Here is a 288,358-nt window from a genome sequence, read left to right as displayed (position 1 = left end):
CCAGTTGGCCTCCAGTCCAGATGACGTCCCGTGGCGACGGCGGAAGAGGATCCCACCAATCAGAGGGAGAGACAACGATCGCTACGACCGGGACGGACGACCCATTTGCCGCCGCTGCAGCAAAGCGGGGCACATCGCAAGTTTCTGCCATTTAAACGAGCAACCGCTGGGGCAGACTGTCAACCCCCAGGAGTAGGACAACCAGGCCCACAGAACTGGTGAGCCAAGTACGTCGGAGGACGACCGGTCCCCCCAGTTGTAATTGATGGAATACCAATGAACGCTTTACCGGCTCTCAGGTGACGACTATGCCATATATTCTTTACAAACGGTATTGAGCTGACTCTGAAATTACTCACGGCCCAGATGATGACCTGACAGTAGTTGCCAGCAATGGTCAGCCTTTGCCACATGTGTAAGGAGGTGACCATTAAGGTGGGGCGAGTAGAATTAAAAGCCCAAGGCTTGATAATTGTAGACATTGATTGATGAGAATGTAATCCAATAGTGACCTTAGGTACTAATATGATTGAAAATTGTCTTGCCGAGGTTATTGTTTTGCTGCAACATGTAGCCGAAACTGCTGGTTCCAGTGAGCAACGGGTCCTGCAAAAGGAGATCAAGGCCCTGATGCAAAGGCAGCAGGTAGACCTATCTGGTGGAGAAGTCAGCAGTATCAGAGTGAGTGATTTATTCCCAATTGCAATACCTCCAAGGAGTGAAATGATAATTTAGTGTCAGGCAGCCATAGGCCTCAGGGGAAGAGATTACCAAGTCCTGGTAGAACCAGTGTACTCTGATAATAGGACCACTGTCCTGACAGCTAGAGGGGTAGTTGATGTCCGCAAGGGGAGGGTACCTGTACGCATCTTAAATTGTGGGGAGGAGGAGGCCACACTACCTCGGTGTAATGGGGTCTACCAAGCTGGGGTACCTCTTTCAGTACCACCCCGTGTTTTCGGAGGTCCGCTCTGTGTTGGCTGGAGTCTGAATGAATGACGCTGGCTGGAATTCCTTGGTTACATGGGCGCATATAAAAGATCACTGCTTCTCCATGTATTTCCAGTCTGACAACACTTTACTCACAGGACACAGAATATATCACACAGATACAGAGGGCCGACCAATAGAAAAGCGGCAGGTCAGACATACATTACAAAAGCCGCAGGTGGCCGGAGCCTGCCGATGTTTACTGTGGGAATTACAAAGGTGGGGGGAGGGCGGACAAAAGGAGAATATTGTGTCCCCTCTGCCCAGGGGCGCAGCCTGTGAACTGATGCATTAGAGACATGCATCTCACATGGAAGCTATTATACATACATATAACTGCACAACATATTCTGGGTGCTGAGTGGTTCTGTAACACGTAACATGGCTCCCCTTTTCAGCGACGCGATCAGCATACACAGTCTGATCCTCAACGGATCAGTTTGGGGATGACTGAAGTTTATGGGGTTGGTACAAGTTCCGTTTGTCGACTTAGTCCATCGGCGTTACCGTTTTGTTTGCCGGGTCTGTGGTGGATGGTGAAGTCCAGAGGTTGTAGGGCTAAACTCCACCACAGCAATCTGGCGTTGTCTCCAGAGACCCGATTAAGCCAGACTAGGGGATTATGGTCCATTAGGAGGGAAAACTGTCGTCCATACAAATATGGTTGCAACTTCTTGAGTGCCCATACTACCGCCAGGCACTCCTTCTCGATGGCCGCATAGCTTACTTCACGGGGCAGGAGTTTCCGACTCAGGTAAGCTACCGGGTGTTCTTGGCCGTCCGGCCCGACTTGGCTCAGTACTGCCCCCAATCCAAACATAGAAGCGTCTGTGTGAACAAGGAAGCGTTTAGTTGGATCGAGTGCGGCCAATACAGGGGTATTGGTGAGGGCGTCCTTTAATTGGCGGAAGGCTTCATTCACACTGTGAGGTCCAGGTTACCTGGCGGGGTTGGTTCTTACGGTTCAGATCAGTGAGGGGCTTGGCTACGCTGCTGTAATTAGGAACGAATTTCCTGTAATACCCCGCTGTCCCTAGAAACGCCATGACCTGGGTTTTAGTGCGTGGGAAGGGCCACTTGGCTATGGCCTCAATCTTGGCTGGTTCTGGTCGCTGTTTCCCACTTCCCACCCAATGCCCTAAATACTGAACCTCTACTTTGCCCATGTGACACTTGTTTGGGTTCATGGTGATTGCGGCCTAGTGGATCCTGTCCAATACTGTCGCTAGGTGATTTAGATGCTCTTCCCATGTCGCACTGTAGATGGCGATGTCGTCCAGGTACGCACAAGCATAGTCCTGGAGACCATCCAGAAGCCGGTCAGCCAGCCTTTGGAAGGTTGCTGGTGCAGTCTTCATCCCGAATGGCATAACTCGAAACTGGAATAAGCCGAACGGGGTGACAAATGCCGACTTGGGAATAGCGTCAGGACTAAGGGGAATCTGCCAGTAGCCTTCGCATAGATCGATGGTGGTCACACAGAACTTAAGCACATGCTAAAAAGGAAGAAAAAAATGTTTATAAAATGGAAAGAGGGAGGCTTATCTAAAGAAAAATATAATGCTGTCTGCAGAACCTGCAGGGCACAAATCAGATTATCTAAAGCTGACAATGAATTGAGGCTTCCAAGAGATGTCAAAAGCAATAATAAAGGATTTTGGGGATATGTCAAAAGTAAAAGAAAAGTCAAAGATACTATAGGATTTTTACAGGATGAAAATGATGAAATGGTAAGACAGGATGTTGAGAAGGCCGAACTTTTAAATTCCTATTTTGCATCTGTTTTCTCTCAGAAAGGAAATGTAACATCAACTGTTCTTCACTGTCCTATTAAGGGAATAGAAGAATCCAGGATATCTATAAACAGAAAGATAGTGAGGAAACACTTAGCTAACCTAAATGAAATCAAGTCTCCAGGTCCAGATGAATTACACCCCAGAGTACTGAAGGAGATAGCAGAAGAAATTTTTGAACCCCTCTCCATAATCTTTGAAAATTCTTGGAGAACAGGAGAAGTCCCAGAAGACTGGAGAAGAGCAAATGTTGTTCCTATCTTCAAAAAGGGGAAGAAGGTGGACCCAGGCAACTATAGGCCGGTGAGTCTGACTTCTATACCAGGAAAGATCTTTGAACAAATTATTAAACAACATGTATGTCAGTACCTGGATAAGAATGAAGTGATTAAACAGAGTCAGCATGGGTTTGTAACTAATAAGCCATGTCAGACTAACCTAATTTCCTTCTACGATGGAATCACTGATTGGGTGGATCAAGGAAATGCTGTAGATATAGTATATCTTGACTTCAGCAAAGCATTTGACAAAGTATCTCATACAATCCTTATTGAAAAAATGACTAAGTATGGAATGGACAAGGCAACTGTTAGGTGGATTCATAACTGGCATAGTGATCGGACCCAAAGAGTGGTCGTAAATGACTGCACATCCAGTTGGAAGAATGTCTCAAGTGGGGTACCACAGGGCTCTGTCCTGTGCCCTGTATTGTTCAACATCTTTATCAATGATTTAGATGAAGGAATTGAGGGTAAACTGATTAAATTTGCTGATGACACAAAGCTAGGAGCAATAGCTAATACTAGAGAAGAGAGAGAGAGGATTCAAAAAGATATAAATAAACTGGAGAAGTGGGCAGCAACTAACAGAATGGTTTTTAACAGGGAAAAATGCAAAGTACTACATCTGGGCAATAAAAATGAAAAAAGCATATACAGAATGGGAGGAATAGGGCTAAGCAACAGCACATGTGAAAAAGACTTGGGTATACTAATAGATCACAGACTGAATATGAGTCAACAGTGTGATGCAGCAGCAAAAAAGGCAAATGCAATTCTAGGATGTATTAACAGAAGCATACAGTCTAGATCACGTGAAGTCATTATTTCCCTCTACTCCTCTTTGGTCAGACCTCATCTGGAATATTGTGTCCAGTTTTGGGCACCACATTTTAAAAAAGACATCAACAAACTGGAGCAAGTTCAGAAAAGAGCGACCAGAATGGTGACCGGTCTGCAAACCCTGTCTTATGAGGAAAGGTTGCAGGATTTGGGATTGTTTAGTTTGCAAAAGAGAAGACTGAGAGGAGACTTAATAGCTGTCTACAAATATCTAAAGGGCTGTCACATAGTAGAAGGATCAACTTTATTCTCATTTGCACAAGGAAAGACTAGAAGCAATGGGATGAAACTGAATGGGAGGAGACACAGATTAGATATTAGAAAAAACTTTTTGACAGTTAGAGTGATCAATGAGTGGAACAAGCTGCCACGAGAAGTGGTGAGTTCTCCTTCAATGGAAGTCTTCAAAGAGAGGCTGGACAGACATCTGACTGGGATGATTTAGCGAATCCTGCCTTGAGCAGGGGGTTGGACCAGATGGCCCCCGCCAGCCGGTCTAACAACTCATCCACACGCGGCATGGGGTATGCATCCGTCACTGTTTTCTCATTGAGCCTACGATAGTCTACACAAAACCATGTAGTCCCATCCTTCTTGGGCACTAACACTACGGGGGATGCCCAGGGACTATCTGACTCTTCAATGACCCCTAAACGCAGCATCTCTTGTATCTCTTGTCGCATCCCCTCTCGTACAGACTCAGGGATGCGGAAGGGGTTTTGTCGCAGGGGGGGTCTGATCCTGGGTCTCAACCTTGTGTTGTGCCAGGCATGTGTACCCTGGTCTCCCCGAAAACATCCTCTGTCACTGCCTCAACAACTCCTCCACCTGCTGTCTCTCCCGGGGGCCTAGGTCTTCACCCAAGTGTACCTAGTCCCATGTTTTAGATTGAGTCCTTTCCCCTAAGACATCCGGCAAGGGAAGTCCGGCTAAATCCTCTGCTTCAGGTGCACAGATGGCCACTACCTCTTCAGGGCGCTCCCGGCAGGGCTTCAGCATATTCACGTGGAACATGCGGATAACTCTGGGGTCATCACAATCGGCGACATTATAGGTTGTGTCGGCTATTTTCCCCACTACCTGGTAGGGCCCCTGCCATGCAGCTTGAAACTTATTCTGCTTAGTGGGCTCTAACACCAGGACCTTCTGTCCTATTTCCAAAGTGCGCTCTCTGGCCCTCCGATCGTACCATATGCGCTGACGTCGCTGGGTCGCCTGCATGTTCTCACGTACTGCCTGACTCAGCTCCTGTAGGCAGTCCCAGAATTCCAGCACATAGGGTACAATAGGTACCCCTTCTATGATGCCCTCCCCTTCCCAGTGTTCCAGCACTAAGTCTAGAGGTCTCCTTACCCGTCTCCTGTATACCAGCTCGAATGGGGAGAACCCTGTGGATTCTTGGGGCACCTCCCGATAGGCAAACAGGAGGTGTGGTAAGAATTTCTTCAAGTCCCTGTATGTCCTGGTAAAAGTCCCAATGAGCTGTTTTAATGTCCCGTTAAAGCGTTCACACAACCCATTGGTTTGCGGGTGGTACGGGGCGCTTCTAATGGACTTTACGCCGCACAGCTTCCACAGTTGGTTGGTCACCTCTGCTGTAAACTGGGTACCCTGGTCCGAGATAATCTCCCGGGGAAATCCAACCCGTGAGAACACCTGGAGCAGGGCGGCCGCCACCGTCTCTGCCAGTATGTTAGGTAACGCAACCGCCTCTGGATACCGTGTGGCATAATCTACCACTGTCAATATATACTTTTTCCCTGACGGACTGGGTTTGGCTAACGGCCCTATCAGATCAACCGCTACTCAGCTAAATGGTTCCTCCACAATGGGGAGGGGCGTAATTTGGCCTTGCATCGATCCGCCCTCTTGCCAATGCGCTGGCAACTGCAGCAGGTCTGGCAGTACTGACGAACATCATAGGTTACCCCCGGCCAAAAGAAGTTGTGTGTCAGACGATGCCTGGTGCGACTGACGCCGAAGTGCCCGGCTAAGGGTATGTCATGAGAGATTCGCAGTAGCTCCGGCCTATACTTCTTGGGAACTACCAGCTGTCGTTTTATAGTGGGGCTCGTCCCTGTGTGGTGCTGCTCTGTGATCCGGTAGAGGAGTCCCTGCTTCCATACAAACTGTTCCCCTTCCAGTACCCCTCTCCCCTTCTGTGCCTTCCCACGATATCCCTCTAATGAAGGATCCTCAAGTAACTCCCTCTTAAATTCATCTGGGGTGGCCCAAGAAATGTGTCTGGCTATGGGAATACGTGTAGGGCTGGATGTCTTACCTGGGGCTCCTCTGAGTGTGATTCCGCCTCCGCAGCTTGAGCTTGTCTCCGGGTGGTCACAGGATATGTCTCAGCCAGAGGGGCCACCGAGAATGCAGACAACATGGGCCCCAAGTCATTTCCCAGCAAGACGTCTGCAGGCAAATCCTCCATCAAGCCGACCTCAACAAGGCCATCCCCGACTCCCCAGTTCAGGTGAATCCTGGCAGTGAGCAGTCGATGTATGGCTCCCCCTGCTACACGGACTGCCACTGTCCGGTCCATCTTCTCTTGGTCCCGGACGAGATGAGGCTTCACAAGGGTCAAAGTTGCTCCGGAATCTCTAAGTCCCTGCATATGTTTCCCATTAACCCACACGACCTGTCGATGCTGTTGTTGATTATCTGCCCGGGCTGCCTGCATGGGGTCTACTTCATGCAGCACTTCCTCCTCCATCTCTTCCACCCCTTGGTTAGTTGTAGCCCCCAATGCCGGGTCAACTTCGCCTTGGTAGCAGTGTACAGCAGCCCGGCTGAAGGTAGCTGTTCCCGCCTTTGGCCACTGGGTATGCTGAGTCCGGTTGGGACATTGTCTTTGCAGGTGGCCCAGCTGACGGCAGGTGTGGCATCGCGCCCCAGGGGGACTGTGGTAGGCCGGGTTTCTAGCTGGTCCCCCTACAATCTTCGGTGGTTTGGGGACCTCCAGGTCCATGGGAGGGCCCCTAGTGACCATCTTTGATCCGGACAACTGCGGCCTCCTGGCATCATGATGTTCATCGGCCAGACGAGCGGCTTCCTCAAGAGTCGTTGGCCGCCTGTCCCGAAGCCATTCCTGTGTCTCGGGGGTTAGTCCATTAAAGAATCGTTCTAACAAGAAGAGCTGGAGGACGTCCTCCTTAGTGGTTGCTTGGCTCCCTTGTACCCACTGTAGCAGTGACCGCCGTAATTTACAGGCCCATTCAGCGTGGTTATCGGTTACGCGTTTTATAAGTACGCGGAACTTTTGGCGATATGCCTCTGGTGTCAGCGCATACCGGGTCAAGATCACTTCTTTGATCCGCTCATAGTCCATACAGTCCTCATCAGGTACCATGCGATAGGCGTCCGCTGCCCGGCCTGTCATCTTGCTGGCCAGAATCTGAACCTGTTCCTCCGGCTTCACTTGATGAAGGGCACACTGCCGCTCAAAGTCCTGCAGAAAGCCATCAATGTCTTCCTCTGCCTCCCCCAACTGTCGGAAGGCATTATACTGGATCTTTTTGTGGCTTACTGTTGAAGGTACCTGGTCGAAGGCCAGAGCTCCCCCTGCTCGCTGACTCTCCTCTCTTCGCTCTGTCATCTCCATCTTGGCCAGCTCCACTTTGGTCCGCTCTGCCATCTCCATCTTGGCTAGCTCTATCCTGGTCCACTCGGCCATCTTTTCCTTCAGATCAGTACGCACATCAGCCATCACCTCTCGTATGATCTCTACCGCAGGGTTTGGGCCATAGAACGCCAATCTGTTCTTTACCTCCCTCTGGAATTCGGTCTCCTCCACGTTCACATTGGGGGGCGCTGCACTGTCGTGTTCCATGATGGCTGCTATCAAATCTGCTTTTGTTTTGTTGCTGGCAATCAACCCTCGGGCTTCCACCAGATCTTTTAATGTAGCCCTCTAACTTCTGGTAGTTGTTTTCCATTCATTCCTTTCCTCCTGTAGAAGGGTTATCATATCCCGCCGCTGCCACCAGTGTAACGGGGTCTACCAAGCTGGGGTACCTCTTTCAGTACCACCCCGTGTTTTCAGAGGTCCGCTCTGCGTTGGCTGGAGTCTGAATAAATGACGCTGGCTGGAATTCCTTGGTTACATGGGCGCATATAAAAGATCACTGCTTCTCCATGTATTTCCAGTCTGACAACACTTTACTCACAGGACACAGAATATATCACACAGATACAGAGGGCCGGCCAATAGAAAAGCGGCAGGCCAGACATACATTACAAAAGCCGCAGGTGGCCGGAACCTGCCGATGTTTACTGTGGGAATTACAAAGGTGGGGAAGGGCGGACAAAAGGAGAATATCGTGTCCCCTCTGCCCAGGGGCGCAGCCTGTGAACTGATGCATTAGGGACATGCATCTCACATGGAACCTATTATAGATACATATAACTGCACAACATATTCTGGGTGCTGAGTGGTTCTGTAACACGTAACATTCGGTATGCCACTGTTGCTAAGCTGTTCACTGTCAATCACAACGCAATTCAGATAGCAGAACCCTTAGTCTCGTCCGACCAGGCGGAGGACAATGAATCTGCAAAACAGTGGGAATATTGGTGTCAACAGCTGCACGTAGGCACTGATTCCACCCTTCCACACCAAAAGAATGGGGTTTACTGTGTAGTCCAAGAGTTTGAACGGGTATTCAGTAAACACCCTTTAGACTTTGGGCAGGTAAAAGGGGTCCAACATAATATCCCCACTGGAAATCATCCGCCCATTAAAGAGAGGTACCGACCTGTACCCCCAGCCCACTATCAATGTGCCAAGAGTATGTTACGAGAGATGAAGCAGGCCGGGGTGATCAGAGACAGTGTTAGCTCCTGGGCAGCTCCGCTAGTCCCCGTTAGAAAGAAAGATGGTACCATGAGGATGTATGTTGACTACAGAAAAATTAACAACATTACCCACAAGGACGCCCATCCATTACCTAGGATAGAGGAATCACAAGCTGCACTGAGAACCGCTAACTATTTCTCTACCTTAGATCTCACTAGTGGGTATTGGCAGGTTCCCATGGCAGAGGCGGACAAAGAGAAGACCACCTTCGCAACACCATTGGGCCTCTCAGAATTCAACTACATGCCGTTCGGGCTTTGCAACGCGCCAGGAACGTTCCAGAGGTTGATGGAGTGCTGCCTTGGACACAAGAACTTTGAGACATTTCTGTTGTACCTAGATGACGTCATTGTCTTCTCCAAGACCTATGAAGACCATTTGGAGCACCTGGCCGAGGTGTTCGAAGCCCTGTTCAACTTTGGCCTGAAAGTGAAACTGTCAAAATGCCACCTCCTGAAGCCCAAGGTGCAGTACCTGGGCCATGTAGTGAGCACGGAAGGTGTGGCACCAGACCCCGACAAAGTCACTGTTATCCGGGACTGGCAGAGGTCCAGCAACATTCATGAAATATGTCACTTCCTAGGGTTGGTGGGCTACTACCGAAGGTTCATCAAGGGCTTCACTGAAATAGCTGCACCCCTGCAAAATCTTCTCGTGGGCCAGCCCAAGAAGGCCAGAAAGAAGAGTCTTACGTTTGACTGGAATGGCGAACTGGAAAGATCCTTCACTCGGTTGAAGTTGGCTCTCACAGGGGATGAAGTTCTGGCCTATCCAGACTATGACCAACCATTTATCCTTTATACTGATGCCAGCAACGTGGGACTGGGAGCAGTACTGTCGCAGGTACAGAAAGGCAAAGAAAGAGTAATCTCCTACGCCAGCTGGAAGCTTCGTCCCACTGAAAGGAACCCTGACAACTACAGCTCCTTAAACCTCTTAATGACAGCCAATACGTCTTTTTACTGACCTGAGATATAAGAGAATATCATCCCCATACAGGTGACAATCCAGCAGCTCTCAACTGTCCACTATAGCTGACACCTTGCTGCATCACAATTGATCAGTGTTGGCACCGTCCATATCTGTTTAACCCCTTAGTTGCTGCTGTCAAAAGTGACTGCATCAAATAAATGGTTAATAGATTGTGGGGGCTTCTGCTTTAATATAATTGACACACCGAGACCATGATTGTGTGGTCCTGATGTTTGCCATAGCTGTTCATGGCCAAATAGCGGCCTTAGAGTCTCCCGGCTATAGCAGTCAGTTCAAAAGTTAGCGACATTTAGGTGGTAAACAAACACTTTTTCATTCCTGCTATACCACTTTGCATTAATTCCTGAAACACACCAGAAGGGTTAATAAACTATCTGACAGAAGTTTTCAATATGTCAGGTGGTGATGTTTTTAAAATTGTACCACGATTGGGGTTTTCCAGTATATAGCACCCCCAAAGTCACTTCAAACCTGGATAGGTCCCTCAAAAAAAATAAATTTTGTAAATTTCCTTGAAAAAATGAAAAATGACTGCTACACTTTTAAACGTCCTGAAGGCTAACAAAATAAACTAGTGTTTTAAAAATGGTGCTGATGTAACGCAGACATGTGAAAATGCTATTTATTAATGTTTTGCTGTGGTATGACCATTCAAAGTTTGAAAATTGCAATTTTTTTTACATTTTTGTCAAGTTTCTGATATTTTTTTTATAAATAAACACAAAATGTATCAACCTAAATTTACCATTATCATAAATTCTAATGTGCCACGAAAAAAACAATCTCAAAATCAAAGTAATTTGTTGAAGCATTACTGAGTTATTACCACGTAAAGTGACATTGGTCAGAATTTAAAAAATTGGCCCTGTCAATAAGGGGTTAAACTGGAGTTCCTTGCCATAGTCTGGGCTGTGACCGAGCGATTCAAACACTACCTAGCTGCGGCAAAGTTTACCATCTTCACGGACAACAATCCGCTGACTGACTTGGAAACCGCAAAGCTAGTTGTGCTGGAGCAGCGATGGATGGCCCGGCTGTCCAACTACGAGTTTACCATCAAGTACCAAGTGGGACATAAGAACGCCAATGCTGATGCGCTGTTCAGAATGCCAGATGAGGAGAAGATCGGGAAGCACTCGAAGAAATCGAGTTACCAGTCTTTAACTGGCCAGATGTGGCCCAAAGCGCCCAAGGGGTGAAAAACAAGCGCTACATCGTGAAAGAGGCCACGTTAAACCCATTTCCCCACCATGAGTGGGCAGAGACACAGGATAGCGACCCAGAAGTCCGCCTGGTAAAGGAGCTACTGACTCACGCACCAGTCCAGATGCTCCACAAGAGACCCAACAGTTGTGGAAGGAAAAGGGCAGGCTATTCATCTATGAGGGAAAGTTGTGTTGGAGGAGTGTCATCGCCCGAACTCACGAACTGGTCTGACTGGTAGTAGTCCCAAAGCAAGATACGTCAATGGTCCTGGAAGCCTACCACGATGGATCAGGACACTTGCTCATTGCTCATGCTTCCTCACAATTTGGTTTCTCAAGTCCCCAGACAGTTCTTTGGTCTTCTTTCTTTTCTCCATGCTCAATGTGGTGGACACAGGACAGAGGTTGAGTCAACTTTAATCCATGTCAACTGGCTGCAAGTGTGATTTAGTTATTGCCAACACCTGTTAGGTGCCACAGGTAAGTTACAGGTGCTGTTAATTACACAAATTAGAGAAGCATCACATGATTTTTCGAACAGTGCCAATACTTTTGTCCACCCTCTTTTTTATGTTTGGTGTGGAATTATATCCAATTTGGCTTTAGGACAATTCTTTTTGTGTTTTTTCATTTAAGACAAATTAAATGAAGATAATAATACCAAAGAATTTGTGATTGCAATCATTTTCAGGAAGAAACTGAGTATTATCTGACAAAATTGCAGGGGTGTCAATACTTCTGGCCACAACTGTATAATATTATGTTATTCGTAACCTTCTATACTGTTACTCACAATAAAAGCATCCATTCCTTTCTTAAATTCATTCAGTGAGTTGGTAGTCGTGCCTGTCAAGTACCAAACAGCAAAAACAGCGTCCAAAGCATTTTAACAACACTTTTGTCGACCGCACGGTTACCCTGAACAAGTGCTTACCGACCAAGGCCCAGCCTTTGAGGCAAAAATGTTTCAGGAGTTCTGTAATCTGTACAGCTGCAAGAAAATCAGGATGATGCCGTACCATCCCCAGACAAATGGCATGTGTGAGAAAATGAACCAAGTGGTAACTGACCTATTGAAGACCTTACCCTTGGAAGAGAGAAGCCTGTGGCCAGAGAAGTTGCCGGATCTGGTAGATCTCTACAATCATATCCCTGTAAACTCCACCAACTGTACTCCAGCCTACTTGATGAGAGCAAGACCTGGCAAGTTACCCATTGACTTGGACATGGGAGTTTTAACACCTGAGGTAACATCGCCAGATGCAGATTGGGATACAGAGTGGCAGCAGCAGTACCGCCAAGTGCAAGAATGCGTAGAGAAGAGTGTAGCCCAAGCAAGACAGAAGCAAGAAAGAAACTACAATCAGCACGCGCCTGCAGTTCCCTTGTCACCTTGAGAACAGGTACTCAAAAGAAAGAGACGAGTACACAAACTTGATGATCAGTGGGAAGCTGAACCATCAGGGACAGTTTTGGTCAACAACCCCCAGAGCCCTTCCTCCCGACTTCCCAGCCCTCCACCTTCAAAACCAACTTCTCCACCATTACAGAAGATCGACTCTCCACTCTACTCTCAAGATCACATCTCACCACCTGTGCACTCGACCCGATCCCATCCCACTTCATCCCAAACCTCACCACAGTCTTCATCCCAACCCTAACCCATCTCTTCAACCTATCACTAACAACTGGTGTTTTCCCCTCAAGCTTTAAACATGCCTCCATCACACCTATCCTCAAAAAGCCCTCTCTTGACCCATCCTCTGTATCTAGCTATCGCCCTATATCACTTCTCCCATACGCCTCCAAGCTACTGGAACAACACGTCTACCTTGAACTGTCCTCCCATCTCTCTTCTTGCTCCCTCTTCGACCGCTTACAATCTGGCTTCCGGTCACACCACTCCACTGAAACTGCCCTTACTAAGGTCACCAATGACCTCTTAACTGCCAAGAGCAAGCGACACTACTCTGTCCTCCTCCTCCTGGACCTGTCGGCTGCCTTTGACACAGTGGACCATTCCCTATTATTACAGACCCTCTCATCCCTCGGCATCACAGACTTGGCCCTCTCCTGGATCTCATCATACCTAACAGACCGGACATTCAGCGTCTCCCACTCACACACCACCTCCTCACCTCGCCCCCTATCTGTCGGAGTCCCACAAGGTTCAGTCCTAGGGCCCCTGCTGTTCTCTATTTACACCTTTGGCCTGGGACAGCTCATAGAATCTCATGGCTTTCAGTATCATCTTTATGCTGATGACACACAGATCTACATCTCTGGACCAGATATCACCTCCCTACTAACCAGAATCCCTCAATGTCTGTCCACTATTTCATCCTTCTTCTCCACTAGATATCTGAAACTCAACATGGACAAAACAGAATTCATCATCTTTCCCCCATCTCACGTGACCCCCCCTACGAACCTATCAATTACAGTAAATGACTGCCCACTCTCCCCAGTCCCACAAGCTCGCTGCCTCGGAGTAATCCTTGATGCTGATCTCTCCTTCAAACCACATATCCAAACCCTTTCCACTTCCTGCCGACTTCAACTCAAAAATATTTCACGCATCCGTTCATTCCTCACCCAAGAATCTGCAAAAACCCTAGTCCATGCCCTCATCATCTCTCGCCTTGACTACTGCAACCTCATGCTCTGCGGCCTCCCCTTAAACACTCTCGCACCCCTCCAATCTATTCTAAACTCTGCTGCCCGACTAATCCACCTGTCCCCCCGCTATTCCCCAGCTTCTCCCCTCTGTCAATCCCTTCACTGGCTCCCAATTGCCCAGAGACTCCATTACAAAACCCTAACCATGACATACAAAGCCATCCACAACTTGTCTCCTCCATACATCTGTGACCTCGTCTCCCGGTACTTTCCTGCACGCAACCTCCGATCCTCACAAGATCTCCTTCTCTACTCCCCTCTTATCTCCTCTTCCCACAATCGCATACAAGATTTCTCTCGCGCATCACCCCTACTCTGGAACTCTCTACCACAACATATCAGACTCTCACCTACCATCGAAACCTTCAAAAAGAGCCTGAAGACCCACCTCTTCCGACAAGCCTATAACCTGCAGTAACCACCGATCGACCAAACCGCTGCACGACCAGCTCTACCCTCGCCTACTGTATTATCACCCATCCCTTGAAGATTGTGAGCCCTCGCGGGCAGGGTCCTCTCTCCTCCTGTACCAGTTATGACTTGTATTGTTTAAGATTATTGTACTTGTTTTTATGTATACCCCCCTCACATGTAAAGCGCCATGGAATAAATGGCGCTATAACAATAAATAATAATAATAATAATAACCATATACCATCATGCCTTCAGACTTTGATAACACCAAGGTGTGCCTCATCAGCAAAGATGGAGGAGAAAACTCCAAGGCAGTGTCAAGGGATCACCTAAAACCATGCCCTAACCAAGTGAAGGAAAGGATTGAAGACAAATACATTCCTCAATCAGGAGAAAAAGTGGAAGAAAAGATCAGCACCGTTCTTGGCGAGTTCCATTCAAATTAAACAAGAGTGAACCAGGCCATAGTCGTGCCCATCTTAACCTTTCCTCAACTAGAAGAGGCAGAGAGAGATGTGTGGTGAATTCTCTTCTGAGTCGGGGCTTCCTCTGGTGGTTACTGTGGGTAGTGGAGCTGGCCGGATTGACAGAGGTCTGTCACCTGATGATGATGATTGGAGATCTGGGGTTACTGATTGGAGTATTTAAGTCAGCAGGCTTCCTTCAATCCCTGCTGGTGATTAGTTCTTCCTGTGCATTCTGAGATCTGATGTCTCCTGCCTGATCCTGCATTTTTCAGTTAAGTTGTTCATTTTCTAATCCTTTGCATCTGATCTGGTTTTGCCTCCTTCTGCTTGTTGTGAGGGTTCAGCGTGCTCCCTGCTGGGGGCAGTGCTGGACCCTGCTCCATATGTTACAGCTTGTGTCAGTTTGTTCAGTCCCCTGTTATATTAGTCTCTTTTGCTTTGCTGCCAGTTCACACCAGAATGCTGATATAGTGGGGGCGAGGTCGTGAGACCTCAGTGTTTTTTTGTACATCAGATGTGTTGGATTTTTTAGGGTTTTTGCGTGATTGCAGACAGTGTCTTTCCTTTCCTATCCTATCTTGTCAGTTCAGACCCCATCATTTGCTCAGTCTATTTTCTGCCTACGTTTGTGTTTCATCTTGTCTCACCGACAATATATGTTTGGGGGCTATTTCTTTGGGGTTCTACTCCGGGGCAGTTTAGATTTCACCTTTCTTGCTTTAGGCCTAGTTAGTTCTCCGGCTGTGTCGAGGCGTCTAGGGTATCGTAGGTACGCTCCACGGCTACTGTTAGTTGTGTTGTTAGGAATAGGGGTCTGCAATCTGCTAAGTTACCAACCTTTCTGGTTTCCTGGTGGCCTAGCCTATTCCTGCCATCCTCCTCGGTGACCTGTTCATAACAGAGATGTGACTCAAGACCTGCCTGAAGATCAACGAGCTCAAGCAGCAGATGCCACACCAGCAGTGGAGCAAGAGAATCCTCACCCTGCCAGCAGGGAATTTGCAGTGCCCACAGTGAGCAGAAGTGGTCCTAGATAATCAGGTATACCCGTGCTATGGAGAGTCACTCGTAGCGTAGCCAGTAGAGAGCGCACTTACACCAGAGGTAGTTAGCACAGTGAATCCGATAAGGTCACCACCACCAGTGCTACGTAGGTCTATCCATACTACCAAAGGCCTACCCCCTATGAGGTTCCGCATATAAGTAGACTGTGTACATAGGAAATGTAAATAAGTTAATAATGTTTATAACTGCAACTACTAAGCATATGAGCCCATAGAGACTTTTGAGCATTCTTATGAACAATTGGGTCACTGGACTCATAGTGGCCAGGACAATGCTTGTCAATAGTTAGCACTAATGATCACAGAACAAAAACCGTCTGGCGTGGCCAAAGATGTGGTCCAAAAGAGAGACCAGCCATGCCTTGTAGCCCGCCCAAAGCCTACGTTGAGGGTTTGAGATGGGTTCCCTCATATTGTACTTTGTTGGGTGAAAAGGACACCCCATTTCAGGACTTCACCAAAATTTATACAGTTGTTTTGCTTTTTGCTTCATTCTCTTTTGTGTTGTTTAATTTAAGACAAATTAAATGAAGATAATAATAAAGAATTTGTGTTTGCAATCATTTTCAGGAAGAAACTGAGTATTATCTGACAGAATTGCAGGGGTGTCAATACTTTTGGCCACAACTGTATATCTGATGTTAAAATTCTGTAAAAAGTTATGTTTTATTTCTTTTATGTTTCCTCAGTCCAGGAGTATTGAATTGTACTAGGGGGAATGTGGCACCCCAGGAGTTCGGTTGCCAAAGTGGCTTTGCCTCTCTCCAGGCGGGAGTGATGTTATGTCTGGAAACAAGGAAGGGATCCCCTTAACAGGTAGCTCCAGCATACAACACAGTTCCTGCTCCAGGCCAGCAGAGGGAGCCCAAACCCGACTTCAGGGGAGCTGCTCTCTCTGGTCAGAAGCAGGAAGCTAGTAGTTAGTTAGTGCCAGAGCAAGGTTGAGACAGGACGTGCGGAGAGAAATGGGGGACAGGATCTATAGCTGAGCTCACCCCCAGGGTCCAAGGCTGTGTGGGTACTAAAGCCCCAGCAGCAGAATCCGGAGGACAGAAGACCGCAGATCCTCTGTCCCCAACTGATACTCGACGACACAGCAGCACGTGTGAGCTGGAGACGCCAGACAGGAGCAATCCCTGAAGCAGGCTACAGCTGCCTGTCATGCGAATGAAGTTCTACCTAAGTAGCAAACAGAGAGAGGGACTTGAATAGAGTTCACAGCAGCAAGTACCTCAGAAAAATAGCCCTAGAAAGGAGGCCTCACAACCCACCTGAATAAGGGGATTCCCAAATTGCTTTCAGGCTGACCAACTCCAGAACGATCTGTAACCTTAGCCCTGGACTGTACCTGCACAGCTCAGTAAAAGGTAAAGGAAACTGCACTCTGTTGTGTCCTCTAATTATTCCTGCGTCACCTATCCAACTCTGCTACATCTATCATCATCAAACACAACATCTTCACTACTACAACTGCCCTGGGACAAAGCTCTTCCCGTGGAGAGCTATACCAACTCTGTTGCATCACCATCAGTCCCAGAGGACCTGCCCTGCAGCGCTGGTCACCCCTGACTAGAAACCACTGGTGGCATCATGAACACTTTACAAACTCTTATTTTTCCCCTGTAAATATTCCCTTTTATTGGACGCCCAGGGCCACGGACTGGGTCACTGCTGCCGTGACTTTGCCCCTTTAAGAAGTGGCCCGGTTCTGGGTATCCCCACTGCCCTGGCGGGCGATCCACGCGCACATGCAGTGTTCATTACCTGAACCACCATGGCGCATGTCCCAATCAACACTACTGTGCTCTTGTCGTCACCGGTGTATGACGTCAGTGTCATGCAACGGGCGCACACATTGGCCTCTGCTAGGTCGGCAGCCATCTTAATATGAGCACGCCGGACCTGCAAAGGAGGCAGAGGATGGCACCAGGAGCACGGGCAGGTAAGAGAAATCTTTTATTTTTTTTCCTTCTGTCAATGTGGCCAGGACAAGGGACCAGGATGGATATATGGGGGGAGCAGCACAAGGTACCAGGATGGATATAAGGAGGGGAGCAGGACAAGGGACCCTGATGGATATATGGGGGGGCTGGACAAGGGGCCAGGATGGATATATAGGGAGGGAGGGAGGACAAGGGACTAGGATGGATATATGGGCGGCAGGACAAGGGACCAGGATGGATATATGGGGGGAGAGCAGCACAAGAGTCCAAGAACCTCAGCATTGACTTTATAACCCTTTCTATACTGAAAGTGTGGCGCCACTGAGGATTCAGTTGCCACAGAGTTACTGCACCTCCTCATGATGTGTGGTACCCCACCATCCAGGTAGGTTGGACGCTCCTGACCACGCTCCAACACCTGCATCCCACACAACACAGTAGTTCAGCAAAGCCACATTGCGGCTCCTTGCTTGGTGTAACAGAGCACCTTTGGTGGCTCCCTGCTTGGAACACGAAACGTGCTGGGAGGCGGGTGGTGTTAGAATACATAAAAGAGGGGGAAGGTTTAGGATTTGAGGTCAGTCAGCAGTTGAGTTCAGAGGAGTGAGGAGAGAGGATCCCTGGGAGAGGGATGGAGGAAGGAGGTGCTGCAGCAGACCTCAGTGACCTGGGTCTGCTGGCATGGGAAAGGAAAGGAGAAAGACATTGAACAGAAACCTGATCTTCCATAAAGAGAGACTAGTAGGGAAGGAAGGAGTAAAAGGGAACAGAGGACGTGGGTTAGGAGAGAACCCTGCCTAGAAGTTCTAAGCGCAAGGCCGGGGCCCAGTCCCCGAGGTTGTATGGATACTAATGGTCCTACAGCAGACACCGGTGGAGTAGTGAGCTGTAAATGCACTACTCCCATCTCAGACTTGAGGGCACAACAGCAACTTGGATAGTGAGCCGGGACTTAGGAGTAAGGAGTCCCCGAAGCAGGCTACAGCTGTCTGCCGTACAAGTATAGTTCTTGGGAACATCTGTCAGGAGGAACTCCAGTGTAACTCAGTACTAGGAGTACTTCACACCAAAGGCGCTACAAGAGGAGACGTTCAGAATAGCACATGTTGGCGGAGTGTTGGAAGGGAGCATTCCATCTTGCCTGGAGGTTGACTGGGTCCCTGACCCGGAGGACACAGCACGGAGGCAGGCACCTGTGTGTACTACAGACTGTGAGTAAAGCTTTGGAACTACATGCCCTGGTGTCCTCCAATTATTCCTGCGCTAACACACCCTGTTCCACTACATCGGGGTACCAGCTTCTACACCGCCTGTGCCTCTCCTCTACCCCTACATCTACACTTCCCTGGGACTACAGCTCCACCTGTTTGGAGCTTCACCATCTTTGCTGCAACACACCACCAGTCCCAGAGGATCTGCATGCAGCGTCAGCTTAACATCTTACTTGCCGAATACCACAGGTGGCGTCACGAACTATTCATTCCATTAACTATATTCCACCATTTCAATTCCCCCCATTGCTTGGGCGCCCAGGGCCACAGACCGGGTCACCGCTGCTGTGACACATCCCGCTGACACTGGCCCGGTACCGAGTACCCCACAGCCCTGGAAGGGCGACCCAGAAGATTTCAAGAACTTTGTTTCATATCTGTGTGTGAATATCTATTCATCAGGTCTGCCCATAGTCATGGCTGGCTGTGACTAATCAAATTAAACCCAAATGTCAATTTTCAACTGGATGATTTAGTAGCAAAGGCGACAATTACTTTTTCACATTAGGTCAGGCACAGGAACAGTATTTTTCCTTCAAGAAACAAAATCATCATTTAAAAACAGCATTTCGATTTTCTCTTGATGTCTTTGTATAATGTTAAAAGTAGTTTGATAATCTGAAGTACCCAATTATGACAAAGAAAAAATAAAGAAAAAAAGAATAAAAATTGGGAACAAGCAAATACTTTTTTACATCGCTGTAATTACAATTTCTCCTTGTGACAGCCAATGGGCAGGACTGCAATTGGCAGCATCCACAACAAAAAATAAAGATGAAAATTAAGGGAAGGAAAAAATTCAGCTTACTACTACACTGCAATCGATGCCAATAAAATCCAAGGGGTCGAAGCATGGAATCATGAAGGCACTCTAGAGCAAATAACAAGTAGTGGAAAATGGGAGAAGGGGAAAGGGGCAACTTCCAGCACCATAGAAAAAGTATTCATTTAAAAATCACATTTATTGAGAAGCTTACTTCATTAAAAGGGTATGAAAACCTTAAATGACAGGAAAAAAGGGAGGGAGGTAACATATGATCCTTGCATGTTTCAAATTTTGGTATGTCCTTATTCATAGGTGATTATTAACTGAATATTTTTTCTATAGTGCTGGAAGTTGCCCCTTCTCCCTTACCCCCTTTTTTCACTACTTGCTAAAACTAAACATTACATATATATATTTGTTTGTTTTACATCTCTCCCCTGTCTCCTTGCCATATTTGCAGAGATTTAGAGATGCTCCTCCCTCTCCTCTGCAATGACAAGAAATTGGCGCCGCTGATTTGTGGAGCAACATCCTCTGTGGTCTTCTGTTGAGAGCAGACTGAGGTTGTGTTAATTAGTCATTCTTGTCCCCTCCAATTCCCTCACAGCTTTTCCCCCAATAATGAGAGCTCTGCCTCATCATTGCTGTTGACAGGTCATTAGTTATTGTTGTACAATGTGTACTCTCACACCAATTTCCCACCACTCAGATGTCATCTAAAGCCCCCAAGATTAATTTTCCAGACGTCTATTTTCAGAAGGCCAGGAGAAACAAGCTATTGTCTAAATGTTGACTATATGTTTTTCTTCGGTTGGTCAAGAAACACAGACTATTGTTCGTGTGAGCCTTAATGTTGACTTTTGACTTGCTATTTGCTGCAGCTTATTGCATTGTTATCTGTGATGGATAGGGACATAGGTAATTGAACAACAGATATTTATTAATTTGTTGATTATACATTGTACAAGACCAGCTAGTTTGTTGACCTGCAAGACAAAGAAGGCTGAACTATGCAGATTGATTAAATACTATCTGTAAAGTGCTGTGGAATTAATAGCACTATATAAGTGAGTAAAATAAATACTCAAACAATGCGAGTTAATCTCATCACACATTCCCCATGACCTGTGGATGATGGCTTGAAGGACAGTTGTGAACTATGTAAGGGTGATATGCCTCTGTATCAAGAGTGGCTTGACAGAACAACAGCCAGGACATCATGACTCCATAAAAGAACACTCTACCAGGACAACATGGCTCCATCAAGAGGGACATAGATTTTACATTCTAGAGGATGTTAGCTTAGGGGACCACCGCCCCAGCTGAAGGAATACAGATCTGCTCCATTGACTATCACTGAACCCATGGATATGTTTGGAGAAGCCAGGTTGGGACCATCTGGTCTTCTGGCTCCATGAGGACGTTCTGATCACCTGGCAATCTGCCTCAATGGACTGTCAGCTTCCTAAGCTTGTCCTTACCTCCTCTCTGTGGTGGGGGTTGTCAGCACTGCTCTAATGCTGGCAAGCCAGCGGAAGGGTGAGACTGTAATTATTCACCATATTGTGTATTTGCTGGGATTATTTTATATGTAATTGTCTGTTGGTGGTTCAATAAAGTAATGCCAAACTGTTTTACCCTCACTCTGTGTTATCTGAGTAGTATTCATCCCACGATAAAAGGAGAGTGGGATGAGCCCTGGTCCATGTGGTCTCGGCAGGGTCGGACTGGCCATCTGGCAAATGCCAGAAGGGCCTGTCTGGTTGTCCTGTCTGGTTGTGGGTGGCCCTGTCTACTATGCTTTTAACAGAATCAGTGTTCTTAAGACATCCATACTGTTAAGAGTTGAGACGGAGTTAAAACTCGCTGACTCTGTCACTTACCCCAGCCTTCCACAGGTATCATTAGAAATATTGGTCTTGTAAATCTTCCTTTCCTCCAATCCAGGGTAATATCTAATATATAAGGCTCAAGTGTGTGTATGTATGTATGTATGTATGTCCGGGATTGGCATCCGCACCGTCGCAGCTACAGCCACAAAATTTGGCACAGTCACACGTCTGGACCCCGTGAGTGTCCTAGGCTATGTTGCGAGGCGAAATTTTAACCCCGCGCATTCCAATTCACCAGACAATTTTGCCCCTATCTACATAATGAGGAAAAAGTGTGTGTGCATCAAGCCCCGCCCTTCATTATGTCACAATTGTTGCCATGGCAATGCTGATTCATCATAGGTTGCCATGGTGATGATGATGTCATAATGGGTATATGAGCACAGGACTATGGGATGGAGGATGTGTGATGAGTATATGGGCACTGGACTATGGGATGGAGGATATGTATGACGGGTATATGGGTACGGGACTATGGGATGAAGGATATGTGTGATGGGTATATGGGCACGGGACTATGGGATGGAGGATATGCATGATGGGTATATGGGCACGGGACTGTGAGATGAAGGATGTGTGATGGGTATATGGGCATGGGACTATGGGATGGTGAATATGTATGATGGGTATATGGGCATGGGACTATGGGATGGCAGATATGTATGATGGGTATATGGGCACGGGACTATGGGATGAAGGATATGTGTGATGGGTATATGGGCACGGGACTATGGGATGGAGAATATGTATGATGGGTATATGGGCACGGGACTGTGAGATGAAGGATGTGTGATGGGTATATGGGCACTTGACTATGAGATGGCGAATATGTATGATGGGTATATGGGCATGGGACTATGGGATGGCGAATATGTATGATGGGTATATGGGCACGGGCCTATGGGATCGTGGATATGTATGATGGGTATATGGGCACGGGACTATGGGATGGAGGATAAATATAATTTGCTATAACTAACCACAGTTAGTTACTATGCCCGGGCAGCACCGGGCTCTTCAGCTAGTTAGTAATATATCCCATCTGGTTGTTGGGGACGGAGACAACATGGGCCTATGTGATTTCAAATGCCAGGGTTGAATTTCATCCCCAGTCCGTGCCTGGGTCTCAGGACAGTGGAAGAGAGCACCCACTGAACAACATCCTCCCGTGTCTCCACACTATGTGTTTGGGGTGACTGGTGCTAAAATAAAATGCAATTCAATCAGATATACAGTACTGCGCAAAAGTCTTAGGCAGGCGTGGAAAAATGCTGCAAAGTAAGAATGCTTTAAAAAATAGAAGTGTTAATAGTTTATTTTTCTCAATTAACAAAATGCAAAGTGAATGAACAAAAGAGAAATCTAGATCAAATCAATATGTGGCGTGACCTCCCTTTGCCTTCAAAACATCATCTATTCTTCTAGGAACACTTGTGCCTTGCACACAGCGTTTGAAGGAACTTGACTGGGAGGTTGTTCCAAACATCTTAGAGAGCTAACTACTTATCTTCTATGGATGTAGACTTGTGTGGATCATTTACATTTTCATTGGTGCAGAAATGTATGTCGAGATGAAAAACCATTGATGGTTTGATTTATGGTGTACAGACGATGCTTTTACGCTCCACTACTGGAAGTAGAGCCAGGGTCTGCCTGTAAACTATGTGAATTTTATATGGTTTTGTTTACAGACCCCCAATATAAGAGTAAGAAAGAGCCCCATTGACAGTAAAACATTAATTATATAGTTTATTTTTTTAATTTTCTCTTTCATGAAAGGGGAATTCCACTGAGCTCAGCAACTCACGCTGCATCAATGATGCGCACTGTCAACTTAACGTCACTGCTGCAGCCAAAGCACAATCTCAAATCCCAAGCAATGGCAGGGTACCTACACTGTACATGAGAAGGTAAGTAGTGCCTGTTCTGCTTGCTATTTTAGGCATATAAAAGTGTTTGGAGTCCACTTTCCTTAACATGGGAATCTTTGCAACGCTGCTCAATTTTCATTACGATCATCCAAAAATCTGTAAATTATTGCAAAAATCTTATGGTGTAAATGAACTTTTCTTTGGGGCATAATCAGGCGTCATGGTAAGCCTTAAAGGGGTTTTGTATTTTTGGAAAACCTCTGTCCTCCAAATTGTTTAAAAAAAACAAGCAAACAGTTATTTACTCATCCTCCCCAGGTCCAGGGCTGAGGCTCCACCACTGCTCCCTGTGACTGATATTGCCTGTAGTGCTGCCGCCAATAACTGAGCTCTGTGATTCTGTCTGAGTACACTAAATAAACCGCTCAAAGCTGCTAAGCTCTCTTGATTTGACAACAGCACTGCAGGTAATAACAGACAGAAGGTCCAGTGATGGAGACTCAATGCTGGACCTGGGAAGGGACACAGACAGAAGGGGGCCCTTGTACAACAACAATATATGGGCTATGTGCAGTCCAACAGTTCCTCATATGGCACTGCTCTGGAGGTAGCAGTGGCCCCCTTACCTCTGGGGATCCTGTACATCTGTACAGATTGCACCAATGCTTTGTTTACCCGTTCATACAATATTTAATTCTTGTGGTATCTAAAGAGTTAGGCTGGTTTCACACTAGCGGTTTATCGCGCAGCGCATCGTGCGCTATCGGGCGCACGCGCAATGTTCCCCTATCTCTAACATGGTGGTCGCAGGGTCTTGCGACTGCACGCGCTCATCAGTGTTTAGTGTGCGCTGCGCATTTTACAGGTGTGCGCCCAGACGCGCCGTACGCTACATGTTGCATTTTTTGTTCCGCCTACATCGTTAAAAAAATCGCGCACGCACGGTGTGCGCCCAAAAATAGCATTACATTCTATGGGGTCGCTGATGTGCGCTTGGATGCACGCACATCAGCGCTTTGTGCACGCACGCGATTTCAGTAAACAATGTCTAGACACTTGTCTAAACCTCCCCCTAAACAAGCAACATTGTTTGGGAGGAGTGTTGATAAAAGAAGGTGTCTTCAGGGCCAGACCAATACTCTACAGTCAGCCTTGCAGAGACCAGACAAGAACATAGAAGAGCCTTCCAAGTGTGGATTCAAGCTTCAGAAGCCAAAGTGTGAGTATTCTTCAACATAATGTCTGTGTGTCCTGTACAATTTTATAATGTACTAATGTATTTTTTGTTTAAATTTCAGCATGTCTTCTTCTGGATCGGTCTATTCGCCATCTCAGCAAGAACTGGCCCAAGCTGATCGTGAGGTGAGGAAGTTGCTGCCATTGGGTAAGTATAGCTGCCTCTAGAAATGTGTTATAATTTTTATTTTTCTCTTTTACAGACATCGGACACTGCCAGTGAAGGTGAGGTGCGGTAGCAGTCTGAGCGGGAGCAGTGTAGCCAAGTCATGGCGAGGAGACGCAATGTTAGTATATAATCTCTACTTTTTTTTTTCTGTCTTTATTTTCATCTTTTATCTTGTTTCTTCTCTGTTTCTTTTTCTATCTTTTTCATTCTCCAAAATTACAAACATTCTAATTTTTTTTTCTAGGTTTCACAACTGGATGATGAAGAAGTCTACATCGACAACGAGCATCTGATCCGCCTTGTATCCCGTTGTTGGACAGCCGTGACCAGCAGTACAAAGACTCAGTGGTGACCCAGCAGCTCTGGAATGAGGTGGCCGCAGCGATGATGGATGGCTGGGACAGCGCCTCTCCAACTTCAAAAAGGCTGTTCAGTAAGTATAAAGCTGCTCTGTGATACTGCATTGATTTTTGCTTTGTGTATTGAACTGCTGTCTTGATGCTGCATTGATTTATGGTCCTGATGGTGCTGGTGTGTTTGTGGCAAGATATATTCTTGCATCAAACACACCAATGCCTTCTGGAAAACAGTGATTGCTTTGTGTATTGAACTGCTGTCTTGATGCTGCATTGATTTATGGTCCTGATGGCGCTGGTGTGTTTGTGGCAAGTTATATTCTTGCATCAAACACACCAATGCCTTCTGGAAAACAGTGATTGCTTTGTGTATTGAACTGCTGTCTTGAAGCTGCACTGATTTATGGTCCTGATGGTACAGGTGTGTTTGTGGCAAGATATATTCTTGCATCAAACACACCAATGCCTTCTGGAAAACAGTGATTGCTTTTTGTATTGAACTGCTGTCTTGAAGCTGCACTGATTTATGGTCCTGATGGCGCTGGTGTGTTTGTGGCAAGTTATATTCTTGCATCAAACACACCAATGCCTTCTGGAAAACAGTGATTGCTTTGTGTATTGAACTGCTGTCTTGAAGCTGCACTGATTTATGGTCCTGATGGTACAGGTGTGTTTGTGGCAAGATATATTCTTGCATCAAACACACCAATGCCTTCTGGAAAACAGTGATTGCTTTGTGTATTGAACTGCTGTCTTGAAGCTGCACTGATTTATGGTCCTGATGGTACAGGTGTGTTTGTGGCAAGATATATTCTTGCATCAAACACACCAATGCCTTCTGGAAAACAGTGATTGCTTTGTGTATTGAACTGCTGTCTTGAAGCTGCATTGATTTATGGTCCTGATGTGTTTGTGGCAAGATATATTCTTGCATCAAACACACAAATGCCTTCTGGAAAACAGTGATTGCTTTTTGTATTGAACTGCTGTCTTGAATCTGCATTGATTTATGGTCCTGATGGTACAGGTGTGCTTGTGGCAAGATATATTCTTGCATCAAACACACCAATGCCTTCTGGAAAAGTGATTGCTTTGTGTATTGAACTGCTGTCTTGAAGCTGCATTGATTTATGGTCCTGATGGTACAGGTGTGTTTGTGGCAAGATATATTCTTGCATCAAACACACCAATGCCTTCTGGAAAACAGTGATTGCTTTGTGTATTGAACTGCTGTCTTGAAGCTGCATTGATTTTTGGTCCTGATGGTACAGGTGTGTTTGTGGCAACTGGCAAGATACATTGTTGCATCAAACACACCAATGCCTTCTGGAAAACAGTGATTGCTTTTTGTATTGAACTGCTGTCTTGAAGCTGCACTGATTTATGGTCCTGATGGTACAGGTGTGCTTGTGGCAAGATATATTCTTGCATCAAACACACCAATGCCTTCTGGAAAACAGTGATTGCTTTGTGTATTGAACTGCTGTCTTCAAGCTGCATTGATTTTTGGTCCTGATGGTACAGGTGTGTTTGTGGCAACTGGCAAGATACATTGTTGCATCAAACACACCAATGCCTTCTGGAAAACAGTGATTGCTTTTGTATTGAACTGCTGTCTTGATCCTGTTTTCACTCTTGCTCCTCATGATACCGTTGTTTTGGCTGCTACATATATTCTAGCAGGAAACATAACATTGTCCTCAGGATCATCAGTGACTGCATTGTGTATATAATTTTTTTTGCTTGTGCTGCAGCATTGACTGTTTGCAAGGTTCTATCAGGTGTGTGTGCTGATAATTATGTTGCCTTCAGTGCATTGTCTAACGTTTTTTCTTTCTTTTTCCCAACAGTGAACAAAATCCGCACACGTTGGCGCTCGATGAAGGACCGCTTCAACACTGATGTTCGTGCTGAGGGACAGGTTCGCAGTGATTCAACGGCAAGGCGCAGAAGAAAGTATCGCTACCATCACGAGTTGGCTTTACTGAGACCGGTCCTTGCCAGCAGAGCGTAAGTATTTTTTTTTTATTACTATGTGCTTTTCTATTCCACAGCTGATGCTTCTTGTTAATGCATGATACTAATGTTTTCCCTTTCTTTCCACAGTACTTGGAGCAGCACCCTGCAACCTGTCCCGGGAGCGGTTCATCGATCGACCTCAGACCCGTCCCAGCCATCCAACAGCCAGGAAGCATCTTGCAGGTCAGCAACACAGACAGCTGGTGACCAGGAAGCTGGTCCATCAGGTGTTCCCCTGTCCCAGGTCTCTGTCACTGGTTATGCGGGCACTACCCGCCAGCGGCAGAGGGCCTCGGACAGGTCTGTCATGCCCGAGTTCATGTACTTGACCGAGGCCTTTCAGGCCAGCCTCAAGGCGCTGTCCGCCAGAATGGAAAGCGGTTTTTCCCTGATGGAACGTGGTTTTAACCACATGGAACACCGCTTCCACTCTGTCGACCAGTGCCTTAACCGTCTGGAGGTCGACCTCAACAGACCGGCGCACCATTTTTTCAGTAAAATTGAACAGGGCATGGCGGAACACCTTAGTCCTGAACAACAGCTGAGTTTGTTACAGGCCTGCAACACTGTTTACTTGCAGGCTATGCAGCAGAATCGGTATAATAATAATAATAATAAATTTTATTTTTATAGCGCCGACATATTCCGTAGCACTTTACATTTCAGAGGGGATTTGTACAGACAATAGACATTACAGCATAACAATAATCACATAGATAATAACAGATACCAAGAGGAATGAGGGCCCTGCTCGCAAGCTTACAGTCTATGAGGAAAGAGGTAGACACGAAAGGTGGGTGGTAACAGTTGCCCTGATTGCATGGACTAGCCATAATGTTAAGTGTGTAACAGTACAGACATAGAGGGCTAATGGATGCATAAAGCATGTGGGAACACGATGCGGGAAATCTGGTTATGGTAAAACTTTTGGCTGTGCCACACAGGGATAGAATAGGTTAATGTGTTGAGGCGATAGGCCAGTCTGAATAAATGCGTTTTCAGGGCATGCTTAAAATTGTGGGGATTGGGGACTAGTCGTATTGACCTGGGAAGTGCATTCCAAAGAATTGGCGCGGCACGTGTAAAGTCTTGGAGACGGGAGTGGGAGGTTCTGACTATTGAGGATGCTAACCTCAGGTCATAAGCAGAACGGAGGGCGCGGGTAGGGTGGTATACTGAAACAAGGGAGGAGATGTAGGGTGGTGCTGAGCCATGGAGAGCTTTGTGGGTGAGGGTATTAAGTTTATACTGAATTCTGGAGTGGATGGGTAGCCAGTGTAATGACTGGCACAAGGTAGAGGCATCGGTGTAACGATTGGTGAGGAATATGATCCTGGCTGCAGCATTCAAGACAGATTGTAGAGGGGAGAGTTTGGTAAGAGGGAGACTGATTAGAAGAGAGTTACAATAGTCGAGACGAGAATGAATAAGAGAAAAAGTAAGAGTTTTTGCAGAGTCAAAAGTAAGAAAAGGTCGAATTCTAGAAATGTTTTTGAGGTGCAGATGACAAGAGCGAGCCGGTGATCGAATGTGGGGGGCAAAGGAAAGCTCGGAATCAAGTATGACCCCAAGACAGCGGGCCTGTTGCTGGGGAGTAATAGTGGAACCACACACAGAAATAGCAATGTCGGGTATAGGTACATTAGTAGAGGGAGGAAACACCAGGAGTTCAGTCTTTGACAGGTTCAGTTTCAGATATAGGGAGGACATGATATTAGACACAGCCTTTAGACAATCGCCGGTGTTTTCTAGAAAGGCTGGCGTGATGTCAGGAGAAGAAGCGTATAATTGGGTGTCATCAGCATAGAGATGGTACTGGAAACCAAATCTACTGATTGTTTGACCAATAGGGGCAGTGTACAAGGCGAAAAGGAGGGGGCCTAGAACCGATCCTTGGGGGACCCCAACAGTAAGGGGAAGGTGAGAGGAGGAGGAACCGGCAAAAGATACAGTAAAGGAGCGGTCGAAGAGATAGGAGGAGAACCAGGAGAGAACGGTGTCCTTGAGGCCAATGGAATGAGCATAGTGAGGAGGAGCTGATGATCCACAGTGTCAAATGCTGCAGAGAGATCCAAGAGAATTAGCGTGGAGTAATGACCATTTGATTTAGCTGTTAGCAGATCATTAGAGACTTTAGTGAGGGCAGTTTCAGTGGAGTGTAAAGAGCGGAAACCGGATTGGAGGGGGTCGAGAACAGAGTTTTCTGAGAGATAGCGGATAAGACGGGAGTGGACCAGGTGTTCCAGGAGTTTAGAGATGAAGGGAAGATTAGAGACAGGTCTATAGTTAGCGGCACAGTTTTGGTCGAGGGATGGTTTTTTAAGTAGTGGATGTATGATGACATGCTTAAATGAGGAGGGGAAAAATACCAGAAGAGAGAGAGAGGTTAAATATTTTAGTTAGGTGAGGGGTGACAGCAGGGGAAAGGGACTGGAGGAGATGTGACGGAAATGGGTCACTGGTGCAAGTAGTTGGGCAAGAAGATGCAAGGAGCCTGCTTACTTCTTCTTCTGTAACTGGTTCAAAATCAGAGAGTGAGCTAGATGCAGTGGGGGAGGGAGGACAGTGCATGGTATGAGGTGATTGGGAGATAATTTCCTGTCGAATCTGGTCAATTTTTTCTTTGAAGTAATTGGCCAGATCGTCAGCTCGGAGCTCCGTGGTTGGGGCCTGTACTCTTGGATTGAGTAGAGAATGAAAAGTGTCAAAGAGACGTTTCGGGTTATTGGACAGTGAGGTGATGAGGGTGTTGAAATAGGCTTGTTTGGAGAGGTGAAGGGCAGTGTTGTATGTTCTAAGCATAAACTTATAATGGATGAAATCTTCGTGTAGATTGGATTTTCTCCACAGATGTTCGGCGCACCTGGAGCACCGCTGCAGGAAACGTGTTTGCACCGTGTGCCAGGGTTGTCGCCGTCTGCGTTGTGGTATTCTATTTATAGGGGGTGCAAATTCATCCAGGGCACTTTGAAGTGTTTCATTGTAATGCTTCAATGCAGAATCAGGACATGAGAGGGAGGAGATAGGGGCCAATGAAGACTGTAAGTTCTTCATAAGTTTCTGGGTGTTAATGGCCTGTATGTTTCTATAAGTCTGGACAGTGGGGGTGACCTGAGCAGACTGGCAGTTCTTGATAGAGAATGAAAGAAGATTGTGGTCACAGAGCGGGAGAGGGGAGTTTGTGAAATCATCCACTGCACAAAGCCGAGAGAAGACCAAGTCGAGGGAGTTTCCGTCTTCATGCGTTGGAGAATTAGTAAGCTGCGAAAGGCCAAATGAGGAGGTTAGAGATAAAAGGCGAGTAGCAGATGATGAGAGGGGAAGAGCAATGGGGATGTTGAAATCTCCCATGATGAGGGTAGGGATGTCACAGGAGAGAAAATGTGGAAGCCAAGTGGCAAAATGATCCCGGAACTGCTGGGAGGGGCCACTCGCATGGAGAAGGGGGTGTAGAGTCTGACGGCATGGACCTCAAAAGAAGGGAAGACAAGTGAGGGTAATTGAGGGATAACTTGAAAGATACATTTTGGTGATAGGAGCAGACCAACGCCTCCACCTGCTCTATTGTCTGATCTTGGGGTATGAGAGAAATGTAGCCCCCCGTATGAAAGAGCAGCAGCGGTAGTGTCTGACTGCTGGATCCAGGTATCAGTAAGAGCCAGGAGGTTAAGAGAATTAGAAACGAAGAAGTCATGGATGAAGGAGAGTTTGTTACACACTGAGCGAGAATTCCAAAGTGCACAATTAAGAGAGACAGATGGCATGCAGGGAATATTAATAAGATTAGAGGGGTTTCTGAGTGTAGCAGTCGGGGGGTTTGACTTTCTATAACATGGGGGACCAGGGTTGGGAGCAATGTCTCCTGCGACTAGGAGAAGGAGGATAGAAAGAGTGAGCAGATGGTTAAGTGATTTGTGAGAGCGTCTCTGATGTTGAATGGTGGGACTGACTGGATCTGTGCAATTTAACAATGTGAAAAGAGCGTGAGTGCTATACATAGGAGAGGAAAGGAGCGAGGGGCTGATATGGATGGAGTGTAGAGAGTTAATGCCAGGGTGGTGGATGTGTGTGAATCCAGCAGCCAGAATAAAAATTACACAAATGCATATGGTATACATTTGTTGTACTCCAAATGTATAGGGAGTAGATGTATATAAATGTCTTACCTGTCTCCTGCCCTGTCTAACTTCCATGTTATAACTGCCAGTAGTACTTTGATACATGTACTTCGATTACATGTGCATAAATGCCACCCCTGCATAAATGCTCCCCCTAGCTAGGTCTGAATATATAGGAGGTTAAGGCTAAGATTTTTTTTTTTTTTTGCTCTCTCTCTTCTCGTTAATCAATCACACTAAATTGAGACACCAGGACCCAATAAAGTGTTGTGGTCAAATAAACACATGTCCAGCACTACATGGATCTTAAAGCACTTTGAAAAGTTTCTTGACCTCACAACATAAGGGGACAAGCAGAGTAAGTTGAAAAAAAAACAAAAAAACTATATACCAGATATAAGCTTGCATAGTTGAAAACACATAGATAGCATTCAGGATTAACTGCTTGCTGACATTGAATGGAGACACAGGAGTGGATTCAGAGCAGGGATTGGAAAAGCTGGTTACCTGTATGAAGAGAATAGAGATGCTTGTCACATTCATCCATGTTATAACTGCCAGTAGTACTTTGATACATGTACTTCGATTACATGTGCATAAATGCCACCCCTGCATAAATGCTCCCCCTAGCTAGGTCTGAATATATAGGAGGTTAAGGCTAAGATTTTTTTTTTTTTTGCTCTCTCTCTTCTCATTAATCAATCACACTAAATTGAGACACCAGGACCCAATAAAGTGTTGTGGTCAAATAAACACATGTCCAGCACTACATGGATCTTAAAGCACTTTGAAAAGTTTCTTGACCTCACAACATAAGGGGACAAGCAGAGTAAGTTGAAAAAAAAACAAAAAAACTATATACCAGATATAAGCTTGCATAGTTGAAAACACATAGATAGCATTCAGGATTAACTGCTTGCTGACATTGAATGGAGACACAGGAGTGGATTCAGAGCAGGGATTGGAAAAGCTGGTTACCTGTATGAAGAGAATAGAGATGCTTGTCACATTCATCCATGTTATAACTGCCAGTAGTACTTTGATACATGTACTTCGATTACATGTGCATAAATGCCACCCCTGCTGGTATGTGCAGCAGTCAGTGGTGTCATTTCCAACAGTGCCACCGCTGACTCGCTACACCTCCCTACCGACTTCTGCTGCATGCCACTGCACGGCCACCTGCATTCCCAGTGAATCCGGACACCATTATACCACCCCAAGTCTGAGTGCTGCTGGACACTCCTCCGCCACCACCACTATGGCAAGCGCTGCTCCTGTATGGAGCACGACCACCACCACAGCACCACCTGCTTGGAGCAAAACCACCAACAGAACCTGCTTGGGCCACCGACACCACCAGTCAACATCAAAGGAGCACCGCCAGCACTCCTCATCAAAGGAGCACCGCCAGCACTCCTCATCAAAGGAGCACCGCCAGCACGCCTCATCCAAAGAGCACTGCCACCAATTCTCCTCCTCTGAGTCCCAACAGAACTTCTGCTCAGATCACTGACACGCAGCCTCCTTCTAGGAGCACCGACACGACTACATCTCCAAGGATCACCGCCATCGCCACTTCTTTGAGCACCGACACGATTTCGACTACACACACTGCGCCGTACACACACTGCGCCGTACACTTAGCGTTTTTGCCACCAGATATCTCCATTACTGAGACATGTTTCTTGTGTCAGTCTTGGAGATTCTTGAGTCAGTCTTGGAGATATGTGTTTTCAAAACAACCAATCTATATGACTTGTCTCTACATTCTTGTAATATTGCACAGACTAGATCCAGCAGGGTTCCCCAACTCAAGTCCTCAATGGCCACCAACAGATCATGTTGTATGGAATTCCTTTTTTTTTTTTGCTCTTGTGAAGCAGTTATCAACGGAGATATGGATTTCCTTACAACATGATCTGTTGGTGGCCCTTGAGGACTGGAGTTGGGGTACACTGCTGGATCCAGTCTGTGCAATATTACAAGAATGTAGAGACTGCTTTGGAAAAGACAAGTCATGTAGATTGTTTTTTTTTATTTTTACAACAATTTAGTTCTAGACTGACACAAGAAACATCAGTAATGGAGATATCTGGTGTATTGCACAGACTGAATTGAGCAGGGTTCCCCAACTCCAGTCATTAAGGCCAACAAACAAATCATGTTTTAAGTAATTCCATTACTCTGGTGATAACTGCATCACCTGAGGAAAAAAAATTAAATCCTTAAAACTTGATCTGTTGGTGGACATTTAGGACTAGATTTTGGAAACCCTGGCATAGAGGATGGTGTTGAGTGCAAGGCATATCTATTGTTACCTTGCCTATTTTGTACCATCATCATTTAACTATTAGAGATAAGGCAAGGAACAGTAGATATACCTTGTAATTAACCACATACTCTATTACATGTGTGTTGAAGAAACTGATTAATGATGGTGAAAATAAATGTCATACTTCACAAATACCCTGACCTTGTATCATCATCACTATCACACCTGGGCAGGTGAATACACATGAGTTTGAACCTGCTGCGATGCTTAACTCTCCATATATTTGAAGAACAGTGTAGTGATGCTGCAGTTTAATGTGTGATTCTCCTGCCCATTTGTGATAAATTTGTGAAGTATTTGTCACTTCAGCATGACACCAGGCCTGGGTATTTTACCAGTGTGCTTTCAAAATCCATGCCACAGTGCTGATCCTACAAATAATATTTATAGTCACATGTTTTGGTGGCATAAAAAGTGTATGCCAGTGAATCCAAAAATCACTATTTGTAAAATCGCCCCATGTGACACAAATATTAGTTGTAACAGTCTCCACGGTCGCTGTTAATTGAACACACACTGTAGAGATTATAACGGTAATACAACTTGTGTGTGTATGTATAGTTACCTACTCAGGAGTATTAGTGAATTCATGATGCACAAAACACAGCATCATAAATTCACTGTTACACCTGGCTACTTGCTAATAGTATTGGGAGTGTAAAAACACACAAGTCCCGGCTGGAGTAGGGCTTGAGCAGGTTTTGGCACATCTGGAATGCTTCATCACCAACCATTACAAAGGGCTGAGGCAGACCTTCGGTGTTGGGAAGAGGCCGTGGCATGGGGAAATTGAAGTGGTTGCCATACAACCTCCTGCCCATGTCCAAGTTCTTAAAAGCCTGGGAGTCATTCCCAAGGCCAAATGCCCCAATGTCCACAGCAATAAACATACAGTCTGCATCCGCAATGGCCATGAGTACTGTAGAAAAGTACTTTTTATAGTTGTAGTACTCAGAGCCTGCTCTTTTGGGCTTGATAATCCGGTTTACCATCCACCGCTCCCAAACAGTTAGGGAAATTACAGACAGTCCAGAATCTTTCGGCGATTTCCAACCACTTTTCTGCGGTGGGCAGGGGCATGAATTCTGGACAAAGAACGTTCCACAAAGCCCAGCAGGTGTCCGCTACAATTCCAGACAACGTGGAGATTCCAATACCGTACTGGAAGCGCAGGGAAGAGAGGGTCTCTTCAGTAGCCAGGAATCTGTGACACAAAGAAAAAAAAAATTAATATTTGTGTATAGGGATTTTTGTACACCCCTAAAATTCAATTAAAAAAAAAAAAAATATATATATATATATATATATATGCAGCCTTTTGTTCAATACATGCCATAAAAAAATTACCGCAGCCTTTAGTTAACTACATGGCAGAACTATAATTCTGCCAGATTTGGAAGAGTACATGTCACAACAAAGAAAATTAGGCAGGCATTGGCTTTGCAAAACTACATACCGTAATGTGACCTGGAGCCGTTCCTCAGGAGTAATCGCACGCCGGAGCTGCGTGTCCTGTCTCCGGATGACCTCTTGGACCCAACCAAGCAAATAGTTAAAGGTTTCTTGGGACATCAGGGTATAATTTGTAAATTTCTCCGGGTTTGCCTGTAGTTCACTGTAGAGGGTGTGGTACTCTCCACGGCTCTCCCGGAGTTCAATAATGGGATATATCCACAAATGCCGCCGCTGCCGTCTTCGCTGCCTCTCTCTGTCCCTCTGTTCAAGGCAAGCAACTGCATAAACCTGAGCCATCTTCATGTCCAGATCCAAGTCAAAGTAAAAACTCTTCCAGCGCAGATCCATGTTTATCAAGGCAAATGCAAGCAAATGTTAAGAATTCAGCTGTAAACAGGGTCTATATAAAGAATTTCCATAAGACACGCCCACTGCTGTCCCATTGGTGGAGTGTGCTGCAAGAATTTTTCAAGGATTTTCCTCCTGTGAAGTGACACCATTGCGCACAAAAAATGCAAACGCATGAAAAACGCTTACAAACGCATAAAAATGCTACGATTTTTTGTCGTAATGCGCACAATAATGCTACAAAAAACGCAGCGTTTCCAAGCGCTTGCATGCACTTTTGACATGCGTTTCATGTGCGCTCGATATGCTGCGCAAAAAGGTGCAAGTGTGAAACTAGCCTAAATAATGTGAAATAGGCTTACAGGAGGCTATTTGTACATTAGCAAGAAACTTGCTGCATCCTTGTTAATGGCGAATCCTCCATCTGGCAAAGCAGAGGACCTCAGGGTTCTGTCCTAGATAAGCTATTTTAAAGCATTTATTAATAACTTAGAAGTAAGAATTGAATGTAGTTTCTTGGGGTTGGCATATCACAATGTTACATAAAGCCGTGGGTTTATCTCGGTGTCTCTTCTTTAAGACTTCAGCTTCTATTTCTGAAGGTTGGGTTCAATCAGTGAACACTGTACCAGATTCATCATCCCTTTCCACAGGCACGAGGCTCTCTGGTGTTCTGGCATATATTATATGGAAAATAAAACTTAAGCAGGAATATGCAGATAATGTAAATATATGGCATTTCCAATCAGAGTAATCAAAGTGTTGGAATATGTTTAGTGAAACAGCTCCATTCCTGTCTATGAGTGTTTAGTTGCTAGATTTGTATGCTGTTCATAAAGTTAGAACAAAAAAAAACTCCCTGAGGCTCACATAGGGAGAGCATGTGACTGCATTTCCTGTTTTCCTGTGTATGTGTAAGAGAGAGGCAGCCTGCTGTAGATGCTGCACAGATAGCGACACACAAATGATTTATTCTGATCTATTAAGCGTATCATATATTGTTCCTGAATAAAGATCTGTTGTCACACGCTTGGAGAGTATCCTGAATAATCCGCTGCCAACAGGCTATTGGCCCAGAGTGACACAGAACCCCAGAGTAATACAGCAACAGAAGCCCAGAGCAAAAGCTGCTCAGAGCAACAGAGAAGATGTCCACTAGCAGCAATCTTGTCAAGGTGTCAGTGCCAAGCCTCACTAACCAGAACGACCAGTCCTGGAAATTCAATGTGAAGATGCTGCTCATAAGAGAAGGTACATGGAAATATACTCATTAACATGTGCCTCATCCATTACCAGTTGATTGGCTAGAGAAGCTTCAGAAAGCACAAAGCACAATCTTCCTCAGTGTAAATGATAATCAGATTCTGCATATATGCAAGTGTGCAACTGCAAAGGAGATGTGGGATGAGTTACAGAAAGTGCATGAAAGATCAAAGATCTCTTATCTTATGAGAAAGCTGTATCAGTCTAAGCTAAATGATGGACAAAATATGTAGGCTTATATAAGAAACACCCTAGAGATTGTGGAGCATCTCAAGGGTATTGGAGAAGAAATTAAAGATTTTCATGTTGCTGCATTTTTATTAAGTGGTCTTCCAGAAAGTTATGACACACTCGTGCCTGCACTAGATGCACGGCCAGATGATGAGCTGATACTAGAGTATGATAAAGGCAAACTTGTGGTTGAATTCAAGAGAAAAATGCAGCATGTAAGCAGCAGTAATGAATCCAGAGCAGAAATAGCATTAAAGACACAGGATTTCCTTAAATATAAGAGCAATCTAAGAGAAATTTGTGAATGTTTTGTCTGTACAAAGCCTGGCCACCTTAAAGCAGACTGCAGAATTTGGAAAGCAAGAATCAGTCAGCTTAAAAAGCAGAACAGTCATCAAAGGTTTAAAACAGTTGCAATGGAAGATTCTGCATGGGTTGAAGCTGCATTTAATGCCAGTACAGGCCCATCTGCAAAGCATATATTGTGTATAGATTCTGATGCAAGCAGCCATAAGACAAATAACAAGGATTTCTTCACTGACCTTAATGAAAGCAAGTCAAAAAAAGGTAATCTTAGCTAATGATCACTATATGAAGGAGTAGGAGATTGTTACCTCCACTGTCCAGTTTCTTCAGCACAAAGCAGAAAGATCCAAATAAAGGATGTTCTCTATGTTCCCAGCCTTGAAAGCAATCTTCTGTCAATAAAGAAGCTCACACAAAAGGGAATGTAGTTACTTTTAGAGATAACAGCTGCATCATCTCAAGAAAGGGTCACATTCTTGCAGAAGCAAAAATCCAATATGAACTTTATCAGCTAAAATGCAAAGAAAGTGTACAGCGCTAGACAAGATCTACATAAGAATTGTATCTATGTATGGCACAGACGTCTTGGGCACAGAGACCCAGAAGCAGTAAGGAAGCTAGCTCAACTTGCAAATGGTATTGAAATCAACCAGTGTAGTCAAATCATGAAGTGCACTAGCTATCTTAAAGGGAATATGTCCAGAAAATCCTTTCTTAAAATAAGCAGCACCACTAGATCTGCACAGCCTCTGGCTGCATGCGGTCCAATGAGTGTTCAAACTCCTAGCAAGAAGAGATATTTTCTCACATTTATTGATGACTACTCCAGTTATACAGTCGCCTACCTGCTTCACGGTAAGGATGAAGTTCCACAGAAACTTGAAGAATATCTTGCTATAGTGTTTAACAAATGTGAAATAATGCCAAAAGCCCTGTATGCAGATAATGGAACCAAATATACAAGTGGTAAGGTGCAAACCATTTTGAAAAAGGATGAAATCGTGTTCCAGACTACCATTCCATATAACTCAACGCAAAATGGCATTGCATAGAGAAGGAACCATACTCTCTGTGAAAGTGGAAGAAGTATGTTGTTTGATGCGAATCTACCTACAACGTATTGGAGAGAAGCCATCATGACAGCTTGCTATATTCAAAACAGAGTGCCAGGTAAAGCCACAAATAAAACTCCATATGAGCTATGGAACTGCGAGAAGCCTAACCTGAAGCACCTCAGGATATTTGGAAGCAAAACTTTTGTGTATGTTCCCAAAGAAAAATGTTCCAAGCGGGAATCACACGCAAAGCAAGGAGTCCTGGTGGGCTATAGCGAAACTCAAAAGGGATACAGAATCCTGCACCCAGAGACCAACACAGTAACAATCAGCAGAGATGTAGTGATTGATGAAAACTCTGTACCGCTCAAATTCCATGAAGTTACCCAGTTATTCAACCTAAGAAGCAAGAACAAGAATCTCAATCACCAAACCCAGATGCCGAAAAGGAAAACACTGAAGTGTGGATGAGCTCTGAAGCCACCAAGGAAGACACAGAAGAACAAAGTCAACCTCCAGTCAGGAGACCAGAAAGGCCAAACAAAGGTATCCCAGCTAGACGCCTTTCTTATATGGTCAGAACACTTCCTGAACTAGAGCCACAGCCTCATGGCAAGAGGTGCAAAAATTGCCTGTTCTCGAGAAGCAGAAGTGGATAAATGCCACTAATGAAAGATGGAATCCCTTCACCAACTCCAGACATGGGAGCTTAATGAGCTACCACAATGAAAAAGAAATTGCAAAGCTAGGTGAAATTCTCAACCAGCACTTTGACATTAAGGACCTTGGAAATGTGACATATTATTTGGGAATCCAAATCCAGAGAGAGGAAGATGGGAGTTTTCTTCTCAACCAAAGTTCTAAAATTTCCAATCCTAAAACAATTTGGAATGTTAGGAGCCAAAGGTGCTTCAACACCAATGGATCCATCCTATTTAAAGTTGAAAGGAGAAGATCTGCTACCCAGCAATGAGAGTAACAGACAAGCAGTGGGGGGGGCGCTTCTGTATATAGCAACCACAACTCGTCCGGATATCTCAGCCATAGTTGGAATTCTCTGTCGACGTGTAAGCAAGCCACGCCAAAGAGAATGGAATGCAATTAAGAGAATTCTTCAATATCTTAAAGAAACTCAAAGGCTAAATTTTAAGATATCTGCAACAGGAGATCTCACTCTCAGAGGTTATGTGGATGCAGATTGGACTGGATATTCAAGTGATCGGAAATCAACAATTGGTTACTTGTTCAAGTTGGGAGAAAATTCAGTTTTTTGGTCCAGCAGAAAACAAGTGTCAGTCACATTGTCTTCTACAGAAGAAGAATTAAAGTCTGCTGCTTATGCAAGTCAAGAAGTAATTTGGTTGAAACAACTTTTGGAAGATTTCGGCAAGCCATTAGCTCAACCAACAGTTATCTATGAGGACAACCAAGGATGCATTAAACTTACCAGCAGTGAGAAGATTAGTGCAAGGACTAAGCACATTGATGTAAAACATCAGCACTTACGTGACTTAGCGGAAGGGGTGTAATCAAGATTGTTTATTGCGAGTCTGACAAGATGATAGCTGATGGTATGACAAAGCCATTAACAAGAGTCAAGTTTGTGGACTTCAGAACCGCAATGGGACTAACAGGATAAGTAGTTGCTGAGTGGGGGTGTTGGAATATGTTTGGTGCAACAACCCCATTCCTGTCTATGAGTGTTTAGTTGCTAGATTTGTATGCTGTTCATAAAGTTAGAACCAAAAAACTCCCAGAGGCTCACACAGGGATAGCATGTGACTGTATTTCCTGTTTTCCTTTGTCTGTGTATGAGAGAAGCAGTCTGCTGTAGATGCTTCACAGATAGAGATACACAAATGTTTTATTCCTGATATGTTAAGCTTATCATATATTGTTCCTGTTTGTTCCTGAATAAAGAAGCTCTGTTGTCACACGCTTGGAGAGTATCTTGAATAATCCGCTGCCAACACAAAGCAAACAGTACTGTTAAGGGCCCGTTACACATAGCGATATCGCTGTAACGTCACTGGTTTTGTGACGTAGCAGCGATATTTCTAACGATATCGCTACATGTGATACTTACCTCCGACCAGCTTCCCCGCTGATTATTGCTGATCGCGCAAGAACGTCCTGGACCATTTCTCGTCGGGCGCTTCCTGCTGGGCTTCCTGTGGCGCTGACAAGCGACGTGTGGATGCGGTCGGGAGGACGTCAGGATCGCCACGTCTGACAGGTAAGTAGCGACCCCCGACCGCTGCTTTGTCGCTGGTGAGATCTGCCTGCTTGGCAGCTCACTAGCGACCACTTAGCGATGCACCAGCGATCCATATCGTTGTCGGGATCGCTGGTGCATCGCCAAGTGTAACGGTACCCTTAAATAAAGAGGACTGTGCAGACATGAGTGAAATGTGGGGATGAGGGTAACCAACAGCTGGACATGGGCATCAACCTCTCCATTCCAAACTATGCTAAATCAGTATTTTATAGAACCTGTCTACTTGAAAATTACTAATTACTAGTGATAATTTCAACTACCCTAAACACAATATAGGCAGGGTTTATACCTTCACTACTTTAGTTTACTAGGGAAGCAGCCATTAGCTTCTCCACTTTCCAGGACCACCAGAAAAACTGCAAAACTTCCACAAATTTCCTTAGAAACCAAAGAAAGCAAGTGTTTGTCCTGGTGGTCTATGGTAAGGGAGGGGATGACATGACTGAATCTTTTAATTGCTTAAAGCGAACCTGTCACTAGAAAAATACACCATTACCCTGCAGATATGGGGTTAATCTGCAGGTTAATAGCGTTATTAACCTGCTCAGTGCCTGCACTTAGATGAGAGCTGCGGGGAGAAAATGAACTCTATTCCGTTCGTCAGCATTCCGGTTTCAGTCACCACTCTGAATATAGAGAGTAACCGCACCCAGCCCCTGACTGACACTGAATCTGCATTAGTGCCGCAGTCAGGCAGGGCCGTGGGCGCTATTACAGCTGCCACTCTGTATACTCATTAACCCCATATCTTCAGGTTGATAGCATTTTTTCTGGTGACAGGTTTCCTTTAACTTTGTGGCATTCCTATTAATGCTCTTTATATAAGGGCACACCTTATATATTTTTTTTTTTTACAAGTGAAAACTGACCTTGAAAAAATGTTTACTCTGGGGTCCAAATCTATATTTGAGCCAAAAGAAAATAGTACACATGTGCAGATCTTGTACATATCGTATGAACCCTGCGCCACCTTAAAAAAATATAACAGTATTATTCATTGTATTTGTGGCCCATGATTTTTACAAAAATTAAAAAATAGTAATGTGCATAGGGGAGGCAAGTTTTTTAACCCCTTCACACCCCAGCCTGTTTTCACCTTCTTGACGAGGCAAATTTTTTTCAATTCCGACCACTGTCACTTTATGTGGTTATAACTCTGGAACACTTCAATGGATCCCACTGATTCTGAGTTATATTAGTCATTACAATCGGGCGGCTCTCGGCAGTAAGAGTCGGACCAATTGTTTTTATATGTTTAGTGTGACTCCAGCCTCAGTAGTAGCCTGTCCGTTCAGGATGGAGTTGCGGATTATGCACGAGATTCTGATAGCCAGACAGCTAGAGATTACTAAGACAAAGGCAAGGCTAGCCCAACGTTTCTACTAGCCAAGGATGGGGGACAATGTGGCTGCTTACTGCTGTTTATGTGACACCTGTCAGAGGGCAGTTTCCAAAAGCCTGTATGAGCGACGTGTGCAGGTGCCCCTGGCTCTGGTGAAAGAGGCCTGGGAAGGAGACTTGGCCACCTCTGGAGTGTCGGTCATTGAGTATGTTGTGCGCTTCCAGGACAAGATTCCGGCCTTTGCGCAGCTGCTGCACAAGAATATGACGCAAGTCCAGGCTGACCAGAAGCGATGGTATGACCAGAATGCTTGTGAGAGGACCTACTAGGTGGGTCAAAAGGTGTGGTACCATGACTAAGATCTAGCTGTTGAAACACGTCGGTTTTGCCTCCATGGTATCCGTGATATACCATTGTCCTTGCTTTTATAATGACAATAGTATACAGTAAATGTTTTATTCATAAAGTCAATCGCTGGACAAAACTTCCTGTTTCTATTTTTGACCCCCGCCCCGGACCAGGGCGGCTCCATGCAAGGATCCATTGCCAGACAAGGTGCTTCTACATATGATGAGCTACCTTTCCCTCTTTTCCCTATTATCTGATTATCTAATATTAACGTTTTGGTCTATTCAGACCTTCATCGGAGCTGTGCAAAAAGCACACAAAAAAGAATAGTGAATAGTGACAAAGTATAGTTCAAATACAGAAAAATAAACATATATGCATGTCATTTGAGTGAAAAATGATTTACCATACAATATGGAATGCAACAATTATACATCCATATATCAATAGTTATCTGTCTGTTATAAGAAATTATAATCCTCCTTCAGAAAGAGCATGAGAAATTATGTAATAACAATCCGATCAGGAAAGGATATGAAAGGGATCAGAATCAAGGTCCCAAAAGACTTTCTCAAGGTCGTAGCCTGTCCAAAAACGAAGAAAGGATCAGGATCAATAGTGGTTATGACAAAATAGACATAAGAGACTGATTGTGGTGAATATGTCCTAGATGTATTGTATTCACACTGATTGTATGATTAACCTGTGTCCTAAATCTCCACACTAGGGGATTGCATAATTAATCTATCAGGGTGAATACAATACTTTTAGGACATATTCACCACAATCAAAGTCTCTTATTGTCGTTTTGCCATGATTACTATTGTATCACATTGTACATCTATATTTCTGCATGACTAACCTATTAGGGATGAATACAATACATCTAGTACCTATTACAAGACCTCTTCTCCACAGAGTCTCTTATGTCTGTTTTGCCATAACCACTATTGATCCTTTTGCTCTTTTTTTTGGACAGGCTACGATCTTGAGAAAGTCTTTTGTGACCCCGATTCTGATCCCTTCCATATCCTTTTCTGATCAGATTGTTATTACATAATTTCTCATGCTCTTTCTGAAGGAGGATTATAATTCCTTATAGCAGACAGATAACTTTTGATATACAGATGTATAGTCGTTGTATCCCATATTGTATGGTAATTTTTCCCTCAAATTATATGCATGAATTGTATGCTTATTTTCTGTGTGTATCAGATCACACAGGGGAAGGGGGTGTCGACTTTGCTCACGTCGGAGGAGAGAAGGACCCAGCAGGGATAGGCTCTCTGGCGCCACCACTTGCATAGAGGGGGGATATATATCACCAGTCCAGGCGGCTCCAGGAGATATATATATAAACCCCCCGGCCGTTACTGCCAGAGTTCCTCACTAACACAGTACGTTATTCTGCCACCAGTTCCTCGTTCGAAATAAGCCACGTCCAACAACAGGCTTATACTAGGTCAGAAACCAACCCGGGTAGTAGCGTATAATATAACCAACCAAGCGTGAGGACGTGGGGATTCCTGAGATAAAAGAGCATCCCAAGATTAATTTTATATTTAATTGCTGAAAAGGCGCACTAGAAATATACAGGTATATATACAAGAACAAATATAAAAGTTTACAGTCAGGAGTGCAGTACAAGGGTAGTTTACAGATAGGTTGCAATTACCGTGTTATATTGCATGTGACCACAGGGAGGCGTTGATGGATCACAGGTCCAAATCTTAGTTACGTGGTTCCCTTGGCCGCATCAGGTAACAGATTCTCCTGCCAGTAGAAAACTAAGTCCAAAATGAGGAACTGCATTATATCTCCTAGGCTGTTCCCTCTCACACTCTCCTGCCATCCCTGGGCTGGGCTGCCTCCCTCCTCCCATGTCTTAGAATATGATTTTCTGTCCAGAATTGTGGATGGCCCATAACTTTCCTCCCAAAGCTCTGAATGGGTCGGTGGTGCCGTCACTGGGTTCCGCTGGATTTTATCTGTGCATAGAGACTAAATATGCCTACTGTATGTAATTCCTAGTAGCTGTGCTTTATAACTTAATAATGCAAAGCGCTACAGGTGGCTGCCGGGCACTGGCGTATGTGGAAAGAAACGCCGATTCAGATTATGTGCTCGGCTAGTCTCAGAGACAGTGCATTCTATTATAGGTCATTTTCCAGATTCAATACCACAGAGCCTTGCTATGACTTGTTGTGCCACGAGGTCTCCATGTGCTTGGTCAGACAAAGGGAGCCAGCTAGCTGTAGCTGCAGGAGATTTCAAACCCTTGTGTTAAGAGCTTCAAAGAGCTTCTTCCTGATTTAAATAACCCCTTTCCTACATTAGACGTACTATTCCGTCCATGTAACCTGGGACCTAAGTCCCAAGGATGGAATAGTACATCATAGCGATCAGCGGTGTCCCTCGTGGGGAGCGTCGCTGATCGCGGCCGGGTGTCAGCTGATTATCACAGTTGACACCCGGCACTATGTGTCGGGGCGGTCACTGACTGCCCCCGACACATTAACCCCTAGCACACTGCGATCAAACCTGATCACAGTGTACCGGAGGATCAGGGAAGCATCGGCAGGGAGGGGGCTCCCTTCGTGCTTCCCTGAGACCCCCGCGGCGGGGACCTTCGGGGGCCTGCAGGGAGGCGGCTTTCTTACTGCCTGCTGAGTGCAGGCATGAGAAAGCCTCCAGCATTGCCTGCAGATTGCCGATCTGACACACTGCTGTGCAAGGTGTCAGATCAGCGATCTGACATATTACAATAATGTCCCCCCCGGGACAATGTAATAAAGTAAAAAAAAAGTGTAAAAATAATTTATAAAAGATTGCTAAATAAATTTTAAAAAAATATTCCCTAATAAATTCATTTTTAGAAAATAAAAAAATAAATAAAATAAAAGTACACATATTTGGTATCTCCGCGTCTGTAACGACCCGCCCTATAAAACTGTCCCATTAGTTAACCCCTTTATTGAACCCCTTAAAGAATAAAAATAAAAAACAAAGCAAAAAATAATGCTTTATCATCATATCACCGAACAAAAAGTGCAATAACGCGCGATCAAAAAGGCGGATATAAATAACCATGGTACCGCTGAAAATGTCATCTTGTCCCGCAAAAAACGAGCTGTGACACAGCATCATCAGTGAAAAAATCAAAAAGTTATAGCTCGCAGAATAAAGCGATGCAAAAATGATTATTTTTTTATATAAAATTGTTTTCATTGCATAAAAGCACCAAAACATAAAAAAAGACATAAATGAGGTATCACTGTTATCGTACTGACCCGAAGAATAAAACCGCCTTTTCAATTTTACCACACGTGGAACGGTGTAAACGCACCCCCCCAAAAGAAATTCATGAAATGCTGGTTTTTGTTCATTCTGCGTCCCAAAAATCAGAATAAAAAGCAATCAAAAAATGTCACGTGCCCGAAAATGGTACCAATAGAAACGACAACTCGTCCCACAAAAAATAAGACCTCAGTGGGTCAAAATATGGAAAAATTATAGTTTTCAAAATGTGGTAATCCAAAAAGTATTTTTACAATAAAAAGCGTCTTTTAGCGTGCGACAGCTGCCAAATATAAAAACCCGCCATAAATAATAAATCAAATCCCCCTTTATCACCCCCTTAGTTATGGAAAAATAATAAAATAAAAAAAATGTATTTATTTCCATTTTCCCATTAGGCGTCCGATCTCAATTCCAGCCAAAAAAGTCAAATGGCGCTGCTTCCCTTCCAAGCTCTGCCATGCGCCCAAATAGTGGTTTACTCCCACATGTGGGGTATCAGCATACTCAGGACAAATTGCACAATACATTTTGGGGTCCTGTTACCCTTGGGAAAATAAAAATTGGGGGTGAAAAACGGTAATTAGACCTACCGGTAATTGTGTTTCCAGGAATCCATCCTGACAGCACATTGGAAGACGTCCTTCTCATCCGTAGTGAGACAGGAAACCACGAGAGTTTAAAAGGATCCTCCCTTTCCCATCCCTCAGTGATTTCACAAAGTAACACCTCTGGATGGATGCAAACAGATTTTATTTAATCCAACATTCTTCATACACATGTTACATCACAGTTGTATGGAAAGTATTATCGGGAGGGATCTAACAGTGCTGTCAGGATGGATTCCTGGAAACATAATTACCGGTAGGTCTAATTACCGTTTTCCAGGTCACCACCTGACAGCACATTGGAGTAGTACCAAAGTATATTGGTCCTAGGGCGGGACTACTGCATGGAGCACTTTTCTCCCAAATGCCAACTGTGTGGATGCTATGTCTAGTTTATAGTGATTGGAGAAAGTACTAAGACTAGTCCAAGATGCCGCCCTGCAGATCTGCTCTGCCGAGGCACCCCCCCCTTTCTGCCCATGATGCGGCCATGGCCTTGGTTGAGTGGGCTCTAAGGTTCCCCGGGGGATTTTGACCCTGTGTTTTGTAGGCTATGCTAATAGTGGATCTAATCCACCTTGCTATTGTCGATTTTGATGCCTTTTTCCCGTTATTAGGGCCTCTAAACTGGACAAAAAGATTACTGTCCTGTCTCCAGGGTCTGGTTGCATCCAGGTACCTGAGCACAGTTTCTTTTACGTCCAAGCTATGGTAGGTTTTTTCCCTGCTATTTTTGGGAGACTGGAAAAAGGAAGGAAGTACTACTTCCTGATTCATGTTGGCGTTTGAGACGACTTTGGGTAGGAAGACCGGGTCGAGTCTTAACACTAACCGGTCACTAAACACCTGTAAGTAGGGATCCTGGGTTGATAAGGCCTGCAGTTCTCCTAACCTCTTGGCTGAGGTGACCGCCACTAAGAAGGGCGTTTTAAAAGAGAGATTACGAATACTTATCTCTGCCCCTATCTGATATGGCTGCTTGCAAAGCGTATTGAGGACTAGGTTAAGGTCCCAAGGTGGTATGCTGTTCCTAATTAGGGGTTTAAGTCTTTGCACCGCTCTCGAGAACCGGGCTACCCATGGGTGAGATGATAGGGCTGTGTCATAGAACACGCTCAAGGCTGCTATGTGTACTCTCAGAGTATTGGGTCTAAGGCCTTTCCTGAACCCTTCCTGCAAGAAGTCAAGTATTTTCAGGATGTCGGGCTGGTCAGTTCTGACTGTCTCCCCGCCACAAAAGTTTTTTCCAGATTTTATTATATATTGCCGCGGTCACGGGTTTTCTACTTGCTTGACTTTGTCCGATAGACCCCTTGCCCTTAGGACCTGCCGCTCAGGATCCAGGCTGACAACTGGGAGGCTTCCGGTTTTTGATGCAGAACCGGACCCTGATGGAGGAGGTCTTTCCTTCTTGGTAGGGAAATGGGTTCCTCGCCCGCTAGCTTCCTGAGTAGGGGAAACCAACTTCTTCTTGGCCAGTAGGGAACTATCAATATAACACTGACTCCGTCCTCGCAGATCTTTCTGAGGACCCGTGGAATGAGGGATAGGGGCGGGAAGGCATACAACAGTCCCCTGCTCCAAGATTGTGATAGGGTATCTATTCCTGCCGGATTTCCCAGGCGGTTAAGGGAGTAGAAGGTCTTGAGTTTTGCGTTCTCTTTGTCCGCGAACAGGTCTACCGTTGGTTGTCCCCAACGATCGCACAGGCTGCTGAACACTTCGTCGTTGAGCTCCCAGTCCGTTGCAGTTACCCTCCTCCTGCTGAGGAAGTCTGCGATCTGGTTCCGAGAGCCCTCCAGATGTACGGCCGAGACTGAGAGGACTTCCCTCTCTGCCCATCTGAAAATCTGATCTGCTAAGGCCTGAAGTGTGGGATGTCTTGGTCGGCCTTGATGACGGAGAAAGGCCACTGTTGTGGTGTTGTCTGACAAGACTTTGACGTGTTTGTTCTTCACATGGGACCTGGCGACGAGCAGCACTTTCCAGACTGCATGTAATTCTCTGACGTTGGAGGATCTTTTGCTGTCCTCTGGACTCCATCGCCCCTGGTAATACTTTCCTGCGACGTGTCCGCCCCAGCCAAATAGACTTGCGTCCGTCGTCACTAAAACCTCCGGGGACTGAACCCGTGAGACACCCCTTTTTAGGTTTCTCGGAATGGTCCACCATAGTAGCGATCTTCTGGCCCGGAGGGTTATCCGTATTTTGCTGTCCAGAGAAGTCTGCCTTCTGTCCCAGAACGCTAGAACAGTGTGTTGGAGGTCGCGGGAGTGGAACTGACTCCATCTGACACAGGAAATGCAAGAAGTCATCAGCCCCAGGATCCTCATTGCATCTCTGACCGATACCCGATTTTTTGAAAACTGACGAATCTTCTTCGGCATTGAAGTCTGTTTCTCGGCTTGTAGATACGACATCCTTCTTTCTGAGTCTAACATGACCCCCAAGAATTTTACTCTGGGCTTGGGTATGAGATCTGATTTTGCCCAATTTATTATCCATCCTAAACTCTGCAGCGTGGAGATTGAGGATTGACAGTCGATCCTGAGCTGGGTTGCTGAATCGGCTATAATTGGGAAGTCGTCTAAATATGGGACCACCGTGATATTTCGGGCCCTTAGGTAGGCCACTACCTCTATTATTACTTTTGTAAAGACCCTCGGGGCCGATGCTAGGCCGAAGGGTAGGCAACGAAACTGATAGTGGTATATTGTGCCGTCTCTTTCGACCGCAAACCTGAGGTATCTTTGGTGATCCGGGTGGATAGGGACATGATAATATGCATTTTTTAGATCCAATGTGCACATTACCACATCCTTCCCCAGAAGAGGAATCGTGGATCTTATCGATTCCATTTTGAAGCGCCTGTAAGACACCCATTTGTTTAGAGGTTTGAGGTTTATTATTGTTCAGGTTTCCCCCGAGGGTTTTTTTATTGCAAAGAGGCTCGAGTAGTGTCCTCTGCCTTCCTCCTGGGCGGGAACCGGAGTAATTGCTTCCATGTCTAGGAGATCTTGGATATCCAACCACATGGGGGAAGCTGAACTGAGGCGTGAACTGGTCACTAAAAATCTGTTCGGGGGCAGGGAGTTGAATTCTATTTTGTACCCCTTTGAGATGACCTGTAATACCCAGGGGCTGGAGGTGACTTTCTGCCACTCTCCCGAGAATTTGAGTAGTCGCCCCCTTACTCTGGTGGCGTCATTTCCTCCGGGAGCTGGACCCTGGGCCGGAAAAGATGTTATCTCTATTACTATTTCTACCTTCGCCTCCTTTGGGGTAGCTCCATCTACCCGATTTACCTTTCCCCCTGTAGTCCGCTCTCTGGTTGTAACGGGGCCTACGAAAGGGCTGGTATCTTTTACGTTTCTCCTCAGGGAACCCCTTTTTTTCATCCGACGCTTTCTCGAAAATGTCATCGAGCACGGGCCCGAAGACCTTGCCCCCCGAGAAAGGAATTGAGCAGAGTTTATTTTCTGACTGCATGTCGCCTGTCCAACTCTTAAGCCTGATAGCCCTTCTGGCTGTGTTGGACAGGGACTGGCTTCTTGCCGAGAACCTAACTGATTCTGCTGAGGCGTCGGCCAAGAACCCCGTAGCCAACTTAAGTAAGGGGAGTGACTATAGGATGGTTTCCCTCGGGGTTCTATCTGACAGATGCTCCTCTAGGTCATCTATCCACAGATGCATAGAGCGTGCTACCGATGTCGCGGCTATATTTGCTTTATGACCGCTGCTGAGCTTTCCCAGGCTCTTTTTAAGAGCCCGTCTGCCTTCCGATCTAGGGGTTCCTTCAAACTTGAGGAATCCTCGAACGGAATTGCCATCTTCTTTGATACTTTAGCTACGGGAATGTCAATTTTGGGGATCTCTTCCCAGACTTTAACCTCCACAGGGTCGAACGGCAGAAGCGACCTAAAGTCCCTGGGAATAGTTAACCTTTTCTCTGCCTCCTCCCACTCCTCCAGTATCATTGCCCGTATGTGGGTGTTTACTGGGAAGACCATTGAAGTCTGGGAGCGTAATCCCCCGAACATTTCATCCTGTATTGAGAGGGAAGGAGGGGGTTCCTCAATCTGCATAGTCTGCTGCACCGCTCCCAATAGTTCGTCTGTATCCCCAGACGAAAACAGGTATTTTCTCCCTCTTTCTGGGTGTTCTCTAATCTCCTCTTCCTCTGCGTCTGAGTCGGACAGAATGCCTTCAGATGACGTATCAGACTCCCTCTGTCTTTTCCTGGATGGCTGGGGGTTCGCCTGCGGGGTCTGGGAAGTGGCTAGGCCGGATACCGAGGCTTGCACTTCTTCCCTAATTATCGCCCTCATATTAGACATAAAAGTAGCCTGCTCTTCCCCAATTATACGCATTGCACATGCGTCACAGAGGGTATTCTGCCACGTGTCCTTTAGCTTCTTAGAACAAACCGGACACTTATCCTTCCGTTTAGGCTCCTTTTTCTCAGAGGTAGAGGTTCCCCCCTAGAACATATAAAATACGGGTTCTGTGGGGTCTATCCTTACGGGGCCCTGCAGTGACCTCTTCAGAGGTTACTCACGTGACCCTGGCACTCTGCTCCTGCCTCCGTCTTCGCCTGGTCCTCCATGTTCCTGGTGGTGATGGAAACCGCTGCTGACTGCTGTGGAGACACAGACCTGTAAGCGGTGACGGGCGCCCCCTGCCACCTGCCCTGTGGAGCAGAGCTGCATACCGCCTCTGTTGCCGCTGCCGATCCAGCCTCCGGACGCCTCCCCTTCTCCTGATGGGCCTATGCCGCCGCAGTGTGCTTGGTACCGGGCGGTCGCTGCCTGAGGTGTCCTGACGGCGACGCGGCCGGAAGTAATGCGTCCGGCCGGAAGTGACGCGCCCCCGGTCTCTGTTGCCGCTGCCAATCCAGCCTCCGGACGCCTGCCCTTCTCCTGATGGGCCTATGCCGCCGTGGTGTGCTTGGTACCGGGCGGTCGCTGCCTGAGGTGTCCTGACGGCGACGCGGCCGGAAGTAATGCGTCTGGCCGGAAGTGACGCGTCCACCAGAAGTGACGCGCCCCCGGTCTCTGGCGCGTGCTCTGGCCTGCGTGTCCTCCTCCGGTGGGGCGGCCGACCCCGGGGCGCCCTCGAACTCTGACGCGCGCCTGCTACTGCGCGCTCCTGCCCTCCGGACACAACGGCTCCAACCCGGCAGTAATCTCCTGTAGGAGGACCGCTGCGGGCTCTGAAACCCCAGCGGCGGTTCTGCGGTGGTGGCGTCCAGGGGGAAGCGACCCAGCTTCCGGGAGCAGCGCTACACTGGAGAAGCTGAGGGACCCTCCATCGGGTGTCAGCCGCAGATCTTATCAGGTAGGAAGGGTGAGGCTGGGCCCCCCGATCCTGACCATCTGCATGGAACGGCCGGATCTTCTCTCGTCGTTCCCATCCGCAGTGGGACAGGAAAAACACTGAGGGATGGGAAAGGGAGGATCCTTTTAAACTCTCGTGGTTTCCTGTCCCACTACAGATGAGAAGGGCGTCCTCCAATGTGCTGTCAGGTGGTGACCTGGAAAGATCATTTTTGTGGAAAAAATATGATTTTTTAATTGTACGGCTGTACGTTATAAACTTCTGTGAAGCCCTTGGGGGTTCAAAGTGCTCACCACATATCTAGATAAGTTCCTTGGGGGGGGTCTAGTTTCCAAAATGGGGTCACTTGTGGTGGGTTTCCACTGTTTAGGCACATCAGGAGCTCTCCAAACGTGACATGGCATCCAATCTGAATTCCAGCCAATTTTGCAGTGAAAAAGTCAAACGGCGCTCCTTCCCTTCTAAGCTCTGCCGTGCACCAAAACAGTGGTTCTCCCCCACATATCAAGTATGAGTGTACTCAGGACAAATTGCACAATAACTTTTGCAGTCTAATTTCTCCTGTTACCCTTGGTAAAATAACAAAATTGTAATTTGTTTTGTGAAAAAAAGTTAAATGTTCATTTTTTTTAAACATTCAAAAAATTCCTGTGAGGCACCTGAAGGGTTAATAAACTTCTTGAATCTGGTTTTGAGTACCTTGAGGGGTGCACTTTTTAGAATGGTGTCACTTTTGGGTATTTTCTATCATATAGACCCCTCAAAGTGACTTCAAATGTGATGTGGTCCCTAAAAATAAATGCAAGTTATATGAATGAAATTTTACCACTAACATGAAGTACAATATGTCACGAGAAAACAATGTTATAAACACCGGGATCCATGGAAGCGTTCCAGAGTTATTACCTCATAAAGAGACAGTGGTCAGAATTGTAAAAATTGGCCCAGGCATTAACATGCAAACCACCCTTGGGAGTAAAGGGGTTAAAAGGAAACATTGCATGGCTTTTTATGGCCTGGGGTAACGCAAGAGTGGGGGCACATTCCAGGAGTGGACGGAAGTTTCCTGAACCTATAATCCAAACTGGATTCTCCCTCGTCCCTCACACTGTATTTGAACTACTGTATATTTTGTCACTATTCTTTTTTATGTGTGGTTTTTGCACAGTTCTGATGAAGGTCTGAATATACTGTCTCACCTGCAGTGGCCTATATGCCTCTTCAACTATAAGTAAAGTCACTAGATTGTTTTGCCAGTGATAATGAGATAACTCTGCTGACTCTGTCAGAGTCTATGGACAAAGTAGACTAAGTGATACATCACTGTAATCAAGGTCTTTGTCTCTGCTGACAGATTATATACCAAAATCCTGCTGACAGAGTCCTTTTCAGTACTTTCCTGTAGGGCTATTTTACATTGCCTATTTATTTACCTATCTGTCCATCATCTTCATCATTACCATCTAGATTAAGTTGTGTTCTTATTTAATGTCTTCAGTTGTCAAGTTTGCCAATAAAAGATGCTGGACGACACCGGCTTAAGGCTATCGCTACAGTGTTTGTTGTGGCAGTCAGCCAACTAACTATACATCTCAATGACACTAAACATGGCAATTGACCTAACCTGAGCTGGCAAACATGGGACTGCGGGGAAATACAGACAGTAAGTTATCTTTTTAAGAGAAATATGATTGCAACCGGTAACTATATTTTATGAGGCTTAATTCACAACCATTTATATTACATCACAAACGGTAGAACATACGAATATACATTTTACTGAAGTGGTTGTTTTGTAATATACTGTCAGTAATATGGATTTATCAGAATATATTTGATTGTACAATTAGATATCACTGCTAGAATGATAGTTGTATCTAAAGTACAAAATGCCTAGTTTTGTACAAAATAGTCTGTCCCAGATTAGTGACAGGGCCAATTCTTTAAATTCTGATCATTGTCAGTGTATATGGTAACTCTGGAACGCTTCAACAAATCCCATTGATTTTGAGATTTTTTTTTATAATTTATGATAATAGTAAATTTAGGTTGATATGTTTTGTGTTTATTTCTAAAAAAAATATCAGAAATTTGACAAAAACGTAAAAAAAATTGCAATTTTCAAACTTTGACCAATTATCCCTTTAATCCAGATAGTCATTCCACACAAAAACATTAATAAATAACATTTCCCACATGCCTGCTTTAGATCAGCACCTTTTTTAAAATGCTAATTTATTTTGTTAGCCTTTTAGGAGGTTTAAAAATGTAGCAGTAATTTTTCATTTTTTAAAGGAAATTTACAAAATTTATTTTTTTGAGGGACTTATCAATGTTTGAAGTGACTTTTGGGGTGCTATATATTGGGAAACCCCAAACATGATACCATTTTAAAAACGGCACCCCCTGACACATTGAAAACTGCTGTCAGGTAGTTTATTAACCCTTGAGGTGATTTTCAGGAATTAATGCAAAGTGGTATAGCAGGAATGAAAAAGTGTTTGTTTACCACCTAAATGTCGGTAACTTTTGAACTGACCACTAGAGCTGGGAGACTCTAAGGCCGCTATTTGGCCATGAAATGCTATGGCAAACATCAGGATCACACAATCATGAACTCAGTGTGCCAATTAGATTAAAGCGGAAGCCCCCACAATCTATTAACCATTTATTTGATGTAGTCACTTTTGACAGCAGCAACTAAGGGGTTAAACAGATATGGACCGTGTCAACACTGATCGTGGCTGATACAGCAAGTTGTCAGATATAGTGTACAGCCGACAGCTGCTGGATTGTCACCTGTATGGGGATGATATTCTCTTTTATCTGAGGTCAGTAAAAAGACGTATTGGCTGTCATTAAGGGGTTAAAATCAATCAAATTCATTGAACTATAAAGAGAAGGAGACATTTTTTCCTTGACTATTAGCTGTTAAAAAGGAAACATAGTGTGCTGTACTATGTATCATTAATTAATTCTTTCTTATGCCAATATTGTGAATTACTTCTCCAGAAGAAACCATACCAGTCCCCAAGAAGGAAATAGGTCCGTTATCCCAGTTGGAAGCACCAAACTTTTACTAGTTAAAATCTAATGTGTAACCATCACACAATCTGCAGCGCTGTTGACATGTTTCAGGCGGCTCCATGCCCTGAAGGCCTCTATACATATTAGACTAAAGTCAGCCAATAGTCTAATGTGTTTGGGGTCTCCCGACTTTCTCCTGACGTGTGATCAGGGGTGAACCTAGCCTCTCTGCTGCCTGAGGCGAACAGCAAAATGACACCCCCCCCCCCCCCCGCACACAAAGTACATTTTCATATCTATCCTGCAAAACTGAGTACAATAGTGGACATTTTGATTTGGATAAATAGAAACGTGTCCAAACACAAGGATGTCAGCGCCATCACACGCACATACAAGAACAACACAGAAGTATCCAGAACAAGGGTCATTAATGGCAATGGTAGGCCTGGCACAGGGCCGGACTGGGACAAAAAAGCAGCCCTGCCACACAAATCCCACCAGCCCACAAACTATAACACTCATCAGCCCCAATCAGTGAATTTTTGCTATACTTTGTCGTCCCCTCATCACTCTCTTAAAGTTATTTGAAGAGCCACATGTGAATGGCGTCACAGTGCGTATGACTGACCACAGCTCCATTTACATGGTGCTCTTCAAAGCTATGTTTCCCAGGATCATGGGGGTCCCAGCGGTCTGACCCACAACAAACAGAAAGTCATCCCCTATCCCCACATAATGCTCCATACAGTATTATGGGCCCCATATATTACTGCATACAGTATATTGGGCCCCAAATATTATTTCATACAGTATAATGGGCCCCATATATGACTTCATACAGTATAATGGGCCCCATATATTACTTCATACAGTATAATGGGCACCATATATGACTTCATACAGTATAATGGGCACCATATATTACTTCATACAGAATAATAGGCACCGTATATTACTTCGTACAGCATAATGGGCCCCATATATTACTGCATACAGTATATTGGGCCCCAAATATTATTTCATACAGTATAATGGGCACCATATATTACTTCATACAGTATAATGAGCCCCATATATTCATATAGCATAATAGGCACCATATATTACTTCATACAGTATAATGGGCACCATATATTACTTCATACAGTATAATGAGCCCCATATATTACTGTATACAGTATAATGGGCCCCAAATATTATTTCATACAGCATAATGGGCCCCATATATTACTTCTTACAGTATAATGGGCCCCATATATTACTTCATACAGTATAATAGGCCCCATATATTACTTCATACAGTATAATGGGCCCCATATATTACTTCATACAGTATTATGAGCACCATATATTACTGCATACAGTATAATGGGCACCATATATTACTTCATACAGCATAATGGGCACCATATATTACTTCGTACAGCATAATGGGCACCATATATTACTGCATACAGTATAATGGGCACCATATATTACTTCATACAGTATAATGGGCACCATATATTACTTCATACAGTATAATGGGCACCATATATTACTTCATACAGTGTAATGGGCCCCATATAATTCTTCTACCCAAACCCCGCTGTTCTGGTCTCCTCAGTGTATTCTGATCCTCTGCAGTGTTGGCACAGGGACATCATTAACCTTACCTATATAATTGTCCACTTGGACTGATAGTAATAGTGATTTGTTTGTACCCTGTTGTCTGGCGCTGGCCCACTTTATGGGGGTGCTCAGGGCATATGATTATACACCAGTAAAAAGTATGACATGCTCAATGTGACCAGTGACACCTAGTTTCCTACCCCTCTTATTCGACTGGTACTGTGGGCACACTGACTTGTACTGAGGAAAAGAAAGAAAGAATAGAGAGAAAAAGAAAAGAGAGAGAAAGAAAGACACACTCGCGGCTCTGTCACATACACCCTGTAAACACAGACAGCAGAGTCCTGCATAAAACAAGGGCTGATGCGCACAGGACCTGTGATGAGGTCATAGGAGGGGAGGAGTCAGGGTCACATGATATCCGGATTGAAGACGCTACAGGCGAGGAGAGGAGCGACTACAGGACCTGTGATGAGGTCACAGGAGGGGAGGAGTCAGGGGTCACATGACCAGGGGGCCCCTGACTCCTTCCCTCCCTCCTGTGATCTCATCAATTACAGCCTCTTGTACGACCGCAGCACCGGTGTGCAGAGGCTAAATTGTAGGTGCTGCGGCTAGAGGAATGTATAATGCCGCCTCCTGCTGCCTGCAGCTTCAGCACCTGGTTCAACTTGGCTCATTAAAGCTGCGGCCCTGCGTGTGATGTTGGGAAAGTTAATGATCCGCAATGTGCGAATTCAGACTGTTCAATTCAGATTTTTTTTTTGTTTTCAGCAAGAAAAGCCTCTGACAGGGGTTGTCTGGCAGTGGCTCTCTCCTAGAGAATATGGAAGCACTCGGGAGAGCAAGCGCTTATGTATAGATGGAGGATTCAGGAGAGGTAGCTGCTGACTGAACTATTGTTCAGCAGAAAGCTATCTTTTGTGAATAGAGCCCTTTAGTCGTAGCATGTCCAATTACAACCTGAAGTATGACTGAAAGTGATCACAACCAATTGAAAATACAGACTCATTCAGATACACAAAAGCAAAGCAATCTAAAATGAACTGACCAAGTCAATATGGGTCTGTTCACATGCAATGCCATTGATGCACCTCTCTACTGCAAAGAAAATGCAGACTATACTTGGAAGAAAAAAAATATATACACTAAATAAATAAGAAATAAAAAGGGTATGGCTGGCCAATGGCACGCTTTATAAGCTCTTGAAAAACCCACGGCTTTCTAGCCTGACTCTTTCTTACTTTAAACCCTATGGTTATATCACAAATGGGCAAGAGGAGAGGATCTGACTTCTGTACCGAATGAAACTGCAACTGCACTCGGTATTCTACATTATCTATGTTACAGAAGTCTCCTCAGTTCCGGAAGCCACATCCAACATGGCGCAGCCCAGGAGCCTTGAGTCTCCTTCTCACAGTGATAACCAAGTTTTACCTCAGGCTTCTCCTAGCCTGTGAGAATCGTCAGGTCGGGACTCACCGATGGATGAAGAGTAGAAGATTCGGGAGGTGACTGGGAATTGGAGACAACAACTCTGGTCTATCCCTACAAGACATAACTTGGAATCAATGTTCAAAAGAGTTAATGAGTCCACAGACTTGTATGAATTTTGTACTTATATTTTCACTTTGTTTTTTTGTGTATTTCTTTTTTTCCCACTATGGTTTGCATTTTCCAATCAGTACTAGTTTTTTTCAGCTGGCTATTAATGACAATGGAAAAAGAGGTTGTTTTAGAATCAGAGAGAGGCGTTCATAGGACCAGCCTTCTTCATATTATCGAGGGTCCTAGAGCTCCAATAAAATCCCAGATGGGGATACCCCTTTAAGATGTTTCAACATTGTATAAGGGAATCTAAACGAGCTAACTTCTCCATGTTATGGAATTACTAAATATTAGTGGCAGTCGGCATTGACTGTCCAAGAGCTGCAGAAATCAAACATTACTTTTCCATAAAGAATTGTCCTGAAATTATAATCTATAACCTTCTCTTTATTATCCTCTGTTAATCCTTCTTATGCGTATCGCTTCTAAATTTGTCGCCTCATTTATTCCGATTCGGAGGTAACTCAGCCATGATATTATGAGACGCTGACACTATGCCTTTAAAGAGAATCTGTCATGCCAGTCAGACATTCCTTAATAGGAATGTTTGCCCGCTGGTAGCTTGTGATCTAATACCACCTGCGATGCCAAGATATGTTTTGGCTCTGTACAGTAAAACGGCAGCATGGCTTTTTAATTTGAATTAGAACACCTAATAAATCACATGAATAAAAAAAGATGGCATTTGAATGACCCTGCGTTCCGTAGCCAGTTCTGTGAAGGGCTATTAGTAAGGGTGAAGAATACTTTAGCCCTGTATGAGACTCCAGTTTCCCTTGAGACGGCCATGTCTCTGGCTATCCGGGTGGATCGCCATCTTCACCAGAGACATAAAGAGACATACCAATGTGCGGGAAGTCCGGGGTCAAGGGAAACATGGTCTGAGTCATCTGAGGAATCTATGTGGTTGGGTGGGTCAACTCGTTCAGTAAAGCAGTCTGTTCGGCGCCAAGGGGGAGTATATTTTTACTGTGGTAGAAAGGGCCATTTAGTGGGCACATGTTCCTCCCTATCTGATGGTAAACAGCTGCCACAAAACTAAAGAGCCTGGGTTGCGGGGCAGTTAGCAACCTGGGTCTACTTATCAGTGGGTAGGACACAATTTTTTCTGCCTGCTGAAATCCATTTGGGCAAAAATAAGGTGTTTTTTTCTGCCTTTCTGGACAGTGGGTCCAGGATTCAGTTGATCGACTCTAAGTTCATCCAGGGCCTCAAACCACATACAATGTCCAGACCTATACCCATAATCTCCATCGATTCTGCTCCCTTGAGACTGGGGTATTTTACTCAAATCGTCCGACGGTTACACCTCTTTAATCAGATTGTAGGAGCAAAATGGTTTTCTAAGCTGGATCTCAGGGGGCGTATAATCTCATTCGTATTAAAGAGGGGGATGAGTGGAAAATAGCTTCCAATACGCCTGAGGGACACAATGAGAACCTTGTGATGCCATTTGGGTTGACTAATGCTCCGCCGTCTTTCAGCACTTTGTAAATGACATCTTTAGTCACCTGGTAGGTAGATTCATGGTAAGTTATCTTGATGACATATTAATTTAATCACCTGACCTTGATTCACATCAGGTACATGCCAGGCAACATTTAGAGATACTCAGAGACAATAAATTATTTGTCAAACAAGAGAAATGTATGTTCTCCGTTGAGGAGATCCCTTTTCTAGAATATGTTTTATCATCCACCGATTTTTGCATGGAGCCGGTGAAAGATCGGGCAGTACCGGATTGGTATCGTTCTGAGGATTTGAACGCGTTATAAAAGTTTTTGGGTTTCGCCAACTACTAACGTAAGTTCATCACAAACGTTTCAGTAGTAGACAAACCTCTACTAGACAAGCCCAGTCTGGCCAGCGAGGCATTTGATACCTAGAAGGAGTATTTTGCATCTGCGCCGATTTGCATACAGCCTGCGGTCACTCAGCCTTCTATTGTATAAGTTGACACGTCTGAAGTTGGGTGTGGGGGTTGTATTGTCGCAGGGTGCATCTCTGGGTAAATGGTGTCTATGTGCATACTTTTCTAAAAAACTGCCATCTGTGGAGAGAAATTATGACATTGGTAACAGGGAACAATTGGCAATCAAGTGGGCCTTTGAAGAGAGGTGTCATTTTTTGCAGGGGGCAGTTCATCCGGTTATGGTAATCACGGATCATAAGAATCTTGTATATCTAGGGTCTGCAAAACTTCTAACGCCTCGACAGGCAAGAAGTCACATTGCTCTTCACCAGGTTTAACTTTTTATAGGTCTGGGAACAAAAAAAATTAAGGGGTGGTTATTGTGTCCATATGCTCTGATCTTAAGAAAGAGGTTGTTGAGGCTCAGGTGGACATGTCCCTGCTGCCTGTTCGTTAGGGAAACTGTCTGTACCTGTGAATCTCTGTTTGAAAGTTCTTAGTGAACATCATGATTCTTTCTTGGTTGGACATCCCGGTAATAAAGCCACCACTGATCTTCTTACTCAGCGTTTTTGATGGTGAGGGGTACATCAGGATGTCCGGGAGTGTGTAGCCGCCTGTAGTGTCTGTGCGCATTCTAAAACTCAACCATTCATTTCAGCCCAGACAAGAGGACACATAGAAATGAGATTTGTGGGACTTCTAGTACTTCTTCTTGACTGCTCAGGCTCCAGGCGACATCCCCCAGGCTTCTAGTTTAACGGTTGGTGTGGTAGAGGCCTACTCCTTCGTGCAAACCCCCGAGCTATATGACCGATTTATCCACAGTTGTAACATGTGGGAGGCCCTTCTCGCCGAGACATTCTCATCTCATAACGGGGAACCGGCTCATTTCTGATTGCAGGTGAACTAGAGGTAGCTATGGGTTTCTTTTTTGAATCCACCAGCTCTTCACGTATATGCTGTATCTCCTTACGCAATTCTTCCACCCATTGGGGTGTAGTGGCCATTATTCCAGATACCTCTCCGCTTCGGACCTTCCCTGCCGGAATTGTCACTCCTGCTCTTGTTCATGCGTGCGTGTTTCTCTCCCTACTTCTGAAAAAGTCATGCATGGATTTACCCACAAGCGCTCCTGCAGAGCTTGTTTTAACAGCATGTCTCACAAGCCTGTCACGAACTGGTCCCGCAGCACAATGTCAGTAGCCCCTATGTCTATGCCTTCTTTTCTAGTAAAGGCATTACAGATCTCCTGTAAGGCATTCATGTACTGTGTCATCGTCTCCCCCTCTCTTTGAACCCAGCAAAATAGGTGCATACGTAACTCCCCTACGTCCGTGGGGTCCCCATGTGTCTCATCCAGTATCTGTAATACTGTGTCAAAGGTGTCTTGCACCCGGGGGGGGTCAAAGCAAAACAGAATCCCTTGCTTCTCCATCTAAAGCCATCATGGCTACCTCTGCTTCTAGTGCAGGGGTCATGGGGTGCATCCTCATCATCCCCCTGACCCGTTCAGTCCAGCTCCACAGCATAGTATTGCTCCCAGTAAATTTCGAGGTTATTTAGCATTGCCCCAGGGATATACGGAACCTAGGGCCTCCCCAACTGCTTGGTCTGCCGCCTCCGTGCTGCTGAACGACATCCTGCTGACTACGGCAAATGTTGAACTGCAGCGATCGGGATGTCATCACGGACAGGAGGCAGATCAAGAGTTAACTAATTTATTAACAAAGTTAAACTCCACGCAGGGAGAAAAAGTGTATGGGAGGTCGGGTAAAGTACAATGCGATGACGAAAGGGATATGTGAGGAGAACGGGGATAAGACGATTGTTCAAAAGAGCGTAAACTTATCAGTCTGTCGGTTTCTTGATTGCAACATCTCGGTTTCCAACGGTTACGCCGATACCAGCGGCACGTGACATTCCGGGGTTGTCCTGGGTAGACGAAAGTCCGGACTCTCAATGCAAGTGGGAATCGTTGTTGTCCTAGGTGGGTCTGTTCCAACGGTTTTCTTGTACAGGGCTCAGATCAATGAGGGATACCGCCGGAGCGGGGCTCTGCTCCGCAGTGGATGCGGGTGAGGAGTCAGGTGGTTCAGGCCTAGTCGTCTGTTCTCGGCGGGACCACACACACGCAGCAGTCACTGCACTAGAGTGTGAGTCACCTCCAGGATTGAGTCAACGGGGAATTGGCAGTCTGGTGTACGCGAACAGTGGGTAGCAGGGGATATGCGAGGTAGGCCTGCGCTCACGTGAAGCTCCACTGCCAGGGCCTGAACCTTAACCTGCTGCGAGCACAGTCTTCCCACCTGGTCTGCTCCCTTTTTCCCTGCGCACAGCCCCTTTTATCGCCTCGTACTGTCCAATGCAAAGGTCAGTCTGGGTCTGAAAGCTCTTCCCCATACAACACTGGTGACAGTCCCGACAGTTCCGGAACCGGCGCAAGAGAGGTACCCCCGATCCGGTTCATCTTCTAAAACAGCAGAACAGGGCCCTGGAAGTGACACACCTCTATAATCAGGGTATTTTCTCAACATTATGTTGCTCTCAGATTACACCCAAAATTTTTAATTTGTTTCCTCCCCTTCTTCCAAGGGCCATATCTTTTTTTATTTTCCATCAACACAGTAGTATGAGGTCTAGTTTTTTTGTAGAATAATTTGTACTTTTGAAGGGCACCATTCATTTTATCATGCCCTAGAAAGCGGGGAAAGAAAATCCAAGTACGTAAGAAATTGCAAGAAAAGTGCAATTCCACAATTGTTTTTTTATTTACAATGTCAGTAAAACTGACCTGGCAATATGATTCTCCAGATCAGTATGATTACATAGATAAATAATAAAAAAACACATGTTTGTTAAGTGTTTTTTTGCTCCCTGCGCTGACATTTATACTGATACCAATTTGAGGTAGATACAGTGTTTTGATTGCCTCTTACTGCATTTTATTGTAATGTAGTGGCTGCCAAAAATGTTTAATTCTGGCGTTTTGATTTTTTTTCTTGTGACGCTGTTTACCGATTGAATTAATGTATTTGATATTTTGATAGATTAGACATTTATGAATGCAGTGTGATACCAAATGCGAGATACAAATCTTATCTGTATTTGTTATTGCTTTATTTTTATGGGGCAAAAGGAGGGTGATTTGAACTTTATTTTTTTCCACATTCTTAAAAACATTTTTTCACATTTTAATGTATTTATTATTCCCCTTAAGAGAATTGAACATGCAAGATCATTCCATCACTTGTACTATACATGGCAGTAATCATGGTCTGAATGACAGAAAAAACTGACGGCACATCCTAATCTGAATAGGTGCATACCAAAAAACAACTTACATATCAAAATAAGGAAATGGTTGCACTAAATGGCATTAAGGCATATCAAATATGAAATGTGAATAACATAATGGCTTTTGGAATTTAGAAAAAACATGAGATACTTAGCACAAAATTTGGCCAAAAGATGTGAGCACATTCACCAATGTCAAGGTGATCTCATTGAACGGGTCCCTATTCTAACTGCCTAATGTGAACTACTGGCTAATAAAGCCCGTTACACACTGCGATATCGCTAGCAATATTGCTGTAAAGTCACCGATTTTGTGACGTTGCAGCGATATTGCTAGCGATATCGCTGCATATGATACTTACCTCCGACCGGCTCCCCCGCTGGTAATCGCTGATCGCGCGAGAAGCTGCTGGACCATTTCTCGTCGTCTGCTTCCTGCGGTGCTTCCTGCTGTGACGACGAGCGACGCGTGGAGCCGGGCGGGAGGACGCAGGATCGCCGCGTCTGACAGGTAAGTAGCGATCCCCGTCCCCTGCGATGTCGCTGGTGAGATCTGCCTGTGTGGCAGCTCACTAGCGACCACTTAGCGATGTACCAGCGATCCTGACCGCGTCATATCGCTGGTCGGGATCGCTGGTCAGTCGCTAGGTGTAACGGTACCCTAACAAGATAAAGCCTATATTTCTAGGAGGATAGGAACCAAAAAGTGATTGGATGTAATTAAAATTACAGGTTGATGAAGGGCGGAGTGCTGAGTCAGAAAGCGAACATACAAACGACAGAAAAGGAATATGGACTCGTTCAATGAGATCACCTTGACGTTGGTGAATGTGCTCACATCTTTTGGCCAAATTTTATGCTAAGTATCTCATATGTTTTTTCTAAATTGCAAAAGCCATTATGCTATTCACATTTCATATATTTCATATTTGGTATGCAGTAATCATCGTCTGTTATGAACACCAGCTAAATGCTGGCTTTTGCAGGAAAACTCTCATGACAGACACGGCGTCTTCTGACCCATGGAATGACATGCCCCCCTTCCGGCAACTATTAAATGCCGCTGCATGAGATTGACAGCGGTATTTAACAGGTTAATAGCTTGAGTTGTTAGAAGCAGATGAAAGCTGAATAATAAAGCCATCATCTGCTGGGAAAGATGTGGGTTCGGTGTGCGAGCATGCATCAAAGTCATGAACCCGATATATGACGTAACTGTATGACAAATGTTGTGAAGGGGTTAAAGAAGCGAACTTTATTAGCTCAAATGTTCCATGCATGTGCTAATAAACTCTGTTTCCTTAAAGGAGAAGTCTCAAGTTTGGAAAATGTCCTGTATCAAGTGGATAGGGGATAATTTCTCGATTGCTGGTGATCTTACCGCTGCGGCCAGCACGATTCTGAAAACCAGGACTCTGAAGAGCTCCATGTGTACAGAGCTGTGGTCGTTCATGTGAATTCCTGCTCCGTACATTCTTAGTGCTGAAGACCAGCAGAATCCTTGTTCTCGCAAATCTCCAGCAGTCCCATTAAATGGAATCTGTTACTTGGTTTTGGCAGGATATTTAAATGAGGTCTGTCCGGTCTGATGGGCGGCGTTTCGGATCTTTGCCGCCTCCCCATCCTTGGCCGCCGTCCGCAGTTTTTTCATGAATAGGAGTAGGTGTCCACCATCTATCACACGTGCGCTAAGCATTCTTGGCTCGCGAAGTATGCTTTGCCCAACTGCGGGCAATGCCGAAAAGCCTTACTGCAATGCGCCGGTTAACTAAGCCCCGGAAGTATTTTGCTGTGTTTCGGGGCCTAGTTAACCGGCGCATGCGCAGTAAGGCTTTTCGGCTTTGCCCGCAGTTGGGCAAAGCATACTGCGCGTGTGCGAGCCAAGAATGCTTAGCGCACGCTCAAAAGATGGCGGACTCCTATTCATGAAAAAACTGCGGACGGCGGCCAAGGATGGGGAGGCGGCAAAGATCCGAAACACCGCCCATCGGACTGGACAGACTTCATTTAAATAGCCCGCCAAAACCAGGTGACAGATTCCCTTTAAGAAAAAAAATGGATGTGCACATGAGAAACCAATGCTCCTTTCACATGGGACTCTTCAGAGCCTTGGTTCTCAGTATTGGTAGAAGCCCCAGTGATCAAATTCCCATCAATTGGGAATCTTTTAGATAGGGAATATCTTCCAAACTTAAAGGGGTATTCTTAAGTGATTTTATGGAGTGATATTTTGGATTTTACACTTTAGATCCAGAAGTTTGGTGACGGCAGACATGTACCCACGTGTTATACAGTTATGTGCAGAATAATAGCAGTGTGTCTAAACCAACTGAGAAAAGCCCAATCCACAGAATAGCAATTATTTCCATATACACAAAGGGCACTGGGAGCACACGGCACATTCAATTCCAAATGAAAACATGAACAAAATAATTATTTTGATAAACTGAAAAGGAAGGAAAGGGAATAAGTTGTTAAAAAATTAGCAATGCCCACATTTTAATTTACATACTTGCATTTTTACAGTATAAACTGAAATTGGTTTACAGATTGTTCGGTCAATCACTGAACTAATATTTATTTAGTTGTATATCCTTTATTTCTGATAAATGATTTACATCTACGTGGCATTTAGTTAACTAACATCCGACACCTGTGAACGATTGTTCCAGCCCAAGCTGACCGGACTACATTGCAGTTCTTTTGCAATCTTAGCTTTTGTATGGTATGAAAAACAGCATTATTGATCTCACTACACAAATTCTCAATCAGATTGAGGTCTGGAATTGGACTGGCCACTTCATAACATCAATCTTGTTGGCCTGGAACCAGGATGTTGCCCGCTTGCTGGTGTGTTTGGGGTTGTTGTCCTACTGAAGCACCCATTTCAAGGGCATTTCTTCATCATAACGCAGCATGATCTCTTCCAGTATTTTGATATATTCAAACTGGGCCATGGTGCCTGATATCCGATAAATGGGCCCAACCCCATAGTATGAGAAACATCCCCAAACCATTATGCTTGCACCTTCATGTTTTAGTGTACTGTGGCTTGAATCCAGAATTTATGGATCATCTTACAGACTGTCCATTTATTATTCAAGCACGCCGAAAATACTCTATTAGTACACGAGCATGGTTGGGTAACACCTTATCTGAACACGTTCGCTCATCACTAATAGATACATTACTAGAAAGTGATGGATGGATGACAATGATGGATGAATTATGGTCAGAGAGTTAATATTGATGATAACAAAAGACAAGTTACAAGCACAATGGATATAAAAACAGAATTATCTATAGATATAAATGAATAGACAGATAGGGATGGACAGGTGGCAAACGGTGAGAATGAGGATAGACAACTTCTGAGCATGATAGATATAGAAACAGAGAATTATGAGGGAAAATAGATGGATAGATACTGTATATAAACAGATAATTTTGAGAACAATATTGTTTTCCTCCTGGCTATGTACTAACTCTATCCTGCAAATGTGTAGTCATATATTAATCCGTAAGGAATTGCTTCTCCTTTGGAAGGAAATGTCTTTTTTTCCCCAAGATTGAAGCTAAATAATGTAGCTGGCAGTGTGAAACATTTAAGAAGGATTAGTTATATACTATATTACCTCTGGGATCTGCCTTATATTAAAATGCTGTCACTATCAGAGCTCCGGCAGCCTGTGCGCCTGCTTCCAGACAGCTCAGTCTTCTAGAAGGCCGGTAAGCTTTCTAAATTTAGTCCTTTCATTGTGTCTTATTGTGTATTTTCACTGCTCTGTGGTGTCTGTGGTTATGTTCTGTAAACTATTTTGCTGTTTGCTGTAACCGACACCAGAAATCTTATATGTAATTACTTTTCAATTACCACTGGCTTCCACAGGACGTGCAGCAGCATCTATTAGTGGTTATCCCAGCGCACTCAAGGACCGACATGCGCGACTAGCGGCAGCCTCCTGCCAATCTGGCATGTAAACTGAATTTGCAGGATGCCAGGTAAGCACAACTGATGATTACATACAAAAACAAGCGCCTTCCAGGAGTGAGCCCTGAATGTGCAATCTATTTTGGATAGCCTCTACCGTAGACGCTTCTAAACAAATCTTCCCAAGGCAATTTTCACTGAAACCTCAACCAGACGCTGATTTTAGTACTATTCTTGTGGAAAACCATCATTGAATCCCCTCGTATTCTGGACCCAGTTTATTTCCCACCATTAATCACAAGAAACATATTGAAGGGTTATTCCCATTTTCTATATGTGTTAAATTACAAAGTGCTTGTAAAATCAAGCAATTTTGCAATTTACCGGTTATTAAAATTAATTTATTTTCTCAAGAATGGAGGGATATTTATATTGAATGGTTTATGACTTGTTGCCTAGTTTACCAGCGACTGTGGAAGTTGGTGGCCGAACATGCTGTTTACAAGCTCTTTCCAATAGGTCTTGTAAGCACTCCTCTGAAGCTGTCTGAGATAGGGAGCTTTTATAGCAGTGAAGTATCACTGCACTCCAACAATCCCTTAAAGCTGTGGAGGCAAATATACCTTGGAGGAACACAGCGATGGACAATAATGCAAAAATGCTGCTGGTGTGAGCTGTCAATCAAGCCTCTTGACAAGAAGTAAATCAGGAGGCTGAGGGGCAGTGTGCTCCTGCTGAAGGTCATGGAACAACCACTTTAATTATGGTTAGTGATAAGTAGAGTTGAACGAATTTGTTTGAGTCCCCGCTTATTCAGCAAGCTATAGCACTTACCAAATAAGCTACAGCGGGAATCTGTATACATGGAGTGCACCGGCTAATCAACTGATCGGCGCCGCAGCTGCATAAGCTCGAAAAATATATTTGAGTCCCCGTGGTAGCCTGGCACAGGAGCTTCAGCCTCCATTTTGTGATACAGGCAAAGGACTGTGCCCTGGATGTCAGATAGGTTGTGGATACAGATGCTAATTTTTCTAGTTTTCTGAAGTCATTGCATTAAAAAATGTAACAAATGAGAACAAATGGAGAAGAAATATTCTACTAACATCTTTCAAAATGGCTGATGTATTATAGCAGTATTCACGGTATAACTGGCATGTCATGTCGATAAATGAAGCTAACATGTCACAGTCTTAGCACCGAAGGAATTCGCAGTGCATAAGTTATGAGCCATCCCCAACTCTACAAAATAATCTGCATTGGACCAACTGCAGTGCCATCTTCTGGCAGAAAGGAAAAGCCTGCAGCGTACCAAATCACGCTTCAAGTACTAAGAAGGGGGCAGGGGGGCGACCTACAAAATTTTAAACATGAGATATGACGCAAGTTGTGGAAAAATGGGTCACATCGCTTGTGTCTGTAAGAAGAAAAATTATGCTAATCCAAAGCAATGTATATGCCACTGGTACAGTAAAAACTACTTAGAGGATAAGAGAGAAAATGTGAATTAAAAGACAAGAAAGCGCTTCTGCATATAAACAGCAGTAAGCGAAAAGCAGCTAATGAGCAATTACATTGGAAGAAAGTGTGTTACTGGCTGGAGCCTGATAACTGCCCTTATTTTTATTTCTCCCCTAGAAAATGTTCAGACAGCTGTATTTCACAGTCCATATATACGGACTCACCCCAAGACTCTCGACCCAATTTTACAGCCTCGTGGGCATATATGAGGCTGTACATTTGGGTCAGAAGACATTCCTATTTTCTCAGAAACAGTTCCACTCCTGTACACAGTCTGTTACACAATAGACAGAGCTCTGGTATAAGGGTGGCACCGTTTATAGTAATATACTCTACTTTCTCTGTCCAACCATTTTAATGGAGACTGTCAGGGTCTAAACAAGGTATTTTGGTGCACTAGGCAGATGAAGTTGACGGCGCCCCCACCCCCACAATGAACACTCAGCACCTAAGTAAAGGAATGGGTCAGAGCCTAAGGTAAAAGGACCCCTAGAGTATCCCCCCATTTTCACTAAAAAATACCAACAAAAGTAAAAAAAAAAAAAGTGATGTACTTTAGGGGTGAGGTTCAACAGGGAGTCGGGCTGTTTGGTTTCAATTAAAATGTCCATCATTTGGCAGATGCCCTAATTGAAACTAAATAAATAAAGGGATATGGATAAGCATGATTGTTTTTAAAGGGAACCTGTCACCTTTCAGGCCTTATCTACAGCATTCTATAATGCTGTAGATAAGCCCCCGATGCAACCTGTAAGAGAAGAAAAATAACTTTTATTATACTCACCGGGAGGGCAGTCCAGTCCGAGGGGTGTCGCTCTTCTTGGTCCGGCACCTCCCATCTTCTTGAGATGCCGCCCTCCTGCTTGGTTCATGTGGATGACACGTTACTGTGCAAGCATACTTATCTGTCCTGTTGAGGGCAGAGCAAAGTACTGCAGTGCACAGGCGCTGGGCCTCTCTGACCTTTCCGGCACCTGTGCACTGCAGTACTTGGCTCTGCCCTCAACTGGGCAGATAAGTACGCCTGTGCAGGAGCAGGATGCCGAGGAGACTGTGTGGATGATGCAGTGACACGTCATCCACATGAACCAAGCAGGAGGACGGCATCGCAAGAAGATGGGAGGCTCCAGACCAAGAAGAGCGACACCCCTCGAACCACACCGCCCCACAGGTGAGTATAATAAGTTATTTTTCTTTTCTTACAGGTCAGATCGGGGGCTTATCTACAGCATTCTAGAATGCTGTAGATAAGCCCTGAAAGGCGGTGGCCGTAACTCATAATGGCCAAACCTGGTGACAGGTTTCCATTAAAGAAGCATTCCTTATCCTCCTCCCATCAAAATTTTTATCCTGTTAATATATTGTAATCATTATATTCTATGGCACTGTGTACTTACAATTGCTCATTTTGCCTTTCTACCCAGCTAATTCTTCCCTTTTCCATTAGGCCCATGTCTGCCAGACAAACTGAATCCTTCTAAGTCAGGCCCATATACAGTTGTGTCTCACGAACCTACAACTCCCAGTATGTCCTTAACTCCCAGCAACTTTTTACCATTGTTATCAGTCATTACCAGACTGCGGACCATACAGGAACCACAGTACTGATGAGACGTAGTCCAAATCAACAAGTAAACATTTACATCCAGGTACCTTATGGGAGACATCTTCTTTGATTGAGTCTTTTCTTCTCCATCTTGTCCAGACGCCATGACGACTTTTCACATCCACATCTCATCTCAGACTTCACTCTTCTCCAGTCTTCTGCAACATATCTTAACACAGTGCCCTTTAAAAAAAATAACAGTGTTATTAAATTTCCCTCTGCATAAAAAATATCTGTCCATATTATGACCCTAATAAGCCTCCTATAGTATATGACCTCCGCACTGTTCCCCAGCCATGATAACCTCTCTCCATACTGTGCCACCATTTCACGTTTCCTGTCTCCATATCCATTCCATTTTGTCCTCATACTGTCCACCATGTTGTAATCTCCAAACTGTATCCCCCACACTGTTCTCCTACACGGTATGATGGTAACCACAGCTGTCCATACAGTGTGATATCCACAATATACCCCCAATATACACTATAATGTCCACTACAGCCCCAATGTAGTGTGATGTCTCCAACAGCCCACTATACAGTGATTCCCCCACAACCACAACCCCTTATACATTATGATTCTCCCCACAGCCCCCTATGTAATGATACCCCTCCCAAATTCTATATAGTATGATGTCCTCACAGCCCATGTATAACTTTCCCCACAGCTCCCAGTATGTTCCCCACAGTCTCTGATATATGTTATCCCCCTCAGCCCCTCTTGTGATAGCTCTCACAGCCAGCCCCTCTTATGTCTCCCACGGCCAGACCCTTTTATGTCCCTTACAGTCAGCCCCACAAATGTCCCCAAATCCAACACTATATGTCTCCCAGTCAGCCCCACAAATGTCCCTCACATCCAGACCCTTTTATGTCCCCATAGCTAGCCCCACATATTTCCTCCATAGCAGGCCTCTCTTATGTCCCCCACAGCCAACCTCTCATGTCCTCCACATATGTCCCTCACAGCCATCTCCACATGTCCCCCATATATTTCCTCCATAGCCAGCCCCTCTTATGTCCCTCACATCAAGCCACTCATATGACGCCAATAGTCAGCCCCACATATTTCCTCCATAGCCAGCCCTTCTTATGCCCCCCACAATCAGCCCCACAGATGTCCCCCCCATAACCAACCCCTCTTATCTCCCCCATTCATTGGCAAAATTTAAAAAAGGCTTATATTCACCTAATCCTGGCTCCCTGTACATCTTGCGCCACCATCTCCTCTTGCTTCCTGTACAGCAGTGGACGCTGGATGGCGTAATGACATCACCGCATCGCGTCATCCGACATCCTCTGCATGCGCCTTCTCCAACAGGGTGCAGGACGAAAATGGCCTGAGTTCTACTGGTGTTCCCGGCAGGTCAGTGAGCTGATGACAGCTCTTCTGCTCCTGTTTTGAGCGATGCGGCTCTATCAATTATATTCGAATCTGATAGACGCGAGTACAATTGAGTGCAGGAAGGGTGACTGATACTGTTCACCGTGCCTGTGCCCTGGCAGACACTATGCTGAATGTCAGCGGACGAAGGCAGATGCTGGGTGACACTACACATTCAGCCATGGCACTTTTTTATTTCTGAAGTGCATCCCACCTGGGGAAGCAGGAGGCAGTGTCCTAGGTGGGTGCCTACTCTGCCTACCCCTCATCCCGGCCCTGGAAACAGTATATAATAATGTGTTAGAAATATGTAAAATCACAGTTGAGTTCCGTTACTATGATTTAGGAACTAGTAGGTATTTACTTTTTTTTTTGTCTATATAGAGATCAGTATTTGCCAGAAACCTGCTGGCACAAGAACGGTGGTCTGCCCCTAGAGGGCTAGCATTCGGTAGTATAGTCCCTGCGAATGATTGGAGACCAGCTCAGACTTTCAAACATTTCCGGTAAAATTGGATTTGACTATTGGCAGCCAAGGATGAGGACATTAATAAAACTATGGAGAATTGATGTGATGAGGCTCTGTACCCTCAGGCACAAGTATCATGGTTCTGAGAAGTTTATATTAAGTCCAGAGACAAAATGAGATCCTGTTCCTCCAGCAAGGTTGCTGCAGGAATAGCTTTCCTGATGGTACAGGGTGGATTGCTTGCATCGTTGATTCTAGATGTATATGACTCATCCACGCAGCTCTTAACTGGCAATTTCAATGTAAGACCTGATGCAAATAACTCAAAATCAGAAACGTATGCCTCATTATGGCAAAACCTCTCCTCTTCCATACTCTACATGCTTTTTGTGCAAGGAAAGCCGATTGTTGTTTGGTGGAAATCCTGACACATACCCTCAGGTAATGCAACTCTATAGTAAGGGCCAATTTAGACATGTGGATAATCATTAACAGTCGCTCCTAGAAATACTCGTTTCCCTATTACCTACCTGTCTATCCAGGAAAGTGCTGAGAACAGAGTTATTAACAATTGTGCTGTGCTCAAAAAAGTGTGGTCGGCCTATTCAAACAGTCCAGTAAATGATCAGTCAACTTGTCTTAATGCATGGAAGGGGCACTGATGTTTTATCCTACTTATATACATAAATAAAATCACCATTGTGTATAGCAATGCTGCCCTGACAAAGGAAAGCAACTAAATCTGAGAATGTATATGTCGGGGGAACTGTTGATCAAAGTACATCTACACTTATACAAAGTTAAGGCTGAATTACAAAAGCAGTATGATTTATAAACATTGTAAAAAGCAGTAAATTATATGGTGATGATTAATTGCTACAGGTAAGAATATATGTTACAATAAGTCCTACTGCAACATGTACTAGCAGCAGCAAGTCAACAGGCTTCATTCTGTTCAACATTAAGTGTGTACCAGGTTATGGGTACTAAAGTCTACGATGGGACGTTCAAGAGGTGGTCCACTACATTGTATAATGACCCCATCGATTCCCACCTTTTGACTAAGTATTTTTGTAAATACCTTCTGCTTCCATATGTGCCTGTGAGAGGTGCTATCGGTTTGCTCAGTCCGCATCACATGACACTGGTTGCAGCCACCGATGACGTCACGTCAACTTCAGGACTCCGTTTGACTCACCCAGTCGTGACCCAGTGGCACGCACCCCCCCTCTGATTGTCTGGGCTGTGGGTGGGGTTTCACCACACTTCACAGCCCAGTATCCAGCGCACACTATGAAAGCATAGGAGAGAGTATCTCTTCAACCCTTCAATACCCTAGACTCCCGAGAACTCATCTAACATTGCCATGTATATCCTGGTGTTTTTGAAGTAATCCCACAGATATAAAAGTATCAGTGATTCAGGAATTGTTCCAAAATGAAAACATGGCCTCTTAGGGAAGCTTCAGGACTATTGTTGAGATAACCTGGGATTTATTTATTAACGCCTTCACTAGACCACAATTGTACTCTTACCCCATTAAACCTTTGGACCTTCATGGGTGGTAAACTGAACCCTTCCACTACCATAGAATATCTGATATTTACCTTTTAAGGCTGTAGTCACACTTAACGTATAAAAATACAGACCGTATTGTACGGTCGCAATACACAGTAATGTGCCCTAAACAGTGACCCGTATGTCATCCGTTGTCAAGGTGTGGCTGTGTATTTCGTGCATGTAAGCATCCCTATGTAATCCGCATGGCATTTGTATGCCGAGATTTCCTCGCAGGCTTGCAAAATGGACATATAATGGAGCCCAATGACAGGATAAAACCCAAACGAAAGGATATATACACATAGAATATATATGTATATACACACACATACACACACGTCATTGAGACATTATATATTTCATAGAGTTCTACATAGCATAATAGCCGCTAATTCAATTGCCAGCTTCTGTAAAATCAATCCAAAACCAGACATGAAATGACACATGGTTTACATACAGTAAACCAGTTCATTTCATTTATTTTTTTTATATGTCCTTGACTAATAGACTAGGGTTTGTGTGTGAAATTTGGAACATGTAGGTGTTAAATAAAGGGGTTAATTCGTTGAAAAAAATTGCGTGGGCTCCTGCGGTAAATGCGCAGAGAGGGAAAGCCAGTGAGTGAGGGCAGATATTAATAGCCTTGAGAGGGACCACTGTTTTAGGCCCTCCCCCGGCTACAAAAATCTGCCCCCAGACACCCCAGAAAAGGTGCATCTATAAGATGCGCCTTTGCTGGCACTTAGCCTCTCTATTCCCATTGCCCTGTAGCGGTGGCTGATGGGTTAATATTAATGGGTTAATGTCACCTTGCTATTGGAAGGTGACATTAAGCCTTTTAATAATGGAGAGGTGTCAAGAAGACACCGATCCATTATTAACCCTAGACTATTAAAGGGTTAAAAAAAACCACAGACATTAATGAAAAATTCTTTTAATTAAATAAAGACACCAAGTTTTTGACCAGATTTATTACTCTGCTAATCCATAAATAAACCATCGACCTGTAAAAAAAAAAATAAAACAAAAAAACAATATCCTTACCTCTCCGCTGGTTAGTCATGTCCCCGACTGCAATCCATCAGAAGGGGTTAAGTGGTTTAGAACGGGACCGGTGCTAATGCGATCAGAGTAATAAATCTGGTCAAAAACTTGGTGTCTACTTCATTAAAAGTATTATTCATTAATGTCTGTTTTTTTAACCCTCTAATAGTCTAGGGTTAATAATGGATCGGTGTCTTACTGACACCTCTCCATTATTAGTCGGCTTAATGTCACCTTCAAATAGCAAGGTGACATTAAACTATTAATATTAACGCATTAGCCACCCCTACAGGGCAATGGGAATAGAGAGGCTAAGTGCCAGAAAAGGCGCATCTTATAGATGCGCCTTTTCTGGGGTGTCTGGGGGCAGAATGTTGTAGCCAGGGGGGTCAAAAACAATGGTCCCTCTCAAGGCTATAAATATCTGCACTCACTTACTGGCTTTCCCTCTGTGGTTGCGCATTTACCGCAGGAGCTCACGCAATTATTTTAAACGAATTAACACCTACATGTCCCAAATTTCACACACAAACCCTAATCAATTAGTCAGGGACATATAAAAAAATAAATGAAATGGTTTACTGTATGTAAACCATATGTCATTTCATGTCGGGTTTTCGAACGATTTTACAAAAGCCGGCAATTGAATTAGCGGCTATTATGCTATGTAGAACTCTATGAAATATAAATACATATATGTGTCTCAATGACATATATTTACAGTTGTGGCCAAAAGTATTGACACCCCTGCAATTATGTCTGCTTCAGGTCCCTGATATTAGAAGGGTGCCTTCTCCAAACTGCCATTTTTAGATCTCTCCACAGGTGTTCTATGGGATTCAGGTCTGGACTCATTGCTGGCCACCTTAGAAGTCTCCAGTGCTTTCTCTCAAACCATTTTCTAGTGCTTTTTGAAGTGTGTTTTGGGTCATTGTTCTGCTGGAAGACCCATGACCTTTGAGGGAGACCCAGCTTTCTCACACTGGGCCCTACATTATGCTGCAAAATTTGTTGGTAGTTTTCAGACTTCGTAATGCCATGCACACGGTCAAGCAGTCCAGTGCCAGAGGCAGCAAAGCAACCCCAAAACATCAGGGAACCTCCGCCATGTTTGACTGTAGGGACCGTGTTCTTTTCTTTGAATGCCTCTTTTTTCTCCTGTAAACTCTATGTTGATGCCTTTGCCCAAAAAGCTCTAATTTTGTCTCATCTGACCAGAGAACATTCTTCCAAAACGTTTTAGGCTTTTTTAGGTAAGTTTTGGCAAACTCCAGCCTGGCTTTTTTATGTCTCGGGGTAATAAGTGGGGTCTTCCTGGGTCTCCTACCATACTGTCCCTTTTCATTCAGACGCCGACGGATAGTACGGGTTGACACTGTTGTACCCTCGGACTGCAGGGCAGCTTGAACTTGTGCGGATGTTAGTCGAGGTTCTTTATCCAACATCCGCACAATCTTGCGTTGAAATCTCTTGTCAATTTTTCTTTTCCGTCCACATCTAGGGAGGTTAGCCACAGTGCCATGGGCTTTAAACTTCTTGATGACACTGCGCACGGTAGACACAGGAACATTCAGGTTGGAGATGGACTTGTAGCCTTGAGATTGCTCATGCTTCCTCACAATATGGTTTCTCAAGTCTTCAGACAGTTCTTTGGTCTTCTTTCTTTTCTCCATGCTCAACGTGGTACACACAAAGACACAGGACAGAGGTTGAGTCAACTTTAATCCATGTCAACTGGCTGCAAGTGTGATTTAGTTATTGCCAACACCTGTTAGGTACCACAGGTAAGTTACAGGTGCTGTTAATTACACAAATTAGAGAAGCATCACATGATTTTTCGAACAGTGCCAATACTTTTGTCCACCCTCTTTTTTATGTTTGGTGTGAAATTATATCCAATTTGGCTTTAGGACAATTCTTTTTGTGTTTTTTCATTTAAGACAAATTAAATGAAGATAATAATACCAAAGAATTTGTGTTTGCAATCATTTTCAGGAAGAAACTGAGTATTATCTGACAGAATTGCAGGGGTGTCAATACTTTTGGCCACAACTGTATATATATATAGATAGATAGATAGATATGTATTCTATGTGTATATATCTATTCTTTCATTTCTTTACTAAACATTTCAGTGTGATTTTACTGTATCGCAAAATGAATTGCCGGCTTTTGTTAAAGGACACCGGGTGCGTATTCCTAGCAAGTCACACGTCTGGTCCGTGTGCAATCCGTATTTTTCTCACCCCCATAGACTTGCATTGGCGTATTTTGGTCGTAATACGCTGACAATCGCAGCATGCTGCGATTGTCTCGGCCCGTAAAATACATACGAGAAATATACGGATGATGGGAGCTGCCCTATAGAGAAACATTGGTCTGAGTGTAATGCGTTACTTTTATGCCTCTCACTCGTCCGTATTGCTCTCTAGTGTGACGCTGACCTAATACCAACTATTTGATGCCCGATACAAACAAGAATGTCTCCCTTATCTCCATTTTCTACCTTCAGGGATGTCACTATTAACCCTTCAATCATCCCAACATAAAAAAGCACTAAACCCACTGGAAAATATTCAGTTATATGGTGATATTATTGGATAGCTGAATTGCAGTATTTTGTGGACAATTTATGGGTGTATTCTTTGGATAGTACAGGGTGGGACATCTATATGGATCCACCTAAATAAAATGGGTATGGTTGGTGATATCAGCTTCCTGTTTGTGGCACATTAGTATATGGGAGGGGGAAACTTTTCAAAATGTGTGGTGACCATGGCGGCCATTTTGGATCCAACTTTATTTTTTCCAATGGGAAGAGGGTCATGTGACACATCAAACTTATTGAGAATTTCACAAGAAAAACAATGGTGTGCTTGGTTTTAACGTTACTTTATTCTTTCATGAGTTATTTACAAGTTTATGACCACTTATAAAATGTGTTCGAAGTGCTGCCCATTGTGTTGGATTGTCAATGCAACCCTCTTCTCCCACTCTTGACACACTGATAGCAGCACTGCAGAAGAAATGCTAGCACAGGCTTCCAGTATATCCGTTGTTTCAGATGTTGCACATGTCGTATCTTCAGAGCATAGACAATTGCCTTCAGATGACCCCAAAGATAAAAGTCTAAAGAGGTCAGATCAGGAGACCTTGGTGGCCAGTCAACTGGCCCACGATGACCAATGCACTTTATCACCAACCATTCCCATTTTATTTAGGTGTATCCATATAGATGGCCAACCCTGTATATATTTTTGGCACTACATGAACATTTTATTTGGTTGTGGATAATAGCATTAAATTGGAAAAATATATAAAAAGGTCTTGAGGGGGATTCCACTTACTCTACTCCCTGTAAGAATGAGATATGACGATTAGAGATTAGAAACTAAATATACAGATTTGAGGGTTTAGAATACTGTGTCTTTAGGACAGCAATGTAGTAGCGTATATATGACAAGGTACGAGCTCGTATAAAGCTGTAACGATGGTAAAAGAGGCAGAATTTATATTAATTCTTCCTTAATACCATATGGTGTTATTCAGACACAAATTCCAGGATTAGGCACCATTAGGTTTCCATTGCCTCATAAACAGCTGATTTACAGTTAAAGTGATGTGTATTTCAATGGTGGATGGATTAAAGGTGCTGGACATGATATACTGGCTAGTAGTCGCATATTGTAAGTGAACATGAGCCAGATGTTGTGGTATCAGCCGCCCATGTGAATCCTGCAGAATTATGGGCTTTAGCATTAATGCTTTTATTGCTAGAGAGCAATGCAGCTTGTTCAAAGCACGGGCTGACATCCGACGACCCATACTTTTAGAACGCTTCTAAAAATAGAAAACAAAATGGATAGTGAAAATTGCTTTCCTAAAAGGTAGGTTATGAAGAATGTATGCCAGTGGCTTGTATAATTAATTGACTGCAGAGTAGCAAGGTGTCAGATGAACCCTGTGATTTCTTTTGTGCCAGCGTCTATTCAACATTTACTGTATCCCGATTGCCCTATTCAACACTTAACCACTGCGTCATGTGTCAGCTGTTGGTATGACTTTACAGAAGAACGTTACAGCTCTGTGGATCTCAGCCTATGAGATCAGGAAGGCCCGTCACTAGCTCCAAAGCTGCGACACAGAACTGCAGTATAGATGGAGGCATAAGCCTTAAGGTTATACATAAATACAGGGGTGTCCTACTAAGCTATCCATAGCCTTGTTAGGGTGAGTTCTCCACTCAGGATTCCCCTTCATGAGACACAACAGAAAGAGTGACAGAGTGGCTCTGGTGAACAAAAAATTGGAGTTGGATCCTACACAGGACTATTACAAGGAACTAAACAAGTTGGTATCTTGTCTGCCTGACGAATCCATAAGAGCCGATGACCTGATACCAGAGAGTCCAAGAATAGAGACATTTAACATGCTTCCCAAAACCTACAAATCTGGAAACCAAGGGAGGCCAATTATTTCATGTATGGGCACCCTTATTACTGAGCAGGTATCTGGATAGGTAGAGGATATTCTTAAACCACTAGTAAAGGACACACTCAGCTACATTCAGGACACAACTGACCTATTGAATAAACTAGCAGCAATAGGTCCTCTACCACAGGGTTCCCCAACTCCAGCCCTCAAGGTCCACCAACAGATCATGTTTTCAGGATTTCCTTTGTATTGCACAGGTGAAGCAATTATCACCTGAGCAATACTAATGAAATCCTGAAAACATGATCTGTTGGTGGGCCTTGAGGACTGGAGTTGGGGAACCCTGCTCTACCAGAAGGAACCATCCTGGCCACCATGGATGTGGAATCTTTGTACTCTAATATCCCACACCAGGATGGATTAAATGCCTGCAAATTCTTCATAGAAAACACAGGGACTGATGCTAATTCTGTGGTGAAACTTATAAAATTCATCCTTACCCACAATTACCGTATATACTCGAGTATAAGCCGACCCGAGTATAAGCCGACTCCCCCTAATTTTGCCACAAAAAACTGGGAAAACTTATTGACTCGAGTATAAGCCTAGGGTGGGAAATGCTCCATAGATTATTCCCCCATATGGTGTCCCCAGAAGAAGCTCCTTAGATTATTCCCCCATATGCTGACCCCATAAGAAGCTCCTTAGATTATTTCCCCATATGCTGACCCCATAAGAAGCTCCTTAGATTATTCCCCCATTTGCTGACCCCATAAGAAGCTCCTTAGATTATTCCCTCATGTGCTGCCGCTGCTGCATGTAAAAATAAAAAAAATGACACTCACCTCTCCGTCGCTGGGTGTCAGATACTCACCTGTCCTTCGTCCATGGCTGCTCACCGCTATCTGCCACGTCATCGGTCAGTGACGTTCAGACTGCAGAGGTTGCGGCGCGCACTAATCACGTCACCACGCCCTCTGCTGTCTGAAGTCACTGACCGATGACAAACAGCAGCAAGCAGCCATGGACGGACAGGTGAGTATCGCTATACTTACCCGTCCTGACGCTGTCTCTTGAGCCCCCAGCTTCTCCGCGCTCTCTCTTCCTGCGTTCAGCGGTCATGTGATACCGCTCATTAAAACTCATGAATATGCGCATATTCATGAGTTTTAATGAGCGGTACCATGTGACCGCTGAAGGCAGGAAGAGAGAGAGCGGAGAAGCTGGGGGCTCAAGAGACAGCATCAGGACGGGTAAGTATGACCCTGACACCCCCGCCACCCCTCCCCCTCGGTGTATATGACTCGAATATAAGCCGAGAGGGGGACTTTCAGCCCAAAAAAATGGGCTGAAAATCTCGGCTTATATTCGAGTATATACGGTACTTTGAATTTGACAACAGGATCTATCTACAGAAGAATGGCACAGCAATGGGAAGAAAAATGGCTCCACAGTATGCAAATCTTTTCATGGCCAAGCTTGAAAGTGACTTTTTGTCCTCATGTCCCTTCAGGTCTCTGGCCTACTACCACTACATTGATGATATTTTAATCATCTGGACGGAGTCTGAGCCACAGCTAAAGTCGTTCCATGCACAGTTTAATCAATTTCACCCCACCATCAACTTAACACTCAACTACTCCAGCACTGAAATGAACTTTTTGGACACCATCATTAAGCTACAGAACAATGAAATAGAGACATCCCTGTATCAGAAGCCAATCGACCGTCCAACATACCTTAAATGGGACAGTTTCCATCCAAAACACACAAAAAACTATTGTCTACAGCCAACAGATACAATCATATACTGTATGATCGAACCCCATGGATAGAGATGAACACCTTGGTCGCCTTAGGAAGACCTTTATGAATCAGGGCTACCATCCAAGAACAATTCAAAACCAGATTACAAGAGCCACCAGAACATCAAGGAATCACCTCCTATATTACGAAGCTAAAGGTGAAAATAACCGGATGCCTCTAATAGTCACCTATAATCCAAATCTGGAAGTGCTAATGGGAGCTGCACGGAAATTACAACCTTTACTACAAAAAGATGCCCGATTACAATCCATTTTTCCACACCCTCACTACTGTGCTTTAGGCAGCCCCCAAATCTAAGAAGCATCATTGTCAGAACCTCCCTGTCCTCTCCAACAGCTGCAGGAACCTTTCCCTGCAACCAGAAAAGATGTAAAACCTGTCCATTTATAATGACCACGGACAAGATAAAGATCTACAATTAACATCAAGACTACAAGATCCCAGGTACTTTCAGCTGCATCACATCTAATGTGGTGTACTTATTTGTACTAAATGTCCAACTGGGGGTCTGTATATGGGGGAGACCGGGCAAAAACTGAGAACAAGGATGAATTCTCACCGCCTCACAATAAGAGAAAAAAGAATGGATCTACCTGTGTCCAAACATTTTTGTATGCCTGATCACAGCACCATGGACATGACATTACTTGTATTAAAAGGTAACTTCAAATCTCAGAGAATTGGAAGTATCTGGGAGTATAAACCTACGACAACCTTTGACACACAGTGCAAGAATGAATGTGTCACATGGATTTATGTCTTTTTACATCAATTAAGGAATTTGCTCCTCAGACCTTGTGGGGAAATCACAAAACAGAACCAGACTCCAATCAAAGGACCATAAAACATTCACACTCCTTATCTATGAACTGTTCCAATATTTATGGCCACAACTGTTTATCACTCTCCCATAATAATAGTTCTGCTTCATGTCACTTGTCTTATTTATTGCATTATTTCTTTCTGTGCTGTGTATAAATATGTGATTCTTCAGATTTTGTATTAGTCAGTGCCTAATGAAGAGACCTGGAGTAGTCTGGAAAGCTTGCAATTTGTTACCATCTTTTCAGTTATCCATTAAAAGCTATCAACCACTGAGGACTCTCAATTCCAAATATTTTTCTATCTACTGGCTAATACGGTACAAAGATATATAAATATCTTTTCTGTATTGTCCATGTAATACACTCAAATGGCCGGCGACAGCTTCTAAATTCTGTACTGCATCAATCAGCTAAATGCCGCTTTCTGATTTAATCAAATATCAATTCAGTACTAATTCTAGATGATATGTAAATCGCTGCCATGGATACCTACTATTAGGGAGAAAGAGGTTGCAGTTGGCTGTGGCAGTTTTTGTCAGATTCACTTTTTTTCTTTTCATAAGGCTACTTTCAAATATGCAAAAGAAGAGAAATGGAACTGTAGCACCACCTATTGGAAGTAGCAATACTAAAAGTCAATATCTGCTCTATAATGAGCCTTGTCACATGACTTTGCATAAGCGCCAAACCAGAATCTCAATTTGCAGACATGTGATGGGGTGTTGCCACACCTCAGTGCAAAGCATGAGATCTGATTTGGTTTTAAGAGAAGCCTCTGACTGGAGATCTAATGTCTCGTAAGGCTACATTCAAAAATCTGTGTGAATTTTACCATCCATGAGAAACAGATAGTTTTTTTTCACAGGTGTCATCCTTGTTGCAGAATAGGACCTGCCTTGATTCTCATGGATCTCATACTTCTATCCGTTAATTTTATAGGTGTGTCTATAGATCCATAAAACTCTATGGGTCTGTGTACTGTCTGAGAAAAAAATCAGACAACACTTGGACGTTTCACATGGATGTGTGAATAGCATGTAGGCTTAGAGATAAAGAGTCTTAAAGCGTAACCGTCATTTTAATTTTTGTTTCATAAACCAATAGTACACATCAAAATAAGTAACTTAGTAATATATCTTATCAGAGAAATCTGCTTCTTTCTCTGCCAAAATTGTCAGCTCTGAACTACAATCTGTATTCAGTGAAGACACTTTCACGTTACTGAGAGGAGATGGCGGCTGCTACTGATGAGACTATGTAGATGAGAGGAGCTACAGGCAGAGATCCTCCTCCTTCTCCTATCTGCTATGATGGTGGAGCACAAAGCCAGAGGCAAGGGGCCACAACCCAGGTGCCAAACTATGTATGCACCTGGCCTATTTGAACTAACTGGCCACATAACATAACCTAATACATAACTTACTATTCACTAGAGATGAGTAAAAAAACTTGCAGGACCCTGATCCAGCGACCACGTATGATCAGAGCCCTGCAAACCTCCTCCTAGCTGCCAGCAACCATGACCCCTCTTCTGAGATGCAACATCAACATTGTGGATTGACGCAGCCATGGTGTTATGCCGGGCCTAGTAATCAAAAGCGCTGGGGATACAGTCAGGTAGCAGGAGACTTACAGGGCTCTGGTCCGGTGGCGAGACTACTGACGTGGCTGCTGAACTAGAGCCCTGTGAATCTTTTCATTCAACTCTGCTATTTACAGCTATTTTAGAGATATTTTTATACCCATTTAGCACAGCAAAGGCTATGTTCACACGTTTATTTATGCAAATTAAAAAGCTGCATTTTACAATACCAGCAAAAGCTATGAGATATCAGTAATCTCATGCACACACTGTTTTTTTTCCCCTGACTGAATTGGAAAACTGCAGCATGTCACTTCTTTCAGTGTTTTTGCACCCACAGGAAACAATGGGTAACTGCAAAAACACAAGTATCAGATTTTGCTGCGTTTTGGTGCAGAAAACTCAGGCACTATGTATCAGCATGCATAAGAGACAAATGTAGCTGCAAACCACAGCAAAAAAGCAATGTGTGAACATAGCCATAATACTCTGCCCTTTTATGCCAAAAGCTTTTTTTCCACTAAAGGGGGTTTTACACTAAGCGATATCGCTAGCAATATCGCTAAAACGTCACTGGTTTTGTGACGTTATAGCGATATTGCTAGCGATATCGCTATGTGTGATACTTACCAACGACTGGCTCCCCTGCTGTCCATCGCTGATCGCTCGAGAATGTCCGGCTCCATTTCTCGTCGGGCGCTTCCTGCTGAGACTTCCTGCTGTGACGACGAGCGACGCTGGACGCGGGCGGGAGGACGTGTGGATCGCCGTGTGTGAAAGGTGAGTATCGTGCGCTGCGTCGCTGCTGCATCACTGTGAGATCTTTCTGTATGAAAGCTCACTAGCGATCATTTAGTGATGCACCAGCGATCCTGACCGGGTGGGATCGCTGGTCGGATCGCTGGTGCATCGCTAAATGTAAAAGGGCCTTAAAAGTCAAGAGTCTCCCAAGGAGAACAACCACTGCCCTGCTGTAACAAGCAAGCAGCTGCTGCCAAACTATACTGCCATCAATCAGTGATCTGTAGCTACTGAACAGAGGCCATTATTTGCCAACCATTTGGCATACCATAGAAGGGCTTTTGCACTAGCTTTTCTCTACATTTGTAAGTCCTATTACTACTATTAAAGGGAATCTGTCACCCCTTTTTTGAGATATCATATAATGATATCGCTCAATTGTGTGTCACATAAGGATTCTCTTAGTACTTTTGCTTCCCCCTGACCCCGCACCTTTCATGCATAAATACCTTTTTTATATCGGTTCAGATGTATGTAAACTGCCGCTGTCCGGTCCGCTGGGCGGGGCTTATTCACCTGCTCCCCCCCTCCCTGTCTTGTCCTACGCATTTCTTCTTGTGTAGAGCAAGACAGGGAGGGGGGGAGCAGTTGAATAAGCCCCGCCCATCAGACCGGTCCATGGCAGTTTACATACATCTGAACCGATATAAAAAAGGTATTTATGCATGAAAGGTGCGGGGTCAGGGGGAAGCAAAAGTACTAAGAGAATCCTTATGTGACACACAATTGAATGATATCATTATATGAAATCTCAAAAAAGGGGTGACAGATTCCCTTTAAGTGGATCCATCATCAGATTTGATAATACAAACTGCATACATTATTAAATATATCTTAAACCTGATGCTTCTTGTGTAATTACTTTATCAGAGTGGCTGTATAATACTTTTGGAAAGACATTGCTGAAGTCATATTTTAAGATCAGAATTATACAGCCATTATGACATGAAATGTTGAAGTTTAGCGCATCAGTCCCATTACTTCTAACAGCCCTATCTAGAGGGCTAGAGACCCTAAGGACCAGCATGGTGGCTCAGTGGTTAGCATTGCAGCCTTGCACCTCTAGGGTCCTGGGTACAAATCCCACCAAGGACAACATCTACAAGGAGTTTGTATGTTCTCCCCGTATTTGCGTGGGTTTCCTCCGGGTTCTCTGGTTTCCTCCCACACTCCAAAGACATACTGATGGGGAATCTAAATTGTGAGTGCCATCGGGGACAGTGATGATAATGTCTGTAAAGCGCTGGGGAATTGGTTGCGCAATATACGGTAAGTGCGTAAAATAAAATAAAAATAAATAATGCTGGGCTCCTTGCTGTAGCTTTGGAGCTAGAAAACTAGCGTAAAACACTTTAAATAGTCCCAAAATTTGTGTGCAACACAAGAGATACACCAAAATTTTGCAACTTTTGGCATTATCACACCAAAATAGGCAGAGCTGAATCTACAGAATCTACAGAATCCGCAGGTCAAAACGCCTGCGTTTTACCTGCGGACTTCGCCTGCGTTTTTATACCTACATATTCCTAGAATGAAATAGGTGTAAGGGTATGTGCACACGTTGCGGATTCATGTGTGGATTTTTCTGCGCAGAATCTGCAGAATCCGCAGGTCAAAATACCCGCGTTTTTACTGCAGATTTATTGCGGATTTTGCCTGCGTTTTTACACCTATGGATTCCAACAATGACACAAAGAATTGACATGCTGCGGAAAATAAACCAGCGCTTTTTTTTTTTCCATAGGATAACATGGTACTGTACATTACTAGCGAATCTGCAGAGGATCCGCAGGGCCAAATCCACAACGTGTGCACATACCCTAAAACTGCTGCGGAATCCGCACAATCCGCACAAAGAATTCACATGCTGCGGAAAATAGACCGCTGCATTTCCGTGTGGATTTTTCCGCAGCATGTGCACAGTGGTTTTTGTTTTCCATAGGATAACATGGTACTGTACATCCCTTGGAAAACTGCTGCGGATCCGCAGGGCCAAATCCGCAACGTGGGCCCCGTCACACATAGCGACTCACCAGCGATCCCGACAACGATATCACCTTGTCAGGATCGCTGGTGTGTCGCTACATGATTGCTGGTGAGCTGCCAAACAGGCTTCACCAGCGATCAGGACCAGCGACACGTGGGTAACAAGCGACGCACGTCGCTTAGTTACCCGCAGTGAATCTTAGTTACCAGCGCGCTGATGCCTGGAGCTGGTAACCAAGGTACACATCAGGTTTCTAAGGGCCGCGCGCCCCTTAGAAACCCGATGTGTACCTTGGTTACCAGCTCCTGCTTGCTGGTCTCCGGCCTGCCTGTCATGCGTGCTGGCCAGCGGGAGACCAGCGACCCCAAAAATGTCCAGACGTTTCAACAACGATCAGCGATACTGGGCAGGGGGGCCAGTTGCTGATAGCTGTCACACACAGCGATCTCGCTGGTGAGATCGCTGTTGCATCACAAAACTTGTGACTCAGCAGCGATCTCGCTAGCGAGATCGCTGTGTGTGACGGGGACTTTAGTGAATCAGGGATTATCTGCTACAGCTCCTCTTAAAAGGGAGCTCCTGCTATGTAGGCCTCATTATTCATGAGCTCTGGCTAGCCATGCTCCATAGCTGACTGACAGTTTTCTGCCTATGCAAAGAATAGGGTGAAAGTTGTCAATCAGTGGTGGAGCTAAACAGAACTCATCATTTTATAACCATTGCGGAATTGCAGCAGAAAAAGAGCAAAACTACAGCAAGAAGCCCAGTAAATGACAACTCTTCTAGAATCAGAGTCTCTGTCCCTAATTTATGCTGCCCTCTGGTTGAGAAGCATAAACCTGGTGACATATTCCCTTTAAAGTTAGAAACTATCATTGGAAATGATTCAAAGAGAATTTGTGAAAGAATAATCTGAAATGCACCTTGCATTGAAAATAAGTGATAAGACAGAGAGTGAACAATGCAGGGATGCATACTTAGATTTATTTATTTAAATACGTGGTAGCTGCCATATTGTTTGCTCTTGTCAGGTAAAATAAAGAAGAATCCATATAATTGCGACAATAATAAGCTATTTTTACAATAGACTGGTATACCACATAGCACACTGGGAAGGGGGCTGGAGTTACACAGTGACTGTAAACCTCAGACCATGTGAGTGACGCAATTCTGCGAAAATCAGTTACATATCACGTTTGTTCATTATACATCATGTGACCTCAGAAGTAGCACACATCTTCTGGTTACAAAGAGTCGACATCTACAGGGGGTACATAAGAAAAGACCAGGTGGGTGCTCAGTGAATGGTAGCTTTCCTGTGCTTTTACAAAGAATACATAAACGATACATAAAACGCATCAGTTATATCATCCACTGGTGCTGAACTGAACGACGCTAGTGTGATCCTGACCTGAACCCAAGGGACAATGAATCCAAGAGTAATTGAGGAGATTAAAACATCTGTCACTAGACATAGAACACTCTGGTAACTTTTCACGTCCAGACTAGGTAAGTAGTACATTAATTTATTCATGTAGTAAAAAAAAGCTGCCAAATACCAAATATGACTGAAGCAAGGTTACAATAATCAAGGTAACAGAGGTGCAACACTGGGGAAGGATGGCTTCTGTCTAGCTGCAGGAAGAAAAAGCAGACGTATATGAGATGTTATACCCGGGTATGAATGGAGAGATGACCAGTGAAGTAGGCATGTAGCAGCTCTCCGACTGTTAAATATCATATTCATTGGATAGACAAGTTAATAATGTTTGCCATTTACATGCTGTTAAAATGATCAGTGAAAAGTTCTGACATTTACTTACTTCTTAAGTGCCACCTGGTGTACAGCAATGCATACATCATCAGGGTTGTATACCCCAAACTAATGGCAAGTACATAATGGAGCAGAGGAATAAGGAGAGAGGCAGGAGAGGAGTAAGTGCTCTGTCCGCCCACTGCACTTACAGCTCATTAGCATAAAATTTCACCTACTGATTTCTGTAAAACAGTAAAGAAGGTAAGGATTTACTGAGCATTAAAGTGCCTCAATATACATGCCATTACTTTGGAGTATAAAATCCTGATGACAGGTTCTCTTTACAGTTCTTGTGTTATCAGAAAATGTCCTATTGTTTAAATCAGATTTCTGTGTTATAAGTATTTTTAAAGGGAACCTGTCAGCAAGTTTTCACCACGTAATCTGAGAGCAGCATAATGTAGAGACATAGACCCTGATTCCAGGGATGTGTCACTTACGGGGCTTGCTGTAGTTTTGATACAACATTGTATTATCAGCAGGAGATTATTAGAGGACTAGTATTCATGAGCTCTGTATGACCCCATCCATTGATTGGCAATTTATTCCTATAGAAAATGTAAAAAGAAAGCTGTGGGTGACAGCCCCCAAACAGAAGAAGGCTTGAGCGCCAAAACGCGCTTAGCGGTCCCTGGTACCAAACAGCATCTTTGGTAATATTACCCATTATAATATACTATCATGCATGTTTTGGTTCATTATTTTGGATGTCAGGCTGGATCGGGAGATTATCATGTTACTACCCTGACCATATAAAGACTGTATACTATATTGATATTTGAGAATCACTATATACTATGTATTTACTTTGTTGATTTTTGTAGGCTCATTTGTACCAAACATATTATATATAGTGTTTTTTCATGCTTTTTGTTACTATTATGTGGCTAACATGATGTATATATACGGTACTTACTTTAATATAAAGTAGTTAAAAGGATTTTTTATTGAGTATGGTATCTTACACTTTTTTTCTATAGGATTTATGTAATTATGGTGTAATGCCATTATTTATGGTCCTTGATATTGAGAATTAATTACAGAGAATTGTCCATATTAGTATTTTTATACTCATACAAATTGCTTCATTATGGTCTCAGTCAGTGGTGGGGGTAGAGTTATACATATCTCAGCATTCAGATCTGCAGCAGAGAAAACATTTCTCAAACCTGCAGCAAGCAGCTGAATAAGCGATACATCACTGGTATCAGGGTCTCTGCCCCTACATCATGCTGCTCTCAGATGGGATATCAAAAACCTGCTGACAGATACCCTGAAAAAAATGGTAATATTTTTTAATTTTACATATCATGATCTTTATTAATAATAAAAAATCAGTAAGCTTGCAATTCTGACACTGGAACTTTGGAGACTCATAATTCCTGTCTTTTCAAGAAGATTTTCAGCAAAACTCCTTATTATCAGTGGCAGTTTTAGGGTGCAGTCAGACGGTCGTATAAATCAGACGGGGATCAAACCGCAGAGCATGGACTGCCCGGCAGCTCTCCCAACCCAAGTCTGGCAGCTTCATGTATTTCTATGCAGCTGTCATGATTGGGTCAGGAAAGCTGCAGTCTGACTTATACGCCCTTCCAATGTCAGGAAATTAAGTGTTGGTGTGAATCAATTCACAGGAACGTGGCCAGGTGAGTAATCTCTAGGCACAAGCTCTGAGGTCTGCCTTCCTCCTCCCTGTATTCATGGCTCTTCTTTTGATTAGCCGACCAGGCACAATGTCATAAAAACAGGCACCGCAGATACCAGGTGGTAGGAGGTGGTTTTCAAGGTGTCCATACAGTAGCCAAAGATTACTGCCATGGTCCCTGCAAATCGATTCACACAAAATCTACAGGAATCACTTCTGCACACAGCTGATCACACTGGAGCCACCATTCACAATAGGCGACGTCACAGATGACCTTGCTCGCTCCCTTCTTCACAATGACTTTTACATTCACTTATGCTTCAAAACAAAAGATAGTCAGACTCTGTTCATTGTGGCTAATGTACGTGTGTTATTTCTTGAAACAGGAAGTTAGAGTAAAAAATAGCCACAGTGGCCAATCTGAAAACTGCAAGAGTTCTATTTTTTTATTTTTAATACAGATTGTGATATAGGAAAACAATATGATTCCTCAGGTCATTATGAGGACAGCGATATCATCTATAGTTTTTTATATTGTTTTAGAAGCTTAACCCCTTAATGACCGCCAATACGTCTTTTAAATGGCACTTATGCCTCAGCGCTGCTTTTCAATGGCGCTGAGAAATAAGTGTATAGCGCCCCCTGAGTATGAATTTCTCTGGGGTCTCAGCTACCCACAGTAGCCGAGATCCCAGAGAGCATGATTCCGGTCAATTTTTACCGACCCCGGTGTTGTGATTGTCGTTATTAACGATATAACAGCGACCGTAAAAAAAAAAAAAGTCAGATTTACCATTTAATTTCTCTCTCCTCTGATGTGATCAGAGGAGAGAGAAATGGGGTCTCCTGATTCCCCCCCCCCCCCACCGGTACCAATGGTGTCCCTGCAACCCCCGTAAAGTCTGCTCGAGCTACCGGCGCCCACCAGCACCCGGCAACTATAGGAAATTTTTCCTATTGGTTCATTTTGATCACTGTGATAGACCCTATCACAGTGATCAAAATAAAAAAAAAAAACAGTAAATAAAACCACCCTTTATCACCCCCTTAGTTAGGTAAAAATAATGAAATAAAAAAATTATTTCCATATTTCCATTAGGGTTAGAGTTGGGCTAGGGTTAGGGATGGGCTAGGGTTAGGGTTGTGATTAAGGTTAGAGCTGGGTTACAGTTGGGATTAGGGTTACGGGTGTGTTAGGTTTGTGGTTAGTGTCGGGATTAGGGTTAGGAGTGTGTTGGGATTAGGGTTGGAGTTAGAGTTGGGGGGGTTCCACTGTTTAGGCACATAAGGGGGTCTCCAAACACAACATGGCGCCACCATTGATACCAGCGAATTTAGCGCTCAAAAAGTCAAACTGTGCTCCCTTCTGAGCCCCAACGTGTTCCCCACATATGGAGTATCGGCGTACTCGGGAGAAATTGCACAACAAATTTTTTGGTCTATTTTCTCCTGATACCCTTGTGAAAATAAAAAAATTGGTTCCAAAGTAAATTGTTTGTGAAAAAAGTACAACGTTCATTTTTTCCTTACACATTGCTTTAGTTCTCGTGAAGCACCTGAAGAGTTAATAGACTTCTTGAATGTGGTTTTGAGCACCTTGATGGGTGCAGTTTTAGGATGGTACAGTTGTGGCCAAAAGTATTGACACCCCTGCAATTTTGTCAGATAATACTCTTCCTGAAAATGATTGCAAACACAAATTCTTTGGTATTATTATCTTCATTTAATTTGTCTTAAATGAAAAAAACACAAAAAGAATTGTCCTAAAGCCAAATTGGATATAATTCCACACCAAACATAAAAAAGAGGGTGGACAAAAGTATTGGCACTGTTCGAAAAATCATGTGATGCTTCTCTAATTTGTGTAATTAACAGCAACTGTAACTTACCTGTGGCACCTAACAGGTGTTGGCAATAACTAAATCACACTTGCAGCCAGTTGACATGGATTAAAGTTGACTCAACCTCTGTCCTGTATCCTTGTGTGTACCACATTGAGCATGGAGAAAAGAAAGAAGACCAAAGAACTGTCTGAGGACTTGAGAAACCAAATTGTGAGGAAGCATGAGCAATCTCAAGGCTACAAGTCCATCTGCAAAGACCTGAATGTTCCTGTGTCTACCGTGCGCAGTGTCATCAAGAACTTTAAAGCCCATGGCACTGTGGCTAACCTCCCTAGATGTGGACGGAAAAGAAAAATTGACAAGAGATTTCAACGCAAGATTGTGCGGATGTTGGATAAAGAACCTCGACTAACATCCACACAAGTTCAAGCTGCCCTGCAGTCCGAGGGTACAACATTGTCAACCTTTGCTATTCGTCGGCGTCTGAATGAAAAGGGACCGTATGGTAGGAGACCCAGGAAGACCCCACTTATTACCCCGAGACATAAAAAAGCCAGGCTGGAGTTTGCCAAAACGTATCTGAAAAAGCCTAAAACGTTTTGGAAGAATGTTCTCTGGTCAGATGAGACAAAAGTAGAGCTTTTTGGGCAAAGGCATCAACATAGAGTTTACAGGAGAAAAAAGAGGCATTCAAAGAAAAGAACACGGTCCCTACAGTCAAACATGGCGGGGGTTCCCTGATGTTTTGGGGTTGCTTTGCTGCCTCTGGCACTGGACTGCTTGACCGTGTGCATGGCATTATGAAGTCAGAAGACTACCAACAAATTTTGCAGCATAATGTAGGGCCCAGTGTGAGAAAGCTGGGTCTCCCTCAGAGGTCATGGGTCTTCCAGCAGGACAATGACCCAAAACACACTTCAAAAAGCACTAGAAAATGGTTTGAGAGAAAGCACTGGAGACTTCTAAGGTGGCCAGCAATGAGTCCAGACCTGAATCCCATAGAACACCTGTGGAGAGATCTAAAAATGGCTGTTTGGAGAAGGCACCCTTCAAATATCAGGGACCTGGAGCAGTTTGCCAAAGAAGAATGGTCTAAAATTCCAGCAGAGCATTGTAAGAAACTCATTGATGGTTACCGGAAGCAGTTGGTCGCAGTTATTTTGGCTAAAGGTTGTGCAACCAAGTATTAGGCTGAGGGTGCCAATACTTTTGTCAAGCCCATTTTTGGAGTTTTGTGTGAAATGATCAATGTTTTGCTTTTTGCCTCATTCTCTTTTGTGTTTTTTCATTTAAGACAAATTAAATGAAGATAATAATACCAAAGTATTTGTGTTTGCAATCATTTTCAGGAAGAAACTGAGTATTATCTGACAGAATTGCAGGGTGTCAATACTTTTGGCTACAACTGTACACTTTTGGGTATTTTCTGTTATATTGACCTCTCCAAACTCACTTCAAATGTGATGTGATCCCTAAAAAAAAATTGGTTTGTAAATTTTGTTGTAAAAATGAGAAATCGCTGGGCAACTTTTAACCCTTATTACGCCCTAAAAAAAAAAACATAGATTTTTGTGAGAACTCACCATAAAATCCTTTTCTCCGAGACGCTCATTGGGGGACACAGAGACTGTGGGTGTATGCTTCTACCGCTAGGAGGCTGACACTAAGTGAAAAAGAGAGGTTAGCTCCTCCGCAGTATACACCCTCGCCCCTATTGCGGGCGGAAATCAGTTTGGTGCCAAAGCAGTAGGACAACAAAATCAGCCTTAATACAGGTACAACATGTCCAAAGAAAAAAACAACACCCTTATATCAAATAAGTTAACATATATTAATTTAAACAAAACAAGAGCCAACTTGGCTAATAGGGTGGGTGCTGTGTCCCCCAATGAGCGTCTCGGAGAAAAGGATTTTACGGTGGTGAGTTATCACAAAAATCCATGTTTCTCCTTCGCCTCATTGGGGGACACAGAGACTGTGGGACATCCTAAAGCAGTCCCTGGGTGGGAGATTGTCGCACCGATCCAAGCTACATGCACCTCTTGTTTAAAGGTGCGCCACCGCTGCTTGTAGAATCCTTCTACACAGGCTCGCATCCGCTGAGGCCTGAGTATGGATATTGTAAAGTTTGGCAAATGTGTGCAGGCTGGACCAGGTTGCTGCTTTGCAAACCTGTTCCGTCGAAGCTTGATGCCGAAGCGCCCAAGAGGCGCCCACTGCCCGAGTAGAGTGCGCTCTGATCCCTGCTGGAATCGGCGTGCCTCTAATGCGGTAGGACTCCTGTATAGTCAAACGAATCCATCTGGCTATGGTCGATTTTCAGGCCGCGAGTCCCTTCCTGCGCGCTTCGGGGAGCACGAGCAGCGTGTCCGTCTGACGAAAGGGTGCCGTCCTCGACACGTATATCCGGAGGGCTCTTACCAGGTCTAACGTGTGAAGCGCCTTTTCCACACGGTGCACCGGTGCTGGACAAAAAGAAGGCAAGACAACATCCTCATTAATGTGAAATGAGGACACGAACTTCAGGAGAAAAGGAGGGGCTGGTCTGAGCACCACTTTATCCTTATGGAAAGTGAGGAACGGAGCTCGGCAGGATAGGGCCGCCAGCTCCGAGACCCGCCTGATAGAAGTGATGGCCACTAGGAGCACCACTTTCCAGGAAAGGTACCGCAAAGAAACCTCCTGAAGTGGTTCAAATGGAGCTTCCTGCAGAACACTTAGTACCAGGTTAAGGTCCCAGGCATCCATAGGCGCCTTATAGGAAGGTACCAAATGGGAGACTCCCTGGATGAAAGTCTTCACCTGCAAATTGGTAGCAATTCTGCGCTGGAACAAAACGGATAAAGCCGATATCTGTCTCCTGAGGGAACTCGGGGCCAAGCCCGAGTCTAGGCCCGACTGGAGAAAAGCCAAGATGTTGGGGATCGAGAACCTCAGCGGAGAAACACAGCGGCCTCGACACTAAGCGAAGAACACCTTCCAGGTGTGGTGGTAAATTCGTGCTGAAGCAGGCTTCCAGGCGTTAATCATTGTAGCGACCACCTTGCTCCCGAACCCTGCCTGGGTTAGAATTCAAGATTCAACGGCCATGCCGTCAAACACAGGGCCCCTGAGTTCGGGTGGCAAATCGGCCCTTGAGAAAATAGATCCGGGCGCTCTGGTAGACGCCAAGTAGCAGCATTTATCTGCGTACCACGCTCGACGAGGCCAATCTGGGGCCAGCAGGATTGCCGGCACACCTTCCATCTTGATCTTCTTGACGACTCTCGGAAGCAGTGGCAGCGGGGGAAATAGATACGGGAGGCAAAAACTGGTTCCATGGCAGAACCAACGCATCCACAGCGATTGCCTGCAGGTCCCTGGCCCGAGCGACATATGTGGGCACCTTGGCGTTCACTCTGGAGGCCATCAGGTCCACATCCGGTGTTCCCCACCGTTGACAAATCTGCTGGAAGACTTGGGGATGTAGAGACCAAACTCCGGAGGCAAGACCCTCCCGGCTGAGAAAGTCTGCTGCCCAGTTTTCCATGCCCGGGATGTGAACTGCCGAAATCACCGAGTGGTTTGCTTCGGCCCGCTGAAGAACATGCCCCACTTCGCGCATGGTTGCTCTGCTGCGAGTGCCCCCTTAGTGATTTATGTAGGCCACCTCCGTGGCATTGTCCGAGTGAATTCGGACAGGGCGGCCTGCTAGAAGGTGACGAAACATCTGGAGTGCCAGGCGAATCGCTCGTATCTCCAATAAATTGATCGGGAGGCGTGCCTCCTGTGGCGACCACAGTCCCTGGGTGGTGTGGTGGTGAAACACCGCTCCCCAGCCGAGGAGACTGGCGTCGATTGTCACCACCAGCCAATGGTATGGGGGAAATGGTTTCCCCTGGGTCAGAGAGGAACTGGTTATCCACCATCCGAGAGACTGCCTGACCTGAGAGGACAGACGACACTGCCGATCGAGCGTGAAAGGGTTCTTGTCCCAAGCTGACAGGAGGGCGTGCTGCAGGGGGCGAAGATGGAACTGGGCGAACGGTATCGCTTCCATTGCTGCCATAATTTTCCCTAGAATCCTCATCCCAGATCGGATGGTATGAGGGACTGGTTGGCGATGTTCCCGGACTCCCTGCTGGAGAGCCAGTACCTTTACCTGAGGGAGAATCACCAACCCTCGGCAAGTGTCGAAGATCATTCCTAAGAAGGAGATCTTCTGAGCTGGCACAAGGGATGACTTCTTTGCATTAACCAACCACCCTAAGCGGGCAAGAGTATCCAGCGTGATGCTGACATTTTCCTTGCATGCCTGTATTGACGGGCCCTTGACCAAGAGGTCGTCCAGATAAGGCAAGATGACTATGCCTCGAGAATGCAGTATGGCCATGACAACTGCCATAACCTTTGTGAACACTCTGGGAGCCGTGGCTAGCCCGAAGGGTAGCGCTACGAACTGAAAATGTTTATCGTTGATTGTGAAGCGTAGGAACCTCTGATGAGGAGCAAAAATGGGAATATGCAGATATGCATCTTGGATGTCTATTGAGGCCAAGTATTCTCCCTGCTCCATGGCCGATATGACTGAACGGAGAGACTCCATTCGAAAATGTCTGATCCTGATGAATCTGTTCAGAAGCTTCAGGTCCAACACAGGCCTGACCGACCTGTCCTTTTTGAGAACCGCAAAGAGGTTGGAATAGAATCCCTGAGCTCTTTCTTTGTTCCGGCACTGGAATGATGACTCCGTTGTGCTGGAGCGATTTGATCTCCCAATAGACGACTTGCCTGGGCATCTACCCTGGGAAGCCGGGAAAGAAAAAAACGTCTGGAGGGCATCTGACAAATTCTATTTTGTAACCTGAGTACACCAATTCTTGTACCCATGCGTCGTGAGCGACGTTGGCCCAGACGTGGTGAAACCAGAGTAGGCAGCCGCCCACCCTGCGGGTGTCGTCTGGTAAAGGCCTCAAGTCATTTGGCCGATGATCTTTGGGATCTGGATCCTCTCGATCTGGCCTGTTGAGCACGCATTCTCCCCAATGGGTCGGCTCTATATGAGACCTGCCGCTCCCTATCCTGGTTGGGGCGGCCTGAGGCCGCGGAATTGGGCCCTGTAGTCCACCCAGGTTGCGAAAGGCCCGAAAACGTGCCTGAAACCCGCTCTTTCCTCCTGTGAAGTCGGAGATAAGTTGGTCCAACTTTTCCCAATAGGCGGCCGCACTGATAAGGCAGGGAAGTCAAGGACTTCTTAGAAGTAGGATCGGCTCGCCATGTCCTCAACCACAGGGCTCTTCTGATAGAGATTGCATTAGCGGCAGCAAATGCCGAACAATTGGCCGCATCCAAAGACGTATTAATTACATAGTCTCCGGCCATCGCCATCTGACCAGCGACCTCTGAAATCTCTGCAGGTAGATCCTGTTCATGCGCGATCTTGTTTAATGATTCGGTCCATGACATCATAGCCTTAGCTACCCAAGTTGCTGCGAACGAGGGAGCGAGTGCAGACCCTGACGCCTCATATACTGACCGAGCTAGGCTCTCAATAAGGCGGTCCGTGGGATCCTTAATCGAGGAAACACTAGAGACAGATAACAGGGTCTTAGTGGCCAGGCGTGAAACCGGAGGATCCACTATCGGGGATACCATCTTTTTTTTACGGAGGTTCGGATACCTTGTTTTGAGTGCCTTTTGACCCGAAAAACGCCGGTCTGGACGTTCTCTATTCCGCTGCACTATGTCCTCAAACTCAGGGTGAGAGGAAAAAATTCTGTGCGGGCGCTTCACTCGCTTAAATGCCACCTTATGCCCTGTAGCCGCTGCGGGATCATCCTCAATCCCCAGGGTCTGATTGACGGCTTCTATGAGGCTGTCCCGTTTCACGTGACCCTGGAGTATCCAGGTCAAGGGGCTCATCTGAGTCGCAATCCGAGGTCTGCTCGCTATCAACCACTGGTGACGGGTAGCGAGAAGCAGAGCTTACAGATGCCAAGGCACCGGATGGACTGGGCGACACCGTGTGGATTCGCTTCCTCCGGTCTGCCTGGAGTGAGAGTGGCCCCTGCAGATCGGAGGATCTAGTGAGGTGGAGGTTCCCTCTAAGGCCGGCGAGCCACAGTCCCTGCCCTTAACTGGGGCTTGAAGGGACTCTATTGCTCTCGTAAGCGATGCCATGGATTGTGACAGTGATCGGGACCACTCCGGGGGATTTGACACATTGGTCGCGGTCGCAGGGGAGGGTTCATGGGCGTGTTCGGAATCGTAGGCCTCGCATAAACGCTTGCTCTGCGTCCGCGGAAATGCAGTCCGACAAGAGATGCATGCAGCGTGAAAGAACGTGTGCGTCTTTGCCTTCTCGGACATGCTATATCTGTCCGCTGTTGGGTCTATGGGGAGGAGGTAGCACCTTGTTTTTCCCTGTAGCGTGGCCTCTCGTGCACTTACCCCAGTCCTGCGCCCCCCCCCCCCCCCCACGTGGATCTTTCTTCAAATCGCGCACCGATATCTGTGGTGCGTGCCAGCCTGTGAAAACGGGCCAAGGGGCAGTACTTCCGCTTTGCGGCCTAGCCGCGCTCCAAACCCGGGGCCTCGATTTCTATCGTTGCCCAGTGCAGGGCGGGCGGAAGTGACGCGCGGCACCGGGGGCGGGATTTCCGGCTGCGGCCTAGCTCCGGCCGAAGCCGCGGCCTCAATTTTTCCCCCTACCCGACCGGGGGGGGGGCGCGGTATTATGGCGTTACTGACCGGTGTGGCGTTTCTGACCTAGGCTGCCACCTGACGTATCCTCTGCATGGCTAGCGCTGTGGACTCCAGCCCGAAGACTTCCAGGCGCCCTCCCAGACCCTCTCTCCGATGATCCTCTTCCGCCTGCAGCGCAAGTATGTGAGGGGGTCTTTGACAAAAAAACAAATAGGACGGTGCAGGCATCCTAGCTCCATCTAACCCCTTCAGGGGATGAGGAGAGGGACTGTCCGCCACCTTGCAGCATCGCAGTCTAAGCAATGGTGGAGTAGTGGGGGCCGCACGGACTAGTCTTGTGCCTCTGTACAGCCCATGGTTTCAATACCTAGGGGTGGTCAGGGCTAAGTCGGGGATTGTGTCCCACGTCGCGGGAGAGGATACGTGGAGGCGACACTCTCACGTGCTCGCCCGTTGTTGGTTTGGGGAAATCGAACCCTTTCAATAGGATCCGTTGCCCCCGTCACCTCTTCATGGGAAAAAGATAAAGAAAAGGTCTGGAGAAAAAAACAGACGTGTGCCTCCACTGACACTAAGCAAAAAACTGATTTCCGCCCGCAATAGGGGCAAGGGTGTATACTGCGGAGGAGGAGCTAACCTCTCTTTTTCACTTAGTGTCAGCCTCCTAGCGGCAGAAGCATACACCCACAGTCTCTGTGTCCCCCAATGAGGCGAAGGAGAAATTATGTTTCCAAAATTGTGCTGATGTAAAGTAGGCATGTGGGAAATGTTATTTATGAACTATTTTGTGCAATATGACTCTCTGATTTAAGTGTACAAAAATTAAAAGTTTGAAAATTGCAACATTTTTGCCAAATTTCTGTTTTTTTCATAAATAAACGCAAGTTGTATCAATTTTTTTTTACCACTAACATGAAGTACAATATGTCACGAAAAAATATTCTCAGAATCAGTGGGATACGTTGAAGCGTTCCAGAGCTGTAACCTCATAGTGACACTGGTCAGAATTGTAAAAATTGGCTTGGTCTTATTAAATACCAAATTGGCTCTGTCACTAAGGAGTTAAAAAATTTCTGAAAAAAAATTTGGTTGCCATCTACAGTTTCCCTAGACCTATAACTTTTAAGCTATGTGCCCACGTAGCGATTCTGAAGCAGAATAAACCTGAGCAGAATCGCACACCCTGCTCCCGGGAAAACACATGCGTTTTTTGACGCGCTTTTGTAAGCGTTTGTCAAGCGTTTTTGCATGCGTTTTCCTAAGTATTTTTGCCCATATAATTGATGGTATGCGGAATCGCATGTGATTCCGCAAAATTAATGAACATGCTGTGTGTTTAATCGCTAAGCGTTTCCGCAGCGGTTAAAAATGCACCATTGGCACAACATGTGCGTTTTTCATTAAAAATCAAATGGATGCTTTTCTTAAGCGTTTTTTGCAGCAGAATCGCTTGTCTAAAAACGCTGCAGAAACGCTTAAAAAACGCAACGTGGGCACACAGCCTTATAGTTTTCCATCAATTTAGATAAGTGAAAGCTTGTTTTTTGTGTGGCTAGCTGACTTTTTTTATTGATACCATTTTGGGGTACATACAACATTTTAATCACCTCTTAACGCATTTTTTTGAATTTTAATTTTCGTACTTTTACAAACTTGCCGATCCTAAATCTGTATATACATTTTTTTAAACTGGAAAAAAGGGGTGAAGAGGGAGATGATTTTTTTTTTTTTTTACTATTTTATTTAATACTGTTTTACTTTTTTTTCCTTTCTTTTTTTCAGTCCATATTGTCGATGTGAACCTGCAATCATTTGATTGATTGTCCTATATACACCAATACCAAAGTATTGCAGTATGTAGTACAAAACCACATTCTCCTATAGCATCTATCAGACATAGCTGGACTTCACAAAGGAACATGGCAATGACAAAGGGCCTTCAGCAGGTCCTTGGCTGCGATGGCAACACATCAGTACCACACGATTGACCGCACGGGAGCCAATAGGAACCCAAATGAGTGACCAGGCTGGATCGCCGTGTTAAGTGCTGCTGTCAGTGATTAAAAGCAGCATTTAAGGGTTTAACAGCAGCTCATCAATGCTGGTAGGGGCAGCTATGTAATACAGATGGCTCCATGACAGATAAATACATTAAGGGTTTGAAGAGAATGTAAAATCAGAAAATGACCTATTTAAATCAGGTCTTTATTTGAACATTAATATTATATATTTTTTTTCCATATCATTAGCTACGGCCCCCCCATCACCACTCCCCCTAATTATAATTTTCACATTGGTCACTAGGCCTAATGCTTCACTCATTAGAAGCAAAACAAAAGCTCTCACCTTATCCACTTGAATAGATCTTTTTCTGCTCACCCTCAGATCTGTGCAATAGCCATTATGCATAGAGGAGGGAGGTGAGCTGTGACATCCCCTATTCATGAATCCAAATGTTATCTAATGTAGATACAAGAGCTATATGTCATTGCAATAAAGTCTGTGATGATAATGAGAATGCAGGAAGGTCTTCTGTATACAATAGGAAGTATGAATCCAGAATTAGGTCCAGATAAACATCGCATGATTTATGTACATATGTTATAAATTGGGGGGGGACACAATTTTTTTAACCCCTTCGCGACGGGGCTAATATTTATTTTTACCTCCATGACCAGGCAATTTTTTTTTTTAAATTCTGACCAGTGTCACATTATGTGGTATTAACTCTGATGTGATTAAACAGTGGAAACCTCCTACGTGTGACCCCTTTTTGGAAACTAGACCCCTGAAGGATTTTATCCAGGGGTATTAGTGAGGTTTTTAAGCCAAAGGGTACTACACAGAATATGATAACATTAGGTCATCATATTGAATATATCGTCATTAGTGTTAAGTGCAAGTGCTTGCTACTCGAGTTTGCATCGGGGTGCTCAAGCGACCCCGATGCAAACTCAAGTAGCAAGCAGTTGCACTCAGCACTAGTCGTCATATTGTCATCAGTTCTTTTTTAGCTCTGGAAAAATCCCTAACCCTAGCCCGACCGCCAAAGAAGGAAAGAAATAAAAATTAGAAAATGAAAAAAATGTAATCTAAGAGGATGAAACAGGGGGATGACATACTAATTATTGGCTTTTGATCACTGATAGGGTCTCTCTCAATGGTCAAAAAGGAACCAATAGGAAAAATCCTTGCTGTTGCCGGGTGCAGCTGGCAGGCTTCGGTTGGGCGCACTTTTACTGCTGTTTTTTTTTTCAGGAAGAGGAGGCTGAGGACCAAGGGACGGAGCTGAAGGGACTGTGGGAAGGGCTTGGGGACAAAATTTCTATCTCTGACATGTATATCATGTCAGAAGAGAGAGAAATGTTTTTAATAGCTGGCACATTTTTTTAATTTTTTTTTTTTTTACAAGATCGCCGTTATTCATTGGCGATCACATGATTGGGGACCAGAAAAACTGGCCCTGATAGTGTTCTCCAGGTTCTCAGTTACTTCCAAACTCTGGGGGCCCTATACCCTTATTCCCGATCATCGTTTTAAAATGCCAAGGAGGGAATAAAGCCCTTTGGGGGCCACCGTTTGAATTTATAGTGGTGGTCGTTAAGGGGTTAAAATTGCTTTTAACATGAAAACCTGATTTAAACAAGCATTATTTTCTGATGACACATTCCATGAGCTGAGTGCTGGTGGTCACACATGCTCAGTCACTCGCTGCATAATGATATGACGTTCACTGCATAACAGCCAAAGGAAATAGTCATCTGCCCTACTTGTCAGGGAGGGCACAGAGAGCCTCTCTGTAGGTTGGAGAAGTACGGAGGGACCTATATTGTCAACTACAATGGGGGAAGGAGACTGATTCTTAATTGAGGTCACCCCCAGATGCAGAGAAAAGCAGCAAGGGGAAAAGATAAAGTCAAAACATGATGAATGCTGTAATTTTGTGGAACAAACAGTTCAAACAACGTTAAACCCACTATTAACCTCTTTGCGACATATGAAGTAAATGTGCCTTATGAATGGGAAGGGACTCCCGCAAATTGACATACAGTTATATCATGGCAATCATGAAGGAATATTGTTTTTTTTATTACCGTATATACTCGAGCATAAGCCGAGTTTTTTCAGCCCCCTTTTTTTCCGGCTTATAATCAAGTCACGGTCCCTGTGATTGAAAAAAAACCTCACCTCTTGTCGCTGAGGGCCAGATGCCGGTGTCCTGAGCAGGCAGGGACACCGGCGCGCTATGGGGGTCAGGTGCTGGTGTCGCCGCTAGCTTAGGCCCCCCGGCACTGGCGATATTTACCGGTCCCCGCTCCATTGCTGCGCACCGCTCTGTCTTCCAGGGCTCTCTCCAGTGACATTCAGGTCAGAGGGTGTGATGATGTAGTTAGTGCGCGCCATGCCCTCTGCTGCCTGAACGTCACTGGAGAGAGACTCGGAAGACAGAGCGACGCGCAGCGATAAAGCGTGGACCGGTAAATATCGCCTGTGACGGGGCCTGAGTCAGCGGGGACACCAGCACCTTATCTATGGAGCATCTTATGGGTCCACCATTATCCTATGTGCAGCATTATATGGGGCATATTTTGTATGACGCATCTTATGGGGCATTATGAATTGTATGAAGCATTATATGGGGCTTCTGATTCAATATGGATATTCAAAAACATTCAACCTACTGATGTCTCAATTAATTTTACTTTTATTTGTATCTATTTTTATTTTTTAAATTTACCAGTAGCTGCTGCATTTCCCACCCTAGGCTTATACTCAAGTCAATAAGTTTTCCCAGTTTTTTTGTGGCAAAATTAGGGGGCCTCGGCTTATATTCGGTTCGGCTTAAACGATTATATATGGTAATTATTTTGAGTGGTATGACTTTTTTCTGAGGGCATAAAAATTCAAATTTTCAATATTTTGATAAAGAAAACCACTATAATCATATCGACCTAAATTTACTACTATCATGAAGTACAAGGTGTTTAAATTTACTACTATCATGAAGTACAATGTGTTTACGAAAAAACAATCTCAGAATCACTGGGATATGTTGGAAGTGTTCCAGATTTATTACTGCATAAAGTAACAAAAGGTCAGAATTGAAAAATTTGGCCTTGTCAGGAAGGAGAAAACAGGCTGTGACGTGAAAAGGTTAACAACCATCAATGATTTTTCATATAAAAATTTTTAGGATATCCCCTTCAGGACGATCATATAACTACAAAAGTATACGTCATTTGGCAGAGTCTTTTTTTGTCACCAAATCTGTTAAGGAAACAGCTTTGTTACTTTTCATCACCAGAAATTTGTTTGATCTAGAACCGACACTATGTACACACAGTGAAAATATAAAAGCTCCACAGACATAAAGCAGACAAATCAAAGGGCACAACAGGTGCTTGTAACAAATGCAAAGAAACGCCACAGTCAGCCCATGTGCTGACATTTAAGCTTAATGTTCGGTAATACTGATTGCAGATGATTAGAAGAGTAAATGTTCGCTGCATTATTCTGTGACCAGTGTTTTAGCAGATAATAGGCTTCAGTGATGCTCCTCTATGTGCGTGCAGTCTGTAGAAGTGTCATTAATTTAGGTGCATATTTTGCTTTTTAGTTAATACTCGGAGACGGAAATCAAAAATAGACCTTTTACTGTTTGATAAAAGTAATAAAATGGTTAGACATTAAATTAATTACAAGTATAATTAGCACATACCCAACGTGCACCAATCACAACATCGAAAAAAAAAAATGCACAGACACACAAAATGCGAGGAGAGAGTAAAACATGCAATTCCTTAACAACACCAAAGATACTGCTGAGTGCCAATACATAAAGCTATATACAACATGGGAAAGCTACATACAGCCCCTTAGATGGGAGGCAAAGTATTTATATCCACAACTTCATAATTATGAGCAGTGCACCACACACACAACTTCACACATCAGAGCTATTTCCTCCCTAACACCTCCACACAGAACAATGTGGCCTCCCACACAGCAGAGGAGAAATGACCATATCTTCTACAGACAGAGAAATCAGAAGCCCGGTATTATCCTCAGGCCAATAGCAATCAGCTTGGGATAATGCCTCTGCATCCTACAAGGTGTTGGAGACCAGCACCATGCCCATTGGTAACTGATGGATTCTCTGATGGAGCTTTACAGTACAAAGACTAAAAGAGATCATACTTATGCCCTAGTGAATGGAGTTTTACGTTCTGCCCTACTGACTTGGGCATGTATTGCCCACAAAAATGGGAATGTCAGTTTTCTAATTATTCATACTGTCCTTGCTCGTGCCCTCCTCCTTTGTGGGCTCTTTCTCAGGGCACCCAGGTGAGGAATTGGAAAACCTTCCGGAGTGTTTATATGCTGTACACAATTCCTGAACATGCTCTGGTGTAGGTGTCCACTTCTGGAAGCCGGCTTCGTTTTGTAGAAACAGTATGGCAGTATTGTGTACAGCCTTGTAATACAGATCTTCCCTGTGACCAGAATAAACAGAGAAAAGAAATGTAAGTAGAAATAGTAGCACACAGGAGAGAACAGTATTCAGGAGAATATTGTGGCATAGCGGAATAACAAAAGGGTGTTTTCATGTTTACGTCTGGCCTATGGCAAATACTGACCTGATGACCCTATCATTTCTGCGGTAGGTGTGTAGGTATGGGGATTAGAAAGCATGCTGTAAACTCAGCTGGTCACATACTCCATGCACTTGCATTACAAGCGGAATATTAACCCCTTCATGACCTAGCGATTTTCCCTCTTCTTCCTACAGACATAACTTTTTTATTTTTCATCAATATGATCGTGTCAGGGCTTGATTTTTTGCGGGATGAGTTATTCTTTGGAACGACACCATTTATTTTACCATATAGTGTACTGGTAATAAAAAATTCCAAGTGCTGTGAAATTGCAAATAAAAGTGCAATTCCACAATTTCTTTCTTTTTTTTCTTTTTCATTTAACATGTTCACTAAATGCTAAAACTAAGCTGGCAATATCATTCTCCAGGTCAGTACGAGTACGCAGATACCGAACATTTATATATATTTTTTTTACTTAAATGGTGGAAATAAATTTCAAAATTTGTGTCGCCTTTTTCTGAACTCCTTAGCATCTCCATTTTTCATGATCTGTAGCTGGGTGAGGGCTTATTTTTTGCGCCCTGAGCTGACATTTATATTGATACCATTTGGGGTAGATAAAATGTTTTGATTGCCTCGTTTTTTTTCTTATTACGTCATTCACTGATCAGATTGTTTTAATATGTTGCTAGATTGTGCGTTTGTGAACACAGCAATACTAAATACATGTATTTTTTTTTTTTCTTTTACTGACATTAATAGTTTGAGACTTGAAGCTGCGATGGTCTCATCACCTGTGCTACACAGGGCTTCGACACTGCTATGCACAGCAAAAATCACAATCTTCTATCGACGCCTGACTAGGAGGCCGGCGCTCACAGGAGATTGACAATGACAGGCACGGGGGTCTTTGGCCTGTGCTAACTAACCCCTTGGCTTGATGGCAGCAGACATAAAACAGCTCACATCATCCCCACAACTATTATTTCACTTGCCACCGCACCAGGGCAAGTGGGAAGAGCGGAGGTTAAGTGCCAGAATTGCCGCATCAAATGGATGCACCATTTTTGAGGTGCTGATGGATGATGTTCTTAGTCTGGGAGAAGGCCAATATCCATGGCCCCATCCCAACCTATTAATATCAGCCGGTAGCTGTCTGTTTAGCCTTTGCTGGTTAGTAATTTTTTTGGGGTCCTCCCTATAATAACCAGTAAAGGCTATACAGACAGCTGTGAGATGATATTAATAGACTGGGAATCTTTATGGTTATTGGACATCCCTTCCCAGAATATCAACATCAGGCCCCAGCTGTCGGCTTTCCCTCAGCTGGTTAGAAAACTACGCGGGACCCCACGCCGTTTAAAAAAAAATAATAATAATTTAATAAGCTTGATACACAGTGGATGCTGACTACAAGTCTCATCAGTATCGCCTGGTCTTGCTGATCCTTGGGAGATCAGGTGAAAATGATGAGCGCTGCATTCAGCACCCAGTGACTGGAAAAAGCACAAACTGTATTGTTTTTTCCCAGTACATGTCACACTGACGCGGCTCACGGATGCCACACACAGACAGCACCGTTACTTTTTTTGCCAGTACCGATAATATCAGAACGTGTGAAAAGGTCTTAAGGTAGATACATGCAACAGACACGTTACGAGAGTGCAGTATAAACAAATTCCCAATAAAAGGGTTTTTGACTTGGGTCGAAGAAGGCAGTTATCTCACTCACAGCAATCGCTGGGAGACACAGATTTTATTTCTGAATGTTTAAAGGGTTGCGCCAATTCTTTTATACTGATTACCTATCTTGTGGCTAGGTCATCAGTAGATCTTTGGGGGTCCAATACACAACACCCCTACTAACCAGCTGCTCATGGTGACGGACGGATGATAGCAGTTGCCGAGCTTAAAACATCACTCCAGTGTTTTGTTTATTTTTTCAGCGCTGGAGTGGCCCTTTAAATGTAAATCTACTGCCTCCAGTCATATGCTCTCCCTGGCTGGAGGTCAAAAGCTACATCACAAGCTCTCAATGCAAGTCTGTGAGAGCCAGAATGAGGTTCTCATAGACTTGTAATCAAAAGTGACGTCCGCTCCACGAAACACTGGAGCTGCCGGTAGGTCACTTTTCGATGGAGACTGATGCTGGAAAATAAAAAATGCGGTGGCAGGTGGGTATGAGGCAGGGGAATTACATTTAAAGCAACTCTCCAGCAGTGCAATAAAAAAATGCTGCAGTGGTGCTTTAACAGAACAGCTCCATCAATTGTGTAGGGGTTGGTGGCTAATACTATATATCTGCCCTTATTCGAGTGAATATGCAGTACCCGGCAGCTACACAATTGATGTAGCTGGGCAGCTTTTCAATTATGACAATGATGGTATGTAAACAGCTATGTACATGTACACTGTGTAAGAGTCATTACCAGGTACTGCAGGTCACCTCCTACTTGCTTTAATAAGAACTTGGCTACAGTACCCAGGCGTGGCAACAGTGTGCAAAGCTGTGCTGTTCCATCTACGTACATTACTTACATTTGCATTCGGCCTCTGCCAGCACCATGAACATTTGATCGGTGTCAGACCCCTAGAGATCATATTTTGAAGACCTATCATTGTAGATCATAAATATAAACGTAGTGGAGCAACCCTTTAATGTCTCATCCAACAGGTTTACAGCTATGAAGTGAGCCCCCTCAACACATTATTTCAGAGCCAAGTCACCACTACATACCTCTTACACATATGCTGAGAGCCACTTCGATATTCATGCTGATAGGCTGGAAGAACCAACTGATGGCGTTTGAAGCGACTTTCTTCCATACGTGTCAGGGCAGGTGTTGGTGGGTCCCTCCACTCTGGGATAAACACAATGAAAGACAGGGGCTGATCTGAACTCTCCAGAAGGTTCTGAAAAGACAGAGGCTGATCACCCAAAGAACAAACATGTCACTGAATAACAGGCAGAGATACTGCTTTTCTTGTACCTCAAAATGTGTGACCATGGCGTCCATCAGTTCCTCACTGAATGGAGGGTTGGCCTCAAATGAACCACTTACTGGAAAGAAACTGAGACATGGACTAGGGGAGAAAAAAAAAAAAAACATCAAGAAAACTCAGAGGCAGGATATTACTTATTTACAGCATCCAATATGACAGCCACACATATTGGTAAACGTCTATGAGGACCCTGCTCCTCCACAATTGTCTTGTCAGTCACATAGCTTTATGTCTTGTGACCCATATTCTAAATGATCAGTGAGGATGCTAGCACCGAATTCACACCCACTAGACACAAGGTGGGATTTGTATCAGTAAATACGTTTGTCACACTGAGTAAAATGCATAATTGATAAAGTAGCTAAAGATGATACATCCTGCAGTGGAGATGTAGAGCTGAAGACTCACCCCCTGGAGCCAAAATATCCATCTGTGTCGGGGAATGCCGAGCAGTATTGCTTGAAATAACAGTTCAAGGGAGAAGCAAAGCACTCAGAAGTAACACCAAAAATCTTGTGCAAAGTTTGAAACACGTGGACTGGGAGTGCCCCCTGCAGCCCTGAGCCTTCATACTGTGCCGTTCCAAACATCACCTGTACAAAACACAGATTTACACCATTATTCTTTCATTGCACTTAAAAAAACAACTTAAAACACTGAAATTTAATTACACTAAAATGCCTGCCCCTGTGCCTTCACCCCACAGACACCGCTTACTGTGTGATTGGATGTTTTTTTTCTCAATATGATGACTTCCTATATCAGAAAGCATGAAGGAGTGGAACCGGGGACAAAAGCAATCACTGCCTTCTGATATGAGGGGTGAAATGGGATTGGTAGTGATGCTCCTAATGCATTTCTAACAGTACTAGATTCATAGTACTAATATCAAAAGGTTACCCCAACAGAGAACACAAGGGGACTGCTAAATAACATTTAGGAGCCAGGTAAAGGTCTATGTCCATGTTCTCATAGCAAGTATTCTTTCTAAAGCTTAATCTGCACAATCTTGTAAATGTGAGTATTGCCACAGACTACAAATATTTCGATGCAAAGGCAGAAAGCCACAACATTTTCACAGCTAATCCGTAAAGAACAGTGGCCCAGGAGTCTGGTATCAGTGACTTAGAAGACGACAATGTTCTCTTCATGTCTGGAGTATTATATACGCAATTTCGCTCCAGTCTACAACATTAAGGGTCCATTACATGAGAATAAACCAAGGCAGAGAAGCGGCCTGAGTGCTTACAAGTCTTCAATCTTGTGAAAATTAGTTATGTTACTCACGATACTTATCAACCCTTTCCTGTAAAATGCTTGCACTATTAGGTATCCTCATGTAATGCAATCAGCATAAGGCAAGGGCAAGAGAGCTGTGTCGTGCCATTCATCATAAGCCAAGTGCTGACTGTAACAATAACCCCTAAGGTGTTATGGGTAATAGCAATCTAAATCATTTAATATGGGGGTTATGTATCAAGAAGTGGCTCCTCTAAATCTTTTAGTAGGTAAAAAAAGATAAAAGCCCCAAATCATCAAGACTGGGGCATGTCTCATAATGAATTAGCAGCATATGCCAAAAGGCCTGTGCCACGCCAAAAATCTTACCCAGTCTGACTGGCGTAAGATTTCTGGGGTAAGGTATGCCACAGCTCTTCAAAAATAAGATGGGCCCTGTGGCATCATGCACCTGATCTGCCCTAGCTCCACCCATTTTACTTAAGCTGGACAAAACTTGTGTGAAAACTCCTAAAATGGCAAAATGTTTGTGCAATTCCGCGTTGCACAAAAGCGTTGCGACTTTAAAACATTTTACGACAAAAGTTTTGCATAATCGATTTGATGAATTGAGGCTAAAGTTTACTAAAGTTACTTATAATAAAAAAACACACCTCAAAAAGCCGTACAGTACTTCTGCAATCATAACATCACACAGGAAAAAAAACATGTTATTTAAACCGGAGTTTGAGAAAGTTGCCATAAAAATCAATGAATGTACATATAAAAGGTCCTGAATATGGTGTCCCAAAGAAGTACATTGTGATGTAACCCATTAGGGTCAATGTTACATGTTCTTGGTCTCTGTCATGTGGCACACCATCATATTTGGTTTCCTGCTCCTAAGCTTGAACACAAAACCGAAAATATTCTGCGCAAATGTAAACCTGGCATTTTGCAATTTAATTCATACACCAGAAGATAGCCCATCAGCATTAATGATCAACGTACCTGATACCTTCGCAAAAGACACCACACACGAGACAAGAACTTTTCCGATCCTGGATCATCTGTGCAACTGAGACGATAAAGTTGAAACTGCAAAAACAGTACATGTTAGACTGGACAATGTTCATCCAGATTGTGAGCCCCATCAGGGACAGCGATGATAATGTGTGCAAACCGTTAAGTGCTGCGGAATATGTTAGCGCTATATAAAAATAAAGATTATTATTATTATAATAAGGAAATACTAAACAAAGCCTAGGGATTTTATTCGTAGAGGCGGCTCACCAATTTGCTGAAGTAGCTCTGGTTGATCCGAACAGATTCCCCTTTGTAACGCACACAAACCAAGCTGCCATCTTGTTGAACATCTACTCCTGCCTGGATAGGCAATGCTGGCATTGTCAGCCGTACCGGGTGGCAGAACACTTTTTTATCTGGAGAAGGAGCAACTGCAGCTGGTTCTGTAAAACATTTTTATTATTCCAGAGTGACAAATTCTCAAAGGGTTAAAATTACTATAGAAAAGTCCATAAACAGTATAAAGCCATTTGGTGTCAGATTTAGGGTGAAACTTTGCCTCTGTTAGACATCCCTTGACTAATAACTGGTGACATAGCATGGAATAGGACTTGCTACAGCTGTGACATATCTGAGTAACACACTGACATCAAGCTATATAACATCACAATTATTAGTAATGAAAACAAAAAGCGGATTCAGCAGGACACCAATTAAAATAAATGTTCAATATAATTTTTGGATAAGGGTGAAAGTATTGCAGCCATAGCTGGCCTAGAGCGAGTGCAGAGGAGGCAACTAAGATTAAGGGAATGAGTGGACTGCAGTAACGAGACAGGTCCAAATTTGGGGTCATTCCGTGGAAGAAAACGAAGGCTTAGGGGTGCTCTTATTACATGTACAAGCATATAAATGAACAGTACAGAGAACTTTCTAACGATACACAGTCATGCAATGGTGATTGTTCTCTATGTCTAGATTAAAAAGGGCTAAATCATCATCACGGACGATGACTCTCTGCCAACATAATGTTGTAATGGATAATTTACTAGACAAATACAAGAAAGGCCTGGATGTCTTTCTTGGAAAATGTGATATTACAGGTTATGGGTACTATGTTCTGTGATGGGACGTTGTTTCAGGGAACTAGTCCGATTGCTGGATGTGGAGTGGGAAAGGAATCTTTCCAATAACATGGGAGTTAGCGCTGCCTCATGCGGTTTGCTCTTGATCAATATATTCGGCCACAGGTTAAACCTGATAAACTCTTTAGTCAATCCTAACAACTGCAACTTCTATTTACACCCGAGAACTTCCATGAAATTGTAAGTTCTCCAATTAGACTGTTATTAAGGATGATGCTTAAAGCTATTAAATTCAGTGTCCATCTATATCATAATTTCATTTCTAGGTCCAAAAATGATATATGGAGTCATTTCACAATTTATCATTAGAGAGAGGTAGCAGCTCAATTTTTCAGCTTCCTTTTTCACACAGCCATATAATTAAAGGCTATGTACTCCTCCACAACTAACAGTTATAATATTGCTTCAATGCACCTAAATTGATCGCATTCATGCAGAAGATTAGTAAGAAGGACCAGATTGAAAGGATTATGACTGCATGATCAGATTATATATAAATTGTTTGTAGTTTGTCAACACTGGTCTACATAAAAGCTCTAACTAATAAATGTTTCAAAAAGTCTGCCAAGGGCCTTCATTTTTCATTTAACCTCATAATGACCAAGCACTGGAAACTTAGAGCATTTGGTTTTAATCCCACGCCATTGTTAAATTACGACTCCGAATTTAAGCTCCTGCAATGTAGTTAATAGCAGGTCAAGAGGAAGCTGAGGTTTATTAGCACGCCTGTCCTGTCAATGAGCCCACTGTACAGTACGTGTAGAGGCATCTGCCCTGCAGACCTAGCTCAAATTCTAACAGAAATTCTAACAACTGCTCCCCCCCTCCCTGTCTTGCTCTACACAAGAAATGCGTAGAGCAAGACAGGGGGGGAAGCAGGTGAATAAGCCCCGCCCAGCGGACCAGACAGCAGCAGTTTACATACATCTGAACCGATATAAAAAAGGTATTTATGCATGAAAGGTGCGGGGTCAGGGGGAAGCAAAAGTACTAAGAGAATCCTTATGTGACACACAATTGAATATCATTATATGATATCTTAAAAAAGGGGTGACAGATTCACTTTAAGCTAAGTAAATAGCTTGATTATTATATCATAATAGTGACGAAAAGCCTGATGTTATCATTTTCAGGGTCAAGAGTTGGAGTCAGTCAGGGAAATTGAGGAGTCGGGAGTTGGAAGTTTAGCTTACCGACTCCACAGCCCTGCCAGAAATATTATATCCCATCATATGGTAAATTTATAATGAGCAGCAACAAATCCAATGCTGTACAGGAAGTTCTCCAGCAATTACCAACAAAAATATAATTTTATTATCAATTTAGAATTACACTTCTTTACTAGTGTACCGTATGTGTTTGTGCCACTCATCACTGGCTGTATCAAAAATATATGCATCTAATAATACATACACGTCTATTAACAGTGCACAAAATAAATGAGCGCACAACCATTGAAAATTAAGATTTTAATCAATATCTCACTAAACACATGAACAATTCAAAATTTTGATAAGACTGAGCGTCATAGAACATTTTTTAACTCATAACATGAAAGTAAGGTTAACCCCTTTACGACCTATGGTACATCATAGGTCGCCTCCCCCCTTTGTGAATACTTTAAACGTCTTCGTGACCTATGACGTATAGGTACGTCATAGGTCATGTACCTCTTTTTGATGCAGGCTTCGGCACTGAGCCCACAACCTACCCGGCATATGCCAACTGATTTGATCAACTGACATGTGCACCTAAAAGCTAAGGGTGGAATCGCGATCCACCCACGGCTGTTAACATGTTAAATGCGTGTCAATCTCAGACAGTCCTTTAACTTGCGCAAACCGCATGCGCATCATTAGCTCAGCTTATCATGACCCCGGTGTGCCGATGGGGTGGCATGACAACCCGGGGTGTGCAGGACACACATGTGGTTGTCACTGCCGAACTACTATGAGCGTCGCTCCGTGGCCAGCACTCATAGCAGATGAGCATTTTTGCTATGCATAGCAGGGCTGCAGCACAAGTGATCAGATAATCGCAGCTTCAAAAGTTCAAATCGCCCTCCTTTTGCACCTCTCAAAATAAAATTAAAAATACACATTTGGTATCAGCGTGATCAGAAACACCATATCTATCAAAATATAAAAATAAATAATCTGATAGGTAAATTGGTGTAAGGATAAAAAAATAAAACGGCAAAAATTTCTTTTTTTAGGTCACCGCAACATTGCAATAAAATGCAATAACGGGCGATCAAAACACTATCTATCCCAAAATGGTATCAATAAAAACATCTGCTCTGTGCGCAAAAAATAAGCCCTCGCCCAGCCCAAGATCCCAAAAAGAGGAGATGCTATGGGTCTTGGAATATGGCGACAGTTTTTTTTTTTTTTAACAAACTTTGGATTGGATTTTTTATACCCCTTAAATAAAAAAGAACCTATATGTGTTTGGTATCTACAAACTCGTAATAACCTGGAGAATCATAATATCAGGTCAGCTTTAGCATTTAGTGAACATGGAAAAAAACAATTGTGAGTTGCACTTGTTTTGCAATTTCACCGCACTTGGAATATTTCCCTTTTTCCAGTGCACTATATGGTAAAATCATTGGTGTTGTTCAAAAGTACAACTTGTCCCACAAAAAACAACCCCTCACACGTTCAGATTGACGGAAAAATAATAAAAAAGTTATGGCTCTGGGGAAAAAAACCAAGGTGGTAAAGGGGTTAATAATATAACAGCTCTCATGCAGCCCCACATAAGGGCACCACCACTGCTATGTTTCATTGTAGGCACCATTTATTTTTCATTGTACTCCTCAGACTTGTGACATCATACAGTTTTGAAGCTGTCAGCTCCAAAAACATTCATCTTGGTCTTATCCCTCCAGAGTATAGAGTCCCAGTAGTCTTCATATTTTTCAACATGGGTCCTGGTAAATTATAGGCAGGCTTTTTTGTGCATGGGCTTAATGAAAAATGCATGGTGCCTACAGTGAAACATAGTGATGTAATTATCTGGGGCTGCATGAGAGCGCCTGGTACATTTCATTGATGGTATCTTGAATTCACAGATGTCCTGCTCTATGTTGAAAGAGAAGATGCAGCCATCACTCCGTGCCCTTGGTAGATGTGCACTTTTCTAACATGACAATGATGTAAACACACAGCTAAGGCCACTGGTGCATTTCTGAAGAACAGTGTGAAAGTGGCCAAGCATGTCTCCTGATCTGAACCCAATAAAACACCTGAGTAATTCTGAAGTGACAAGTTGAGCATCACTCTCCATCCAGCATCTAGGATCTAAACCAGGATATTCTTAAAGAATGGGGAAAAAACGTTGCAATATGTCGCCAACTTGTTCAGTGCATGCCTAGAAGACGTTATTGCTATTCTTATAGCATAAAACTGAAAATTTTTAATGAACGTTAAATTATTAACCCCTTCGTGAATGAGCCAATTATGACCTTAATGACCAAAGCCAATTTTTATCTGACCAGTGTCACTTTAAGTGGTAATAACTATGGAACTCTTCAACGAACCCCGATTCCAAGACTGTTTTTTGTGACATATTGTACTTCATAATAGTGGTAAAATTAGTTTGATATGACTTGCGTTTATTAGTGAAAAATTGGAATTTTCAAACTTTTAATTCTTATGCCCTTAAATTCGAAAATTATATTGCACAAAATACTAAAAAATTAACATTTTCCACATGTCTACTTTACATCTAAATCATTTTTGAAACATCATTTATTTGTGTTAGGAAGGGTTAAAAGTTGATCAGCGATTTTTCATTTTTCCAACAAAATCATTTTGTTTTAGGGACCACATCACATTTGAAGTGACTAGGGCCACTATTTGACAGAAAGTACCCAAAAGTGACACCATCCTAAAAACTGCACCACTCAAAGGACTCAAAACCACATTCAAGAAGTTTACTAACCCTTCATGTGCTTTACTGGAATTAAAGCAACATGGAAAGAAAAAAAATCGAACATTTAACCTTATCTGACAAAAATTTTACTTTAGCCCCAAACTTGTTATTTTCACAAGAGTAACAGTAGAAAATTGACCCAAAAATTTGTTGTGCAATTTCTCCTGAGTACGCCGATATCCCATACATGGGGAAATCCATTGTTGGAGCGTATGGCAAGGCTTGGAAAGGAAGGAGCGCCGTCTGACATTTCGAACACAAAAATGGCTGAAATCGAGAGTGGACGCCATGTTGCATTTGGAGAGCTCCTGGTGTGCATAAACAGTGGAAACCAGGGCTGTGGAGTCGGTAAGCCAAACCTGCGACTCCAACTCCTCAATTTCCCTTCCACCGACTCCGACTCCAACATATATTGCTTATATTTAAGTGAAAAATTCATTGTAGTACAATGTGAACATCAGGCTAAGTGCACACGTTGCAGAAAATTTCTGCACAAAAACCTGAATCCCTTCCCAGAAACCGCACCTATTTTTCCGCGGCGGTTTTTGCACGTTTTTTGATGCGTTTTTGACCGCAGCGGTTTCTAAATGCATGGAAGAAGCCAAAACTGCGGAAAAATCCGCAAAATTAATGTGCATGCTGCGTTTTTTACCACGATGCGGTTTTTTCGCGGTAAAAAACGCATCAATGTGCACAAAAAGTGAAAAATGCATAGAAAAGACTGTGCAACTTATTTTTAGCGGTTTTATAGTGAAAACCGAGGTAAAAACCGCTAAAAAAACGCTGTGTGTGAACACAGCCTCAGACATTTAATCATTTTTATGATACAATAATCAAGACATTTAGATAGAACATATATATTTATTGGAATACAACTTTAGAACACAAAAAACTGTAATAAATTGTAAATATGTAATACACTATGTAATATCGATGACATATATATACACACAGTATATATAACACTATGTAATAAACTATGTAAGTGGCAAAAAACAGTTTTCAACTAAAACATACTAAATAACATTTGTGCAGTCTATGAATTTGTTCTAAGAAATAGAATTGCCTCCATCAGATCCTCCTTCATAGATGACCTAAAATTTGACCTAATAATTTTAAGGCTAGAGAACAACCTCTCTACACTAACTTGGGTTGGAGGCAAAGCCGTAACCACATGGGCAACATCTCTAACAATTTCCAAGTATAAAGGAATTGCCTCATGCACAGTCAGTTTTGATGAACGGTTGAATTTTTATTTTTCTTTGAGAGCAAGTGAAACATTTTGCTGAAATATGGTCAATCTGCTGCTATAGGAAACGGAGTGAAATCTTTTCCTTGCAGCAACGCTTTGCCTGCTCCATATCATCCAAATACTTGTCAAAGTCAAACTCCTCATCTGATGAGGATGAAGATATGGCAGCAGTAGCACTGTCAGGACCCAAGTCCTCTTGCGCCTGGCAGTCCTCCTGTAGGCCACTCTACCTCAGTCAGAGCTTCTTTTCCTTTAGTAAGGTGTTGATCATCAAGCAATATACGATGACTTGGGTCCACAAAAAAAGCTGCCAGAAAAATTTTGTTTTCCAATAGTTGTGTCTCTCTCCGATTCATTGAAGCAGAAATGCCATCTGCGATTAAATCTCCTCTTTGGGACAGGCAAAACAGCAAGTTCTTCCACTCCCTTATGAAAATGCCAGGAGTTAAATCCTCAGCTTGTAGTTTTTTAGTCACGGTAAATAGGTGATTAAACAATTCCTTCAATTCAGCCACCTGTGTCCATTGACCTTCATTTAGGGTTACCTGAGGGTTCGCCATATCTATAAGAAACGGTTTTAGCCAGGATCAAAACTAGGGGGGGCAGAACCTCATACTGTTCCGAAGAATCTCATACTGCACACCTCAGCTGCTGCAGAACCTTATACTGCACACCCCTACACTTGAAAATAAAGCCTGCACCTTAAGATGTGGTGAATGCAATCTATTTATTCCAACTATCAATTGATGTTGATGTGTTACTGAAGACGAGCAATGCCTGTCCTGGGCGTCCTTTTGGGCAGCTATGAGGTGTACCTGACTGGTGCTAAAAAAAAAAAGGAGTGTTAGTCTGTGTGCTACCCGGCTTTCATTCTTTTTGGTACAGATAAGATATGGATAGACAGATATGGATAAATGGATAGATTTCTAATCTGCTTTTGCTATTGAAAATATTATCTATGAGCTCAAAAACCTTTCAGGTGATGCGGTTTTTTTAAAAAGCTGATCTGCTTTTGCAGCTGAAAAACGTATCCTCAAAAAACGCAGCAAAAACGCTGTGGGTGAATGTAGCCTTAGATCAGGAATAGAACAGCCATTTATAGGACATTTCATAACTTTCCCAAATTCCTATGAAAAAATATTCAGCACATTCTGCATTGAACTACTGTACCAAATTTATTATATATTTTAGGAGTCGGACCATTTTATACCGACTCCACAGCCCTGGTGGAAACCCCCACAAGTGATCCCATTTTGGAAACTAGACCCCTTCAAGGAATTTATCTAGATGTGTAGTAAGCACCTTAAACCCCCAAGGTGCTTCACAGAAGGTTATAATAGAGCTGTGAAAATCAAAAATCACATTTTACCCAGCTCCCAGCTGTGAAGCCTGGCTGGTTAATAAAAATAAGGGGGAACCCATGCCGATTTTGTTTTAATTATCTATTTACAGCGCAGGAGCCGGCTGATGAATACTCCCATCAGCAGCTCCTGCTCTCACTGTTATTAGCGCCAGCTGATCGGAGCAGTAGTCCCATCAGGCGACAAGAATGACCAGAGGTAAACGCTATACCTCTGATCACAGCTGCGGACTCACGCTGTCATTTGACAGCGTGTGAAACACGGCTGTCTGACCGGTGGTGATTATTTTACTGCGGATCAGAAGCGGTGTTTTCTGCGCTGTCATGCATATGTAAGCACGACAAACACCCGGTATTCAGAGGGTCGAACCCGAACAGTAACACGGACTTCATGGTGAAGTCCGTTTTCAGTGTCCATGCCCCAAGAGTAGGTGTTCGGTACGGACGTCACACTTTACTGTTCCAGTTTGCCCATCTCTACGCAGGATATATGTGACCCGAGCCTTCCTCCGGTTTTCGCGAGGTAGAATGAACAAATAGACAGAAGCACAAGAATAGTTAATATTTTTATTTTTGCACGATTCACTGTGCGGTATAAGTGATAAGGTGGATTTATTCTTCAGGTTGGTGCAATTACAGTAATACCAGATTTATTTACAGTACAAATGTATTTTTTTTTAATAAAAAGGTAGTTTTTTTTAATCGCCATATTCTGAGAGCTGTAACTTTTTTATTTTTTGCCCGAATGAGCCATACTAGGGCTTGTTTATTGCAAGACAGTTTGGTGTTTTCATTTATACCTTATTGTTTTTTTACATACGACTATTTGATCCGCTTTTTATTCACTTTTTTGTAGGCCACTATGATGAAAAAGGCGAAATTTTTGGCTTTTTTTTTTTTTTTTTTTAACGGTGTTCTCCATATTGAATACATGATGCAGGTTTATACCGAAGGGCTTCAGCTGTCATGTACAGCTGACCCCCGAGGGAATTACCGCCGCTGGGCGGCGCTATACTCTTATTCCTCAGCCCCGTTAAAAAGCAGTGATGAGGAATAAGGCCCCTTAATGACCACTGTTAAAAGGCATATCGGCGGTCGTTAAGGGTTAACCTCACTTTCATGTTATGGGATAAAAAAAATTTCTAGGAAACTTCGTTTCGCTAAAATGTGTAGGCTATGTGCACACCTTGTGGATTTTTATGTGGATCCGCAGCATTTTTTCTGCACGGATTTGCACCAAATCCGCAATGTATTGTCCAACCAATGTTATGCAATGGGAATCCAGAATTGGTGTGCACATGCTGTGGAAAATTCCGCGTGGATTCGCATCATTTTATTTTCCGCAGCATGTCGTTTTGCCGATTTGCAGCGTTTCTGCACCCATTGACTTACATTCAGTCAAATCCGCAGTTAAACTGCAGGTGTAAAAAGGTCTGCGGATTTGCATGCCAAAAAAACTGCACATAGGGAGGAGGAAGAGTGTGTGGGCGGAGGTTATGTGTGGGGGGGACGCTATGTGTGATCGGAGAATGTGTGTGGGTCTGTCTGTGGGTGTCTGTGTGTAGTCAGGCATCGTCTGATGGGACTACCCGGCTATATCTGGTGTCACATATAACAGTGACAGCATGAGCCGATGCTGGGTAGTCACATCATCCGGTGACTGTGTTCAAGCGTAAAGCAAAAAAAAAAACATTCATACTCACAAAACACAAATCCCTGATGCCCTCAATCTCCTGTAATGAAAATAAAATAATAAACCACCATAAATACATAAATACTCCCTGGTCTGCCGTAGTCCTAAATAACGAGTGCCCAAGCCGATCTCATGTGTAGAACAATCACATCGGGAGATGTGACCGATCTACATGGCTCCGGTAACACAGTGACAGGAGGTATCCTCCCGCAGTCTATCACTGCGCCGCTGTCAGAGTCACCGGAGTTGGTGCTGTCACGTGCGGCACCACTGCGTGAGAAAATTCTCACAGCAGTGGTGTCGTAAAGTGAGAGCACGAACTCAGCTGACCACTCACTGTTACACTGCAAGAGTGATTATCTCCTGTCACTGTATCACCGGGAGGCAGTGTAGAGCAGTCACATCTCCCGATGTGACTGTTCTAGATGTGAGATCGTCGTGGGACACTCGTTATATAGGACTACGGCGGAACAGGGAGTATTTATAGTGGTTTATTATTTTATTTTTATTACAGGATATCGAGGACGTCGGAGAATTAGGTGCTTGGAGTAAGTATGGTTAATTAAAATTAATAAAGGACTTTATTCTGGGTGTTTGTGTTTATTTACAATACATCTATAGGATTTGTAATGGGGGCGTCTTATTGACGCCTCTCCATTACTAATCCGTGGGCTTGATGTCACCGGTCAATACACAGGTGACATCAACACCACAAATATTACCCCGCTTGCCACCGCAACAGGGCAAGTGGGAAGAGCGGATGCTAAGTGCCAGGACTGGCGCATCTATAAGATGCGCCATTTCTGGGGCGGCTGAGAGCTGATGTTTTTAGCCAGGGGGGTTGCCAAAATCCATGGCCCCTTCCTATGTTATTAATATCAGCCCGCAGCTGTCTGCATAGCCTTTGCTGGTTCGATTTTATAGGGGGACCCCATGTCAATTTTTTTCTGGGGTTCCCCTGTAAACTAGCCAGTAAAGGCTAAGCAAACATTTGTGAGCTTATATTAATAGCCTGGGAAGGGGCCATGGATATTGGTTCCTACCCAGAATATTAACATCAGCCCTCATCCGTCGGCTTTCCCTCTGCTGGTTATGAAAATTACGTGGGAGCCCATGCAATTTTTTTTTTAAATTGTTTCTGTAAAATAAACAGATATTGCATTTGACGCAGATTTTGTGTGTGTGTCTTTTATTTTACTCTATGTGCCATTTTATTAATGAGGGTATTTGGCTGACACATACATATATGTACACACATATATATATATATATATATATATATATATCTCAAAAAACAGGGAAACAGCAGATGAAGTAAAAAAGTGAACTTTAATGCCCAATGGCGTGGCAACGTTTCGGATGTGAAATCCTTTTTCAAGCAGAGGGATACAGTGAGCATCATGTTGCCTCCATCCTTAAAATTTCTAAGACGGCAGTCCATTACAACAAGGTCAAGCAGCAGACATTGGGGACAACAAAGCTACAGAACAGCAGAGGGCGAAAACGGCTCTCCACTGACATGGATGACCATCATCTTATTCGAATGTCACTCAGCAACCGCAGGATGACATCAAGTGGCCTACAAAAGGAATGGCAAATGGAAGCTGGGGTGAAGTGCACGGCAAGAACAGTTCATATCAGGCTCCTAGAGGCAGGACTCAAGTCATGTAAAGCAAGAAAAAAGCCTTTCATGAATGAGAAGCAAAGGAGAGCCAGGCTGAAGTTTGCCAAAGACCATAAGGATTGGACCATAGAGGACTGGAGTAAGGTAATCTTCTCTGATGAGTCATTTTTTCAGCTTTGCCCAACACCTGGTCGTCTAATGGTTAGACAGAGACCTGGAGAGGCGTACAAGCCACAGTGTCTTGCAGCTACTGTGAAATTTGGAGGAGGATCGTGATGATTCGGGGATGCTTCATTAAGGCTGGAATTGGGCAGGTTAATCTTTGCGAAGGACGTATGAATCAAGTCACATACAAGGTTATCCTGGAAAAACAGTTGATTCCTTCTGCTTAGGCAATGTTCCCCAACTCTGTGGACTGTTTTTCCAGCAGGACAATTTGCCATGCCACACAGCTAGGTCAATCAATGTGTGGATGAAGGACCACCACATCAAATCTCTGTCATAGCCAGCCCATTCTCCAGACCTGGACCCCACTGAAAACCTCTGGAATGTAATCAAGAGGAAGATGGATAGTCACAAGCCATCAAACAAAGAAGAACTGCTTACATTTTGGTACCAGGAGTGGCATAAGGTCACCCAAAAGCAGTGTGAAAGACTGGTGGAAAGCATGCCAAGACGCATGAAAGCTGTGATTAAAAATCATGGTTATTCCACACAATATTGATTTCTGAACTCTTCCTGAGTTAAAACATTAGTATTGTTGTTTCTAAATGATTATGTACTTGTTTTCTTAGCATTATTTGAGGTCTGCAAGCACTGCATTTTTTGTTACTTTGATCATTCCTCATTTTTTGAAAATAAATACAAAATTTAATGCTTGGAAATTCGAAGACATGTTGTCAGTAATTTACAGAATAAAAGAGCAATTTACACTTTACTCAAAAATATGCCTATAAAGAGAAAAATCATGCAAACTGAAAATTTTGCAGTGGTCTCTTAATTCTTGCCAGAGTTGTAAAATATATATATCACACACACACATTATATATATATATATATATATATATATATATATATACTTATATTCAGTTATATTTGTTTTGTGTGTAAACATTATATTAGAATGTGGTATGTAATCATATTATGGTCTAAAATGGAGAATGTAAAAGAAGAGGTTGGACAAAGAAATGACATCACAATTTTTTTTTGTTAAATAATATATCTTTATTTAGCTTGCAAATCAGCATGAAAATCCGCATCAACAACGCGAGGATTTTCATCTGCGTTTTCTGTCAAGAAACATGGATTTTTGTGATAACTCACCGTAAAATCCTTTTCTCCGAGACGCTCATTGGGGGACACAGGTACTGTGGGTGTATGCTACTGCCGCCTGGAGGCTGACACTAAGTGAAAAAAAGAGGTTAGCTCCTCCTCCGCCGTATACACCCTCGTCCCGATTGCGGGCGGAAACCAGTTTGGTGCAAAAGCAGTAGGAGATCAAACAAAAATCAGACATCAACCTTAATGCAGGTAACAACATGTCTAGAAAATAAGCACCCTAATTTCATACAGAAAGCATATTAATTAAATAAACAGGAGCCAACTTGGCTAACAGAGCGGGTGCTGCCCCTCCCATGAGTGTCTCGGAGAAAAGGATTTTACGGTGAGTTATCACAAAAATCCATGTTTCTCCTTCTCATTGGGGGACACAGGTACTGTGGGACGTCCTAAAGAAGTCCCTGGGTGTGGGTGGGAGATTGACTCACCGATCCAAGCTACATGCACCTCTTGTCTAAAGGTGCGCCACCGCTGCTTGGAGAATCCTTCTACCCAGGCTCGCATCCGCCGAAGCCTGAGTATGGACATTGTAATGTTTAGTAAACGTGTGCAGGCTGGACCAGGCTGCTGCCTTGCAAACCTGTTCCGCCGAAGCGCCCAAGAGGCGCCCACTGCCCGAGTAGAGTGTGCTCTGATCCCTGCTGGAATCGGCGCCCCTCTGTTGCGATAGGACTCCTGAATAACCAAACGAATCCATCTGGCTATTGTCGATTTTGAGGCAGCGAGTCCCTTCCTGCGACCCTCAGGGTGCACGAATAGCGCATCAGACTGACGAAAGGGTGCCGTCCGTGACACATACCTCCGGGAGCTCTCACCAGGTCCAACGTATGAAGAGCCTTTTCCACACGGTGCACCGGTGCTGGACAGAAAGAGGGCAAGACAATATCCTCATTAATATAAAACGAGGAAACGACCTTTGGTAAAAAAGGAGGAGCTGGGCTAAGAACCACCTTTTCTTTGTAAAAGGTCAGGAACAGGGCTCGGCAAGATAACGCTGCCAGCTCCGAGACCCTCCTGATTGATGTTATGGCTACCATAAACACGACCTTCCAGGAAAGGTATGACAAAGACATCCTGTAGCGGCTCAAATGGAGCTTCCTGCAGAACACTTAGGACCAGGTTAAGGTCCCAGGCATCCATAGGTGCCTTATAGGGAGGTACCAAGTGGGAGACTCCCTGTCTTAGCCTGCAAGTTGGTAGCAATCCTGCGCTGAAAAAGGACGGATAAAGCCGATATCTGTCTCCTGAGAGAACTGGGGGCCAAGCCTGAGTCTAACCCAGACTGGAGAAAAGCCAAGATATTAGGGATGGAGAATCTCAGTGGCGAACAACCGTTGCCCCGACACCATGCAAAGAAAACCTTCCAGGTGTGGTGGTAAACTCGTGCCGAGGTAGGCTTTCGGGCGCTAACCATCGTAGCAACCACCTTGCACCCGAACCACCCTGCCTGCGTCAGAATCCAGGATTCAACAGCCAAGCCGTCAAGCACAGGGCCCCTGAGCTCGGGTGGCAGATCGGCTCTTGAGAAAGTAGATCTGGGCGCTCTGGCAGTCGCCATGGCACGTCGACGAGCAGCTGCACTAGATCTGCGTACCACGCCCGACGAGGCCAGTCTGGGGACAGCAGAATCACTGGCACCCCTTCTGCCTTGATCTTCTTGATGACCCTCGGAAGTAGAGGCAGCGAGGGAAATATGTATGGGAGGCGAAACTGATTCCATGGCAGAACCAGCGCATCCACGGCGATTGCCTGCGGGTCGTCTAAGTAGGGGAATACGACTATGCCCCGGGAGTGCAGGATGGCCATGGGGACTCAGGGGGCAGTGGCTAGCCCGAAGGGCAGCGCTGTAAACTGAAAATGTAGACCATAGACGACGAAGAGTAGAAACCTTTGATGCGGAGGGAATATGGGGATATGTAGATAGGCGTCCTGGATATCGATAGAGGCCAAGTACTCTCCCTGCCCCATTGCTGATATGACTGAACAGACAGAGTCCATCTGGAAATGTCTGATCCTGATAAATCTGTTCAGGAATTTTAGATTCAAAACGGGCCTGACCGTCCCATCCTTTTTGGGGACTGCAAACAGGTTGGAATAGAAGCCCTGCGTCTTCTCATTTTCCGGTACTGGGATGATAACTCCGTTGTGGCTGAGCGAATCGATGGCTTCTAGTAGAGCCTCTGCCCGGGTACCCACTTTGGGAAGACGGGAAGGAAAAAATCGTCTTGGGGGTACCTGACAAATTCTATATTGTACCCTGTGGACACCAGCTCTCTCACCCATGCGTCATGTGCAAAATTGAGCCAGGCGTGGTGAAACCGGAGTAGGCGGCTGCCTACACTGCTGGTGCCGCCTGACAAATGCCCCGAGTCATTTGGCTGAAGATCTTTGGGACCTGGATCCTGACGACCTGGCCTGTTTAGTACGCATCCTCCCCAATGGGTTGGCTCTATGAGACCTGTCGGTCCCTATTGTGGTTGGGACGCCCTGATGCGGCGGAATTAGTCGTTGTCGTCCACCTGGGGTTGCGAAAGGCCCAAATACGCGCCTGCAACTGGTGACGAAACGGCGGTTTGGCCTTTTGCTGAGGAAGAAAGCCGCTCTTGCCTCCTGTGGAGTCAGAGATGAGCTGATCTAACCTCTCTCCAAACAGGCTGCCAGACTGGTATGGTAGTGCTGTCAAGGACTTTTTTGAGGCTAAATCGGCCCGCCATGTCCTTAACCATAGCGCTCTCCTAACAGAGATTGCATTTGCGGCTGCAAGTACCGTGCAGTTGGCCGCATCTAAAGATGCATTAATCAAGTAGTCCCCCGCCATGGCTATCTGATTTGGGATTTCTGATACTTCCGCTGGTAGGTCTAGGTCCTGCAAGGCTTTATTCAAAGTTTCTGACCAAGAAATCATGGCCTTGGCTACCCACGTTGCTGCGTACGAAGGAGAGAGTGCTGATCCTGATGCCTCAAACACTGAGCGAGCCAAGTTCTCTATGAGACGATCAGTGAGATCCTTAATAGAAGAACCACTAGGCACAGATAGTAGAGTTTTTGTAGTCAAGCGCGAAACCGGTGGATCCACCATTGGGGATTCCGTCCACTTTTTACGGAGATCCGGAGGAAAAGGGTACTTCAGCTCGAGTGCCCTCTGACCCGAGAACCGCCTGTCCGGCTGTTCTCTGTGTCTTTGCACTATGTCCTCAAATTCAGGGTGAGTGCAAAATACCCTATGGGGCCGCTTGACAAGCTTAAATGACACCTTATGGCCCGCAGCCAGAGTGGAATCATCCTCAATCCCCAGAGTCTGGTTGACGGCTTCTATGAGACTGTCAACCGTTTCCTGACCACCTGGCGTATCTAGGTCAAGGAGTATATCCGAGTCGTTTTCCAAGCCTTGCTCGCTATCGACTGCTGGCGACGGGGAGCGAGAAGCAGAGCTCACGGAAGCCGAGGCACCGGATGGACCGGGAGACGCTGTGTGAGTCCGTTTCCCATGCGCTTGCCTGGAGTGAGAGCGGCCCCTGCAGGCCGGAGGCTCCTGTGAGGTAGAGGACCCCTCTAAGACAGGAGAGCCACTGTCCCTGCCCCTATCTGGGGCCCAAAGGGACTCTTGTAAGTGACGCCATAGATTGCGACAGTGATAACGCCCATTCCGGGGGACTTGGTACACTGAGCTCGGTCGCAGGGGAGGGCTCCTGAGCGCGTTCGGACTCGCAGGCTTCGCATACCCGCTTGGTTTGGACCTGCGGAAAAGCCAACTGACAGGAGATGCATGCAGCGTACAGGAACGTATGTGTCTTAGATTTTCCTGACATGTTGTACCTGTCAGGTCTCCGTGCTGACAAAACCTGCCGGGGGAGGGCGCTCATTGTTCCCGATAGCGTGGCCTCTCCGTGGGGCAGCACTTACCCAGGTCCTGTTCCCCTGTGTCCTCAGCGTGCGAGGCGTCGCTTTAATCTGCGCGCCAGTACTGCAGGCTGGCCCCCGGAAGAAAAAGAAGGATCCTGGGGGGCGGCCTTCTCTTTGCGGCCTAGTTCCGGCCTAAATTTCCTCCAGCGTCCGCCCAGGCCACGGGGGGCGGGGACACCGTGACACGATGCCGGGGACTTCCGGCCGCGGCCTCGATTTATTCCCCATCTGCCCGAGGGGGGGGGGGGGGCGCGGGCGGAACCGCCGGACCTCCAGAATCACGCCGAAACCGGATCCCCGGATGCTACAGGAGCCCTCCCTGGCCATATTCCTCAGGTAGAGTGGAGGGGGGCCCTATTCGATAAGGACGGTGCAGGAACCCTAGCTCCATCTAACCCCTTGAAGAGGTGAGAAGAGGGACCATCCCCCACCTTGCCCCCCCCACAGTCCTTAGCATTGGTGTGGCAATGGGGGCAGCACGGACTACACTTGTGCCTCTGTGCAGCCTAGGGCTTCAATACCCTAGGGTGGACAGGGCTAAGTCCAGCATCATGTCCCATGGCGCGGGAGAGGATACGTGGAGAGAGACTCGCACGTGCTCGCCCGTTGCTGGTTTGGGGAGATCGGACCCTTTCATAAGATCCGTCGCCCCTATCTCATCTTCATTGTGAAAAAACGGAGCATCCGGAAAAAAATCCCCATTGCGGGAGAGGATACGTGGAGGGACACTCGCACGTGCTCGCCCGTTGTTGGTTTGGGGAGATCGGACCCTTTCAATAGGGTCCGTCGCCCCTGTCTTATCTTCATGGGGGGGGGGGGGAATCAGCCTTGAGACAGACCGACGTGTGCCTCCACAGACATTAAGCAAAAAACTGGTTTCCGCCCGCAATCGGAGTGAGGGTGAATATGGCGGAGGAGGAGCTAACCTTTTTTTTTTCACTTGTACCTGTGTCCCCCAATGAGACGAAGGAAAAAGGAAGAATCCGCACAGATTTTTACAAGAGCAAATCCGCGATGTGTGCACATACCCTTAAAATTGTACTTGCGTTCAGTGAGATACTGATAAAATATTACATTTCAAAGGAGGGTGCTGCACTTATTTACGCTGAGCACTGTATGTTAATATTTTTAACACAGCCTAATAAGACATTGGTTAACAATGGACACTTTGTACCCTCTTCTGTAGTGTCGCAAACTCATGGAATAATCCCAGTAACCACAGAATTTAAGTAAAAGTCGGCGCTTACGCATAATCACCATTATACAAGAATATATTTTTCAGAGGAAGGTTTGTTTTACACTATAATGATCATTTTTTACATTGTATGCTTTATCTGTCCATGCTGACTGCTGTATGTAGGCCAAAGATTTCTCTAGTGTAGAGCAGGATAAACCTAAATGGGATATATGGAAGTCAGATGCAGAGGCACATTGGCAGACCACTTTACTGACAGTACCTAATGCAGCCTAATGGAGATTTATGGGATGGGAACAGGTGCATAAGTTACCAGTGGGAGCATTTACACTCCACTGATTATTAAAAAAGCTAAAATTGTAGTTCCTCAGTCTGCTGAGCAACTCTATCTTATCCTGAGTACATGTGGCAGATGCAGCCAGTGTTATTAACAGGATTATGGTATTTGATAGCATCTTATCTGCAATTTGTCATTACATGTTCAGAGTGACCTCTTTGTGCTTTCCTACTTTCATTCACGTGTCTGATCTTGCTGACATCAATTTGTCTGTTGCTCTAAAAACCTGTGGTGGTGATTCCTATATAACAATATGGATTATTAACCCCTTAAAGAAGCGGAAACATTTTTTTATTACAATGTTGTGCTTGTGTAAATACCCAGTTAACCTGATAAAAATGATTGCTGTGTTTGTACTTGGCCTAAAAGAAGGTCACATTTAACATGCTCGTCAGTAACGAAATACAGACTGATTAAGAAAATTGTAAACCTAGATTTTATTCCCCTGGGAATGCTTATATACGTAGATCATAAAGTTATCTAATAGCTTTTGTCTCTATTATGATTATCAGTGACTGGCATAAAGATAAAATGCTCAGAGCACACAGATCCCCCATCACATGCCCGTGACATTAGCAAAAGATCTTGAGTCTCCACGACAATGGTCCAAAAACTACATGTTCCATCTTGTACCCCGGTTGTAAGGTTGGGGTGACAGTCATTGCAATTTCTTTTCATCAAAGTTAGTTTACTATCAGAGCTGCACAATGCATTATTAGCACAACATAAACACAGAAACTGTATAAAAAAAAAAATTATATTGTACTAATATTATCAATGGCCATTTCTGGCCATTGAATCAGTTTTCGTGATACAAGGGACATAATTTTTATGTGACTTCCATATACCTTTTTATGTGGATATTGGAATAAATGTGGAGGAAAAAGAAGGAAAGACCGTGCATATTCATTACCTTAATGAGCGGGGCCACGTGATCACTCAGGCCGAAAGAGATGATGGCGTCAGAACGAGATGCAGTGCCAGCGAGGGCGCGCAGGCAGGTAAATTGGGATATTTTTTTTTTTTTTTTTTTTAACAGGAATCATGCATACAAACATAGGGGATAAAATAGCCATACATACAAGGATAGGGGATAAAAAGCCATGTATACCAGGACAGCAATGGGGGAGCCATGCATACAAAGACAGGGACAAGGGAGCCATGCATACAATAACAGGACGGGGGAGCCATGCATACCAGTCTAGGGATGAGGGGACAAGGACGGGGGAGCCATGCATACCAGTCTAGGGATGAGGGGACAAGGACGGGGGAGCCATGCATACCAGTCTAGGGATGAGGGGACAATGCATACCCGACTTATACTTGAGTCGATAAGCTTACCCAGTTTTTTGTGGCAAAATTAGATGCCTCGGCTTATATTCGGGTAGGCTTACAATCGAGTATATAAGGAATGTTTCTTTTTTTCCACATTTTTTTCTTTACGATCACAAAGGACTACTAAAATACATTTTAAATTGTGTTCACCTTTCCGCAGAAATTATTTTTATATATCAGACATTTGATTTTTTTTCAACGGATGCAGGGCTAGAAACCGCTATATTTATTTTGTTTTATTTCTTTTTTCCATTTATTTCACATGACTTAATAGAGCAAGGGTGTTCATTTCAACATTTAAAGGCATTTCCCTACCAAAGTAAATGATGGAAAATAAAGAAAAGTCCCAGTGATTTAAATTGTTTGAATACTAAACAGTTTCAAACTAGTGCTTTGTAGGAAGTACAGATCAACTCCATTTATTTGAACAGCTCCTGGTTGGGATCAGATCTGTGCTTAGAAAAAGCTGAAGGGCTATCATACCGTTATTCTATAAATCGATGGGAGGATGGGCAGTGGAACATCCACTAGTCACACATTGCAGTCCTAATTTTAATATGTTCAGCTAGTCACCTGGGATATTAGCATCACGAAGCAGTACCAAATGCTTCTCACGGATTCTTTTTACGTAATCTAGGGAGAAGTGGTAAATCTTGCTACAAATGCCTTCTACTGAATCACGTGCAACTGCTGCCATGTGAGGACCACACTGTTTCCGCAAGTGCTCCAAACGATCCTAGAACAAGAGAGAGAACATTTACACTTCTACCAGTACTGAGGAAAAGAAATATTACATGAAAATGTTAAAAAACAAAAGTAATGGGAAAGAGTATTAGACCTCGCTAAAAATGCATGCTAATAAAAAAAAAAAACCAGAATCTAATAGTGAAGTAACATTGGAAATAGAGCTGAATTCTGAAGTTGAACCAGTGAGCGATAGTTGGCAAGTATGTTAAAATAAAGTGGAATTTGCTCTTGCATCTACAGTCGTGTTCAAAAATTGAGACTGACACAAATTTTGTTTTTCACAAAGTTTTCTGCTTCAGCGTTTTTAGATCTTTTAGCTTTATCTTTTAATTATTAACATTTTAAAGTTTGTTTTTTTTTAACACAGTTTATTTGCAGACACAACAGGTTTTTGCAAAGCCTCAATATTAAGGCAATGTGCCCACATAAGCAGGTTTTTCGTGAGAAAAAACAGACTTCTCAGGAAATCCGCATTTTTTTTCTCGTTTTTTCGCGCTTTTTTCTGGAGCATCCTAAATCAATGAACATAGTGAAAAATCCGCAGATTTTCTGCAAAATTAATGAACATGCTGCGTTTTTTTCCGCGATGCGTTTTTCTGGCGGAAAAAACGCATCATGGGTACAAAAATTGCGGAATGCATTCTAATAATAGGATGCAATAATAGGATGCTTAATGTATGCGTTTTTGCAGGGGAAAAACGCTAAAAAAATGAGAAAAAAACTGAACGTGTGCACACAGCCTTACAGTGTTGGCCCTTCTTTTTCAAGATTTCTGCCCTTCGCTCAGGAATAATGAAAAACAGCTTTTGGGCCAAATCCTGACTGATGACAACCTATTCTTGCCCAGCCAATGTTTGGAATTTATCACAATTTCCAGCTTTTTTAGGATTGATCAAAGGTTCTTAATGGGATTGAGGGCTTGGGTGTTTTTTGCCATGCACCCAAAATGTTAATGATTTGTTCACTGAGCCACTTAGTTATCACTTTTTTGCCATAAGAAATAGTGCTCTATCATGGCAGAAAAGCATTGTTCATCAACTTGCTTCTGGATCGTTAGAAGTTGCTCTTGGAGGTTTAGATCTCATTTTTTAATTTTTAGCAGTGTTCTTAGTCAAAATTTTAAGTGGGCCCACTGCCATATGAAAAGTAATCCCACACGAGTGGTCTCAGGATGCCTTACTGTTGGCATGACACAGGACTCATGGTAGTGCTCACCTTTCCTTCTCTGGATAATCCTTTTTCCAAACTGTCTGAAAAGGACTTTCCTCAGAGAAAATAACTTTACCCCAATCCTCTGCTGTCCAATCTCTGTACTTCCTGCAGAATGTCAGACTGTCCTTGATGTTTTTCTTGGAAAGAAGTGGCTTGTTTGCAAACTCTGCACCAATGCTGAACCAACCCCATAGCTTAATTCTCTTTAGGAGACAGTCCTCACACTTGCTGGACTTTCTGGAATGTCCTGAAGCCTTCTTCACAGCAACTGAACCTTTTGCTTTGAAGTCTTAGATGATTCGATAAATGGTTGATTTAGGGGCAATCTTACAAGTGGCAATCTCCTTGCCTGTAAAGCAATTTGGATGCAAAGCAATGATGACTGCACATGTTTCATTGGTGGTAAACATGGTTAAAAGAAGAAAACAATGATTTCAAGCTCTAATCTGCCTTGTTCTCGATAACACTTTCTTCTGAGGAAATAAGATCACTGAAATGATGCATCAGGTCAATTTGTGGCAGGACTGAAAATCAGTGAAAATATTGTTTTTTATAAGTTAAATTTCATGCCAAGGTATGATTCTGTAATTCATCTGATCAGTCAAAATAATAATGAAGATAATTCAATTTGCTAATATAAAATCTGAAGCAGCAAACTTCATGAAAAACAAAATTTGTGTCAAGTATCAACATTTTGAGCCACAGAGTTCATTGGTATTAACCAATCTCTTCACATTTCATAAAATTTGTTAGTCACCACTGACCATGTAATCCTCCTTGGTCGCCAGGTGGTCTCTTCTCAGCCAGCTGAACGTGTCCTCCACATTCCATTTTACTACCTTTCTAATATCTGGAGAGGCTCTCCTATAGGAGAAAAAAACATAGTGAGAAACATGACTGTAATCATTATATGATGCATACTGAAGTATTTTTTAAATAAAGTATAGTAAATAAAGTGTAATAAAAAAAAAATAAATAAAAATGGTAATACTTCTTAAATTTCAATCAGTGCTTCCCAAACTCCATTCCTCACAGCCTCCCGACAGATCATGTTTTCAGATTCCCTTAGTATCTATCGCACAGGTGAGAGAACATATGGCAATTTCCGATTTCTTGATAATAAGTCCACCAACTGTGCAATACTAAGGAATCCTGAAAACAAGATCTGTTATAGAGGTCTTGAGAACTGGAGTTTTGGGAAAAACTCTGATTTAAATGCTACCTGCGGCTAGAATATTAGAGATAAAACATAGATCTTAATACCATATGAAAGCCAAAAATCTTCAGTACCAGTACAATTCATATTCTGGGTATAATATTTGGGGCACAATACTTGTATGAAGCCGGATAGCAAAATGTTTCTGTATGTGTTAAACCAAGTTCAGATTAACTTATGAAGAATCATCAAAAATTACATCTGATTTCCACATCCTAAGCGTAATTCAGTTAGCTGTTTCTATATGAGATGCGACTGTTCTTTTCAGTTCATAGGAGAAGCTTTCACATAAATCTTGACTAATACATTCTGCCATTTATTTCATATGGACCGTGTGCCCATGTGAGAAAAGTTTACCTTATATTGGTCCATGTGCTGTCTGGCACACGGACAACACACAAACCAAAAGCACCAACTCTAAGGCCTCCTTCACATGTCCGTGTTTCCAGTAAGTGTGGCATCAGTTTTTTTCACGGATACCTCACGTACCCATTATATCCTATGGGGCTGCTCACAAGTCAGTGCATTTACACGAACTGTGTGTCCGTGCACACCACATGGAGCCATGTTTTTTTTATAGCACATATGAAAAGGTCCAATATAAGTCAATTGGTCTGTGAAAAAGACAAAGCACACAGATGGCATCAGTGTGCCATTTGTGTTAACCCCTTAGTGACAGCCAATTTTGTACTTCATGACCAAGCCAATTTTTACAATTCTGACCACTGTCACTTTCTGAGGTTATAACTCTGGAACACTTCAAAGTATCCCACTGATTCTGAGAATGTTTTTTTCATGACATATTGTACTTTATGTTAGTGGTAAAATTTCTTCGATATGACTTGCAATTATTTATGAAAAAAATGGAAATTTGGCAAAAATTTTGCAATTTTCAATCTTTTTGTACCCTTAAAGGGAAACTGTCACCCCTCCTGGGCATTTTTAAAAGTAAAAGGGCCACCTTCAGCAGCACTAAGGCTGCATTCTGTGAAGATGGCTCTTCCGTTACTGACCCTCAGTAATGCCGAAATATTAACTTTTATAAATAGGTCCTCATACATGTAATGCATCCCATAGGTATGGTGTCAAGCAGCGGCCTCTCCGCCGTCAATCATGTCTCTGCAGCGTCTGGGCCCCGCCACCTATAGCTGTCCATCATGCCCCTGCTAGGCCGTCTGTGCCCCGTCTCCCATAGGCGTCCATCATGTCCCTTTGCTGCCGTTTGTGCCCCGCCTCCTATCATGCCCCTGCTCTGCCATCTGGGCCCCACCTCCCATAGCCATTCATCATGCCCCTGCTCTGCAGTCTGTGCCCCGCCTCCCATAGCCGTCCATCATGCCCCTGGCTCTGCCGTCTATGCCCCGCATCCCATAGCCGTCCATCATGCCCCTGGCTCTGCCATCTGTGCCCCGCATCCCATAGCCTTCCATCATGTCCCTGTGCTGCCGTCTGTGCCCCGCCTCCCATAGCCGTCCATCATGCCCCTGCTCTGCCGTCTGTGTCCCGCCTCTATAGCCGTCCATCATGCCCCTGTGCTGCCGTCTGTGCCCCGCCTCCCATAGCCGTCCATCATGCCCCTGCTCTGCCGTCTGTGTCCCGACTCTATAGCCGTCCATCATGCCCCTGTGCTGCCATTTGTGCCCCGCCTCCTTCTGTCTCCTATGCTGGCGCCTGCTCTGTGAAAACAGTTCTCGGGCATGTGCAGTGCGCGCTGCCCATGAACTGACATCAGGCGATCACGCCTGCGTGTTGTGGAGGCCCCAGATCCTGCCCCGCAGTGTGTGTGTTATGATGTATTCACACTGCGGGGCAGGATCTGGGGCCTCCACAACACGCAGGTGTGATCGCCTGATGTCAGTTCAATGAGATCTTTCCCCCCTGACCTGTGAATGAGGAGGGGGACTTTTAAAATATCAGTGTGATGACACACAATCTCAGATCCTGTGTGGAACTATGATGGGAACACAGCACTTCAGTGAGAAAGAAGAGTATATGGACTATGTTATCTTCTGTCTGCTGGATTGTTGGACTCATTTCCCAGGGCTTTTATCCTGTTACCGAACTGCATTCGGGTTCTGGACTATCTTATCCTTTGTGTGGTGGATTGTATTTAAATAAAGGTCTTGTAGTTGTTCACTCTTCTCTTGCTCTGCTGATTGTGTGATACCAGAGAAGGACCCCTGACAAATGTTTTAAAGCTATTTAAAAAAAAAAAATAAATAATCACAAAATAAATTAAAAAAAGAAAAAATAGTAAACCAAAAAATACTGTACTTATACTTATGTAAAAACAAAAAAAGTACACGTATTTGGCATTGACGCATCCGGAACGAGCTGACCTATAAAACTGTCACACTTGTTAACTCCTTCAGTGCATAGCGTAAAAAAATAAATAAACGCAATCAAAAAGTCAAAAAAAATGGTGGTAATGAAAATGTCATCTTGTCCTGCAAAAAAACAAGCTGCCATACAGCTCCAACAGTGAAAAAATAAAAAAGTTATAGCTCTCAGAATAAAGCGATGCAAAAATAATTATTTTTTCTATAAAAGCTTTTATTGTGAAAAAGCGGCAAAACATAAAAAAACAATATAAATATGGTGTCTCTGTAATAGCACTGATCCGAAGAATAAGGCCTCTTTCACACATCCGGTTTCAGGGTTCCGGCGGCGTGCGGCGAAAAGCCGTGCCGCCAGAACCGGCCTGTAGCGGTGACACCGGATGTGGATGCGCCGCCGGATACGGCCTGGAAAAAATTTAAAGGAGCCGCAGCACCGGGCGACGAGAGACAGCTGTAGAGATGGGAGCCGCACTGTAGAGACGGGAGCCGCAGCGATGAGAGCCATCTGGAGAGAGCGGGGGGAGGAGTGAGTCAGACAAAGAAAGGTATGGAGGGAGAGTCTTGCGCTTGCCGGGCACCTATGGGGTTAAATCACACAGTGTCCGGGCATGCGCACTTTAAAAAGCCGTTCCGGCGCTGCCAAAAAACGTTGCAGGGAACGTTTTTTGCAGACGCCGGACGGCGCATTTTTGCCGTATCCGGAAAGAACCGGGGCCGCCGCATGTACATCCGGCACGATGTGGCGATCATTACTTTCTATGTGACAAAACCGGATCCAATTCCGGATCCGGTTTTCACACTTTTCGCCGCATTGTGCCGGATTCAAAAAGACGGATGTGTGAAAGCAGCCTAAAACTGCCCTATCAATTTTACCACACATGGAATGGCAAGAAAAAAAAAACCCTAAAAAACAATTCTTGAATGGCTGGTGTTTGATCAAAATCAAAAATCAGAATAGGAAGCGATCAAAAAATGTAATGTGCCCAAAAAGGTAACAATAAAAATGTCAACTTTTCGTGCAAAAAACAAGACCTCACATGACTCTGGGCCGAAATATGGAAAAATTATAGCTCTCAAAATATAGTAATGCAAAAACTATTTTTTGCAATAAAAAGTATTTTAGTGTGTAACAGCAGTCAAACATAAAACCAAATATTATTTATTTATATAGCACCATTGATTCCATGGTGATGTACATGAGAAGGGATTACATACAAATTACAGATATCACTTACAGTAAACAAACTAACAATCACAGACTGATACAGAGGGGAGAGAGGACCCTGCCCTTTTGTGCTTACAGTCTACAGGATGGTGGGGAAGGAGATAGTAGGTTGGTGGCTGCAGCAGTTCCGGTGTTGGCTGAGGCGATATCTCCGGTAGTGGTGAGGAGGCAGCGGGGATCATTACAGGCTGTAAGCTTTACTGAAGAGATGGGTTTTCAGGTTCCGTCTGAAGGATCCGAATGTGGCTTGTAGTCTGACGTGTTGGGGCAAAGAATTCCATAGGATGGGGGCTATTCGGGAGAAGTCTTGGAGGCGGTTGGATGAGGAGCGAATAAGTGTGGAGGAGAGAAGAATGTCGAGAGGACCGGAGATTACTTGAGGGAAGATATCGGGAGATTAGTTCAGAGATATATGGAGGAGACAGGTTATAGATGGCCTTGCAGGTCAGTATTAGTAATTTGAATTGGATACGCTGAGGGAATTGGAGCCAGTGAAGAGATCTTCAGAGGGGAGAAGCGGAGGAGTAGCGAGGAGAGAGAAGAATTAGTTGGGCGGCAGAGTTAAGGATGGACTGGAGAGGTGCGAGGGTGTTAGCAGGGAGGCCACAGAAAATGATGTTGCAATAGTCAAGGCGGGAGATGATGAGGGCATGCACAAGCATTTTAGTAGATTGAGTGTTGAGGAAGGGACGGATTGTGGAAATATTTTTGAGCTGGAGGCGACAGGAGGTGGAGAGAGCTTGGATGTGCAGTTTGAAGGACAGGGCAGAGTCAAGGGTTACTCAGAGGCAGCGGACCTCTGGTACGGGGGAAAGCGTGATGTCGTCAATTGTTATAGATAGGGTAAGGAAGATCTGTGAGATGGGGGAAAGATGATCAGTTCAGATTTGTCCACATTGAGGATGAGGAAGGGAGAGGAGAAGGAGGATATGGCTGCTAGACACTCCGGGTTTCTGGAGAGCAGATAGGCGACGTCTGGGCCAGAGAGGTAGATCTGAGTATCATCGGCATAAAGGTGGTACAGGAATCCATGGGACTTTAGGAGTTGCCCCTGGCCAAGTGTATAGATTGAGAAGAGAGGTCCTAGAATAGAGCTTTGGGGGACTCCAACAGAGAGAGGGTGGGATGAGGAGGTAGTGTGGGAGTGGGAGACGCTGAATGTGCAGTTGGAAAGGTATGAGGAGATCCGGGATAAAGAGAGGTCTTTGATGCCAAAGGAGGAGAGGATCTGTAGTAGGAGGCAGTGGTCAACTGTGTCAAAAGCAGGTCTAGAAGGAGGAGTATAGAATATTGTCCGTTAGCTTTGGCTGTAAGTAGGTCATTGGTAATTTTGGTCAGGGCTGTCTCAGAGGAATGATGGGGACGGAAACCAGATTGTAGATTGTCAAAGTTAGATGAGAGGTGGGAGGAAAGTTCAGCGTGGACATGCTGCTCCAGAAGTTTAGAAGCAAATGGGAGCAGCGATATTGGGCGATAGCTGGACGTGGTTATTGGGTCGAGGGTTGGCTTTTTAAGGATAGGCGTGATTGTGGCATGTTTGAAAGCAGAAGGGAAGGTACCAGAAGTAGTGATAGGTTGAAGAGGTGGGTTAAGGATAGGATAAGAGTGGTGGTGATGTTGGGGAGGAGGTGGTGATGTTGGGGAGGAGGTGGTATGGGATAGGGTCAAGTGCACAAGTGGTGAGGTGGGATTTGGAGAGAAGATGAGCAAGCTCCCCTTCAGTGATGTTAGATAAGGAGGTTATGGGGTTTGGGCATTGGTCTGGTGTGCAAAGGGGTTGTGGTGGTTGAGCAATAAAGACTTGCCATGTTTGGTCTATCTTGTTTTTGAAGTGTGCGGCAAAGTCCTTGGTAGAGATTAGGGAAGTCGAAGGGGGTAGTGGTGGGCAGAGGAGGGAGTTAATAGTATTGAACAACTGTTTGGGGTTGAGGGATAAGGAAGATACAAGGGATGTGGGGGCGTGGCTATGTAGCGGCGAGAGAGGACGCGTCTGAAGAGAGCTCCTGCCATCCTGATTATATCTGGCCAGTGGACCCTTACCTCAGCGGTGCGCCGGGTTCCCCATCGCTGCACCGCTGTCAGACGGTGAGCAGACACCTTGAATATATGTGAGGGGCAGGCAGTGTGTGCCCAGGAAGATTGGGCCCGCGTTCCCCCTCTCTGCCAAATCACCTGGCCTGTCAGCGCGATTAATATAGGGACTTGGATTCCCCTCTGGCTGCTGTCCCTGTGGGGTGCTGTGGGGCTCTCCCCGGTATATATGAGCCCTTGTGTGCTGCTAGGAGCTGGACATTGCCTCCCTGTGTAACGCTGCAGATCTGTGCTGCCTCCTGGGACCCTGCAGCCACCATTTGATAATTTTACTCCATCTATAACCTTGATTTAAGGGACTCCAGGGTGTACTGTCTTTGATATCCGACTGTGCCCTATTGCTATCGAAATGAGTCGTTCCAAGGGGTCTGGGGAGGCTGAAAAGCTGAAGGAATATGCCAGAAAAGACCACGCCGAAGCTTCTAGATCTCTTAAAAATAATCCCTCACAAGCTCAGGGTAAGAACCGCCCTTCTGAGGGTGGGGAGGACAGTGAGCAGGAGGAATTAACCCTTAAGCAGCCGTCTGAGCAACTCATGCAGGCCATCTCCTTAACAAGGACGTCTCTCTCTGGGAAGATAGAGGACGTGCACACCGAGGTGGGACGCCTCCGACAAGATATGCAAGCCATGAAGGGCCGTATTACGGAGGTGGAGACGCGGGTATCCCAGGTAGAAGACACCATGACACCTATGGAAGCCAAACTAACAAAAGTGGCACGTTCTATGAACGCGTGGAGGCAAAAAGCAGATGACCTGGAGAACAGAATGCGTCGGAAAAATATCCGAATTATTGGACTACCGAAGCGCTCGGAAGGACAACACCCAGAGCAATTCCTAGAAGATTGGCTTAAATCTACTTTGGGAGACGAATTCTCCCCAATATTTGCGGTAGAGAGGGCTCACAGGGTCCCTACTAGGCCTCTTCCTCCTGGAGCCCCACCTAGACCTTTTCTGGCGCGCCTCCTCAACTGCAGGGATAGAGACGTGTCTGCATCTGGCATGGCAAAAGAGCCCTATCAAGTTCAACAATCTCGATTTTCCCCGACTTCTCTATGGAACTCCAGAAACAACGGGCGCAGTTTACGGAGGTCAAGAGGCATCTACGAGAGCGGAATGTTATGTACTCGATGATTTACCCGGCCTGGCTCCGGGTGGTCCACGAGGGTTCTACGTTGTTTTTTTTTACAGATCCAGCGGAGGTGGCAGAGTGGCTACGGTCTCACAAAGGGTCCGCTGCAATGGAATCCTAATGTATCTATTGCTAGTTGGTATTTTTTTATTAATCGGCTGATTGGAGCTTTACTCGAAAGCGTCCAGGTCACCAACAATACCGAACACTGGGCTCAGTGATGGTATCCCCCTGTTTGCTTCATGATGGGAGTACAGGACTCTGCTCCCGCTTTGTTTGTTTATTCATTTTGTTTTTTTTCCGTAGTGGATTTTTATATTTTTTAGCCAACAACTATTTCAGTTTTTAGGTGATGTCTCTAAATTTTGCCCGGGCAGTATTATTCACCATATTCAGCCGAACAAAACATGGGGTCTGAGTTGATATGTGTGCAGTAGCCTTGGGTACAATGGTCTGCCCATGCATTCCACATCAGCTATTCGAGAGGGGTCTCACTATTGGTACATAGAGACGTCAGATGGGAAGTCAGGGAGACTCGGAGGGACCCTGAGGGTCGTTTTGTTTTTATCCATGCATTGATAAAACACCAGGAAATGTGTAGTCTTATGCATCTATAACCCCCCCCCCGGCTCGTATGTCCATTCTGCAGAAGGCAATGGGTTTTGCCCTTAAGTACCCGGATGCTGATGTTATCTTGTTATCTGTATGGGAGACTTTAACATGGTCATGAACAACTGCCTGGATAAATTGAGGCTGGATGATGGAGTGACTGGGGGGTCCTCGCCATCGACTACAACCCCGTTATCATTATTTATGAGGGGTGGCGGGTGGTTGGATTTGTGGAGGGTGCGTCACCCTGAGCTAAGGGAATATACCTGCCACTCATCCACTAAACGCTCTCTATCACGCATAGACTATATATTTGGTTCTAGCGATCTGGCAATGTGGGTGGCTGATATAGAACATGGAAGTAGGGGGATATCGGACCATAGCCCGGTCATTCTTAACCCCTTTTTGCCATGTGACGTACTATCCCGTCCATGTGCCCTGGGACTTAATATACCCAGGGACGGGATAGTACGTCACAGCGATCAGCAGCGCTCACAGAGTGAGCGCCGCTGATCGCGGCTGGGTGTCAGCTGATTATCACAGCTGACACCCGTCACTATGTGTCAGGGGCGGTCACGGACCGCCCCCGACACGTTAACCCCTTGCACACCGCGATCAATCACGATCGCGGTGTACCGGGGGTTAAAGGGAAGCATCGGCAGAGAGGGAGCTCCTTCCGTGCTTCCCTGAGCCCCCCACAGCAGCGCAATGTGCAGCGCTGCTGCGGGGGGTTCCATCCCTGTAGGTCCCCGGATCCAAGATAACGACGGGGACCTTCGGGGGCCTGCAGGGAGCTGGCTTCCTCAGTGCCTGCAAAGCGCAGGCATGAGGTAGTCTGCTTCTATGCCTGTGACAGATCGCTGATCAGCGATCTGTCACATGACAGTGATGTCCCCCCTGGGACAATGTAATAAAGTTTAAAAAAAAAAAAAAAAAAAAAGTGTAAAAATAATTTTAAAAAAAAATCGCTAAATAAATAAAAAAAAAAATAATTCCCTAACACATTCATTTCTTGGAAATAAAAAAAACAAAAAAACAATAAAAGTACACATATTTGGTATCGCCGCGTCCGTAACGACCCGCCCTATAAAACTGTCCCATTAGATAACCCCTTTAGCAAACCCCTTAAAAAATAAAAAACGAAGCAAAAAATAATGATTTATTATCATGCCGCCGAACAAAAAGTGCAATAACGCGCGATCAAAAAGACGCATATAAATATCCATGGTACCGCTGAAAACGTCATCTTGTCCCGCAAAAAACGAGCCACCATACAGCGTCATCAGCGAAATAAAAAAGTTATAGCTCACAGAATAAAGCGATGCAAAAATAATTTGTTAAATAAGATTGTTTTCATTGCATAAAAGCGCCAAAACAAAAAAAAAAAGACATAAATGAGGTGTCGCTGTAACCTTACTGACCCGAAGAATAAAACCGCCTTATCAATTTTACCGCACGCGGAACCGTGTAAACACACCCCGCAAAAGAAATTCATGAAACGCTGGTTTTTGTTCATTCTGCATCCCAAAAATCGGAATAAAAAGCGATCAAAAGATGTCACGTGCCCGAAAATGGTACCAATAAAAACATCAACTCGTCCCGCAAAAAATAAGACCTCACATGACTCGGTGGATCAAAATACGGAAAAATTATAGCTCTCAAAATGTGGTGATGCAAAAACTATTTTTACAATAAAAAGCATCTTTTAGCGTGTGACAGCTGCCAAACATAAAAACCGCCATAAATAGTAAATCAACCCCCCATTATCACCCCCTTAGTTAGGGAAAAATAATAAAATTAAAAAAATTTATTTCCATTTTCCCATTAGGGTTAGGGGTGTGTTGGGGTTAGGGTTGGAGTTAGAATTGGGGGGTTTCCACTGTTTGGGCACATCAGGTGCGCTCCAAACGCAACATGGCGTTTGATCTCAATTCCAGACAATTCTGCGTTGAAAAAGTCTGCCATGCGACCAAACAGTGTTTAACCCCCACATATGGGGTATCAGCCTACTCAGGAAAAATTGCAAAACAACTTTTGGGGTCCAATTTCTCCTGTTACCCTTAGGAAAATAAAAAATTGGGGGCAAAAATATCATTTTTGTGGAAAAAAATATGATTTTTTTATTTTCACGCCCAGGCATTATAAACTTCTGTGAAGCACTTGGGGGTTCAAAGTGCCCTCCATACATCTAGGTAAGTTCCGTGGGGGGTCTAGTTTCCAAAATGGGGTCACTTGTGGATGGGGTCACTTGTGGGGAGTTTTAATAGTTTAGGCACATCAGAGGCTCTCCAAACGCACATGACACCCGCAGACCATTCCATCAAAGTCTGCATTCCAAAATGGCACTACTTCCCTTCTGAGCCCCGACGTGTGCCCATACAGTAGTTTTCTCCCACATATGAGGTATCAACGTACTCAGGACAAATTGGACAACAACTTTTGGGGTCCAATTTCTCCTGGTATTCTTGGGAAAATTAAAAAATTGGGGACTAAAAGATCATGTTTGTGGAAAAAATACGATTTTTTTATTTTCACACCCGGGCGTTATAAACTTCTGTGAAGCACTGGGGGGGTTCAAAGGGCTCACCACACATCTAGATAAGTTCCTTAGGGGGTCTAGTTTCCAAAATGGGGTCACTTGTGGGGGGTTTCCACTGTTTAGGTACATTAGGGGCTTTCCAAACGCGACATGGTGTCCGATCTCAATTCCAGCCAAAAAAGCCAAATGGCCCTGCTTCCCTTCCGAGCTCTGCCATGCGCCCAAATAGTCGTTTACAGCCACATACGGGATATCAGCGTACACAGGCCAAATGGCACAATAACTTTTAGGAACCTGTTAGCCTTGGAAATACAAGAATTGAGGGAGAAAAGATCATTTTTGTGGAAAAAAACAGGATTTTTGGGTTGCTTACCGTAAAATCTGTTTCTCGGAGCCTTCATTGGGGGACACAGAGACCATGGGTGTATGCTGCTGCCACTAGGAGGCTAACACTATGCACAAAAAAAGGTTAGCTCCTCCTCCGCAGTGTACACCCCACGACCGGCAGGAAATTCCTCAGTTAGTGAGAAAGCAATAGGAAAAGTAACAGAATAGATTGAAAAACAGAACAGACAACTCAACTGTAACTAACAAACAACATAAGAACAGGAGTTGTAGAACATGGGAGGGTGCTGTGTCCTCCAATGAAGGCTCCGAGAAACAGATTTTGCAGTAAGCAAACCAAAAATCCTGTTTTCTCTATCGCTTCATTGGGGGACACAGAGACCATGGGACGTCCCAAAGCAGTCCCTGGGGCGGGAAAACAAACTTCCATCATGCCTGCGGACTCACCACCGCTGCCTGCAGGATCCTTCTACCTAGGCTGGCATCCGCCGAAGCGTAGGTGTGGACCTTGTAGAATTTCACAAATGTGTGAACCGATGACCAGGTTGCCGCTTTGCAAAGCTGCAGCGCAGAGGCTCTATGGCGCACCGCCCAGAAGGCACCCACTGCCCGGGTAGGGTGAGCTCCAATTCCCGGAGGGGAGAATCGATGCTTGACCCGGTAGGCCTCCAAAATTGCCGATCTGATCCAGCGAGCAATGGTAGCCTTAGAGGCCGGCTGACCTTTCCGCGCTCCATCTGGAATGATGAAGAGAGAGTCTGTCTTCCGCAAAGAAGTCGTCCTAGCTAGGTAGACCTTCATCGCCCTGACCAAGTCCAGCTTGTTCAAGGAGCGCTCCCGAGGATGAGTTGGACCCGGACAAAAGGACGGGAGAACAATATCCTCATTCAGGTGGAAAGTGGACACCACTATAGGAAGGAAAGAGGGCGGAGGCCGCAGAACTACCTTGTCCTGGTGGAGTACCAAGAAAGGAGAGCGGCAAGAGAGGGCCGCCAATTCCGACACGCACCGGATGGAGGTGACGGCTACTAGGAAGGCTACTTTCCATGAAAGGAGGGCTAGGGAAACTTCCCTGAGAGGTTCAAAGGGAGGACCTTGCAGAGCCTCAAGAACCAGATTAAGATCCCAAGGATCTACGGGCGCTCGGTACGGAGGAGCCGTATGAGCCACTCCTTGAAGAAAGGTCTTGACCTGAGGACGGGAGGCCAACGTCTTCTGAAATAAAATGGACAGCGCCGAAACTTGACCTTTTAAAGGGCTGAGGGCAAGGCCTGCATCAAGCCCTGCCTGAAGAAACGCCAGGACAGAAGGGAGCGAAAAATGCATGGGCGGAATGTCGTTGGACTCGCACCAAGTGAAATAGGCCTTCCAGGTACGGTAATAAATTTTAGAAGACGATGGCTTTCTGGCCCGGATCATAGTATGAATAACTCGATCCGAAAAGCCTGATCGCTTCAAAACCTCGGTTTCAACAGCCACGCCGTTAAACTGAGCGGCCGAGAATTGCGGTGGCAAATCGGACCTTGAGACAGCAGATCTGCCCTGTCTGGAAGCTTCCAGGGTGCGTCCGCGAGAAGGTTGACGTGGAATTCCTTCCGCCTTGATTTTCTTCAACAGTCTGGGAAGAAGAGGCAGGGGAGGGAATAGGTAGGGTAGCTCGAACTGCGACCAAGGGATGGCCAGAGCGTCGGCGCCCACTGCGAGAGGATCTCGAGCTCTGGATACAAACTGTGGGACTTTCCTGTTGAGGCGAGAAGCTAGCAGGTCTACGTCCAGTGTTCCCCAACGACGGTAACGCTGAAGAAATACCTCCGGATGTAGGGACCACTCTCCCGCCGCTAGACCCTCGAGGCTGAGAAAATCGGCGGCTCAGTTGTCCACGCCGGGAATGTGCACCGCGGATATTGCCGGGACTGAAAGCTCTGCCCAATGAAGAATCTTGGACACTTCTGCCAGGGCTGAGACACTCCGTGTCCCCCCCTGGCGGTTGACATATGCCACCGCTGTGGCATTGTCTGTCTGAATCCGGATAGGCAGGCCCCTGAGAAAACTTTCCCAGTGAATGAGAGACCGATAAATCGCTCGTATCTCGAGGATGTTGATCGGCAGTGCTGACTCCTGAGTCGACCATCAACCCTGAACAGTGTGACTGCGGAACACTGCCCCCCAGCCGAGGAGGCTGGCATCCGTTGTCACAATCTGCCAGTGGATGGGAAGGAATGACCGTCCTAGGGAGATGAGAGGAGACGTCAGCCACCAATTGAGGGACTGCTTGACCCGGTATGAAAGACGAAATGGGCGGTCCAGGGAAAGAACAGACCTGTTCCACTGAGACAGGATGGCGTGTTGGAGGGGTCTGGAGTGAAATTGGGCAAAGGGAACCGCCTCTGTCGCCGCCACCATCTTTCCCAGGACTTTCATGGGTGTCCGGAGAGATGGAAGTCGTATGATCTGCAGCGATCGTAGATCCCGCTGCAGGGAGCAAATCTTTTCTCGTGGGAGAAAAACCCTCGATCGACGAGTGTCGAACAATAGACCCAGAAACACAAGGCGTTGTGTCGGAACAAGGCAGGACTTCTTTTTGTTGATGAGCCACCCGAAATTGGACAAGGTGTCGAGGACGATGGTAAGACTTTGGTGAGCTTGATGAAAAGATGGAGCTTTGATCAGAATGTCGTCGAGGTACGGAAAAAGAACAAGACCTCTGATTCTTAACAAGGCCATCAACGCCGCCATGATCTTTGTAAATACTCAGGGTGCGGTGGCGAGACCGAACGGCAGTGCAACAAACTGGTAATGTTCCTGGCGAATCGCAAAATGCAGGAATTTCTGATGGCCGGAGAATATGGGAACATATAGATAGGCATCTTGAATGTCTATTGAACACATGAACTCCTGCGTCTCCATGGAAGCGATTACCGACCGAAGAGACTCCATTCGGAAATGACGCAGTCGGACTCTCTTGTTGAGTAACTTGAGTTCCAAGATGGGGCGAACTGTACCGCCTTTTTTCGGCACCACAAACAGGTTTGAATAAAACCCTGTGAAACGTTCTGATTCGGGAACGGGCACAATCACTCTGAAACTGAGAGAGGCGATGGACGCAAAGAACTCTGGAACTAAGGCAGGATCTTTTGGAGGTCGAGACTCGAAGAAACGATCCCGGGTACGAGAAACGAACTCTATCTTGTATCCTGATGATACAACTTTCCTGACCCAAGCGTCCTCTACTGAAGCAAGCCAGGCGTCTCTGAAGAAGAGTCGACCTCCCAATTGGGAGGGACCCTCGGGAGTTCGTTGATAGTCATGCTGATGTGGACCGTCCAGATCTGGAGGATCTGCCCTGGGAGGAGTGAGATCACCGGGAGGGAGTGGATCTGAAGGACACCTTTTTTCTATCCTGGCGTGCCTGCGCTCTCTGTTGGTTAGAGGAATTGTCTGCCATATTGAAACGGCGGAAAGACCGAAAGGGCCGAAACTGACGTCTTAGCGGAGGTCTGCGAGGTTTGGACTGAGGGAGGAGGGAACTCGTGCCTCCAGTGGCGTCTTTAATAATCTGGTCCAGCTGGGATCCGAAGAGACGCGCTCCCTGAAAAGGCAGATTGGTAAGGGACTTTTTCGAAGACAAATCCGCCTGCCAAGCCTTGAGCCAAATTGTACGTCGGATTGCCACAACGTTGCTAGACGCCTGGACTGCGCAAGACGCGGCATCCAAGGAGGCCGAGAGCAGATAATCCCCTGCATGGGAGATCTGGTTGGCTAGTTCAGCCAATTGCTCTGGTTGGGCCTTATCTAGGATGCCCTGGCGGAGATCCTCTGCCCAAGTGGCTATGGCCTTCGCTACCCAAGATGAAGCGAAGGCTGGGCTTAGCACCGCTGCAGCCGCTTCGAATGTTGACTTTGCTAAAGATTCTATAATTCTATTATTAGAATCCTTTAGTGACACCACACCTGAAATCGGGAGGACCGTGTTGTTAGACAGTCTGGACACGAGTGCGTCTACCGAGGGGGAAGCGGACCAGTTGTCGGTGAACTCTTTGGCAAATGGGTACAGCACGCCGAGGCGCTTCCCTCTTTGAAATCGCCTGGTCGGATTTTCTCTATCCCTGGTAAGGATCTTGCCAAACTCAGAGTGGGAGGCGAAGACCTTGGCAGGTGTTTCTGCCCGTCTGAACGAAACCTCCTGTTCTGAGGATTTCGCAGGGGAGTCTGAGATTTTGAAGGTGTGGTTAATCGCAGTAATGAGGTTCTGTACCGTAACCTTCATGTCCGCGTCCTGGTCCGAATCCAGCTCTAAGATCTCTTCGGATGACACATCCGAGAACGCTTCACCTGACTCGGGTGAGGAGGCACGGGAGGGCGACTGCTGGGAAGGACTGTGGGGATGTGAGGTCAGGAGGGTATCCCGGCCGGAGATCCTGTCTGGGCCTTTTGCGGCTTCTGCTGGCTGGCTCAGATGGACCTTCATGTGACCCGCTGGACCCTGTGTCCAGGGGCAACTTATCAAGGACGGCTACTAGGGACTGAGACACCCTGGTGAGGTCTGCCACAGATGGAGAAAGAGACGAGGCCCAAGCAGGAATGGGGGGTTCGCTTTCACGTGGCGCATTAGATGGGTCATGCTGAATGGGATTGCTGCAGTCCAGGCAGAGGGGAGTAGGCTGACCAGAGGGAAGTTTGCGATTGCAAGAGGAGCAAGCGAAGAACTGGACTAGAGAGCCTGTGGGGGCCGGCGGGCGGCCACGGTCAGCTTTAGAGTTAGGCATAATGAAGGAAGAAAGTAAGGACCCTGAAGAAATGCCGGAAGGTTGGGGGACAGAAGGCAGAGGAGGGTGTCAGTCTGCAGTTGCAGAGATACTCACGATCCGGTGTCCCCAAAAGTGCTGATACACAGCTCGTCTGAAGAAGCAAGGCCCCAGCAGAGTAGAACGTGGGATCCCTCTGTGTCCAGCTGACAGGCTGAGAAAATGGCGGAAGCCTGTGGATAAACGCACGCCTTCACACGAGGATGGGGGGAGCTAGCTGCTGAGCCAAGGAAGGTACCGCCCGCTGCCCACCACAGGCTCTGAGGCGGTGGGTGGTACTAGAACGGGCGGGAGAGAAGCCCGCCTATGAGAGAGAGTGGGGGGTGTGGCCGCAACGTCAGAGAAGGCCCGAAATGAAGCCAGGGACTAAATTAATGGCGGCGGCCCCCTGTCAGTGCGGGTCGGCGCGGAGGTCTCGCAGCATCGCCGCGGCCACCTCCCTACCTATCACCGCTCGATTCCTGCGCTACCCCTGTCTAACGCCGAAGAAAGAAGGTGGGGAAGCTTAGAACAAGGCCCGTGCAACAGCCGGGACCTGTACGGATGCGGCGGCCGTTGGGAGGCGCGGGTGGCGCAGAGACCCTACAGTGCTCCCCTGGCGACCACTCCCAAGATTCCTGAAACTGTCAGGGGGCCGCGACTAGGACTGCATACTCACCCTGTGATCCGTTTGCAATAAAAGGTACCTGATGTATCCCACACTGTCTGCGTCTTTTGTGGTATCCGCGCCTCATCCGACTGACAGGCTCTGGTAGGCGAGTGGGTTGAAGGCGTGGGGCGAGGACTCTCCGGATCGCTGGCACGCACCCATGCTAAACTGTGGTCCTGTTATGGAGAGCTATGAGGATACGGGGTGGCAGTACACGCCGTACTCATAGTCTCTTTGTGGGAGTACAGTTGTGACCATTCACACTGTATCCCTCCGGAAACCTGAAAAGAAACGACGCACATCGAGGTAGATAGGGGTCTAATGAAAGACCCGTGTCCACCTCCTACTGACACTAAGCTAAACTGAGGAATTTCCTGCCGGTCGGTGGGGTGTACACTGCGGAGGAGGAGCTAACCTTTTTTTGTGCATAGTGTCAGCCTCCTAGTGGCAGCAGCGTACACTCATGGTCTCTGTGTCCACCAATGAAGCGATAGAGAAATATGATTTTTTAATTGTACGGCTGTACGTTATAAACTTCTGTGAAGCCCTTGGGGGTTCAAAGTACCCACTATACATCTAGATAAGTTCCGTGGGGGGTCTAGTTTCCAAAATGGGGTCACTTGTGGATGGGGTCACTTGTGAGGAGTTTTAATAGTTTAGGCACATCAGAGGCTCTCCAAACGCACAAGACACCCGCAGACCATTCCATCAAAGTCTGCATTCCAAAATGGCACTACTTCCCTTCCGAGCCCTGACGTGTGCCCATACAGTAGTTTTCTCCCACATATGAGGTATCAACGTACTCAGGACAAATTGGACAACAACTTTTGGGGTCCAATTTCTCCTGGTATTCTTGGGAAAATAAAAAAATTGGGGACTAAAAGATCATGTTTGGGGAAAAAATACGATTTTTTTATTTTTACACCCGGGCGTTATAAACTTCTGTGAAGCACTGGGGGGTTCAAAGTGCTCACCACACATCTAGATAAGTTCCTTAAGGGGTCTAGTTTCCAAAATGGGGTCACTTGTGGGGAGTTTCCACTGTTTAGGTACATTAGGGGCTATCCAAACGCGACATGGTGTCCGATCTCAATTCCAGCCAAAAAAGTCAAATGGCCCTGCTTCCCTTCCGAGCTCTGCCATGCGCCCAAATAGTCGTTTACACCCACATATGGGATATCAGCGTACTCAGGACAAATGGCACAATAACTTTTAGGGTCCTGTTAGCCTTGGAAATACAACAATTGAGGGAGAAAAGATCATTTTTATGGAAAAAATATTATTTTTTTAATTGTACGGCTGTACGTTATAAACTTCAGTGAAGCCCTTGGGGTTTCAAAGTTCTCACCACACATCCAGATAAGTTCCTTGGGGGGGTCTAGTTTCCAAAATAGTGTCATTTGTGGGGGGGTTTCCACTGTTTTGGTACATCAGGGACTTTCCAAACGCGACATGATGTCCGATCTCAATTCCAGCCAAAAAAGTCAAATGGCGCTGCTTCCCTTCTGAGCTCTGCCATGCGCCCAAATAGTCGTTTACACCCACATATGGGGTATCAGCGTACTCAGGACAACTGGCACAATAACTTTTAGGGTCCTGTTACCCTTGGGAAAATAAAAATTGGGGGTGAAAAGATCATTTTTGTGGAAAAAATATGATTTTTTAATTGTACCGCTGTACGTTATAAACTTCTGTGAAGCCCTTGTGGGTTCAAAGTTCTCACCACATATCTAGATAAGTTCCTTGGGGGGTCTAGTTTCCAAAATGGGGTCACTTGTGGGGGGTTTCCACTGTTTAGGTACATCAGGGGCTCTCCAAACGTGACATGGTGTCCGATCTGAATTCCAGCCAATTTGGCATTGAAAAAGTCAAACGGCGCTCCTTCCCTTATGCGCTCTGCCATGCGCCGAAACAGTGGTTCCCCCCCCCCCACATATCAGGTATCAGCGTACTCAGGACAAATTGCACAATAACTTTTGCAGTCCAATTTCTCCTGTTACCCTTGGTAAAATAAAAAAAATTGAACCTAAAGTATTTTTTTGTGAAAAAAAGTTAAATGTTCAATTTTTTTTTAAAATATTCAAAAAATTCCTGTGAAGCACCTGAAAGGTTAATAAACTTCTTGAATGTGGTTTTGAGCACCTTAAGGGGTGCAGTTTTTAGAATGGTGTCACTTATTGTTTGTTTTTTTGTATTATTTCCAAAAAATGGATTTATTGGGGGAATATTTTTTTTTTTTTTTCTAATTTATTTGGCGATTTTTTTTTTAATTATTTTTACACTTTTTTTTATTTATTTTTTTTTACTTTATTAAATAGTCCCAGGTGGGACATCACTGTCCTGTGACAGATCGCTGATCTGTCACATCACAGATCACTGTGACAGATCAGCGATCTGACAGGCACTGCAGAAGGCTTCCTCATGCCTGCGCTTTGCAGGCACTGAGGAAGCCAGCTTCCTCAGGCCCCCGTCGCCATCTTGGATTCGGGGGCCTGGAGGAAAGGAGTCCCCCGAAGCAGCGCTGCACATTGCGCTGCCGTGGGGGGCTCAGGGAAGCACGGAGGGAGCCCCCTCCCTGCCGATGCTTCCCTTTAACTCCCGGTACACCGAGATCATGTTTGATCGCGGTGTGCAAGGGGTTAACGTGTCGGGGGCGGTCCATGACCGCCCCTGACACATTGTGCCGGGTGTCAGCTGTGATAATCAGCTGACACCCGGCCGCGATCAGCGGCGCTCACCACGTGGGCGCCGCTGATCGCGCCCAACGTACCATCCCGTCCATGGGCATAGGGGCCCAGGTCCCATGGACGGGATATACCGTCGGATGTCAGGAAGGGGTTAAGGGGTGCAGTTTTTAGAATGGTGTCACTTTTTGGTATTTTCTATCATATAGACCCCTCAAAGTGGCTTCAAATGTGATGTGGTCCGTAAAAATAAAATGGTGTTGCAAGAATGAGAGATCGCTGGTCAACTTTTAACCCTTATAACTTCTTAAAAAATTTTGGTTCCAAAATTGTGCTGATGTAAAGTAAACATGTGGGAAATGTTACTTATTAAGTTTAAGTTGGAAAATTGCGACATTTTCAAAAATTTCGCCAGATTTCCATTTTTTTTCACAAATAAACGCAAGTTATTTGAATGAAATTTTACCACTAACATGAAGTACAATATGTCACGAGAAAACAATGTCAGAATCACCAGGATCCATGGAAGCGTTTCTGAGTTATTACCTCATAAAGGGACAGTGGTCAGAATTGTAAAAATTGGCCCGGTCATGAACGTGCAAACCACCCATGGGGGTTAAACTCAAATATGGTCAAATAAACAGCGGGATGGCTTGGAAGTTGAATCCTTTTTGGTTAAAAGTGATGGGACCTCCTGACAGAACGATTGATCAGTTGCATTGCTTCACGGCGTCCCACCCGGAGCCTCAAGATATTAATTTATTTTGGGATGCCCTTAAGGCATACCTGAGGGGCTGTAACCTCAAGAAAGGATGATGAGGTGGAGCAACGACTGAAAGACTCAGAGGCTACATATATATCTAACCAAACTAGTGGGAACAGGATTGAGTTCCTGGCCGCCCAGAGGTTATATAGTCAGCATGTGGACACTAAATCTAAGCGAAAACTATTCTTTACCCGTTAATCTTACTTTGAATTGGGGAACCAGACGGGCAAATTTTTGGCCTATCTGGTGCGCCAACATAGCACCTCTAATACAATATTACAGATTCGTAGGGCAGATGGTCTATTGGTGTCTTCGACCGAGGAGATTCTTGGTTGTTTTCATGACTACTACAGGTCACTATATGAATCTAAAACTGACTGACACTTTGGGGTGCTTAGACTATTTGTCAGATGTGTCATTCCCCACATTAGATCCTGAGCAGCGAGCCCTTATGGACGCTGTGTTCACCGCAGAGGAGACTGAAAATACCATGACAGACATGGCTTCTGGAAAGGCCCCTGGACCTGATGGGTTCCCTATTGAATTATATCGGAAGTACCGGGATATATTGACGCCACTTTTGGTGAAATTATTTCGGGGAATTTGGGAAGGGAATTCTATGCCTGAGTCCTTTTATGAGGCTAACATCATAGTGCTTCGGAAGGAGGGGAAGGACCCTTTGGAATGTGGATCCTATCGTCCTATTTCATTAGTGAATGTGGACTATAAAATTTTTACCAAGATCCTAGCTACTAGACTGAATTCAACTATATTGAACCTTATACATCCTGATCAAACGGGCTTTATGCCTGGTAAAAGTACTTCCATCAATATCAGACAAGTCCAGTCAATAGTCCAATATAGTTCCCTAATGCCAGACAACAAATGGGCATTGGCATCATTAGATGCTGCCAAGGCTTTTGACTCTCTTGAGTGGCCTTTTCTCTCCGCATGCTTGCAAAGATATGGCTTTGGCAATAAATTTATAACATGGATCAAAATATTGTACATGAAACCCAAGGTCCGTATTATAGTAAATAACTCTATATCTGAATCTTTCTCATTACATAGGGGTACCAGTCAAGGCTGTCCTCTCTCCCCGGCCCTCTTCGTCCTTGCGACTGAGGCACTAGCAATACGTATAAGGTCCTCCCCTAACATCAAAGGCATAGATATAGCAGGTCGGGTAGACACCATAGGCCTATATGCCAACGACGTGGTGATATTCTTGAATGAAGCAGAAGAAACTTTGCCACAGGTGATATCCCTTATACAGTGGGGAAAAAAAGTATTTAGTCAGTCAGCAATAGTGCAAGTTCCACCACTTAAAAAGATGAGAGGCGTCTGTAATTTACATCATAGGTAGACCTCAACTATGGGAGACAAACTGAGAATAAAAAAATCCAGAAAATCACATTGTCTGTTTTTTTTTTTTCATTTTATTTGCATATTATGGTGGAAAATAAGTATTTGGTCAGAAACAAAATTTCATCTCAATACTTTGTGACATATCCTTTGTTGGCAATGACAGAGGTCAAACGTTTTCTGTAAGTCTTCACAAGGTTGCCACACACTGTTGTTGGTATGTTGGCCCATTCCTCCATGCAGATCTCCTCTAGAGCAGTGATGTTTTTGGCTTTTCGCTTGGCAACACGGACTTTCAACTCCCTCCAAAGGTTTTCTATAGGGTTGAGATCTGGAGACTGGCTAGGCCACTCCAGGACCTTGAAATGCTTCTTACGAAGCCACTCCTTCGTTGCCCTGGCGGTGTGCTTTGGATCATTGTCATGTTGAAAGACCCAGCCACGTTTCATCTTCAATGCCCTTGCTGATGGAAGGAGGTTTGCACTCAAAATCTCACGATACATGGCCCCATTCATTCTTTCATGTACCCGGATCAGTCTTCCTGGCCCCTTTGCAGAGAAACAGCCCCAAAGCATGATGTTTCCACCACCATGCTTTACAGTAGGTATGGTGTTTGATGGATGCAACTCAGTATTCTTTTTCCTCCAAACATGACAAGTTGTGTTTCTACCAAACAGTTCCAGTTTGGTTTCATCAGACCATAGGACATTCTCCCAAAACTCCTCTGGATCATCCAAATGCTCTCTAGCAAACTTCAGACGGGCCCAGACATGTACAGGCTTAAGCAGTGGGACACGTCTGGCACTGCAGGATCTGAGTCCATGGTGGCGTAGTGTGTTACTTATGGTAGGCCTTGTTACATTGGTCCCAGCTCTCTGCAGTTCATTCACTAGGTCCCCCCGCGTGGTTCTGGGATTTTTGCTCACCGTTCTTGTGATCATTCTGACCCCACGGGGTGGGATTTTGCGTGGAGCACCAGATCGAGGGAGATTATCAGTGGTCTCGTATGTCTTCCATTTTCTAATTATTGCTCCCACAGTTGATTTCTTCACTCCAAGCTGGTTGGCTATTGCAGATTAAGTCTTCCCAGCCTGGTGCAGGGCTACAATTTTGTTTCTGGTGTCCTTTGACAGCTCTTTGGTCTTCACCATAGTGGAGTTTGGAGTCAGACTGTTTGAGGGTGTGCACAGGTGTCTTTTTATACTGATAACAAGTTTAAACAGGTGCCATTACTACAGGTAATGAGTGGAGGAAAGAGGAGACTCTTAAAGAAGAAGTTACAGGTCTGTGAGAGCCAGAAATCTTGATTGCTTGTTTCTGACCAAATACTTATTTTCCACCATAATATGCAAATAAAATGAAAAAAAAACAGACAATGTGATTTTCTGGATTTTTTTTTCTCAGTTTGTCTCCCATAGTTGAGGTCTACCTATGATGTAAATTACAGACGCCTCTCATCTTTTTAAGTGGTGGAACTTGCACTATTGCTGACTGACTAAATACTTTTTTTCCCCACTGTAGATAGATTCAGTAAATATTCAAGTTTACATATAAATTGGGAGAAGTCTGCCCTGTTGCCCCTTTCCCATGCTCCGATGCCCCAGCTAGAGGCTCTCTCCTCGCTATCTATTGTATCTAGTTTTAAATATTTGGGCATTCACATATCTCACAATAGTACGCTTGATCTACAACTCAATGTCCAACCACTGCTGGAACTAGCTAAAGTTAAATTTGCATCCTGGAGTAGGCTCCCATTGTCTGTGGCCAGACGCATTAATCTGATTAAAATGATACTGCTCCCTAAATTTAGCTACTCCCTTCAGCACAGTGCGGTAGTGGTGCCCAGGTCCTTTTTTGTAAATCTCAATTCCCTGGTCACATCCTTTATATGGGGGAAAACTAGGCCCAAACTTAAATTGTCCACTTTACAAAGACCAAAGAGGCGAGGTGGGGCCGTGCTGCCAGATTTGTTCCTCTACTACTTAGCTTGGCAGGCTAAAGCATTAAGTTAATGGATGCTGGGTAATTGGCTCCCCAATTCTGAAAGTCATTTGCTTCACGCTGCACAAGTGGATTGCCCATTAGGATTTCTTGAGCTAGAGAAAACCAATGTCCCACGTCTGCTACCCCTGCTCCAGCTGGCACGATCAATATGGAGGCAAGTCAAGAACGCAATTGGGTTTAAAGATTTTATAGCTGAAATGCCCCTGTGGAATAATAATTATTTTCCGGAATTGCTAAATCACCTGTCCACCGTTTTCTGGATTCAGTATAGCGTCTCTTCAGTGGGGGACCTGTATGACCAAGGGATCTTAAAGTCTTTTGAGCAATTACAGGCCACACATGATATTCCGAGATCTCAATTTTTTCGCTATCTACAACTGAGATCGGCTCTTCAATCACATATGAGGGATAGGGGTCTGGGCCGCGCTTTCATGGTTACCTCTGATAGGAATCATTAATTCGCAGGGTCCCCAAGGTCTTATATCCTCTTTATATACGTACATGCTGTCGGTGGGGGCGGAATCTGCCATAAGCTCTATTAAGAGGAAGTGGGAACGACTCATCCCTAATACGCAAAGAGAGGAGTGGGAGGATATTCTGGAATCTCCGATTGGAGTATCACCATCTATCAATAACAGAATGATACAATTATATATAACAAGCAGTAGGAGAAGCAACAATAACTCTGAAAATATGTACCAACCCAACAAGAGACTCGTAGGCCCAACACGGTAGAACTTAAACAGGGAGGGTGCTGTGTCCCCCAATGAAGGCTTCAAGAAAGAGATTTTACGGTACGAACCAAAAATCCCTTTCTTTATCGCCTCATTGGGGGTCATAGGTTACCATGGGACGTCCCAAAGCAGTCCCAAGGGTGGGAAGAGAGCTTAGGAGAACGTGAAGACAGGACTTAGGTCGGCCGGTGTGCTACCGCCGCCTGCAGAACCTTCCTACCTAAGCCTGCATCAGACGAGGCCTGGGTATGAACCCTGTAGAACCTCGCAAAGGTGTGCAAGGATGACCAGGTCGCGGCCCTGCAAAGTTGTAAAGCCGAAGCATGGTGTCGGACAGCCCAAGAAGCACCTACAGCCCGGTGGAGTGGGCCGTTTTTCCTGAACGCGGTAAGCTTCCAGGACAGTAGAACGAACCCAGCGAGAGATAGTGGACTTGGATGCCGGGAATCCTTTCCGGCGACCTTCAGGGATGACAAGCAGGGAATCGGATTGACAAAAAAAAGCGGTCCTGGCCAGAGAGACCCGCATGGCTCTGACCACATACAGCTTGTGAAGTGACTTTTCCAGCGGGTGAACAGGCGAAGGATAAAAGGAGGGGAGGACGATGTCCTCATTGATGTGGAAGGAAGATATCACCTTGGGAAGGAAGGAGGGAACGGGCCTGAGAACGACCTTATCCTGATGAAGGATTAGGTACGGAGAACGACAGGATAAAGCCGCTAGCTCAGAAACTCTCCTAATGGATGTAATGGCAATCAGAAAAGTCACCTTCCATGAGAGAAGGGAAAGAGGAATGTCCTGGATAGGCTCGAAAGGCGCACTTTGGAGAGCGCCGAGAACGAGATTAAGATCCCACGGATCTATCGGAGAATGGTGAGGAGGGACAACGTGGGCAACTCCCTGGATAAAGGTCTTGACTTGAGGCAAGGGGGCCAGATCCTTCTGGAAAAGAATTGCCAGAGCTGAAACCTGGCCATTGAGAGTATTGAGGGACAGGCCTGCATCTAGGCCGGATTGAACTAAGTATGGATGGAATAGAGAACGACATTGGAAAAACATTGTTGTCGTCGCACCAACGGAAAAATGCCTTCCAGTACCTATGGTAAATGCGGGAGGAGGCTGGTTTTCTAGCTCTAATCATGGTCTGAATGACCTGGTTGGAAAAACCTGATTGTCTTAGAATCGCGGCCTCAACAGCCATGCCGTTAAACTCAGAGACTGAGAACTCTGGTGGTAAAGGGGGCCTTGTGAGAGAAGATCCGGACGGTCTGGAAGTCTCCAGGGGACGTCCGAAAGCATGTTCACCAGCTCCGCATACCAAGGACATCTTGGCCAGTCTGGGGCTACCAGAATTACTGGGATGCCTTCGATTTTATTTTCTTGACCACCCTTGGAACCAAGGCCAGTGGAGTAAACAAGTAAGGGAGTCGGAACTGAGACCACGGGATTACCAGAGCGTCGCAACCGACGGCCAGAGGGTCCCTGGACCTGGCTACGAAGCGGGGAACTTTGTGGTTCATCCGAGATGCCATGAGGTCGACGTCTGGAGTGCCCCAACGCTGGCATATCTGATTGAAGACCGTGGGGTGGAGAGACCATTCGCCTGATGCTAGGCCCTGGCGAATTAGGAAGTCGGCTGCCCAATTTTCCACCACTGGAATGTGAACGGCGGAGATTGCCAGAACGTAACGCTCTTCCCAATGTAGAATCTTTGCTACTTCTGCCATTACTCGTTTGCTGTGAGTACCGCCCTGGTGGTTTATGTACGCCACAGCTGTGGCGTTGTCTGATAGGATTCGGACTAGTTTGTCCGCGAGAAGAGGCTGCCAGCTGAGGAGAGCAAGGAAGATCGCTCTGATTTCCAGCAGGTTGATGGGGAGCAGAGACTCTTGGGCGTTCCAACGCCCTTGGGCGGTCTTCCGCTGGAAAACCGCTCCCTGTTATGAGTTCATTTTCCCCTTCACCATTGAGGTCTCATGAACTCCCTCTTCTGGTGAAGGAAGGTAGTGAGGCTGATTACCGATTACCAAGCACCTGAGCTGGGAGAGGATGACTGGGCGACGGGGATCTCTGACTGGATATAAGGCAGCCAACGCCCTTCCTCCTCGCTGGTGATTTCTCTGTGGAATTCTAGGAGACCAGTCTGATTCCTGCTCCTCAAAAGCTAAGTTTTCTGCTTTGCCTTTTTGCATTTGTGTTTTGGTTTTAGTTTGCCTTGCTTTTCTGGATTCTGCCATTCCCTGCTGGGGTGAGCTGAATTCCTTTTTTGTCGGTTGCTCTGTCTTCAGAAAATATCTGAGTACTGACATAGTCTTTTTGAAGCCTAGCATCTTCAGGGCCTTTTTCCCTGTCAGTCTGTTGGCTCTTATTTTCATAGGGTTTTTCGTGGATTGCAGACAGCAGCTTTCCTATCCTGTCCTGTCTAGTTAGCTTGGGCCCCATCATTAGCTCAGTCTATCTTTCTATCTGTGTTAGTGTTTTTACTGTTATGAGTTCATTTTCCCCTTCACCATTGAGGTCTGATGAACTCCCTCTTCTGGTGAAGGAAGGTAGTGAGGCTGATTACCAAGCACCTGAGCTGGGAGAGGATGACTGGGTGACGGGGATCTCTGACAGAACCATTTTTGAGGAAAGACGGGAGCTTTGAGGTCCACCTCGGGAGCTTTGGCCCATTTCGCGAGAAGGTACGCATTAAAGGGATATAGCACGTCTAGATGCCTGCGTCCAGGGAACCGCTTTTCAGGATGCTCCCAGTGTTTGGTTAACGTAGCCTTGAAATCCTTGTGATTAGGAAAGGTTCGGGGGGGAGGTTTCGTTCGTTTGAAGGGGACAGAGCATTCTTGTGGGGGCGTCTTGTCCTCCTTTATTTTGAACATTTGGGTAATCGCTGATATGAGACTATCTACCATGTCCTGTGTTTTGGACATGTGGTCCGAATCTGAGTCAGACCCCGATTGGGAGTCTACGTTTGACCCAATGTCGTCCTCTGAAGAAGGGTACGGAGGCGAGGAGAGCAGACTGGATGATGCGGAGGGGCCTTGTGAGCTGGAAGAAGAGCCAGACAGGGCCCGCTCCCTGGGACTCCTACACGGTCTGTCCCTCTGGAGGTCGCGGTCAGGTGCGGACGACTCACCGTGAGAGGCGGTCGGAGCACAGGTGGCTGTAGATAGCTGAGGTAATCGTTCTAAGACCTGGACCAGGGACTGAGACACTTTAGTCAGGTCCGCGACCGACTAAGACATTGCAACAGCCCACTCTGGGGGCGGGGGGGAGCTCTCATCCCGGGGTTCGGTGTGCTCCTGAGGGGCAGACATAGTAGAAGGACTGCAGGACGGGTAGAAAGGTGACAACTGAATAGATGCCCACTTCTTTTTACAGCGCGAGCAGACGTAGTGAGTAGCGGTGGGCCTAGACTAGGGAGCCCTGGCAGGGTCGGGCATATGTGGAGTCTGCGGCAGTACAGCAGAATGTATCTGGTGAAAGTACTGCAGGGAGGGGAGCGAGTACTGCCGAGAGGAGCTAATTAGAGCCTCAGGAAAAGCAGAGCCTACCGTAGCCTTATGCCGTAGCCTTATGCGCAGCAGAGCCGAGTAGATGTGTCCCCCAGCAGAGCTCCTTGCAAAGAGGAACCCAAGATTCCAGAAGGACCTGAACGATGGGCGGAGCTTAGCGGGGCGTGCAGCGTGAGTGGGCGGAGCTTAGTGGGTGTGCTGTGTGAGTGGGTGTAGCTTAACGGACGTGCCATGTGAGTGGGCGGAGCTTATTGGGTGTGCCGTGCAAGTGGGCGGAGCTTAGCGGGTGTGCTGCGCGATTGGATTAACACGGGGCGCGGTTAAGGGGATAGGCTAAAAAGAAGCTTGAAGAGAGCGTGCGCAGACCTGCCCGCCTACAAACGAAAGAGAAAGTAACAAACCGCCCGGAGACTGGCTTGCTGCCCCCGATGCCCGTGACGCCGCCGATGACAGTAGGTACTGGCAGTAGTTGCGGGGGACCCTTGCTGAGCTCCCGGTGAACAAAGAATCTGGCGAGGCGAAAGGGCGCAATTTTTTTTTTTATGAAAGGAAGTGTGGGCATTGAGGGGTTAACAGCGGCACCGATGGCTTCTATGTGAAGGCGCACGGGGACGGTGGGGGCAGTCAGACCAACTTACCTGACGCCCACATCTTGAACGCGAAGAGGATGACCACAGGGGCCCCAAGAATAGGGGAAAGGCCGCTGGGAAGGAAGATCCTCTATACCCGCACTGCGTCTGAGCAGTGCAGAAGATGGCATCAACCCCTTGCTAGAAGGGGGAAGGCCACCGCCGGTGACCACCGTCTTCCTCTCAGCCCTCTCCCGGGACAGGGGTGAGGAGGGGAATTGGCTAGGACCAGCCACCTGACACCAGCCCGTAGCACCCAAATGATGATAGGGAAAGGGTCCTGCCTGCGGTACTGAGAGGTGCGATGTGGGCAACACCACATTGCTCGCTCAGCCGCATGATATGGGAAGGCAGGGTGAGAAATTACACCCTGTTTCCCGACGCTGTATCTGGAAAACAAATGGAAAAGATTAATAACACAACTAAAACCTGTAAGGAAAAAAGGATAGTTAACTGCGGGTCTGGGGAGATCCCGGTCCGCCTCCTACAGACACTAAGCACAAACTGAGGTACTTGGTGCCTGTCGGTGGGTGTATACTGCCGGGGAGGAGCTAATTTTCTCGTTTTGCATAGTGTCAGCCTCCTAGCAGCAGCAGCATACACCCATGGTAACCTGTGTCCCCCAATGAGGCGATAAAGAAACACTGTTTATGGCGCGGAAGGTACTGGCAATGTGGTGGATGGGGGCCTCATGTCCTTCTCTTAGATTTTGGGTTGATTTGGTAAATTTGATTGTTCCATATGAGCGCATGTTATACCAAAATAGGGGATGCCCGGGTAAATTTGAAAAAATTTGGGAGAGGTGGAATTCCTCTCAACTTACGCTTCAAGGTTGAGACATCACATACAACACAATGATATAGGAGTCTAAGCTGCGGAAATAGTAGACACTAGTTGATGTAGTGGTAGTTGTAGTTTAGGAATTTTAGTTAGACTTTATTTCCAAATGATATTACAAGGCTTATGAAATTGGTTTGATATACATGCTGGAAAATGTATAGCCAATTATTCTTTACATACGTTTTGGAAGGATATGTACATATTGCCTTGTTTATCTACAAGAATGTGCAATTTCTTTGATTTATATTTTGCAATGTCCTGAGGTTCAATAAACGAATTAAGAAAAAAAAAAAAAAAAAAAAGATACAAGGGATGTAAAGTAGGCCTGTTTAGCAGAGGTGAGGGCAGATTTGAATGCAAGTGTTGCTTGTTTTAGTGCAGTGAAGTCGTCTTGCGAATGTGTTTTCTTCCAGCGCCGCTTGGCAATTCTGGATGCTTGCCAAAGCTTTTTAGTGATGTTATTGTGCCAGGGTTGTCTATCGATTCGTCGTACTCTGTTATGCATGACAGGGGCGACCGAGTTGATGGCTGATGCAAGAGTTGCATTGTAGAAACTAGTGGCAGTGGCGTGGAGTGAAGATATGGAGGACAGTGGTAGAATAGAGTCAGAGAGCGTGTGGGTGTCTAGGTGTGCAAGGTTTCTGCGGGAGTGCGCATGTTGCTGGACATGGGTGCCAGGAGAGGAGGACAGGGATGAGAATCATACAATCCGGTATAGCTGTAATCGTATCAATGCAAAGAATAAAGGGATTTTTGGTACTCGCTGTAAAATCTCTTTCTTGGAGCCTTCATTGGGGGACACAGGTAACCATGGGCGTATGCTGCTGTTGCTAAGAGGCAGACACTATGCAGAAAAAAAGGAAAATAGCTCCTCCACAGTAGTATACACCCACCTACTGGCACAAAGCATATCAGTTAGTGTCAAAGCATTAGGAAAAGCCAAAAACAGAACCATGTACAAAGCCCAACAAAAGGATGCATAGGTCCAACATAGGCACAAAACCAGGGAGGGTGCTGTGTCCCCCAATGAAGGCTCCAAGAAAGAGATTTTACGATGAGTACCAAAAATCTCTCTTTATCGCTTCATTGGGGGACACTGGTAACCATGGGACATCCCAAAACAGTCCCTGAGGGTGGGAAACAGAGTAAACAAAAAAGAAATTGACTCAGGTTGGCCAGTGCGCAACCGCCGCCGGCAGCACCTTTCTTCCCAGGCCTGCATCAGACGAGGCATGGGTACGAACCTTATAAAACCTTCTAAAAGTGTGCAAATGACCAGGTCTCAGCCTTACAAATCTGCGAAGCAGAGGCTTGGTGACGAACTGTACCCTGTGAGCCCGTACCCCAGAGAAGGGTGTCTGTCCTGAACGCGATATGCCTCCAGAATCGCTGAACGAATGCAACAGGCGATGGTGGACTTGGAAGCTGGAAGCCCCTTACGAAAATCCTCAGAAATGACAAACAAGGAATCAGAGTGACGAAAAGAAGAAGTTCTTGAGAGATAGATTCAAAAAGCTCTGACCAAATCCAGCTTGTGGAGAGACTACTCCAGGGGATGGATTGGAGAGGGACAGAACAAAGGAAGGACAATTTCTTCATTAATGAGGAATGAAGAGACCACCTTAGGCAAGAAGGAAGGAACGGATTTGAGAACCACCTTGTCCTGATGTAGGATAAGGAATGGGGAACGGCAGGATAGTGCCGCTAATTCAGTGGATGTTAAGTGGATGCCAGGTGAGTGGCTCCTTGAAGGAAAGTCTTGATCTGGAGACGAGAGGCCAGATTTCGCTGAAAGAGAATCGAAAGCACAGAGGCTTAGCCCTTAAGGGTACTGAGTGAGAGACCTGAGTCAAGACCAGATTGAAGAAACCCCAGTATGAAAGGAAAACGACATAGGTACAGAATCGTTTTCCTCACTCCATCAGAAGAAGGGTTTCCAGTATCTGTGATAAATATGTGTGGAGGCTGGTTTCCTCGCATTAATGATGGTCTGAATGATGCGAAAAAACAGCCTCCGTCAGAACTGAGGCCTCAACGGCCATGCCATTAAATTCAGAAACCGTGAATTCTGGTGGAGGAGGGGGCCTTGTGAGAGCAAATCTGAACAGTCTGGAAGACTTCAGGGGACGTCCGAGAGAATAGTACTAACTCTGCATACCAGGCCTTTCTGGGCTAGTCCGGAGCTACCAGAATTACCGGAATCCCTTCCATCTTTATCTTTTTTCCGACTCGCGTTATCAACAGGAAAGGCGGAAAAAGATAAGGCAGCTGAAACTGGGACCACAGAATCACTAGAGTGTCGTAACCGATGGCTAGCGGGTCGCGTGACCTGGATACAAACAGAGGCACCTAGTGGTTCATCCGAAACGCCATCAGATCGACGTCCGGGGTGCCCCATCTCTGACATATCAGGTTGAAGATGGCGGTGTTGAGAGACCAATTGTCGACCCCTGGAATGTGGACAGCTGATATGGCTGAAACGTAACATTCCACCCAGACTAGAATCTTTGTCACCTCCGCCATGACCTGTCTGCTGCGCATCCCGCCTTGATGATTTATGTATGCCACGGCGGTGGCGTTGTCCTCTTGGATGCAGACAGGGTGACCTGCAAGGCGGGTCTGCCAGTGACGAAGGGAAACAGATTGATGGGGAGAGCCTCCCCCTGGAAGTCCAACGACCTTGTACTGTGATGGAGAAAAACCGCTCCCCATCCAGGGAGACTGGCATCGGTGATGATGACCTACCAGCAGAGAGGGGAGAGAGTCCACCATGTTAAAGACTGCCTCACCCTGAGAGGCAGCAGAATGGGCCGGTCGAGGGTAGCGGACTTCTTGTCCCAAGCAGACAAGAGGACCAGTTGAAGGGGACGTGTATGGAACAAGGCAAAGGCCAGCCTCCATGGCAGTGATCATGTTCCCCAGAGTTCTCATGCAGAGACGTAGGGAATGTGGAGTTGGGCATTTTAGAGCACAGATGCCCTGACGGAGAGACGAAAACTTCTCCCCTGAAAGGAAGACCTTGGCTTGAACTGTATCAAACCTCATGCCCAGAAACACCAGGCGCTGAGCTGGGGTCAGGGAGGACTTCTCCCTATTGACTATCCAGCCAAAACGGACGAGCGTGTCCAAAGTGATCTGGAGACTCAGACAGCAGTCTCGGGAAAATAGCCCCTTGATCAACAGATCGTCCAGGTAGGGGATTATGAGAATTCCCTTGGAACGAAGGATGGCTATAATCACTGCCATGACCTTCATGAACACTCTGGAGGCAGAGGCCAGGACAAAGGGAAGGGCTGTGAATTGATTGTATTGCTATCCAGGAGAAACACTAAGAAAACTGGTGCTGGACACAGACTGGAATGTGAAGATAGGCATCCTGAATGTCCACAGACCAGAGGAACTCTCCTGGCTCCATATAGGCGATTACCGAATGTAGGGACTCCATCCGGAAATGATGGATTCAAATGTGACAGTTCAGCTGCTTTAGATCCAGAATCGGACGGAGAGACCGGACTTTCTTCGGAACCACGAAGAGACTAGAGTAAAACCCTGAAAAGCGTTTGTGCAAGGGAACGGGTATGATAACTATGGAGGAGACGGCCTGAAGAATACCTGGGACCTTAGCCGGGAGTCTTGGTAGATGAGACCGCAAGAAACGTCTTCCTGTAAAAGAAAAGCCAATTTTGTAGCCTGACGTCACGATCTCTCTGACCCAGGCATTGTTGACCACTGACAACCATGCTTCATGGAAAAGTAGAAGCCAGCCTCCCACCCTGGAGAATTTGCCAGGTGGGGGGTAACCCGTCAGGTTGAGGAAAACCTGTTGGAACAAGGCCCAGAGGGTTTGGAGGATCGACCCCTTTGACGCCAGTGAGGAGCTGGTTTGAAGGACTGCTTCCTCCTCTTTCTTAAGGCAGGTGAGCGGTTCTGGTGGGACGAAGTCCCTGGAGGAGAAAAGGGCCAAAAGGAGCGAAACTGGAGAGATTGCTTCCTATTGAATGGTCGTTTAGACTTAGGCTGGGGAACGGAAGTACTTTTGCACTGGTAGTATTCGAGGTTATTTGATTCAGCTTGGATCCAAACAGTCTAGATTCTTGGAAGGAGAGGTTATTGAGGGACTTTTTAGAAGATGGAGTCGCATTCCAAGCTTAAAGCCAGAAAATACAACGCATGGCAACGATGTTGCTGGGAGCCCGGGCGGAACATTTGGCCGTATCCAAGGAAGCTGCCAACAGATATTTGCCAACGTGGGCGATCTGGTCTGCCAAATCGGCCAGCTCATCTGGGGGAGGTGCCATAAGAATATCCAGACAAAGCATTCTTGCCCAGGCAGAATTAGACTTTGCTACCAAGGAGGAAGCAAAAATGGGACATAGGGAAGCACCGGACACGTCGAAAGCTGACTTGGCCAAGGATTCAATCTGCGTATCTGTGGAATCCTTGAGAAAAGCACCATCCGGCAGAGACAAAAGTGTCTTGGAAGACAGGCGAGAGACCAGCGAATCAACGGTAAGGGATTCTGTCCATTTACTAATGAAGTCCAGGCTAAATGGATAATTAACATCTAGCCGTTTCCTCCCTTGGAAGCGCTTCTCAGGGTGTTCCCAATGCTTGGATGCAATTGCATCAAATTCCCTGTGATTGGAAAACGTCCCGGACAGTAAGGGTCTCCTGAGATGCAGGCATGGCAGACGAGCTGCAAGACTAACAGAAAAGTGAAGGCTGACCTGAGGGCTACTTCTTTTTACAGAAGTCACAGGCGTAATGAATAATAGTAGGTTCCGAGGGGCAAGGAAGGGCCTCCCTACAGATGGGTACAAGTGGGAGCTTTGCAGATATTGCTGTGGAGGACCAAAAGAATAGGGTAGAACAAAAAATTGCAGAGCCTACCTAATGAGAGATACGATCCAGCTTAGGCAGCGTGGTCTGCTGTGTCTCCCTGCAGGCAGGTTGTGTCCGCAGAACTGTGGCTGAAAGGAGCGTTGCGTGCAGGCAGATACAGGCTGCAGAGAAAAGATGGAGGAGTCCAAACACTGCAGCTGTGGTTGTCCGATATGCCGGCCGGTGATACAATGCAAGTAGCCCGCCCAATGACTGGATGTGCTGCTGGTGGGCATGTACTGGCCAAGGAGAAATGGCCCTGTGATAGGCCTAAAAACAAGCGAAGAATACGCACGCTAATGATGCTATCACAAGGTGCATTGCCAAGAAATACTGGGACAGCGATAGAGAAAAATAAGCTTTCATTGGACAGAAAGCGCGCGATCTAAAAGTAGCGTGGTGAGTGACCGGCAAGCCAGGAAGGGGGCGTGACTGGTGAGACCACGGGGATGACAGGGACATACCTGAAAAGTGTGTCCTGAATCCATCTTTACCCTTTGAGGATAACATTAGGAGCCACCGGGTAGGAGAGGGTCACTGGGATAAGGCATCCTCCTTCCTGCACCGTTCTGGGTCCAGACGGTGCAGAAGACGGTGTCAACCCCTAACAAGTCAGGGGGAAGGCCACCACTGGTGACCACAGTCTTCCTCCCAGCCCGCTCCGAGGAGAGAGGTGGGGAGGGGAAAAGGCTAGGTCCGGTCACCGGTAATTACTCTGAAGCACCGTAAGGTGACAGGGTATAAGGTCATGCCCTGCGGGTCTGAGAGTGCCCGATGTGGGTGACACAACACTGCTCTCTCGGTCGCACTATAGTGGGAAAACAGTGTGAGAAATCTGCACCCTGTAGAAGGAGAAAAACCTTTAAAACAAAGGGAAAAAGATTAATAAAACACAACAGGTGCCCTTAAAAGGAAAGACGGATCTGGGAACAGATCCAGGTCTGCCTCCTACTGACACTAAGCAAAAACTGACTTGCTTTGTGCCAGTCGGTGGGTGTATACTGCTGAGGAGATATTTTCCTTTTTTTCTGCATAGTGTCAGCCTCCTAGCGACAGCGGCATACACCTATGGTTACCTGTGTTCCCCAATGAAGAGATAAAGAAAAGGTAGCCTAATCACTTATACCGCACGAGGAACAGCATAAAAAATAAAACCAATTTTTCAACTGCTGTTTATTTGTTCATTTTGCCTCACAAAGTTCCCAGTAATGCTCGGCTAACATTTATCCTGAACTCTGCGCTTACACCAGGGTTTCCATGTAAATATTTAAATTTCCTGATTCAGACAAAACCCCAGGAGAAAAATTCCTTATAGTGAGGCAGATGGAGGCACTATGGATGTCGTCTGACTTGTGATCTGGCTGTGTCCGTCTTTTTAGTCATACATAGAAGTGCCAGTTTTGTGCACGCCTGAAAAGAAGGACACCACTAAACAGAGGCCATACAGAGTCCAGAGTAACTCATTATTGTGAACGGATCCCTTGGGGGTTTCATCTGAATCACATCACTCTGAGATTTAGATGGAAACCCCGAAGAAACTTATCCGCGTAGAGCGCCAGATGAATGTGATCCCAAACGTTATGTAAAATGTTCCCAACAAAAGCTTCAACTCAATTCACAAAAAAGTCCCCACTCATGCCTAATTTACAGGTGGATGTCTTCAGAAGCATGAGCTGGGCATAACGTACTAGTCACTACAACGGCAGTTTGCAATTTTCACTCAGCACATCCACTGTTGCTTGTTTCTGGAAAGCACTTATGGAGTGAAAATCGTCACTACACCTGTAGTTAAATTCCCAAAGGGGTGTAATTTTCAAAATGGGGTCACTTGAGGGGGGATTCTGTTTTTCTGTCATTTAGGGGCTCTGTATATGGAGTCCGGAAACAATTGTATAATAATTTGTTCTCCACTCCAAGAGTCAAGTAGCGTTCAGTTCCTCCTGAGTCTCGCTGTGTGGCTAAGCAGTATTGTACAGCCACATATGGGGTATCGCCAAGTTCAGCAGAAATTGTGTGACACGTTTTGACACCATTTTTATGCATTTTCCAGTGTGAAAATGTAAAATCTGGGGCTAAAACAATTATTTTGTGGTAAAAATGTAGTTTTTTTCTTCACTGCCCAATGGTATAAAATTCTGTGACCCACTTAAGGTGTCAATATAATTACTGCACCCCTAGATGAACTCACTGAGAGGTGTACTTTGTAAAATGGGGTCACGCATGGGGGTTCTACTGTTGTAGCACCTCAGGGGCTCTGCCAATGTGACATGGCCACCTCAATACAGTGCAGCAAAATCTGCACTGTAATATGGCGCTCCTTCCTTTTTAAGCCTTCCACTGTGCCTCAAAAGTAGTTATCGACCAATAACGGGGTATCGATGTACTCAGGAGAAATTGCATAACAAATTGTACTATTCATTTTCCCTTATTACCCCTTTTGAAAATTGAAAACTTGGGGTCAAAGCAACATTTTAGAGGAAAAAAATAGTAATATTTCATTTTATGCAAGTTTGTGAATCGCCTGAGGATTAAACATACTTACTACTCCCCTAGATGAATACAAAATGGGATCACCTGTGTGGGTTTCTGCTGTTTTGGCATGTCAGGGGCTCTTCAAATGAGACATGGCATCTGCAACGTATTGCAGCAAAAATAGCGCTCATTCCCTTTCCAGCCCTACCATGCGCCCAAGCAGTAGTTTTTCAACCAATCTGGGGTACCTGCATAGTTTGGAAAAATTGCACAACAAATTTTGGCATCCCTTTTCTCCTGTTACCATTGTGAAAATAAAAAAATGGGGCTAAAACAACATTTTTGTTGGGAAAATGTGTTTTTTAATTTTCATGTCTCAACATTATAAAATTCTGTGCAGACCCTGAGGTTTCAAGGTGCTCAACACACATCTAGATAAAGTCCTTGAAGAGTCTAGTTTCCAAAATGGGGTCATTTTTGGGGGGTTTTCCACTACTTAAGCTCCTCGGGGCTCTCCAAACGCGACATGGCGTTAAAAAATTGGCTTGAATTAATAGCTATTTCAAAAGTCAAATGGCGCTCCTTCCCTTCTGAGCCCTGCAATGCGCCCAAACAGTAGTTTTCCTCTACACATGTGGAATTGGCGTATTCAGGGGAAATCGCACAACAAATTTTATGGTGCATTTTCTTCTGTTACCCAAGTCATAAACTCATGTCATATCGAACAAATTTTATTGTTATCATAAAGTACAATATGTTACGAAAAAACTCAGAATCAGTGGGATACGTTGAAGCGTTCCAGAGTTATAACCACATGAAGTGACACTGGTCAAAATTGTAAAAATTTGCCCGGTCAAGAAGGAAAAAAAAGTCTCTGGCGGGAAAGGGTTAAAAAAACCACGTGTACCCTTGGTCACGCTGATTCTGCATGTATATGGGGGGTTGGAGAAATTACACCTACTGCATGTGTGTGTGTGTGTGTGTGTGTGCAGCTTCAGGCCTGCGAGTTTCAGGAAATCTCCTGAGGCCTCAAGTACTGCAGGTTCTGCCCAATTAACACAAGCATCAAACTACTACTTTTTAAAACAGAAGTCACGACTCCATGATGGATCTGTTCTCTTTCAGAACCAAACTGTCACAAAAGGACACCAATCAATTAAATGGATTAGTTTATATTTTGGTACATTCCTTGTCAAGAACAGCACTACAGAAAAAAATACTGGAATGGCTGATGCAATCCTGAAAGAGGCTACTAAAGGCCACCGGAACAATACATCTATGAAAAGGGCTATTCATTACAACAGGTTTACAGGATTAGGTAATTGATCCTCATACTGTCCTAATATAGGGACTTGACTAGTTGCTTTTCTTCATAGGTTTTGTGCGGGTGACAGTTGGAAGCAAGTAAACAAGTATATTTCCATTTACAGAGAGCATGTCTTTAAATCATCAAATAAGTATCTTTGAATAATGAAAGGGCTTTCTAAATAAAATATATATTATATATATATTGTAGAGATCCACCAAATGAATGGACGGTGATTTACTCGCTTGGCCGGTCTTTGAGGCATACACGGGAACACTCCGGGTTAAACAGTTCATTCGGTTTATTAAACTTCAGCATAAACCGCTCTTCATCAACTAAACAGCATGTAGCTTCTAGTACAATGTCCGTTAAACATTCAGTTTACAGCATAGACAGTCTCTTACTGACCCCCCGGTCAGCAATACTCACGGTTTACCCCTCATGGGATATCAGGGAAGCGGCCGCACTGGGTTCACTGTTCCAGACAGTGCCTTGCTCACTAGGCCGTCTACAGTTGCAGAGCCACAGCCAGGCAGTAGCTACCCTACACAGAGCCATCACAGACTCTATCAGGTCCGGGCCTTTCCATGTGCTTCCCAGGAAGTTCAGTCCCAGACACTTCAAACACACACAGGCCTTCTGGGACCTTGCACTCTGACCACTCAGGATCAAACACACAAAACCATGTGATCAGACCTCAGTCACATTATATATCCCAAACCACCACCATATGTGGGCAGTGTATGTGTGGCTAGCCGATCCCACCCAGCTCTCTGACTAGCCCTATAAGCCGCCCTTATAGATAAACAACTTGTGGACTACAAGTCCCAGCATAACAACGCTATTTTGGCTTATAGCACAGATAACCTCTGCAACACATACTGGACATGCCGGTCATTGTTTCACCATCAAGGAAATGCCCACATGCATAGTCTGAGTCGCATATGCAGTGCTCCCTAGCTTTAACAGAAGTTACTGCACAACAATATGTATATATATAACATAACTGCTAAATAAAACTCACAGAAAACTAAAGATGGCCAAGCCTGCCAATCTAGTAGTCAGGATCGGACACCAGTCTGACATTTGTAAAACACTTAGAAATTAAGACACTTAGAAATCTGCTATAAGCTATGGTGGGGGAATGAGCTTCGCTTTGAGTGTTGTTTCTGGCTTATGATTGGTCAGCATCATAGAGAAAGAAGAACACTCCCCCAGTGAAAACTGTTTGATAACACCCACTAGAACTTAACAATAGTTAACTCATTAGGTTCCAAATAGTTTGATTGCCAATATCTCCGCAACAGAGGCGAAATTAAAAAATATATTTCATTCCACTCTAAAGCCACTAAGTGTCCAGTTCAACAAGAACATTTTTATGAGAGGTCTTCTTTAAATGGGACCTGTCACCCCCCTTGGGCGTTTTTAAGTGAAAGAGCAGCACTAACGGCAGCACAGGGGCATGATAGACGTCTATGGGAGGCGGGGCCCAGACGGCAGCACAGTAGGGGCATGGACGGCTATGGGAGGCGGGGCCCAGACGCTGCAGAAACGTGATTGACGGTGGGCAGGCAGCTGCTTCAGGGGGAGACTCCATACCTATGGGACGCATAACAGGTATGAGGACCCACTTACAAAAGTTAATTTTTCGGTGTTACTGGGGGTCAGAAACAGAAGAGCCACCTTCAGAGAGTGCAGCCTTAGTGCTGCTGAAGGCGTCTCTTTTAATTAAAAATGCCCCGGGGGGGGGGGTGACAGGTCCCCGTTAAGACTGGAATATGAAATGGCAATCTTAGTAAATTCCTCCAGCTATATGCACTGCATCTCGTATTGCATTTGTGCAGAATTTGACCACAGCATTTTTGGCCAAGAAAAAGAGCACAAATAAACGGCATAAAATCACTGTGTATTAAACAAACCTTAGTGCTACTGCCGCTGAACTTTGTCTTAAGGTCTCACCTGGATTCGATAAGACGCTTGGCAGCTTCTGCATATTTAAATAACAATCGTTTTGCTTCCTCTCGATGTTTGATGCGTGATAACCTAAATATATGAAATATAAAACAAATACAAGAGACACAAAAAAAAAAGTAAAATGCAAAAACAAGTCTACTGCATAAATTACAAACGTCACTACAATGAAAAGTGGCTATTAACAATGAAAGGGAACCTGACAGTTAATTCATGCAGTACTGCAGCCGTTTCTATTTTATTCTAAACTCTGCTGCAGATGCAGGTCCCCAGCAACTTCTCCCCACACTGCTCCCTTACACTGTCAGGTCTCTCCCTATACACACACACACAGGACCAGTCAGCCTACAGGAGCGGGGCATATGGAAGCTGCCTGCTTTACAAAGGATGTTTTGTGTGAAACACCACAGCAGATTTCAGAGTAAAACACAAGATAATACAGGCAGTGTATGACTTAAAGTCAGGTTCCCTTTATATCTGCCTGGGAACAAAAGCGAAGATTATTACCTAATTGGGACATCATTCATAATCTCCCTGAACATGGATGGAGACACTGTTGGATCACAGTCACTAGGAAGGAGTGGGTCTGGTCCACGATCTATGACCTTCCTCTCTAACAGCCAACGGTTAAATGACTCTCGGGGTGGGTCAATGCCTTAAAAAGAAAACAAGAGAACTTGTATTATTTAATACATACACTCACTGGCCACTTTATTAGGTACACCATGCTAGTAAGGGGTTGGACCCCCTTTTGCCTTCAGAACTGCCTCAATTCTTCGTGGCAGAGATTCAACAAGGTGCTGGAAGCATTCCTCAGAGATTTTGGACCATATTGACATGATGGCATCACACAGTTGGCGCAGATTTGTCGGCTGCACATCCCTGATGCGAATCTCCCGTTCCACCACATCCCAAAGATGCTCTATTGGATTGAGATCTGGTGACTGAGGAGGCCATTTGAGTACAGTAAACTCATTGTCATGTTCAAGAAACCAATCTGAGATGATTCGAGCTTTATGACATGGCGCATTATCCTGCTGAAAGTAGCCATCAGATGTTGGGTACATTGTGGTCATAAAGGGATGGACATGGTCAGCAACAATACTCAGGTAGGCTGTGGCGTTGCAACGATGCTCAATTGGTACCAAGGGGCCCAAAGAGTGCCCAGAAAAAATTCCCCACACCATGACACCACCACCACCAGCCTGAACCGTTGATACAAGGCAGGATGGATCCATGCTTTCATGTTGTTTACGCCAAATTCTGACCCTACCATCCGAATGTCGCAGCAGAAATCGAGACTCATCAGACCAGGCAACGTTTTTCCAATCTTCTACTGTCCAATTTCGATGAGCTTGTGCAAATTGTAGCCTCAGTTTCCTGTTCTTAGCTGAGAGGAGTGGTACCCAGTGTGGTCTTCTGCTGCTGTAGCCCATCTGCCTCAAAGTTCGACGCACTGTGCGTTCAGAGATGCTCTTCTGCCTACCTTGGTTGTAACGGGTGGCAATTTGAGTCACTGTTGCCTTTCTATCAGCTCGAACCAGTCTGCCCATTCTCCTCTGACCTCTGGCATCAACATGGCATTTCCGGCCACAGAACTGCCGCTCACTGGATTTTTTTTCTTTTTCGGACCATTCTCTGTAAACCCTAGAGATGGTTGTGCGTGAAAATCCCAGTAGATCAGCAGTTTCTGAAATTCTCAGACCAGCCCTTCTGGCACCAACAATCATGCCACGTTCAAAGGCACTCAAATCACCTTTCTTCCCCATACTGATGCTCGGTTTGAACTGCAGGAGATTGTCTTGACCATGTCTACATGCCTAAATGCACTGAGTTGCCGCCATGTGATTGGCTGATTAGAAATTAAGTCTTAACACACAGTTGGACAGGTGTACCTAATAAAGTGGCCAGTGAGTGTATATTGACATTGGTTTGCAATATAACTGTACTATAACTGCCAATTATTTGAAATAATTTCCTATTAAACAGACCTCATCTTTTTCTAACAAAACGCAAATATAGCAGTGATATGCTGATTGTGCCAGAAGCACAAAATATTTTCTTTTTAGCAACACAAAGTTACAACTGTAAACACAAATGTGGAAAATGTACCCTGCACATGGCCTTAAGGCCGGGGTCAGACTTGCGAGTGTGATGCGAGAAACTTTAGCGAGTCTCTCACATCAATACCAAGCACTGCCACCGGCACTCAGACTGGAGTGTGCGGCTGCATAGAAATACATGTAGCCGCACACTCCGGTCCAAGTGCCTGCGGCAGTGCCGGGTATTGATGCAAGTTTCTTGCATCACACTCACAAGTGTGACCCCGGCCTAACACTCCAAAGCGTGACCCAACTCTAAAGAACCACAGGGATCTCATGGGTGACTTCAGGCTTCTGTTGTACAGAGTGTACATACTTGTCTCCAGGGAAACTCTGTCCGCATGCTGTAATGTACATAATGAGTCATCACAGATTTACCGTATTTGACTAGAAGACATACTGTACAGTAATGCAGAGAAACATTTTTATTCATGGATTTATATCCATCAACATGTATCTCCGCTACTCGTACATTCATTTCACAGAGTGCAGTGCTCCTATGCTGTTTTTACTCTTAACTCATTTACCCCCAAGCGTGTTTTCACCTTCATGACCACACCAAATTTTATAATTCTGACCAGCGGCACATTTTTGTGATAGTGGTAGAATTTCTTAGCTATGACTTGAGTTTATATGTGCAAAAAAACGGAAATTTGGTGAAAAGTTTTCAATTTTAAAACTTTTATTTTTATGCCCTTAAATCCGAGTTATGTCACTCAAAATAGTTAATAAATAAGATTTTCCACATGTCTACTTTAGATCACCTCAATTTTTGAACCATAATTTAAAAGTAAAAGTTGACCAGCCATTTCTCATATTTCCAACAAAATGTACAAAACTATTCCTTTTAGGCACCACCTCACATTTGAAGTGACTTTGAGGGGTCAATATTACAGAAAATACCCAAAAGTGACACCATTCTAAAAACTGCTCCCCTCAAGATGCTCAAAACTACATTCAAGAAGTTTATTAACCCTTCAAGTGCTTCACAGGAATTCATGGAATGTGGAAGGAAAAAATGAACAGCTAACTTTTTTCACCAAAATTTTAATTTAGACAATTTTTTTTATTTTTGAAAGGGTAACAGGAAAAAAATGGACCCCAAAATTTGTTGTGTAATTTCTCCTCAGCATGCTGATACTACATATATGTGGGGGAAACCGTCTGTTTGGGCACACGGCAGGGCTCAGAAAGAAAAGAGCACCATTTGACTTTTTGAATGTAAAATTTGCTGAAATAATTAGTGGACACCATGTCGCGTTTGGAGAGACCCCGATGTGCCTAAACCGTGGAAACCGCTCACAAGTGATACTATTTTGGAAACTAGAAACATCAAGGAAATTATCTAGATGTGTGCTGAACACCTTGAACCCCCAGGTGCTTCACAAAAGTTTATAACGTTGAGCTGTGAGAATAAAAAAAATAATAAAAATCACATTTTACCCACAAAAATGTTTTTTTTTTAACTCAAAATTTACATTTTCACAAGAGTAACAAGAGAAATTGCACCATACAATTTGTTGTGCAATTTCTCCTGAGTATGCCAATCCCCATATGTGGAGTAAAACTACTGCTTGGTCACATGGCAGGACTCGGAACGAAAGGAGCATTATTTGATTATTCCAGCAAATTTTGCATTAAAAAACTCAAACGCGACATAGCGTCTGCTAGAAAGCCCTTGACATGCTTAAACAGTGGAAACCATAATTTCCAAACTACCAATTATTATTATATTTTAGCCTTGCTGGCTGTGGACCACTCTTATGGCGTTTTTTAATGGTGTGGACTATGATCTAAAAACAACCTGCTACCCCCCCTGACATGTTTCGCCATTGCTGGCTTCTTCAGGGAAGAAGGCAGCCTCATAAATGCTGTCCCGAAAGCTATTGATAGGTTTTACATGAGGAAGTACTAAAGAGGGATTTTTGTTACTTACTGTAAAATCTCTTTCTTGGAGCCTTCATTGGGGGACACAAGTTATCATGGATGTATGCTGCTGTCGCTAGGAGGCTGACACTATGCAAATAAGAAAAAGTTAGCTCCTCCCCTGCAGTATACACCTACAGACAGGCACAAATTACCTTATTTGGTGCTAAAGCAGTAGTAGGAGCAACTATAAGAACTCAACCTATGTACCAACCAAACAACGGCACATTGGCCAACACGGTACAACATTAAGGGAGGGTGCTGTACCCCCAATGAGGGCTCCAAGAAAGAGATTTTACGGTAAGTACCAAAAATACCTCTTTCTTTCTCGCTTCATTGGGGGACACAGGTTACCATGGGACGTCCAAAAGCAGTCCCAAGGGTGGGAAAGAAATGCTGAGAGAAGGGTACTTAGGTCGGCCGGTGGGAGACCGTCACCTGCAGTATCTTCCTACCCAAGCCTGCATCAGCAGAGGCGTGAGTATCTACCTTGTAAAATCACACGAAGGTATGGAGGGACAACCAGGTAGCAGTCTTTCAAACTTGCAAGGCCGAAGCCTGGTGAAGAGCGGCCCAGGAAGCTCCCACAGCCCGAGTACAGTGAGCCCTCACCCCCAGAGGAGGTTGTTTGTCCTGGACGCGGTATGCCTTGGGAACCGCTGAACGAATACAACGAGCAATGGTGAATTTGGAGGTTGGAAACCCTTTCCGACGACCTTCAGAGACGACAAACAGGGAATCGGACTGACGGAAGGAAGCAGTCCTAGCAAGGTAGACCCGAATTGCCCTGACCAAGTCCAACTTGTGGAGGGATCTCTCCAAGGGATGACTTGGAGAGGGGCACAGAGAGGGGAGGACGATGTCCTCGTTGATGTGAAAGGCAGAGACTACCTTTGGCAGAAAGGCAGGAACCGGTCTGAGAACAACCTTATCCTGGTGCAAAACTATCAAAGGAGAACAGCAGGACAATGCTGCCAGCTCTGAGACCCTTCTAATAGAGGACGGGTGATGGCGACCAGGAAGGCAACTTTCCACGAGAGGAGGGAAAGAGAAATATCCTGAATCGGCTCAAAGGGCGCACGCTGGAGGGCGCTCAAAACAAGATTTAAATGCCATGGATTGACCGGAGACTGGTAAGGAGGCGCTATGTGAGCGACGCCCTGAAGAAAAGTCTTCACCTGGGGAAGAGAAGCCAGATCTCTTTGGAAGAGGATAGCACGAGCTGACACCTGACTCTTTAAGGTACTGAGGGAAAGGCCGGAATCGAGACACGTCTGTAGAAAACCAAGAACGGAGGGAAGAGAAAAAGTCATAACAAACTGTTAATCTCACAACACCGAAAGAAGGCTTTCCAACATCTGTGATAGATGCGTGATGACGCTGGTTTCCTTGCCTTAATCATGGTCTGGATGACCTTGTGGGAAAAACCTGCGTCCCTCAGGACCGCGGCCTCAATGGCCATGCCATTAAATTCAGAAACCGAGAATTCGGGTGGAAGAGGGGCCCTTGCGATAGAAGGTCTGGACGGTCTGGAAGCCTCAAGGGAACGTCCGAGAGCATGTTCACTAGCTCCGTATACCAGGCCCTCCGTGGCCAATCTGGAACTACTAACAGAACGGGGACCCCTTCTGCCTTTATCTTTTTCACGATTCTTGGAATCAGGGGAAGAGGTGGGAAGAGATAAGACATGCGAAACTGGGACCACGGGATCACAAGTGTGTCGCAACCGATGGCCATTGGATCCCGAGACCTGGCTACATACCGGGGAACCTTGTGGTTTGTTCGAGACGCCATGAGGTCGACATCCGGAACGCCCCACCTCAGACAAATTTGGTGGAAGACGGCGGGGTTAAGAGACCACTCGCCTACACGAGCCCCTGCGGCTCAGGAAATCGGCTTCTCAGTTGTCCACCCCTGGAATGTGGACGGCCGATATGGCGGGAACATGGCTTTCCGACCAACGCAGAATCTTCACCACTTCCAGCATGATCTGTTTGCTGCGAGTTCCGCCTTGGTGATTTATGTACGCCACGGTAGTGGCGTTGTCCGACTGGATGCGGACTGGCTTGCCTTCGAGGAGGGACTGCCAGCGGACGAGGGCAAGAAGGATTGCCCTGATCTCCAAGAGATTGATTGGGAGGAGAGTCTCCGGAGCATCCCAGCGGCCCTGTACTGTGAGGTGGAGAAAAACCGCTACCCAACCTGAGGGTAATTACTGAGGTAATTTGTGCCTGTCGGTAGGTGTATACTGCCGGGGAGGAGCTAACTTTTTCTTATTTGCATAGTGACAGCCTCCTAGCGACAGCAGCATACACCCAAGGTAACCTGTGTCCCCCAATGAAGATAGAAAGAAAAATATGTATGCCACAAAGGCTAATGGCCAGCAAAATTAAATACTGTAACTCGCATAAAGGGAGGAATTGAACAATACCTACCCTCATGTGAGACCATCTATCATTATTAGATCTATACACTAATAGGGAAGTACTTCCCAATATATACCACTGTAGTAATAGTCCCCTTGCAGTTTACAATCACACTGCTTGAGGAGGTATTACGTTGATGTATACTAGCCATACATCAAAAAAGGACATCAATAACTATTTTTAATGAGCACAATTTCCTGCTTATTATAATTAATCATTCATTACAAGTTATATTTATTGTCTAAGGATCTTTAGTTAGGATCTATTTGCCATTAGGCAATTTGGTAATTATTGTATTAAACCCTATGCTGATTCCGGTTGAACTGTAACGGTCAGCTGAACAGAGTGGAAACCACGCCACGCACAAGTGACACCATTTTGGAAACTAGATCCCTCAAGGAATGTATCTAGATGTGTGGTTAGAATCTTGATCCCCCAGGTGCTTCATAGCAGTTTAAATTTAAAAAAAAAAATGTCTCCCACAAAACTGTTATTTTTGCCCAAATTACTTTCACAAGGATAACAAGACAAAATGGACCCCAAAAATTGTTGTGCAATTTCTCCTGAGTAAACAGATACCCCATATGAGGTAAAAAACTAGTTTGAAGGTACAGTGCAAAGCTCAGAAGGAAAGGAGTGCCATACTGGAGTTCAGATTTTGCTGAACTGGTTTGAAGGTGCTATTTTACATTGACAGAGCCGCTGAGGTGCCAGAACAGGAAAACCCCCTCATAAGTGACCCCATTTTACAAACTACACTAGTCAATTAATTCATCTAGGTATGCATTGATCATATTGACACCACATGTATTTTATATAATTGGGCAGTGGAGAAAAAATAATTACATTTTTACTATCAAAATTTAGTTTTAGCCCCAGATTTTAAATTTTCATAAAGGGAAATAGGCAAAAATTGCATCAAGTTTTGTCCTACAATTTTTGCTGAATGCAGACATATCCCATATTTGGCTGTACAATGCTACTTAGCCATATGGCGTGACTCGGGAAGGACGGAGCACTATTTGCACCTGGGAGTGCAGATATTCTTAGAATAGGTTGCACACTCCATATACAGATACCCTAAGTGTTAGACAAATCAGAATCCGCCCTCAAGTGACCCCATTTTTGAAATTATACAAATACATATTTGGGAATTTATCTACAGTTGTAGTGATGATTTTGGGAGTTTTACAAAAACAAGCAGCAGTGGATGTTGATGAGTGAAAATTGCAAACTGCCGTTGTAGTCTTCAGTAGGTTGCAGTGACCAGTAAATTGTAGTGGTCAGTACATTGTGGTGCTCAGTACATTATGCCCAGCTCATGCTTCTGGAGACATGCACCCGTAAATTAGGCAGGCTGTCGTTGCTACAGAAATGCCAAACATGTGGACTCTAAATGTGGTTTCAGTAGGGAGGGGTTCATTTGGATTTGGGAGCGCAGAATTTGCTTTATTTCTTTTGAGGGACCCTGAGCCATAGCGCTTTTCCAGAGCCATTGTACTATCAGCAACATGGAAGCCCCTTATATTTTCGATAACAGACCTGAGTGGGGACTTGATTCTTTGTGGATTGATTTTAAGCTTTTTTGGGGAACATTTTACATAACGTTTGGGATCACATTTATCCCGCGCTCAATGCTAAGCACTTACTTTGGGGTTTCCATCTAAATCTCCGAGTGTCATGATTCAGATGAAGCCCCCAAGAGATCCATTTACTATAATGAGGACAAAATTATCATACAATAGTTTCCGGACTCCATATACAAAGCCCCTAAATGACAGAAAAACAGAATCCCCCTCAAGTGACCCCATTTTGGAAATTACACTTTTTTGGGAATTTAACTACAGGTGTAGTGACGATTTTCACTCCAAAAGTGTTCTCCAGAAACAAGCAACAGTGGATGTGCTGAGTGAAAATTGCAAACTGCCGTTGTAGTGACCAGTACATTATGCCCAGCTCATGCTTCTGAAGACATTCACCTGTAAATTAGGCAAGAGTGGGGACTTTTTTGTGGATTGATTTTAAGCTTTTTTGGGGAACATTTTACATAACGTTTGGGATCACATTTATCCTGCGATCTATGCTAAGCACTTACTTCGGGGTTTCCATCTGATCAATCTCCGAGTGTCATGATTCAGATGAAACCCCAAAGAGATCCATTTACTATAATGAGGCAGAAGAGTTACAATGAGGGATAAGGAAGGAACCAGGCGCACCAACATGTGTGATTGGTGAATAACCATAGGGTGGTGCAGCAACAGTAGTAAACACACATGTATATAGGAAGAAAAAAACACTACTGCAAATTGCGCACACTAACCCAGGATACCAATTACATATAAATAAATTTTATTTTATTAGCACACAAGGACCAATACATCTAAAACACAAGTAAAAATACATGGCCATACCACTCATGACATATGCATAATAACATAATACAAAGACATGGTAATTGTGACACTATAGCACCCTACGAACATTTGATAGAAAATCCCCTACCACTGTAAATATTTTAACCTTTGGGGAGGTTAGGGAAGGAGATTCATTTCCGAAACGCGCGTCGGGGCGCGTTCTAGGACACTCTACATAGCGCATTAAGGCTTACAGGTATTATTACAGACATAGCACTTTTGTTTTTTATGGTTAGGTCACGCTATTTTTGTGTGGTCTCATATTTGCACAGTTGCACTATAGCACTTTAAGCACATGGTTTACTTATACACACTTGAATGTTTTTTATTGTGCTACTTTATGATTATTTACCTGGTTCATTAATCAAGCCTTTTGTTATGGATGGGTATTCCCCTTTTTCCATATATATATTGCTAATGTAATTGTGTATATCCTATTTTATGCACTTCAAGTTGTGCCAATATTGCAATAAAGGCATTTTATTAATGAATATTGTGTTCCTGAAACTTTTTTAGTAGTAATATTTTATTTGTATAGTAATATATACATTTTAATATATATATATATATATAAAACAATTTTTTTAACTATTTTTATTATTTGTCTCTCCCTGCGGGATTTTATTCCACCCATCTGAGAGAGTCATTTTTGTTTTTTTAGATATACCGGATGGTCTGCCATCCATTTTTTTTTGGAGGGGATTGGTTCAAACATATTTTGTGAATGAATATATGACTCTATAAACTCACTTTATTAATTTTAAATTAAGTAGGTTTGAATTCTGTTTTCTCCATTCACTTTGTGATCTTTGGGAGACAGAAAGAAAAAAATCAACAAGTGAAGAAATGGTTTTATTTTTTACGTCGTTCACCACTCCTGGCACTGAATGTCGGGTGTAAGAATCAGCTGACACCTGGCAGCAATCAGCATGCCGTATCCATACGTTCAAGGTCAGTAGCAGCCAACCTGGATGTATGGATATGTCCAAGGTCGTAAAGGGGTTGCCCAAAACATACAGTTACAATACGATAATACATGAAAATAAACAACTTTGTAAGATAGATTATTGGATAAATCTGGTTCTTTCTCCTCATGGACTCCTTTTATTTAAAAAAAAAAATTCTCAATTTAGGTTAAAATTTGTTTATTGGTCGCTTCATTGCGGATCACAGGAGACCATAAATGTACACTAAGAATTACAACTAAGAAAAAAGTTGGCTTTTTCCCAGCAGGCTACACCGCCTACTGACAAAGAAGCTATTCAGTTTAGCTTAGTGCCACTAGACGGTGGGCATGAGCCAGCAGCTCCAGACCAGTTTCTTCCAAAAATGTACTTTATATATTTCGATTTCTATTTATACTTATTTCCTACCCTAGTGGCTGCTTTCGGATGTCCCATGGTCTCCTGTGTCTCACAATGAAGCGACCAAAAAAAAGGATTTTTAAAATATTTCTCCATACACCATCAACCCCTTTTGTCTCCACGGGTCCGTGTGTATTAACCCCTTTATGACATCAGACGTACTATCCCATCCATGGGACCCGGGCCCCTATGCCCATGGACGGGATAGTACGTCTAGCGCGATCAGCGGCACCCACGTGGCGAGCGCCGCTGATCGCGGCCGGGTGTCAGCTGATTATCACAGCTGACACACGGCACTATGTGTCAGGGGCGGTCACGGAACGCCCCCGACACGTTAACCCCCTGCACACCGCGATCAAAAACGATCGCGGTGTACCGGGGGTTAAAGGGAAGCATCGGCAGGGAGGGGGCTCCCTCCATGCTTTCCTGAGCCCCCCACAGCAGCGCAATGTGCAGCGCTGCTGCGGGGGGCTCTTTCCCTGCAGGTCCCCGGATCCAAGATGGCGACGGGGACCTTCGGGGGCCTGCAGGCAGCCGGCTTCCTCAGTGCCTGCAAAACGCAGGCAAAGAGGAAACCTGCACACTGCCTGCGACAGATTGCTGAGCTGTCACAGTGATCTGTGATGTGACAGATCAGCGATCTGTCACAGGACAGTGATGTCCCCCCTGGGACAACCTAATAAAGTAAAAAAAAAAAAAAAAAAGTGTAAAAATAATTTTAAAAAAATTGCTAAATAAATTAAAAAAAAAAAAAAGAAAATTCCCTAATAAATTCAGTTTTTGGAAATAAAAAAAAAAAACAATAAAAGTATCGCCGCGTCCGTAACGACCTGCCCTATAAAACTGTCCCTTTAGTTAACCCCTTTAGCGAACCCCTTAAAAAATAAAAAACGAAGCAAAAAATAATGATATACCACCGAACAAAAAGTGCAATAACGCGCGATCAAAAAGACGCATATAAATATCCATGGTACCGCTGAAAACGTCATCTTGTCCCGCAAAAAACGAGCCGCCACACAGCATCATCAGAGAAAAAATAAAGCTATAGCTCGCAGAATAATGCGATGCAAAGATAATTATTTTTTATATAAAATGGTTTTTATTGCATAAAAGCGCCAAAACATAAAAAAACGACATAAATGAGGTATCGCTGTAACCGTACTGACCCGAAGAATAAAAGCGTTTTACCAATTTTACCGCACGCGGAACGGTGTAAACGCACCCCCCCAAAAGAAATTCATGAAACGCTGGTTTTTGTTCATTCTGCGTCCCAAAAATTGGAATAAAAAGCGATCAAAAAATGTCACGTGCCCGAACATGATGCCAATAAAAACGTCAACTCGTCCCGCAAAAAGTAAGACCTCACATGACTCAGTGGTCAAAATACGGAAAAATTATAGCTCTCAATATGTGGTGATGCAAAAACTATTTTTACAATAAAAAGCGTCTTTTGGCGTGTGACAGCTGCCCAAAATAAAAACCGCCATAAATAGTAAATCAAACCCCGCGTTATCACCCCCTTAGTTAGGGATAAATAAAAAAATTAAAAAAAATGTATTTATTTCCCCCTTAGTTAGGGAACAATAAAAAAAATAAAAAAAAGGTATTTATTTCCATTTTCCCATTAGGGTTAGGGCTGAGATTAGGGTTAGGGGTGTGTTGGGGTTAGGGTTGGAGTTAGAATTGGGGGGTTTCCACTGTTTGGGCACATCAGGTGCTCTCCAAACGCAACATGGCGTCTGATCTCAATTCCAGCCAATTCTGCGTTGAAAAAGTCAAATGGTGCTCCTTCCCTTTCAAGCTCTGCCATGCGCCCAAACAGTGTTTTACCCCTACATATGGGGTATCAGCCTACTCAGGACAAATTTCAAAATAACTTTTGAGGTCCTATTTCTCCTGTTGCCCTTAGGAAAATATTTAATTGGTGGCAAAAGTATCATTTTTGTGGGAAAAAATATGATTTTTTTTATTTTCACGCCCGGGCGTTATAAACTTCTGTGAAGCCCTTGGGGGTTCAAGTGCTCACCACACATCTAGATAAGTTCCTTAGGGGGTCTAGTTTCCAAAATGGTGTCATTTGTGGGGGGTTTCCACTGTTTAGGTACATCAAGGGCTCTCCAAAGGCAACATGACACCCGCAGACCATTCAATTCACGGCTGCTTGTGATCAAGTAACGGCAAGATTTACCGCATGGGGATATTCTCCAGATCTCTGTACGCGTTTCGAGCACAAGTGCTCTTAGACTCTGAGTCACTTAGACACTTGTGCTCGAAACGCGTACAGAGATCTGGAGAATATCCTCATGCAGTAAATCTTGCCGTTACTTGATCAAAAGCAGCCATGAATTGATTTTAAATATGATTTAATAAAAATCCTGGATTTTAATTTCTGGAGCTGGACCTTCCTTTCTTTTCTTTGATTCTATTACACGTCCTGGCAGAGACGTGTCCGTGCTCAGAGTCTTTCCAACAGTTCTTATGAACTTATAAAAGGTGAGCTGAAATTTATCTTTCTCAGTACTGCTCTCCAAACGTGACATGGCGTCCGATCAGAATTCCAGCCAATTTTGCATTGAAAAAGTCAAACGGTGCTCCTTCCCTTCTGAGCTCTGCCATGCGCCGAAACAGTGGTTCCCTCCCCCCCACATATCAGGTATCAGCGTACTCAGGACAAATTGCACAATAACTTTTCCAGTCCAATTTCTCCTTTTACCCTTGGTAAAATAAAAAAAATTGAACCTGAATTATTTTTTTTGTGAAAAAAAGTTTTAAGTGTTCATTTTTTTTTTTTTTAAATATTCAAAAAATTCCTGTGAAGCACCTGAAGGGTTAATAAACTTCTTGAATGTGGTTTTGAGCACCTTGAGGGGTGCAGTTTTTAGAATGGTGTCACTTTTGGGTATTTTCTATCATATAGACCCCTCAAAGTGGCTTCAAATGTGATGTGGTCCGTAAAAATAAAATGGTGTTGTAAAAATGAGAAATCGATGGTCAACTTTTAACCTTTATAACTTCCTAACAAAATAAAATTTTGGTTCCAAAATTGTGCTTATGTAAAGTAAACATGTGGGAAATGTTACTTAAGTTTTTTGTGTGCCGTATCTCTGTGATTTAAGGGCATGAAAATTCTAAGTTGGAAAATTGCAAAATTTTCGCCAAATTTCCGTTTTTTTCACAAATAAATATAAGTTACATGAATGAAATTTTACCACTAACATGAAGGACAATATGTCACGAGAAAACAATGTCAGAATCACCGGGATCCATGGAAGCGTTTCAGAGTTATTACCTCATAAAGGGACAGTGGTCAGAATTGTGAAAATTGGCCCGGTCATGAACGTGCAAACCACCCTTGGGGGTGAAGGGTTTAATAAAGAATTATCTTTTCTGCCTCTTCTACTGCTTTTCTCACTAACTGAACAGCTTGGTTGTCAGTAGGTGTAGGCTGCTGGGGAGGAGCTGATTTTTTTTCTCCTTAGTTTTAATTTATAGTGTCAGCCTCCTTACGGCGGCAGAATACTCCCATGGTCACCTGTGTACCCCAGTGAAGGCAACAAAATTACGACAAGTACAAAAATCCTGTAATTCAGTGAAGACAAATTGCAAATTGTCACATTAATGAGAGAGGAGATGTCAGGTGCTACTGATAAGATTCTGTGTAGAGGGAAGGAGCTCTGGCTCTACCGCCTCCCTTGTCTACACAGAATCTTATCAGTGGTAATTGCTATCTCAGTAATGTAAAAATCTGTCTTCACCAAATACAGATTTTCATGTGAATGGAGAATATTGAAAAAGAACAGTCCAGGAGAAAGAATCAGATTTTTCTGATAAGATATATAACAATGTTGCTACTTTTGTGTGTACTACGATTTATGAAATAAAAATTATAACAATTACTCTTTAACCCCTTAGTGACAGGGCCAATTTAGTACTTAATGATCAAGCCAATTTTTACAATTCTGACCACTGTCACTTTATGAGGTTACTCGAGAACACGTCAACGTATCCCACTGTTTTTTCGAGACATATTGTACTTCATGTTAGTGGTAAAATTTCTTATATAGCTTTCGTTTATTTATGAAAAAGATGGAGATTTGGCAAAAATTTTGAAAATTTAGCAATTTTCAAACTTTTAATCAATGTACCCTTAAATCAGAGATTTAAAATCATATTGCACAAAATAGTTAATAAATAACATCTGCAAAGACACACTGATAGAGAATATAGATTGTGAGCCACCATCAGGGACAGTGCCAATAATATCTGTAAAACACTGTGGAATTAATGGCGCTATATAAATGAGTAAAATACATGGATTTTTGTGAGTACTCACCATAAAATCCTTTTCTCCGAGACGCCCATTGGGGGACACAGGTACTGTGGGTGTATGCTACTGCCACCTGGAGGCTGACACTAAGTGAACAAAAAAAGGTTAGCTCCTCCTCCGCCGCATACACCCTCGCCCCGACTGCGGGCGGAAACCAGTTTAGTGCAACAGCAGTAGAACACAATCAATCAGCCTTAATGCAGACTACAATATGTCTGGAAAAGGGCCACCCTAATCTCAAAAAAGGAAATATATTAATTAAATAAACAAGCGCCAACTGGCTCATAGGGTGGGTGCTGTGTCCCCCAATGAGAATCTCGGAGAAATAGATTTTACAGTGAGTACTCACAAAAATCCATGTTTCTCCTTCGTCTCATTGGGGGACACAGGTACTGTGGGATGTCCAAAAGCAGTCCCTGGGTGGGCGATTGACTCACTGATCCAAGCCACATGCACCTCCTGTCTAAAGGTGAGCCACTGCTGCTTGGAGAATTCTTCTACCCAGGCTCGCATCTGACGAAGCCTGAGTATGCACATTGTAATATTTAGAAATATGTGTGCAGGCTGGACCAGGTTGCTGCCTTGCATACCTGCTCCGACGAAGCCTGGTGCCGAAGCGCCCAAGAGGCGCCCACTGCCCGAGTAGAGTGCACTCTGATCCCTGCTGGAATCGGAGTGCCTCTAATGCAGTAAGCCTCTTGAATAGTTAGACGGATCCATCTGGCTATGGTCGACTTTGAGGCTGCGAGTCCCTTCCTGCGCCCTTCAGGGAGCACAAACAGCGTGTCCGTCTGGCGAAAGGGTGCCGTCCGCGACACGTACCTTCTGCGTGCTCTCATTAGGTCTAATGTGTGAAGCGCTTTTTCCACCTGATGTACTGGCGCTGGACAAAATGAAGGCAGGACAATGTCCTCATTAATGTGAAAAGAGGACACGACCTTCGGCAGAAAGGGGGAGCTGGTCTGAGAACTGCCTTATCCTTGTAGAAGGTGAGAAACGGTGCTCTACAGGATAGGGCCGCCAACTCCGAGACTCGCCTAATGGAAGTAATGGCTACCAAAGGTACGACAACGAAAGTCTTAGTTACTCACCGGTTAACGGTATTTTTCGGAGTCCATGACAGCACCACCTGAGAGAGGGGATCCGCCCTTTAGGAACAGGAAACCTACAGATACAAAAGGGTGGCACCTCTCCCACGCATCAGTTGGATTACAGAGCACAAGAGGACTTCCAAGGTTAATGCATGATTTATGTACAGTATTCTTTACAATTATAACTTTTATCACCAGTGGGTATATACAAGAAAAAAGACGTGCACACCCCAATTAAACTATAAGGGAGGGAATATACGGGTGCTGTCATGGACTCCGAAAAATACCGTTAACCGGTGAGTAACTAAGACTTTATTCGGTCGTCCATGACAGCACCACCTGAGAGATTTACAGAGAGTAATATCAGTTTTAGGGAGGGACTACAGCCTGCAGCACCCTTATACCAAAAGAGAGGTCTGTGGAAGCACCTAGGTCTAGCCTATAATGACTATAAAAGGTGCTCGGAGAGGACCAAGTAGCCGCCTTACATATCTGGTCGATGGAGACTTCTGATCTTTCGGCCCAGGAGGTTGCCATTGCCCTGGTGGAATGCGCCCTCAGCTTTCCGGGTGGCGACCTGCCCTTTGATGTGTATGCTATTGCAATCGCCTCTCTAATCCATCTGGCTAGTGTATTTTTTGATGCTCTACAACCTTTTCTGGGGCCTTGATGAGAGATAAATAGGGCATTATCTTTCTTCCAGGGATCAGTGACTGACAGATATTCTATGAGGCCTCTCCTGACATCCAGGGTGTGTAGTTTCCTTTCCTTCTCATTAGTTGGATTAGGGAGGAAGGATGGCAGAACTATCTCCTGTGTCCTATGGAAACTAGAAACTACCTTTGGCAAGTACGCTGGATCAGGTCTGAGTATTACCCTATCCTCTTTAAACTGTAAATAAGGAGGACACCTAGATAAGGCCTGAATATCGCTTATTCTGCGAGCTGATGTCAGAGCTACCAGGAAGGCTACCTTGAGGGACAGGATTTTTAGGGAAGCCGACGAGATAGGTTCGAATGGAGTCTCTGTCATAGCAGTGAGGACTAGGTTCAAGTCCCACGGCATAAACCTATCCTTCATTATTGGCCTGGATCTACCTGCTGCCTTAATGAATCTGCTTATCCAATAATTACCAGCAATGTTGCAGCTAAACAGAGCCCCCAAGGCTGACACTTGTACTTTAAGGGTACTGGTAGAGAGTCCCATGTCTAGACCTTTTTGTAGGAACTCTAATATCTGCATTATAGGTGCTGAATCCCCAGCGATTACTTCTGAGTTTTGAAGGAATTTTTTCCAAATCCTGACATAAATTTTTGTGGTAATGATTTTCCTACTTTTAAGAAGGGTGTTAATTAGGTCTGTGGAGAAACCCTTTTCTTCTAATAATGACCGTTCAAACTCCACGCCGTCAGATGAAGGCCAGCCACCTGAGGATGGAAGACTGGGCCCTGGGACAGGAGATCCGGGATGTCCGGCAGAACAAAAGGATCGGACACCGACATGGTCCTGAGGCATGAGAACCATGCTCTCCTGGGCCAAAACGGAGCGATAACTATCACCCTTGCTCTGTCTTTCCTGATTTTCCTCATCACTAGGGGTAGAAGAGATAGGGGAGGGAAGGCGTAGGCTAGTTTGAAGTCCCAGTTTATCAGGAAGGCATCTACCGCCAGAGGATTTTCTCTGGGATTCAGGGAGCAGAATTGTTCCAATTGAGTGTTGTCTCTGGTGGCGAATAGGTCTACCTCTGGATATCCCCACTTTTGAACAATCAGTTTGAATATGGAGGTGTTTAAAGACCATTCCCCTTGCTTTAGCCGATTGCGGCTTAAAAAGTCTGCCGTGATGTTGTCTTTTCCTTTTATATGCAATGCTGTTAAAGATAGGAAGTATTGTTCTGCTAGATGGAACAACCGTTCTGCTACCAACATCAGGGGTCTGGAACGAGTCCCGCCTTGGTGATTGATGTATGCCACGGTGACCTGATTGTCGGAGAACACTCGTACATGATGGCCCTGTAGATACACAAGGAGCTTTTTAGCCGCCTGTTCTACTGCCGTTAATTCTTTTAGGTTAGATGACATTCCTAACTGATGATGTTGCCATCGGTCCTGGACTAAAATTTCACCCATATGAGCTCCCCAACCGTAAGGACTAGCATCCGTGGTGACTATGCGGGTTACATTATACTCCCAGGGCACCCCTTTTAATAAGTTATCCTTGTGTAACCACCACTCTAGGGACTCCCTTGTGTTACGGGATAAGGTTAGCTGACCCTCCAAGTAACCTCCAAGGACTTTTTGATGTAATAAGACCTCGCTCTGTAGTTTCCTTGCATGAAACTGGGCCCACTGGACTGCCGGGATACAGGCCGAGAGAGAGCCTAGAAGGGACATGGCTTTTCTGAGGGACATGGTGGGGTTATTGGAGGCGTTCAGGATCTGATAATGGAGGCGAACGAGCTTGTCCGGAGGCAGACGGCATTCCTGTTTTTCAGAATCCAGGGTTAGGCCCAAAAATTGTTGGACTTTCATTGGCTGCAACCGGGACTTTTTGACGTTCAGCAACCATCCTAACCGTTCTAGGGCAGACATTGCCTTTTGTAGCTGTTGTAAACAATGGTTTGCCGTTTTACCTACAATGAGAAAATCGTCCAGGTAGGGGATCACCAGAATGTTTGATTCACGTAGATGGGCCATGACCTCCGCTATCACCTTAGTAAACACTCGGGGAGCGACTGCCACTCCAAAAGGGAGGGCCGCATATTGGAAATGTCGAATTGACCCATCCAAATGAACCGCCACTCTGAGGAACCGCTGATGGCCTGCATGGATGGGTATATGGTAGTATGCGTCTTTTAAATCTAACACCACCATGAAGCAATTTTTGAACAGCAATTTTATTGCAGATTTAATCGTTTCCATCTTAAAGGGACGTATGACCAAAAATTTGTTGAGGGCTTTAAGGTTAATTATTGTCCTAAAGGAGCTGTCCGGTTTGCGGACCAGGAACAGAGGGGAGTAGAATCCCTTCCCCCATTCTTCCTCCGGAACCTCTATCGGGACTTTCTTAGCGCACAGGATATGAACCTCGGCTTCCAGGGCAGCTTGTTCTGCCGCAGATGACCTGAGAGGGGTGATTTTAAATTGATCAAGGGGAACCCTAGAAAACTCTAGTCGTAGTCCCACGGCTATTATCCCCAATATCCAGCTGCTATTGGAGATCAGAGACCAGGATGGGTAGAAGGCAGCTAGTCTCCCTCCTACCGGGGCAACTAGTCATTGGGGCGGCTTTTTCGTATCCCGAGCTGGACCTTCCTGGCGCCCTCCCCCAAACATGAATCCTGTACCTTTCCTTTTTTTATCATCCCATCTGCCCTGATCTCTGGACGGCCTTCTCCGGAAAACCCCTTTCCTGGCGAAGGGACGTCTGTACGAGGGGTTCGGGAGACTGGGAAATTTCTTTTTGTCATCTCCAGCTTTCTCCAACAATTCGTCCAAGACGGGACCGAATAGGTACTCCCCTTCGCAGGGAATGGAACAGAGACGGGACCGGGTTTGAATATCTCCTGGCCAGCATTTTAACCAGAGCGCTCTTCGCGCTGCATTAGACAGACCTGCGGCTTTTGCCGCCATTCTTGCAGAGTCTGCAGAAGCATCGGCTAAAAACGCTGCGGCATTCTGAATGATGGGTAAATTTTTCCGAATAGATGATCTTGATGCTCCATCTCTTAGTTCGGAATCTAGCTGATCTAGCCAGACCATCATGGATCTGGCTGTACAGGTGGCAGCTACCGCTGGTCTTAACGCGCCTGCTGACATCTCCCATGTCCCTTTAAGGAAAGAATCCGCTTTCTTATCTAACGGATCTTTCAGGGAGGCCATATCGTCAAATGGTATGGCGGATTTTTTAGATGCTTTGGCTACTGCAGCATCTAGTTTCGGGGCTTTATCCCATCTATTTACTACCGGGTCCTCGAAGGGGTATCTCCGCTTAAAGGCTGGTGGCATGGAGCCCCTTTTTTCCGGTCTCTTCCATTCTCTATCAATTAGGCTCTGAACCTTTTCGTTTAATGGAAAGGCTTTACGTTTTTTGGGGTCCAACCCCCCGAACATAATGTCCTGTGCTGAGAGTTCCTGTTTTTTGTCCGCTACCCCCATGGTGGACCGTATAGCTTTCACTAATTTGTCCATCTGGTCTAAGGGGAAGCAGAACCGGCTAGAGTCTTCATCCGAGGAAGACGACGAGGAGGCCGAGGAGTCCGAGGAATTGTCCCCCTTCCCAGGGGCGACTGAGGCCTCCGAGCCTGAACCACTAGCCTCTCTTCTCCTAGAAGGTTCTCTTTGAGGTAAAGCTTTCATTTCTGCCCTGATCATGTCTCTCAGGTTTGAAGTGAAGTCAGGTGTCTCTTCCGCTACCTGCATAAACGGGGGAGAGTATAAGGGCCTGACAATCTACCCCTGGACTCCCTGTCCTTAATAACTCCTACCGTCTGCCGTATGCATGGCTGGCATAATTTTTTAGGGTGGCCATCTGGAAGGGGGGGAACTACAGAGGGCACATTCCCTGTGTTTCTGTTTTCCCGTAACCTTCTTCCCCTGAAAAAAAGCATAAAGGAACACTGCATCAGGGTACATTCACGGAGATCTCTTACCCATGCAGATGAGGCAGGTACCGGATCACGGAGGGAGGCAGGGGGGTCCTTTCTGGAGGAACTTTCGCGGCTCTGGTCGCTGGTTCGTTTCTGTCTCTTCTGCTGGCCACTCGCCTGTTTCTGCGGGTGTTCCTGCGTCTCGTCCTGCTGGACTAAGGGGGCTTCCGACGTCTCCATTGCTGGGGCCTTCAGAAGCACCCCAGCGGCGTCCCCATCTGCCTTATATGGCCTCCTGTCCGGGTTAGCAGGCATACTGTCCTAGCACCACCCCCCGGCATTTGCGTTCCCTCCCCCATGCTCCGGCCCCCCTCGCCTTCGCCGGGTCGCCGCGCGACCCCCGGACCGGCATGCACCCGCGGCGCGCGCCGGAGGCCGCCGGCACCCGACTTCCGGTATCGGCGCCATCGCTCCGCCCCTTCCGCCGCGTCACTTCCACCGCTCACAGAGCCCTGCGGGAGCGCGCGCGAAGGAGCCGCGCAGGCCCACCCGGAGTGCCAGCACCCCCCGCGCCCGCCGCCATGAGCCCGGCCAGGAGACAGCACTGACCCGGAGGACCGGGCCTGGGGAAGCGGACCGGGGCATACCTACCAGGTGCTGGCTCTGGAGACGGCATCCACCGGACCCTTGCTCCACCTGCTTCGTCCACTGCCGTGGTGACCTACCCGGCCCCACCGTGGCGCTTCCAGGGACCCCGCACTGACCGAGGTAGGAGACCCCCTCGCTACCTGGGTCGGTCAGCCGGCCTGGGTATTCCATGATGATTCTGACGGACGATCTGTAGAGAGTCCTGTCCTCTAGGAACAGGAAACCAACTGATGCGTGGGAGAGGTGCCACCCTTTTGTATCTGTAGGTTTCCTGTTCCTAAAGGGCGGATCCCCTCTCTCAGGTGGTGCTGTCATGGACGACCGAATAAATTTCCCGTAATGACTCAAAAGGAGCTTCCTGCAGGACACTCAAGACCAGGTTAAGGTCCCAGGAATCTATGGGCGCCCTATAGGGAGGTACCAGTGAGACCCCTTGGATGAACGTCCTCACCTTCATATTAGTAGCGATTTTTCGCTGGAAGAGGACAGACAAGGTCGATATCTGTCTCCTAAAGGAACTCGGGGCCAACCTGAGTCTAGGCCTGACTGAAGAAAAGCCAAGATGTTGGGAATAGAAAAAACCAGTGGAGCAACCCCGCGATCTCGACACCAACCAAAGAAGACCTTCCACGTGTGATGGTAAATTCTTGCCGAGGAAGGCTTCCGGGCGCTAACCATTGTCGCGACCACTTTACGCCCAAACCCCGCCTGGGTCAGAATCCAAGATTTAAAGGTCATGACGTCAAACACAGGGCCCCTAAGTTTGGGTGGCAGATCGGCCCCTGAGACAGAAAGTCTGGACGCTCTGGCAGACGCCATGGAACATCTGCGAGGAGCTGCACTAGATCCGTGTACCATGCCTGACGGGGCCAGTCTGGGGCCAGCAGAATTGCTGGAACCCCGTTTTGATTTTACTGATGACCCTCGGAAGTAGTGGCAGCGGGGGAGTATGGAAGGCGAAACTTGTTCCATGTTAGAACCAATGCATCCAGTGCGATCGCTTGCGGGTCCCGAGACCGAGCGACAAATACGGGCACCTTGGTGTTCACCCTGGAGGCCATCAGATCCACATCCAGTGTTCCCCACCGCTGGCAAATCTGCTGGAAGACCTCGGGCTGCAGGGCCCATTCCCCGGGCACGACATCCTGCCGGCTGAGGAAGTCCGCCGCCCAGTTTTCCACGCCTGGTATGTGGACTGCTGAAATTACCGAGCGGTTCTCCTCGGCCCAGCGAAGTACGTGTTCCACCTCGCGCATGGTTGCCTTGCTGCACGTGCCCCTTTGATGATTTCCATAAGCCACCGCCGTGGCGTTGTCCAATTGAATCCAGACAGGACGTCCTGCTAGAAGGTGCTGGAAATGTTGCAGCGCCAACTGCACCGCTTGTATCTCCATCAAGTTGATCGTGAGTCGTGCCTCCTGTTGCGACCATCGTCCCTGAGTCGTGTGATGGCGGAAAACCGCTCCCCAACCGAGGAGGCTCGCATCGGTTGTGACCACCCGCCATTGATCTGGGGGAAAGGGTTTCCCCTGAAGAAGGGAGGCATCCAGCATCCACAACCGTAGTGACTGTCTCGACTTGAGAGGACAACCGGCACCGATGATCAAGCGTAAATGGGCTCTTGTCCCAGGATGTCAAGAGAGCGTGCTGTAGGGGGCGAAGATGAAATTGGGCAAACGGAATCGCTTCCATTGCCGCCACCATCTTCCCTAGCACCCTCATCCCAAACCAAATGGTATGAGGGACTGGATGCAGAAGCTTCCGGACTCCTTGCCGGAGCGCTAGAGCCTTGTCTTGAGGGAGAATTACCAACCCTCGGAAGGTGTCGAAAATCATCCCTAAGAAAGAAATCCTCTGGGCTGGGACAAGGGATGACTTCTTCCTGTTGACCAACTATCCCAGGCGGGATAGGGTATCCAGCGTAATGCTGACATTTTCTTCAAAAATAAAGGGCCTTTCACCAAGAGTTCGTCTAAGTATGGCAAGACGACTATGCCACGAGAGTGTAGAATGGCCATGGCGACTGCCTTTACCTTTGTGAACACTCTGGGGGCGGTGGCCAGCCCGAAGGGTAGTGCTACAAATTGGAAATGCCAACCCTCGATGTCAAACCGTAGGAACCTCTGATGTGGAGGAAAAATAGGGACGTGCAGGTAGGCGTCCTGGACGTCGATCGAGGCCACGAATTTTCCTTCCTCCATGGCCGAAATAACTGAATGGAGAGATTCCATCCGAAAATGTTTGATTCTGATGAACTTGTTCAGGAGCTTTAGGTCCAGTACCGGCCTGACTGTCCCGTCCTTTTTGGGGACCGCGAACAGATTGGAGGAGTAAAAACCCTGAGTCCTCCCGTCCTCTGGTACGGGAGCAATGATCCCGTTGAGCTGGAGTACCTCGATGGCTCCCAGCAATGCCTCCGCCCGGGCTTCCACTTTGGGAAGCCGGGAAAGAAAAAATCGTCTTGGAGGATATTTGACAAATTCTATTTTGTACCCGGACGACACTAATTCCGCCACCCACGCGTCGCGCGCTACCGCGACCCATACGTGGCAGAACCGGAGCAGACGGCCGCCTACCCTGTCGTTTTTGGGTAACGGGTGCCCCGAGTCATTTAGCTGAGGGTTTTTGGGATCTGGCTCCCCTTGACCTTGGCTTGCGAGCCCGCATCCTGCCCAGCGGGTTGGCTCTATATGGGACCTGTCGATCCTTGTCTTGGTTGTAGCGAGCTGGAGCGGCGGAACTGGCCGCTGCCAACCACCCAGGGTTTCGAAATTCCCGAAACCGCGCCTGACGAAACAGCGGTTTGATTTTCTGCTGCGGGAGAAAACTGCTTTTTCCCCCTGTAGCATCAGAGATGAGTTGGTCCAATTTTCCCCCGAATAGGCGGCTACCCTGATAAGGCAGGGAAGTCAAGGATTTTTTGGAAATCGAATCGGCCCACCACATCCTTAACCATAGGGCCCTCCTAATGGCGATTGCATTTGCTGCCGCTAGTTCCGCACAATTAGCCGCATCTAAGGAGGCATTGATTAGGTAGTCACCCGCCATTGCGATCTGACTTGCTATCTGACACCTCCTCCAGCAGGTCCCTATCCTGCCGGAGCTTATTTAATGACTCAGACCATGACATCATGGCCTTGGCTACCCAAGTCACTGCGATTGAGGGAAAGAGTGCCGATCCTGATGCTTCATATACTGAGCGGGCCAAGCTTTCTATGAGCCGATCCGTGGGGTCTTTAATGGAAGAGACACTAGGTACCGATAACAAAGTTTTCGAGGCCAAGCGTGACACTGGGGGATCCACGACTGGAGATTCCGCCCATTTCTTACAGAACTCCGGTGCAAACGGATATCTTGCTTCCAGCGTCTTCTGGCCCGAGAAATGCCTGTCCGGTCGTTCCCTGTGACGCTGTACTATGTCCTCGAACTTTTGAGTGTTAAACATCCTATGCGGTCGTTTGGTCCTCTTAAAGGACACCTTATGACCTGAGGCTAGGGAGACGTCATCTTCGATACCCAAAGTCTGATTGACAGCTTCGATGAGACTGTCAACCGTTTCCCGACACCCTGGAGTATCCAGGTCCAGGGCCTCATCTGCGTCATAATCTGAACTCTGCTCACTCCCAGGTGATGGTGAACGAGACGCCGTACTCACGGATGCCGAAGCACTGGACGGGCCCGGCTAGGCAGTGTGGGTTCTTTTCCTATGCGCCTGCCTAGAGAGAGTGCGGCCCCTGCAGGCCGGAGGCTCTAGTGAGGTGGATGATCCCTCCCAGATCGGCGAGCAGCCACCTCCGCTCTTATCTGGGGCTTGAAGGGTCTCGATCGCCTTCGTTAGCGATGCCATAGACCGTGAAAGCGATAAAGCCCATTCCGGGGGATCCGGACTGCTGGGCTCCGACGCAGGGGAGGGCTCCTGGGCGTGTTCGGAGTCACAGGCTTCACATACTTTTTTAATCTGCGCTCGTGGAAAACTAGCCCCACAGGAAATGCATGCGGCATAAAAAGAACGTGTGCAATTTCCCTTTTCCGGTCATGTTGCTGCCAGGCTCAATAACCCCCTCTGTTTTCTATAAGAGGGTTGGGGAAGGGAGGAGGAGGAAACAAACCCCCTTTTATCGCACGTAGCGCGGCTCCAGGGTCGGGGTCGCACTTACCCTGATCCTGTGTCCCCACGTGCTCCGGCCGCTGCCTCTGTGCTCCTTTCTCCCGAGTAGGCCGAGACGTCCTCTCCCGGTCGCGGCCTACCCTGTAATGAGACCGGGGGCTCAATTTGCTTGCGTCCGCCCTCCACGGGGGGCGGCGCCGGAAATGACATCACACCGGGGGCGGGACTTCCACCCGCGGCCTAGTCACGGCTGAAGCCGTAGGCTAAATTTCTACCCCTTCCCGCCCGCTGGCGGCCCCGCAACCACGGCGATCTCGCCAGCCCTTCTCTGAGCCGCTCCATGCGCGCTGGCGGCCCCCGCCTGGGGGGTAGGAGGGAGGAAGGAAAATGCCCAGGGCCTCACCGCCTGGAGCCTTCTCAATGGAGCTCCCCCTCCCCAGTCCTACATACCTGCGATAACCTCCGCTACAGATCCAGCACACCAGGTAGAGGGGATGGGGTAATTTTCTGGACGGTGCAGGCACCCTAGCTCTGTCCCCCTGCAGGGGCGAGGAGAGGGACCGTCCGCCGCCGCCATGCAGCACCGCCGTCTCGCGTTGGTGGAGCAGTGGGGGCCGCACAGACTAGTCTTGTGCCTCTGTGCAAGCTCATGGTTTCAATACCTAGGGGTGGACAGGGCTAAGTCCGGCATTATGTCCCACGTCGCGGGAGAGGATACGTGGAGGGATACTCGCATATGCCCGCCCGTTGATGGTTTGGGGAAATCGGATCCTTTCAATAGGATGCGTTGCCCCTGTCTTATCTTCATAAAATAAAAAATAAAAATAGAAGTCTGGGGAAAAAGTCCTAGATATGTCCCACGGTGCCGGAAAGGAGACGATACTCAACGCGTGCTCGCCCGTTGATGGTTTGGGGAGATCGGACCCTTTCAATAGGATCCGTCGCCCCTGTCTCATCTTCATAGTTAAAAACAAAAAATAGTCTGGAGACATCCAGACGCGTGTGCCTCCAACGGACACTAAGCAAAAAATTGGTTTCCGCCTGCAATCGGGGCGAGGGTGTATGCGGCTGAGGAGGAGCTACCCTTTTTTTGTTCACTTAGTGTCAGCCTCCAGGTGGCAGTAGCATACACCCACAGTACCTGTCTTCCCCAATGAGACGAAGGAGAAAAATAAATACATTTCCCACATGTCTACTTTACATCAGCACAATTTTGGAAACATAATTTTTATTTTGCTAGCGTCGTTTTGACGGTGCGACGACCTGCACCGAACGCAACGTGCTGAATTTTGGTGCGGTCGCCGCACCGTCAAAATGACGCATGCGGAGGCATTCACATACATCGGCACGGCCTGCGTACCCAATGTTAAAGATAGGGTACGCACGCCGCATGCCGAGGTTGGCAGAGCTGACTGGAGAAGGTGCGGCCGTGCGCGGAGCTTCACAGAGGAAGTCCGCAGCCCTCCGCACCTCGGCCATACGCTAGTGTGAACCTAGCCTTATTTTATTATTTTTACCTAACTAAGGGGGTGATAAAAAGGGGTTTTGATCACAGTGATCAAAATGAACCAATAGGAAAAATTTCCTATTGTTGCCGGGTGCTGGCCGGCAGATCTCGGTGGGTGCACTGCGCCTGCCATTTTCTTCCCGGAAGAAGACGTTGGCGGCCCAGGGGACTTCACGAGGGGTTGCAGGGACTCCAGAAGGGGATCCGGGGACCCTTAACTGCTGCCGTTGTATTGGTGGTCGTTAAGGGGTTAATATAAATATCTAACAATTTAATTTTAATAGCCAACAAGTTTTCTAATGTACAGAAATTAAAAAATATATACTCTTCCCCATCTACTCTAATTTACTCTCTGTATTTTTTATCTTCATGCCCATGAAGTTTTTATTGGGTCTCCAAGCATACAATGGGGATACTCAATTAGGACATCATGAAGGGGGTCACTGCGGTAGCTTCAGTCACCACTCTGAAATGGATATCCTTGATGACATCCCTTTTCAGGGGCTGAATTCTCACAGTGCTCACTGAACGCTGTTAGGATCCTCTCATGCTGGTAATTTACATACATGCGGTCACATGCTGACTATACATGTGTGGCCTCACTCAATGAAAATGAACAGAGCGAGGCTGGGCACGTCTAGTCGGAATGTGGCCAGAAGTATACAAATCACATACTTGTGCAGACATGACTGTACATCGGCAAGGGAGAATCCTAAATGTGTGCAGAGCATTAGTTGTGAGAATTCAGAAGTTGCAATGTCAGGACTCGGCTCTGCAGGTTCCAGTAGTCATCACATAGACACTCATATGCGATTTTCATAGTTATGGTCCTGTGACAACAAGCTTCTCTTCCTGCTTTGTTTTTTACTGAACATTGAGTGTATTAGGGAGAGCAGCTCGTGGGTACATGGCTAAGTGAGCAAGTCGCATATGCACTTGGGGGGGGGGGGGGGGGCGCTGAACCAAATTCTTGCCCCGGGTGCCAGAAAGCCTAGGTACACCTCTGGTCGCATTGACAGCTGAACACCAATTTACTTCCAGTGAGAGCCATTCAGAAACTCCACAGACTCTCATTTAGGTGCCAGCTCCCATCATTCAGAGGAGAGATGAGTCATTGTACTGAATCAGTCATGAACACAAATCTACTCTGCTCCTGAACAGTAACCTGCCTGACCAAGCTTTTCTTTTGACATCTATATGAGTATAGCCACAGTGTGGTTTTACATCGTTAGCTACTTCTAGTAGAGCTCAACACTCCTGCACTTCTCCACAATAAGGTGAATTCTGTTAGTTGCCTACTGAGAAATTTTCTGAAACTGCAAATGCTGATGCATACAGCAAAAGATACATTTTTGTTGTATGTATCAAAGTGGCATGTGCAGCTTCTCAACATTGATTTCTCAGCAGCAGGTAACAAACACAGTTCAAATTAATTCAACTCCTGCACACAGAGGCCTCTCTTACATACATCTCTCCTCTGAACCCCTTTATACAAAGCCACATCTTGTTTTGCATCGGCTCCTTTCTGCCTCATCCTGCAGTACTCGTATATCTCTCTTCTCAGCCCCAGAATATAAATCACCACCCTGCAGCACCTCTCTGTTTCCTGTATACAGCCCTGCAGTGGCTCTCTGCACTGTAATGAAGGAGGCTTCACCCTTTCCCGTGACAGCATCAATCACAGTAGAAGCTCTTTCTAGACAAAGCACAGCTGGAAGCCAGCTAAAAGAAAGACTATATTGCTCAAAATCGACCAGAGCCGCTGGAACTAAAGGACAGTTTAAATGGCAACTGAAAGGGGCATCGTTATATAGGTGATAAGTGTTAGGCTGTGTGCCCACGTTGCGGTTTTTTTCGGGGTCAAACCGCATCAAAAACGCTTAAAAGAAGCATCCCACTCATTTTAATGCATTTTGGCCTTTTTGTGCCAATGGATGCATTTTTTACCACTAAGGAAACGCTTAGCAGTAAAAAAAACGCAGCATGTTCATTAATTTCAGCTGAGGTCTGCGTTTTTGGTTTTCCTATAGTCCAAAAGACGCGCGGAAAAAACTGATCAAAAACACATGGTTTTTGCGCAAAAATCGCAGCAAAAAACGCGCGATTTCTGGGAAGGAGACCCGTTTCCTGAACGTTTAAAAACGCTAACGTGGGCACATAGCTTAAAACATAAAAGATTTAAAATTCGTCATACTGGCACAAATGAATAAATAAATATGTATATTATTATAATACCACATTGTCATTTTGTGAATGCTTTTAACCTCTGCATGACCAAAGAAGACTGGAGAAGAGCAAATGTTGTTCCTATCTTCAAAAAGTGGAAGAAGGTGGACCCAGGCAACTATAGGCCGGTGAGTCTGACTTCTATACCAGGAAAGATCTTTGAACAAATTATTAAACAACATGTATGTCAATACCTGGATAAGAATGAAGTGATTAAACAGAGTCAGCATGGGTTTGTAACTAATAAGTCATGTCAGACTAATTTAATTTCCTTCTATGACGGTATTACTGATTGGGTGGATCAAGGAAATGCTGTAGATATAGTATATCTTGACTTCAGCAAAGCATTTGACAAAGTCTCTCATACAATCCTTATTGAAAAAATGACTAAGTATGGAATGGACAAGGCAACTGTTAGGTGGATTCATAACTGGCTTAGTGATCGGACCCAAAGAGTGGTCGTAAATGGCTGCACATCCAGTTGGAAGAATGTCTCAAGTGGGGTACCACAGGGCTCTGTCCTGGGCCCTGTATTGTTCAACATCTTTATCAACGATTTAGATGAAGGAATTGAGGGTAAACTGATTAAATTTGCTGATGACACAAAGCTAGGAGGGATAGCTAATACTAGAGAAGAGAGAGAGAGGATTCATAAAGATTTAAATAAACTGGAGAAGTGGGCAGCAACTAACAGAATGGTTTTTAACAGGGAGAAATGCAAAGTACTACATCTGGGCAATAAAAATGAAAAAAGCATATATAGAATGGGAGGAATAGGGCTAAGTGACAGCACATGTGAAAAAGACTTGGGTATACTAATAGATCACAGACTGAATATGAGTCAACAGTGTGATGCAGCAGCAAAAAAGGCAAATGCAATTCTAGGATGTATTAACAGAAGCATACAGTCTAGATCACGTGAAGTAATTATTTCCCTCTACTCCTCTTTGGTCAGACCTCATCTGGAATATTGTGTCCAATTTTGGGCACCACATTTTAAAAAAGACATCAACAAACTGGAGCAAGTTCAGAAAAGAGCGACCAGAATGGTGACCGGTCTGCAAACCCTGTCTTATGAGGAAAGGTTGCAGGATTTGGGAATGTTTAGTTTGCAAAAGAGAAGACTGAGAGGAGACTTAATAGCTGTCTACAAATATCTAAAGGGCTGTCACATTGTAGAAAGATCAACTTTATTCTCATTTGCACAAGGAAAGACTAGAAGCAATGGGATGAAGCTGAATGGGAGGAGACACAGATTAGATATTAGAAAAAACTTTTTGACAGTTAGAGTGATCAATGAGTGGAACAGGCTGCCACGAGAAGTGGTGAGTTCTCCTTCAATGGAAGTCTTCAAACAGAGGCTGGACAGACATCTAACTGGGATGATTTAGCGAATCCTGCTTTGAGCAGGGGGTTGGACCAGACGGCCCAGGAGGTCCCTTCCAACTCTACCATTCTATGATTCTATGATTCTATGATTCTAAAGACGTATAGGTACATAATAGGTCATGACCCTCTTTTTGATGAAGGCTTCGTCGCTGAGCCCGCATCTTACCCTGCACATGCCAGCTGATTTGATCAGCTGTCATGTGCCTCTAACAGCGGGCGAATGGAATCACGATCCACAAGCGGCTGTTAACGTGTTAAATGTCGCTGTCAGTGACAGTGGCATTTAATACACGATAACCAGAAGCGTGTCACAGACCCCACCCTTGTTACATGATCGCGGAACGCCACTGGGTTGCCATGATAGCTTGGGTCTACAGAAGACCCTCTGTGCTTATCATTGCTGATCTGTTTTTGTAGTCACGACTTTTTGTAGATGGTTATTTGTACATTTATGATTTTTCTTGTTCGTATAATTTTTAATAAAACTATTACGGTACGTAATTTTTTTTGCAAAAACCAGACTTTGAATCTACTTGATGTCACGTCCATATGTTGTATTTCAGGGATTTAAGCTCCCAATGTCCTTCATTCTCTAAATGTATATTTTGGACTGTATCCCGAATTTAGGAACATGGTTCTTTTGTTATTCCGAATTTCCAGCTACCGTATATACTTGAGTATAAGCCGACCCCCCTAATTTTGCCATAAAAAACTGGGAAAACTTATTGACTCGCGTATAAGCCTAGGGTGGAAAATGCAGCAGCTACTGGTACATATCAAAAACAAAAATAGATACCAATAAAAGTAAAATTAATTGAGACATCAGTAGGTTAAAAGTTTTTGAATATCCATATTTAAATTAGGAGCCCCATATAATGCTCCATACAGTTCATTATGGCCCCATAAGGCCTCTTTCACACATCAGTTTTTTTTTAGAATCAGTCGCAATCCGTCATAGTATGCAAAAAACGGATCCTGTGTAGATTCTAAAAAACTGATGCACTGGATCCGTTTTTTTGACAGGTCGGTCGCAGCAGTCGTAGGAACTTAAAGGGAGAAAGATATTTTTATGTGCCAGAATGGCTTTCGGGGTTAAATTAAAGGAATACAAATAATTCCGGGCATGCTCAGTTTTAAAAAACGGAATCCGGCGACGGACCTGTCTTTTGACGGACAGCGACGGATCCTACGCCCATAGGCTTCCATTATAGCCAACAACGTATGGCGCTGGATCCATCACTATCCGACTTTTCGACCATTTCAACAGAAATTCTGTGTCCGTTGTATCCAGCCAACAGACACAGAATTTCCGATGGATCCGTCGAACGACGGATGAAACATGAGGCCATCCGTCGCAATCTGTCACTAATACAAGTCTATGAGAAAAAAAAACGGATCCAGCAGCCACAGTTACTGGATCCATTTTTTTTTTTACAAAATGACGGATTGTGACTGATGGCAAAAAACAGATGTGTGAAAGAGGCTTATCTTATAATGCTCAACTTATAATACATCTTGTTATGAGGGAGCAATAACGTCAATGGCAAAACTTATTGCAGATTCATCTTACACAAGACATGTGAAGTAAAGGGAAGAGAAAGCAAGTGACATGAAAGGAAGCCAGCAGATTTACTAGTGGCATGGTTTTCTGTCTATGAACTTTAGGAGTTAACTTTAGGAACTCAAACAACATACACTTCTACATAATGTCATACATTTATGGCCTGTTTCACACATCAGTTTTTGTCCATCAGTCAAAATCCGCCGTTTTGCAAAAAAACCGGATCCGCCATTTTTTTTCCCATTGAGTTGACGGATGGCCATCCGTTGGATCCTTTTTTTTGCGGATCCGCCAAAATTTTGATGTCCGCCGACATGCCCGAACGGAGCATGTAACGTTTTTTCGGGCGGCAGCATCCGCACTTCTCACTGCGCATGGCTGAAAGACTTCACTCAGCCGGAAATTTAACCCTAAACTCTGTTCTGGCGGCTAGAAAAAAATCTCTCTCTCTCGTCCGGTGACAAACGTTATGGTCACTTCAGGAACGGATCCGCTATCCGCCATTTTAGCAGATTTTGACTGAACACAAAAACTGATGTGTGAAACAGGCCTATGTCGTACATTGGGGCTTGTGCTAATCATAAAAACTCAAACATTCACTGATTTGATTACCCTGAAATGAAATTTTCTAGCTTTATCTAGCCATATCCTACATCTGATAGCACATAAGCAGAGCTAGTGCTTACATAATTATGATTTCCATGTTTGCCTGACTACACAATTCACAAAAATTAAAAAAAAAATGGAAGAGGAAAAAAAAGTTAGTTCAAGCCATACAATAAATGTCACATTTTACATAACTTTTAAGTATGGGCTGATGAACCTACTGCTCCCATCGGGAGACTACTGCTCTATCCGGCCACAGGCAATACACTGACAGGAGGTAATCGCTTCTGCAGTGTATCACTGAGCTGTCGTGAGAGAGTTCACTGGAGTCCCATCAGCTGATCAGCTCCGATGCTTTCACTTATGGCACCGCTGTGTGGGAACTTTCTCACGGCAGCTCAGGTGATACACTGACAGGAGGTAATCTCTCCCGCAGTGTATCACTGGCTGTCCTTGAGAACAGTCACATCAGTTTTGATGTTTTTAGTCTGGGAGAGGGCCAATATCCATGGCCCCTTCCTAAGCTATTAATATCAGCCAACAACTGTCTGCTTAGCCATTGCTGGGTAGATTTTATAGGGGGACCCTATGTCAATTGTTTTCTGGGGTCCCCCTGTAAACTAGCCAGTAAAGGCTAAGCAAACAGCTGTGAGCTGATATTAATACCCTGTGAACCTTTATAGCTATTGGCTCCTTCCCAGAATACTGTCCTCACTGCTGGTTATGAAAATTACACGGGAGCCCACACTATTTTTTCTTCATTTGTTTTTTTTCTTTAAAATTAACAGTTGCTGTTTGGTTACAGCCTATGTACATTCGCTCTGTTAACGCATAGGTTGGTGACAATGTGGGTGTTTGTTTGTGTATGTGTTTACTTATTGTCTTATTAATGAGGGTGTCGGGATGACACCTTTTCTTTACTAAGCCTAGGGCTTGGTGTCAATGACAGCTGCTGACACCAAGCCCTAATCCAATTACCCTGATGCCTCTGCATCAGCATGAAAAAGGTGGTGTTGAACCTAGAAATTACATCACAAAACTTTTTTAAAAAATATCTTTACTAAGCTCAAAAAAGTCTTCATTGCTATAAAAAAAATGCATGCAAAAACCTTACACAAAACCGCACCAAAAAAATATGTGGTTTTGATGCAGCGTTTTTCCTGCCAAGAGATACAGAAACCTTGCAGAAATTTTTGCAGGCAAATACTCCAAGTGCACATCATATAGCTTAAAGGTTAAGCAGACAGCTGTGAGCTGACATTAATGGATTGGGAAGATCCATAATTATTGCCCTCTACACAGAATAACAACACCAGCCCCCAAGGTGTCTGCTTTCCCTCAGCTGGCTAGTAAACAATAACGGGCACCCCACGCTATTTTCTTCATTTATTTATTAGCTAAATACAAGTACACAAAAATACGCACTCAAAGCACTGATTATATATCTCACTGACATCTATCTATCTATTATGAAATATTGGGTTTCCTATTAAATGTGTGCATAAAAATTGAACAGTATGAGCATGGTCCGTGTGCCGTGCAATTTTTTTCTCGCATCCATTGACTTGCATTAGTGAGTCTAAGCCATTTTACATGGCCATATGTAGAATGCTGCATTTTTTTCTTACCCCTGTTCCCGATGAATACTGCCTCACTGAATAACATTAGTGTGAGTGCAATGTGATTTTTTTTTCTCAAATTGCACCCGTCGATTTTATGCGCAGTTGTGAGAGAACCCTTAAGGCCCCGTCACACTAAGCGACTCACCAGCGATCCCGACACCGATATGAAGGTGTCAGGATCGCTGGTAAGTCGCTATGTGATCGCTGGTGAGCTGTCACACAGACAGCTTCACCAGCGATCAGCACAGCGATGCCGAGCGCCCGGCATCGCTAGCTATCGCTGTAGAAAATAGTATCAAAATAAAAAATATATTATTCTCACCTTCCGACGTCCCGTTTAGCCATCCCGCCTCTCTCCACGCTCCGGTCCCAGTGATCCTTTGCACGTATGACCGCGAGATGTCACGGTCTCGCGGTCATTCATGCAAAGGATCACTGGGACCGGAGCATGGAGAGAGGCAGGATGGCTGAACGGGACATCGGAAGGTGAGAATAACTATATTTTTTATTTTTTTTTATTATTTTTTTTACACCTGATCGCTGGTCTCCCGCTGTCACACACAGCGATGCGTGCTGGCCAGCGGGAGACCAGCGACCAAAGAAATGTCCAGAGGTTTCTTCCAGCGATCAGCGATACCGGCAGGGGGGCCGCTCGCTGATCGCTGTCACACACAGCGATCTCGCTGGTGAGATCGCTGTTACGTCACAAAAGTTGTGACTCAGCAGCGATCTCGCTACCGAGATTGCTTAGTGAGACGGGGCCTTTATTCACAGCACACAGGATGATATGCTCCTGAAATGATGAAATTAATGCAGGCATGAATGATTGAATCACCTGATAAGTGGATTACACATTCAACAGGAGATAGCTGGCATGCTTATACAAACTATAATTGGAAAACAAGCTTTCTAAAAAACGCTTGCTCACAAATACATGATCGTCTAAATGCACTTTTAATTTACAGCTTTGTGAGCACAGGACTTTTTTGCCAACTTCTCTGAACAGGGTAATATTTCTAAAAGTAACATCTTGGGAAATTAGCATAACAATCCATGCACAGAGGGTAAAACGTCAGCATGCTGCTCCTGACTGTAAAAGGCATTGTTGTTGTTCCTTATGGTGACAGAAAATTACATTTGCTAGAAGATAAGCAAGCCTCCAAAGGAAGCTGTATTACAGACAAACCACTGCACTGCTTTCAGCGCTTCTCGGCCAAAGCTTACCCTGCAGCTGTACATGTTCGACAATTAAACGCATCAGCATGAGGACAATCATTTTTGAAAAAAAGGGAGTCTAATTGGTAACAAAAAATGTCAAACACAAAGAACACATGTCCGTAATTACATAAACAGATAAGGGTGCAGTTTCTCCATTATACATACCTTCTCTCTGCTGACACAGCTCCCGATAATGCTGGCGTAGCTTAAGGACCAGTTGTGACCGCAGAAGCTCCACTTCAGGATGTGGAGGTAGAGATTGACACGGGGGTGGTAGAAGGTGTGAAGGTGGAGGTGGATTCACCAATACATTACTCTGTATGTCCAAATCCCAATAAACACTAAAACAATGAAAAAAAATTATAGTAAAATATATTATTTCTGTTTCTTAATTTCCTCCAAAACACCTGGCTGCAGTAGGAGCCTCAGCATCTTCCCATATGCAGTTGAAACCAAAAATTGCTAAACCCAATCTCTGAACTGTCTGCAAGTCAAAAATGTAACCAAATAATTGAGAGACTAAAGGTACTATCACACTTAGCGATGTACCAGCGATCCCGACCAGCGATATGACGCGGTCAGGATCGCTGGTACATCGCTAAGTGGTCGCTAGTGAGCTGCCACACAGGCAGATCTTACCAGCGACATCGCTGGGGTCGCTACTTACCTGTCACACTAGGCGATCCTGCGTCCTCCCGCCCGGCTCCACGCTCGTCGCTCATCTCTCCACAGGAAGCGCCGCAGGAAGCTGACGACGAGAAACAGTCCAGGACATTCTCACGCGATCAGCGATAACCAGCGGGTAGTAGGTATCAGACATAGCGATATTGCTAGCACTATCGCTATAACGTCACAAGTTATAGCGATATTGCTAGCGATATCGCTTAGTGTGACAGTACCTTAACACTAGGTTCTTTGCAGAAATTATAGAAGATTATTTGTCTCAAAAATACACCACAAATTCTTATCTTGCATTCATTCTTAGGCCCCCGTCACACATAGCGACGCACCAGCGATCCTGACAACGATATGACCTTGTCAGGATCGCTGGTGTGTCGCTACATGATCGCTGGTGAGCTGCCAAACAGGCAGATCTCACCAGCGATGAGGACCAGCGACAACGCGGGTAACAAGCGCGCACGTCGCTTAGTTACCCACTGTGTACCGTAGATACCAGCGTGCTGGTGCAGGGAGCTGGTATCCAAGGTAAACAGCGGGTTTCTAAGCGCAGCGCGGCGCTTAGAAACCTGCTGTTTACCTTGGATACCAGCTCCCTGCACCAGCATGCTGGTATCTAACGTACACAGTGGGTTTCTAAGCGCCGCTCGGCACTTAGAAACCCGCGGTTTACCTTGGATACCAGCTCGCTGGTCTCCCGCCTGCCACAGGCAGCGATGCGTGCTGGCCAGCGGGAGACCAACGATCAAAAAAATATCCAGGGCTTTCCAGAACGATCAGTGATACCCGGCGGGGGGGCGGTCGCTGATACCTGTCACACACAGCGATATTGCTGGTGAGATCGATGTTGCGTAACAAAACTTGTGACTCAGCAGCGATCTCGCTGTGTGTGATGGGGGCTTTAGAGTCTGCCAGAGATATATCTCAAACACTCCCACTGAGAAAGAATGGAGCAGAGGTGCGTACAACAACCACTATTCTATAGCGAAAGATCTTTTGAGTTCCCCATTTCCAACAACAGTTGGGGTCACAGTGGTCGAATCCCCAGTGATGAGGAAGTTGTAACCTCAAATCTTGGTCTAGACCCTTTAAAGGGATTGGCCACTTTCTCTCATTAGTTCAGCTTTCTTCACAAACTAATTGGCGGTCATGGTGCACATTGGCACAAATGACAAATTTAGAAGTAGGTAGCAAGTCCTTGAAAATGATTTCTGTGATTTAGTTTGTTACCTTAAACCATGGACCACTAAGGTATTCTCTGAAATACTGATTGTACCACATACCAAGCCAGCGAGGCAGTGGGAGATTAAGAGGTGAATAAATAGCTCAGGAATTGATCTAGGACAGGCCTGAGCAAACTGCGGCCCACGGGCCACATCCGGCCCCGAGTATTTCTGTGTGGCCTGCTGACACTCTCAAAGGGTGGATAGAGACTGATTTATGAGTCTGATCTTTCTCAAAAGTGATTGTAGCCCCGCCCCCGTCTTCTCATTGGTGGATGCGGGGCTGCTCAGTTTCTGGCATCCAGAGATGGTGAATCCTGTGCAGGAGCCACAGGAGGGTCAGGACAGGAGGAGGAAATCAGTGACTACAACACTCATCTGCTGCAGATAGATAATGGGCAAGTAGCGTCTAAGGGTACCGTTACACCTAGCGATGCACCAGCGATCCCGACCAGTGATATGACGCGGTCAGGATCGCTGTTGAATCGCTACATGGTCGCTAGTGAGCTGCCACACAGGCAGATCTCACCAGCGACATCGCTGGGGACGGGGATCGCTACTTACCTGTCAGACGAGGCGATCCTGCGTCCTCCCGCCCGGCTCCACGCGTCGCTCGTCTCTCCACAGGAAGCGCCGCAGGAAGTGGCCGACGAGGAATGGTCCAGGAGCTTCTCGCGCGATCAGCGATAACCAGCGGGGGAGCCGGTCGGAGGTAAGTATCACATGCAGAGATATCGCTAGCAATATCGCTGCAACGTCACAAAATCGGTGACTTTACAGCGATATTGCTAGCGATATCGCAGTGTGTAAAGGGGGCTTAAGAGGAGCCCAGAAACCACATGGGAGGCAGCATTGTGTCTGCTGTGCTGTATAGGTCACAGCACCTGCCTGGCCGCCTTTCACAGTGTAAAATGAAAATTGTGGGACTGCAGAATATGTTCAGGGAGAGCAGCTAATTAGTAGCCACTGCATCTCCCTGGATCTTCCTGGCAGCTGATAGGAGATAAAACAATGGGGCTGAGTATTCCACTAAATATGGGGTCCAGCAGTGAAGTGCCCCCTCACCTCCACCACATGAAGGCTGCAGATGGGATATTCTGTATGCTCCCCAAACAACTCTACTGCCCCCACCATGAACTCTGCTGCCTCCTCACCTCTGTGAGTTAACCCTTACCTCCCTCTTTGCTCCCAGCTTGTACTGTTGTATGTCCTGCAAACTTGTAAAGGACAGGTAAGAGTTAAGTCCCCCATAGTGCTCCCCCCCTGTGATCTGAGGCTTATCACTCCACTCCATAGACTGCAGTAAGGATTTATCACCCCCTGCCTGTCAGCACCTGCCCATATGTGATGTGGATCTCTGCATGTGGAGTAGAGGTGGGAGAAAACTTTTTTCCAATGTTCCACCTGTTGAAGTCTATGGGTGTGCAAAAATAAAAAAATTGGATGCCATATGAATCATCCGTATAGCACCCGATTTTTACGAATACATTTCCATTACTAACACAGGACACTGTATTTCTTCTTTTAAATTTTATTCACTTCTGATGTGTAAAAATGGATGCCATACAGATGACAATACAAATGAAAAATTGTCTTTTTCTGGATGAAAATCATGATTTTTTTATACACTCATGTAAACTTCATCACATAAGCAACTGCTTTTGATAAAGTGATGAAATCAATATTATGCAGAATTAAAGGTGATCCGAAACCAAAGGTGAGTTTCATACTAAATTTAATTCAATAATCTAATCACTTTTCTAATATATTTCAGTTAAAAAAATTCTACCATTCCCTCTCTACTCTAACTTCCTGTTTGCTTGGGGTTTTTTTTTTTTTTTTTTTTTTTTTACGGGGCAGAGGCTGCGGTCGCTGCCACAGGTGCTTTCTCCACCATGTAAAGAGTCATCTGTTTCAGAGACTGGACTGGTCCCTGCCGGGTCATCACTTCTCCTTAGAGCCAGCAAGGGAGTGCACTGTCACTGTGCATTCAAAGGAATCTAGCACAGGGAGCTCATACTGAGTATGCGTCAGAATTTACGTACGACACATTATCAGGTGAGCAGGACTAGCCGAGCCTCCAAAACAGACATCACTGATGGCGCCTCATTTCAGAGAGGGGGCAGAGGCTGCAGCAGTGACCACAGCTTCTGCCCCCTGATGACGGCTAATTCGAGTATCCCAGCATGCACTGGTGAATCTCAAACAAAATGTCATGGGATGCTTAGAGGAAAAAAAAAAAAAAAGACAGGAAGTCAGAATGTAGAGTGCATTTTAGGGAATGTTTCATTGAAGTATATCAGAAAACAATATTAGATTATTACGCTGAATAGATGTACATTTAATATGAAATTCACCTTTGGTGTCGGACTGCCCCTTTAAGTTCAGCCGATTGGTTCGGCCCTCCACAGCAGTGCCAGTTTCTCATGTGGCCCCTTGGGAAAAATAATTGCCCACCCCTGGTCTAGGAGAAAGTGTTTTGGATTCCAGGAGAACTGGGAAATGTTGTAAAGAAAAATTGTAAAATCCTTAAATACATCTCTGGAGAGGGGACAGATCACCCTCACATTGAACATATGGGATCAATTATAACTGGGGAAGTGAGAAATCCTAGACATCAAGTCTAGAATTCGCATATTCAGAGGCAGAGAAGTCCAATTTCCAAGGCAAGAGCATCCTGTGTTCAAAGGAATTATCTCAAACACTCTGGAGTCAGTGATCAGTGATGAATATTAGGGTTTGCATCAATATGATATTTATGGGAGATTTATTTTTGGCATTGTGACGAAATACAGAACATAACACATTCATTCACATCACCATAAGGCCAGCCGAACACCTCAGACTTAATACCAGGTCAGATGGATGATGCTATTCATGCCATGTTTTATCTCTATAGAAAGGTAACATTTTAACCCCTTAGCGACAGAGCCAGTTTGCAGCTTAAAGACCAGGCCAATTTTTACAATTCTGACCACTGTCAGTTTATGAGGTTATAACTCTGGAACGCTTTAATGGATCCCGCTGATTCTGAGACTGTTTCTTCGTGACATGTTGTACTTCATGTTAGTGGTAAAATTTCTTCGATAAGTCTTGTGTTTATTTATGAAAAAAATGGAAATATGGCGAAAATTTTGCAATTTTAAAACTTTAAATTTTTATGCCCTTAAATCAGAGAGATGTGTCACAAAAATTTCTTAATAACATTTCCCACATGTCTACTTTACATCACCACAATTTTGGAAGCAAAATTTTTTTTGTTAGGAAGTTATAAGGGTTAAAAGTTGACCAGCGATTTCTCATTTTTACAACTAAATTTACAAAACCATTTTTTGTACATGACAGAAAATACCCAAAAGTGACACCATTCTAAAAACTAGACCCCTCAAGGTGCTCAAAACCACATTCAAGAAGTTTATTAACCCTTTAAGTGCTTCACAGGAACTAAAGCAATGAGGAAGGAAATAATTAAGATTTAACTTTTTTTTGCAAAAAATTTACTTCAGAACCAATTTTTTTTATTTTCACAAGTGTTAAAAGAGAAAATCAACCACAAAATTTGTTGTACAAATTCTTCTGAATACGCCGATACCCCATATGTGGGGGTAAACCACTTTTTCAGCACACGGCAGAGCTTGCAAGGGATGGAACGCCGTTTGACTTTTTCAACGCAGAATTGGCTGGAATTGAGATCGGATGCCATGTTGCGTTCGGCGAGCCCTTAATGTGCCTAAAGTTAACAGTGGAAACCTCCAACAAGTGACCCCATTTTGGAAACTAGACCCATTAAGGAACTTATCTAGATGTGTGGGGAGCACTTTGAACCTTCAACTGCTTCACAGAAGTTTATAACGTAGAGCCGTGAAAATAAAAAATCCATTTTTTTTCCACAAAAATGATCTTTTCGCCCCCAAATTTTTATTTTTACAAGGGTAACAGGAGAAATCATACCCCCACATTTGTCCTGAGTACGCCGATACCCCATATATGGGGGGGGGAACCACTGTTTGGGTGCATGGGAGAGGTCGGAAGGGAAGGAGTGCCATTTTGGAATGCAGACTTTGATGGAATGGTTTGCGGGCATCATGTTGCGTTTGCAGAGCCCCTGATGGGCCTAAACAGTGGAAACCCCCCACAAGTGACCCCATTTTGGAAATTAGACTTCCTAAGGAACTTATCTAGATGTGTGGTGAGCACTTTGAACCCCCAAGCGCTTCACAGAAGTTTATAAACGCAGAGCTGTGAAAATAAAGTCTTTTTTATTTCCACAAAAGTGATTTTTCAGACCCAATTTTTAGACCCCCAAAGTTGGTAAATAGTGGAAAACCCTCAATTTTTGCTCCAACCCTAACCCCAACACACCCCTAACCCTAATCCCAACCCTAACCTTAATCCCAACCCTAATCCTAATTCGCCCTAACCCTAATTCTAACCCGAGCCCTAACCCTAGCCCAACCCTAATGGAAAACTGAAAAAAAAAATATTTTATTTCATTATGTTGGCCTAACTAAGGGTGGTTTCACATTAGCGCTTTTTAAGCGCACGCACGGCCGGGGGTAGCTCCGCCCCCGAGCCGGCTCTCTGCCCGGCGTGCCCGCCCCTTGCTTGTAGCGCCGCCTCCTAGCGCACAGCGGCGCCTGCGATCGGCGCACCCTATCTTTAGCATAGGGTGCGCAGATCGTGCGCAGGCCGTGCGCTAGTTGCGTTGACCTGCGCTGCGCACGTTTGACGGTGCGCCGTGCGCGCCAAAATCAAACTTTTCGTATTTTGGCGCGCACGGCGCACCGTCAAAAGTGCGCAGCGCAGGTCAAAGCGCAACTAGCGCACGGCCTGCGCACGATCTGCGCACCCTATGCTAAAGATAGGGTGCGCCGATCGCAGGCGCCGCTGTGCGCTAGGAGGCGGCGCTACAAGCAAGGGGCGGGCACGCCGGGCAGAGAGCCGGCTCGGGGGCGGAGCTACCCCCGGCCGTGCGTGCGCTTAAAAAGCGCTAATGTGAAACCACCCTGAAGGGGTGATAAACGGGGGGATTATGTACTATTTTGTTTATTTTGATCACGATGATAGTTTATCATCGTGATTAAAATGAATGAATGGAATCTGCCAGCCGGAGCCGGCAGATTCACGGCGGGCGCACTGCGCATGTGCCCGCCATTTTCCCCGGATCCAAGATGGCGGCGCCCACCGGAGGACGTCGGCGGGACGCAGGACCACCGGGAGGGGACAGAGGACCACGGAGAGGTACCGGGGGGGGGGATCGGGGACCCGCTTTCTCTCTCCTCTGATGTGCGATCACATCAGAGGAAAGAGAAATTAAATGTAAAATCGCGTTTTGGTTTTTTTTGCGGTCGCCGTTATAGGGTTAATAGCGGTGATCGCAAAAGCGGGGTCGGTAAAAACCGACCGATTCATGTTCTCTGGGGTCTCGGCTTCCCCCGGCAGCCGAGACCCCGGAGAAAATCTGACACTGGGGGGCGCTATTCACTTTCTACACAGCGCCGTGAATTAGCGGTGCTGTGGTTTTAGTACAGTTAAATACCGACGTTAAAAGGCGTATCGGCGGTCGCTAAGGGGTTAATAGGAAACATGACAACAATATCTCAAGCCTGGGACATCGAAGGATGAAGATATCCTGAAAGTTGGGAACCTCACAATCTTATAAAAACCTATCACATCCTATGACCAGCCCCCCCATATGAGCTCACCAAGGGGAGATCTGTGGGCGTAACCTTGATCTAGTAAAAAAAAAAAAATTGTATATGATTTTGTCATTTGTCAGTCAGTTCTGGAAGACACAGTACTCTGTGGTTCTGTGCCTTTTGCTCTAAGGAATGTTTCCTCCGTTAAGCTCTGAGCCAATTTTATGACACAGATTTAGTACTTTTCTTTTGGTTATCCTGTTTATAGCTTGTGATTGTATATACTGTACAGTTTTCTTACCATTTTGTAACATATTTGTATATTTTCTACAAACACTGCTTACTTTTCCAGATTAATTACATAAAATTTTACAGCTCTGATACTCTAAAGCCCCCGTTACACACTGCGATATCGCTAGCAATATCGCTGTAAAGTCACCGATTTTGTGACGTTGCAGCGATATTGCTAGCGATATCGCTGCATGTGATACTTGCCTCCGACCGGCTCCCCCGCTGGTTATCGTTGATCGCGCGAGAAGCTCCTGGACCATTCCTCATCGGCCACTTCCTGCTGGGCTTCCTGTGGCGCCGACAAGCGACGCGTGGAGCCGGCCGGGAGGACGCAGGATCGCCTCGTCTGACAGGTAAGTAGCGACCCCCGACCCCTGCGATGCAGCTGGTGAGATCTGCCTGTGTGGCAGCTCACTAGCGACCACTTAGCGATGCACCAGCGATCCTGACCGCGTCATATCGCTAGTCGGGATCGCTGGTGCATCGCTAGGTGTAACGGTACCCTTACTCTGTAAACGGCATCCATGAAGCAATACGTTATCTCAACAGGTGTCCAATCAGCCCTTATAAACAATTGGCGTTGGCAACTAGTTCCTTTTATTGTTGTGGAGTTGGCATTGATCGTATCGGGGTATATATATTCCATGTGTCCCCTGACAGCCAACTTCACTGTTGGCTATAGTTACGAATGGGCTGCACCTCAATCGGGAGGGTGCAGATGTGCTGGGGGAAAGAATTGCTAGAAGATTGTAAGAGTATTTAAAGGGAACCTGTCAGCAGGATTGTCCACAGTAACCTACGCAGAGTGTCAGGTTAGCACTGTGTGAGAATCATGTGGGAATAGTGGATGAGGGCAGGTATATCTCGCCCAGATACCTTTCCTATGTGGCCTAGTCTGGTCAGTATCTCACCTGGTGACTAATGAATAATGGGAGGCGGATATAAAAGGATGCCAGGTGGGTGTGTGAGTGTCTCAGCCGGGGGACACAGAGAGCCTGTCTGTGTGAGAAACACACGTGAGTGAAAGCAGTGCCCACTGCAACTGTGGTTTGGCTGGACGGGAGAAGCCCGCCAGTTGGTAGTTAGGTTGTACTTTGTTTAGTTAGTGCCGGACAGGCAAGGATTTGTTTTATGTTTTTTTTTCTTTATGCATTGCTTTCACCTAATAAACCTGACCCAGTGTCCGTTATACCCAGACCCCGGCTGTGCGCCTGAGTTTCATGCTGAACGCACGTGACCTTTGACCCCAGCAAAGGCAATCCCGGAGTGTTTTATCACAGCTGTTATACTGATTAAAATGATACCTTGGCTGATGAAATCCATCTAGTGGTTGTTGTTTAATCTTTATTTTCAGCTTTGCGTTAATGATATGCTCGCACTCCAGGGTGAGCCTGGAAGTGGGTTCTTTATGTGATGATCTGCTTAGCTATTCATAATGCATACTGCTGACTGGTCACTGATCCCTCAGTGACCTGCCCCATAGTTTGCATATGGAATACCATGCCCCCGGAAGAAGCTGGCGGCAAACCGCGCGTCATGGTGATGGGCCGCCGAGCAAACCACTGTAGCCTCTTGTTAACGGTAATGTAGCCTTTATTAATAAGAGTATAACAATCTAGGGCACAATATACAGTCTTGTTCACAGCTATTATAGCATTACTATTGCATCTGTTCATTGGGTGTCATGAGATTGTGATAGATACTGTCTAATGTTTCATTATTTACCGGTTTTTAATTGCACCTACTTACAGGGCTGTGGAGTCGGAATCGTGGAGTCGGAGTCGGTGCTGGTATAAAATGGACCGACTCCTAAAATATATAATAAATTGGGTACAGTAGTTCAGTGCAGAATGTGCTGAATAGTTTTTCATAGGAATGTTATGAAATGTCCTATAAATGACTGTTCTATTCCTGATCTAAGGCTATGTGCACACACTGCAGATTCACCTGCGGGTTTTTTTCCTGCGGAACCGCAGGAAAAGTGACCTGCGGTTTGGCCTGCGGTTTTGCCCTGCGGTTTCACACCTCTACTATGTTAAAGGTGTGAAACCGCAGCAGAATCCGCAGAAACAATTGACATGCTGCGGAAAAAAACCCGCAGCTTTTCCGCAGGTAAAAAACCGCAGCGTGAGCACTGCGGTTTTGAAAACCCATAGGCTAACATGGTAAAGTACCATGTCTGCGGAACTGCTGCAGTTCTGCAGGGCCAAAACCGCAGCAGAACCGCAGCAAAAACGCAGCGTGTGCACATGGCCTTAGGCTACATTCACACACAGCATTTTTCCTACGTGTTTTTGAGGATACGTTTTTCAGTTACAAAAGTCGATCAGCTTTTTAAAAAACTGCATCACCTGAAAGGTTTTTGAGCTCATAGATAATGTTTTCAATAGCAAAAGCAGATAAGAAATCTGCTCTATATATCCAGTAATAATAGCACGCCGATGTCGGACACCCTCCCTTTGATGTGAGCTAACATCTTTCCAGGCACATTTCAGCTGTTTTGAACAGTTTACATGTGCCCGGAACAGCCGCGGGTGGAATCGCGATCCACCCACACCTATTAACCTGTTAAATGCCCGTCAAACACTGACAGCGGCATTCAACATGCTTTTCCAGCAATCGCGTTGGAAATTCGCCCATTAGTGACCCCATCACGTGATCGCGGGTCACCAATGGGTTGACATGACAACCAGAGGTCTCCTGCAGACCTCTATGGTTGTCATTGCCGGACTGCTATGAGCGCCGACCACCATCAGCAATTCTTCTACATATAGGCGATCTGATCATCGCCTGTGTGTAGCAGAGCCGATCGGGTTATGGCTGTTTCTAGTCTCCCATGGAGACTATTGAAGCATGCCAAAAGTAAAAAAAAGAAAAGATGTTAAAAAATAAAAAAAAAATATGTGTTGGACCGTGCAGAAACATGGTCTGATCATATCACCGCTCCTGGGTAGGGGAGGACGCAAAGACTATACAGACAGTACACAGGGAATCACAGCTGATTCTTTTTGTGAGGTAAAACATAGTTTAAAAACAGGCAGGGAAATGTTTTACCTCACAGAAAGAATCATCTGCAATCCCATTCTGTAATGTCTGTATACGCTTTTGCTCCCTCACCTACCAGGAGCTGTGGTATGATCAGACCATGTCCGTGCATTGTTAGACACAGCCATTACACAGTACACAGCAGGGGCACATTTATAAGATTATCTCAGCACACGAACATTTGGTTTTAAACACATCCAATTATGGAAGTTATTATTGTTAAAAGATCTATTTATTAAAATAAACTTTTGTTCATGGTTAAAATCCCTATAATAATTCACTACAACTTTATAAACTTTTATTTACCCTATACATTATTTCCTAAAAATGTGACTCACTCTGTGGCTTTTATCAGATTTGCAAACTGCTTTTCTTCCAAAGATACCCCTGGGACAGCAGGTGAACATGGTACAGTTGGCGTGGTTACAGGAGTAGTCTCCATCTACACAAGTAAAAGATAAAGTAAATCTCAACGAAGCATAAAGGAAGCTTCTTTCACACCACACAACGTAAGTAGGAATTACTAACTTTGAGCTTTTTTGGGAGATCGGTAACTGCCAAATCCTCTGAAAATCTTCTTTTTGTGGGTTTTGTATCCTTGGGTGTTGTGGGCATTCCTCCTTCTGCAGGCACCGGAGCTGCATTAAGGCCAAGAGGATCCGACTGTCAGAAAAGACAAAAAATTGTGTTTGTTGAAGACTCTTCAGTCACGCAGTTGTAAAATTCAATACATTCATCTCCTTGTAGTAAGGCTGCTTTTCCAGTGGCTCCTAATGCTTCTTCAATATTACATAAAAAATGCTAACAGGTTTTAAACACTAGCAAAGAAAAAAAAATAAGCTACACAAACAATTCATTCGTGAAATAGTAAACCTTACATAGCAGATGCTCAGTAGTATAGATAACACATATAGACTTGCCCAAAAGACACTCCCAGCTATAAAAGCTTTATAATCTGTTCTTACAAGCTGACAATGCATTGTGTTCAACTCACGTGTGTTTTAACTAGAACTTGCTACAATATGAGCATATATATCATTCAATCACAAAAAAGGCCATGTTCAGATAATTTTTGGAGTAAATTCTGTACCAAAAGTCTATTATGAAATCACATTACATAAAACTTTAAAGAACGATTTTGCTGCAAATATTCAGCTCCATGGGTTTGTCAACTTTAGGATGAATTCAGAATGCAGTAGATTTTGGTGCAGACATTTCTACAACTGAAAATCAGTTCAACACCACAGAAAACAGCTGACTGCAGGAGCGGGACATTGTGGCCAGCTTATTGGTAAGGAAACGTCTAAAGGTACTGTCACACTTAGCGATGCACCAGCGATCCTGACCAGCGATATGACGCGGTCAGGATTGCTGGTCGCTAAGTGGTCGCTAGTGAGCTGCCACACAGGCAGATCTCACCAGCGACATCGCAGGGGTCAGGGGTCACTACTTACCTGTCAGACGAGGCGATCCTGACGTCCTCCCGCCCGGCTCCACGCTCGTCTCTCCACAGGAAGCGCCGCAGGAAGCTGACGAGAAACGGTCCAGGACGTTCTCACGCGATCAGCGATAAACAGCGGGGGAGCCGGTCGTAGGCAAGTATCACACACAGAGATATCGCTAGCAATATTGCTATAACGTCACAAGTTATAGCGATATTGCTAGCGATATCGCTTAGTGTGACAGGCCCTTAACTCATATGGATTGTCCCTAGAGAAGAATTCCTTCCTTTTTTATAGAAAAAAGGTAAAGAAATTGAACCAGCAGTGACGTATTATATCTTGTCTAAAAATTGGAAGATGATAGGTTAATAACAAGCACCAAATTGTGATTATTCATGAAAAATAATTTTATTGTGGTACAGAAATCCCAAAGCTTCAGCAACCACAGAGTGGCCCTAATGGTAGAGAATTTTTGGCTCCATGAAGCAAACTGTATTGCGTTATATTTATTTCCACTTATATTTCTAGCACTAACTTGTGGCAGGACCGCTACGACAAGCTGTATAGATGCTTATTGGACGCATAATAAGAAATCTTCTTTAGAGGGGAACAGAACCTAAAGACAATCGTATCGATTCGATGTAATCTATGTGGCATGTACATGCCCATACAGGGTAAGCTGAGTCAGTATCTGATATGGGTGAGGGGCTGCTGACAGGGTCACTTTAAAGAACATTCTCATAGTTCAGTTGATCTCATGCGTTTAATAGTTTAGTTTTCTAGCTACATCAATATCATACTCAGCTGGGATACTGGGCTTACAAAATGCTGCTTTCACGGTTGTAGTGTGCCTTTTGATAATGTGGGTTCCTGTTTAGCATGTGTATTACATGCACAGGCCAAACTTGACCACAGGCGTTATAACTCATTTCTTTATACAGATCTATGCTTTGAAGCTGTTAGGTTCCATATTATGGCGGCCAGCTGGATGAAGTATACCTGTAAGCTTCAAGTTCAGGTGAAGCACACTCATCCGTATTCCGTTGGAGAGTTTGTAGTTTTATTCGAGCTTGCTGTTTACACCATATTAATTCCCTGAACATGGTTTGTACTTTACAAAATATGGGGGAAGGAAGCCAACAAGAAGCGTTTTGTAGCACATACAACAATTATGGCATAAGGATCATCTTTATAAGATTTCCTCTACCTATGACTGATATCGGGAGTTTGGATCATGCATTCACCTTAGTTCTAAATTTATCTAACAAAGGGTCTATGTTTAATGTTCCATACTCTTTAGGCTCGGCACTGACACTTATTTCCAAGTATTTAAACTTGTCTACAATTTGAAACCAAGTTTGTTCAAGTATTGGAGAACTGGACAGAGGATCTACAAGCATCAGGATAGATTATTCCAATTAACTGATAAACCTTGCAACCTTCCAAAGTCTGTTATGATTGACATTATTGGACTGATTGAGGAAGTTATGTTATCTATAGCAAGCAACATACATATCTGCATAGAGACTCACTCGCTCCTCTATTTCTCCACATTTAAAAACAATAAAATCTATTGACTCTCTAAGGCGACATACCAAGGCTTCAATAGCCAGGGCAAAGAGAAAGGGCGACAACGGACACCTGCACTTTGAGTTGCTACCCCAGCTGTACCTCACCGATCGGGCCAAGGTGGCTTTTACCGTGTCCCATTTGGAAGGAGAGGCCCTTTCCTGGGTGAATCCTCTTTGGGAACGAGATGACCCCATTGTGTCCAGTAATGTGACTTTCATGGACATCTTCCGGAGGGTCTTTGATGAGCCTGGGCGGCTCGCTTCCACCACGGAGTCCCTCTTTAACCTCCATCAGGGCACTCTCACGGGAGGACAATGTGCGATCCGCTTCTGCACGTTGTCCTCAGAGCTGGGGTGGAACAACGAGGTTTTGGCTGGGGCCTTTTGGCGGGGGCTTTCTGACAAGATTAAAGATGAGCTTGCTGGATGAGATACTAAGACCACCTTGGAGGATCTCATTTTGTTTGCCACGTGCATTGATTTGCGCTTTCAGGAGCGTTCTTGAGAGGCTGCCAGAGAGAGGAGACCTTTTAGGCCTTCTTCCTCAGCTCATAGACCACCCAGTACTCGGCCTTCGGGTTCCTCCGGCAGCTCCAGACCGGAGCCAATGCAGGTAGACCGGGTTAAGATGGCGGAACAACGTCGGAGAGAGAGGTTAGCACAGGGCTTGTGCTTATACTGTGGTGGTACGTCTCATTTCCTGCGCTCATGTCTGGAGAGGCCAGGAAACGCCTCCACCAAGGTCAGGTAAGAGGCCTCCCTAGGTTTGTCAGATTCCTCTCCACCTCTTACTCTTTCTGTTTTGATTGTCCAGGATCAGAGGCGTGGCTCTAAAGTGGCTTATGTGGATTCGGGCGCAGCAGTCAACTTTATTGCGCTTAAGGAGTTGTAGAAGTACCGGATCCCCGTGATCTCCTTAAAGTACACTAGTGGGATTGCTTCCGTGGATGGTAGACCCCTGTAAGAGTCCGTCTCCATGGTTACTGAGGAAGTGGTTCTGCAGATTGGGGCCCTGCATCAAGAGAGGATTGCCTTTTATGTTCTGCCCAACTTGTCCCATGCTCTGCTTCTTGGTTCTCCTTGGCTAAGGACACACGAGCCAGTTCTGCACTGGCGTTCTGATGAGATTCTTCGGTGGGGGCATCCGTGTCAAGAGAGTTGCTTAGGGCCTGTCCGCCCGGTCACCTCCACTCAATCGGGTTCTGCGGGTCTGTCTTCTGCCTACTGGTCTTTCGCGGACGTTTTTGATAAAAAGGAGGCTGAAACCCTACCACCTCATCAGCCCTATAACTGCCCAATCGAACTACGGCCAGGAACCTCTCCCCCTAGGGGCCGAATCTATCCACCCTCTCCGGCTGAGACCTCTGCCATGTCCGAATACATCCGTGAGAATCTTGCCAAGGGCTTTATACGAAAATCCTCCTCGCCCGCGGGTGCCGGCTTTTTCTTTGTAAAAAAGAAGGATGGCTCTCTTCGGTTGTGCATCGATTTCAGAAGTCTGAATGACATCACAAAAAATAAGTACCCTCTGCGACTCATCCCTGAATTCTTCGATCGCCTGAGAGGGGCTCAGATCTTCTCTAAATTAGACTTACGTGGAGCTTACAACCTCATCCGTATCCACTCTGGAGACAAGTGGAAGACCGCTTTTAACACCCGGGACGGGCATTACGAATATCTCGCCATGCCCTTCGGCCTATGTAACGTTCCTGCGGTATTTCAGGAGTTTGTCAACGACATCTTTCAGGATCTGCTATACTCCTGCGCTGTGGTCTACCTAAACGACATCCTCGTCTTTTCTCCGGAATTATCTTCTCACAGGAGGAGCGTTCGTCTGGTGCTGCAACGTTTGCAAGGGAACCGTCTTTACGCTAAGATGGAGAAGTGTCTCTTCAAGCATTCTTCCTTGCCCTTTTTGGGGTATATCATCTGAGTCTGGGCTGGAGATGGATCCTGAAAAATTGTCTGCGATCCTCCAGTGGCCACGTCCGATAGGGGTTAAGGCTATCCAAGGGTCCTCGGTTTTGCCAACTATTACAGACAGTTTATCCCGCATTTCTCGTCAGTAACCAAGCCAATCTCGAGCCTCACTCGGAAAGGAGTCAGCTCCACTGCCTGGACTCCGGAGGCCGAAGATGCCTTTCTACGCCTAAAACAAGCTTTTGCGGCTGCGCCAATGTTACTTCGTCCAGAAATGAACAAACCGTTTGTCCTGGAAGTGGACGCATCTTCCACTGGGGCCAGCGCAGTGCTGTCTCAGAGGTCTTCTTCTGGCCGGTTGGTCACCTGTGGATTTTCTCTAAGGCCTTTTCTCCTGCGGAGTGCAACTGTTCTATCAGGGACTGGGAGCTGTTGGCCATAAAGATGGCCTTGGAGGAATGGTGCTACCTACTGGAGGGGGCTATCCATCCTTTTACCATCTTCACTGACCATAAGATCCTGGCCTACATTCAGTCAGCCCAGAGGCTCAACCCCCCGACAGGCCAGGTGGTCCCTGTTCTTTGGTCGCTTCGTCTTCGAGTTGCATTTCCTTCATGGTCAGAAGAATGTCAAAGCTGACGCGTTCTCTCGGTCCCTTCAGCCTCCAGACTTGGAAGAAGAGCCCTCTCACATCATTGATCCGACCAAGATCATCACAATGGCCCCAGTGAAGCTGATTACCCCTCTTCCCGGAAAAACCTTCATTCCTGAGGCTGATAGGAGAGAGGTTTTGCGTTGAGGACACTCCTCCAAGATCTCTGGGCATGTCGGGGTTAAACAGACTCTAGACCTCATTTCTTGGTTTTACTGGTGGCCCTCTCTCCGCCAAGAAGTGGCTGACTTCACTGCCTCGTGCCCCTCTTGTGCTAAGGTCAAGGTTACCAGACGATTGTCTTCTGGGCTTCTGCTTCCGTTACCTGCTCCTTCGTCTCCATGGCAACACATAGCCTTGGGCTTTATCACGGACCTGTCCCGCTCTTCCAGTTGCACAACTATTCTGGTGGTAGTAGACCGGTTCTCTAAGATGGCGCACTTTGTTCCGCTACAAGGACTACCCTCCGTGCCTGAATTGGCAAAGGTCTTCGTCCAGCAGGTCTTCTGACTTCATGGATTTCCACAACACATTGTATCTGATCGTGGAGTTCAATTTACGTCTCGATTTTGAAGGGCCTTATGTGGTCTCTTGGGAGGTAAAGTTGGATTTCTCTTCAGAATACCACCCTCAAACCAACGGCCAAGTGGATCGTGTGAATCAAGTTTTGGCGTCCTATCTACGTCATTTTTCTAACTCACATCAAGATGACTGGTCCTGCCTTCTCCCGTGGGCTGAGATGGCCTATAATAACCATCCCAACGAGTCCTCAGCCAAGTCTCCATTTTTTGTGATTTTTGGCATGAATCCCGATATTCCTCGGCCAGTCTCCACCACCTCCGGGGTGCTTGCAGCCGACTCCATGACCTCGGAATTCTCCAGAATTTGGCAAGAGACCAAGGAGGTGCTCGGGAGAGCCGAAGAACGTATGAAGAGGCATGCCGACAAGAGGCGTTTGGATGCTCCGACTTTCCTTCCGGGCGAGAAGGTCTGGCTCTCGTCTAAATATATTAGATTGAAGATGCCCTACTATAAGTTAGGGCCTCGTTACATCGGCCCTTTTGAAGTCCTCCGGCGCATCAACAATGTGGCCTATAAGCTGAAGTTGCCTGCCTCGCTCCGTGTTCCCAACATCTTCCACGTCTCTCTCTTGAAGCCAGTCATACTGAATCGTTTCCATCCTGGTTTTTCCCCTCCGCCGGTCAGTGCCGATAATGTTTTTGAGGTGAAGGATATTCTAGCCTCCAAAAGGGTCAGGGGTACGATGTTCTTTTTAACCCCCTTCCCTCCTGCGGGTCGGGTGACCGGGGTCAATGAAAGGTCACCCGACCCGCACAAACAGGACCCTTTATACTTCACCACAGGGGGCGTGGCTTAGCCCCCACATGGCTACGATTGCTCTGATTGGCTGTTGAAAGTGAAACAGCCGATCAGAGCGATAGTAATATTTTATCAATGAAATTTGATGAAATATTACAATCCAGCCATGGCCGATGCTGCAGTAGCATCGGACATGGCTGGAGACACCAATCTGACCCCCCCCCCCCCCACCGGCTGGCGGTGGCGATCGGCCCCCGCAACGGACTGACGGCAGCAATCGGCCGCCGCCGTCACGATCTGCTCCCCCTCCACTTCCCTCCGCTCCCCCCCCACACAGTCCGATCACCCCCCTCACCCTACACGGTGCCTCCGAGTCCCGCTCTGGCTCCCGGTGTCCCGCCGTCCCGGATCATGGGCGCAGCCCTTTTTCACCCCCGTAGGTAGGCAAAAGTAATAAAATAAAGAAAATATTTTTATTTTTCCATTAGGGTTGGAATTAGGGTTAGGGTTGGAATAAGGGTTAGGGTTGGGGTTAGGGTTAGAATTAGGGTTAAGATTAGGGGTGGGTTGGGGTTGGGATTAGGGTTAGGCTTGTGGTTAGGGTTAGAGTTGGGATTAGGGTTAGGGGTGTGTTGGGGTTAGGGTTGTGGCTAGGGTTATGACTAGGGTTGGGATTAGGGGTGTGTTGGGGTAAGGGTTGGAGTTAGAATTGAGGGGTTTCCACTGTTTAGGCACATCACGGGGTCTCCAAACGCAACATGGCGCCACCATTTATTCCAGCTAATTTTGCGTTCAAAAACTCAAACAGTGCTCCCTCCATTCCGAGCCCCGACGTGTGCCCAAACAGTGGTTTACCCCCACATATGGGGTATCAGCGTACTCAGGAAAAATTGCACAACAACTTTGGGTATCTATTTTCTCCTGTTACCCTTGGGAAAATAAAAAATTGGGGGCTATTTTCACGACTCTGTGTTATAAACTTCTGTGAAGCACTTGGGAGTTCAAAGTGCTCACCACACATCTAGATAAGTTCCTTGGGGGAGTCTAGTTTCCAAAATGGGGTCACTTGTGGGGGGTTTCCACTGTTTAGGCACATCAGGGGCTCTGCAAACGTAACATGATGCCCGCAGACCATTCCATCAAGTCGGCATTTCAAAAGTCACTACTTCCCTTCCAAGCCCAGACGTGTGCCCAAACAGTGGTTCCCCCCCACACACACACACACATGGGGTATCAGCGTACTCGGGACAAATTGGACAACAACTTTTGGGGTCCAAGTTATCCTGTTACCGTTGTGAAAATAAAAAATTGTGGGCTAAAAATCATTTTTTGAGGAAAAAAAATGATTTTTTATTTTCACGGCTCTGCTTTATAAACTTGTGTGAAGCCCTTGGTGGTTCAAAGTGCTCACCACACATCTAGATAAGTTCCTTAGGGGGTCTAGTTTCCAAAATGGGGTCATTTGTGGGGGAGCTCCAAATTTTAGGTACACAGGGGCTCTCCAAACACGACATGGTGTCCGCTAATGATTGGAGCTAATTTTCCATTCAAAAAGTCAAATGACGCTCCTTCCCTTCTGAGCCCTGCCGTGTGCCCAAACAGTGGTCCCCCCCCCCCACATATGGGGTATCGGTGTACTCAGGACAAATTGCACAAAAACTTTTGTGGTCCAATTTCTCCTGTTAGCCTTGTGAAAATAAAAAATAACGGGCAAAAAAATCATTTTTGAGGAAAAAAAATTTCCCAACAAATTTTAGGATCCATTTTACCCTGTTGCCCATGTGAAAATGAAAAATCTGAGGCTAAAACAAAATTTTTGTGAAAAAAAAAGTACTTTTTTTTTCTACGGATCAATTTGTGAAGCACCTGGGGGTTCAAAGTGCTCATTATGCATCTAGATAAGTTCTTTGGAGGGTCTAGTTTCTTGTGGGGGAGCGCCAATGTTTAGGCACACAGGGGCTCTCCAAACGCGACATGGTGTCCGCTAACGATTGGAGCTAATTTTTCATTCAAAAAGTCAAATGGTGCTCCTTCCCTTCCAGGCCCTGCCATGTGCCCAAACAGTGGTTTATGACCACATATGAGGTATCGGTGTACTCAGGAGAAATTGCCCAACAAATTTTAGGATCCATTTTATCCTGTTACCCATGTGAAAATGAAAAAATTGTTGCTAAAAGAAAATTTTTGTTGGAAAAATTAAAATGTCCATTTTTTCCTTCCACGTTGCTTTAGTTCCTGTGAAGCACCTGAAGGGTTAATAATCTTCTTGAATGTAGTTTTGAGTAGCTTGAGGGGTGCAGTTTTTAGAATGGTGTCACTTTGGGGTATTTTCTACCATATAGACCCCCCAAAGTGACTTAAAATGTGAGGTGGTCCATAAAAAAAATGGTTTTGTAAATTTTGTTGTAAAAATGAGAAATCGCTGGTCAACTTTTAGGTTGTGTACCCACGTAAGCGTTTCTTTCGTGTTTAAGCGTTTTTACCAGCAAAAACGCTTAAACTCTTACAAGAAGCATCCCATTCATATTAATGAATTCCGCACTTTTTGTGCACATTGGTGCATTTTTTTCCGCGAAAAAAACGCATCGCGGTAAAAAAAAACCGCAGCATATTCATTAATTTCGTGGAAAAATCCGCATTTCTAACTATATTCTATGAGCAGGAGGATGCTCCTGTAAAAAAAAAAAGGCATAAAAACGTGCAAAAAAAGCGCATTTTTCCTGGGAAGGAGTCCGTTTTTTTCTGCATGCGTGGGTACCTAGCCTTAACCCTTATAACTTCTTAAAAAAAAAAATTTGTTTCCAAAATTGTGCTGATGTAAAGTAGACATGTGGAAATGTTATTTATTAACTATTTTGTGTCACATAACTCTCTGGTTTAACAGAATAAAAATTCTAAATTTGAAAGTTTCGAAATTTCCATTTTTTTCACAAAAACGCAAAACTTATTGACCTAAATTTACCACTAACATGAAGCCCAATATGAATCGCTAGGATCCATTGAAGCGTTCCTGAGTTATTACCTCATAAAGGGACACTGGTCAAAATTGCTAAAAATGGCCTGGTCATTAAGGTCAAAATAAGCTTGGTCATGAAGAGGTTAATTGATTGAAAGGGGTTTGGTCCCAAGGAGAGGTCTTGGGAACCCCGGGAGAACATTAATGCGCCCCGTATTCTTAAAAAGTTTTCGTCCAAGGGTCGAGGAGGGCGGTGTAAGAGAGGGGGTACTGTTACACCCTTACCCACCGCCGTCAGCCCTGGGTCTGCCGCTGTTCCCACGCTTCCCTGCGTCCTGCTTTGGCTCCTCGCCGGGTGCTCTGGCGCACTTCTCCCCCGACGCTCGCTTTGTATGCTCACGCATGTGCCTAGGGCCTGACCGCGCGTGAACCGCCAGCCTTATTCCCCCATGTGACCTGACCCGGCAGCACTGCCTGTCCAATGGAGGACAGGCACCGGGTATTTCAGGCCGCCCTCCCACAGTGGAGGCGCCAGATTGAGTTTTCTTCATACTTAGGCCCGTCTTGCTGCTGATAGCCTTTCCTGGCTTATCTGTTGCCTGCATCTTAACCCTTTGTCTCTCGTCTCTTCCAGAGTCTGCTCCTGCCCTGCGTCCTCCTGGTGTCTGGATACCGTCTCCACCTCCTCTCTCTCTCAGGGCTGATCCTCTCCCTCCTACTCAGTCTCATCTCCGTGTTTTTGTTGATCCCTGAGCCGACCCTTGGTACTGGCATCTGTGGTAATAGAGGTCCCCGAGCTTGCTCCCTAATGATCCCTGTATAGGGGTTGGTCAAATCTGGTGTGCTCACTCGGGGGAGTTTCGGTATCACGGTCCAGTGGGTCCACTCTTGGTACTCGCCGCCTCTCGGCGTAACATCTTTCAGTTTTTGCAGATTAAACATCTTAAAATATTCAGTATTCACTATATGGCTCAACGAGTGTATCTCAACCGACTGACTTTCAAAGGACATGCAAAAGGGGCTCGTCAACTAAAGGATTAATATTGAACATTTAATGAATTATAAACTCTCCTCAGTCGGACCACCAGTTAAAACATTCCTATATGAGCAGATGGGAGTCTATCATTGGGAAGGTGCTGTCCCCCCAATGTTGGCAGGGCATTTGGGAAAAAGCGGCCAAATCTTATATCTGCATCCACTATAAGGAGAATCAGTATAAAATATTTACAGAGTGCAGAATTATTAGGGAAGTTGTATTTGAGAGGATTCTTTTTATTTTTGAACAACAACTATGTTCTCAATCAACCCAAAAGACTCAAATATCAAAGCTTAATATTTTTGGAAGTTGGAGTGGGTTTTTTTTTTAGATTTGGCTATCTTAGGAGGATATCTGTTTGTGCAGGTAACTATTACTGTGCAGATGTATTAGGCAACTTAAGAAAAACCAAATATATACCCATCTCACTGGTTTATTTTCACCAGTTAAACCAATATAACACAAAATTTAGAAATAAACATTTCTGACATTCAAAAAGAAAAAAAAAAAAAAAAAATTAGTGACCAATATAGCCACCTTTCTTTACGATGACACTCAAAAGCCTTCCATCCATAGATTGTCAGTTGCTTGATCTGTTTACGATCAACATTGCGTGCAGCAGCCACCACAGCCTCCCAGACACTGTTCGGAGAGGTGTACTGTTTTCCCTCCCTGCAGATCTCACATTTTATGAGGGACCACAGGTTTTCTATGGGGTTCAGAACAGGTGAACAAGGAAGCCATGTCATTATTTTTTCTTCTTTTAGACCTTTACTGGCCAGCCACGATGCATGTGATGGAGCATTGTCCTGCATGAAAATCATGTTTTTCTTGAACGATACCGACTTCTTCCTGAACCACTGCTTGAAGAAGGTGTCTTCCAGAAACTGCAAGTAGGTCTGGGAGGTGAGCTTCACTCCATCCTCAACCCGAAAAGGTCCCATAAGTTCATCTTTCATGATACCAGCCCATACCAGTACCCCACCTCCACCTTACTGGCGGAGTGGAGCTCTCTGCCCTTTACTGATACAGCCTCGGGCCCATCCATCTGGCCCGTCAAAAGTCATTCTCATTTCATCAGTCCATAAAACCTTAGAAAAATCAGTCTTAAGATATTTCTTGACCCAGTCTTGACGTTTTACCTTATGTTTCTTGTTCAAAGGTGGTTGTTTTCCAGCCTTCCTTACCTTGGCCATGACCCCGAGTATGGCCCACCTTGTGCTTTTTGATACTCCAGTAACGTCACAGCTCTGAAATATGGCAAAACTGGTGGCAAATGGCATCTTGGCAGCTTCACACTTGATTTTCCTCAATTCATGGGCAGTTATTTTGCGCCTTTTTTTATCAACACGCTTCTTGCGACCCTGTTGGATATTTGCCATGAAATGCTTGATTGTTCGGTGATCACGATTCAAAAGTTTGGCAATTTCAAGACTGCTGCATCCCTCTGCAAGACATCTCACAATTTTTGACTTTTCAAGTCTGTCAAATCTCTCTTCTGACCCATTTTGTCAAAGGAAAGGAAGTTGCCTAATAATTGAGCACACCTTATATAGGGTGTTGATGTCATTAGACCACACCCCTCCTCATTACAGAGATGCAAATCACGTGATTTACATAACTGGCAGTTGGCTTTCAAGCCTATACAGCTTGGAGAAGGACAACATGCATAAAAATGATGATGTGAACAAAATACTCATTTGCCTAATAATTCTGCACACAGTGTATGTCATACTCCACAGCTTCTCCACAGACTGAATCACCAGCTCCCAAATTTATGCTGGCGTTGCAGTTCAGCTGTGCGTTCCCAATATCATATCTTCTGGTCCTGACCGAGGCTGACTGGATTCTGGGAAGAGGTGAAAATTCTTTATGTGGAGGTTGAGCTGGATCCTGCTATCTACCTACTAAAGGTTTCTCCTAGAGGGATAGGAAAGAAATCGGCCAGATTATTATTGCATATGCTAACTGCAGCTATATGTTTGATTGCTCTTCAATAGAAGCAGACCATTCCTCCCTCTTTCTAAAGTTTATTAAACAGAATAGCATTAGCTGACATCCGTTGGCTGGAATATATGACAGCCTTGATTATTGCGAGAGTGGACACATTTGAAGTTGTCTAGCCCCCTGGGACTATTTTTGGGCTCAAAGTAACAGTTAGGTAATCTGTTCCTCCAGTCTCTTGTGCCTTACCTCCCTCACTCATTGTGTGTGTTTAATATGGCGTCAACTATAGCCTTTATTGAGACCAATTAGAACTTTAGCCCCAACTGTATCACTATGGAATTTGGTCTGTTGCCACTAAAGGGGAGTGTTGCCCAATAATTCACCTTTATTGTACTTCGCCCTTGATGATTCTTAAAGTTGTTTATTTAATGTAATTGTTCAAATTCTTGTTTTTGAATGTTAAAACTATATAAAATTTAATAAAAATTACAGTTATAAAAAAAAGTGTATCAGATATCATGGGGATGATTTATAAATGCAATATTCTGTGTACAGACAAGATCACTGGTACTCACAATAACATCATGCTGGCCCAGCACAGGCATCTCCCAAAGGGACTGATTAGTAAAACGATTGAAATAATAAGGTCGGCTTTCCCTCTTACTCCAACACTTCTCCCATCCAGCCTGCAAAAGCTCATCTAGAGAAACATGGCAAATATGAGAATTACATCATACAGCTTAAAGCAAAATCCTCATGAATGCCTTCTCTTACCAGGCAAATCAGAGAAGACGCGCGGAGGCCGAGGTGAGCTAGATGTACTTGGGGAGAGGCTGATCAAGGCGGCATCCTCCTGAGGACTTCCGTGGTTGTCCCGGGCCATTTCTGCAGGGTCAGTCTAACCATGAAAAACAGACACACATTTATTGGCATGATGGTTAGATTCTCAGTTGCATACAGTAATGTTATTAATGTAGAGGCACAGGAATAACTGTCTTATCTGTGGAAGGCACATATAGGATAAGCAGTGGCATCTGATGTGTAGGAACACCACAGCACTACATGTATAGAAAAACTAAATATACCCTTGTTTATTGCCTTATTGTATCTCTTGTGGATTTGTTCATCTTTTAATTAAAAGGGTATTCCAGAGCAAATAAGTTAATACCCATCCAATGAACAAGCTTTAATTGTTGGGTTGGTGTGTGTCTCACCCCTATAGTTCAAAACAGTACCCTGTCCTCTTCTCCTCTGGCCTGAAGACTGCGACACTGAATATACATAAGTATCAGAGAACAGAGCTTTGCTACCTTCGTCAAAGCTGCAGAATGAACTTACAACCTGCTGTTCCATTCAACTCCTCAGCAAGGGAAGAACGAGGGGTACAAGTTCCCCCATTCGGTCAATCGGTGGTAGTCCCATTGGTGGAAGGGTGATAATTTGCTTACACCGGCTTCTAAACTATATGCACAAAAAGTTAATTTAAACTGTCCTTTACATTATATCAATCTATTTCATGTCGCGCACATTTATTACATAACCATAGTCAATCTACAGCAGCCCCTCCACCAGTTGCAATAATGGAGGGGAGTAATGGATCTCCTATGTGCTGTGCCAATAGGTAAAAGATACCATTTTCTACCATTGTGAGGCCGGGTGCCCATGATCCAGAAGTAGCAGCGCTTTGGGCGCAGCACATGTTTGCTGCGTCCAAAGTGCTGCTGTCTATTGAACGCAGGTGAATCCGTATGTGTTCACTGAACCATGTGGATCCACCGCGTTCAACACATTTTATTAATGTCTCCACTAGAGAAATTGACATGATACGGTCTTGAAAGACGCGCCACATGTCCATGGGTGATCTGCGGGCATCTGTGGACGCATAGTGGACATGGGATTTCTTGAAATCCCATCCACTATGCTATAACACTGGGGCGCTGCGGGTACCCTTACATTTTTTTTAAATTCAGTGGTAAAATAGTGATATATAGTGTTGCAATTTCTATAGAGGAAGAAAACATAAAAGCAGACATCACCAGTCATGCTCGCTCCATGAATTGCATTTTATGACCATTGTACTATATTTCGAGAATGTTTTACATAATCCTCCAATTGGTTGGTAATGATTTACAAAACCACGTTATGATACATTCACATAGCGCCATCATATTCTGTCGTTCTCTACACAGTAAAACATCTATAACTTCAGTTGTAATGAAGATACATTAGCTGAGAGCCCTGGCTGTATGCTAACAAGCTGTGAATGAGCAGCCACATTAATGGGTGATGTTATGACTTGTCGTGATTGCCGTTTAACAAGTACATTTACTATAGCTTGGGGCTCTATACAGGTAATTTTTATTTTATCAGTTTATAATTACGGAGCACCTTCATGATGCTTAATTCATTGCAGTGTACGCCATCCTACACTCAGCATGCCGCCGTATGGAGCCACATTGTGGAGATATTCCCTAAAGGCAATGCTTCAGGGGAAAAATTGCTCTAGATTACAGCATCCAATGGAACAAGACACATTTTATTTTTCCGCTTATGTCTCATGTGAAACTGGAAGAAACAGTCGGGTAAAGCTAAATGCCCGCTGCCTCTGGGAACTTAGTGTAATATGTAAGAAAAGCTGCCAGTGCAAAAATTAATGTTTTCAATAAGGCTATGTGCACACGTAGCGGAACTCTCGCGGAAGTTACCGCGAGAATTCAGGAATTCCATTCCGCGGAAAAATCGCATTTTAAATTCCCGCGATTTTCCAGCGGAAAAACTAGCGATTTGCAAGCATAATTAGCTGGCAGAATGCTAGCGTTTTCCAAGCGATTTGTAGCATCGCTTGGAGAACTGATTGACAGGTTGGTCACACTCGTCAAACAGTGTTTGACCAGTGTGACCAACTGTTTACTACTGAGGCTGCCTATGCAGCATCAGTAGTAAAAGATAAAATAATAAAAAAAGATCGACGTCATTGCGGTCATTCTCGCAAAGGATTACTGGGACCGAGAGAGGCGGGAAGGCTGCGCGGGACGCCGGAAGGTGAGAATAACAATATTTTTTAATTCTATTTTTTACAGGGATATGGTACCCAGAGCCCGGAGGACAGTCTCCTCTCCTCCGGACCGTGGGTACCATCCGCAAATGTTCAGCTTACTTTTCGCATGGTGGGCAGTGGGCACAGCCACATGCGGGAAGTAAGCAGAACAATGCAATCCTATGGGTGCGGAATTGCCGCGATTCCGCTAAATTAACGAGCATGCTGCGATTTTTACCGCGAAGCGATTCCGCCACGGAAAAAGCCGCAGCATTAGCACAGCATTGCGGAATCCCATAGGAATGCATGGGATGCTTATTTTTTGCATGCATAGCTGATACTGCGTTTTTTTGGCCATAGCCTGTGTTTTTCAAGTAAAAATGTTCTAGGCCCTTGCATATGGCATAATGGTTGTTCACCGAACAATGCAGATTTACCGCATCCAATACATTTCTATTGTGGAAATTTCTGTTGCGGAAACACTAGTTGACATGCTGCGCCTCGTAAACCCACAACGTGTGCGAGTTTAGGGTAAGTGCACACGTTGCGGATTGTGCTACGGATTTTTCCGTGCGGATTTGGCATAATCCGCAGGTCAAAAGACCTGCGGTTTATCTGCGGATTAGCCTGCGGTTTGACACCTGGACAATGGAGTAACTGTAAAACCGCTACGGATTCCGCACAAAGAATTGACAAGCTGCGGATTTAAAACCGCAGCAAATCCACGTGGAAAAATCCGCAGCATGTGCACAGCGTTTTTTCATTTCCATTGCATATAAAAGTACTGTACACTGCAGCAGAAACTGCTGCAGATCAGCAGGGCCAAAAACACTGCAGATTCGCAACGTGTGCACATACCCTTACGCAGCGTCTAATAGAAGCACAGTGGTCATGGGATTTATAGAAAGTGCAGGAAAAAAAAAAAAAAAAAAAAAAAAACACACTGCGTCCAGAACACTACTATTCCTGATCGTGGGCACGTACCCTTTCAGGTAAACTTAATGTGACCATCTCTAAACTTCTGAATGCCCATGTCCAACTTTCAATGTTTCAGTATTTTTTGCACAACTTGATGTTCTCTATCAAGGAGCGTGTTGTTCACTACTAGGACAACCCTTTCTTAAACTAAATGTTATGCCCCGACAAAATAAAAAAGCCTAAACTCACCTCCTGTGCCGGCTCCATTCCAGTGGTGTCGGCTCTCGCTGTTCCAGGGCTGTGATGTTTTGGAATGACGTGATGCCTGGCGACAAATCAGCGCTGGCGACACTGTCTCCACCGTCGATAAACTGAACATAAAGAGGAATCCCGGGCTGCAGCGGACCCCTGGCTTCTTTTCAGTTCGTATGAAGGCGGAAATTGGGACAACAGCGCTAATTGGGCAACGGCATCACAACTCTGCATCACAGCCCCGGGGAAAGCGAGTGACGACAACGGAGGAACGACGCCAACACGGGAGGAGAGTATAGGCCTTATAATTTAACCGGGACCGAACATTTTGTATAAGAAGAGGTTGTCTTAGTAGTAGACAACCAGTTTACTGTCAAAATTCACAACAGGTGTTTGCATCATGAATCGCCCAACAAATTTCAGGTTTCAATTAGAATTGGAATTAAACAGTCCTTCTCATCATACTGTTCACATTTTGACATCATGAGACCAAGAAGCCACCCAACAACTGATAAACAGTACCTCGCCATTGCGAGGCTTCAAGCAGGATGTTCTCAGATGGAAGTGGCCACTGAACTTAGCGTGTCACAGTCATCAGCAGAGTGCAAGAGATACTGGAACAGTCACAGAGATTGTGAGCCCTAATGGAGACAGTGATCACATCTGTAAAGCACTGTGGAATTAATGGTGCTATATAAGTGAGTATAATAAAAGGAAGAGAAGTGGACATACTTTGGCCACATCCACACTGATTACCTCTTCATTGTGAACAATGCCCTTAAGAACCAATTGATGAAACATAACTCCAACCACATTTAAGGGAGGTGAGAGGCAGCCAAGTGTCATGTCAGACCATTTGAAACCGTGTACATCAATGTAGTCTGCGTGCTAGAAGACTTGCAAGGGTACCTAACTACACCACCAGGCATCGGCATCATTGTCTTGCTGAACGAGGGACCAGTTTGCTTTAGTGCTGTTCACTGATGAAAGTCGATTCACGCTGAGCAGAAATGATGGCCACCAACAATGTTGGAAAAGTCAAGAAGAGCGCTATGTATGAGAGACTGTTGTCGCCAGACGAGCTTTTGGTGGGAATGGTGTTACAATGTGGGCAGATGTGTGTAATCAATACAGAACTGCCCTTCACTTTGTGAATGGTACAGTGACAAGCCGCTACCACTGGAATAACAATCCAGTCATTATGCCTTTCCATGAACAACACAGGTTTAATTTCTTCTTCATAGACGACAATGCTCCAGGTCAAATCGAGGTCACCCCATTTTTGGGCTATGAGATGTGGCCACCGCCATCAGGGGCTTATCTACAGCATTCTGTATTGCTGTAGATAAGCCCCCGATGTAACCTGAAAGATAAGAAAAACAAGTTAGATTATACTCATCGGGGGGCGCGGTCGGTGTTGCGGTCCGGCGCCTCCCATCTTCTAGCGATGACGTCCTCCTTCTTACTTCTGCCGCAGCTCCTGCGCAGGCGTACTATAGCTGCCCTATTGAGGGCAGAGCAGAGTACTGCAGCGCGCAGGCGCCGGGAAAGGTCAGAGAGGTCCGGCGCCTGCGCACTGCAGTACTTTACTCTGCCCTCAACAAGGCAGATAAAGTAAGCCTGTGCAGGAGCCGCGGCAGAAGGAGGACGTCAACGCTAGAAGATGGGAGGCGCCGAACTGGACCGCGACACCCATCAGACCAGACCCCTGGGTGAGCATAATATAACTCGTTTTTCTTATCTTTCAGGTTACATCGGGGGCTTATCTACAGCATTACAGAATGCTGTAGATAAGCCCCTGATGCAGAGGCCCCATCTCATAGGCCAAAAATGGGGTGACAGACTCCCTTTAAGTGCCCTACTTTCATGATAAAATATCACTGTAGCGTGAACTTTTTACGTTTTCCATAAATTTCGCCCGAAAGTCAAGTATCCTTTTTGTGAGTAATGTATCTATAAAGAAAATTTGAATCAACCTCCTTTTCCCGCTAAAATGAACAAAATACAAGTGGTATCTCCGTGTCTATAAGTCCGATCCATCAATCTATAAAATTAATTAAATTGATTGGTAAATGCCAAAAACAAAAAAAAAAATAATCTAAGTGTCAGAACTACAGGGTTTTTTTGGTCAGTTGCAACACCACAAAAAAATGTAATGAGACGATCAAACTATGGCATGTACCCCCCGAATGGGATCAGTAAAAACATCTGCTCTGGGTACAAAAAAAACCCAAACCCTCACCCAGCCCCATCAACGGGGTCTCCAGGAATAGCGACAAGTGATATTTGATGGTTTGTTTTTTTTAATGAATTTCCAAAATTATCACCAGTTAAAAAATGACCTATGTACCTATTTAGTATCGCCATAGACAGACTGTCCTGAAGAATCATACTACTAAGTCATCACTGTAAAATAAAATCTCAAAATGGCACAATTGTGCTTCTTTGCAATTTTTGCCGTACTTAGAATGTTTTCCCACTTTCCAGTACATCACATGGCAAAAGTACAATTCGTCCGGCTAAATAACCCATTCATCGGTCTATGGCCACGGAACAATAATAAAAAAAAAAGTTCTGTCAAAGAAGGAAAGGAAAAAAAAGAAGCGTGAAATCGCCTTGTCAGGAAGCGCTACGTGTGAACAAATCCAAATCCAGCAGCGACTGCGCTGACAATCACTAGACAAAATGTCACAATCTTCATGATGTGCAGCCAAAATGTGGGACTACACAGCTGACAGAAACCGGGGCTATGTGATGCCTGTCTGCCGCCCAGTCCTCCCATGGTGGCAGAGTGTGAGCGGCTCTGTGGCAGTTCAGTGATATCCTGCGTGTGCTTGTGGTGTGAGAGGCTCTGTGGCGGCTCAGTGATATCCTGCGTGTGCTTGTGGTGTGAGAGGCTCTGTGGCGGCTCAGTGATATCCTGCGTGTGCGAGAGGCTCTGTGGCAGTTCAGTGATATCCTGCGTGTGCTTGTGGTGTGTGAGAGGCTCTGTGGCGGCTCAGTGATATCCTGCGTGTGCTTGTGGTGTGTGAGAGGCTCTGTGGCGGCTCAGTGATATCCTGCGTGTGCTTGTGGTGTGTGAGAGGCTCTGTGCTAGCTCAGTGATATCCTGCTTGTGGTGTGTGAAGCTCTGTGGCGGCTCAGTGATAACCTGCGCGTGCTTGTGGTGTGTGAGAGGATCTGTGGTAGCTCAGTGATATCCTGTGTGTGCGAGGCTCTGTGGCGGCTCAGTGATATCCTGCGTGTGCTTGTGGTGTGTGAGAGGCTCTGTGGTAGCTCAGTGATATCCTGTGTGTGCTTGTGGTGTGTGAGAAGCTCTGTGGCGGCTCAGTGATAACCTGCGTGTGCTTGTGGTGTGTGAGAGGCTCTGTGGCGGCTCAGTGATAACCTGCGTGTGCTTGTGGTGTGTGAGAGGCTCTCTGGCGGCTCAGTGATAACCTGTGTGTGCTTGGGGTGTGTGAGAGGCTCTGTGGCGGCTCAGTGATATCCTGTGTGTGCTTGGGGTGTGTGAGAGGCTCTGTGGTAGCTCAGTGATAACCTGCTTGGGGTGTGTGAGGCTCTGTGGTAGCTCAGTGATAACCTGCTTGGGGTGTGTGAGAGGCTCTGTGGTAGCTCAGTGATAACCTGCTTGGGGTGTGTGAGAGGCTCTGTGGCAGTTCAGTGATAACCTGCTTGGGGTGTGTGAGAGGCTCTGTGGCGGCTCGGTGATATCCTGCGTGTGCTTGTGGTGTGTGAGAGGCTCTGTGGTGGCTCAGTGATATCCTGCGTGTGCTTTTGGTGTGTGAGAGGCTCTGTGGCAGTTCAGCGATATCCTGCGTGTGCTTGGGGTGTGTGAGAGGCTCTGTGGTAGTTCAGTGATAACCTGTGTGTGCTTGGGGTGTGTGAGAGGCTCTATGGTAGTTCAGTGATAACCTGTGTGTGCTTGGGGTGTGTGAGAGGCTCTGTGACAGTTCAGTGATAACCTGCTTGTGGTGTGTGAGAGGCTCTGTGGTAGCTCAGTGATAACCTGCTTGGGGTGTGTGAGAGGCTCTGTGGCAGTTCAGTGATAACCTGCTTGTGGTGTGTGAGAGGCTCTGTGGCGGCTCGGTGATATCCTGCGTGTGCTTGTGGTGTGTGAGAGGCTCTGTGGCGGCTCAGTGATAACCTGCGTGTGCTTGTGGTGTGTGAGAGGCTCTGTGGCGGCTCAGTGATAACCTGCGTGTGCTTGTGGTGTGTGAGAGGCTCTATGGCGGCTCAGTGATAACCTGTGTGTGCTTGGGGTGTGTGAGAGGCTCTGTGGCGGCTCAGTGATATCCTGTGTGTGCTTGGGGTGTGTGAGAGGCTCTGTGGTAGCTCAGTGATAACCTGCTTGGGGTGTGTGAGAGGCTCTGTGGTAGCTCAGTGATAACCTGCTTGGGGTGTGTGAGAGGTTCTGTGGTAGTTCAGTAATAACCTGCTTGGGGTGTGTGAGAGGCTCTGTGGCAGTTCAGTGATAACCTGCTTGTGGTGTGTGAGAGGCTCTGTGGCGGCTCAGTGATATCCAGCGTGTGCTTGTGGTGTCTGAGAGGCTCTGTGGCGGCTCAGTGGTAACCTGTGTCTCCTTGGGGTGTGTGAGAGGCTCTGTGGTAGCTCAGTGATAACCTGCGTGTGCTTGGGGTGTGTGCGAGGCTCTGTGGCGGCTCAGTGATAACCTGTGTGTGCTTGTGGTGTCTGAGAGGCTCTGTGGCGGCTCAGTGGTAACCTGCTTGGGGTGTGTGAGAGGCTCTGTGGCGGCTCAGTGGTAACCTGCTTGGGGTGTGTGAGGCTCTGTGGCGGCTCAGTGATAACCTGTGTGTGCTTGTGGTGTGTGAGAGGCTCTGTGGCAGCTCAGTGATAACCTGTGTGTGCTTGGGGTGTGTGAGAGGCTCTGTGGTAGCTCAGTGATAACCTGCTTGGGGTGTGTGAGGCTCTGTGGTAGCTCAGTGATAACCTGCTTGGGGTGTGAGAGGCTCTGTGGCAGCTCAGTGATAACCTGTGTGTGAGAGGCTCTGTGGCAGCTCAGTGATAACCTGCGTGTGCTTGTGGTGTGTGAGAGGCTCTGTGGCAGCTCAGTGATAACCTGTGTGTGCTTGGGGTGTGAGAGGCTCTGTGGCAGCTCAGTGATAACCTGCGTGTGCTTGTGGTGTGCGAGAGGCTCTGTGGCAGCTCAGTGATAACCTGTGTGTGCTTGGGGTGTGTGAGAGGCTCTGTGGCAGCTCAGTGATAACCTGTGTGTGCTTGGGGTGTGTGAGAGGCTCTGTGGTAGTTCAGTGATAACCTGCGTGTGCTTGTGGTGTGTGAGAGGCTCTGTGGCAGCTCAGTGATAACCTGTGTGTGCTTGGGGTGTGTGAGAGGCTCTGTGGCAGCTCAGTGATAACCTGTGTGTGCTTGGGGTGTGTGAGAGGCTCTGTGGCAGCTCAGTGATAACCTGTGTGTGCTTGGGGTGTGTGAGAGGCTCTGTGGTAGTTCAGTGATAACCTGCGTGTGCTTGTGGTGTGTGAGAGGCTCTGTGGCAGCTCAGTGATAACCTGCGTGTGCTTGTGGTGTGTGAGAGGCTCTGTGGCAGCTCAGTGATAACCTGCGTGCGCTTGTGGTGCGTGAGAGGCTCTGTGGCAGCTCAGTGATAACCTGTGTGTGAGAGGCTCTGTGGAAGGTCAGTGATAACCTGCGTGTGCTTGTGGTGTGTGAGAGGCTCTGTGGCAGCTCAGTGATAACCTGCGTGTGCTTGTGGTGTGTGAGAGGCTCTGTGGCAGCTCAGTGATAACCTGCGTGTGCTTGGGGTGTGAGAGGCTCTGTGGCAGCTCATTGATAACCTGCGTGTGCTTGTGGTGTGTGAGAGGCTCTGTGGCAGCTCAGTGATAACCTGTGTGTGCTTGTGGTGTGTGAGAGGCTCTGTGGCAGCTCAGTGATAACCTGTGTGTGCTTGGGGTGTGTGAGAGGCTCTGTGGTAGTTCAGTGATAACCTGCGTGTGCTTGTGGTGTGTGAGAGGCTCTGTGGTAGCTCAGTGATAACCTGCTTGGGGTGTGTGAGAGGCTCTGTGGCAGCTCAGTGATAACCTGTGGGTGCTTGTGGTGTGTGAGAGGCTCTGTGGCAGCTCAGTGATAACCTGTGTGTGCTTGGGGTGTGTGAGAGGCTCTGTGGTAGTTCAGTGATAACCTGCGTGTGCTTGGGGTGTGTGAGAGGCTCTGTGGTAGCTCAGTGATAACCTGCTTGGGGTGTGTGAGAGGCTCTGTGGCAGCTCAGTGATAACCTGTGGGTGCTTGTGGTGTGTGAGAGGCTCTGTGGCAGCTCAGTGATAACCTGTGTGTGCTTGGGGTGTGTGAGAGGCTCTGTGGCAGCTCAGTGATAACCTGCGTGTGCTTGGGGTGTGTGAGGCTCTGTGGTAGCTCAGTGATAACCTGCTTGGGGTGTGTGAGAGGCTCTGTGGTAGCTCAGTGATAACCTGCTTGGGGTGTGTGAGAGGCTCTGTGGCAGCTCAGTGATAACCTGTGGGTGCTTGTGGTGTGTGAGAGGCTCTGTGGTAGCTCAGTGATAACCTGCTTGGGGTGTGTGAGAGGCTCTGTGGTGGCTCAGTGGTAACCTGCTTGGGGTGTGAGAGGGTCTGTGGTAGCTCAGTGATAACCTGCTTGGGGTGTGTGAGAGGCTCTGTGGTGGCTCAGTGGTAACCTGCTTGGGGTGTGAGAGGGTCTGTGGTAGCTCAGTGATAACCTGCTTGGGGTGTGTGAGAGGCTCTGTGGCGGCTCAGTGGTAACCTGCTTGGGGTGTGTGAGAGGCTCTGTGGCAGCTCAGTGATAACCTGCTTGTGGTGTGTGAGAGGCTCTGTGGTAGCTCAGTGATAACCTCTGTGTGCTTGTGGTGTGTGAGAGGCTCTGTGGTGGCTCAGTGATAACCTGGGTGTGTGTGAGGCTCTGTGGCAGCTCAGTGATATCCTGTGTGTGAGAGGCTCTGTGGTAGCTCAGTGGTAACCTGCTTGGGGTGTGTGAGAGGCTCTGTGGCAGCTCAGTGATAACCTGCGTGTGCTTGGGGTGTGTGAGGCTCTGTGGTAGCTCAGTGATAACCTGTGTGTGCTTGGGGTGTGCGAGAGGCTCTGTGGCAGCTCAGTGATAACCTGCGTGTGCTTGGGGTGTGTGAGGCTCTGTGGTAGCTCAGTGATAACCTGCTTGGGGTGTGTGAGAGGCTCTGTGGTAGCTCAGTGATAACCTGCTTGGGGTGTGAGAGGCTCTGTGGCAGCTCAGTGATAACCTGTGGGTGCTTGTGGTGTGTGAGAGGATCTGTGGCAGCTCAGTGATATCCTGTGTGTGAGAGGCTCTGTGGCGGCTCAGTGGTAACCTGCTTGGGGTGTGTGAGAGGCTCTGTGGTAGCTCAGTGATAACCTGCTTGGGGTGTGTGAGAGGCTCTGTGGTGGCTCAGTGGTAACCTGCTTGGGGTGTGAGAGGGTCTGTGGTAGCTCAGTGGTAACCTGCTTGGGGTGTCTGAGAGGCTCTGTGGTGGCTCAGTGATAACCTGGGTGTGTGTGAGGCTCTGTGGTAGCTCAGTGGTAACCTGCTTGGGGTGTGAGAGGCTCTGTGGTGGCTCAGTGGTAACCTGCTTGGGGTGTCTGAGAGGCTCTGTGGTGGCTCAGTGATAACCTGGGTGTGTGAGAGGCTCTGTGGCAGCTCAGTGATATCCTGTGTGTGAGAGGCTCTGTGGTAGCTCAGTGGTAACCTGCTTGGGGTGTGTGAGAGGCTCTGTGGCAGCTCAGTGATAACCTGTGTGTGCTTGGGGTGTCTGAGAGGCTCTGTGGTGGCTCAGTGGTAACCTGTGTGTGCTTGTGGTGTGAGGGCTTTCCCCGGCTCCAGTCAGTCACCTCCTGCACTACGTGCTGTGCAGCCAGACTCTCCGCCAAACACAGCTCTGCAGAGACCTGCGTATGTAGTGCCCCAGTGCTGCTGCCAGACGTGGCCGTTACGGGACCACTGCTATTACACGGCTCTGAGGAGAGTGCGGCCATGTCTACAGGTAACCGGTTGGCTGCTCGGCAGTTCCCGCTCCATGACGTGTTGTGCGCTAGTTCCATCCATGTGATACAGCCGCACTCCCGCCCTGTACTGCAGTAGCTGCTACACACTTTTTTTTATTGAGATTTATTAATATTCTTATTATTAGTCGCTTCTCTCTCATTTTGGCGCCTTCCGTACTAGCGCCTTTTTCTCCCCCTCGTGCTCGCGCCTCTGCAGCGCGCTCCCCGGGCGGTGACAAGATGGCGCTGGGAGCTGCGCTGGCGGCTCAGGGGGTTGCAGTTGTTTTGCGCGGTTATTAGGGCGCGCTGGGAGCGCAGAGTGAGCTCAGCGGCTGCTCGGGCTTTTGCGGCGCAAGACGGTTCGGGTGTCAGAGCGTGGGACGCCCCGGGAGCCTCACCTGGGGCCGAGGCAATCTCCGTCACTGACTCCTGTCCGTGCACTGCTATTCCGCCTCCGCCTCTCCCTCCCCGCCGGGGCCGCCATCTTGTATTCCAGCCCCGGCCCTGCCCAGTGCGCATGCTCTGCCCACAGACCTAGATGGCTGCGTCGTGCCGCCATGTTAGGTGTGGCAAATCTCTGCTCGGAGTCGGCAGTTACGTTGTGGTGAAGCGTTCAGGTCGGGGATCGTGAGTGTGTCGCTGCTGTTGACAGTCTGCCCCCACCATACTAAGTGTTACTTTCTTATCTGGCATAGCAAGTTGAAAATGCTCCAATCCATTAACCCCTTCACCTGGGGGCCATTTTTGCGTTTCCATTTTTTTCGCTCGCCTTCTTCCCAGAGCCATAACTTTTTTATTTTTCCGTCAATATGGCCATGTGAGGGCTTGCTATTTGCAGGACAAGTTGTACGTTTGAATAACACCATTGATTTTACCATATAATGTACTGGAAAACAAATTCCAAGTGTGGTGAAATTGCAAAAGAATTGCAATTTCACATTTGTTTTAATAATCTTACCATGTTCACTAAATGCTAAAACTGACCTGCCATTATGATTCTCCAGGTCGGTACAAGTTTGGAGATACCATACATGTTTAGGTTTTTATTTATCAACCAGTGACGGGCAGTGTCCGTTATTGGACGCTTCCTTCTGTTTGGTGATGAGCCCGCACCTTTTCCGGCACATTCCGCAGATCTGATCAGCTGTCATGTGCCCCTAACAGCTGCAGGTGGAATTGCGATCCACCTGCAGCTGTTAACATGCTAAATGCCGCTGTCAATCTCTGACAGCGGCATTTAACAAGCACGCGCCAGAAGTGTGTCGCAAACCACACCCATCAGCGCCAGTGTCACATGACTGCGGGTCGCCAATGGGTTGGCATGACAACTTGGCGTCTGCAGGAGACCCCTGTGGCTGTCATAGCAAGTGAGCATTTCTTCTACGTAGAGCAGGGCTGTAGCCCTGCTCTGTGTAGCACAGGCGATCAGATGATCGCAGCTTCTATTCTCCCCATGGAGACTAGTGAAGTAAGTAAAAAGTGAAAAAAAAAGTTATAAAAGTTCAAATCACCCCCCATTTGCCCCATTCAAAATAAAACAATAAAAAAATACACATATTTGGTATCGTCGCGTTCAGAATCGCCCGATCTATCAATATAAAAAAATTCCATGAAACATGAAAAAAAATCAAAACACCAGAATTACTTTTTTTGGCCGCAAATGCAATAACGAGCGATTAAAAGGTCATATCTGCACCAATAAAAACATCAGTTCGATACGCAAAAAATAAGCCCTCACCTGGCCCCACATCACAAAATATGGACACGCTATGGGCCTCTTTAAGTGGCAACCTTTTTTTTTTTTTTTGCCAAAATTTGGAGGGTTTTTTTTACCACTTAAAAAAAAAACCTAGACATGTTTGGTGTCTACAAACTCAATGACCTGGAGAATCATAATGGCAGGTCAGTTTTAGGTTTTGATGAACATGATAAAAAAAGCGCCAAACAAAATAGAATTGTCGAATTGCACGTTTTTTTTTTTTTACAATTTCACAACAATTTGAATTTTTCACCCGTTTTCCTGTGCACTATATAGCAAAGCTAAGGGTGTGTACACACGCTGCGGATTCTGCTGCGGATCCGCAGCGGTTTTGGTCCTGAGGAACCGCAGCAGTTCCTGCTGTGTTGTACAGTACCATCAAAATCAATGGAAATTAAAAACCGCAGTGCAGACAGTGCAGATTTTTCCTCGCGGATTTGCTGCGGTTTCAAAACCGCAGCATGTCAATTCTTTGTGTGGATTCCGCTGCGGTTTGGCACCTGCTCAATGACAGGTGTCAAACCGCAGGGGAAAACCGCAGGCTAAACCGCAGAAAAACTGCAGATAAACCACAGGTCTTTTGACCTGCGGATTTACCTGCGGTTTTTGACAAATCCACGCTGAAAAATCCGCAGGACAATCCGCAGCGTGTACACACAGCCTAATGGTGTCATTCAAAAGTACAACTCGTCCCACAAAAAATAAGCCCTCACATGGCCATATTGACGGGAAAATATAAAAGTTATGGCTCTGGGAAGAAGGGGAGCGAAAAACGGAAATACCCCTGGACCTTAAAGGGGTTGTCCGGGCTTTTCACATAATCTCAGTGCATATCTGGGATGCAGAATGCTGACAATAAGTAATTTACTTTCTGTGGCCAGTTTGCACAGTTTCCAAGATATGATCTCTTGCTTCTATGAAAAACGTCCAGTGGAGGTGTGTTCTGGCATTGAAATGAGAACTGGTCGTTTCCTCCTCACTAGTTTCACTTTCCATAGATCACTGTTCAGTGTGTGTCTGGGGGGAGGAGCAGCTGGATGGTTCTGCTCTCTGCACTGAGGCTGCTAGAGGGGGAGGACTTGTTACTGTGTGATGAGGGCTGCTTCATGTGGACGGGGAGGGCCTGTAGCTATGGAGGGTGGGGTTGTTGCTATAGAGGGCATGTTTTTAGTAGAGTAGGAGGAAACGACCAGTTCTCATTTTAATGCCAGAACACAGAAGGTAAATTACGTATTGTCAGCGTTCTGCAGCCCAGATATGCACTGAGATTATGTGAAAAGCCCGGACAACCCATTTAAGGGTTTAAGTGGTGAAAAAAAAATCCAAAGTTTGTTTTAAAATTAAAAAAAAAGTTATAATTTTCCGATACCCGTAGCGTCTCCGTTTTGAAGGATCTGGTGCTGGGTGAGGGCTTATTTTTTGCGTGCTGAGCTGACGTTTTTATTGGTATCATTTTGGGGTAGATACAATGTTTTGATCACCCATTATTGCATTTTATTGCAATGTTGTAACGACCAAAAAAATTTAATTTTGGTGTTTTTGAATTTTTTTTCTTATTAACACCGTTTACTAATTGGATTCATTTTTTTTATATTTTGATAGATAAGGCGTTTGAGTTTGGCAATACTAAATGTGTGTATTTTTTATATTTTTTTTATTGGTTTATTTTGAATTGAGCAAAAGGGGGGTGATTTGAACGTTTATATTCTAAAAAAAAGGCTTTTAGAAATATTTATTCACTTTTTACATGCTTCAATGGAGATTTGAAGCTGTGATCTTCTGATCGCTTGTGCTACACAGAGCAGAACCGAAACCCTGCTATGTGTAGCAGAAATGATCATCTGCTATGAACGCCGGTACTGCAGACCCCAAGTTGTCGTGCCAACCCATCGGTGACCCGCAGTTTGTGACGCGCTTCCAGCGCTGTGCATGTTAAAGTGAACCTGTCACCCCCTCCAGGCATTTTTAAGTAAAAGAGCCACCTTGTGCAGCACTAATGCTGCATTCTGTCAAGGTGGCTCTTTTATTTAGGGTACCTTTCACCACAGAAATAAAAATTTTTAAAATTGGTCAGACATGCCTGATATTTGACAGGGGGGCACTGTTTTTGCACTTTATTTTTTTTTCTTCACCTTCTTTTAGGAACTATAACTTTTGTTATTTGTTCATCAATATAGCAACGAGTGCTTGTATTTTGTGGGCCAAGCTTGAAGACCCGTAACTTTTTATTTTTTTCAGTGTATCAGATGACGGCTTACTTTTGCGCCCGAGCTGTATTTTTGATTGGTACCATTTTTCCATTTTTTTTTTTTTTTATTTGCTTGGTGCTGTGACCCAAAAGCAATTCTGGCAATCTATTCTATTATTTCTACACACTGTTTATTCGAGCGTCCATGACAGCACCACCAGAGAAAGGATCCGCCCTTCAGGAACAGGAAACCTACAGATACAAAAGGGCAGCACCTCTCCCACGCATCAATTGGATTTGAACCTAGTCCTCACGGCTATGACAGAGCGTTCAAACCTATTTCATCAGCCTCCATAAAAAACCTGTCCCTCAAAGTAGCCTTCCTGGTAGCACTGACGTCAGCTCGTAGAGTAAGTGACATCCAAGCGTTATCTAGGCTTTCTCCTTATACGCAATTCAAGGACGATGGGGTAATACTTAGGCCTGATCCAGCATACTTACCTAAGGTAGCTTTCAGTTTCCATCGGACGCAGGAAATAGTCCTTCCATCCTTCCTCCCTAATCCAGTTAGGCCTCTTTCACACTTCCGTTTTTGACAATCAGTCACAATCCGCCAGGTTTTGAAAAAAACGGATCCGCAATTTTCTTTTGAGGATCCGTTTTTTTCCCCATTGAGTTTCATTATTGGCGGATTGTGACGGATTGCCGTCCGTTGCATCCGTTTTTTTGGCGGATCCGCCAAAATTTCCTGTCCGTCACCATCCTCAAAGATTTGAAAACGGAGCTTGCAACGTTTTTTTCTGTGGCGGATCCTCCAGACACTCATTTAACCCGAAATTCTTTCTGGGTGCCGGACAAAAATCTCTCAATCTCTCTCTCAATCTCTCTCTCCCAGCCAGCGTGTCCTTTAAATTTCGTCATTTTCAGGATCCGTCTCAAAACGGATCCTTTGTCATCCGTTCACATCAGTTGAGAACGGATCCGCTTGTCCGCCTTTTTGGCGGATTATAACTGATTCAAAAAACTGAAGTGTGAAAGAGGCCTTAACAAAAAGGAAAAGAAACTACACACCCTAGATGTTAGGAGATGTCTCCTGGAATACCTAGCAGTTACTGATTCCTGGAAAAAGGATAATGCCCTGTTTGTCTCTTATCGAGGCACTAGGAAGGGCCTTAGGGCATCAAAAAGCATGCTAGCTAGGTGGATTAGGGAGGCTTTTTCGCTACCATACACCTCGAAGGGCGGGTCGGCACCTGGAAGACAGAGGGTGCATTCCACTAGAGCAGGGGTGGGGAGCCTCAGGCCCAAGGGCCATTTATGGCCCTCGATGACCTTTAATCCGGCCCCCGGGCAGATTCTCAGGGTCCACAGTACTTTGGCAGGGAGTTATATTTTGATTGCCACCAGCTCATTAATTTCTCCTTGCTCTGTGAGCACACACATGTAGTGTTCACTATTGAACACTGAAGGGCATGCAATGAAAGATTACGTCCTGACACCAGTGCCAGAGTCAGGATGTACTTTGTGGGCGGAGCTTGTACGGCCCCCGAAGGATGGTATAAATATCCAAGTGGCCCTTGGCAGAAAAAAGACTCCCCACCCCTGCACTAGAGCCATGGCAACCTCGTGGGCGGAGAGATCAGAAGTTTCTATTGACCAAATATGTAAGGCAGCTACTCGAGCACGTTTTACAATCATTATAGGCTAGACCTGGGTGCTTCCTCAGACCTCTCCTTTGGTGTCAGGGTTCTGCAGGCTGTAGTCCCTCCCTAAGTAATTATTACTCTCTGTAATTCTCTCAGGTGGTGCTGTCATGGACGCTCAAATAAAGTCTTAGTTACTCACCGGTTAACGGTATTTTTCGAAGTCCAAGACAGCACCCTTAGACTCCCTCCTTTTCTTTAGTTCTGGGTGTGCACTTCTTCCTCTTATGATCCACATGTGGTAAATAGTTAGTAATAGTATTGTGCATAAATCATGCCATTAACCTTTGTGGTCCTCTTGTGCTCTGTAATCCAACTGATGTGTGGGAGAGGTGCCGCCCCTTTGTATCTGTAGGTTTCCTGATCCTGAAGGGCGGATCCCCTCTCTCAGGTGGTGCTGTCATGGACTTCGAAAAATACCGTTGACCGGTGAGTAACTACGACTCTTTCGGTGATTCCTTTGTATCCCCGTTCATACTGCACCCACACACACAAATGATACACCATTTGAAAGGTAAACTTACCCCTTCAGCAAGAAAACAGCCAAACAAAACACACGTCCACGAATTGATCACAAAATACTGTTTAAACATTCATTTTCATAAACCTGCAGCAAGACACAATGACCTGCAGGTGGCACCTCAACCGGAAGACATTTTTTGGCCTCTACTTATCATAACAATTTATTGTATTACCAATCTACATATATAAATACCTGTCTGTGTTCATCAGCTCATGAAATACATTTACATTTGACCAGCTTGCTTTTTCTGAAATTGCCTGTGCCCCTGATGACCAATGTGCGAAAATTTCGCACAGGCCAAGCTAGTTTAATTTATTTTTTTTTAACGTAGTTTAACATTTGGGTTTAATAATTTTATATGTTCACAGTGAGCAGTTTTACAAATGCGGCAATACTAAATAAATATATTTTTTATTTGGGATTTAAAGATTTGATGTAATCTTATTTTTTATCAATTTTTTTTAACACTTATCAAATAATATTCACTTTTTTATTTTTTAGGTCCCCTGGTGATTATCGAAGTCCAGCCACAAGAGGACCATGTCAGCAGGAATGAGGGCCTTCAGCTGCCACGAAATCCACAAGTGTGTATCGGCAACCCAACCGTTTATATCGGGTGGGAAACCACAAGCCCAAGGCCTGTAACCTCAATGACCTTTTAGCTGCCCCCCCAGGCAGATGCCCGCACCATACACCTGCAAATAATGGCTACGTGTCACAGCCAGGATCTGCTTCTAAAAGCAGCAACTATTAAAGGGAATGTGTCAGTAGGTTTTTGCTATGTAATCTGGGAGCACCATGATGTAGAGGAAGAGACCCTGATTCCCGTGGTCTGTCACTTACAGGGCTGTGTTTTGTTTCAATGCAATCAGTGCTTTATTAGCAAAAGATTATCACTACAGGACAATCTGGCTTCATTCTTCTTTGTCCAGCCTCATCCCCTGCACTGATTAACAGCTTTCTATCAGGATATAGTATACACAGAAAGCTGCCAATCAGTGGTGTTTGTGGGGCTATACAGGGCTCAGCATTTCAAGCTCTGCTAAATTTGCAGCAGAGAAAAAAAAATGATTTTTTTTTCACAACTGCTGCACCCAGTAAATTACGGTAAGTGATAAATCTGTGTACCGAAATTGAGAGCTGTGAGTTAGTGTAGTTTCTCACAAGCGTCTAAAAAAAGATCTTCAAGAGTTTCTCCAGAAAACATGGGTTTTTTTTCACATCTTTGTGCAATCTGTTTTTTGTTTTTTTTATTGCAGCAGCTATTAATCAGTAAGAAGACCATTTACAGTTTCCTATGTTACAGGATTGCAGTGTATCCATAAAAAAGGATGCCATACTGTTGCTCCATATGGCATCCGATTATTATTATTTATATTGTGCACCCATGGACTTGAATGGGTGAGTGTATTAGGTGATGTGGCTGTAGTAAGCTGGACTCTCACCGCCTCTCCTAGGATCCCAATTCTAGTCCTCACGGCCCCCAACTGATCATGTTTTCAGGATTCCTTAGTATTACTCACTAGATAGAGGCCCGATGCTATTGCATCGGGAGTGTGGTAATATCACAATGGGGTCAGGCTTTGCAGCATTGAGCATACCCCCCCCATGTTCTCACCCACCTATCCACTCTCTTTCCCCATGTGCCGTCTGTGCTCTGTTCTTTGACCTGTCTACCCCATGTGCTATCCCCCTTGTCTGCTGTCTCTCTCCTTCCTGTGTTGTGTTCTCCCCTCATGTGCTGTCCCGTTTGAGCTGTCTCCCCCCCTGTGCCCTGTCTTTCTCACCCCTGTGTCTGACCGTGTACAGAACATACCACAGCTCCTGGGAAGGGGAGGAAGCTAAAGACAATACTGACATTACAGCAGGAGAGCGCAGAGGATACATTTTGTGAGGTAAAATATTTTTCTTTATCGCCTTATTGGGGGACACAGAATACCATGGGTGTATGCTGCTGCTGCTAGGAGGCTGACACTATGCAAAAACAAGAAAATTAGCTCCTCCCCGGCAGTATACACCCACCGACAGGCACCAAGCACCTCAGTTTGTGCTTAGTGTCTGTAGGAGGCGGACCGGGATCTCCCCAGATCCGCAGCTTTAATCCAATTTTCCTTTCAGGTTTAGTTTGAACTTTTTAATTTTCTCCCTCTTTTGTCTTTTAGGTTTTTTCCATTGGGAAACAGGGTATAAGTTATCACCCTGATTTCCTATATCATGCGGCTGAGCGAGCAGTGTGGTGTCACCCACATAGCACCTCTCAGTACCGCAGGCAGGACTTTTCCCTATCACCTTCTGGTGATAAGGGTTGCGGACAGGTGGCTGGTCCTTGCCGAATCCCCCTCCTCACCCCTTTCTCGGGACAGGGCTGAGAGGAAGACGGCGATCGTAGGTGTTCCAAGAAAGCCGTCTTCTGCAGGATGCGGGTACAGAGGACTCCTTCCCCTCCCAGCGGCCTGCCGTTTCCCCGTGGGCCCCTGTGTTCATCCTCTTCAGGGACGTCAGGTAAGTGCCTGTACGTTCCCTCCGGCCCCGCATAAGCTTCAGTGACATGGGAGAAGAAGGGACCTTGTTGGTTTCAGGTCCACAGATTTGAATCTCCCGCCCTTTTCTGCCTGCCGTGCGCCCAGCCGCTTGCGTTCCTCCACTTTCCCTGCTCTAGTCAGGGAGTCTATGGGGATCTCCTCACTCACCGCAGCGTCACAAGCAGCAGGACCTGGTCAGATTGCATCCTTAGCGCGGTATGACGGGCATGGGGCTGCGGCGCCGTCAGGGTGGGAGTCACTTTCACTTTCTCCTCAGCGCAGGGAATTCCTCTGCTCTCCCTCCTCCCTTCCTGAGCGCGCTCTTTTCAGCGCGCCCTTTCTAGCCCATCACAGGGCTTCTTTCTCTCTTGGATGCCAGCCCCCCTCTTCTGCCATGCCCTCTCCGTCGCTATTATCCAGTCACGGCGCAGCCGCTAAGCTCCGCCCCATATCCCAGCACAAGGATTTCCTGATGCCTGAATCACTCCATCCTGCGCTGCTTGGGGGACACTTCGGCGTTTTTTCTGCTGCTCGCACAGAATCTCGGTAGGCTCGGCTCTGAGGCAAGGATTAGCTCTCCTCGGCAGTTATTCCCTAATTTCTGCGGCCATTCAGTGCAGTTTACTTATGCCCAACCCTTCAGGGGATCTCTGCTTCAGGCCCACCGCTACCTATTACGCCTGTGCGCGCTGTAAAAAGAAGTGGGCATCGGGTCGGTCGTCCCCATTCTGCCCCCCCTGCAGTCCTTCAAATATGTCAGCATCTCAGGAACGCACAGAGTCCCGGGCGGAGGGCGCTCTTCCCTCCTCTCTCCCCCCGGAGTGGGCCGTTACAATGTCACAGTCTGTTTCTGACTTGACAAAAGTATCACAGTCGCTGGTCCAGGTCTTAGAACGATTACCTCAGCTATCCTCAGCCACCTCTGCCCCGACCGCCTCTCGGGGTGAGTCGTCCGCACCTGACCGCGACCTTCAGAGAGACAGACAGGGAAGGACTTCTAGGAAGCGGGCTCTGTCCACTTCGTCTTCGAGCTCGCAGGGCCCTTCCGCTCCCAGGCCTCCTTCCCCTTCCTCGGATGACAACCTTCAGTCAGGCGATGATTCTCTTTCGGAAGCTAGCTCAGAGGGGAACAGCGTTTCTAAAACGCGGGACATGGTCGATAGACTTATTGCAGCTATCTACCAAATACTGGATGAGGCTCCACCTCAGGAAAGCTCGGTTCTCCTTAAACGAGCCAGACCTCCGTCTCGAACCTTTCCAAATCACAACGATTTCGATACTACCTTATCCAAACACTGGGAGCGCCCTGAGCAACGTTTCTCAGGCCGCAAGTACTTGGACGTTCTGTACCCCTTTGACGCAGAACTGCTCTCAAAGTGGTCCAAGGCTCCCGAGGTAGATCCTCCAGTTTCCCGGATAGCCTCAAAAACGGTGCTCTCTCTGCCAGACGGGGCATCGCTCAAAGATCCTACTGACAGGCAGATTGAATCTCTGGCTAAGTCTATCTTTGAGGCATCTGGCGCCTCTCTCTGCCCTATTTTCGCATCCGCCTGGGTGGCGAAGGTCATTTCCGCTTGGGCAAAAATTCTTCGCAGAGGCATCTTAGCGTCAGCTCCTCAAGACGAGTTGGCAGATCTTGCAGATCAGATTAACCAGGCGGGAAAATACCTTTTGGCCGCCTCCTTGGACACGGCCAGCTGCGTGGCAAGGGCTAACAGCAACATAGTAGCTGTACGCCGAGTCCTTTGGCTAAAGTCATGGAATGCGGACACTACTTCGAAAAAGTCGCTTACCAATCTGCCATTCCATGGCTCTAGGCTCTTTGGAGCAAAGCTGGATCAGATAATTTCCGATGCCACTGGAGGTAAAAGTACTTCGCTTCCCCAATCTCGACCAAAACGTCCTTTCAACAGAAGGGGTTTTCGACCATTCAGGCCCTTTTGTCCCTTCTCTGCCACGGAGAGAGCCACTCAACAGGATCGGCCGCCCGCCACCAGGGAGCGGGATCAGAGGAAACCTTCCTACAAACCCGCTCCTCGCTGGAGATCTAGAGGACAATATTCCAGATCTGCAGGAGCCAATTCCGGCAGATTTTCGTCTAAGTGACGGGTCACCCCCACCTGGAATTTCTTCCAGGGTGGGAGGCAGACTTTCCTTTTTCGCGGATGCTTGGCTGTCCGTTGTCGACGACGCTTGGGTCAGAGAACTCGTCGCATCCGGATACAAGATCGAATTTTCTTCACCCCCGAACAGACGGTTTTTCCGGTCTCGGCCTCCGCGACAGCGGGCCCAGCTTCCGGGTTTTCTGCAGGCCATTTCCTCCCTTCTTTCCGCCGGAGTCATTGTTCCCGTTCCCTCAGACGAACGGTTTTCCGGGTTCTACTCCAATCTCTTTGTAGTCCCGAAGAAAGACGGCTCTCTTCGTCCTATTCTGGACCTCAAATTGCTCAATCGCCACGTGAAGATTCATCATTTCAGGATGGAGTCTCTTCGGTCGGTGATTGCTTCCATGGAGCCCGGGGAATTTCTCTGCTCGGTGGACATTCGGGATGCCTATCTGCACATTCCAATTTGTGTGCAACATCAGAAGTATCTTCGATTTGCGTTTCAGGGAGACCACTTTCAGTTCACAGCTCTCCCTTTCGGCCTAGCTTCAGCGCCCCGTGTTTTCACGAAGGTGATGGCGACCGTCATGGCCATCCTTCGCTCCAGAGGGATCCTCATCATCCCTTATCTGGACGATCTTTTGATCAAGGGTTCGTCTCGCCAGGACTGTCTCCGGAGCCTTCAGATAACCCTGGACACTCTCAGCCGCCTAGGTTGGCTGGTCAACAAGGAGAAGTCCGTTCTGATCCCCACCCAGCGTCTGACCTTTCTGGGTATGGAATTCGACACGAAGCTAGCCTGTGTTTTTCTTCCAAGGGAAAAATTTACAACTCTGTCCAAGGGCATCAGAACTCTCAAGAGGCCTGTTCCCATTCCCATTCGGTTCTGCATGAAGGTCCTGGGGAAGATGGTGGCCTCCATGGAAGCAGTACCCTTTGCGCAGTTTCATCTTCGCCCCCTCCAGCTGTCTCTGCTTTCAGCCTGGGACAAGACCACGATGTCCTTGGACCGTCCTATTCGGCTTCCTCTCAGAGTGAGGCAGTCTCTCACTTGGTGGCTACGGCCAGCGTCAGTTCTCCAAGGGAGGTCCTTCCTTCCGCCTCAGTGGCAAGTCATCACCACCGATGCGAGCCTTCTAGGATGGGGAGCCGTGTTCCATCAGAAAGCGGCCCAAGGCCGCTGGAAGCCACAGGAGTCTCTCCTCCAAATCAATCTTTTGGAGATCAGAGCAATTTTCCTGGCCCTTCTTCATTGGCAGCTCCTCCTCTCCGGCAAGCCGGTCCGTATTCAGTCGGACAACGCCACGGCCGTGGCGTACATAAACCATCAGGGGGGCACGCGCAGCAAACAAGTAATGTCAGAAGTGGCCAAGATATTCCGCTGGGCAGAACGTTACGTTCCGACAATCTCCGCCGTCCATATTCCAGTGGTGGAAAATTGGGCAGCCGACTTTCTGAGTCGCCAGGGCCTAGCGTCCGGCGAATGGTCCCTGCACCCCACAGTTTTCTCTCAGATATGCGACCGTTGGGGCACCCCGGATGTCGATCTCATGGCATCTCGGATGAACCACAAGGTGCCGCAGTTCGTAGCCAGGTCCAGGGACCCTCTAGCCGTCGCATGCGACGCACTGGTGACTCCGTGGTCCCAGTTTCAACTTCCGTGTCTGTTCCCGCCTCTGGCATTGATCCCTCGAGTGGTCAAAAAGATAAAATCGGAAGGCGTACCAGTGATTCTAGTCGCTCCAGATTGGCCAAGACGGCCTTGGTACGCGGAACTGGTCAACATGCTCGTGGATGTTCCCTGGAGGCTTCCAGACCGTCCAGATCTTCTCTCGCAAGGCCCCCTTTACCACGAGAATTCTCAGTCTCTGAGTTTGACGGCATGGCCGTTGAGACCGCAATTCTGAAGGAATCAGGTCTGTCCAGTCAGGTTATTCAAACTATGATCAGAGCCAGGAAACCAGCCTCTTCCCGCATTTACTATAGGTACTGGAAGGCTTTTTTCCGTTGGTGAGATGATAAAAGAGTCTTCCCAATGTCTTTTTCTATCCCATCTATCCTGGGGTTTCTTCAGTCTGGGTTAGACGCGGGTCTGTCCCTCAGTACGCTCAAGGGCCAGGTTTCCGCTCTCTCTATCCTCTTCCAAAGAGAGCTGGCTTCTCTACCACAGGTCAAATCCTTTCTGCAAGGGGTTTCCCACGTGGCTCCTCCTCATCATTCGCCAATAGACCCGTGGGATCTCAACCTCGTCCTTAGCGCTCTCCAGAAGGCGCCGTTCGAGCCTCTCCAGGACATTCCTTTGTCCCTTCTCTCTTGGAAGGTCACCTTTTTGATCGCCATTTCATCCATCAGAAGAGTTTCTGAATTGGCGGCCTTGTCATGTCGTTCCCCTTACCTCATTCTCCATCAGGACAAAGCCGTCCTCAGGCCCGTTCCTTCTTTTCTTCCAAAGGTGGTTTCCGCTTTCCATATCAATGAGGATATCGTCCTTCCTTCTTTTTGTCCGGCTCCATCTCATCCTCTTGAGAAGTCTCTCCACAAACTGGACGTAGTTAGAGCCCTGCGTGTCTATCTCGCCAGGACTTCTTCCTTTCGTCTGTCCGATTCCTTGCTGATCATCTCTGAAGGTCGCCAGAAGGACCTTCCGGCTTCCAAATCCACGATCGCTCGCTGGATTCGTTCTACCATTCTGGAAGCGTATCGTCTTCAGGAAAAGCGGCCCCCTCCGGGAGTAAGAGCTCATTCCACCCGGGCTGTGGCGGCTTCGTGGGCTGCTCGTCACCAGGCCTCGGCCATGCAAATTTGCAAGGCTGCAACCTGGTCATCTTTGCACACCTTCACGAGGTTCTACAGGGTTCATACCCAGGCCTCGTCTGATGCTGTGGTTGGTAGGAAGGTTCTGCAGGCGGCGGTGGCTCACCAGCCGACCTAAGCCTTTCAGTTTCTTTCGTTCCTTATTGCTGTTCCCACCCTTGGGACTGCTTTGGGACGTCCCATGGTATTCTGTGTCCCCCAATAAGGCGATAAAGAAAGATGGATTTTTGGTTCTTACCGTAAAATCTCTTTCTTGGAGCCTTCATTGGGGGACACAGCACCCTCCCTGTTTAAGTTGTACCGTGTTGGGTCTTAGAGTCCCTTGTTGGGTTGGTACATATGGTTCGAGTTTTTTCTCGTTGCTTCTCCTACTGCTTTTTCACCAACTGAGGTGCTTGGTGCCTGTCGGTGGGTGTATACTGCCGGGGAGGAGCTAATTTTCTTGTTTTTGCATAGTGTCAGCCTCCTAGCAGCAGCAGCAGCATACACCCATGGTATTCTGTGTCCCCCAATGAAGGCTCCAAGAAAGAGATTTTACGGTAAGAACCAAAAATCCATCTTTTAAAAACAGTGAAATATTTTACCTCACAAAATGAATCCTCTGTGATCCCCTGCTGTAATGTCAGTATTGTCTTTTGCTTCCTCCCCTGCCCAGGAGATGTGGTATCCTCCATACATGGTCAGACATAGTCAATTTTTAAAATGAACTTTCGTTCTTGGGAAAATGTGACTGGCTTCCTCTGCCTGTAGACACGTCGCGCATCTGCTGCCGGGATCAGCTGAATGATTCATTGCGCTTGCGCGGAATTCGCGCAGGCGCAGTAAATCAGACCGCCGACATCTTTGTGCAGACAGATAGCGGCAGTCATATTAAAACTGCGCCCGCGCTCCTCCTGTACGAAGATGGCGGCAGTCAGTGAATAATTTGGCTGAGCCCGGCGGCAGCATGTTCGCGACGGTGTTAAGCTGGTGGTACCACGTAAAAGGCTGTGTGAGTGTGTGGTGCGACGGTGTTCTGCTGGAGGTAACTTGGACAGGTAAAATTATTGGAAGAGCCAGAAGTAAGTTAAAATATCTTTATTAGTAGTGGTAATGTGTACTATACAGAGACGTGTCTCGGCGAGACACTTTAAAATGTATCATGATTGTGATACCTTACGCGTGATTGGTATTGATAGAGTCCAATCCAGTATTAGAGGTGGTAATATCAGTAATATACTAGCTAGGCTTGAAACTAAATGGATTTTGACTCTCAATACAGTGTCTTGGTCTCAATGAGAATCTAAGCCTTGTTCCGTTTTTGTAAACTATTCCCTTTTAATACTTGAAGATTTTGTACCGGCTTTGATTAATTTTTTTTTATTTTTTTACTATAACTTATTTTATCTTGGTTTTATTCCAGATATTATCTTAACCTTTTTTCTCTTGATGGTCCAGTAATGCTTAGTGTGAAGGACCGGAGATGACGTCACTCTCGCGAGAGCGCGACGTCATCGGCGGACTTTCACGCAAAACATTACTGGGACCGGAAGATGCTGGACGCGTGGTGAGAGGCGGGAAAGAGTCCGGGGGCCGTCGGAAGGTGAGTATATGACTATTTTTTATTTTAATTCTATTTTTTACAGGTTTATGGTACCAGGGCCTGGAGGAGAGTCTCCCCTCCTAAGGACCCTGGGTACCATACGCACATTGAGCGCTACGCCGGTCATCTGGCTGCGGCGCCGCTGACCTCCGTGCGACCCGTGGCAACCGTCGGGAGATCGGCTAGTGGCGCAGATCTCACGACAGTGGCGTGCGTCGTTCGAATTTCGCGCCAATTCGCAGATGGGCCTGAGAGAGAGGGCCTGAGAGAGAGGGTTTGAGATTACACGACGCATGCGCATTAGAAAATTAGAATCTACAATATAATCATCTAATTCTGTCTGTCTGTAACGGAAATCCTGCATCGCTGATTGGTCGCGGCTGGCCGAGTGCGACCAATCAGCGACAGGCGCAGTCCGGCCGCAAATTGGCGCGGAATTCGAACGACGCACACCACCGCTGCCGTCGGGAGATCTGCGACGCTAGCCGCTGATCTCCCGTCGGTTGCCGCGGGTCATCTCCTGCCGTACGGAGGTCAGCGGCTAGCACCGCAGAGCTCCCAACGGCAGCGGTGGTGTGCGTCGTTCGAATTCCGCGCCAATTCGCGGCCGGACTGCACCTGTCGCTGATTGGTCGTGGCTGGCCAGCCGCGACCAATCAGCGACGCAGGATTTCCGTTACAGACAGACAGAATTAGATGATTATATTGTAGATTCTAATTTTATATCTATTTATTTTTGTATCTAAATTTCTACTTCTATTTATTTCCACCTCCTTTTTATTTTTATTATTTTTATATTTTATTATATATTATAGAGGTAGTTTCTTTGCTTTGAACAGTTTCACAGTTTAAATTGTTCCGTTATATCTAGTTTGAAGCAAAAGTTGAAATAACATTTGATAGTTATTTCTTTTCATTGGAGAGAGTTGATAAATGCACGGGTTGACATTGCATGTGTTCAAGAGTTGAAGTTCCTTAGGGATACCCACCCATACTTTCAACACAGCAAGTAGCCTCATATTTATGAGTCTTGCAATTCTAGCAAGAAAGCAGGGGTTATAACGCTGATTAGTGGATCTATCCCCTTCGAGGCCTTAGAGGAACATGGTGACGAGGAGGGTAGGTTCCACATATTAGTTTGCAAATTGAACAATCAGGTCTGCACACTAGTCAATTTGTACGCACCCAATCAAGGCCAACATAAGTTTCTCAATAAGCTGATGAAAAAGATATCATCTGTGAGGAGAGGAGATTTGTTTCTCTTGGGCGATTTTCTCTTACCAGATTTGAAGATGTCTCTATTGGCCACAGAACATGGTCCGACCATGCAGCGGTTATTGGTAAAATTTTTCTAGGTCCTCCGCTAAGAAATGCCAAACTTTGGAGATGTAACGCCAACATTGTCAACAACCCCATTCATAATGTTACCTTACAAAATGCTATTAACAACTATTTTAATGAGAACAAGCCAGAAGACACCAGTCCGTTAATAAATTGGTGCGCCCACAAGGCAGTGGTAAGGGGTATTCTAATAGAAATTTCCTCTAAGAACAAAAAGGAAAATAACCTAAAAATTTCCAATATCCAAAAATCAATTTGGAAAATAGAGAACATTATACATTAGTTTGCCCTCGCCATCACCACAACATCAATCGGACCTATCAAAACTCAGAATTGACCTTAGGAATCTAATTCAGACCCCCTACGAAGCCGCAGTGAGATCATCCAAATTCAATTACTATACCTCTCTAAACAAGCCAACAAAATTAAAAATAGTAGAATTCAAAGTAAAATAAACAGAATCAAATCTCTTGTAGGAAACTCCAAAATTTCTCATCCTCAAGAGATTTCAAATGAATTCGCAAAATTTTATGCCAATCTCTACAACATAAATACCAACCCCACATCTTCGCCTCAGAATACAGTAGAAATTGCCAATTACTTCTCATCTATTAACCTCCCCCTTCTTTCTGAAAATGACCTCTCGTTCTTATCCGCCCCAATAGACAAATCAGAAATTGAGGAAGCCATCAACAAGCTCGACCTCCACAAATCTCCAGGCCCCGATGGGTTCACCAATACGTATTATATAACTTTCAACACTATCCTTTCACCCCACCTTACCTTGGCTTTTAGCCAAGCTTCCAATACAGGTCAATTTCCCTCTGAGATGTTGGAAGCTTCCATCTCAGTTCTACCTAAAAACAAAGGAGATCCAGAGGCTATAGAGAATTTTAGACCCATCTCCCTCCTTAACACTGATGTTAAATTATATTCTAAAATTCTAGCGAGCAGACTTAGCTCCATTCTCCCTAGGCTTATTCACAATGATCAGACAGGCTTTATCAAAGGAAGGCAACCAGCGGATGCCACAAGGAGACTGATAAACTCCATAAAATGGGCTAATGCTACCAAACATCCCATGACTCTAATATCGCTCAACGCAGAAAAAGCATTTGATAGATTAAGCTGGTCTTTCCTTCGAGAAACCCTAACTAAATTTGGATTCAATGATTCACTAGTAACCTCCATAATGGCTCTTTACTCATCCCCCAAAACCAGTGTAGTTTGTAATAACCATGTATCTGACGCATTCCTCATAAAAAACGGCACTAGGCAAGGTTGCCCCCTTTCTCCTCTCCTTTTCAATCTTGCCATGGAGCCCCTAGCAGAACGAATTAGAAACCATCCTTCTATCAAAGGTATAGACACGCAAAACCGCCAATATAAAATTATCCTCTATGCCGACGACTTATTCCTTACTCTTACGGACCCCTGCATCTCCATCCCTGAAACTATCATTGAAATTGACCAATTCTCGGCCATATCTAACTTTTAAAATTATCCATCAAAAATTGAAAGCAGCACGCCTTTTGAAAAGTATGAAGAAAATTTATTCAGCCCATCGGGCTATGTGCCCATTCAGTGCAACGTTTCGGTCCAGAAAGGGTGCGGACCTTTCTCAAGCAGTGCAATGTGACAAATGAGTGCTTTTTTATAGCACACCAGTTATACAGGTATTTTACAACAATTATGCAATATAAAAAACATGAAGATAAATCTCCAGCATAGTGATATACAATCAAGGAGTGCTCACTTAATATAAAGTGCCAAAGTGCATTACATAAAAACATATTATACACAAAGATATGAATATCATACACAAGAGATAATTAATTATCAGCGGCAGCTGATGAATGCACATTTAATGAATATGACTCACCCTAATGCCATTAGAAACACCAAGCCCCGGCGTCCACAATAGCAGAGTGTGCAGGGCAGGAAATAAGCTGCGGTGTATATCACACTACCGCTCATGCGCAATAGCGCATTGGGGTAATCAGCGCCATCTTAGAAGATGGAAAAAATAAACACATGCGCGATCTCACTATTCATGCGCAGTAACACATCTCATCTATCAGCGCCATTTTAAAAAAGGGAAAACTATACCCTATTGCAAAAATTGTGTAATTGCATTTATATGGAGATCTCGGCACTGAAATCTCGGGAGATGAGATTTCAGCCCTGAAATCTCATCTCCCGAGATTTCAATGCCGAGATCTCCATCTGCGCTTGCGCGGCGGCCATTTTCCAGGAAGCAAGCCACCGCGCAGGCATGGATGGAACGGCAGAGCCCCCGACGCTGCACGGGACAGAGCCTGGTGGCGGCGGCAGGCACCGGGGGGACACAGTGCGGCGGCGGCAGCAGCACCTGAGGGACCCAGCGCGGTGGTGGCAGCACCAGGTACAGAGTGGGCGACAGCAACCCAGGGACAGACCGGTAAGCAATAAGAAGCCTGGATTATAAGAAGCACCACCATTTTATTAAAAAACGTTTTTTCCTATTTTTCTCCTCAAAATTTGGGGTGCGTCTTATAATCCGGAGCGTCTTATAAAGCGAAAAATGGTATGTTTTTATGTAATGCACTTTGGCACTTTATATTAAGTGAGCACTCCTTGATTGTATATCACTATGCTGGAGATTCATCTTCATGTTTTTTATATTGCATAATTGTAAAATACCTGTATAACTGGTGTGCTATAAAAAAGCACTCATTTGTCACATTGCACTGCTTGAGAAAGGTCCGCACCCTTTCTGGACCGAAATGTTGCACTGAATGGGCACATAGCCCGATGGGCTGAATAAATTTTCTTCATACTTTTCAAAAGGCCTGCTGCTTTCAATTTTTGATGGCTGCTTTAAAGGTTTGGTATATACCTGGGAGCGTGCACCCCCTTTTTTGTTATATTGTTTGTGCTGCTTTTTCACTTTTTCAACTTAACTTTAAAATTAACCACCAAAAATCATATATTCTCCCGATTTACGTTAATGAAAAATCAGTCTCTTATATCAAAACAGTTACTTCTCTTAATTGGACCAATAAAACTCTTCCCTACCTAGGTATACTCATCTCCAATAACCTCACACAGATGGTCAAATCTAATCTTAATAAAATGACTGAAATCATCAATAAAGCCAAGCCACCTACAAAACCAAACACTTAACTTGGTGGGGGAAGGTCTTGACATTGAAAATGTTCACTATACCTAAACTTCTTCACATACTTAGATGTCTTCCTCTCCCAATATTCTCTATTCACCTTACCAACATGCAATCACAGATAAATTCCTTTATATGGGGCCATAAGAAGCCAAGAATTGCAACAAGAATGTTATATAAAAAGAAAATACACGGAGGCATTTGCATACCAAATATCACAGCTCACTATAACACGCTTTTAATCAAACAGAGTGCTCACTGGCTAAACGATTCTCACAGCCCAGCCTGGCTTGATTTGGAAACTACTCTGAATAACAATGTACCCCAAAGCCATACTTGTCAAAGCCATTACCAATAACCTCCCCAACATGAATGCTCACCCAATCTTCCAGGCCATTACTACGGTCTGGAATAAGTTCTCAAAAACAAGACTAAAAAATCAGCAAATTAAAATCTAAAAAAAACTCCCCCTTACCTTCATAGCAAATCTCGTCAACCATACCTTGTCTCCTATCTAGGCAGATTCCAATATTTTCAAACTAAGAGACATCTTCCACGAAAACAAATTTTCGAGTTTTCTTTTTCTCAAGAGAAAATATATTTCCTCATCCTCTTTCCTAGAGTACCAAATTCTTAAAGACACCATACAATCCTTTTTGGACCTAAAATTCAACTTCTCTGAAGCATCTGTAAAGTTATTGAACAATCATGAACATCAGATCTTTTGGAGCCACAGCTTCATATATGATAATTTTAATAGCGACACATTATTACTTAAAAATCCCTCAATGTTGAGTTGGGAGAAGGATCTCAACTCTTCATTCTCTGCTGAAAGTTGGGAGGACGCTCTTTCTTCAGCTTACCAATCTGTAATGTCCATCCCACTACAGGAGACCCACTATAAAACTATCTTCAGATGGTATTACACTCCCAACAGATTGGCTCACATAGGTTCCTCAAACTCCCCACTTTGTTGGAGAGGATGCTGCCAAAAAGGGGACAATTCTGCATGTCTTTTGGGGATGCCCAATGACAAAATTGTGATGGTCTCAAATCTCTTCATCTATAATCAATAAAATAATTGGAAAGCCTCTTAACCTCACACCCTGCATGGCCCTGCTTTCATTAAATTTGGACGCAATAGATCATTCTCTGAGACCTATTTTCAATCATATGTCTCGTCACGAAGAACACCATAGCATATCACTGGAAATCCAATTTTTTGCCTAGTTCTAATGACATAATTAAACTGATCAACATAGATCACATGAGCTACAATTCGCTCTTCACAACGATCACTTCAACAAATTCTTCAGGAAATGGTCTGAATGGGACCACGTTTTTCCTCCCCCGTTAGTATGAGTTTGGTAGGATTTTTGTTTAACAAAGTGGCCCCTCAGTTTGATTTGTGATATACCGGTTTTTCTATAATATACATTACTCCAATTGCTATGACTGCAATAGATGCCCCTTACATTTTAGTTTGTGCTTGCACTTGATTTCAACATAGTACGACCGTATGATAATACGTTTGTTGCGTCAATTTATGCCGCGATGCAACTCGATGTTATTGTCTGGTTTTGTTTTGACTAATGTTTTGTATTTCTTTCAACTTTGCTTTCCCCTCCCCACTAAAATTGTTTTGAAAAAGAATACAACTTTGGAAAACAACATGTCTACTTTATATCAGCACAATTTTTGAAACATAATTTTTTTTGTTAGGAAGTTATAAGGGTTTAAATTTGACCAGCGATTTCTCATTTTTTCAACAAACTTTACAAACCATTTTTTTAGGGACCACCTCACATTTGAAGTCACTTTGAGGAGTCAATATGACAGAAAATACCCAAAATTTTACATCAGACACATTTTTTCTTCTTTTGTCAAGGGTATCAGGAGAAAACGAACCACAATATTTGTTGTGCAATTTCTCCTGAGTACGCTGATACCCCATGTGTGGAGGAAGACCACTCTTTAGGTGCACAGCAGGGCTCAGAAGGGAAGGAGCACTATTTGAGGTTTTGAACGTAAAATTTGATGGAATCGAGAGAGGATGCCATGTCGCGTTTGCAGAGCCCCTGGTGTACCTAAATATTGGAAACCCTCCATAAGTGACACTATTTTGAAAATTAGACCCCCACCCAAGAAACTTATCTAGATGTGTGGTGAGCATTTTGAGCCCCCAAGTGCTTCACAGAAGTTTATAAAGTAGAGCCGTAGAAATAAAAAATCATTTTTTCCACAAAAATGATCTTTTTGCCCCCCATTTTTTTTTATTTTTCCAAGGGTAACCGGAGAAATTGAACCCCAAAAGCTGTGCAATATGTCCTGCATACGCCGATACCCCGTATGTGGGAGTAAACAACTCTGATTGCCTTACTGCGATCTTTGGGAGGCAGAATGAACAAATCCACAAAAGGTGAAGAATTGGTTTTATATTTTACACTGTTCCTCGTTCGGTATAACTGATAAGGCAACTTTATTCTTGGGGTCAGTGCGATTGCAGTAATACCAGATTTATATCCTTTTTTTATGTTTAGCTTCTGTCACACCCTAAGGGTATGTGCACACGTTGTGGATTTGCTGCGGATCCGCTTCAGATTTCCTAGTGATTTACAGTACAATGTAAATCTATGGGGAAAAAAAACGCTGTGCACATGCTGTGGAAATGCAGCGGTTTATTTTCTGCAGCATTTCAATTCTTTGTGCGAATTCCACAGCATTTTTACACCCATTCCATTATTGTAATCCGCAGGTGTAAAAACGCATGCAAAATCCACAATAAGTCGGCAGGAAAAACGTGCGGATTTATGCCTGCGGATTCTGCCAAAATAAGAATCCGCGCGAAAATTCCGCACACGAACCCGCAACATGTGCACATACCCTAAAAGACGCTTTTTTTGGAAGAAGTTTTTTGCATTGGCATATTTTGAGAGCTCTAATTTTTCCATATTTCGGCCTAAAGTCATGTGAGTGCTTGTGTTTTGCGGGACATTTTTATTGGTACCATTTTCGGGCACATGACATTTTTTGATTGCTTTCTATTCCGATTTTTGTGGTGGCAGAATGAACAAAAACCAGCAATTCAGGAATTGATTTTTTTTTAACCCCCTCCATTCTGCGTGTGGTAAAATTGGTAAGGCAGTTATATTCTTTGGGTCAGTATGATTACAGCGATACCTCATTTATATCTTTTTTTATGTTGGCGTTTTTACACAAAAATAATTATTTTAGCATTGCCTTATTCTGAGAGCGATAACTTTTTTTTTTTTTTGTTTTTCCGCTGATGGAGCTGTATAGCGGCTTGTTTTTTGTGGGACAAGAGGGCGTTTTCAGTTATACTATTTATATTCGTCTTTTTGATCGCGTTTTATTCCACTTTTTCCAAGCGGTGTGATGATAAAGCATAATTTGCTACTTTTTTGTGTTGTTTTTTTTTACGACGTTCACTGAAGGGGTTAACTAGTGTGACACTTTTATAGATCGGATTTTTACGGACGCGGCAATACCAAACGTGACCTTTTTTTGTTTAATTTTTTTTTACATAAAATGTATTTATTAGTGGATTTTTTATTTTTTTAATTTATTTATTTTTTTTACATATTTTTTTAAAGGTTTTTTTTTATCTAGTCCCTTTATGGGAATTTCACTTTGGTTGCAAGAATAATACATTGCAATGCTCCAGCATTGCACTGCATTATACCTATGTTGAAAGCTTCTGACACCATGTTGTGAGCATGGTCTCAGAGGCTTTCCGTAGCTTGATGACCTGGGGTTCGTCATGACGTCCCCGGGTCACCATGGCAACAATCGGGCCCCGCGATGACGCCGATCTAAAGAGCTTCTGTCCCTCTGCCTCCCTCTTGAATGCTGCGATTGCGTTCGATTGCAGCAATTAGGGGGTTAACAACCAGGGGCGGCACGGACACCGCTCCTGGCTGTTAGTGCAAACACTCAGCCACTGGCAGCCCTGAGCTCCTACACTGATCGGGCGGGAGGTGCTGAAATTTAGCATCTACTGCGCAGTCATGCTGTGATCGGTCAGTCAGATTGACTGACCGATCACAGCGATGTGGGTACGGGGACCAACGGCACGGGTCCCTGCACCCCTTGCTGTGCCTGTCAGCTGTCACAGACAGCTGTCGGCACTGTACTACCACTGTCTTAAAACCGGAAAAAAACAAATTATTTACTGACCCTGCCCAGGTCCAGCACAGAGTCTCTGACACTGCTCTTGTTATCTGTTATTTTCTGCAGTATCAAATTAACAGCCCTGGAGCCAATCAGTGAGCTCAGCGGGATTGAGTGACATCAGCGCTGCAGACAAAGGGAGCAGTGACGGAGGAGCAGTGTGATCATATTATGATATGGATTGTCCCTCTTTTCTATATACATTTCCTATAAGAAAGAATATATAAAATAATGGGTTGTATAATTGCTTTAATACCAATAAAAATGAATTGTGGCCTTTCTCTGTTATTAATTTGTAGATTGAGTGATTAGTCTCAGATTAGCAGATCTGTGTGCTTTGTATTCAGGTGGTGTCTGCACATAGAGTGCTTTCGTATTCTCCGTACAAAGGCACTTTGTCCTGGCAACTATAGCAGCCAAAAGCCAGTCATTACCGTGTCTTACCATGCACTCCAGGAGATTTAGGTATGAGCAGAATTGTCTGAAGCACTAGGACTTAACTAAGGAAATTTTTTATTAAATCTGACATGTAAAAACATAACTGTATGACATCTAATCTTAGCAGCTGATAGACAAGGTATGTGTGAGGTCAGTAGAAATCTTTCCTTTTTTTTTTTTGCGCACCGATATGAACCATTCACGACTTGTATTACACCATAATCATTCTCCTTTATGATAAGTACGCACAGGCTAACAGAATAATGTGCCCCTTGTGGATTGTCTTCTAGCTGATGTCTTAAATTATGACCACAGATGGGCTCTTCACCTTTCATTGTCTTAATTCCGATTTCCTTAATTCTGCACCTTAAGGAAAGTAAAAGTTTGAGTTTTGCTTCAGGTGATTTAATTGGTATCACAGAATTAATAATTGCCACAGTAGTTTCTTCTTTGTGGGATTCAAGACATAACCTTTCAAATTGCCTTGTATACTATGGCTCTAATTCATTATTTTTGGTATTTTTTTACATCGCTTTCTTTTTTTTTTGTCTTGTGGTATTAGCTGCTGTTTATGACCTCCAAATTCTTCAAAATAGCACACTGATAAAACACTCCAGGATCGCCTTTGCTGGGGTCAAAGGTCACGTGCGTTTAGTATTAAACTCAGGCGCACAAGCCGGGGTCCGGGTATAACTGAGACTGGGTCAGGTTTATTAAAGGTGAAAGCAATGCATAAAGGAAATAAAACATAAAACAAATCCTTGCCTGTCCGGCACTAACTAAACAAGATCCGACCTAACTACCAACTGGTGGGCTTCTCCCATCCAGCCAAACCACAGTTACCGTGGGCACTGCTTTCACTCACGTGTGTCTCTCACACAGACTCTCTGTGTCCCCAGGCTGAGACACTCACACAACCACCTGGCATCCTTTTATATCCGCCTCCCATTATTCATTAGTAACCGGGTGCGATACTGACCAGACTAGGCCACATAGGAAAGGTATCTGGTCGAGATATACCTACCCTCATCCACTATTCCCACATGATTCTCACATACTCCCCCTCTGCTCAGACCACTCCGGTCGAGCAATGACACCGGCCAAACTGCACTCGGGACAGGGCATCTGCATTCCCCATCTGTACCCCTGGGCAGTGCTCCACCGTAAAAGTGTAGGCCTGCAGGGCAAGGAACCACCGGGTCACCCGGCTATTCCGTTCCTTGTGCAATTGCATCCACTTGAGAGGGGCATGTTCAGTGATCAGCCTGAACTTCCGGCCCACCAGGTAATATTTGAGGGCCTCTAGAACCCACTTAATGGCTAGGCACTCTCTTTCTACAACTGCATACTTTTGCTCATGTTTATTCAGCTTCCTGCTGAGATAGAGGACTGGGTGTTCCACTCCGTCCCTCACTTGTGACAGTACGGCCCCGATACTGGTATCAGAGGCATCCGTTTGTACCACAAACTCGCTGCGGAAGTCCGGAGTCACCAGTACGGGTTGAGAGCAAAGTGCCCGTTTTAGGCTATGGAAGGCTTCTTCAGCTGCTAAATTCCATTTAATCATGACGGAGTCTTTCCCCCGTCAGGGGGGTAGCGATGGCTGCAAAATTGGGTATGAACCGGCGATAATAGCCGGCGATCCCCAGAAAGGCTTGCACCTGCTTCTTGTTGACAGGTTGCGGTCAGTCCTGAATCGCCTCTTCTAGCCCGATGTGACATTTCTTGGGGTTCGCGGTTAGACCTGGCTCCCACAGGTCGTCAATCACAGCTTGTACTTTCTGGAGAGGAGTCTCCCAGTCCAAGCTGTAAATGACAATGTCATTCAAATAGGCTGAAGCGTGTACTGCCTATGTGGCCTCAGGACTCGATCCATCAGTCTCTGGAAGGTCGCCGGTGCTCCGTGCAGTCCAAACGGCATATACACATACTGAAATAAACCTTCCGGCGTAGCAAATGCCGTCTTTTCTCTGGCCGCCTCCGCCAGAGGGATTTGCCAATACCCCTTTGTTAGGTCTAGGGTCGTAATATACCCGCTTTTCCTAACCGATCTATTAACTCTTCGACCCGGGGCATAGGGTAGGCATCAAATTTTGAGACCGCATTTAGTTTCCTGAAGTCATTGCAGAACCGGATGGTGCCGTCCGGTTTAGGAATTGGCACAATCGGGCTGGACCAAGCACTGTGCGATTCCTCAATGACACCTAACTCTAACATTGCCTTCACTTCTCGGGAAACGGCTTCACGGAGTGCTTCCGGGATTCGGTAGGGTTTTACGTGAACTGTGACACCAGGTTCTGTTACGATGTCATGTTTCATTAGCGTAGTCTGCCCGGGTTTTTCTAAGAAAAACTTTTGGTTGTGAAGTAGAAACTGCCTGACCTCAAGTCTTTTGCCACTCCGAGAGAGTCTCTGCAACCCGTACCTCCGGTACGGTATGCGAGCAGACGGGACAGCTCCGCTGACAAGGCAGATAAATCTGTTCAGGTTTCCGTTTACCTGCCTGGTATACTTTGTAGTTTACTTCACCAACTCTTTCCTTAATCTCAAAAGGGCCCTGCCACTTTGCCAGGAACTCACTGTCCACCGTGGGGACCAGGATCAACACCCTATCTCCGGGTGCAAACGTACGGATCTTGGCGCCCCTATCATAGATTCTTTTTTGGGCTCCTTGAGCCTGCATCATGTGTTCTTTGACGATAGGCATAACAGCCGCAATACGGTCCTGCATTTGTGTTACGTGATCTATCACCATTTTAAAAGTGACCTGACCCTCCCAGGTTTCTTTTGCGACATCTAACAGTCCGCGAGGACGTCGGGCGTACAATAACTCGAAAGGCGAGAATCCCGTGGAAGACTGGGGTACTTCCCTGATGGCAAAAAGCAAGTACGGAAGTAAATAGTCCCAGTTCTTCCCATCCTTGTCTATCACCTTTCTCAGCATCTGCTTCAGAGTTTTATTGAACCGCTCGACCAACCCGTCTGTTTGAGGGTGATACACGGATGTGCGTAACGGTTCGGTTTGTAACAACCGGCAGAGCTCCTTCATTACCCTGGACCTAAAGGGGGTCCCCTGGTCAGTGAGTATCTGTTTTGGTATACTGACCCGACTAAACACATGTACCAGTTCCTTAGCAATCGTCTTGGTGGCCGTGTTACGCAAAGGGATGGCCTCCGGGTAATGAATGGCAAAATCCAAGATGACCAGGATATGTTGGTGTCCACGTGCAGACCGTGGAAGGGGCCCAACTAAATCCATCACAATCCTCTCAAACGGGACTTCAATAATAGGTAGGGGTACCAAAGGGCTACAGAACCGGGGCTTAGGTGCAGAGGCTTGGCAGTCAGGACAAGACTCACAATATACACGAATATCGTGATGCATGCCTGGCCAAACAAAACAGTGTAATATCCTTTTGGTGGTTTTCTGGACTCCCAGGTGACCTCCCATCACATGTTCGTGGGCCAGGTCCAGCACCTGCCGCCGGTAGGGTTTTGGCACGACTAATAGTTGCACCGTATCTTCCCCCTTTTTCTCTATCTGATAGAGTAAATCATTCTCCAGGACCATGTAAGGATATGCCAGCCTAGAGCCAGGTTCTACAGGTACCCCATTTATCACTTTTACATTTGTCTTAGCCTGAGAAAGGGTAGGATCCTTTATTTGCTCGGTTTGGAAGTCATCTTTCTGGACTTCCAGATCCGGCAAACGGGGAGGTGGACGGCTGTCGGCCTCTTCCTCTTCCCTGGTCTCCTCAGTATCACCCGCCAAGACTGAAAACGGGAACTGCAGGTAATTTCCAGCAGACTCTCCCCCCGAGTCTTCCTGGGGGACCTCTTCCAGGGGTTCGGGTCCCACATGCGCCCTGGGAGAAGTCACGTACCCTGCTACCCTGGGGCATCAACCAATTCTCCCACAACTGCCAGAAGTGGGGAAAATCCCAGCCCAAGATATCATGCAATAACGCAGGGCCGAGTCCCATTTTATGTTGCACAGACACATAGGAAATAGTAATGCATATAACCGTGGTGAGGTACGAACAGGTGTCTCCATGCACACACGTTACAGAAAATTTGATGGTCCAGTCAGGGCTGACACTAGACTGGCCTTCACCAGAGTCACCACACTTCCCGAGTCAAACAATGCCACCACATTTTTGCCATCAACAGTTAAATCACACAAGTGTTTTTCCACATCCCTTTGACCAGCATTCACACTACCCGTGCAACCATAGACATGCGGTTTTTAGAGTCTGTGACGTCGCACTGCATGGGTTCAGCAGTGACCGGACAGTTCGCAGCAATGTGGCCCATCTCTTGGCAGCCGAAACACCTAACTGGCCCCTTGCTTAGACCATAGTTCGTTACTCTCGGCCTTGCAGTGCGGGCAGTCCCGTTTTCCTCCCCCACTGTCTTAGGGATTTTTCCTTCTCCCTGGAACAGTCTTACCGGTTCCACGTGGAGATGATGAAGAATGAGGTGGGGTAGCGTCGTCTCGGAGTCCTTTTGCCACGGAGTAACGTTCAACCAGATCCACCAGTTGATCTGCCGTTGTAGGATTTCCATGGCTTACCCACTTCCTCAGGGCTGGCGGTAGAGCTCTCAGGTACTTGTCCATGACGATTCTGGATTATCTCTGGCACTGTCAGCACCTCGGGTTGTAGCCACTTCGTCACGTGGATCAGGTCGAACATCTGTGACCGCGGTGGTTTATCCGGTTGATAAGTCCATTGATGCACTCTCTGTGCACGGACAGCGGTCGTTATCTTCTGCTAGTACTGACTCACGTGAATCACTCGACTCGGCTTCCAGGTTAACCTCAGGTAAGCTTGCCAGGCGCTGCGCCACCTGCTAGAGAAGCGAACGATCGGTAGCTGTCATGTCCACCAACTCCTTCAGCTGGGCCATCATCACCCGATTAGCTTCTTGCTGGACGGCGGTGGACTGTACCAGCACTTTCACCACGTCCTCCATGCTCATGCTTCCAACGTGATGCCCGCGTTCTCCACCACAATGTGATAAAACACTCCGGGATCACCTTTGCTGGGGTCAAAGGTCACGTGCGTTTAGCATGAAACTTAGGCGCACAAGCCGGGGTCCGGGTATAACTGACACTGGGTCAGGTTTATTAAAGGTGAAAGCAATGCATAAAGGAAATAAAACAAATCCTTGCCTGTCCGGCACTAACTAAACAAGATCCAACCTAACTACCAACTGGTGGGCTTCTCCCATCCAGCCAAACCACAGTTACCGTGGGCACTGCTTTCACTCACGTGTGTCTCTCACACAGACAGACTCTGTGTCCCCAGGCTGAGACACACAACCACCTGGCATCCTTTTATATCCGCCTCCCATTATTCATTAGTAACCAGGTGCGATACTGACCAGATTAGGCCACATAGGAAAGGTATCTGGGTGAGATATACCTGCCCTCATCCACTATTCCCACATGATTCTCACAACACAAAATTCATTAATTTGTCACAAAATAAAAAAATGACCTTTTTTTCTGTCTTGAGGTGTGTTTGCTACTTACTACAGGCAAAAGTTGCACGTCTCGCAAAATTGCACCAAAGAAATGGAATGGAGTTGCATCAAATTTTGCTACGTTTTAAAAAGTCACATTTGATGAATAAGCTGAATACATCTGGAATTTCTACACTCCACCCACAATGTAGAAAACTAAAACAGTCGAGCACATGTAATCAATAATAAAATAAGACTCGGTATAATAAAATAAAAAGCACAAAAAAACAAAGCTAGATCAAAAAAAGGCCCAAATGCGATGATGAGGATTGAGAAACACTTGTCTAATTCAGTTACTTGTTGCCTTCTTTTCTAACTTGCAAATAAAGTCTGTGGAGCCTCATTTAAGAGTCTCAAACACAGGACTAGCCAGATCTTCCTCCAGTGAAGGACCCAGCCAAGGAGTGGCTCCTTTCGGAAACCACCACTATCACCATATTAAGTGGCCTTTTAAGTCAATATCCAGCTCTTTACAAGTTTACAGATATGACAAGGGAAATACCAAGGCCAGGTATCCATCCACAGACAGCTGTTTCGGGGTGTTGCCCCTCATCAGTGTGGAGTTGGATTCTGGCTAGGTGGGAGCAATGCCTAGTAGACCAACATCACAAAACAATCACTGACCTCAGGAGACCAGTCAAAGAAAACACTGCAGCAGCCGGCAAAGTGGATTATTTCTTAAAACCTTTGGTTAAAAATTTACCCTCATACATTAGGGACACCACGTCGGCACTCCAGAGATTGGATCAGTTGCATTTTGATGAACATACTCTTATTGTGACTGCCGACGTGGAGTCTCTTTACACTTCTATCCACCATCAAGATGGTTTGAAGGCAGTTCGGTTCTTTATGAATTCCAGCACTTTGGATGGCCCTTTGGTAGAGTTGATTTTGACCCTTTTGGAATTTCATTTAACGCATAATGCGTTTATTTTTAATAACAAAATATTCCTCAAGTTACAGGGTACTGCGATGGGGGCCTCTTGTGCCCCCTCGTATGCTAACCTGTTTTGGGGTGCCTGGGAGAGAGATGTATTCCACGGTAACCTTATCCAGGAAATGGACAATGTCCATAACTGGATGAGGTACATTGATGATATTCTTTTATTCTGGGATGGACCTATACAGGGTCTTCAGAATTTGATAGGTCATCTCAATGTGAATGATCAAAATATAAAACTTACATTCAAATATGGTAGAGAAATGGATTTCTTGGATATTAAAATGGCTATTGGAGCTGATGTTTTTTTGAATACTAATATGTTTCGAAAAGCAACAGCCACTAATTCTTTGTTATCGGCTGATTCTTTTCATCCCATTTCAACCATTCGGGGCATCCCTATGGGGCAGTTTCTATGGGCAAAAAGAATTTGCTCAACTAAGGAGAACTTTGAGGAACAAGCTGTGGACCTTTCAAGAAGGTTTATGGAAAGAGGTTACAGCAAAAAGATGATAAAGAGGGGTTACTTATGGCCCTTTCAGTCCAAAGAAATTAACAAATCAGGATCAAGTCCGATTCATTTCCACGTATAGTAATAAATGGAATGAACTTAAAGCTATCATATGTAAACACTGGAATGTTCTGCTTGTTGACCCAATTTTGAATCAGGTTTAACCCAGTAAACCTTCTTTTGTAGCTAAAAGAACGTCAAATTTGAAAGACATGCTGGTTCATAGCCATTTTGAACCTAACAAGAAGGGATCTGGCCTTGGAACGCCTGGTTTCTTTCCATGTGGTCTCTGCAAAGGATGTTTGAACCATATTAAATCCACCACGTTTTCTAATTGTGATGGATCACGACAATTCGAAATACGAAAACATCTTAGTTGAAATTCCCAAGGTGTTATTTATCATGCACAATGCCCCTGTGGAAAGATATATGTCGGATTAACTACCAGAGAACTAAAGGTAAGAACCCGCGAGCATGTCCGTGACATAGAAAAGGCTAAAAACAGTGAGGACACCACTTCTTTGAAACATCTACCCAGACATTTTAAAATGTTCCATAATTGTAATGCTAGAGGCCTAATGATCAAGGCTATTGATCAGGTCTGTCTGGGCTCTAGAGGGGGCGATCTGGGTAGTGTTTTGGCTCAGGTTGGGAGCAGATGGATTTTCCGGTTGGGGACCTTAAGTCCTAAGGGTTTAAATGAAACATTGGGTTTTTCTGCTTTTCTATAGTAGTATGTATCTTGGGAGGTATTTTTATGGGCTAGGGTATTATGCATTTTGTTATAATGTATGTTTTTACTTATTTTTGTTTTTTATTTCGTATCTGCAATTAGTTGGTTTACTCTCTTTGATGCCCCTATAAGTTCCCCCCCGGGATTCGGAGGTTGTGCAGTCTCTATGTTGTCACGTGGATGAATATTTCTTCAATCAAAGTTTATAAAGGACTCAACAGGAAGAGTTTAAATGACAATGTTGATATTATTAAAAAATATATATTTTTTATTTTTAGTATTTGATAGTGTTGTATTCTTGCACTTGATATTTTGCACGGATGTATAGGCATATGCCTTATTTATACAATTATATGAGGTATATATTTATTACACAAGAATTATTGCTATTAATGATACTTTGTTGGTAATCTGGTGATTTATAATAAGTATTGTGCACTTTGTTTGCACTATTCACTCTATTATAATAGATGCGTTTTTTTGTTTTTGGATATTTGGTATACCACTTATTTGCAGTTGAAAATATGCACTTTAGTTGCACTGTTCACTTTAATATAATAGACACGGCTTTTTTAGCCAGAATGTCATTGTTTTCAATGACATGATTTAATGAAATGATTATGCACTGTTATTTGTATATATTATTTTTTACCGTGCACTTTATAGTTTTATAATATATCTTCATTTGGACAGGCAGTGCGCATGCGCATTTGTATCAATGCTCCTGGTATTTCCTACCGCGCCGCAGATGTGGACGGCGCATTATATATAACGCCGCTCACTAAGGCGCAGGGATGGAAATACATCTTTATTCAGGAGGCATATGATGGGCGCATGCGCCGCTAGTGTCCTGCCTTTAATGAAGACGTCATCCTTTTTATGCCTGGTTTGCACGAGTAACCATGGCAATGATGTGCTTATAATCTGAATTGAGACACTCCTCTTCAGGTCACATGATAGGGCTGGGGCTTTTTAATTGGTTCTTATTAGATATTTAAACTCACTATTGACGCCATTTAGCCACGCCACCGGAAGAAGCAGCAGGGCGAAACGCGCGTCGGGGCGCAGGGGACAGCGGCACGATCGTGTGGGCACACCATCAGGTATTGACAGCATGTCCTTATTTGTACAGGTTTCCCCAGGTGGAGTTTATAGATACATGGAGCGCATTATTTTGCGCTATGTATAAGGAAGCACGGGAGCTAATAAGATAATATTGACTAGTATTAGGTTTCCCACGGTGGATGGTATTTGCAGGCTATGTGCATAGGCTGCAGTTTGTAGTATGTTTTGGAGTACAAATTTGTCTCCTTTATTGCTGGTACAACATATAAATAGTATTACGTTATGTGCTATATGTAATCAAACCTTAAAAAAAGAGGGGGATATAAGAAAAAATGTTGTCAAACAATATGTGCTGATTCTCTGAATGTTGTCTTATACACAAATATAATAGATTAAAGGAAAAAAAATTTTGGATAGATACCGCTTATGGCACTAATTAAATTTTGTATCGGATATATAAATATATGATTTTAAGCTATGTTGTGATAAGGACATACATTCAGGGCAGCCAAATTTATTACCTGTGGAATATTGTGTTTAGGGTTATGCTGTAGTCTCCAATTTTGGGGTATTTTTTATTTTAATTATGGATATGTGGTCCTGTTATTGTACATGATTTTGCAAATAAAAATAATTTTTAATAAAAAAAATTTTTGGTTCGCTTCTTTATGGTGAGCTCATTAATTTGTTACCACCATAGTGTTTTTTGTCTTGATTTGAAGTGCCATTTTGTATATTTGGACATAGTGTTGAATTGTTGTTTATAACTAACCTGAATGGTTTAAAAAAAAAAAGAAACAACTGTCTGTGGATGGATACCTGGCCTTGGTATTTCCCTTGTCATATCTGTAAACTCGTAAAGAGCTGGATATTGACTTAAAGGGCTGGTAGTGGTGGTTTCCGAAAGGAGCCACCCCTTGGCTGGGTCCTTCACTGGAGGAAGATCTGGCAGTGTTTTCTTTGACTGGTCTCCCTGAGGTCAGTGATTGTTTCGTGATGTTGTTCTTTTCTAACTTGACATTTAGGGTATGTGCACACGCTGCGGATTCTGCTGCGTTTCCGCAGCGTTTTTGGCTCTGCAGAAACGCAGCAGATTTTGCTGCGTTGTACAGTACCTTTATTTCCTATGGAAATAAAAAAAAGCTGTGCACATGCTGCGTTTTTTTCCGCGCGGTTTTGCTGCGGTTTACAATCCGCAGCATGTCAATTGTTTGGTGCAGAAACGCTGCGGTTTTACACCTCATCCATTATGAGGTGTAAAACCGCAGGGCAAAACCGCAGAAAAAACGCAGATAATCCGCAGATAAACCGCAGCACTTTGTCCTGCGGATTTCCTGCGGTTTTCTCTACAAAATCCGCAGAGACTAAAAACTACGTGTGCACATACCCTTAGTGACCCAACCTCAATTTTTGTGATATGCCTATGAGGTGTATAGCTTCAGTATGTTATGGTATGGATTATCCATTTTTTTTATGTATACTTTTAATATAAACATGAAAAGAAAATCGGCATTACAGTGAGAATGTTAGTTTGAACCAAAAATAACAATCATATACAGTGGGGAAAAAAAGTATTTAGTCAGTCAGCAATAGTGCAAGTTCCACCACTTAAAAAGATGAGAGGCGTCTGTAATTTACATCATAGGTAGACCTCAACTATGGGAGACAAACTGAGAAAAAAAAATCCAGAAAATCACATTGTCTGTTTTTTTTCATTTTATTTGCATATTATGGTGGAAAATAAGTATTTGGTCAGAAACAAGCAATCAAGATTTCTGGCTCTCACAGACCTGTAACTTCTTCTTTAAGAGTCTCCTCTTTCCTCCACTCATTACCTGTAGTAATGGCACCTGTTTAAACTTGTTATCAGTATAAAAAGACACCTGTGCACACCCTCAAACAGTCTGACTCCAAACTCCACTATGGTGAAGACCAAAGAGCTGTCAAAGGACACCAGAAACAAAATTGTAGCCCTGCACCAGGCTGGGAAGACTGAATCTGCAATAGCCAACCAGCTTGGAGTGAAGAAATCAACTGTGGGAGCAATAATTAGAAAATGGAAGACATACAAGACCACTGATAATCTCCCTCGATCTGGTGCTCCACGCAAAATCCCACCCCGTGGGGTCAGAATGATCACAAGAACGGTGAGCAAAAATCCCAGAACCACGCGGGGGGACCTAGTGAATGAACTGCAGAGAGCTGGGACCAATGTAACAAGGCCTACCATAAGTAACACACTACGCCACCATGGACTCAGATCCTGCAGTGCCAGACGTGTCCCACTGCTTAAGCCTGTACATGTCCGGGCCCGTCTGAAGTTTGCTAGAGAGCATTTGGATGATCCAGAGGAGTTTTGGGAGAATGTCCTATGGTCTGATGAAACCAAACTGGAACTGTTTGGTAGAAACACAACTTGTCGTGTTTGGAGGAAAAAGAATACTGAGTTGCATCCATCAAACACCATACCTACTGTAAAGCATGGTGGTGGAAACATCATGCTTTGGGGCTGTTTCTCTGCAAAGGGGCCAGGACGACTGATCCGGGTACATGAAAGAATGAATGGGGCCATGTATCGTGAGATTTTGAGTGCAAACCTCCTTCCATCAGCAAGGGCATTGAAGATGAAACGTGGCTGGGTCTTTCAACATGACAATGATCCAAAGCACACCGCCAGGGCAACGAAGGAGTGGCTTCGTAAGAAGCATTTCAAGGTCCTGGAGTGGCCTAGCTAGTCTCCAGATCTCAACCCTATAGAAAACCTTTGGAGGGAGTTGAAAGTCCGTGTTGCCAAGCAAAAAGCCAAAAACATCACTGCTCTAGAGGAGATCTGCATGGAGGAATGGGCCAACATACCAACAACAGTGCGTGGCAACCTTGTGAAGACTTACAGAAAACGTTTGACCTCTGTCATTGCCAACAAAGGATATATCACAAAGTATTGAGATGAAATTTTGTTTCTGACCAAATACTTATTTTCCACCATAATATGCAAATAAAATGAAAAAAAAAACAGACAATGTGATTTTCTGGATTTTTTTTTCTCAGTTTGTCTCCCATAGTTGAGGTCTACCTATGATGTAAATTACAGACGCCTCTCATCTTTTTAAGTGGTGGAACTGGCATGATTGCTGACTGACTAAATACTTTTTTTCCCCACTGTATATAATCAGGTGACATACTGGGAACTTTCCAGGTCTTCTAATCCTAAACTCTCAATAAACAATTTCATTTGCAAAAGGGACCTATAGTTATTGCACCTCATTTGTGTGAGATCTTCATTGCTCATAAATCCATTTCTAGTGTTGAGTGATACCATCCGATATCGTGAAGTATCGGATTGGATCGGACCGATACCCAAAAAGTATCGGGTATCGCCGATTCAGATACCGGAAACCCCAATGGGACAGAAATATCGGAATTAAAAAAAACCCTTTCTTTACTTGTACATCCAGTTCGGGAGGGGGGAAGAGTGTGGGCGGTGCGTGGGCGGACACTGTGCGTGTCTGTGTGTGTGGGCGGGGTCTCTATGGGCCTCTCGGGGGTCTGTGCGGGCCGCCGGGGGTTGTGTGTGTGTGCAGGCATCGTCTGATGGGACTACAAGTCCCATCGTGCTATGCCTGCTACAATGACAGTGATTGACACATTAGCCAATGATGGGACAGTAGTAGTCCCATCATCCGGCTAATGTGTTGAATGTAAAAAAAAAATAAATATATACATACATATATACTACATTCATACAACATACATACATACATACTTCATATATACTACATTCATACAACACTACATACTACATACATACTTCATATATACTACATTCATACATACTACATATATACTACATTCATACAACATACATACATACTACATACATACTACATTCATACAACATACATGCTACATACATACTACATATATACTACATTCATACAACATACATACATACTACATCTATACTACATTCATACTACATCTATACTACATTCATACTACATATATATACAGTCATACAACATACATACTACATACATACAACATACATAAAACATGCTACAGACATACAACATGCATACTACATACAATACATTCATACAATACATACATATACTGTAGACATACAGTACATATAACAGAGTACATACTCACCATCACTTGTCACTTTGATCCCCGAAGCCAGTGTCATCTGTAAAAAATATTAAAATAACAAACAACCGATATACTCCCTGATCCGCAGAAATCCACGAGTGTCCCACGACGATCTCCCGTGGAGAACAGCAGCATCAGCTGATGCTACCGCTCTCTAGGGGCCCAGGAATACAATGACGGGAGGTAGGTATCCTTCACTGTATTCCTCCGCCACTGTAAAAAAATAGTCCCTAGTCTCACTTTTGGCATTGCTGTGTGAGAAAGTTCCCACGCAGCTTTTGCCATAAAGTGAGACCAGTGAACTATAGTAACCTCTCAGTGATTCACTGCAGGAGATCGTCGTGGGACACTCGTGGATTTCTGCGGATCAAGGATATATTGCTTGTTTGTTATTTTAATATTTTTTACAGTGAGACGACACTGGCTTCGGGGATCAAAGTGACAAGTGATGGTGAGTGTGTACTCTATGTTATATGTACTGTATGTCTATATGTATGTATTGTATGAATGTATTGTATGTAGTATGTATGTATGTATGTTGTATGAATGTAGTATATATGTAGTATGTATGTATGTTGTATGAATGTAGTATGAATGTAGTATATATGTAGTATGAATGTAGTATATATGTATGTATGTTGTATGAATGTAGTATGTATGTAGTATGTATGTATGTTGTATGAATGTAGTATGTATGTTGCATGAATGTAGTATGTATGTATGTTGTATGAATATAGTATATATGTAGTATGTATGTTGTATGTATGTAGTATGACTGTAGTATATATGTAGTATATATGTAGTATGAATGTAGTATATATGTATGTATGTTGTATGTATGTAGTATATATGTAGTATGTATGTTGTATCAATGTAGTATGTATGCATGTTGTATGAGTGTAGTATATATGTTGTATGAATGCATGTAGTATATATGTATGTAGTATGTATGTATGTTGTATGAATGTAGTATGTATGTATGTTGTATGAATGTAGTATATATGTAGTATGTATGTATGTTGTATGAATGTACTATGTATGTAGTATGTTTATGTATGTATGTCGTATGAATGTTGTATATAAGTAGTATGTATGTTTTGTTTTTTTTTACATTCAACACATTAGCCGGAGTACCGATACAGCAAATATCGGCCGATACCCGATATTTGCAGTATCGGAATGCTCAACACTATCCATTTCCTTTTTAGAATAACTAAAAGTTTTTGAAGAAACTGATATACCCTTAAAGTTTTTTGTTTGCTTTTTTAATAAAAATAACATACTTACATTGCCTATTGCCCATCAGTCTTGACCTGATATGTGACCCCTCCACCCAAGAACTGTATTACTGCATCTAAGAGGTAAGAGAATGAAGTGACCCCTCCATCATACCATTAGCTTCCCTGCTGCTCAATCTCAAAGGACAGATGGATTGTTGCAGATGGAAAGCTATCGAAGGCCCCTTGTGTCTGGCATGTTACTACTTCTTTGAAACTCTACCACATATACAAGGCTTAGCCCCTTTCCGACATCAGGCGTAATAGTACGCCAATGTCGGACTCCCTCCCTTTGATGTGGACTCCAGCGGCCCACATGTGCCTGCAATAGCCGTGGGTTGTCCTGAAGACCTCTATGGTTGTCAGTGTCGGCTTGCTGTGAGCGCCACCCAGTGGTCGGCGCTCATAGCAAGTTAGCTATTCTGCTGATCATCGCCTCTATGTAGCAGAGCTGATCGGGTTGTGGCAGCTTCTAGTCTCCCATGGAGACCATTGAAGCATGTGAAAAGTTAAAAAAAAGTTTTTAAAAATATAAAAGTTCAAATCACCCCCCTTTCACCTCATTCAAAATAAAACAATAAAAAGAAAATCAAACATACACATATTTGGTATCGCCATGTTCAGAATTGCCCGATCTATCAATAAAAAAAGGATTAACCTGATCGCTAAACGGCGTAGTGAGAAAAAAAGTCAAAACGCCAGAATTATGTTTTTTCGTCGCCGCGGCATTGCATTAAAATGCAATAGCAGGCGATGAAAAGATCATATCTGCACCAAAATGGTATCAATAAAAACGTCAGCTCGGCGCGCAAAAAAAAAATCCCTCACTCAACCCGAGATCATGAAAAATGGAGACGCTACGGGTCAATTTTTTTTTTAAACAAAGCTTGGAATTTTGTTTCACCGCTTAGATAGAAAAGAACCTATCCATGTTTGGTGTCTATGAACTCGTAATGACCTGGAGAATCATAATGGCAGGTCAGTTTTAGCATTTAGTGAACCTAGTAAAAAAAAAGCCATACAAAAATCAAGTGTGCTATTGCACTTTTTTGCAATTTCACCGCACTTGGAATTTGTTTCCCGTTTTCTAGTACACAACATGGTAAAACCAATGGTTTAGTTCAAAAGTACAACTCATCCCGCAAAAAACAAGCCCTCACATGGCCATACTGATGGAAAAATAAAAGTTATGGCTCTGAGAAGAAGGGGAGCAAAAAACGAAAACTCAAAACCGAAAAAAGCTTCGGGGGTTAAAGGGGTTATCCAGTCCAAGAAAAGTCTCAATACATGCTATGTAAGTACAGATTATTGAGTCCTTGTAGTGTTCACACAAAATGCTGTCAAGATTCTGGCCACATGCCAACTAGACGTACTCGGCCTCGCTCTATATATATGTCAGGTTGAGTGAGGCTGAGCATGTCTAGTTGGAATGTGGTTGGAAGTATGCAATAAATCCAAACAGCGTGTAGTGTACACACTGTAAAGTTTCAAGAGTCTGCAGAGTGAATGCAGACTTCTATCTGGAGTCCAGACAATACAGTACACTGCAATACCAAAGTATTACTGTGTATTCTACCACTGATCAAACAATTCAGGTTTAGGGTATGTGCACACGTGGACTTGCCGTTGCTGATCCGCTGCAGATTTCCTACTGATTTACAGTACAATGTTAATGTATGGGAAATAAAAACCGCTGTGCACATGCTGCGGAAAAATCCGCGCAGAAACATAGCGGTTTATTTTCCACAGCATGTCAATTCTTTATATGCGGTTTTTACACCCATTCCATTATGGGAATCCGCTGGTGTAAAAAAACTTGCCCAATCCGCACAAAATCCACAGGAAAAACGCATGGATTTTGACCTGCGGATTCTGTCAAAATTAGCAGATTCCACAGCAATCCGCAACGTGTGCACATATCCTTAAGCTCCTTCCTGGTTTGGAAGAAAAAATTTTAGAAAAGTTTTAACAATCTAAAAAAAAGTAAAAGTCCAAATTGCACTTTTTCAATAGTTATATAAAAAAGCACCACAATTAAACATATATGTATCAATTCACCACTATTAAAATATCTCTCATGAAAAACCTGATTACAAAATGTCAGAAATGCTATTTTTTTATCATGCAGTTATTTATGTTGCAAAAGTAGTCAAGCAAAAAATACTTAGGATAGGTATCACCATAATTATACTGATCTGCAGAAGAAAGATAACATGTAATTTCCACTGCAAAATGATTGTCATGAAAAGGAATCTAACAAAAATGGCAGAATTGCTGTTTTTTTTCCATTTCATTGCCATAATTATATTTTTTACATTTTTCAATACATTACATAGTAAATTAAATAGTACTATAAAAAAATAAAGCATAGCTATTTCAATAGAAAGATGAAAGAAAAAAAAAGTTTTGGCTGCTTAATTGCAAGAATGAATAACCAAAAGCAAAAAAAATGGCTGCACACAGACTGGGGTATGGAACCAATAAAAAGTATAGGCTTTCTCATGGCTGTGTATGCGTTATGTTTTCTAAAGGCGGTCAACCCCTTTAACATTAGCACATCAGTAACAGAAATCTGTGTCAGTCACTACTCATCTGCACTCAGAAAGGGCAACATATCAAAAATGAAAAGTTCCATTTAAAGGTATTTATTCTTAGCATTATTATTAATACTACAACTAACTGGAAGAAAAAACCCTAACCAACCATTAGGTGGAGCATATGTCCAGCTTCTGGTTCCTTCTAAGTACTGCAGTCCGCCAGCTATCAACTAGATGTGCGATAAACCGAAAGAAATGACCTAGCTATAAAAGGCACTCGTAAAATACCATATCACCTATAAATTGACGGAAGCATATGCCAAGTAAAATTTAATCATTTTTATTTAACAAAAATTAACACACAAATTAAAAAGAATTTTCGTCTTTAGTGGTTAAACACACAAATATGGACCTGAAACCACAGAATAAATACCCACGTTATAAGCTATTATTCAGGTTTCATAACAAAGTTGGTATATTCAGAGCATATAATGAAAAAATCATTCCCCCACAAGAAGGAGCTAACGCAAAACGTGCGTCGGGGGCGCCTCCCCGCAAACCAGGTTATGTATACCCTTTATATTTAAGTAAAATTTGCCTCTCGCCTATTATCGGGCTGTTTGTTAAATAAAAATGATTAAATTTTACTTGGCATATGCTTCCGTCAATTTATAGGTGATATAGACATAACGTTTGATACTGTAAATATATTTTCCATTGAAATACAGCATCAATTTTATATCCTCCCCCAGTCAGATCCTTGATACACTTGCAATTTAATGATGTGATGACTGTCAAGTTGCATCTTTGGTAAATTTGGAGCTCCAAACAAGGAGTGACAATCCAGAAGAACGCAAGGGAAGAACTACGTTGGGAATAAAGTTGTGCCATCCATATAAAAGAAACAAAGTGCTTTGCCTCAGGACAACATTTTGCTGTTATGTAGGGGCACAACTATAGTCGTTTCAGGGGTTGCAGTTGTACCCGCATTGAACGCAACATGTTGGAATTTGTTTTGTTCGCCGCATCGTCAACATGACGCATGCGGAGGCATCCGCATACATCCGCACGACCTGCGTACCCAGTGTTAAAGATAGGGTACGCAGGCCACATGCAGAAGTATGTGGCCGCAGGCGCAGCTGACCGGAGGAGGAGCGGCAGTGGGCGGAGCTTCACGGAGGAAGTCGGCAGCCCTCCGCAGCTCCTCCATCCACAAATGTGAAACTAGCCTAAGAGCAGCCATAGCGCCCAATTTAGGCCTCATTTAGAAGTTTGTGAATCATGTACACATTCAATCTGTTATTTTATTGGCTAGAACACACTCCCATTAAAATCTATGGTGGTATTCACATGTCTGTATCTTTTGTGTGTCAGGAAGCAATCACATTTGATCCAAGTCACAGAGAAACATTACCCAACTAAATGATCCATAAAAATTCACAGACAACACATATAGATAGAGAACCAAGACACTCCAGATCCCCCCCACCAAACAAATATTTATTCTAATCATCAGAAAAATGATGATTACAATAAATTTTTAATTCTGCTTGGAATCTGGAGTGCCTAGGTTTTCTGTCTATGTGCTACCACCTTTTTTTACAGTTGAGCACTCAAATAATTTATCATTTTATTAAGAAATACCATCCATCAAGTGCTGTGGAATTAATGGTGCTATATAATTAAGTAAAACAAATACCGTAAATATTATTTTATTGGTCAGCACATATTGCCATCTGTATACTGTCCAGTTCTATCATTGTAATGGATAGGAGAAGCATTCCTTATCACTGATGGTAAGAACTAAAAAACACTGACCAAATACTGATGAAAATAGAATTGAAAACTCTGATGAAAAATGGTCCGTGTTTATATGTAAGAGAAAATGACTTCTGAATATGGCCTTAGAAGTTGTGAGGATTCAGTTTACGGCTTAGAACAGAGGAAATACATAAGCATGTGATTTCCAGCAATCTCCATGGCTTGCCTGAGTTTCCATATATTTAATACCATTCATGAATATAAGTATTATTTACATAGATTTAGGAAGCTCATACATAAAACCAGAATTCACAGCTTCATAAGTAAAAGACTCTCCCTGAATCCACCAGATTAGTTGGGTGCACATTGCGCCTTTGCACTTAGTCTATAGTACACGTAAGGAAAATCTCCCGACTGTGATGCTGAATCACTTCTCATAGACAAGCCGTTAGAGTAGTCAAGAAGACTGAGGTCAAAAGCCCATACGGTACTCCATAAATAGAGGGAAGAGATAAAGGTGTAGTCAGGTAACGGTTCAAGATACCAGGAGGATAGTGGATCAGGGCAAAATGGGTAATATAAACGGGTAGTCAATAGGAAAGTCTAGGGTCTGTAAACAAAGTATCGGAAAGTTGGAATGCTGAGAACAAGGCACAAAAGAACAAGCCACAAAGCTGAAAGCGACGATTGGCAGCTATCTGTGCTAGGCAGCTCAGTTAAGTAGCTAAGTAATAACTGGATCAGGGATCACCTGAAGGGAGCTCAGCACCTCCCAGACTCAGATTGGACAGCCAAGCTGTCAATCAAATTACCAACAGTTCACGCCTCTGCACCAGATTGGATAACTGAACTGTCAATGCATCCAGGAAATACTGAACAGTGGAATCGTAACAGCATCTCATTTCCCAGGAAATTTCATATAGAAAACCCTCACTAATCGATCGGTCTTCACATCTTTAGCTGGAACCCTGGATCTCTCCTCTGATCTGTATCCCCTCCAGTGGATGAGATATTGGAGGGAATTTCGGACCCTACAAGAATCCACAATACTATGAACCTCATAATCCAAGCCACCATAGACCAAAACTGGGGAAGGCGGGGCTGAAGAAGACCCTGCAGAAGGAACAAACTCCCTTTAATTGGGATTTATTGAACATGTTAAGGTATGCCGAGGGATATAGGAAGCTTTACTCTAAATGACACCGGATTGACCACCTCCAGAATCTTATGCGGACCAATAAACTTTGGATCCAACTTCGCTGACAACCAAACCCTATCACCAGTTTTAAAGACAGGACCCACCAAATGTTTTCTATGAGCCTTTCGTTTTTGGTGAATCTGAGCGTCCTTAATATTCTTTTGAACCTCCCACAAGACATCTCCAATTCTCTGTAGAGCAACCTTCACCCCAGGACATTCAGAACTAATCCTAGAAAATTTTCCAAAATGGGGATGAAAACTATAATTACAGAAAAATGACAAGGTTCCAGTAGACTGCTTGACCCTACTGTTAAAGGAAAACTCAGATGTAAAAATGAGGACGAGTCCTCCTGCTGAGCCAAAGCACCTTAACATTTGTTCCAAAGATTGATTTGTCTTCCCAGTCTGACCGTTGGTTTCAGGGTGGTGGGCAGAGTAAAAAGACAAGTCAATCCCCAGTTTACCACAAAAAGCTCTCCAGAAATTGGAAACAAATTGCACTCCCCTATCAGATACAATGTTAAGAGAGATCTCATGTAACCTTACAATATGAGAAATAAACAACCTGGAGAGTTTCTGCATTAGGTAGTGCTGACAAAGGAACAAAATGAGCCTGTTTGCTGAATTGGTCAACCACCACCCAGATAGCAATTTTCCCAATAGACAATCCATGATCTTTCTGAAGTCAGTTTCCCGGATGGCCAATTATGACAGGCTTTAGCGCATGTGCAAACTTCACTAGTGGATACAACATCTTTAATATCATTATGCATAGATGGACACCAAAAAGGTCTAGCAATGGCTTTTCGTGAAGCAGTAACCCCTTGACAATCAGTCAAGACACAGTTATACAACTCCTGTAACAGACTCAATCTTAGATACACATGCAGAAATATTTTGGACTGTGGAGTAGAAGGAGCTAATGACTTGACTTTACGAATCTCCTCTTCCAACTCCTAGGTTACCATAGAAACCACAAATGAATCAAGACTGCCTTAGAAAGTACCAGCCTTCACATTCTTGGACCCTGGCCAAAATGTGATAGAGAAATTAAACTTAAAGAAAAACAAGGACCATCTGGCCTGTCTGGGGGTTAATTGTTTAGCTGATTCAATGTAAGCTAGATTCTTGTGATCAGTGACCACAGTAACTTGATAAACCACCCCATCCAAAAAATGCCTCCAACATTAAGTAACTCATGATTCCCAACATCATAATTTCTTTCTGCAGATGAGAATTTTTGATAAAAAAAAGCACATGAACCCAGGCTAGTCCGAGTTTGAGTCCCTGTGATAAAACGGCCCCTTCGCTGACCTCTGAAGCATCCAACAGCACAGTGAATGGTTCTTAGAGAATGGGTTGGATTAGAACAAAACAAGACAAGAAATACTCTTTTAATTTTTCAAAAGCCCTGATAGCATCTGGCGACCAAACCTTGAGATCTGTCCCCTTACATGTGAGGTCAGTAAAGGCCCCTTTACATTTAGCGATGCACCAGCGATCCCGACCACGCTACGACCCGGTCAGGATCGCTGGTGCATCGCTAAATGGTCACTAGTGAGCTGCCACACAGGCAGATCTCACCAGCGATGTAGCGATGCTCGGTGGTCGTACTTACGTTTCAGACGAAGCGATGACCGCCGTCTTGCGCCCGCCTCCATAGCTCGCTCGTCGGCGCCAGCAGGAAGCCGACGACGAGAAATGGACATGGACGATCTTGCGCGATCAGCGATAGCCAGCGGGGGAGCCGGTTGGAGGTGAGTATCACATGTAGCGATATCGCAAAATCGGTGACGCTATGTGTAAAGCCCCCTTAAGAGCTTTAGCAATCTGGGAGAAACCCTTAATGAATTTACTATAATAGTTGGCAAATCCTAGAAAAAGTTGCAAAGCTTTAAGATCATGAGGTTGAATGCAATCAATTATGATTTTCACCTTCCCAAGATGCAACTTAAACACTTCTGTTGACAATATAAACCCCCAAAATGAAATGTCCTGATGAGAAAAAACATATTTCTCTAATTTTGCAAGCACTAAGTTGTCCCTCAACCTTTGTAATACCACCTGCACATGTTTCCAGTGAGAGTCCAAATCAGGCGAGAGGCCAGGTAAATCACAACAAATCATCCAATGCAATCAAAGAAAATATAATTTATAACATTTTGAAAAATAGCAGGTCCGTTGGACAACCCAAATGGCATAACAAGATTTTGATATAAACCCTCAGACATTAAAAACAATGTTTTCCACTAATCACCCTTCCAGTTGCGTATCAAATTGTAAGCCACTCTGAGATCAAGTTTAGAAAACCACTTAGCTCCCAGAAGCTGGTTATATAGGTCAGAGATGACTAGAAGTGGGTATTTTTAACCGTGATTTTGTTTAATTGTCGGAAATCAAG

At 45.1% G+C, this 288,358-nt stretch overlaps 1 protein-coding gene and 2 long non-coding RNA genes across 6 annotated transcripts; 2 read left to right on the top strand and 1 right to left on the bottom strand.

Moving 5' to 3' along the window:
• Positions 1-103,481: 103,481 nt before the first annotated feature.
• PCIF1 (phosphorylated CTD interacting factor 1) lies at positions 103,482-242,434 on the bottom strand. Of its 4 annotated transcripts, none has more exons than XM_073559352.1 (16): positions 242,328-242,434; positions 230,500-230,623; positions 230,301-230,425; positions 217,410-217,544; positions 217,220-217,323; positions 206,171-206,346; positions 171,390-171,537; positions 170,871-170,954; positions 131,535-131,634; positions 129,385-129,547; positions 109,958-110,133; positions 109,676-109,762; positions 107,855-108,039; positions 107,434-107,527; positions 107,181-107,356; positions 103,482-104,338 (listed from the first exon to the last, which is right to left on the bottom strand). In XM_073559352.1, the coding sequence occupies exons 2-16, from the start codon at positions 230,606-230,608 to the stop codon at positions 104,125-104,127; spliced, it is 2,076 nt and encodes a 691-aa protein (XP_073415453.1). In that variant the 5' UTR covers positions 230,609-230,623; positions 242,328-242,434; the 3' UTR covers positions 103,482-104,124. The 4 variants fall into 4 exon arrangements, with proteins under 4 accessions (XP_073415453.1, XP_073415450.1, XP_073415451.1 ...); XM_073559349.1 differs by lacking the exon at positions 242,328-242,434 and adding an exon at positions 241,777-242,040; XM_073559350.1 differs by lacking the exon at positions 242,328-242,434 and adding an exon at positions 241,834-242,040.
• On the top strand, positions 241,797-275,671 carry LOC141069629 (uncharacterized). Its single transcript, XR_012226612.1, has 3 exons — positions 241,797-241,928; positions 248,604-248,686; positions 273,419-275,671. It is a non-coding gene; the product is annotated as an uncharacterized lncRNA (long non-coding RNA).
• LOC141069627 (uncharacterized) lies at positions 261,270-266,105 on the top strand. Its single transcript, XR_012226610.1, has 2 exons — positions 261,270-264,045; positions 265,884-266,105. It is a non-coding gene; the product is annotated as an uncharacterized lncRNA (long non-coding RNA).
• Positions 275,672-288,358: the final 12,687 nt, after the last annotated feature.

This window comes from Dendrobates tinctorius, unplaced genomic scaffold (genome assembly GCF_039654945.1).
Source record: "Dendrobates tinctorius isolate UK_male_01 unplaced genomic scaffold, ASM3965494v1 ptg000270l, whole genome shotgun sequence".
Lineage (NCBI taxonomy): Eukaryota > Metazoa > Chordata > Amphibia > Anura > Dendrobatidae > Dendrobates > Dendrobates tinctorius.
Note: the sequence above shows the minus strand (reverse complement) of the source record. Positions and strands in the feature narration are given on the sequence as shown.

What these genes read in the sequence shown, in the direction of transcription:
- PCIF1 (XM_073559349.1), bottom strand. Translation starts at nt 241,986, where the DNA reads ATGGAACTAGCGCACAACACGTCATGGAGCGGGAACTGCCGAGCAGCC. An exon ending in CGTCTTCTCTGATTTGCCTG is followed by an intron (nt 230,426 to 230,499) that starts GTAAGAGAAGGC and finishes ATGTTTCTCTAG; the next exon opens with ATGAGCTTTTGCAGGCTGGA. An exon ending in TGGGCCAGCATGATGTTATT is followed by an intron (nt 217,545 to 230,300) that starts GTGAGTACCAGT and finishes CTTTTCTGACAG; the next exon opens with TCGGATCCTCTTGGCCTTAA.